The sequence below is a fragment of the Watersipora subatra genome, chromosome 11 (genome assembly GCF_963576615.1).
Source record: "Watersipora subatra chromosome 11, tzWatSuba1.1, whole genome shotgun sequence".
NCBI lineage: Eukaryota > Metazoa > Bryozoa > Gymnolaemata > Cheilostomatida > Watersiporidae > Watersipora > Watersipora subatra.
This window is the reverse complement of record NC_088718.1, coordinates 39,333,094-39,588,668: the sequence shown is the minus strand read 5'-3', so window position 1 is coordinate 39,588,668 and position 255,575 is coordinate 39,333,094. Positions and strand designations below refer to the sequence as shown.

General features: G+C 36.0%; 6 protein-coding genes and 1 long non-coding RNA gene across 9 annotated transcripts; 5 read left to right on the top strand and 2 right to left on the bottom strand.

The window, feature by feature from the left end:
* The first annotated feature begins 17,037 nt into the window (after positions 1 to 17,037).
* Positions 17,038 to 23,569, top strand: LOC137408723 (uncharacterized). Its single transcript, XR_010980121.1, has 3 exons — positions 17,038 to 17,286; positions 22,352 to 22,510; positions 23,509 to 23,569. It is a non-coding gene; the product is annotated as an uncharacterized lncRNA (long non-coding RNA).
* Positions 23,570 to 27,617: 4,048 nt separating this feature from the next.
* On the top strand, positions 27,618 to 28,559 carry LOC137408057 (alpha-(1,3)-fucosyltransferase fut-1-like). The gene has a single exon (XM_068094446.1). It carries the CDS (start codon positions 27,618 to 27,620, stop codon positions 28,557 to 28,559), a length of 942 nt encoding a protein of 313 aa, XP_067950547.1.
* Positions 28,560 to 37,165: 8,606 nt separating this feature from the next.
* Positions 37,166 to 66,110, bottom strand: LOC137408786 (transcriptional enhancer factor TEF-3-like). The gene is made up of 10 exons (XM_068095370.1): positions 65,979 to 66,110; positions 63,221 to 63,385; positions 59,810 to 59,879; positions 48,404 to 48,546; positions 46,313 to 46,512; positions 44,371 to 44,686; positions 43,042 to 43,154; positions 39,863 to 39,944; positions 38,725 to 38,877; positions 37,166 to 38,095 (listed from the first exon to the last, which is right to left on the bottom strand). The coding sequence occupies exons 2-10, from the start codon at positions 63,383 to 63,385 to the stop codon at positions 37,982 to 37,984; spliced, it is 1,356 nt and encodes a 451-aa protein (XP_067951471.1). The 5' UTR covers positions 65,979 to 66,110; the 3' UTR covers positions 37,166 to 37,981.
* A 332-nt stretch (positions 66,111 to 66,442) lies between these two features.
* LOC137408242 (uncharacterized) lies at positions 66,443 to 90,800 on the top strand. Of its 3 annotated transcripts, XM_068094669.1 has the most exons (10): positions 66,443 to 66,543; positions 66,719 to 66,754; positions 74,007 to 74,175; positions 77,690 to 77,823; positions 81,166 to 81,247; positions 83,942 to 84,090; positions 85,905 to 86,027; positions 87,543 to 87,698; positions 88,082 to 88,263; positions 90,056 to 90,800. In XM_068094669.1, the coding sequence occupies exons 2-10, from the start codon at positions 66,742 to 66,744 to the stop codon at positions 90,284 to 90,286; spliced, it is 1,239 nt and encodes a 412-aa protein (XP_067950770.1). In that variant the 5' UTR covers positions 66,443 to 66,543; positions 66,719 to 66,741; the 3' UTR covers positions 90,287 to 90,800. The 3 variants fall into 3 exon arrangements, with proteins under 3 accessions (XP_067950770.1, XP_067950769.1, XP_067950768.1); XM_068094668.1 differs by having other exon boundaries at positions 66,463 to 66,754; XM_068094667.1 differs by lacking the exons at positions 66,443 to 66,543; positions 66,719 to 66,754 and adding an exon at positions 71,854 to 71,891.
* A 57-nt stretch (positions 90,801 to 90,857) lies between these two features.
* On the bottom strand, positions 90,858 to 141,965 carry LOC137408056 (protein still life, isoform SIF type 1-like). Its single transcript, XM_068094444.1, has 30 exons — positions 141,871 to 141,965; positions 140,074 to 140,264; positions 138,490 to 138,611; positions 134,744 to 134,943; positions 131,633 to 131,827; positions 130,503 to 130,647; positions 129,718 to 129,865; positions 127,790 to 127,818; positions 126,840 to 126,967; positions 126,131 to 126,142; positions 125,929 to 126,025; positions 124,881 to 125,064; positions 123,829 to 124,036; positions 121,503 to 121,632; positions 120,855 to 120,992; positions 119,139 to 119,282; positions 118,519 to 118,677; positions 117,238 to 117,630; positions 114,899 to 115,060; positions 114,315 to 114,335; positions 112,883 to 113,101; positions 112,022 to 112,253; positions 108,192 to 108,292; positions 95,370 to 95,548; positions 94,367 to 94,535; positions 93,229 to 93,551; positions 92,905 to 93,073; positions 92,617 to 92,766; positions 92,021 to 92,211; positions 90,858 to 91,589 (listed from the first exon to the last, which is right to left on the bottom strand). The coding sequence occupies exons 1-30, from the start codon at positions 141,963 to 141,965 to the stop codon at positions 91,010 to 91,012; spliced, it is 5,214 nt and encodes a 1,737-aa protein (XP_067950545.1). The 3' UTR covers positions 90,858 to 91,009.
* An 11,083-nt stretch (positions 141,966 to 153,048) lies between these two features.
* On the top strand, positions 153,049 to 177,974 carry LOC137408055 (inhibitor of Bruton tyrosine kinase-like). Its single transcript, XM_068094443.1, has 16 exons — positions 153,049 to 153,136; positions 158,940 to 159,076; positions 159,271 to 159,376; positions 161,294 to 161,418; positions 165,633 to 165,743; positions 166,188 to 166,323; positions 166,997 to 167,100; positions 167,235 to 167,384; positions 168,089 to 168,240; positions 168,332 to 168,479; positions 170,591 to 170,759; positions 171,803 to 171,941; positions 173,535 to 173,634; positions 173,849 to 174,086; positions 175,367 to 175,568; positions 177,875 to 177,974. The coding sequence occupies exons 1-16, from the start codon at positions 153,049 to 153,051 to the stop codon at positions 177,972 to 177,974; spliced, it is 2,205 nt and encodes a 734-aa protein (XP_067950544.1).
* On the top strand, positions 175,428 to 203,220 carry LOC137408491 (inhibitor of Bruton tyrosine kinase-like). The gene is made up of 11 exons (XM_068095035.1): positions 175,428 to 175,568; positions 177,875 to 178,034; positions 178,718 to 178,817; positions 178,984 to 179,153; positions 183,306 to 183,460; positions 186,916 to 187,061; positions 188,653 to 188,884; positions 195,467 to 195,586; positions 196,522 to 196,668; positions 196,971 to 197,229; positions 202,201 to 203,220. Exons 2-11 carry the CDS (start codon positions 177,993 to 177,995, stop codon positions 202,327 to 202,329), a joined length of 1,500 nt encoding a protein of 499 aa, XP_067951136.1. The 5' UTR covers positions 175,428 to 175,568; positions 177,875 to 177,992; the 3' UTR covers positions 202,330 to 203,220.
* Positions 203,221 to 255,575: the final 52,355 nt, after the last annotated feature.

Below are 255,575 nucleotides of genomic sequence, written 5' to 3'. Positions count from 1 at the left end.
TGCATAGCTCTGTTTGTTACCGTGTTGGTAATAAAAAATATAATAAAAATGTAAGAGATATGGTTTGAAATAAAAATATACGTATCGAGCAGCCAAAGATCCAAATTTTGAGTAATGTTTGATTTGAATGTAGGCCACAGCAAAATTTGTTAGCTCCAAATTACAGAGTTATATAGAGCATGTTTGAGAAATGCATGTAATTATTTATCAAAGCAACTAGCTTCAATGTATTGCTAGCTATACATCTGTGATCAATTGAGCTTTTTAAAGCTGTGAATAATTTTTCTACTATGACAAGTTTGTTTACATTTTGAATTCCATAACAAATTGTAAGAAAGTTGCATTGTTTAAAAGCAAAATTGACTCATCATTAAATTATTTTTAGACCAGTCAATATATATACCACAATTTCAGCAAGTCTAAATATTATTTATGTTTTCCATGATATGCCAATTCCAATTATTGCCAATAAAGTACTATATATATGCCAAAAATTAAAAATGTTGTGTTTTCATAGCAAAAAGAAAGACTATATTGAAACACACATTTTGATCATTATTCTATAGTTATTCTTCTAGGGTTATTTGGCGTTACCAGGGTTTGAACCTAGATCCCCTATTTATTAATTTAGTTTTTATCTAAAGACGAATTGTTACCCTACAGTATTAAACCATCGACAATGATCAAAAATCAGATTTTTTTCCATAAATAATTGACAAAACAATTCAGTCAGGCTAATATCGAGCATCCCTAATGTACACAAATATAATGACTTTTCTTACGAGCATTTACCTGTAGCAAAACTGTATATTATGTGATTTGATCAGGGCTTTGACCAAAAGACAATCATAAATAAAAAAAATGGTTGGTATTTAGCAGGCGTAATTCAATATTGCAGCAGTCATGGCCAGGTTTAACTACAATAGTTAATGATGGTCCTGCTTTCATTAAACTCTCAATTCCTACAAATAGTCAAATTAAGGATCTGAGGCAAAAGCATTAAATATACCAGTCACAATGGCACAAGATACTCCAGAACAATTTTTAAATGACTGCAGGTTACTTATGTAGCTGATACTTTACAGACATGAATCCATGAAGAGCAGAAAATAAAACTAAAAAAATAACTGACTGCAAGTTTTGAACTTTTCACAAACTGATAGTACTGATAAGACTAACAAATCCAGTTTGTTTTGAGCTCTTGTAGCAATGGTCAACAATTAGTTTGATATTGTTGCTACAGAGACAAATGCGACATGAGTAAGTATAAAGTTATTTGAACAAAATATGAACAATTACTAAGTTTACTCGCAAATAATTCACTACATCAACTCACTGTTTTCCCTTATTCACCTTGTGTCACAATTTTAATAACCTAATAGAAGTATTTACAGACACCTACCTTATTATCAGTAACCTTTTTATAATATTTAATTTTGAGTAGGGCACAGTATAAAAAAAGTCCATAGCACTCTGAGAAAATTTAAGTTTCTCATGTTTTGCTAAAGAAAATAATTGCCCAGCATGCCCTCTCCAGACTATCCAACCTTAATTTATCGGATACTGTATCTGGCAATTGAAAACCAACTTCAACCGTTTGGTAGTGTTTCCAAGGCAACGGCAACACATATCGACACACACTTTCAATTTTTTTTAACAGTTTGCACCTGAGATATTTTTCTTCTAACGCGAGAACATAATCATTTCCATTGAGTGCAATAATTCTAGACCAGCAAATCTTGAATTATGCGACAAAGTAGGGTAAGTTAATTTTATGTAAGTACTACTTAGGGATTTGCATTGAAGCTACTCTTTGTGGTTGGACCGTAGGGCTAACTGAACTAAACTAATTAATGTGTATGTGCTTCAACCTAACACTGCTTGAAATACCTAGTTCAACTCTTTAACAAGTTATCTTGATAAATATTTGTATGGTTATAAAGCATATAGAGCAGTCCACTATCTTGAGCAAGTTTGATTATAACCTCTCGTAGAAAGAGTTACTGTTGGTCAATCGAACCTGTTTATGAAACATTCCACAATTAAGATGGCTTTCAAGATTATTTAACTTTGAGAAAATTTCTTGCAAACTGTCACATAATCAATAACACATTTTATGTCATTTCACCAAAGATGCAATCAATTTTTACCTCATGCGGCCTATATATTTATGTTAAAGTAACATGATTTCTCAAATTCAAAAAGAAATAACATGTAAGTACAAACCTATTGATGGACAAGCTTTGCAAAAGGTTTGCCACAGAAACGACTGGGAATAAAGGTTTGCTTTTTACTTATATATTAGCAAAATGTGTAAGTTATAGCTATGACATTATAATAAGCAAATAATAACATATATTTTTGTTGAATCTAATTCAAGCAAAATTGTGTGCGCAATATGATTATCTCCTATTTAACCTTAACAAACAAAATGCACTAGGCTTTGCATTTGCGCATACAAATGCGCAATTTAGTCCCTTGCAAACTAGGTCATTTTGGTCAATGTGGGTCAGTAACCCTGGGCAATCTGTCTAACAATCCGAAATTTTTTAAACTTCTGCTAAATATAGGTAAGTCTGCCCATAATACACTGATATTTGGTTAAATATTTGCAAAAAAAAGTTGAGAAACCCACAGATTACGCCCTCAAAAAGAAAGAAAAAACAGTACTGAATCATTTTTCAGGCTAAAACTATAGAAGTTCGTAAAATTTTGAAGCCTCATACAATATTTACAGTAGTAGCATTTTTATGGGACATTCATTTATCATCCTTTCATCACTCAAAATATACCAGGAAATAATAGGTAATTTTATATATTCATTTTTTTGACCACAATAAGTTATCACCTTCGAACAAACGAATAATATCATTTTTGCGATACTGTTCTAACAAAATAGGTTATTAAAATGAAGAGAATAGGTAAAGATATTTTTAAACTGATATAGATGGAAATCAAGTTATTGTGCTAACATCTTGTGAACAAGTTTATTTTTGTTTAGTTCATACTGTTACTTACATGTAGAAACTTGGTTTAATCAATAACATTTCTGAACAAAAATCGTTACTGTCATATTATAAGCTTTTAAGGCAACTGCAATGTTATAATTGTCAGTGATTACTCCCTATCTTGTATTTGTTACATAGTTATTACAATAAGTAAGATCGGCCAGTTCAATTATTATTTTAGTGATGAACTTTTGGTAAACATTATTTGAGTTTTAGTGTTTAAGTTTAAACATATATAAGTTTTAATCATAACTAATTTGTGCAAGTATGAAATTAGAAACTGATAATTAGCAATTAGGAAATTGGCTCATAGAAATAATCAAATGCTAAAATAATGAATCACTTTCATTTAAAACACAAGCTAGTAAATGTGGTACACATTAAATGAAAATGAACTTTCTGTGGAAAAATGTTTTCATAGACTTTGCAATGCCGGGCGTTCACCTAGTTGCAGTATAAATCCAGCCAGACTTATAAAGCTACTCATAAAAGTAGCTGATCATGACCAAGATCAAGCAACCCTAATACATGTATCTACGCATATGATATCTTTCCCTGCTTGCATCAACTACAGTGAAATTGTGCAAGTGTAAATGATCAACCGGCTGACCAGCCGACCACCATGAATGATAAGGAGGTGCTAGAGTCTAACAAGCATTGCTCAACAATGCAGAAGTCCTAAACAAGATCAGTTACATGAGCTAATAGTTCAGTCATTTTATTTGAGACTTCTCTGTTTCTGAAACATATTCAAATTAAGTATTGGATGCCTAGTCCATGAATATTTTCCGTCACTATGACATATTCTTAACAGGCTACAAATCAATTATGCATCCATGGATTGACCTTTAATAAGATTGAAATTATTAAAAAAGGTATTCTAAAACTAGTAAAAACTAACTAAAACTAGCTAAAACTTGTAAAAAAAGAATGAACAACTCTGGTTTATAAAGTTTTTAGACGACTCATACCGAGGGGACTGACAAACCCTGACTACTAATTTTTCATTAGAAGTATTAGTTAATGAATAAATGGGTTGTAAATGAAACGGCAAATGACACACTTACTCTTCAGATCATCATAGAATTATATAATGACAAGCTCAGCATACAATTTAGAACTCAGTCTCTTTAAGAAAACAGTGAAAATTTGTGTTAAATTGATGCAGCTGTGTTTTGGGTTGATTAAGACAAGTTTGTCAGCGCAGAGGAGTGCAAACAACTTAAGAACCGGCTGTAACAGTAGGTTGCAGCAGACATGAAGATGGTTGAAGATTATTGGAGAAGGTCAAACATATAGTGGTGCACGCAGATAGTCAGCATAAGGAATGGACACTTTGTTGTATTCAATTTCCCGCGCTATGGAAATGTTTTATAAATATTGTAATGTATGCTTATTTAACAAACTGTCAATTAGTAAGTTGTATGTAGCCTGAATTCACAGACTAAACAGCTAATACACTCATATCTAGCACAGGTGTTGACAAGTCCTGATAGAATAATAAGTGACAGCAATGTAGTTAAGCAATCTTTACTAAAGTTATGGTGCACTTATGCTAATATAGCTCAAAGTGAAACAAACTTTTATTTCTCATTTATTATTAAGATGCCCTTGTAAATGTTCCACAATTAAAAATAATTTAATATACTTAGTGGTTTATGATGATTTTGAATGGTGGAGTAACTTTAAAAACAAAAAAAACATCATATTACACCAGCAAGTGGCAGAGAAATACAGACACACTGTTTGGTTAAATTTTTATGGTCTATTGAGCAGTTCCTAAACAGTAATTGGATCAAAAGAAACTAAGTTACACATCACTTAGGCTGGCTATTTTAGATGTATTTTGGTGGCCGCATTGGGCAGCACTTTGATGTATGCAATATCAGAATAACCTGTGATGGAGTCCAATGATTATTTTGTGCTCTGACGTTACTTTCAAGTTAGATATGAAAAAACATAAACCTTGATATTTATTAGTAGAAGGACAACCAAGTAAAAGTAATTTAGGTTGAAATGATTAGTAGTTTGATATATTGGGAGATCTAAAATTTAACAATTTAACCCTTTCACTACCATCCATGTAAAAATTTAGCTATCGGCCAACTGCTGCCATTTTCCGAAAACTGTCGATATTGCTTCATGGTATGTATACAATACTTGTTTCAGTTTCAAACTCCATCTAGAACATTTTTTTTACATATTTTATTTTGCAAATATTTTAATAAAACTACTATGCATAAAAAATTGATGTATCTATACTTTGTGCGATAATAAAGCTTCAGGAAGCAACGATAGCTACAAAGCTAAAACGATCGTCCACAATGTTCCTTACTCTTACAAAACTATTACTTTCACCACCATCAGAGTCAGTCATTGCTGCTACTTTAATTATTTGTATAATCACTAAAATCTGGAATTGGAATTGACTATAATGCTATCAACGTAAGTAATTATATACTTTCTGACTCAGACAGTACTTAACAAAGCTCACACAAAAATGATCGTTTTTAAGTTGAAAATGTTTAAACAAAACTTTAAATTTTGTTGCTTCAGGCTAATTTTATAGATAAATCTTTAGACAAACTGTCAATATCAAGTCTTAGAGACCATGAGTTATGTTGTTAATAAATAATAAAAGTGAGTTACTACTTAATTGCTGGGAACTTCACAAAAAATGAGACTACGAGTCTTGACCATAGAAAACGCATAAACGCGTCTACGACAGTGAAAGAGTTAAATCTAAAAAACAGGCATAGACCTTGATACCAGCGATAGTCATGCAACGGAAACTGTACAAACGAAGTGGAAAGAGCCATGCACCAGCATAACAGATTTTGCCCTACACATTTATACCAACAATTATTTATAATTTAGACAATTATTCGCAAATTGCTTAAATATTCATTTTAATTACCAGAATTTAAATAATTTGTTATAGGTTTGCTTTTATATGAGTGCTTTGGATTCTTTATATGCAGTCTACAGGTATTACTTTGGGAAAAAACTGAAAGAAAATAATTATTTTAGAACTATTGAAGAATTGGTGGTGTGATAAACATTTCTAAACTAGATACTCATATTTAAACTTTGAGTTATCTGCTACACGCCGTTTTAAGCGATATGTGATATACAAAGATATTGCTTTGTAAATGAACATTGAATGTGGTCAATTAATAATTTCAGCAAACACAAACCGATTAGACACAAAGACACCACGGAAACATTGCATCGTTTCTAAAATTTTGAGCTATGACTATTAACCAGGCTTTCATTACATCAATTTTATACGATAAAGTATACTTTCTCATTTAAACTTTTTAAAGATTATGCAATTGGAACTCGAATGCCTCAGATCTACTGAATAGTGTACCCTATGCAAATGTATTATAAAACCCCATAGAGCTAGTGACAGCAAACATACCTGCAAGTGTTCAGATACATACCTGCAATTCATCGGGTGCAAACATCAAGCATCTCCCGCAAACATAAACGTTAAATCATTCAATCCTAGCACCAGCTGCTGCATTTGCTCCGGTTTTCAAAAGATGTGCTCGATTTTTTTTCGATGTGTTTTAATTATCTTGCGTGCAATACAATGGTCTGTGAATAATGAAATGGATGCAGTTTAGCCTATACATGTGCCTAATTGACAAGCTTTCTTATATGCAATGAAAAACTGTGAAAAATGCCTACAATATATACCGGGTGTAATTAGCAATATTTAACTTTCAAAGTTTTAAGATGTTCAAACAAATTTTGACGCAAAATTTTTCTGCTAACAGAAACTAAAAATATTACATAAAAGTTAGATGTAAAGTAGGTTAGTTTAAAGATGTCGTATTGTAATGCAGAGAAAGGTACAAAAAACAATAGACATGTCGTAGCAGGTTGTAACCTGATTGAAACAGGTTGTGAAGTTGTGCTCGCTATTCATTTCTACTCAGTTGAAGCAACCAAACATGGCTTCTCAGAAAGATTTATTCTTTTTAGTAAATCTATATGTCTACTCAAAACAAGAATAGCTTTGGGACTGTCAAGCCTTACATTATGTGAACGTAATATGACTTCTTGGTAGTGCCTCTCAAGCAACAGCAAATTATATATTGAAGGGAACTTTGTAGTTTCTCCAGATCGAATTAAATTGATTGAATTAAAGTAGGTAATAATTTGATGACTTTCTTTAAAACTTTCTTAATTTAAACAAATACTCAAATAGGCATCAGATATAGAATCAATAAATATTGTCTGCTGCATTGGTAATTTTTTAAATAGTTGCAGACTGATTATGTTTCCATTAGATTATCTTTAACAAAAATGGAGGTAGTTAAAATGCTGTCCACAGCTAAAAAAGAAAAGGTGAACAACTAAATTTATAACTTTTTCAAAAAAGAATTCTGAAAAGATTGACAACTGCTAATAATAATATATTCTGGATCTTAGATGCTAGTTATTAGACACATGAATTATGATTAAAATATGTTTTGGACAATGAATTAACTACTTACCCTGTAGGTCAGCACAGCAGCATATCATGATATATTTAGCATGCAATTAGGGATTCAGTAATGGAGTAGAAACAAAAACGTACAACAATCATTTTTTGAGATAGCAGTTTAAAATTCAAGACAACCATTTGCAGTTGTTTTTGTTGGCTAATTCTAATACTTAGGTTAAGGTACCAGGGTGAAAACATCTAGAAAACCCTCATTTAACAGAAGGTTGCAATAGATTTAAGGAATGATTGAACGAAACTGGAGAAAGTCAAGCTTAAGTAATTCATTCAGATAGTCCACAGAAAATGGGCACATTACCCTACTCATCATGACATACTAATTTCCATTGTGACACTATCTCAGCCTGAGAAATAACTAGATGGTTATTATTTGTAGGTTTCGATAACGGCGTAATTGTTCTTGCGAAAAGTGCATTTGATGTATGAAAAAATCTCTTTACAGCACTCATTCAATGGTCATCATTTGATTGAAAAACAGTTTACCGTGTCAGAAGTTCAGATCTGCTTCTATTGAGTAGAAGTCTGTTGTGAATAAATTACAAGGCAATAGTCAAACGCTAAAGCATGAGAAAACTCTAGATATTACTCATCTGTACTCTTTTATACTTGCCTATGACATGAGTGTATTGGACTTAGAGGTTCCCAATACCAAGACAACCTGTCACAAATCCGAGGTTAACCTTTTTACTCTGTTCCTCTTAGTTTTGATAAGCACTAAAATTTATAGTCTATTATAGTCTATTATACATGTTATCCATGTCTATTATCCATTGCCAGATTATTATACATGTTATCCATGTCTATTATCCATTGCCAGATGGTAGGCCAATCATTGTTCTTTTTGACTATTACAGTCAATACTTTAATTGTGCATGTTGTAAGGGTATTAGTACAAGTGACATAAAACCTACTTGCATCAACGCTCTGCGGCGCATCCCCTTCCCAATGTTAGACAAAGAACTAAATAGAATGCTCAGTTGAAACATTAAACCGGTAACACAATCCATTGAGTGGTGCTTCCCCATAGTTCCGGTCCAAAAAAAGTCTGGCGAGGTACGACTCTGCGTAGACCTTAGGGCTGTCAACCGCACAGTAATTAAGGAAAATTATCCTATACCATATTTCAAAAAACTGGCAGCCAAGTTTAGCAATGCAACAGTATTTTCTAAACTCGACGCCCGCAGCGGCTACCACCAGATAACTATCAATGAAGAATCAAGTCTGCTGACCATATTCATCACACAGAGGCAGGTTTACTTTCACACACCTACCATATGGGATATCCAGTGAAAGTGAGTTGTTTCAGAGGACCATGGAAGGAATTCTATCGAGATGTGAAGGAGTTGTTGACTATCAAGATGACATACTTATTTTTGATCATGACAGGCAAGAACATGAATGGAGGTTAGAGATAGCTTTGAAGGGAGTCGCAGAACATGGACTGGAACTGAACAACGACAAGGGCTCATACAGGCAGTCTAAAGTTAAATATCTGGGCCATATGTTCAATGCTAGTGGCACAAAACCAGACCCATTTAAGCGATTGAGGCCATTGGTCATCTCAAAGATGTTCATATTCTGCAACGTTTTCTTGGTGTGGTAAACCACATGCAACGGTACATCCCGAACCTCTCACAACTCACCAGCCCACTGAACAAACTGCTAAAGAATGACACTGTCTGGACCTAGGAACAACCACAAGAGGAGGCGATGAAAGCCATAATAGACCATCTTAAAGGTTCTCCCGACTTTAGATACTATGGTAATATGTACTATGATAATGTGTACTATGGTATTCAGTCCCACATAGCAGCATGTGAATTCTGTAACAAGCATAAGCTCGCCAATCGAAAAGAGCCCATGATTTCACAGAGCATTCTTGAGAGTGAATGGCATACCATTGCGACAGACTTACTTGACTACAAGGGTACAAAACACTTATTAGTTGTAGACTTATACAGCCGTTACATCAAGATTATCCACAGCCAAAACACAACATCGCATATTATTATCCAGAAGCTCAAGTCTATCTTCTTTCGCTGGGGAACCCCCATCAAAGTACTTAGTGACAATGGTCCTCCCTATAATAGCTATGACTTTGCTAAGTTCATGACTGACCTTGGTATAGACCATGTGACTGGCAGCCCGTATTACTACCGGTCTAATGGGGCTGCCGAGAGAGCCGTTCAAACAGCCAAGAAGATCTTGTCACAAGATGACCCAGCAGCTGCTTTAATTTAATGATATATAGATGCTCCAAGACCATTACTGGATACAGCCTTAACAAGGTTAGAACATCACTGCCCAGGTGTTTCACAAACTCTAGTGTGGATACTGTAAGAGTCTTGGAAAATAACTTACAGGCCAAGCTATTTGCCAAAAGGTATTACGATCGATCAGCTCCCAATCAACCTCTCAGTCAATTGACACCTGACTCATCAGTTCGAGTACAAGCCAATGGGGAGTGGAGTGACCAGATCTATGATGTAATGAGCACGGCCGGAACACCCAGATTGTACATAGTTCAAAATCAACAAACTGAGCGCAGGTTTAGGCGGAACAGGTGCCGACTGTTTTGACTCATGACCATCAGACCCCACTGCACAATGCTCTCCGCAACTACCAATACCTAGTCAGCGAGCCAATCCACCACTACCTATAATTGACAATCCCAGCCTTACTGATACCAACCACAAACCTCAACCTGTCAATCACTAAGCCATTCCTAGGCGTACCACCAGGTCGGGTCGCACAGTTAATTCCCCTCGTCGGTACTCGCCATAGTCGGTGACCATTATGTGCTTACTGATGTGTAATATAATTTCTTTAAACTGGTTAATATTGTTGTCTGTTGTTTTTTTGTAAATCTTGTTTTTTTTGTTTACATGCTCTTTTAACTCAGCTTGTTATGTGTTGTAGTTGCTTTGATGGGAAGGATGTCGGCTGTAACTAGTTCTTCTACTATTCTACTAGCTCTATTATTCTACTGAACGTCCTAAAAATTTTTATTATACATTGTTGTAACCTTGACCTTATTAAATTAAGGAACTTCCTGTCTGAATATCTAACATCTGCTAACATATGTCATCTTGTTCTAAAAAGTGATGCTGACAAAAAAAGCACATCTGCAGTTGTTTAAAGTAAGTTGGTAATGTTGTCAAGGGTATAAATACTGATACGCTGTACTCACTGTTGGCTAGGAATATGTTATTCCTTGCTTCTGGCTCGGCCTGTCTCAATTATGGATTGACTGAGATTTAAGTTAGCCTTCAGTTTTGATAAATCTAGTTAATGAAATGAAGTTTGCCACCACAATCAGTCTGTCACACAACAAGCAATAATATTAACTAGAAATTTCTCTGTCATACAGCCCATGACCAATGTGATAATGGAAAAAGAAAGGGTACTGCTGGTTGAGAAATGCAATATTAGCAGTCAAATGACACTGCAGTGCAATAGGAGAACTGCAATGGTAGCTGCAATAGTAGCTGTAATGTACTGGGTGTTATTATGTACAACAAACAGCAATAATAAAAGAAAAATATTATATGTTTACATCTCTTCCCTGCAATAGGAGAAATGCAATATTAGGAGTAAAATGGCAAGCTGCTGTGTAATATAAACAGGCTGGAGGGGGGCTGTATATCATTGGTCATAGCAACCAATATCAAGAAGTTGTGATATTTATCTAGATTTCTGTATTTATTTCTAAAAGATTATGCTGAAACTAAAAATCTAAACAGATTTTAGCTGGTCATCATAGAAATAGATGTATATCTATAAGAAAATATAGGCCTTTTACTTAATTTTGGAGATATTAAAAACGGCTTGGCAGTACCGCGATAATGGGAACAGCCGCAGTATCATCAACAAAATCTTAAGAAAAATAATAACAGTAACATATTGCACACCATTGGTCACTATATACTTCAATCTTGTAAATTCGAATGATTATTCTTATAACTAAATCTTATAATAATTGTATTAAATCAAATAATTATTCTTATAATTAAATATTGTAATAATCTTAGAAGAATCGTTAAAAAAATATCATCGTCATTCCCGTTACTTTCACTGCTTTGGACATCAGTTGGAATACCAAAGTACTCATTATAAGTACGGCAAATGTCCAAAATGTCAGAGTTCGGTAAAATCGGCAAAAAAAGAAACGATTACTTTCCAGTACTTCTACATTAATTACAAAAACCTTCGGCAATTGGACAATGCCATAGACTGGTGAAATGTGCACGAATTTCTTGTGAAATGCGCATGAATTAATGGTTCTACTCTCTGTCGCACGGCCTTATCGGTGTTTCATCGGCCAGTCTTAATTTTGATTTAAAAAGGCTTGTCAAGTTTTTATGGCAGCTTTAAGGCAAATTAATCTGTCTATCTATTATATAAACGGCAATCGTTGTCTGTCTGTGTATCCACCAATAGAGTAGCGTACTATTCTGAGTTTTTTTCTCTCACCGATAGGGCGCATTTACGAGAATCTCCGGTTAGTGCGCCTCTATACATAACCTAGGTATTATTGGTTTTTTTAAACAAAAATCATGTGATCTCTGGTTAGCGCGCCTCTTTACAGTGCCCGTTCCGTTTTAAACAGCAAAGTTGCTGCCGTATTAAAAAGCACCGACCTGAGTTCTGCGGCCTATACAAAGGTGTTTATACAGCTATACAAATATACTACTCATTAAATAAAATAAATTAATGAGTAGTAATTTACACGCGATTAATATTTACTGCTAATGTGTACCGAGAAGGTCACGTAAACGTTTGTTTCTTGCGGTCACTGGAAAAAACGCAGTTCTCACCTACTTAATTTTCACATCAAAAAGGTAAGTACTTCTTATTCAATGTTGTATTGTCTATGAATTGCCACACTTCCAATACATAACCCTTTCACTTGCGTCCATGTACAAGTTTAGCTATCGGCCTACTGCCAGCCATTTTGCCGATATTGCCTCATATGTATACAATATTTTTTCAATTTCAAACTCCATCTAGAACATTTGTTTTGGTTATATATTTCATTTTGCCAACATGTTAACAAGCACTGCTATGCAAAAAATTCATTGTATGATCTATACTTTGTGCATTGATAAAGCGATGTGAAGCTACAAAGCAAAACGATCCTCTACAATGTTCCTTATTCTTACAAAACCATTACTTTCATCGCCATCAGAGTCAGTGCTGCTATTGCTATTTTAATTATCTGTGTAATCACAAAAATCTGAATCGGCTATAATGTCATCAACATAAGTAGTTATTTGTTTTCTAACTCGGACGCCTTTGATGAACTTACACAAAAATGTTCGTTTTCAAGTTGGAAATCCCCAAACAAACATTAAAATATTAAACTTTAGGCTAATTTTATAGAGAAATCTTAGGACAACACTGTCACTACCATAAAAGTCCTAAAGACCGTTGGTTATGTTATCAACGAATAATAAAATTCAGTTACTAGTAATTGCTGGGAAAGTCGCAAAAATGTGTCTACGCGATCGGCCATAAAAAACGCTTGAGTGAGTCTATTTCAGTGAAAGGGTTGAAAACATTGGATTTGCCACTGTTTGTGACAGTAAACATGTTCATTTTCTTTCGCAGCTGAATTACTTTTACTTTTTTCCAGCTACGAGTACACAGAACTGCAGCTACTACAGAACTTGCACGGGTACTGCTACTGCGTTTTGCCTACTAAATTTCTACATCGAAAAGGTTAGTACTTCTTATTCAATGTTCTATTGTCTATGAATTGCCACACCTCCACTACTTAAAACGTTGGATTTGCAACTGTTCCTGATAGTAAGCATGTTCATCTCCTTCCGCAGCTGACTTACTTTTACTTTTTTCCAGCTATGAGTACTACAGAACTACAGCTACTACAGAACTTGCACGGGCACTCCAAGCGTTGCGACAGGCGACGGTGAGAAGAAAGTGAGCAGCGTGTATTACAAAAAAGCACACCATCTCATTCACTTTTAGAAATGCTTGAAGCAGTACAATGCCTCTCCAAAAGCCTACTGCCCAAGCACAAGAACAGATTGATTCCCTTGGAGAAAGAGACCGAGTTCACAAAGCAGCGGCTAGACGAGCAGAAACTGCAGAGCAAACACAGCTACGCCAACAACGAAACAAAACTGCTACTGCAGCTGCTAGAAGTGCAGAAACTGCAGAGCAAACACAGCTATGCCTACAACAAAACAGAATAGCTACTGCATCTGCTAGAAGTGCAGAAACTGCAGAGCAAAGACAGCTACGCCTACAATGAAACAGAATAGCAGCTGCTAGAAGAGCAGAAACCGCTGAACAAACACAGGTACATCGAGAGCAGGCCAGAATAGATGCTGCAGGTGCTAGAAGTGCAGAGACTGCTGAGCCGACCCAGCAGTGACTCAAATGGCTCAGAGCAGCCGCTACATCGGCCAGACGTGCAGAAACTTTCGAGCAGATGCAGCGGCGACAGGAACATGATGCACTAGCTACAAAAGCTGCTCGGCAAGCCGAATTTTCACAGCAGAGGAAACAGCGACAACAGCAAGATGCACTAACTACAGCAGCTGCTACCACACGCCGTCATTGGGCAAAAAACTTCGCACTTGACTACAGTCCTGCAACACAGTATAGAGCCGAATTTTTCTATGGAACGAATGTCCACATATGCTCCAGATGTAATGCCTTATGTTGGAAAGGCGAGAGGCCATATATGTAGTTTATATAATAGATTTTATTGATAATAAATTTTATCAACACAACCACATTACTGCTGCACAGTTTGTATATACCATGTCAAAACACAGGCTATAGACGAAGAACTGGTGAGTCATGATTAGTGTTTTAAGCATGTACAAATCTCAATTCAATAAATGTTGGCGATAGCTTAGCAGTGCAATAGCAAAATACTTTGTAGAATTTCTTAAAACATGCACAATTTTTTAATACTGCCTGTTCGAAGAACTTCAGTTTGCCTAGCAAGGTCAATTTCATTATCCGTTCTCTGTACAAAAATAGGACAACTCCCATTTTAGTGGTTTGAAACTGATGCATTGTAGACTAGCTGTAAAACACATTGCAGATTTCCATTGTTCTCCCCAAAATGATTGACATGTATGACTGCATATGTGTATGCTGTCTGATCAGCCCAATAATTTCAGTAGACTGCATATTTCGAGTTGTTTTACAGTATGGCAGGCAACTCTCAATAAACCTCTTACTGTTTGTGAATCTGTTCCCGTTGACGGGTAATGCAGCTAGTTTATGTATAATCTGATCAGATGGGTTAGTTTTAGGATATTGTGTCAGCCTTATTTAAATATGTTTATATGTGTTTTGTATCATTAGTATACTTAAACGACGCTACACAAAAATGGTTAAATATTTTGATTGGATTTCGGTACAAGGGTTTGGTAATGGCCGTAGATAGATATTTTTTGGGAGTTGTGTGCCCAGATGCATTTATCATAAAGCTCCCAAACAATCGCTTCGCTCGTGTTTGGTCATGGGAACATTTTATAATTAACACTAGTATATAGAAATGTCAGAGGGAAGGAATACTACTCTAATATTGGTGTCAAACATTTAAAGAGTTACTCTGGGTGAAAGTGTTTTATATTCAGACTTTTAATGCTATAGTTGTTTAATTATTGATACAGTATCTGAGTCTCACTGAAAGTAGCTTGATAGATTAGACTAAGGTTTTCTGGGTAATAAGGGTGCTACCATGAAAACCCTACAGCTCTACATAACCAGCTGCTATAAATGAGAATATAAACATGCTTTCTAATCTGTCACCCAGGTTTCTAATCTGTCACCCAAGACAAAGAAAGTCTGATATCTCATTTTTACATTTGTCCCAGTATCGAGAGGTACCAGTATTGTTGCATTCAAAGTTTTGATGGATAGCTTCTGCTGTATCAGTAACCTGTTTTATACACACACACATTTTTATGCACGAATTATTATTAATTCAACATATTTAGGAAACTTATTTTGTTTTCTCAGTTCGGATTAATTTTATTATTACCGAATCATCTTTTATTGTAATCGTAGCAAAACAGACTTCATTTAGCTATTATTTGCTAATTGTTTTACATTTACATTTAAACATTTTTATAGTTGTTTTATTTTGCTTTTTAATTTATTCAACCTGCACAACACATTTTCCTCATAATACTAGAAATTCCCGTCATACAGCCCATGACCTGATAATGGAATAAGTGATAATGGCAAAAAGAAAGGGCAGTGCTGGTTGTTGAAAAATTCGTTGTCAGCAGGAATTGACAGAGTATAGTGTAAATGAGAGTTGTTCGAGATGATATAAAATAAATTTGAGGGAGCACGACTTCAAAAAGGAAATTCTAGTAATCTAGGAATTTGACAGGGAAACTTGTTGGCACGTATGACATAGTTGTATTTGAGCGTTGTATGTAATGAAATGTTTCTAATTACATCCAGTACACGTGAGCTGTGATACGTTGTTGTCAAGTCTGCCTAGAAAGTTGTTACGCAGTTCTTGAAAATCAGGACAATCTAAAGATTGAAAATGAGGAATGTGATGAAGGGGGGGGGCAGCATTGGGAGGAGCAATATTGTTTTGTGCACTATTTTCATGGTCAATTATGTCCATAAAATCATGATCATCATCTGGAAACAAAGGGGCTGCCAAGTCCATGTCATTTACATCGCCTACAACATCTACTAAAGAATTCTCTGAATCAGATGAGTTGTTGTTATTAATTTGAGTAGCGTGCTGTTGAACATTAGCATTTGATGTTGATGGTTGCTGTGAGGACCTTCTATTTATCCTCCTATTGAGCTGTAATAATTGAGAGACACGTGGACGCCACTGCATCGGCCACGACGTGGTGTTCTGGGAAGTTGTATGTCCATGGTAGTTGTCAAGTTGTTTTGAAATTAAATTCAAAAAGTCAATTATGCAAAACAAAATATTGTAAAAAATTCACACCTAATCTACTACTATCTCAAACCTATGTTTTACAACAATAAAATGAATATTAGTTAAAGCTGTAGGTCTAGCCTACTGTAATGTATGTAATTTAACAACAGCAATAAGGAAATATGTTTATTATATCTCTGAAATGCAATATTAGAAGTAAAATGGCAAGCTACTGTGTAATATACACAGTTTGAAAGTTGGCTGTTGAATGTAGAATGGTTTTGATAGCGATCTAGCAGAAAGCAAGTATGAGCGTTCACGCGTCTGGAAGTTTTCTGCAAACTGGAGCAAAATAAAAAAATGCCTTCGTCATAAAGGGGTGTTGTAGTTCGGCCCTAGCTTGTACATAAGATGTAAAGAATTTTGGCTAACGTTTTAAATAATTTAATGAAACCTTCGGTAATTGGGAAAAACATAGCCTGATAGACTGTGTACGACAATTTCGTACTTGTAAATCGGTTTACGCCTCAAACGGTCTACGTTTATTACAGAAACCATTGAACTTAAAACCCCTGGAATGGCAAGAGGTCACTCGCGAGTACGGAAATCCGGTCGACGCCATTATCAGTTAATGTTCAAGTTAATTTCATTGCGTTCAATGTGAGAAAGAAATCTAATTTCAGATTTAACAGCTATGGAAGGTCACGAATACACCGCTCAATCAAAGGAACAGACTACTGAGATTGCTACTAATAATTTATGTACGAGAGATAAGGGTGTAGGTGCACAGTGCTATTGCTATTCCATGAACTGCAAAAACCGCAAGAATGGACTTTTAAAGGAAAAGGCATGACATTTCACAAGTGAGTCACTTCTACTACTAGTTCTATTACTATTGCTCAAGTCTACGACTACTAATAGTTGTGCTACTACTAGTTAGTACTGCTACTAGTTAGTTCTACTACACTAGTCACTGGGTGAGTGAGAGTCGATCAGTGTCACTACTGAGTGTACGAGTTTGACTGTATTTTGTAGTAAGATTGGTTTAGCACGGCCACTAGGCTAGATGCGTTCGATAAATATTCTTATTCAGTCATTAACAATCTCGTGTTGTTCTGCCCGGAAGCGAGAGAGAATGATATATTTTTCCACATAACCTAATATATAATCCTACTGCGATAATGCGGATACAATACACGTATATATGTGAACGAGAGAAGACAACTACTACAACATCTCCCTTTATACAAAATAAGAAGTAGGTAAGGCATATGTGGATTGGGCATACAGAAAGAAGGCATTACAAACTATGCTGAACAGCAAACATATAAGCCGCAAACTGAGAATAACAAGAGTGAGTATAATATGTACAAGACCTAGCAACGAATGAATGCAAAGGCTGCTCACAGATCCATGCGCTTTACAGGTCTACGTATGCGAGTGCTGCGGCGTAGTACTGGTGGCTGATTGTCAGAAATTGACATAGGTTGTCGTACTGCAGCAGTGTTGGATCCGGCCTCACGCTCGACTAGTGGGAGAGTGCTCGGTTCGACAATGTCCTGATTGTTCGGTGACAATCGGCAGAGGGCTTGACGGTTGCGACGTACGCTGCCGTTCGGAGTCTGTACTTCATGCGAGCGTCCTGGAAGGTTTTTGGTAACAACGCCTTCTCTGTCGAGATCCCTAATATACACGTCGTCACCTCGCGATAACGGAGATAACTCTTTCGCTCTGTGGCGGCTGTCAAAGTCTCTCTTCATGCAGGATTTGTAATCCTGTTCTTTCGACCTGACTATCTCTATGTCAGGAGGATTCGGTAGGAGTGACTTCGGATCAACGGGTATGTCCGATCTTAAGCGGCGTCCCATAAGTAGTTCGGCAGGAGAATAACCGTTCTGTATGGGCGTGTTCCTATACGCTAGTAGCGCTCTATATGGGTCGGATGATTTGTGTAGCAGATTCTTAACTGTGCGCACAGCACGCTCTGCTTCCCCATTAGCTTGTGGAAATCTCGGTGAGCTGGTTATGCTGAGGAAATTGTACTCTTCGGCAAACCTCTTGAACTGTTGGCTAGCGTACTGTGGGCCATTGTCAGATATAACAGACTGTGGGATACCGTGACGAGCGAATACGGACTTCAGTGCGTTGATCACGGAGTCGCTATCGGTTCGATCTAGCTTTATCACTTATATGTACCTAGAATAATAGTCTATAACTAGTACATAGTCTTTGCTTTGCCAATGAAACATGTCGGTGGCTACACGCTGCCATGGGTGGTCGGGGAAGATTGACGGTTGCAACGGTTCAGTCTTTTTGCTAGAGTATGTTTGGCATGTTCTACATGACTTTATCATTTCGGAAATCTCGGAAGAAATGCCTGGCCACCAGACTGACTGGCGGGCTCTCTCTCTGCATTTTGTGATGCCCTGATGGCCGCAATGCAATCTAAAAAGAATGTCTGCGCGCATCGGAAGAGGTATTACCAAACGGTCCATATACATGAGAACATTGTCCACCAGACTCAGATCTCCTTGAACTTGCCAATATGGCTTCAGGTTCGTCTGCAAGTCTGATAAGTAAAATGGCCAACCATGTTGCACGTATTGTCTGATTTGCCTACATGTTGTATCCTCCAGCTGTGCGTGTTTAATCTTGTTAAGCCTACGGTCCGTCGCTGGTAGTTGCGATAGAGACGATATAGTGTACACCTCAATTTCATTGGCGAGCTTTTTGTCCTCGACGTCTGGTCTACCTACTGGTCGGCGTGAAAGCAGATCTGCCACATAATTTGACTTTCCCGGTACGTGTTTAGTTACAAAGGTGTACTTCATTGCACGTAACCTTTGTCTTTGAATGCGAATCGTAAGATCGTTTACCGCCTTCGAATTAAATATGGGCACTAGCGGCTTGTGATCAGTTTCGACTGTCACGTCCTGATGGCCAAGAATGTACCTATCGAACTTAGCACATGACCACGCTATACCTAGTGCCTCTTTCTCTATAGATGACCAACGCTGTTCGGTTTCGGTTAGAGATCGGGATTTACATGCTACTAGCCTTCGGGAGCCATCGGATTGCACTTGTAGCAAAACTGCTCCTAGACCCTGATTGGAAGCGTCACACATTATGATTATTGGTTTGTCGATGCTGTACCATGCTAAACACGGAGCCTTCGACAATTCACACTTAATGTCAGACACGGCTTGTTTTTGGGCAACATCCCAGACCCAATGTGGCGACTTGAGGACAGCACGAAGTGGTATTGTCAATTCAGTGATGCGTGGCGAGAACTTTCCCAACTGATTCACGGTACCTAAGAGTGATTGTAGTTCAGTTATATTTGTCGGGTCAGCGAGATTTTGAATATCTCTGATACGATCGGGATCAGGTCTTACGCCTTCTGCATCTACTAAATGACCTAAAAATTTCGTGGAGCGTTGGCTGAAGCAACATTTCTCCGCATTAAGTGTCATGCCGGCCGTCCTCAGACGTTGGAGCACTTTGCGGACACGATCATCATGCTCCTGTTCGCTGACAGAGCTGTATACTAATAAGTCGTCCATGTGACAGACAACACCGTCAAGACCTTCGAGAATGTTATATATACACCGTTGAAAGATGTCGCCGGCGCTGACTAGTCCGAATGGAACCCTATTGTAGCAATAACGCCCAAAAGGAGTCACGAATGTCGTGAGTAGCCGGGATTCGTCGGATAGCGGAATTTGATAATAGCCCGAGTTTGCATCAAGCTTGCTCATAAATTTTGCACCTGATATCTTAGCAAGCGAGCTATCGACCGACGTACTTGGATATGTGTCACGCCGTACGGCCTTGTTTAAATTTGTAAGGTCGGCGCAAATTCGGATCTGATTTTGGTCTGCCTTCGGAACCTGGACCATACCCGCACACCAGTCTGTAGGTACGGTTACCTTTGAAATGACCTCTTTTCGTTCCATATCGTCCAGCTGCCTCTTTACGATCTGCAAACGGGGCATCGATACTTCGTACGGGATATGCAACGCTACTGGTTTCGCATCGTCTCGTATCTGTATCGTGTATGGATCTGCGAGCTTGCCTAAACCACAAAAAACATCAGGGTATTCAGATTTAAAATCATGTTTCCCTACAACATCACCAGAAACAGTGTTAACATTGAATACATGATTTACATCACAAGTAACCAAACCTAAAGAAATACAGGCATCCTTGCTTAACAGATTAGTGTTCTGATCAGAAACTATATAAACTTTCTCAACAATGTGTCGGTTGTCAATGCGCATCTTAGCATTGGCATAACCTAGTACAGGTAAGTGAGTGTTACCGGGTCCTACAAGTTGCTTGTCGGGTTTAGACAGTTTATGAATGTTACCTCTAAAAGTATCTACACTGCATACAGATACAGCAGCACCTGTATCGAGTTTGAACACACTTACGACCTCGGGACAGTTGTGGAAAGTGATATTTATTCTCACAGACCAGCTGCGATTGTCTACTTTGAGCGGCTTGACCTCACCTAGGAAATGTGGTGTCGAGATATTTTCAGCTACTTGAACTTCTGAAACCTTAGATAATTGTCTGCATACCGATTTCCAATGCCCGATCTTCCGGCAGTGGTTACATACAGATTTGATAGCTGGGCATGATGATTTCGGGTGGAAGCCTTTTCCACACCTGTGACAGGCTTTCGGTTTACTGGCTGGATTAGGGTTATAACTAGCAGCACCAGTCGTTATGGGCCTAGCATTCTTGGCAGTCGCTTTCATAGATCTACGGTTTTTCAAATGTTTAACGCTGTCTACTGACGCCGACGAACCTTCAATGCCAGGTCTCACTACCGTCTGTGCCTGCTTTGCTGATTCATATCTTCTGCAAATGTCTACAGCAGTGTTGAGAGTCAAATCTAATTCTGATTGTAGTTTGTTGCTCAGCGAATCATCCGTAACGCCAACAACCAATCTATCGCGGATAAGTTCTTCTCTCAATGCACCGTAGTTGCAATATTCAGCTTGTCTATACAGCTTATTGATAAATACGTCCATGCCATCGTTGCCTTGAGCAAGCTTGTTGAATTTCGCGCGTTCTACTATCGTATTAGTGCGAACACCAAAATATGTATCGAAAGCATTAATTAAATTGTCGTGTGTATCCTCCGGGATAGCTTTGGCTAAGATGATATCTTCTGCTTGAGGGCCTAACGTATAAACAAAGGTGTTAATCTGTTCTCGGTCCCTTTGCTCACATAATCTACTTGCCTCCCGATACCTGAGCCATCTGGCTTTCCACCTAGTCCATTGTCCTGGGTCACTGAAGTCAAATTTGTCCGGTGGATTCAGTCTTGGAATCGAGTAATGTTTATGTACCACAGGAGCGGCATCTTCTTCTTCGCTATGCTCACTGTCTCCCATAACATTGCTGAAGACCTCCTCTCGCTGCCACCATGTAGTAAGATTGGTTTAGCACGGCCACTAGGCTAGATGCGTTCGATAAATATTCTTATTCAGTCATTAACAATCTCGTGTTGTTCTGCCCGGAAGCGAGAGAGAATGATATATTTTCCACATAACCTAATATATAATCCTACTGCGATAATGCGGATACAATACACGTATATATGTGAACGAGAGAAGACAACTACTACAACATATTTTGTCGGTGACTAGATAAATTTATAAGCTAGTGAGTGAAATGTTCTTCCTTCAGAACGAAGGTTTTTTATTATTTAAATTTTGATTTTTTTTATTTTAATATTTTGGAACTACAACCCATTAGGTTATTTCTAAATATTTATATTTGAAGGAAGTGTTTGTCGTGCTTATAATATTATTTATTGTTGTACCTGGATCTAGCTAGCAGTAAGGAGATAAGAGTAATAATACTATTGTTATTACTACTGTTGCTAACTAACTACAGTTTCATTTTAATTTTTAGATTTCCAAACAAAGCAACTGAGAACTCTCGTTATTTACAATGGTATCGCAACCGCAGAAGAGTGAATAAGCCTGATCCTTGAGCACTTATCTGCAACGAACATTTCAATGATCTATGTTTTGACAGCAGGTTAAAACGTTCGACTGAAGCCATTTAAAGGTAATATTTTTCAATGTTGAATGATACTTTTCAATGATTGAATTTAAAACCATATTGTCAAGCACAGTGCTGCAAGGTTGCTCAACTTAAAGTAGCCATACATATTTGAAAGAAATTTAGAAACCTCAAACAGCACCCAAAACAGTGACAGCTGCCACAGCAATTGCCTATGAATATGTCTGCAGCTTAGCAGTTGTGTGATCTGTTCTCTGTGATTCTTCATCTTCGTTTCTGGGATTTAATGTCCAACGCATAAATTATGCTGTCCTTTTTATCAAATGTTAACTGTGTAAATGTTTTTTCATTTCCTAGTTGTTGTAATAAAACTACATAATACTCCTGCAAATCATAAATTCCAAATTGATAGCAATAACTTTCAATTTAGAACACAAAACATCTTTTTGGAACAAAAAAATCAAAAAAATCGATTTAAATAAAAAAAATCAAATAAAACAATAGAAATCGATCTTTTTGATTTAAAAAAAATCATCGATTTCTAACAACCCTGCCTACAACACAACAGGGTAAGACATGGTGAATCTTTTCATATCAAATAACGGTAATGTGAATTGTAGTTGCAAGTCAACCATTAAGCTTTATGCCTAAGATGGGTGTGAATGACTTTCAGTGAAAATTGCTACATTTTCATTTTACATAGCGATATGGTAGCATTTTGAGCTGTTTTATTTTCATTTATTTTATTAGTTGTATTGTTGTTTATTAAGGGTACTATGTTTATGTGAATAAGACATTCATTTTTGTTGATTTTATGTAATTGTTATAATTGATGCTTTTGTTTAGGGGGTTGGAATAATAATCCTACTGTTACTCAGTTTAAGGCTACCTTCGCAAACTTATCATCAAATGTGGTGCAGAATCAGATGCTAGTAAGACAGGTAATGTTACTGCTCAAAACGAGATTCTCATCATACAGGCTACTCCAGAAGTTGATCAGTTTGTGGAACTCAATGATTTCAGATGTCAAATTTCTGTTATAGGTAACAGTATAGTCTATATAGCTGGCTACATTGTGCAAAAGCTAACTAAAGTGCTGTCGTGACATTGGCCGTCAGTCGCTGGTTACGACTAAGTCAAATATCCAGTACCGACATCTCTATACTCTACTCAAGCTACAAAACAATGGAGGATTGGTGCTTCCATCAGACGATATCATCAGGATCCTGCTAGTTGCAGATCAATACTTTCGTATTCATACAAAGCCAGATCCACTCCATTGTGTGGTGTATTTTATCAATAGTGTAAGGTCTAGTGATGTGTTATGCTTTGGGAAACACCTTACGGATATGGCAGATGGCATATCCAACCACTGCGTCATTGTCAAAAACCTTATTGAGTCGTTTTATGATCTCCGACAGCATCATTATGCTAAAATCCTACACTCAAACTGCAAGGTGCATCTTTGTGGCATACAATACTAAAGTAGTACTTTTTAAAGGCCAGTAACAATATAATCACTGTAATATTCATCTGCAGCTGTTGTTGTGCTGTTATTCCTAATCTAATTTAGTTCTAAGAAACTGATGCACCTTGGCTCAATATCCACTTTTATACAAATCTCCTTTTACACAGTTTCTGTAACGTGTATGTATAAGTTTAATCATCTGATTACACTAATTCCTGCATTTCCTTGTTTGCATTATTTTGATTATTCTCTATTACAACGGTTTTTAATTTCCGTTTAGTTGTTGCAGTAGTTCATTTCATCTTTTACAGACACTGTATTATACATATCATGCATTCATAAGCTATTATCACTTAAATCTTGAAAACAGTTTCTGTTTTGGCAGCATACCTATGTGTGGTTTTTATCGAAATACTTCATGTGCTAAGTTTTTCCATATGCATTTGTGCATATGTAATATAAATTTTAATATAATGGAACAGTTGTTATTTGCCTGAATATATCATTTGCTGGGTTTATGCATTTGTAATACAACAGTTTGTATGAGTAACATGGTCCACGAAAATCTATTATACATCTACTTATCATTTGATATATCCTACTCCATATGTTATAAATAGGTTTTCTTCTGTCAGGGCACTCTAAACGTTGTGTTGGAGTAGCTTTCTTTAACACCCAGCTAGAAAATAACTATTCAACATGTATATTTCTGTCATTTTTCACCGTTTGTTTACAAGCGGAAACAGCATTCGATTAGCTCTCCAATATGGCGCACACGTTACGTTTATTATCAACGTAAAAGTCACGTGCTTGCCATTCCAGGGGTTTTAAGTTCAATGACAGAAACCTTCGGACAAATAAATTCGAATAATTATTCTTATGATAATTTTATAAAATCAAATAAATATTTTTATAATTAAAAATTTTTGCAAGATATTAAAAACGGAAAAAAAATTAGAAACCTTGGGCAATTAGACAATGCTATAGACTGGTGAAATGAGCACGTGTTTCTCGTGAAATACAACCTTCCTAATAATTCTACTATCTGGCGCACGGCTTTATTGGCGTATCGTTAGCCGGTCTTAATTTGGATTTAAAAAAGCTTGTCATGTTTTCTCTTGCGAATTTCGGCCAAATTAATCGGTCTATTTGTGTATTATCCGATCAGCTGGGTAAGTTTTAGGATATTGTCGACAATTTTCAAAGACTTGGTAACATATTCAAGTAGCTTTATATGTGTTTTGTATTGTTATTATACTTAAACGACTCCATTGAAAAATGGCTAAATTAGTTGATGATATTTCGGTACAAGGGTTTGCGACGATGATGATGAATTCTGAATAAATTCTGGTTATTTATTATTGACACGATGAGGAACACGCAAGATGGAAACGAGAAAGAATGCGGTGGGTTTGTACGGAATTTTTTCTACCGTAGACACCGTGTACCACCGCCGTAAGACTTTTCTATAGGAACTACATTTTATCCAGACTATTCCCCGATGTAAACCACGGGCTAGCCGGGTCACTCTAGGATTTTCGCCACGAACATACAAAACAAAAACTTTTGTTTTTGTTTTGTATGTGCGTAGCGAAAATCCTTGAGCGCGTGACCCGGCTAGCCGGTGATGTAAACACAGGTCGACTTGTGATTCTCTTACCTCAGACGAGGTGGAACTTCCTAGCGATTTAATTTAAATCTAGGTGAAATTTATAAACATTAGACTTCGGCATCCAATCGCAGGGCGTTGTCAATTTCAATGTCATTTGTCATCCTAACAACAAACAACCTAGCCTGTCTTGACAAACTGTTGTTTTTGCGTAGTTGTCCCCTCGTCGAGCGGCGAGCAACAACAGCTTGTCACAAGACGTACTGCACCTGATGCATCAGCTGCACTTATAAGGAGTTGTTCTCTTCCGTCTACGCGGCTTGGCTTCGATGTTATTCCGGTCGCTCCATTGGTAATCATAACGGATTTCACGCAAAAACTTATGTAGAAAAATTAAGATAAGAACGTTTAACTGGCGACCCCTCTCTGCAGTAAACTTTATTAGAATTTGAGAACTTAGGCACCAACAGCGACTAAAAATGTCGTTATTTGTGCGCTCAGTCAGTTTTATTTCTATTTTTGTATCAGTCAGTTTTATTTGTTCTTATGGATTTTATTTTAAGTTTATTTTATTCTCAAGTTCTACTAAAGTTTATCACAGAAACTGGTCTTTGGTTAAACGTTGTAATCTTTTTTTTCTACATAAATTTTTGCGTGAAATCCGTTATGATTACCAATGGAGCGACCGACATAACATCGCGGCCAAGCCGCGTAGACGGAAGAGAACAACTCCTTGTAAGTGCAGCTGATGCATCAGGTGCAGTACGTCTTGTGACAAGCTGTTGTTGCTCGCTGCTCGACGAGGGGACAACTACGCAAAAACAACAGCTTGTCAAGACAGGCTACAAACGACCCGATCTCATGGGCTGTAGGGCAAAAAGTCGGACATCACTGTTACTACTGACAATCAATAATATGATAACATAATATATAATAATAATATGTGGATTAATCAGTAAACATGATCAAACATTTAATTTACGATATTGTATTTTAGTATTACTTGATACAAAAATCAACACCGCTTTTCATTATTTCAGTTATATTATCCTTTCTGTCAATTTTTATTTCACAACACCAAAAGAATGAAGAGTAATTAAATCACTTGCCACCAGTAACAAGCTCAAAACATGACTGTTTTCGGTTTAACAATAAGCGGTCCAAACGTCATTTATGCCGAAGTCTATTGTTTATAAATTTCACCTAAATCTAAAGGGAGCCTCTATTTATTGGGTTTTGTTTTGAGTCAAGGTATAATTTGGAGAGCAGCACACTGCTGCTTAGGATTATTGAGTTCTGGTTGTGTGCCCTCTGATGTCTCGAATTGTTCGAGGCAAAAAGCTATTGTGGTAGATATTTTTGTTTGTTGTTACAGAGTTAAAGTTCTCCCCTGGGGCTCTTCTTGTTGTAATTGTCATATTTTCTCTGTCTTTGTTGATTTCATCGTATGCTTCAGAGAGGGAATAGTGATTGCGTGAACATTGCTATTAATGACAATTACCACAACATTGGGTGATTAAAAGTAGCCGACAAGATATAAAAATGGCTGTAATAGACAGAAGATGGACAGCTGTACTTGTTCTATTTACTTTCGTGAGTTATCTAGGATATTACTTTCATTCAGGTAAGCGTATTTGCCATACTCCTTGTTGCAAAAAGCTGCGAGTGATATTACATTTGTACGACTGACACCTCAAGTTTGTCTGAAGGAGAGATCATTGTGTTTTACTTGTTCCAACCACAAAACAAAATATGGATGCATACGAAATACTTTACCAAGTCATTCTTTATCGCCTAGCATATAACTATCAAATGTGCTTGACCATTTCTATGCTTGAAACATGTACCTGAAACATGTACTGGTGTAAGATAGCAACGGAGCTACAGAGCAACAGCTCTGTAGCTCCGTTGCTGTCTTACACCAGTGTTCCAAGCAATAGTAGTGTTTACATTTTAAGATGTTATTGGAAGGTTAATTCTACTACAAATGTTGTATTTTAAGATGCTATATTTGAGTAGATGTCCTGTCAAGAGGCTCAAACAGAGTGCTAAAAATGCTACCTCAAAGATCCTTAATGGAGGAGCCAGGTGCTAGGAAACCCCAACTGATTGTCTATAGAATGGATGGCTATACTCTACCCAAGAGGTCAGGAGGACTAAAATGTGGAGATTTCTGGTGCAAACTTAGACACGGTCAAACCAATGTTTCTGGAGCTGATTTAGCGGTTTTCAGTGAAATAGATGTTCAGCACTTTGTTCACCCACCAAATAAAAGGCCATCAGATGTTTGGGCTTTTTTTTCTAAGGAAACCCAAACAACTCTTAATATCACAAAGAGTCTTCCAGAGTGGAATGGGATGTTTAACTACAGTGCCACTTTTGATAGAAATAATGAAGCCAACATGCACGTTTTTCGTGCAGAGCTAGAGAGGATAACTCCTTCCGGATCTATAAAATTCTCTCCTACACCACGAATGAAGCCTTTGCGTGCTCTATGGTATCTTTCGCACTGCTCTTCAGAGAATAATCACCACGGCATACGTAGCGGCAGAGAGCAATATGTTCTAGAACTTTCCAAACATATCCCAATAGATATTTACTCTGCATCTGAGAAGCCCTTTTGTCGACAAGTATTTGGTGATCTTGTTAAGGAGCATGGAACTCCTGAGCCTGACATGTCTGATTACATGTTTTATTTTTCCTTTGAGAACAGTCTCTGCAGGGATTGCGTAACTGAAAAGCTTTGGAAAGTTCTAGAAAGCAATAGCACAACAATTCCTATAGCGTTAGGAGGCACCTCTATAGAGGATTATGAGATTGTTGCTCCTCCCAATAGCTTTATACATGTCAAGAATTTTACGTCACCAGCAGCTCTCGCAGAGCACCTGCGGTACGTGGCAGAGAATGACGAAGCATTTCACTATTATAACCAATGGAGAAATGAGTTCACCCTCGTCTCTCATCTTAGAAGGGGACATGGAGGTGACTATTTAAATTTGATGCCAAGTCTTGCTTGAAAATTTTTTTGTTATTCTTAGCTAAATATATCAAGTTATCTAAAAAGGATTTCTTATTTACACCTACAAACGTATTCATAGCCTGCACACTAGGCTGCTTGGACTGAATATTTACAAGTATTTTTATAGTAAGTACCGACTTATGCACAGATTTAAAGAAATATGTTGCAATTCTTACCTAAGTTCCCTGAAGAAAAAAGATCATCTCATATGAAAACTTGGTCTAAAAACCTATTTTATACCATCCAATAGTTGCAAAACCTATGCTTAGCACAGCTTCTGCAACAATTTAAAGACATATCATCTTATTACATAATATAAAATTAAATGATATTTATTACAGACTTCCTCTGTTACTTCTGTCATCTGATCAACAGAAGACCACAGAGAATCTGGAACACCTTCTCTCAGGATTATTCTAGCGATCAATGTCTGAATATGGCTGACAGACAGAAAGCGTGCGCTTATTACAATTTACCATGTGGTAACACCAAGACATAGATTATTGTGAAATAGACAGGCGTATCATACATGAAGGCATACAATTTTGTTTTACTTTTAAAAATGAAAATGTGAAGTAATATTGCATTACGAACTTGCTCTCTGTAGCGTTTGTGAATTTGAATTCGTTGAAATACTCATGACACAATCTCTGCTAAGTTAAAGAAATGCAAATATTGTTTCAATATCATTCATTTAATTTGCTTTTGCTCTATGTATATATACAAATCTCAGGGTTTGTCATTTGTCTGTTGGTCTGTCATTCGTGTGTCCCGTTATAGCGATGAAGATAAGGATGAAAAATGTTCTACACTCGATTTTAGCTCAGAACCTCCAGGTCTGCAGACAGGCGTGCTCAACTACTGGGTCAATCAGTTACATTGCTATACAATGCAATAATTGTAATTATACTCATTACATCGGTTGCAATTGCACGCTTAAATCGCTTGGAAGGTAATATTGGTTATTACCAGCACGCTTGAAAATCATGATTGCGTGAGAGATCATTACGCGTAACGATTATTAAGCTACTTTTAGCCATGACTCTTGTTATAGTAAAGATTTAGACTAGTTCACGTTACTAGCTTAAGTTACTCAAATTCATTAGGTAAGTATTTTGTTACCGTGCAACGCCAGGCATTCAGTAGTAATAAATCAATAACAGATTTTACAATGATAGTTGTTGACCAAGTCAATGAGAACTTCACTGATACTCACCCAGTCTATCCTTGAGTAACCTAAATAATGGGGCACACCCTGTCCAACAAGCACCTGCTTCTTCTTTCTAGCGCTGGTCTATATTTTCTTCTGAATGCAAATACTAATCATATAGTACAAAACTTCTGGTCAATGCTATTATATATGTTGTTAGTAAACTTTATAATAAATTATGGCATTAATAGCCCGCATGAAACAGATTCACATTTCAATCTATTAACACACAGCTGCTCTAGGATTCTCTTGAATCTTTATAATTCAGGGTGACACAGACATCTGACATCTACAAACAAGTCTCAAAACAGTCTTTCAACCGAGTTTAAAACCTTAGGGAAGAATTCATTGTTGACTTTAGGGGTAAGTTTTCATAATAAACACCATATACATGCATGTAAACACGCCATCAGCATAAAATGAATTATTATCTTTAATGTGCTGTTATATTTCTAGTATATTTGATGGGCATTTAATGACAAAGTGAAAACACCCCAATAAAGATTTTACACTTACACTGCCCCAGCTTGGTTGGAGAGAATAACCCAATTAATGTACTAGTTTAAAATCATCAATGTTTATTGTTATTAAATTTTCAGCTTTTTTTTATTTAGGCTCGTTTAACGCCTACTGAATTTCATACTTTTAGCTTTTAAAGAATAGAGAAAGCATAATATTATTATGCTTTATTATTTATCTTGAGGTGTGGAATGGTGTTTTAAAAAAAGAATCAAGGAGATTGACCAACCAGAAGCTGAGATATAGCCAGCCAAACATAGGTCTACCAAAAAACATAAGTGTTTTGGTAATCCTCATATTAGCATAAAAATATGACGTATGAAATCGACTTGTGTGCCATTGGTCAATCAAGCCAACTAATGCGCGCTCCTATAACAATCACGACGGTTTAATTGGTTTAATCGTAGAAAGAATAGACTAATCAAATTGGGCCTAACAATCATTGCTCCAAAAATTCCGAACCAGTCCCTCTGACGTGTAGATTAGTTTTAGCATGAAATAATTACACGCATCTATGATCAGTTCAGTAAGTAATATATTAAATGATAAGATATGAACTTCAGCATAAGTATCTGCATAGTATTTTCTTCAATCAATCATCAATCGCGATTATCATTTGGAATTTTCTACAAATTATATTAATTACATCGTTAATTCTATACAAAGGTATATTATTATTTTGTATAATATGCATTATGATTATATTAATTAATCATAAAAAACAATTATAGATAACATAGACAGAAGAATCAAATCAAAAGTTGTTTTCTTTTCTTACGACAAGAGCAGCACGGTCAAGTTATTCTTTTCAAAAATATGGCTGTAGTGAACTTACAGTTTAATTAACAGTGACAATAATCCTAAAAATCAACTAAATGCTGCAGTAGGTACAAAGATGAAGAAGGAACAAAGATTTACACCCGCGTGTCTTATTCGACTGGTAAACAAACTGCGAATAGCGGATATTGTAAATTATAGACCGGCATAGGCTATACACGCGCCGTTTGTTCAACAGACGATCTTCGGTGCATATAGAGTTGAAGTTTGAGGCACAATAATCAAAATATCCTCTTCTGTTTTGACAAATCATGGCAGGGGGTTGTGGGCAGTTGCCTTAACCACACAATGTTTGCTTGATTTTTTTGAGAAACCAAAGCTTGTCTGTAAATTATTTACTACCGCGAGAAGCGTTTCGCATCTCACAGCCTAAAACAATCAGTATACGCAATGGAGGTAAGGGTGCGCAACTCCGGCACATATCCAATAAGTCGATTTTATACGTCACAACTTTTGGGGTTTTCGAGGGGTTTTTCCTCCGATTCGTTTTTAGGTAGACCTATGTTTGGCTGGCTATATCTCAGCTTCTGGTTGGTCAATCTCCTTGATTCTTTTTTTAAAACACCAGTCAACACCTCAAGATAAATAATAAAGCATAATAATATTATGCTTTCTCTATTCTTTAAAGAGATATCAAGGTCATGTTTACACTAATAAAGACCTATGAAGGTGATACCTACACTTATAACAAAATATCAAGGTTATGCCTACACTTTTAAAGAGATGTCAAAGTCTTTCCAACTTTTTTAAGGAAATATGGTCATATGTAAACATCAAGGCAAGATTTAATATTTTGATTAAGAAAATGTCAAGGTCATATAAACTCTTTAACGAAATATCAAGGTCACACATCTTTAAAAATAGCCAGGTCTTATCTGCTCTACTAAAGAAGTATGAATGTCATCACTACTCTTAGAAAATTCAAAAGACAACATTAAAGACGGAGATGTCTGCAAACCATTTTTACCAAATTTTTGTTCATGTTAGCAGAAGGGATTGGACAACTCTTGAATATTGCAGGTGATTCTATAATCTATTGTTGTTAAGTAGATCAAGTGCACTTAGTTGGCGTAAGCATTCAGCGCCACGCTCTGTCACTTAGCCAGTCGTGTCTGGTGGTTTCTGTTAAAAACTGAAATTTCATGTTCTCCAGTGGTTCCTGTAATAATGTAGCAGATGTACTTGGTGAGTCTGGGTATGTCTTAGCAGAGTCCACGAAAATTAACTTGTTCACAGGGATTGCAAGGAGGTGATAAGGAGAAGCATGAGACATAGCTGGGAGGAAGCGCGAATGGCTGAACCGCAGGATTCAGTAGTTTACACAAGATACGGACAGTAAATAGGTTTCAATTTCAGACTTGTTTGCCTTACAAATGATTCATAGCACAAATCTTATACGGTCTCTCTATATGCTCTCTCTTTCTCTCTCTCTATATGCTCTCTCTCTCTATATGCTCTCTCTCTCTATATGCTCTCTCTCTATATGCTCTCTCTCTATATGCTCTCTCTCTATATGCTCTCTCTCTATATCTCTCTCTCTATATCTCTCTCTCTATATCTCTCTCTCTATATCTCTCTCTATATCTCTCTATCTATATCTCTCTCTATATCTCTCTCTCTATATCTCTCTCTCTATATCTCTCTCTCTATATCTCTCTTTCTATATCTCTCTCTCTATATCTCTCTCTCTATATATCTCTCTCTATATCTCTCTCTCTATATCTCTCTCTTTCTATATCTCTCTCTCTATATCTCTCTCTATATCTCTCTCTCTTTATATCTCTCTCTATATCTCTCTCTCTATATCTCTCTCTATATCTCTCTCTCTCTATATCTCTCTATATGCTCTCTCTCTATATGCTCTCTCTCTATATCTCTCTCTCTATATCTCTCTCTCTATATCTCTCTCTCTATATCTCTCTCTCTATATCTCTCTCTCTCTATCTCTCTCTCTATATCTCTATATCTCTCTCTCTATATCTCTCTCTCTATATCTCTCTCTCTATATGCTCTCTCTCTATATGCTCTCTCTCTATATGCTCTCTCTCTATATGCTCTCTCTCTATATCTCTCTCTCTATATCTCTCTCTATATCTCTCTCTCTATATCTCTCTTTCTATATCTCTCTCTCTATATATCTCTCTCTATATCTCTCTCTCTATATCTCTCTCTTTCTATATCTCTCTCTCTATATCTCTCTCTCTATATCTCTCTCTCTTTATATCTCTCTCTCTATATCTCTCTCTATATCTCTCTCTCTATATCTCTCTCTCTATATGCTCTCTCTCTATATGCTCTCTCTCTATATGCTCTCTCTCTATATGCTCTCTCTCTATATGCTCTCTCTCTATATGCTCTCTCTCTATATGCTCTCTCTCTATATCTCTCTCTATATCTCTCTCTCTATATCTCTCTTTCTATATCTCTCTCTCTATATCTCTCTCTCTATATCTCTCTCTCTATATCTCTCTCTCTATATCTCTCTCTCTATATCTCTCTCTATATCTCTCTCTCTATATCTCTCTCTCTATATCTCTCTCTCTCTATATCTCTCTCTCTATATCTCTCTCTCTATATCTCTCTCTTTCTATATCTCTCTCTCTATATCTCTCTCTCTATATCTCTCTCTATATCTCTCTCTCTATCTCTCTCTCTATATATCTCTCTCTTTCTATATCTCTCTCTTTCTATATCTCTCTCTATATCTCTCTCTCTCTATATCTCTCTCTATATATATCTCTCTCTCTCTTTATATCTCTCTCTCTATATCTCTCTCTCTATATCTCTCTCTCTATATCTCTCTCTCTATATCTCTCTCTCTATATCTCTCTCTCTATATCTCTCTCTATATCTCTCTCTCTATATCTCTCTCTATATCTCTCTCTCTATCTCTCTATATCTCTCTCTCTATATCTCTCTCTCTCTATATCTCTCTCTCTATATCTCTCTCTCTATATCTCTCTCTCTATATCTCTTTCTCTATATCTCTCTCTCTCTATATCTCTTTCTCTATATCTCTCTCTCTCTATATCTCTCTCTCTCTATATCTCTCTCTCTCTATATCTCTCTCTCTCTATATCTCTCTCTATATCTCTCTCTCTATATCTCTCTCTCTATATCTCTCTCTCTATCATCTAAATCTTTACTATAATAATAATAATTGTGTCTGATGCCAGTTAAATAATCGCTATACGTAATATCTCTCATGCAATGGTTTTGAAGCCTGCTGGTAATGATCAGTAGTATTTTCCCAAGCCTTTTAAGCTCCCGTACTGTAACCAATGTAATGAGCATGACCACAATTATTTCATGGTATAGTTACGTAACCTCTTGGCATAGAGGTTAACCACACCTGTCTGCAGACCTGGAGGTTTCGAGCTCAAATCCAGCGCAAAGAGTATTATTTCGTTTTTATAACTTTTAGCTATAACTGGACATTGGTATGACAGACCAACAGACAAACCCTGAGATTTTCATACATGTATATTGATAAAGCAAATTAAATGACTAATGTTGAAAGAATATTTGCATTTTTTTTAACTTGGCAGACTTTGTTTCATTCGTATAGACTCATCTACAGTGGTGTGCATAAACTTGGAATCACCAGTTAAATCTTCAAATATGTATGTTTATATGCTGTTGTCTAAGAAATTTTTTGGAGTTGAGTGCCTCAACCCCCATCAATATATATATCATTTGAAAGGGAAAATTCTGAAGAACAAGATGATGCCAAATATTCAAAAATATTCTCAGATTTGTATCGCTGGGGGGGGGGGTGGATCTACCGAAAGGCAGACTTATTGCAGGCTATGAATGTTGTGAGTGAAAATTGATAAAATAGGATACAAACTGTTTTATACAAATTGGTGGCCCTGAAAAGGGCCGTTGGGTTATCGTTGGTCTTCAGAAGGACTGGTAAGGTGTCTTGAGCTGAGCATTAGTATTTTATTGGCCAGCCCTTGTTCTTGATCACCATCTGACACCGTCGAGGCATGCTGTTTACCAACTTTCTGAGCTCTTCAGGAGTGATGATGTGATGCCAAGCATGAATAATCTTCTTTATGAGCTCCCGTTTTGTCTTTGGTTTATCTTTGCTGACTATCACACCAATACGCTGCCAAAGATTTTCAATGGGATTCAGGTCAAGGCTTTGTGCTGGCCAGTCTATTACCCTCACATTACTTCTGGTCATCCACTCCTTGACTCTCTTGGCACGGTGGCAGGATGCATTGTCATCCTGGTAGTACCAGGGTTGGTCGTTGCTGGTGAACAGGCTCCGAGCACTTGGAAGCATGACATCTTCCATGGTCTTGATGTATTTGTCTCCATTCATCATGCCTTCACAAATGGAGAGTCTTCCCACACCAAAAGCTGTCATGCAACCCCATACCATGACTCCAGTAGGGTGCTTGATGGTTGGTAGCGTACAAGCCGGGCTGTACTCCTCTCCAGGTCGTCTCCTCACATAACAATTTCCAGAGTGGTTTTGGATGGTAAATGTTGACTCATCACTGAACAAGACCCTTTGCCATTGGGCTGTTGTCCAGAACCGTTTATCTTTAGCCCACTCTAGACGACGCTTTCGCGGTTTCTCAGAAACTAAGGGCTTGCGCCTTGCCTTGCAGCCTTTCAAACCATTTGCAGGCAGTCTTCTTCGCACTGTACTGGGGTGAATCTCAATATCTCTGTTGTCCTTGATCTCCTTACAAAGTTGAGTACTGTTCAGATGTCTGTCAGCGAGGGATCTTCGTACCAGGTACCGATCTTCACGGATAGTCGTCTTCTTGAGTCGTCCAGCAGAGTAGGTGGGTTTAAGACTGCCATTGGAGGTCCAAGTCTTGATTGCTGTGTAGACTGCCTTCTGAGAACAACCAACTTCCGCAGCTATCTGTCTTTGGGTCTTTTGCTGTTTGTGAAGGTGCAGAATGATGGCTCTTTTCTCTGTAGATAACACTTTAGGCATGGTAAAGTTCAAAGTCAAACTGAGTTCAAAGTTAAACTGAGAATGAATAAGACTTCAAGTGTCCTGCTTTAAATATGCAACAGTCAGCAAATTGCATAACTGAAATGCCATCATGATGGGATTTAGGATATTTCACTTTCTTTGAAATTTGACAAGCAGTAAACTTTCTCAGTTGGGAAGGTTTGTGCTAACCTGTTATAACCAGATTACGTACAAGACCAGATAAAATTGCTAATCTGTTTAATAGGATTAATATAAATCACTCAGAAATGATTGTGTTAAATCAATCAATGCATTGTTTGAAAGCACATCTTCTGCTGATCAGATTGATATATAATATCTGGCATGGCATCATAATTGGCGGGAAAATAGAAAGCAAATGGAAGATCCATTCGATATAGAGTGAACAAAACAATGTGATTCCAAGTTTATGCACACCACTGTATTATAAAAATATTTAACGATTTTAATTTCACAACTGCTACAGAGAGCAAGCTTGTATTGCAAAAGAGCTTCATGATTTCATGCTGTGAGAGTAGAACAAAATCAACTGCTTCCAAAACTTTTCTGTTACACAATCCCTGCAGAGACCGGTCTAAAAGGAGAGATAAATCACGTGATAAGACATCTCCGGCTCAGGTGTTCTACGATCCAAGATGGTCAAACACTTTTCGACAAAAGGACTCCAGAGATGCAGAGTGAATATCTAGCAGTAAATGTTTGCCAAGTCCTAGAACATATTGCTCTCTGCCGCTATATATATGGAGTCAATTACTTTTCCATGTACTGCGAGAAACCAACCAAAAAGCTTTGAAAGGTTTCGTTCGGGTAATGCTTTTCCACTCAAACCTTACAATGATCTAATAACTGCTAAGAAACATGCGTTGTGATTTTGCAGAAAGAAGCACAAAGTTGCTTAAAAAATTTAATCATCCAGTAGCCAAGCTCTACACAATACTACACGGTTATTCCTGTTGTATATGACCAACAGCACGCTGTTAAGAAAGGACCTATAAAGGCTTCGACGTACCCGAATAGTTTTTTTGTAATCAAACATTCTGAATAACGAATAAAATAAGAATAATACATGCCAGTATATTTAATTAACAAGCTAAGCATTAATAATACACAAGCAAACAGGAAACAGCTGTTGTCTAACTATTATGTTACCTACAATGATAATACGATTGCGACTTGTAGTTAGTGACCTAGTGGCCATGTTCTGTTAGTAGCTAGTAATAATATATATATATAATAATTGGAGGTATGTAATGTTTGCATAGGAAATGCCCCTGTAATGAGTCAGTCCATGATTATAGAAAAATTGGCTATTTGTTACAAATTTCCAAGCAGAAATATATAAAAATTCTCGTTTGGTAAAATAAACCATGACAGTAGAAATAGAGGCATAGATTATAGAAGCATTAGAAAAACAAATCGATCTATATTTAGTACCTGATGCAATGTACATATCGGCAAGTTATGCTGTACTTTATCACTTAACATGCTATAAAAGTAATAACGCAGCCTAAACATGAAAAATTGTCAACAACAAAACAGTTGTTGCCTGATGGACTGTATGAAGTAAATATGATGTATCTAATCATATAACCTTATTAACTATACACCTCTCCTTTCTGTCTCAATGCTATTGCATACTAACCATATACAAGATAGACATTCAATATTGTCAACGCCTATGTACAGAAGAAAAGCTCTCACTCATATACCAGATCTGAGTGCTTTATGACTGCGCTCTACTTCAAACTTTTGAAAGTACTATGTTGCAGCGCAGCTCCAAAAATCACCCTTGATGACGTGGAGGCAACTCCAAACAGATATGAGTATTCAAAAGAATATTATGAGCTAGTAATAGTGAGTCCATTCATATTCACTCCCGCACTAGCCTGTATATACTGTGCTCGCAGCCCGCATCCGAGGTGGAGACCTCAAACACAAAAGCGATGCAAAGCAACGTCTCTTGGGTGTCCTGATTCCTTACAACCTAAAACAGGAAATGAGCCAGCCTTTATGGAACACACTCTATAATAATAAATCCGACATTTTCATTGTGTGCATCTGTTAAAAATGCTACACGTTTCCATATTTTTTGGCTAAATTAGTTAATCCTTCACACGCATATGCTCCGTGTCTTCTGCCAGGTGGCTAAAAATAATTATCTCAAAATTCAGTCTGGTTCCTGAGAACCAGCCCCTCAAACATCTACCAGTAGGACATCTTATTGAACACGGAAGCAATCCCGAACATCATCAGACTAGCTGCTAGTGGATTATCATGACAATAGTAATAATATAATAATAACAATAGATTATAACGCACAATTCAGAATGAATGAGTTATGGATTCCAAAACACTGTAATTATATGGAGGAAAGGACAGAACAACGAAATCTCCTGACCTAGTACATGTAACTAACCTAGACCCCACAAAACCAACCAGTATAATCCCGCAAACACTACTTGCACATGCAGTGGAGTTCAATTTATTTAACTGCACGGAGAAGCTTGCAATTTAGCTGAAAGCTTGCCTTTTATTGACCATCGACAACATAAATTTAAGTGGGAAGAAGTCAGGTTTTACAAACAATGCATATAATTTGACAGAGCTACACACCTGTAGAATACTGAAGTTCTCAAGAACAGAATTCATCATGTACTTCTCTGGCAGCTGCTTGAGTTTATGTATAAATGTGACCATATAGTCACACATGGGTGAGCGTAAAAACTTGTACATGTATCTCCCATCCTCATATCGCGCTTGATCCGTCTACAAATACGTATTCGTGAACGCTGAATATGATTGTCCCTGAATCTGATGATAAACTCCAAACCTCGCCATACGTCAAAACCAATGTACCAATTTTTAACATACAATGAAAAAATTCACCCAACACCTGAAGTAATTTACTAAGTTTCCTGAAACGGGACAGTTTAGTCAATCAGCACATATGCATAGTTTATTGTTACATAGTTTAGTTCTACAATGTTAAAATAATATTAAACAGTGCTTTAAATAGTCGGTTCCTGTTTTACAATTATGGATCCGAGAAAAGTAGTGTGAATAGTTGTAAACAAGCAAGAATTTTCTCTATCAGTCATCAAAAAGAATCACCAAAAATTTTGAGTTCAATTTTTCAATCTCTTATCAGTTATAATAAGGAAGAAAGTGAAAGAAATATCAGCTGGACAGTTAAGTCAATAAAATTCAAAAAGGAAAATAGGTAAAAAAATGGAAACAGCAAAAATTCCTGAGAATTAAAACAAAATAATTCTAGCAAAACATGAAAAAACATCTTTGAATAAAAGTAGAAAAACCTATGAACGTGTCTGGTAGTTAGGATGAGGAATGACTCACATGACAAAGAATGACACTTCTGACAAATGTTGACACTTACAACAACGGATGACACTTTTTACAAGGGATGAATCACATGACAAGGGATGACACTTATGACAAATGTTGACACTTACAACAACGGATGACACTTTTTACAAGGGATGAATCACATGACAAGGGATGACACTTATGACAAGAGATGACACTTATGACAAGAGATGACACTTATTACAAGGGATGACACTTATGACAAGGGATGACACTTATGACAAGGGATGACACTTATGACAAGGGATGGCACTTATGACAACTGATGACACTTATGACAACGGATGACATTTATGACAAGGGATGACACTTATGACAAGGAATGACACTTATGACAGCAGGAGAAGTAAATACTATTCTTACTCACCTCAACTTTTTCCACAACTTCCTTACCGAATGAGCAAACCTTGGTTGAGCAGCTAATGAGCATTTGATCTCTACTCTCATACCTGTTGGGCAAAGTTACAATTATGAGTTTATTTTTGTTAGAACTCAGGTAGGAGATATAAGCTAGCAGTAACTACCCACTGCAAATTTTTGTTAAAACAAATTCTAGAATCTTGAGAAAAAATAACAATAAAAATAATAATTATTAATTCTCATAAGAAGTGAACCTATAACTACAAAATAGATGTGGGCTTCTTTCCGGCCATGCAAATGACGTTTATAGTTTCAGGCTGAGATAAAACTCGCACTCAAAAGAATTCTATTGAGAATTTATATAAAACCAAAAAACTACAACTAGAAAATGGAGAAAAAGAAGGTAATGCTACGATCAAAATTCTGTCACAAGGAGCGCGCTACAAAAGTTATATTGGCTCACAAGTGCGCAATTATGTGATTATGTAGCTTGATTGGATGAATCTAAATCTCTATTGTTACATCACAAAGCAAATGTGTATATAATGATTATAATCCATGATTTACATGTATATTTTAATACAAAAAGTAAATAATTTAGTGGCCGAGGTCCTTATAGGTTAAAAGCAAATCTTTGCCTTGTAACACCTCCAACTTATTCAGTGCCATTGAAACTGCAAAAAAGATAAAATAAAATTCTATTAACTGCATTTCCATGTTTCGAACACCGATTCTTCCTTTTGGACGCAAATACTTTCTTATATTTACAAAAATGGAATTTTCAACAAATTAAAGCAGTAGTATTCAGAGATTTCTACTGCAGTGATTAACATTCAGTTTTGCGTTAACAAAACAACGTATCATAATTTTCTCACAGACCATGTAGGTTTGTGGAAATATAAAGTTGTATAATATAAAACCAAGCGATCTAACAAGTAAGCACCTTTGCTATTAATAAACTTGTCATTTGTCAATACATGTGTCTGTTGGGCAGCGTAAATGCCATGTGTCGCTACATTTTTGGGCTGATTCCGTTTGAACGTCAGAAGCATATGCTCCATTCCTAATCGCCAAAAATATTTGGTTTGAAAACTACATATTTGGTTAGTGAGAACCAAACTCCTGAACGCCCATCTGATTAGAAACCCAAGAACGCGCCTTTGCATGATCCTTTTGATTAAAGACAATTGCCCTCCGATGAGCGCGCCCATGAATTTTTTTCATGAAAGCGGCGTAGCAACAGCGTGCGTTGAAAATCTTGACTCGTACTGCTGGCCATCTGATTGAAAATGAAAGGAATCTCCAGGCAACGCCAGGCCTACTGCTAGTGAATAATATAAATGAAAGAGATTACCACTGTAAATTATCGCGACTAGCGCTGAACTAGGTAAAGTGCATTCTGCAGTTTATTGTTCATGAAGTTTCTATGGCTACTTAGAGCCATCTCTGACTAAACAGAAACACTAAACAGAAGGTAAGTAACCATTTCCTACTGAAAGCAAAATGCAGTGAATAAAATGACGATTCAATCAACCATATATAGAGAATGCCATGGCTATAACTATTAATGCATCCTCTTTAGAATAACTCCGTGATGATGGATGACAATGACAATAATTTTTAAAGAAGTAATATGTAATGTAACAACTATATCTAGTTTTTTTGATTTGTGTTCATCAAGGTTTTCAGAATGTGATAGTATTTCCAGATTGAACAGCAACATGACACAAATTAATTCCTATTAATGGCTGTCTTATAGATAAGCTAGTTACAAGTTATTACAAGACAAAAATGCATAATTTTATATTATAATATGTTATTGATTACATATATAGACACAAAAGCAGCTCTAACGTTGTGCCTGTGAATTAGGTGTCTTAGAGTGTCCTATGGGTTGCTCGTGTGCTCATGCTGTCATTAAAAAGTACTTTGAACTTGACATTGGTTCCTTACATCAGCAATTACATGATAATTTTTAAATTGAATTTGATCACGGTGTTTGTGACAGCAACAGCAAAGTATAATTGTTTTAAAGCTAAAACAACATTGCTGAAAATAATATTTGCGTCCTGTTAACTCCATAGAAAGCCTGGTCATCATACCTACATCATGTTAACTCCATAAAAAGCCTGGTCATCATACCTACATCATGTTAACTCCATAAAAAGCCTGATCATCATACTTACATCATGTTAACTCTATAAAAAGCCTGATCATCATACTTACATCATGCCAACTCTATAAAAAGCCTGATTATCATACTTACATCATGTTAACTCCATTAAAAGCCTGGTCATCATACTTACATCATGTTAACTCCATAAAAAACCTGATCATCATACTTATGTCATGTTAACTCCATAAAAAGCCTGATCATCATACTTACATCATGTTAACTCCATAAAAAGCCTGATCATCATATTTACATCATGTTAACTCCATAAAAAGCCTGATCATCATACTTACCTCATGTTAACTCCATAAAAAGCCTGATCACCATACTTACATCATGTTAACTCCATAAAAAGCCTGATCATCATACTTACCTCATGTTAACTCCATAAAAAGCCTGATCATCATACTTACATCATGTTAACTCCATAAAAAGCCTGATCATCATACTTATGTCATGTTAACTCCATAAAAAGCCTGATCATCATACTTACATCATGTTAACTCCATAAAAAGCCTGATCATCATACTTACACCATGTTAACTCCATAAAAAGCCTGATCATCATACCTACATCATGTTAACTCCATAAAAAGCCTGGTCGTCATACCTACATCATGTTAACTCCATAAAAAGCCTGATCATCATACTTACATCATGTTAACTCTATAAAAAGCCTGATCATCATACTTACATCATGTTAACTCCATAAAAAGCCTGATCATCATACTTACATCATGTTAACTCCATAAAAGGCCTGATGATCATACTTACGTCATGTTAACTCCATAAAAAGCCTGATCATCATACTTACATCATGTTAACTCCATAAAAAGCCTGATCATCATACTTACATCATGTTAACTCCATAAAAAGCCTGATCATCATACTTACGTCATGTTAACTCCATAAAAAGCCTGATCATCATACTTACATCATGTTAACTCCATAAAAAGCCTGATCATCATATTTACATCATGTTAACTCTATAAAAAGCCTGATCATCATACTTACGTCATGTTAACTCCATAAAAAGCCTGATCATCATGGAGGGCAGCATTAAAATTGAGGTCTGCCCAAAATTTTACAAGAAAGAAAGCACCATTAGGTCCACGGCCAAAGAGGTCCTACAAAATGATAATCATACACAACTACAAAGGAAGAACTTGAATGCTAGCAATGCCTGCAACGGTAAAACAAACTAGATGGAAAATTAACGAGTGGAAGCATTTATAAACCAACCAGAATGCAATACATACCCTGTGGCACGTAAAAATATTGTGCAAAAAGCTCGGGGGAGGCCAAGTTTATGGCTACAAGTAACAACATGTACATTAATTTAAAAAAAATACTGCGTGGAAACTTCAGAATGAACACTACAAATGGAGACTTCAGAATAGACGCTACAGATGGAGACTACAGAATGGATGCTACAGATGGAGACTTCAGAAAGGATGCTACAGATGGAGATTACAGAATAGACGCTACAGATGGAGATTACAGAATGGATGCTACGGATGGAGGCTTCAGAAAAGATGCTACGGATAGAGACTTCAGAATGGATGCTACAGATAGAGATTACAGAATGGATGCTACAGATGGAGACTTCAGAATGAATGCTACAGATGGAGATTTCAAAATAGATGCTACCGATGGAGACTACAGAATGGATGCTACAGATGGTGATTACAGAATAGACGCTACAGATGGAGATTACAGAATAGATGCTACAGATGGAGACTTCAGAATAGATGCTACCGATGGAGATTTCAGAATAGATGCTACAGATGGAGACTACAGAATGGATGCTACAGATGAGGACTACAGAATGGATGCTACGGATGGAGGCTTCAGAAAAGATGCTACGGATAGAGACTTCAGAATGGATGCTACAGATGGAGACTTCAGAATAGATGCTACAGATGGAGACTACAGAATGGATGCTACAGATGGAGACTTCAGAATAGATGCTACCGATGGAGATTTCAGAATAGATGCTACAGATGGAGACTACAGAATGGATGCTACAGATGGAGGCTTCAGAACAGATGCTACGGATAGAGACTACAAAATGGATGCTACAGATGGAGACATCAGAACAGATGCTCCACATGAAAACTTCAGAATGGATGCTACAGATGGACACCACAGAGAGAGACCGAACAGCATAGATGGATGAGCGTGAAAACAACGAAGCACTAAAACTATGTCGGTGGGCTGAAACATACCCGACATGATTCGAGTTCTTATGATGCGCAAAAGCATATCATAAGAACTCATGGAATAAATAAAAATTGACATTATCACCAGCAGAAATAGGGCAGATAACTACACAATACCAACCTGCAAACCCCCTTTGCTGCCGGGAAACTTGTCATATATCTGTTTTACATCAACTACCTCTAGCGGCGGATCCCCAGGAGACGGCGGAGGCCCCAACTGAACAAATATGTGATCGGAAGGGGAGATTATCCCGGTGCGCGTGTCAGATCGTTTTTCCGCGCTGAGATAAGAAACAAAGTCCTTTAGTTTTAGTCTAGGAGCAGAAATACCACTACCGTCCAAGTCTCCTCCCTTACCCATTCCCTCATCCATAGGAAGAACTATTCGTGGTTTGATGTCAGGCATATGCATATTTCCGTCATAAAGGCCTTGCATCCTGCAGTGGAGGAAGGAATACCTTTAATGTATCCACAAGACAGTTTCAGACATACACAGCCATTAATATACACGACCTAGTCCGAGAACACATTTAGTGACAAAGAGTACAAGCAGGCTACAGGAGACAAACAAAGAGCTGGTGAATATTAAAAATGAAAACAAAAATTATTACAGCCTAGAGTAAAGAGAACAGCAGCTGATTGTACTCATCTGCAGGAACAAACTTCAAATCTTTTCGAAATAATTCTTAAAAGCTTTCGTGAACAAACAATTCCAAATCTATTCGGATTCATTTTAAAGTGAAAAACTAAGTGATCATCAAATGTTTTAAATCAATCTTTTCATAAAACTTTGTTTGTGACCACTAGATGTTTGCCAAGCTACAAAGATGTATGATTCATCAAAACGCAGTTGCCTGTTACCGAGCCGAACGGTTTCACTAAGGAATGCATCTAGTGACAACCTGGTCATGTCGCAACTGCCATACAAATTACTCAATAGTGTTGTAACTTCCTTCTGTTAAAAATTAACTGTTTTATTTATACAAAAACTAGGGCTACGAGAGAAGCAAATTTTAAAAACTTTTTAGCAGGTATTTTATGAAAGATTGACAGCAAGCAACAGTAAAATGTGTAATTAGCAGCATCTGAACAAATGACTACATGTAGATTGAAAAATTCAAATTCAGCCTTGACGTCAAAATAAAAAAACTATTGCCCCTTCTTAAAATCAATAACAATTTTCTGACATACCTTAAAAGAACATCAACATGCATAGCGATGAATGCTCTACTAGCGAGGCATTACATCTGGAGCATGGCTGATCCAAAGCCTGTCCTTACTAACAGTAGTTCCACAGGCTATGAACCATCACTCATTACAATACAGCATAGCTAGCCCAACGGAGTACATCGAAATAAACAGCGCAATAATCCTACTATATAAGCAGAGTGTTTAGGGTGAACACCGCTGCACAATCCAACTATAGTACAGCTAGCGTGCCAGGAATCCAACTATAGTATCGCTAGCGTGCCAGAAAAACAAAGTGATGAGCACATCTGAACAAAATATATTCTTTTGTGTTCCTCAAAAGATGTTCTTGTATATAAATGTGTGTTGCGGGTAAACTAGGGAGATGCACTTATATTTGTAATTTGACTATAATTAAAAGTGATGACCTTTGCTTCCAGTCGTGCCCTAAACATTATAGTTATTCATTTGGTAAAACACAGATTTCTACAGCTACTGTATCCTTAATATCTGTCTTCCTTATTATCTGTCCAAGAGTTACTGTGAACAACATGCCCAAATCACAGCCTGGCTTGCTTTATAAATTACTTTATTTATATAACATTATTTTATTATGATTATTACTATTATGATTATTTGTGTTCGCAAAAGCTAAAGCTTCGCTATATAAATTACACCGAGCCATACTTGCCAAATTTATGACGTGACCTTGAACTATCAATAGACCTGCCTCTTCCTATTCGCATGTATAGGAAGACGCATTGCATACAAACTGTCGGTGTGTAGCTCTCTTCAAGATAATAAATGGCAACAGGACAAAGTGCGAGCACATGTAGGCAAGGCAAAAGTCAGACTTGTATGTCGGTAAGACTTACTCTGAGCAGGCTGGCTGACCAGGCCTAGTCCACATAGACTGATGTGGCAGCTGCTGCGGAGGAAGACTTTGTTGCATCAGATCAGAGGTAGCCTGATGTCCTGAGACCGGGCCAACTGGAGGAGAGCGCAATGAAGATGCTGACACAATCTGAGACGATGACATTGCGCTGAGGCTTTGCAATGCTCGTTCCTTCGCTACCTGTGAACAGACAGAGAGGTGCACTAATAAATGCAATAGAAAAGATGCCGGGAAATAACAAAACGCTACAGTGGACTCTTGGCATAGGAATTTAATTCGTTCTAGTTTTGGCATCAAAAAGGCGAAAATGTCGTATAGAGCGGTATAGAAATCCAAAGTAGTTATCTAATGCGAACACCCCCGGGGTGAAAACTAACACAATTTTATATACATACTGTATATATCAGTAACAAAATAATATGTTAACTTTAGTAACTATAGTTACCTACAGTACTTTAGTGATTTGGTGGTCATGATCGGTAATAAAATGTATCATTACAATGTACTATAGGCAGTACGTACCGTAGGGAGTTTTTACCTTTGATACAAACATATAACATTAACGTTGAATTTAACTTGAATGGATTTAGCTTACTAAACACATACTTAAAAGCAAGTTTTACTAGGTATTTTACTAAACTAAACTTCAACTTTTTCATCAGCTAAAATTTTATCACCTGTTTCCGGTTTCGTTTTCACTATAACTAATAACCAACAAAGCTGAACTGAGAGAGAGAGAGTGGGCATCATATCTCTTCCATGCGTTGTCGGAGGGATTTCGGCAAATAGCATACCTGCATCTTCGTTATTCCGACGTATTCAGCACACCGGCTGCCAAACTTGAATTTCGAGAGAAATTTTTGTTGATATTGTATGGCACAAAAATGTCATATGGCGCAAAAATGTCGTATGACGAAAAAATGTCATTTGGCGAGGGCGAAAAACATCACGTTCCAGATCATAAGGCACAAAAATCGTATAACAGGGTCATTGTAACAGGAGGGTGTACTGCATTCATTACAACCAATCAATTGTGTTGCGTGTTAACTTGAATTAGTAAATTTGTCTCCCCCTGAATCTTCTTTCTATAATTAAACTATATCTCATTTAGGCAGCTTGTGAAAGCACTTCTAGTGCCTGTACATTAATATGCGAAATGAACTGGAACCCTTTGTTAAAAAACTAAAACTCTCATTTACAATATTGTTACACATTGTGAATTTAGTCAATAGCCATAAATTATATATTAAATTAATCCTCATTTTGTCCTGATTTCAAATATGTAGACCAAACGGCTGTAAAACAATGTGTTTAAATGATTATGTAAGCTAAATTATGAACATTTCATTTTAGTAACGGTCGAAGATAACAATCCTTATAAATATGATCCCACCACATACATTTTTATTTGCTTATTGTATCCGGATATGAAACACAAGAAAAACTGTGAATTAAGGAACGCAACGTGCAGATTTAAAAGATGATCAGGAGCTAACTACAGAGTACTACTGTCAGCATAGAGCATTGCGCTATGTTAGTGATTCAACAGGCCAAGGGTAAACTGATGTCTGAACACTAGAAGGATGATTTATTTGAACCAACGGTTATTCAGTAATATCTGCACAGACCAAAATGTTCAATACTATATTCAAATGCATGCTAAACAAATTGAATTTGAAAGTTTATCATGACAGGCACTAGTAATATACGGTTTATTTATGTAACAATAGTATTATGATAACTTTATGGACAATACTGCCAATCGTCAGATTGTTGGCTCACTAGTGCATTAATACTCAAATAAACCGATAAGTACTAGTGATGTTATATTGAGAAACCGTGAAATTTAGTTAATGGCTAAAATTACGATACTCAGATAACTCTATGACTATTACTGTGAGATTTATGAATAATTCTATGACTAGACTCTATGACTAGACATATTAAACAAGTGTTATAACGATGAATAGTATTGCTGTGATATTTGGATAACTCTATGGCTAGCGTAGTCGTAAACCAGGTGAGTAAATAATTCACAGATAGTCACAGACACAGATAATGGGATGCTAACCGCATTTGGACAAGCCTTGAGCTGCGTATGAATGTCTTTAGACTTGCGTCGTGCTAAAACCTGAATGTGACTGCTGACTTGCTTACGAGACCTCGTCTTGCCGGTCCGTAGTTTGATGTATCTAGCGATCAGCTCATTTCTTCCTGTAACAATAGAACAAGAGTTAAAACCACCATGTTGAAATAATAGTCTTTGACACTTTCTATCAAGTTATTAAAATGACATCACCTTTTTTACTACACAAGGACAAATAATACAGTTAGTTTATATGTACAATACATGTATAAACATATATGTATAGGCCTACAAATACATATATGTATACATAATATATGTATATAATGTATATAACTAGCCGAATGCACGGGTATTAAAAACAGCTTATAAATAATGGTAGTTGCCTACCACTTGCCTTTAGCCTGGCACATCGCCAATGACTAATTTGAGGAAGCTAGTAAACTTGCTAATAAGAGCTGTGAGAGCAAGCTTTAGTAACATTGGGTGATGCGGAGTGCTATGCATATTTTAACCCAGATAACGACTCATATCGCCTAATGAATCCGTTGCCTCTCATGTCGCTTAATTGGTTAGTTAATCGCCGGGTGAACGGGAGGTTCCGAGATCAAATCTTCTGTGATACGGAGTTATCATTGCTAGATACTACCCAGCTGAACAGACCAAACAACAAAGTTTGAGATTTATAGACATACTAGTTGAACCTCCGGCGTTGCCAGGGTAGTAAAAATGTCTTTGAACAGAAAAGTTAGTTTTTAATCAACATATACAACATTTACCACTCTAACTTGTAAACTTCACATCATGAGAAGTGTTTTTTGTGCAGTCAAATGAAACTGAGAAAAAATAAAACAACTGTAACAGTTTTCAAACTTTTTCAAACAACTGCAACTTTTAAACATATCATGAAAGAAGTGTTTTGTTGAAATAAATTAAGAGGAAAAATGAAACTGTAAAGGTGTTAAATGTAAAATCATTAACAAGTAATGGCTAAATGCGAGTCTAGTCTGTTTTGCTACGATTAGGCCTACAATGAAAAATTATTTGGTATACAATTATATGATTTTAGTTCGTTTCAGTGTTGGCATCAAAAGGTAAAAATAGCATATAGAGTGGTATAGAAACCCAATTATCTAATGCAAACACCTGGTAAAATCATCAAAATTAAAAAAATAGTAACAAAACAATATGTTAATCTTAGTAACTATAGTTACCTACAATAAATTTAGTACATTATGTGGTTATGAACGACAAAAAAGAAAATGTAACATTACAATGTATTACGAGGGTAGTACATACCGTGATGAGTTCTTACCTTCGCAACAGACGTCTAACATAAATGCTGTATCTATCTTAAACGAATTTAGCTTACTAAACACATACTTGAAGCAAATTTTAGTAAACTTCAAACTTTTAACTAAAATTTTATCACTCATTTGTTTGCGAATATCTGTTTTACCATAACGGATAGCGCTGAACTGAGATAGCGAGCAACATTTATCTCTTTCCGGCGTTGTGGGAGGCATTTTGACAAATAGCATATTAACATTTTTGTTATTTCATAGTACTTAATCAGCACAACAATCGCCAAATTTTAATTTCGAGAGAGATTTTTGTTGACATCGCATGGCGGGAAAACCAATTTGCCCTAGTATGGCGAGGACAAAAAAGCATCATGTTTCATGGAGCTAATCGAAAAATATTTTATGACGGGGACAACGTTATGTGTGGCCGCAATGTATTAATTAGTACATCCCTTAGCGTGTGCAATCGAGAAAAGGGTATACGGTATATGATAAAAGTGATAAAATTGTAAAAACTGTGTAACTTTGTGGTTAGATGCGTGATTAGAAACTTGCGGTTGCAATCTTTGTGAGTTCTAATCCAGCATGAAGTGAGCTTTTCATTTCAAGATTTTAATAGCTATAGCAGGACAGACAGATAGAGACATATGATGACAAACTTTGAGATTTATATACATATTTATAATATATAATAACTAGAGTGTTGGAATAGGTTAAGGTGCTTCTGCGCTCGTCAGATGATTTGCGATATATCCGCGAGTCACCTTACAAGTGCAAAAGCACGAAACAGACCTGTCGTGAACGCAAAAAGAAACATCAACATGGAAAAAAGATACATGACCATAACCTATTCCAACACTCTAGTTAGTTATAACACTCTGCACTTTTCAGAGCGTAGAGTTCTGTTAGCCTGAATACTTATCTATAATATATATATATTATATATATGTTCATGTATATTATATGTATGTTTACATATATAGCGGTATATAAACATATATAGCGGTATATAAATATATATAGCGGTATATAAATATATATATACATAAATAAATATAATGTATATAACACTGCATATACATTGTACATGTTTAATTTTTTTCTCATTATTAACAGCAATAATATCAATTATAAAATAAAATACAATAAATAAACATTTGCTGTTAATACTGAAATGCAAGGCTATCACTATTTAGTTATTTTAAAGAGATTCTGTTTTAATACCTGGTCGGCTATAAGAAGTTCTCTAAGAATTGATCTCTAAGTAGTGATGTCATGTGATGCCTGCTGTTTTGTAGTTGTTGTATTGTATTATCACAATAAGTCTTGTATCACAGAAAACACAGCTAACAGGTAAGAAGCACATAAAGGAACTGACTTAGTTAGCAAGCCCATAGGTATGGGTCATTAGACAATTATGAGATTATAGCATAGCTAAAAGAAAGCATGACTGCACAGCTAATATGTAACACATCTCCCTCACTATTCTGAGTTTATGGTTAGTCATGACCTTGCTAGAACTTAGAACTGTCAAAGTAATCAGGTCGTCTTCTATTACGAGTAGGATATCTGGGACTTTGTACTGGCCTCTCATCAGGTACAGATTGGGCAGGTTGGATGTTAAGATCATTTGAAGCTGTGACGATATTGTCATTGGTCGATGTATCATTAACTTGAAGTCTAGCTTGTAGTCAGGTCAGGTCAAGGTGCTAGCCTGCTACAGGTAACCATGTAACCCAGTACTACCTGTGCCATGGGTCGGGTTGCCGACGACTAAACCGGCAACCCCTCCCTTTCTTTGAAAGGAGGGTTTGGAGGGAACCAAAAACAACATCCACCCAACATTCGGGCATGTACTATCCCGACAGCAAAAACACCAGTTGGAAAGGGCGAAAGAATCTCTTGCAGATCAACGGCCGCGTACTGCAACTTGTCATACTCCCAATTGTCTAGGTCTTCTTGCCATTGGATCAGAGTATGACTAGCCAAGTTAGTGGATCTCTGCAGTGCATCAGAAGAACCACTTAAATCCACGCACAGCTTTCTGCTTGCACCAAACCAACCAACCAAGCCCTGCGGCGATTGGAAGGTGGCAACGGGGACAGGGTAGTGAAACCTGGGAGTCCTCAGCTCCCAACCAGCACGCAGGCGGTGGAAGTTTATCAGTCGCTCGTCTCTTGAATGGAACAGGAGAGATGTTCGGTAGTTGCTTTCACGACTGAGCAGCCCTTTTTAGGGACCGCCCTGCTCACCTCAATCCAAGGAAGGGACTAGAAAAGGTGTCCTATACATGGCCTGTTCCATTCTCACCTGGCTGGATTACCGCGTCCAGATGGTTCACCTTATTTGCGGTAGAAAACAACAGATTACACTAGCAACATGGAATGTACGCACGCTCATGGACAATCAGCGCAGTGATCGACCTGACCGTCGCACAGCTTTTGTGGCACGTGAGCTCAGAAGACATGATATTGATATTGCTGCACTACAGGAGACAAGACTTGCTGATGAGGGCTAGATGACAGAAGTGGGAGGTGGTTATACATTCTATTGGAAAGGGAGAGATGCTAAAGATCATAGGCTGTATGGAGTAGGTTTCGCTGTTAAAAATGAGCTTGTTAAGCACATGGACCATCTTCCTGTCGGCATTTCAGATTGACTGATGACCTTACAACTAAACACCAGTAAGAACAGGAAAGCAACACTGATCAGTGCCTATGCTCCGACCCTGATGGCCGAGCAAGAGGATAAAGAGCTATTCTATTCAGCTCTTGCTGACACTGTATCGCATATTCCTAGAGCCGACAAGGTTGTGCTTCTTGGAGACTTTAATGCAAGAGTTGGTACGGACAGCACGACTTGGAAGGACGTCATCGGCAAAGAGGGAATTGGCAGTATGAATGACAATGGTCTCATGCTTCTCACCAAATGTGCAGAACTTAACCTTGTGATTACAAACACCCTGTTCAGACAGAAGAATAGAAGGAAAACAACCTGGAGGCACCCTCGCTCCGGTCACTGGCACTTGATAGACTATATAATCACCAAACAGCGGGACTTGGCAGATGTAAGAGTAACCAAAGCGATCAACTCAACAGATAGCTGCTGGACGGATCACAGATTGGTGAAAACTCTGCTGAGTTTCACTCTACAGCCCAAACAGAGAAGAGCTAAACGGACAGCAAGGCCAAAGTACAATGTGAATCTATTCAATAAACCGGATGTGAAAAAAGACTTTCAAACAAAAATCAGTGAGAGACTATCAGCTGAAATCTATGACCAAAATGTCAACTCGACTTGGACAAATCTAAAGAGCTGTATCACTGAGACATGCGAGGAGGTATTAGGCAAAGCGAAAAGGCACCACCAAGACTGGTTTGATGACAATGACCTAGAAATAGAACAACTTATAAATAAAAAACGATCTAAATTTGCAGCCTGGCAAAACGATCTTAGAAACAAGGAGAAACAGAAGGCATACCACAGCATACGAACAGATGTGCAGCGACGAGTTCGAAGGATGCAGAATGAATGGTGGACACAAAAGGCAGAGGAGCTTCAGAGCTTGGCAGATCAGAATAAGACAAGGGATTTCTTTGCTGAGACACGAAAACTGTACGGTCCTCTGTCACATGGCTCTGTACCTGTTCGAGACAAGTATGGTCTGCTCCATAAAGACAAAGATGCCATCAGAGATTGCTGGAAAGAACACTTTTCAAATCTTTTGAACCAAACATCCACTGTAGCTGATCCAGTCCTGCAGAAAGTTCCACAGCTGCCAACCCATCAGCAGCTAGGAGAAGAGCCAACACTAGTCGAGACGAAATCCGCCATTCGAGCAATGAAGAGTGGGAAGGCTGCTGGCGCTGATGGAATACCTACAGAAGTTTTCAAGCATGGTGGAACTAAACTTACCAAGAAACTGCACTGCCTTTTTACACTTGTGTGGACAACTGAGAAAATACCTGATGAATTACGTGATGCACTGATTGTTACCATCTTCAAAAAAGGAGATAGGACGATGTGTGGGAACTACAGGGGGATATCCCTCTTGTCAATAACGGGGAAGATTCTAGCTAGAATTCTGTCCTATAGACTCTCTAATGTTGCCGAAAAAATTTTTCCAGAGACGCAGTGTGGTTTTAGGCCTGGCAGGGGTACAGTGGATATGATATTTGCTGCTAGACAGATCCAGGAAAAATGCCGAGAACAGAACAAGGACCTTTACATGGCCTTCATAGACCTTACCAAGGCTTTCGACACTGTTGGCAGACAATCTCTCTACAAAGTACTTGAGAAAATCGGCTGCCCTCCCAAATTTGTGGCTATTGTGCAGCTTCTGCATGATGAGATGAACGCATCAGTTTTAGTGGATGGCCAACAAACGGATCCTTTTGGAGTAAAAACGGGTGAAACAAGGCTGCGTGATTGCGCCAACGCTGTTTTCTATCTACTTATATGCTGTACTACACCTTGTGAAACAAGAACTCTCTGAAGGTATCACATTGAACTACCGAATAGGCTATCTGTTCAACCTGCAGAGACTTCGGGCTAAAACTCTAACTTCGAAACAAAGTGTTCTTGAGCTCCAATATGCTGATGACAATGCTCTCGTGGCTCATACAGAAGAACATCTTCAAGAAGTCATGAGAGCTTTTGAAAATGCTTACAGGGCTCTTGGACTCAAGCTGAATGCAAAGAAAACTCAAGTATTGTACCAGCCGAAACCTGGAAAAAACATAGTCACTCCACGCAATTTTGCCGGAGGCGAACCACTTTGCCCTGTAGATGACTTTGTATACCTAGGTAGTAATCTCTCCTCCAAGGCCGACCTAAGGAAGGAGATAGAGAGAAGACTGCAAGGAGCTAGCATAGCATACAGCAAACTGAGACAAAGAGTGTTTGAAAATCCAGTCTTGCAAGTCGACACCAAGCTAAAAGTGTACAAGGCAGTAATTGTCCCCACACTACTGTATGCCTCAGAAACGTGGGCTACTTACAGCACTGACGTCAAGGTTCTGGAGAACTATATAATGAGGAAAATGAGAGAACTACTAATGATCAAATGGTCTGACAAACGCACTAACAATAGTGTGTATCAACAAGCTAAGATGTCCAGCCTCGAAAGTATGATCCTTAAGAACAGACTTCGTTGGGCTGGACACTTGGTTAGAATGCCAAACTACAGACTACCAAAACAGATTCTGTATGCCGAGCTAGAAAATGGGAAGAGGTCACAGGGGGACAAAGAAAGCGCTATAAAGACTGTCTCAAAGATAGCTTGAAGCGTTGTCACATCAGATGTGAAACCTGGGAATGGAATGCCACGAGAAGAACTGGATAGAGAACTCTAACTCATAAAGGGGTGCAGATACTTGAAAATGAAAAAATGCGTCACAGAGAAGAGCTCAAGGCAGCACGAAAAGTGCGGCTTAGCTCATCTGTTACTTTGATGAATGATGACTACCAATGTCCACATTGCAATCGTCAATGCAGAGCAATGATCGGACTACGGAGCCATCTTAAAACACACCAAACACATCAATAAAGCAAGCAGACATCTTACTCTAAAGAGAGGGATTGCATAGAGAGAGAGAGAGCTTGTAGTTGATTGGCATGTCGTCTCCATACACCACGGTCTGTTCTCACAGCATACAGTATGCTACCCAGCTTGTTAATTATCGTTCCAGGTATCCACTTGGGTCCAGAGCTATAGTTCCTTGCATAAACCGAAGAGTCTACTTCATACTGTGATGATTGAGAAGATGCTTGACCTGGTGAAAGAGTTTTCTTGTTCTGAATTGGTTTTAGCAAGGTCAGAGTATTTCTCGGCTGTCGTCCATGTAGAACTTCAGCAGGTGATTTCCAGTTCAAAGAGGGATGAGGCAAACATCTGTATGTGGTTAAAAACAGTTGTAGGGCAGTCTTCACTTTCTCCCCTCCTGCACAATTCTTCTCTACAGATCGCTTAAGAGTCTGGACAAATCTCTCCGCTTCCCCATTCGATGCAGGATGGAATGCGGGTGATGTTATATGTTTAATGCCATGCATGGTGCAGAACTGGTCAAATTCTTTTGACACAAATTGTGGGCCGTTATCCGTAACAATAGTCCGAGGAAGACCTTCATGTACAAAGATCTGTCGTAGCACGTTCATTGTGTCCTTAGAAGTAGTTTTTCCTACATCTAGCATAGCAAGGTACGGATATCGGGAATGTGCATCCACACAAACCAACCACATCTGACCTTTGAAAGGTCCTGCATAATCCAAATGAACTCGTTCCCATGGTAGTTGAGTGGACGGCCAACTTTGGTAAGTCTTGGCTAGGTCATTAGCACAGATTCGGCAAGGTTCACAAGCTTTGATTAGCTGTTCTATGTCTGCATTGATGCTAGGCCACCATGCGTATCGACGAGCAAGCTGTTTTACTCTTTCTACACCCCAATGTGATGTATGCAGCAAGTCTAACACTTTACTCCTCAGAGCCTGTGGAATGACAACTCTGGTAGTGTCATCACGTTGCAAAAGCACAGCCTCCCCATGAACAAAAAGAGACTCCCTCATATTCCAATATGGCCGCAAATGTTCATAGCTAGCTGTAAGCTTATTGGGCCAAAGGCCATTTAGTATCCACTCTTTCACTACCTGTAGTGACGTGTCTTTCATGGTTTCTTGTTTAACAGCCTCATCGTCAAGGGGACCATGATCAAGCTCCTCTTGTATAGTGTGTGAGACCTCAATGCTCTCCTTCTCTTCATCATGGTCAAACTTCGGGTCTGCCCCTATAGGTAACCTGGACAAGCCATCTGCATTGCCGTGCTGTAGGTGTGTACCTGATGTCATACTGATAAGCCATCAGTGTGAGGGCCCATCTCTGCAGTCGCTGAGCAGTTAAAACGGGGATATTCTTTTCTGATGAAAACATGGCAACCAGGGGTTTATGATCAGTAATGAGTGTAAAACGTCTCCCATATAGATACTGTCTAAACTTAGTCACTCCATAGATGATAGAAAGCGCTTCTTTCTCTATCTGTAATTCTTTTGGTGCACGCTCAATGTCTTTGATGCATGTGCTAGTGGTCTTTCAGCTCCATTTTCCTTTTGTAGGAGTACTGCCCCAATTCCATAGTTAGATGCGTCTGTTGCTAGAACCAGCGGTTTACTCTGGTCAAAATGGGTAAGTTTGGTAGCCTTGATGACACTTTCTTTAAGAATATGGAAGGCCTTGTCACACTCGTCAGTCCAGTCAAACTCGACATTTTCATGAAGAAACTTGTAGAGGGGGGCTGCTTTGCTTGACAGGTCAGCAATGTATGAGCCATAGTAGTTGATCTTGCCCAAAAACGCCTGTAGCTGTTGTAAGTTCTGTGGTCGTGGAAGCTGTTCAATAGCCTCTATTGCAGAGGTCGAAGGAGTCTTGCCATTCTTGTCTATTATGTGACCTAGGTATTCAACAGCGTTCTTAAAGAACTCGCATTTCTCTCTCTGTATGCGGAGCCCATACTCCTGTAGTCTAGCTAAGAGTTTGTCAAGATTAGACCAGTGCTCACTCTCACTGCTACCAGTTACAATCAGACCATCCAAGTATGCTGCAACACCAGGTAAGTCAGCAATCATTGAGTCCATGCATCGCTGAAACTGTGCAGGGCTTGATGCCAATCCAAAATACATCCTGTTGTAGCGAAACAAACCACATTGAGTGTTGATGACACACAACTTCTTTGCATTATCATCTAACTCTAGTTGCAAGTAGGCATCTGCCAAGTCTATCTTGGAAAAGTGTACCCCGCCTCTCAACTTCTCTAGCAACTCTTCAAGGCTTGGTAATGGGTGTTGATCAATTGATATTTGTTGGTTCAACATCTTGAAATCACCAAATAGGCGCACTCGTCCATTTGGTTTGGAAACTGCTACTATTGGAGCAGCATAATCACTAAAGTCCACATGTTCCAAAACACCAGCTTTAACTAATCGCTCTAGCTCTTCTTTTACAGCTTGGCGTCTAGAGAATGGCACTACACGAGGTTTAGAAAAGCTTGGTGTGCTTCCTGGTTTCAAGCGTACTGGTACTTTTACCTTTTTACATCGGCCAAGACCTGTCTTAAAGACATCAGAGTACTTGGAGGAGAGTGCAGCGATTTTGTCCTTAAATCCAATAGGGTTACTTCCTGTGACAGTACAGGTAACATCACAACTACCCTGTGTCAATACAGCTAGCCCCTGCTGCGAGAGACCGAATTTGTCACTCCAATCTAGACCAAAAAGGTTTGAACCTTGTGTTGTGTTTACAACAAGAAGTTTGAGATTTTGTTTTTCCACATCTCCTACCTTCACACTAACTGAACATTGTCCTTTAATCTGTAACTCACTTTGCCCATACGCTTTAAGATGGGTACTGACAGGTAAGAGGGGGGGGGTGATCCAAGACTTCGGTAGCCTTGCAAATCAACTATAGAGCAAGTAGCCCCTGTGTCCCATTGAAACATTGCATCATGACCATTGACAACAGTTTTGATCCAAACCTTTCTATTGACTCGTTGGAAAAGATTATCTGAAACTGCATGTACTGAATGATAAGGTTCACTTGCATCAGTGAGCACACTTAACACAGAGTTTTCAACTGTTCTAGCAGACTGTTCTGTCTGACTTTGTGCTGCTGTCTTAGCCATACAGACAGCCTCAATGTGACCTTTGACCTCACATTTCCTGCAGACAAATGCTCTGCAGGGACAATTTTTTCTGTCATGTTTAATGTAACAGCTAGGGCAAGACTTCAACATACCTGTGTTCTGTGCATTAGCTTGTTGCTTTCCAATGGTTTGTTGACCTCGGCGTGATCTTTGCTTGTACTGACCTGACATTTTATTTACTGTGTCTTCAATAGCTGGAGAAGTTGTCTCCCCCTTGAGAATTTTATCGGTCTCTGTTGTCTTGATGAATGCTGCAGCCTTCTTAAGAACATCATTAAGAGAGGGATCAGCATCACGTAGACACTGGCGACGTACATCAGCATGTGGCGTCTCTTTAATGATTATGTCACGAATTTGTTCATCAACATAACTAGTGCCACAGCCTGTGCTTTTGCACGTGAAAGCACAGTGCCGTGCGAGTCCACGAAGTTCTGCAGCCCAATCAACATAGGACTGACCAGTCTTCATCTTACATTGAGAAAATTCAAATCTTGCTGCCTGAACATGTATGGTATCTGCAAAGTGTTCATTAAGTTTCTCCGACAACTCAGTAAATGACTTGCTTGTAATATCCTCTGCTCCAAATAAGTTTGACAACAAGTCGTATGTCTCAGCTCCTACCCAAGATAGTAAGCATGCTCGTTTCTGACTGTCATCTACCACCCGATACACATTAAAGTGCTGATTGAAACGTTGAAGGTACTGGTTCCATTTTTCTTTACCCCTGTCGTATGCTTCAAACTTGGGTATGGCGACAGCTACTGGTACTGATGCAGCACTATCACTCTTGGTAGCTTCAAACAAGGAGATAAACTGCTTCTGTAGATCAGCGTTTTGCTGCTGGAACTGTTGTTGCTGTTTCTGCATAGCATCGATAAAAGCTTTTATGTTAGGATCCATAGCAAGACAATAGAAAAATGCTGGCTGTGAGTCCACAATGTTCGTTCCTGACACCAGTTGTTGTTTTGTAGTTGTTGTATTGTATTATCACAATAAGTCTTGTATCACAGAAAACACAGCTAACAGGTAAGAAGCACATAAAGGAACTGACTTAGTTAGCAAGCCCATAGCTATGGGTCATTAGACAATTATGAGATTATAGCACAGCTAAAAGAAAGCATGACTGCACAGCTAATATGTAACAATGCCAATACATAACTCTAACCATAATCTAACCAGAGCATTGCTCCGACAAGAGAGAAATGGCATGAAGGAGATTGCACCGTCTAGAATGTACATCTGACTAAACTGATACCGGGCACCACCAGGATGCAATACCTGCATCTCTCAATCAGCATGACTTGATGAGCCATACACATCTGCATGTCAGAGAGAAGGAGCAACCACGAGGGACACCATGACAAAATCTTCACAGAATCACTATAGATTATACTCACCATACATTTTGCCTTCATCACTGAGTATAATCTTCCTCCTTCCACACGGAGGGTAGATGGCGAGAGCCTCCTATAAAGACAACATAACGCTGACCTTCAAAGCTAATCCGCTCTAATACATGCTTTGTTTGCCAAAACCATCATGTTTTAGAACAGATATTCTTCTATGAATACATTGTATATGTTTCATTTGTTCCACAGTAAAAAAATCTTTCCTATAATAATAGCCCCGTGTCTATCTATTTGTCAAAAGCCACTGCTTATTGAGAAAAAATATTACATCGTACGGAATTCGAACTCATGACATTTGGTTTAGCAACCTGACACTTTGGTTAATCATCTGGCATAATAGACTGCCAGCTACTATGTAGTAATGATTCAAAGATCAACTTGCACAAAATTGTAGAGTTCATCAGAAAGTACTGATATTTTTTAATCATTTACGATTGTTTTTGATGTTTGCGGGGTTCTGACGGCCAGGATGTTTCAAGATTAAAGTTAACAAAACTTGTTCGCTGTTGAAACACTCAGAAAAAAATTTGTGCGAAATGACGTCACTAGTTGCTATCATTGTTATAGTTGATACAGGCTATTACATTCGAGTTGCAGCGTTCTCCGTTCTGTCAGTCACTTGGCAACTATAGACGTCGTAATCGCGCTATTACCGTGATCATGTTTTGTTGATTTTAATCTTGAAACATCCTGGCAGTCAGACCACCTCAAATATCAAAAACAATCGCAAATGATGCAAAAATACTGATACTTTTTAATACAATTTACGATAATTTTGCGCAAGTTCATCTTTAAATCATCACATGTAGCAGTAAACTTTGTCATGTGAAACTGACAAACTGCATAAAAAACTGAAAGAACTAGCTAAGTAATAACCAACAAAAAGACATCTGTATTATTACTTTACCATAAAGCCATAATTCCCAGTGTTGGCGCTCCGATGTATTAATGTGGTAATAGAACTAAGAATAGAAACACCTGGTGTAACTTACTCCAATTCTGACTAGAATTAGTATAAATCAATTTAACATGTATATTCTCACTCTGTTTTTATTTTTTACCATATTTTTTATATTTGCTCACCAAAGCGTAGTTTTACGAGAAACGTTCGATGTTGGAAATTTCCTCACGTGTCAAGATGAATAATTGCCGACATTTTTCGTCATATGTCGAAATATTTATATTTACAGGTGATCACGAGTTTACGATAAACTGTACATGGCTGTGATTTAGAACACCCTTGCAAGATCTTCGCAACAAAATAAAAACAAAGTGCACAACAATGAGCTCTAAACCTAATGCGTAATGCTTAACAATAAGTAGGCAGCATTCTAGAGGTACCCACCGCTAACATATAAGCACCATTAACAAATTAGTCTACTGACTGCAACAAACATAGTAGAGCTCCCCCAAGGTAGCTTACTAAACATACTTCACGGTATGTTTTAGTATGTATTTTCAACTTATTTTTACTAAACTTCAACTTTTTCATCGCTTAAATTTTATCACCTACTTGTTTCCGGTTCAGTTTTCACAATGACTAATAACACCGAACTGAGTGAGATCGAGCATCGTATCTCTTTCATTTGTTGTTAGAGGGATTTTGGTGAATAGCATATCAACATATTTGTTATTCCGACGTGATCAGCACACTGACTGCTGAATTTGAATTTTGAGAGAAATTGCTGTTGATATCATATGGCGAAAAATATTGCATAGGCTATGGAGAGGGCAAGAAATCATCGTATTCTACATTGTAGGTGAAATCTATAAACAATCTATTTCGGCATAAATGACGCTTAGACCGCCTATTGTTAAACCGAAAACAGCCATGTTTTGAGCTTATTACTAATGGTAAGGAGTCCCAATATGATTTTCTGATTTAATTGCTTCTCATTCCTTTGGTGTTGTGAAATAAAAAAGTTACAGAAAGGATAATACAATTGAAATAATGAAAAACGGTGTTGATTTTTGTATCAAGTAATACTAAAATGCAATATCCTAAATTAAATGTTTGATCATGTTTGCTGATTAATCCACATACTATTATTATATATTATGTTACCATATTATTGATTATCAGTTGTAACAGTGATGTCAGACTTTTGGCCCTGCAGCCCATGAGATCGGGTCGTTTGTTGTTAAGATGACAAATGACATTGGCTTGATTAAGTTGTGGTAATCTGAAATTGGCTGCGAAACTGATAACGCCCTGTGATTGGCTGCTGAATTAGATTGCTTATAAAGTTCACCTAAATCGTAGGGCAAAGAAACCGTAAAACATGGTCAGCGTAACCCGAGGACGGACTGTACATACCATAGAAGCACCTCTACTCGTATCATAGAGTTATTCTATGTATTTTAAACAAACACTCTATGCAGAGGTACCTCCTACTTAACTAGATGAAACCTACAGACATAATGCAAGGCCAGGAGATGCCCGCGACTGGCCACAGCTGATATTATAGAACACCAAAGCTAAGCACGGAGCACCATAAGCGACTACCACAAGTTGAACAGACTTACTAATGTTTTATATGCGCTCTCACTATTTCCGTAATAGCACTGCTGGCGATATATTTTCTGATGAAGTTATTAGTTCAAAGACATCTAAAGCAATCTTTTCTAGTTTTATTGGTAATGCAAAACATTCTTGCAATGAAAAGTTTATTGGTTCCACCAACCTAACCAAAAAAGATTTAGTTATTAACTTTTCAGCGTTGCAACTTGTAAATAACAACATGCAGGATGTATAACTGATCGTTTAGCACTACATACTGCATGGATGCGAAATATGTCTACTCATAGATGTCAGCATTGGCCACAGCAGGTAATGACCATTCTAGCAAATCACTATAAGAAAAAAAAAATCCATTAGTAAGACTCCTACTAGGCTATGAGTCTAGTAGTTGGGGGACTCGGCAATGATCAATCTGTACTTTTATTATAATAAAGGCCTTCGAAAACAAGATCGGAGATTACGTGAGAACAGCAGAAGGAGAATATTTCAAGCTGTAATAGCATTTTGTTTCAAAGATATTTAACATGATATCATTCTGTATCTGCGCCTTCATTTATCTTCTGTTATTCAATGTTCATGCGTGTGTGTAATTAAAAAAACAAACATACATAATCATGCTTAATAGTATGAAACGTAATAGCTACCCAATGTAAATGTGTAAACCAATTAATGCAGTTTTTTTGCAACCAAAGTGCAATAAACCATAAAAAAAACTATAAACCGGTTTAAACCATCAAACCGCTACAAACCAAAACCTAGTTTGTTCAGTTTTTCGAAAAACATGCTTTTTTCCAACCCTGTGACAAACATCACGATTCCTACAGCTCTCATAAGACCACAACAATGTGTCGAATCAAACCAATAGTTACTCTCTGCACCTGAAAACTCTGTTCAATATCTGGGGACCAGACTCCCTCAGCGTCAGTCCCATCTTCATCTACTCCTAGCTCAGAATCATTTGTACCATCACTTGTGGAAACTGATGGGGCTGACTCGGTACTATTGTTGTTTACCGTGCTATGCCATGTAGGCACTGTGGCCATCTGCAATTCCAAAAGACAGAGTGGCAGAAACAAATCTATGAACTCTCGTCTCTTTTGTCATTTACGAACAGTTTGGGAAACCAAAAGGCTAGCCAGTTGGTAAACAAGTTCGCAAAACAATCAAGTTTGGTTTCCATGTACTGTATTTACTTCAAATAGGTTAAGTTTACTAGTGTTGGCCTTTCAAATAGTAAAAACAATGCCTCTACTCAATCAAACAAATCAAACAATCGCCGCCACGCAATTCCTATTAATAATTTAATAGAAAATTCAATTTAATAATTTAAGTTTGCAGAAACTGCCAACACATTTTGCCAAAAGATTATTACGTTGAAACATATCTTGCAAATTTTTAAAAGCGAACATAACTAAAGAAAAACTGATTCATAAAAATTAAAAAGGAATTGGCAAAGGACAACACTTCAAGTGACAGGACAAACACATTCACCGCAAATACCGAAGTTTTCTGTTCTGATCCACGTTGTTATTGACATTTACACGGTGGCTAGGTTTCTGATATAAACTGCAGAATTTTTTTATCTTGTGTTCCATAACATTTAAACCCTCAATTATTTAGACTTGAGTATTTATTTGAAAATATGTATTTAAACGTATTTATATGTACCAACCCTTAAATGAGGGACAATCACTTCCTAAAAGCATTTAGTTTTGTTTCTAAAACACATCTTTACATAAAATAGATTAAAGTACTGCATCATTGACAATCTATGAATCGAATGGGAATGACATTTAATCTTTATCCCTTTTTCAATATTTATTGATAATAGTAAGTAATAATTATAGAAGAACATTCATTGTTCCTTTAATGCGAATATAGGCCTAATATTAAAGAATTTAGTATTTACTCCATGCGATATCCGGGCTTTGAAGTGTTAATTTCACACTCCGTCTCCTTCCGTTTTAATGAGAATGCTTTGAAAATTTAATGCGATACTTGCTCGTGTTCCCTTACACCAAACCATCTACTCAGTTTGCATTAACAAACATCAAACAAAATCAAAAGTATTAATATTGGAAGATCCATGACACGTTCCTCATTCATTTGGTATCTAGCAACCTATTTATATCTACATCTACAAGCATTGGAAGAATTTTGTATCTCACTATTCCTCGAAAACAAGATCTGGAATTTCATGTGAACAGCATAAGGAAAGGATTTCAAGTTGTAATAACATATTGTCTCAAAGATAGTTAACGTGATATCATTCTGTATCTGTGCCTTCATTTATTTTTTGTAACTCAATGTTTATGTATATGTGTAATTAGAAAACATATAAATGTATATAATCATGCCGTATAATATAGAACGTAATAGCCACCCCATGTAAAAGTGTAAACCAGTTAATGCAGTCTTTTTGCAACCAAAGTGCAATAAACCATAAAAAACTATAAACTGATTTAAACCGTAAGAACCAGTTCAAACAAAAAACCCGGTTTGCTCGTTTTTTTAAACAAAACATGTTTTTTTAACCCTGTGACAAACATCATGATTCCTACAGCTCTCATGCTCTCATGATAGGGCACATATATAGCCATCATCTAGCTAGCCTATGGCACGAAGTACTAGTATTAATGAGTGGTAAACAAATGTTACTACTCAAAATGAGACTCCATCGAGATACAGAACATTTGGCAACTTTGATACAAATGTTATATTATGTAGCTTATGGGCTTTTAAGAGATTTGAACCTTATAACATTTTTGTTAGCCATATATGATTTTTCCATGGAACTAATGGCATACAATTGAACATTGGCTTGACATTACCATAACACTATAATTTTTGTAAAATACATCGTAAGACTAGCAAATGCTTGACTTTATATTCGAAGTACTTTTCAAAATATGACTTTTGAAGTTTGTTAATACATCGCAGTTGCCTTAGTTAAGATGCGTACGTAAGGTAATCTAAACTTCACACAATAAAGTTAGCAGATAACGCTGCATATCCCGTCAACATCGTTACCTCTAAGCCTACGCATCACCAAACCTACAGTTCTGTTCGCATGCAATTAGATAAGGTCACGTAACTAAAGACGACTTTGTATAGATTACTACTTTACTAACTTCGTTTGTGCATTTGTTTTAATGATTTGGGTAAATGTTATACTTTTTCGAAGTTCGAAATGAACGAAACGATCTTTTGTAATACTCTCTATATACACGCTACTATAATGAAATTTTGTATGCCTTTAGGCTGCCAAAGAATCTATTAGGTAACTTCATCGGTCAATTTTAAAATAATTATTACGCTATTGATAAGATTTGCCGATCATTAGTGATAATAAAAATAATCGTACTAATGGTTTATGTTAGAGGCACAAATACTGGAAAAAGTTTTTGCAGAAATGTGCACTCATAACGCATTGATTCAATTTCTACAATAAAAAAATTCGTGGTCAAAATAAACATGACCCAAAAACTAATGAGCGCACAACGATTTTAGTAGTTAAAAGTGCCACATCGGGTCTCGGTTCGAGAAACTGCTAGATGAAATCATTGAATTGCACAGTTAATAATAACAGAGTTTCTATATATTACGTTATCATTTGTACTTAAAAATCTAAATTACCTTATTACAGACAGCCAAGTCTGTGTGATGAGTAAAAGTAATAAAGAATGTGTGGTATGACTAAGGAATTCCAAAAATGTGCTACCACTTTGTTGACATCCTTGTAGTGCGCACTACTATGCGCAAAATCCGTATTACTAATAATTGTTGTCTATTCGCAATGCGAGTTAACAACGGGAAATTTTTGTGAGAGATCATAATTTACCGTGTTATACAATTAAAGAGTTGATAACTCCAAATACGAGATTAATAAGTAAGAAAACAAAAATAAAACAAGCTCTTTCGGATATCATAAACCCGAGACTCATAGACGTGTAATACTGTCTTTTCGCTAAATATATAAATCATAGCGTTGTTTTTTGACCAAACAGATAAGGGAATGGGAGGGGGCATACGATACGTAGGAATAATAACACCCAATAAACTAATGAAGCTATATTTGGTTTTCAAGCTAAGGGATTAAGGAGTAGAGATTCCACTTGTGGATTACTGGTAACAATGCGTAACATTATGATAATATTGATATCAGCCTCGCTTAAAGAAAACAAGTAGACGCTGCAAACGTGTGAGCAGCAAAACTATTACCGTACTCACTGAGCAGTAGTCATATAAAGTCATTTGTTCAACATAGTTCTTCACTACTTGACAGTGTAGATGTAAAAAGGGGCATCACACAGACGAGACAGCCTCTATGAATTTATTCATTATATTGTGATATTTTGTTCATTGATATATTTCAGTTGGAAGACCTTGCGAAGCTGTGATGTATTACAAAAGTAAGTTGTTCTATTTAATTCTTTTTTTAAACTACTTTGTGTTTGCTTCGAAAAATTGAAATAATTATTTCTGCCATCAATTCTCCAACTTTATTTTATTGAAGCCAAAATTTTGAGCTGTAAACATGCTAAAAACTATTTGCTTCATGTTTGTTGTTGCGTGCACTGTTAATTATTGAGTAGAATTGATATAGAGCTTTTTAACAATTTCCGATGTTTGGTGCCTGTTGTTACTATTTGAGAATGCATCAGTTTCCGAACATCGAAATGTGATTTATTAGCTATTTGCAATCATGAGAAAACCACACAACTGTTCTCTATGGTTGCTGATGTTTTCTATTCAGACACATGCTTACAATTTCAAACCATAGGCCACTTTTGTACTTGCAAGGAAAGTTCATAAAATGTACATTAAGTACTACTTAATGAGAGTAGCATGGCTTAGTGGTCTAGAATGCCTAAGCTGCAAACAACAGTTTAGGGATTGATTCTAGAAAAAGTCTACTAGTGGTAACACGAATGCCATTTTATCTTAAATTGCAACTGGACACGCCTCTGGGTCTCCATTCATTGCTGTTTCCTTGTCATTGGGCTCAAACATGTTCATCCAAGCTCACAGAGTCATTGTTTCTGCTCTTAAAAATACGCACAACCTCTGCTCGCAGTAAGCCACGCAGACATTTTACTTGATCTTTGAACAAATTGTCACAGGCACATGCACACGCTTGCGCTAATATTTGAAACGAGTAATTTAGACTTTGTGTTATTTGTATTTGAAGAACAACTCTGTGGAAACTTAATTTAGAACCTTTATAAAATGCTGAAGGACTTACCACAAGATAAAGTACAATAATAAATTTTATAAAAGGCTGCAGGATATATATATATATATATATATATGAAGTTTATTAAAAACTACAGGTTAAAATCATTACTACTATTAATTTCATGCAATCGTGTTGCAATCTTCAGGTAGAATGACTAAAATGTATAATGTACAAGCTATAAAATTACTTAATAAAGCTGAGGGCTTAATACTATTGTATTGTAAGATTTTAATAAACTTCATACACAGCTCTAATTGACTCGATTATTGAGCACTTTACTTTACAGTGTAAACCACATATATTATATATATATATATATATATATATATATAAAGAGGTTTATGAGATTAATAAGTTTTATTAATATATATATATATTATATATATATATTTATACATACATGTATATATATTACTTTATTAGCAATAAGTATTAGAACAACAATGCAAGACTTTGTATGTGTAATAGATTCATAATTGATGTGTTGCATTATTAGGCGACGTCAGTGGTAAGCTGGGTTGGTAAACTCACAATTTATTTTAGGAAAAATTGAAAAAATCATATTTTTTTATTTAAATTGATAGTTCCATTGTTTATGATGTTTTAGAATAAATTTGATTTTTTTTGCTCATTTTTGCATATTTAAATTGTCTGTGAATTGCATTGCACATCAGAATGCATGCGAACCCAATTTTCGATTATGGTGATTGCATGTGCAAAGGAACTGACGGAGTTCCTCTAATTGCTTTCCAAGAATCCAACCACTTGAATACAAGGCAATGAGAATATATATTTCACAATATATGGGTACATTTCAAGATGCAATAAACATACAATAAACTGTACGATGTGAGACTTCCAAGCGCTCTGTCTTCTGTCGCTTCTGCGCTGTCTTATATAGTCTCCTGGCTTGGTTATTTCTTTCAGTTAAAATTAAATCTTCAATCAGTTCTATTTAAAACATTTTTGTTTGTATGAACATCGCCTATTTTCAATTTAATGTTATTTTAATATGAATGTACATGTAGTATACTAACATGCACATTTTCTTTTCCTCAACAAATAAATATTGAGCTCGTTACACACGTGTTTCACTGAAGGTCATTACACTGCTCGCTTTGTGTGTTAGCTTACACATCTTTTTTCCAACCTAACAAATTAGTAATTCGCAATTGATTTCACATTTTAGAACAAACATAGTTACATAACTACTTTACTATTCTATCGTGTAAGATTATAAAAACCAGTTATTCCTCTTATATTCAATAAATAATCATTAGATTTATAAAGTTTTTATGAATTTAAAAGTTTATAATATAAGTTTGTAAAGTTCATTTTATTACCATTATTATTTCAGAGTTACATTTTTTTAAACATAGTTTGAATATAGTGTTTTAAGAACTGGTGTCTTATTTTTTCTGTAAATTATTTGAATCTGCACAAAATGCCTTTCTCATGAAGTCTTTTAGAGAATTTCTATTTCCATTGTCATATAATAAACTTCAAGTACAACAATCAAATTTTTGAGATATTCCAAATTCTATACAATTTTGGTGGTTGATATGCCTACTGGGGAACCCGCCACCCTAAAAATGCACCATTTGTTTACCTTTTGGGTGGTGTGGAAATGGCCTATGTCCACAAATATTCAAATCTATAAATACAGCTTCATGAAGCTGTATTTATAGATTTGAATATTTGCAAATATGCATATAATTTTCCTGAATTTTTTTGTCATTCTGGATGTTTCATATAAAGGTGTGCAACATATGCCACCTTTTTATGTCAAAAAGTTATGAGAGTAGCGTCATAATGGCTCATTTAAAGTAAAAATTGCTGATTTTACCCCTAAGCGCCCCGCTCTCCCCTACTTTATGGATTTAGTTTTTTTTATGAATTAAGTCTCTAATTTTCATCTTGCATAGTTTTGTAGAACTAATTTGCTGCTCTAGGGATTTTGTTATTGATTGTGGGACTCAGAAACAACTTAAACAAAATACAATGTATTTTTATAAAAATATCTGCCCCAATTTCCGCATACCAAGCAAATCTTGTAATGGATTCACTTGGTACACCAAGGCTTGATTGTAATTTGTGTGTATCATTTACCTGCACAACCGTTTACACACAGGCATGTTGAACAGTTATAAATATTACAAAAAGAAATTATTGTTTATTAAGGCAAAAGTTGTCTGCTCCTTACACAGTTTTGCAAAATGCTGTCGCATCTCCTTCAAGTAAATACGTACTAATAGATAAACACTGAGGTGAAATAAACAATAACTTTGCTTAATAAGTCTATCAATCACTGCCCCTCCTTGTTTCAAATCTATTATTCATAGTTGCAGGGAGGTATTTATGCAGCTTTAAATAAACCGCATCTAAAATTATTTGATTGTTTTTCCCAAACCATAGTACGCTAGCAAACGTGCTAACTTATAACTTATGAGCTTTTCACTGATTCCTAACCAGATCAGGTCTGTATAATAATAACAATGATGTTTAATTAATTTATAATAATGCCTGATAAAATTAGTATTCTACACTCTAATGCTTTTAATTATTTTCACAGTATTCAACATGCTAATTGGTGCTACTTAGAATTGACAATTTACATCCCATATTAGCATATGCTTCTGCTTCTGATCCAGATGTCCGGTAATATATTGTGGATTAACTGAACTGCACTGATGAATTGTATATGTTATCTGTGTATTATTTATCACTTATCTGTTCCAATTTTTAGTACAATTTGAAAATATAGCTGCTGAAAGAACTTGGCAGCGAACAGTTTTTCAAATTCATTCGGTAATTTCTCAGCCGCTGATCAAGTTGTTGGTAGATAAATGCTTCTGTTGCTTCACTTACCAAACGGTTTAGTATTTGAGGCAAATGTGAAACCATTTTATAATGCATTCTCTCTGCTTTTATCCGCTCACTTCAATAATACTGGTTAGCAGGTTTACTCAACTAAGAGAATATGATCATATATTCTGGTACAATCCTCAGCAGTTTATAACTAGTCATAGCTGTTCAACTCTACAGAACCAAATCCTAAGTTTGTGAATAAGGCTTCACTGTTTGAAAGCTACCAAATCAATTTGCCATCAATCATCTCAATATTAGTTCATAAACTTATTGTTTTCCAATCAGTTATGAATTACAACTGCTGACGTGACTTTTATTTATATAGTAGTTCTGCTATCTCTCTCATCTCTCCAGCTGACTCCAAGTTTATGTTGACCCCAACAAGTCACTAGTAAAACTGCATATTTTGTAATGAATGTTTCACTATTCATTCATAAATGCACTCTTGCAAGTTCGCTTAAGGCCGGGCCTTCATGACTGACCTTTGACACCAAATTATTTGACAAACACTTTTAACTGCCCTGGTGTTTGTTTGGAATGCTCTTGTTTTACTGTCTTTCTAGCCATTTGTGTTATCAAACAGTGAGCTTAATTCTTTTTAGTAATTAATAGAAACGATAGACGCGCAAATAAAAAAAATTAAATCACTTAGAACTGTGTAACTTAATTGTGCAACTTAACTGCCCAGTATATCATTAGCAGGTCTTTTATTAAGATGACCTTGTGTGTAGATAGTTCAGAACTATTTTGTTATAATGTATTGTTATATGCATCGCTGTTATAAGTATTGTTATATACGTTAGTGTCATGTGTATTGTTATATACATCATTGTCATGTGTATTGTTATATACATTATTGTCATGTCTATTATATATATATATATATATATTGTTATACCGTATGTATTGTTATATATGTTATTGTTATACCATATTGTTATACACGTTTAATTTATAAACTAGTATGACACACGCTGCCAAATCTTACGTTCATAAAAGATTCATAAAATGAAAGCTAAACCAAGCATACACCAAAGAAAACCATTTAACTTTTCATCAGGATTCTATTGAATATTATGTATTCAGCCAATGATGTGGTTTGGAGTGATGCATATATATATATACAAACGTGTTATAACTTGATGCAAATAAATTAGGTGTATACCTGGTTGCTATTATTACACCAACAATTATTGTAATATCATATTCATTCCAGTAATTGCTGGAACTAATTTCTTTTTATAATTCGACTTCTGGTAATTACATACCGATCAATCACTCCTCGAGGTAGCTTAGGGAAGGGCATTCTGTCTGAAGCTGTTGCAATTTTGCATGCGTAATGCCCGTATATAATGCAAGAGCGACACCTTAGCTCCATAGTGTTACACTCATTCTACTGAGACTGCTCCCTGCCTGGATAGCTATGGCTGCACATGGGATGGGTATGTGAGCTTGATTGAAGTGTTGATCTAAAGAGGAACTGTTACTGCTTCAGGGTTTAGAAAATTTAGGGTTATTGCAACTTATCTTCTGAAATTTTTTATTTGTGTACCTAGTGCATGCTTTTGGGGATGAAGGGAATTCTATGTAGAGTTGTAGCAAGTGTTGGCAGAGAGTTTTGTTGAGCTAGCTTAGATTCATGCTAGAAATGGGATATTTTGGGATAACAGGCATGTCTCCTGTCGTCAAAATTTCCTTGCTACTGGACTCAGACATGTCTAGTCAAGACCACAGAACTATTGTTTGTGCAGCAATGGCTTTTAGAAGCACCACTGACTTTGCTTGCAGTAAGCTAAGCAGATATCATCCTCAATCTCTAAAGTGATTGCTTACAGACACTAATATTTGAAACTGTGGCACAATTAGAAACTGGGGAATTAGACTTTGTATCATTTGTGTTTGAAGAACAACACTGTTGAAACATAATTTAAAATCATTGTAAAATGCTAACAAATTTACCACAGGAGAGAGTACAATAATTTGATTACCAAATATAATTTATAACAAGACCTATTTACTGTAACAGTAATTAGATGCTATCTGTAAAACTAATTAAAATTGTTAATCTCCTAAACCTTTTGTGTATATTACTTTATTGGCAATAAGTGTTAGAATAACACTTCCAATACTCAAAAGAGTCTTTCTATCACGCATTTCTCTACATTTCTCGTAATGTGTAATAAATTGTTTTGTGATTGCATAGAATTATATTTTGGAACTGCACAGATAATGCTAAAAATGAAAATCTCTGAAAAATGTGTCGCTCTAGTTTTATCGATCTTGCCATGTAGTTCACATATATGTTTCTTTATTCTATCTTTAGTGCAGTGTTTTTAGCTATTTCGAATCAATGAATAAAGTTCCTGACCTTTATGTACATTTTGGAAGTAATCAACTCAGATGCGAATCCTTAAGTATAATGACACTATGCTTGTTTTCATCTCATTATAAAAATCTTCCTATGAACAATTTTCAACACTTGTTAGCTGTAGATTCAACATCTACACTTTTAAACAATCTAACGGATTGCTATGGAAAGTGCCTCACATCATTTGAAGTTTGAATATGCTACATTTAAAATGCAATTTACCTGCATCTTATTGGGATTCAATCCAATTTCAAGCCCAATTAATTTGTTTCTGTCATACCAATCTAATACATGCACTGTATCAACATGTGGCCACGGGGTAAGTAGGGATTTTGTTGGTGAAAAAATAGTCTAGATTTGTCCCGCTGCTTTTGAGCAAGTGTTATATAGATAACATTACATAATAGTATGTTTTGATGGCTTGATGTTTGGCCAGTTGATATGTCTGGCCAAAATGGCTGTCAGGTGTAAACTATAATTTTTTTCAGATATAAACTCAATTTATTCGTAGACTTGTTGAGCGAATTGTCATTTATGTTAACGCAGGTATGAATGACAGCATTGCTTATAGGGCTAGAGATCATGGAAACTTTAGCAACTAAATACTAGTTCTGTGGAGTTGTTTCTCCTCTAAAAGACTACCTGTATATGATATCTGGAAACTATAATATAGATTCTAGCGCATCAACTTCTGCCATATTGTATAACCATGTGTTTTTTTAGAATTTTCGTTACTAAGCCAATAGAACATAAGCCACAGCTATATAAGTTGATATTTGGCACTGATGTGGCTGTTGAAGTATCCAACATATTTTTGCGATGATGTCGGCACTAGGGCCAAGGTGTCATTTGCTACTTCCGTCATTGACAAAGAGTATTTTGTTTTGAAATGGCATACACTTTCCCTGTTAATAGCTACAATATTATCCCAGTAGTATTAGTAAGATCAGTGAGTTGGTGTGTTATATGGTAAAGGTCTTCACCTCATATCAGCGTCTTAAAACTGGCCTCTGTAGCCCGTGCTTAGAATCTCAGACCTTCTGACTTACCTTATTAACTCCAAACTTTGGAAAAGTATAAGAATAATCTTATACTGAGTTAGGGCTAAATTGACTGATCACTAACGAAGTTGCTCTTTCATTGAAAGCTTTCTTCTCTGTATAATGGGAAGTTGCTGTCTTCCTTTCAGAAACTAGGTCAAGCCAGGCAATGGTATATGTGCCCCTGGCACAGCGACAGACAGGCTTTCATAAGCCAACTCTTGCTGTCGGTTTTTGTACACCTAGACGATGCCTCGTTATTATGGCAGCCACGCTTGTTGTCACCACTGTCTTCATCCAGTGCCTTTTCTCATTCAGGTAACAATGTCTGTTTATACCTCGTAATGTTGCCTAGCCTTTATTTAATGCATTGTGGCTATGTAGCATTGTAGCTATGTAGCTTCTCTTTTGGTAACCGAGTAACTAGAGCGAAATTTCACCACATATCTAGATAAAAACTTGTTGACATACAACTTGAAATTTGAGTGAGTGTTTATTTTGACATATACAGTGCACCCTCGAGATACGATTACCCTGATATACGATTTTTTCACCTTACGAAGTCAAACATTGTGATATCTTCACCTCGCTATACGAATTTTATTTCACCATACGAATTTGAGAAAAGTTTCGCCCGAGTTAAAATTTGGCCGTCAGTGTGCTCATAACACACGTCGAAATAAAAAAGACACCGAAATATAGTTTGCCGAAAACATTCTTAGAACGTTTAGAAGAGACACGATGATCGACTTCTCTCATGTCCGCGTGGAAAATTTCGTATAAAAAAAACAAGCGAGAGCAAATATTCATGTGTAGCGTTATTATAGCTTTTACTATAAACTTTTAAGTCAGCATACATATATAACTACAAGTATCTACATTTAATTCGTTATCTATGGAATCTGAGACCGATACAAACGTTACAAAACAAAGGAAAAATGATTTCTATGTCAACAAAGTTGGATGTCGTAAATAAGAAGAAGGGACACGTATTATTAACATTGTCAAGGAATATGATCGCAACCAATCAGCCTTTGCAATTATTATTAAAACAAGATCTCCATTAAAGCAAGCACAAGAAAGAGCTTCCGACTAAAGATTTGAATGAGCTAGATCATGCACGCGATCAGCATTCAAAAGGAGCAACCATTTAGTAAAGGCGAGGATGTAGAAGATACAGAAAACTCCACATTCGCAGAAATATTTCAAGTGTTTAATTTACTGCTGTGGACTGGTACATTAAAACAATGCATGTATAATATATATTATGTATCTCTTGTGTGGCATGTTTTTCATATTTTATTCATTTTATTTGTTTCCATTTGATTTTATGTTTTATTTTCTTGTTTAACCATGTCTTTGCATATGGGCTTGTTATCTTCTACATGAATACAGTTCATCGTATGTATGTATGTAACTCATATAACTAGCTACTCAAGATAGTTGACGCATCCACATTACTTTCTGAAACTTGCTGAAGCCCTGTCCCCCCTAGGGTATAAATACGTACAAACTTTGTATGTATGGTTACATTGATTCTTGTGCACATTTCATACAAGACAAACTTCTGTACCACATTCTCTGAATCCTTTTACAAGCGCTAGCTAGCAATTTTCTGCATTGCACCATCAAATTTTTCGTAGAAAAAGTAAAAAAATTGGACAGGAATGGACAACTTCTTTTAGACTGCTAAAAAATTCCAATTCATTATGTTTTAAATTTATTTTCAAGTGTACAGCACCATAATTAGCATTGGTACGTTTTTGCTTCCTCTCTGCTTTACTCAGCCAGTAAAGCAGCCATTCTTTTCGGTAGCCATTAAATGGTCAAGTGTGCGAGAGGCCGCTTTCTATAACTGCATCGCTTGGCCTTATTGATTTAGGTTGAAAAAGGTTTCAACCAGATAGGCTAAAGTTTATAGTGAAAGTGAAGATAGGAACTGCTGAAAGATAAAATTTCGTGATAAAAAGTTGATACATACTAAAACTTAGTTTTAAGTGTAGGTTTAGCAAGCTAAACTTACTTGAAGTGAATTCAAAGTTTATGTTATGCGTACCTTTTGAAGGCAAGAACTCCTTACCGTACGTACCGCATTTGGTACACACATTATAATTTTGCGTTTTATTGCAGATCATAACCATTAAAATACACTAAATACAATACAGTTACTGTAGGTAACTATAATTACTAAAGTTAACATACTATTTTGTTGCTAATTGTCAATATGTACACATTTTTATAAAAAAAATTGACGATTTTTACCAGGGGGTGTTTGCATTGTATAATTACAATGGTCTCTATACCCCTACATACGATTTTTTCACCATACGACGCCAACCCTGGAACGAATTAACATCGTATCTCGAGGGTGCACTGTAATGTGATTTTCAAAAGACAATGTTCGTAATTTTTTGAAGCATCACAGTTTTGTCCGTCAAAAAGCTTAAACAAATTGAACTGTAGTTTAGAAATAATAAATAACACATGAGGTAATTTAAACTAATGTATGTTGTGGCGCTTATTGCTACCCATTGCTGAACCTCGCCTTTCATTCATGTATTTAAAAAAAAAGTTCAAAATATAAATCCCTTTTTACTGATTATTTATGAATTTGTTTGGCTTTTACATGCCATTTAAGGTGTGTCGTGTAGTTTTTCACATTAAAATAGAGCCAATTTGTTTTTTTTCTCTATGTAACTGCTTGAAATATCGATCACTGTTTTGAAATGAATTTAACTCAACTCACTGCATTCTTTTACAAATATGTCTCCAATATGTGCTGGTTTCAACAAACTCAGCTGGAGGATTAAACCTTGCATGTGTAGGTTTGACCGCATAAGGTAAACTCCATGTACAGCTGCTTCCGGTTTAGATGTGGCTTAGTCAGTTACTAAATCTTCATACAGTGATAGCATAGCAGCATACCCTGATATAGTGCTGCAATGACATCATGGAAACAGCCGTGTCACTCTCATTCTGTTGTGACTCAACGTCGCCGGTTGGAAATAAAACAGCCGTGCGATGCGTCATCTTCGAGCCATGGAAATGGCCGTAGCGACTGACGTCGTGGTGCTTGTGCATACGCATAGGTCTTGCTTTCCTCCTGCTTCCTATGCTGACATGCCTTGACATAAAGCGTCACAAAACCATCACTCTACTATTATAATACCCTGTGGTAACATAATCTGCTTGTCGCCCGATGTAGTGCTTCAGCACTGGTGCACTCAGGTGTCTCTACACTATCACTGTATGGAAACTTAGTAGTGAACCCATCATAGCTTTTTCATCGATTTCTAGATTTGTTGAGAGAACATTTTGTTCTGTTTTCTTGACTTTTCCTCTTTTTGCACTTTTCTGTATTATATACTTTATATAACAAACCAACTTTTTTGATGTTCAATTGAATTTGCATGTTTCAGTTTCCTATAAAGCTAGTGTCTTCCCAGTGCTGTTACTTGCAGCGCCTGCAGTGATTTGGTAGGAATAGTTTAGGAGCTTCATGCTGCCTATTAGATAATATTGTATTTACAGTAGGTTTCTTATCATAGTGGGCTAAAGAGTTGATATTATCACACTGAAATAGAGTGCACTGCATATGAATAGGGCTGTGTAAATGAAGGCTGTAGTGTAGGTTTGCTATATGATAATTATTTTAGCTCTTTTTCACTCTTACTTAAAGCTTCACATATTTAAACTGGTTTAAGAGGAAAGGATTACCATCTTGAAACGGTTTAGCGGAAAGAATGCGACTAAACTGTCGGTATCTGGGAATTGGTTAAAGTTCTTTGTCTGTTTATTTGGTGATAATCCAGAATACATTTTACTTTGCTAGACACGCGTTTAGTGACATGCATCTTCGGACTGATATTGATGGTGAATTGGTAATTGTTTCCCCTGACATTGCTCACAAACACGATGCCACGTGCTTAGATGGAAGTTCATCACCAGGTTATTATTTTAAAAAAGGTTGGTTTTTATTTTGATTCTATATAGCTTGTCTAGTAGAATACTGAAGATGTATTGCAAGTTATAGCAACAAAGGAAATGCACTTTAGGTAGGTGAAGATGAGCCTTGTTGTAGTTAGGAAATGTTATTGTTAAACAAATGGGTCGTGGTCACAGAAACCATGGTTAAGTCGCAAATCACGAAGTTGAGTTATTCGACTTTAAAGTTGCACTAACTGAATTTATAATTTTGGTAAGGATTTTTTAAACATGCGCTTCTGGACCAATCAAAGAGTGATCTTTCTGAATCTAAAATCAGTTTAGATAATAAATATCTTAAAACTTCAGAAAAAACCCTTAAAACCGTTGCTATGCTAAACAGGAAGTACTAAAAATAGCATCCGAAAATCGTAATCGTTTCTTTTTTGCCGAATTGAAGGATAATTCTGACATTTTGGACACTTATAATGAGTACTTTGGTATTCCAACTGATGCCAAAAGTAAGGAAAGTAAAGGGAATGACCATGATATATTCCTAACCATTCTTATAAGATTTTTACAATATTTAATTATAAGAATAATTATTCGATTTTAAAAGATTTGATTATAAGAAAAATTATTCGAATTTGCAAGATCAAAGTATAGAGTGACCGATGATGTGCAATATGTTACTGTTATTATTTTTTTAAACATTTTGTTGATCATACTACGGTTGTGCTCAATATCGTGGCACTGCCAAACCGTTTTTAATATCTGCAAAATTAGGTAATACATTTTCTTATAGATATACAGCCATTTCTATGACAACCAGCCTAAATCTGTTTAGATTTTTAAATTCAGCATAATGTTTTAGATATAAAGACAGAAATCTAGATAAATATCACAACCTCTTAATATTGGTTGCTATGACGTTTTGAAATGTAAACAAAACTGTGCATCGGTTTTCGTTTCCCAGGCTTTAACACTGCTTTTCTCGGAACTATGTTTTCGCACTGATGGTAAACATGCATTCAGTTTATTGACCATAAAATCTGCTGTATTTAAGCTAGAATCAAGAAATTTTTTGCAAAATAACTGTAAGAATTTTTTCTTTCTGTTAATGCAGATAACTCTAAATCCTATAATAACGACTTGACCATGGTTTCTGTGATCATGACACAAATGCCTATCTTCCATAGGCATGTTTTTGATTTTATGCTAAGACTAGCTGTGCTACCCGGCGTTGCCTGGGTAATAAAAAAGTTTGGACAGAAAATTGATTTGTATTTAACAGATAACAAAATTTACCATTCTAACTTTCAAACTACATATCACGAGAGAAGTGTGTCGTGTAGTTGAAATAAATTAAGAGAAAAATAAAAACAACTGTAAAGGTTTTAAAACTTTGTCAAACAACTGTAACTTTCAAACTATTAGCCTGGCACATTGCCAATGGAAAATTTCAGTAAGCTGCTAGGCTTCTAATGATGGTACTCCATGACATTGCGTCAGCATTGTTGGCCAGCTGCAGTTATTCTAATAATAACTATAGCCGGAATGCAGACAGACATACGACAGACATACTTTGAGAAATATATATATAGATTTGCGCTACTCCAATAAAACTCTAACTGGTTTTTCAGTCTGTCTGAATGAACTAACACAACTATACGCAGGCAGGCTTGCCAAGTTTACAACTCAATGTTCAATTCAAACATAAGATTTGCATGAACCTAAGTTCACGCTAGGCAAAGAGGGACCTAATTTATTGAGAATTTATCTACGTTTTTTTGTGCTTACACTATGGTTCACCATTTACCTGAAAAGTTTAAATTTATGCTCCAGTTTATACAGAATGCTTAGCAAAATAATTACTACAGCTTTTTAAAAATTCCTTTAAAGAACAAAAAAGAATAATCAAATCACTTTGAAAGAAAAATTGAGGTCTACTCATTTTCTCATTTCTGATTGGTTGATACTGCTTGCAGCAAGTAAACAGAGTTTTAAACCGAATCTTATGGCCTTGGTGTCCAACTGTGCCTGCGACAGCATATGGCAGCGAATAACAAGTGCCTGCATTGCTGGTCTGTCTTATGCATGTCAGTACTTATTTCATAATAATTGCAGGGGCTTTTGACTTATAATAATGGTGACTTTTGAAAGAAAAAGGACTGTTTTATTTAAAGGTATTTCTAGTACTGGATAGGTTTTCTCAATGGCTTAGCAAAACGTATTACAAACACATATAGCAGAGCAGGATGCACCATTTTTGTCTCACAGTAGCAAAGAGTGTGTCTTTGATGTACCGGCTCCATTCCATTGGTTGATGCACCTAATCATCCGTGTTCCACTGCTCATTGAAAACTAGATGTATATGAGTAGCAATGAAGTGTGTCTTCGAAAATGTAATTTTAGCCATGATTGGTTCCATCATAAAATCGCTCTAATTACTCCTGCGGGTTACAAAACTTGCAAGTCATTTAGTGGCTAGTAGGAAGATCTTTTCTTGACCTGTAGAAAGGAGAATAGAAGATGCATTGATGATTGAAAACAATTGATGTCTTTTGAATTTTCTTTTAATTTCCATCACTTCTAGCTTTATCTTGTTCTGTTTTGTTTCAAATCATCTTTGTAATAAGACCTGGCTACATATACCGATAAAATACATAGCTAACACAGAGCACCAATGCTACACATCAATCCTACTAAATGATGCATTGTGTTGACAAATGTATGTAAGAATGAGACAAGGCCGCAGTCTTGAGAAGGCTATGGCTCCTTTGTTAGAGTTCCCATTACCTTTACTGAATGATCTAATTTGATAATCTACAATTTGTGAAAGCAATAACACTTATGCGACTATTTCTATTATTATATTTTACTTTTAGAAATTGTTTTAATGATAAAACCAGTCAAGTCGAAAATTTATAGGTGGTTCATGGAATGAGTTATGCTGGAAAAAACATTTGGGTCTCAATAGGATTTATTACTTGAAAAATAAGTCAAAAGGTTTCTAATATATGACAGCAGCTTTCACATACCTGTTACAAGTTAACAAATATTTCTCCATATATAAACAAAGTGTCTGTGTGAAGCCTTGTTGTTGTCGTTCAAAAGCGAATCTTTAACGAAATCAGTTAATGCTGGAAATGAAAAAAAATATTATGTTCATCAGGAATCAATTTTTGGACCCATTACAGTTGCTCCGATTCCTTCTCAACTGTCGTTTGTAATTCCGTAATTTGATTATTAATTTTAATTCTGTATTTAATCAGTGTATAGCCACTCTTCTAGTCACACAATTGTGCGTGTGTGCGGAGACAATTACCTGCTGCATGTTTCACAATTTTTGCCACCATTTTATGCCATAATCTCATGATGTAGGTATGGATGATGGGGAGCAGAAGTGGTTACTGGCCATACCTCATTCCGATTGGTGCAACACGCTGGAACTCTGCCAGTCACGGTCAGTTGACATTTCTATCATGCTATAGATTTATATTGTAATGTCACTGCAGCTCAAAGTAATATTTTTTTTATCCAGCATCTGTCTTTAGTACATCTAGAATTAGCATTTATTGGTAGTTGATGAATTGCATTGAGAAGTAGATGCTGTTGTTTTTCAAAACTACAATTTGTTATTTTACATGTTTCCAAATGTTTTCAATTTTTTATGAAATTAAAAAGTGACTTTTATGACAAAATATGGTTTTTATCTCTATGACTTGATCATCATTACATACCTTTTCCCAATTTTAAAACCAGTTTATTGTATATAACAAACTCTAAATATTCCATGTTTCCTGTCATATTCAGAGTTGTCTTATCTTGTTTATATTTGGATTCCTTGAAAATTAAAAATCCAAATCTAAGAAAAATATCACACATAATTTAGTCTTTAGACATGTAATTTTTTCATTTTTATGGTTTTTTGAACAACAGAGTATATGTTTGGTTTTTGGTAACTTAACTGGGAATAGATCTGACCTAATGAAGCCCTAAACCTACCTTTAGATAGTGACAAGAACTATAGAAGTTACACTGTAAGTTTTTAGAAAAACCAAACTGTACATTTTCAGTCTCTGATGCAGCAAGTAGAGAATCTTCTAATCTGAAAGATAACTCTTGATTTGAAACCTTCACAAGACAGTACTTTAGCATCGCTTTTATCTCAGTCTTATAAACTCAGTTTGTAATTGCGTTTACGCTAGGCGATGTCTTGAGTCATTTTATAGTTTCAAGTCACTCGCAACGCGAATCTTGTTAGTCAAAAATGGTCCGCTAGTGATCTATCCGCTGCACTCAACTGATTTTTAGTTTTACATTTTGACTTTTCAACTTTGTGAGTTTATTAATAATAATAATTATTTCCAAGTGTATTGCATCGTTACATTGTACAGTGTATTTCAAATAACACATGCATCCGCTTCATAAAATAACTACATTTTAGCAGGAAACAGACATTACTCCACGATTACTGTCCTTTGTTCTCCAATAAATTCTAATTGCTGATCTTGAAGTTAAACAAAATATTGGTGAAAATAAGTGAATTGCCTGCCAACTTGCTAAGCATTTTCTAAGGAGATTTGGCCGCAACAGTTAGGTCACCTTTTTGCATTGCATGGAAACTCTTTTTAGGTTTTTATTTGAGCATTAAGTTTTGACCCCAGGATGTCTGCTTTTGTATTGCTTGTGTTAGTTCATTCAAACAGACTGAATGTCAGCAGCTCCTCATTACCCATGCTTTGATTTCTGTATACCATGCGCTTTCTGTTTTTCTGATTAGGAGTTGTCCTCTTTTTTATAATTCAAATTTGGTTAGGATTATACAAAATATTTTTGTAATTGCTTTAGTTTTAAGAATATCAATAAAACATTAGAATAAAATAAGTAAAACTCATTCCTTTAATGCCAACCAGTTTTATTTTAATTGGCAATCCGCTATTGGCCATTTGTCTGCAAAAGCTAAAATGCTAATTACGCAAGCCCTTTTTGAAAGAAGAAAAATGTAAACTCATTTGTGCAAATACATCTTTAGTTTTTGTCTTGAGAAAACAATATTAATGTAGTAAATGCTAAGGTCTGACAGCGAACATCATCGTCTATATATATAAATCTCCAAGTTTATCTGCATGTGTGTCTGCATGTGTGTCCTTCGGTATGTGCAACTATACATAGCTATTAGAATCTTTGAAATTGAAAACTCACATTCTGCTGGATTTGAACTCCCGAAAATTGTCTCTGCAAGTTTCAAACCATGCATTTAGCTACCAAGCTACGCTGTTTTTATGATTCTATTGCTCTTATCACACACCATATACCCTTTTCTCGGTTGCACATGCTAAATGATGTATTAATTAAAACTCTATGAACTAACTCTATAAAATACGATGCTTTTTCGTGTTTTCGCGAACTTCTATTTCCGGTTTTTCGTAAGGTTCAATTGCTAAATCGGTAAAGGCTACTACTTTTCATGCGGAAAATTGTATTATCTCGAGTAGGAATAGCCTCTACGTTCTCTCTCCGTTCGGTCAGACAAAGTACCAGAGAAAGACAGTCCGATATCTCATTTTTACATTTGTACCAGTATCGAGTGGCACCAGTATCGTCGTATTCAAAGTTTTGATGGATAGCTTCTACTGGAATAGCAACCTTTTTTTATAAACAAACTTCTATGCATGATTTGTTATTATTAATTCAACATATTCAGGATTTTTATTTTGTTTTCTCAGTCCGTATTAATTGTATCATTACCAAATCATCTTTTATTGTAATTGTAGCAAAACAGACTAAATTTAACTATTACTTGCTAATTATTTCACTTATAAATTTAAACACTTTTATAGTTGTTTTATTTCGTTTGCTAATTTATTTGACGTGCAGAAAACATTTTCCTCATGATATGAACTTTAAAAGTTGTTTGAAAAAGTCTGAAAACTTACAGTTCTATTTTTTTTTAAATTTATTTAAATTGAACAAAACACTTTTCTTATGATATGAAGTTTAAAAGTAAGAATAGTAACTGTCGTTATATGTTAAACAAAAAAAATTTCCAGGCAAAGACTTATTACCCAGGCATCGCCAGGCATTCATCTAGTCTGTGATATAAGTGGTCGACATGTCCTCAATTGAGCATTAGTCATGTGACTTTATCTTGTAGCAAGGAAGTGCCACTCTTAGGCACTATGAAAGATGCTCCAGTTGCTCATAAGTTTTCAGGAATTCTCTCATCAGACCCCATGGATAACCAGTACTTTTCTGACTGGAACATGGTTTATTTGGTTCCATGTGATGGTGCAGCGTTTCTCGGTGAGTATAGCTTCGGGTTATCATCCATCATGCGAAACATTGTAGAGGGAGGGTGGTGCCAGTGATGGCTGGCCATGGACACAAATGTTCCTATTTCATTATTTCTTTCTGGGAACTTTAGCAAATATAAAAACAAGTTTTTACTTAATTTCTATTTGCTCTTATAAAAAACATTGAGCTATTTTCTGTGATTAAACAACTGCGAAGAGCCAATCGACTAAAAGCCGTGTCGCTCTGTCGAAGCCACTGTTGAAGGCTGAGAAAAAGATTGCATCATACAACGATTTGAACTCGTGATTTTTGGCAAGGTTGGCCAATGTTTTAACAGCTGTGCCAATCAACCACTTTCAGATCCATAGGAATAGTTGTGCACATACATATTCTCTGTACTTTATCAGCACACCTGATGATCTCTGACGGTACACTAGACTGCCAGGGTACTAGTTTTAATAATAGCTGGTTGCTTTTTATGTACTAGCGTTACGAAAGCCTCAAAGGTCATAGATGTAGTATTCCTATAGTATTCCTAAGGTTACAACGAATTAAAGGCTAACTCAAAATAATTTGCTCAGCGAGCAATTTTTTTATTTGGTTTTCATACTTGACTACTTATAATCACACTGTTTTTGTTGTACATCGAAACTGTTTGTCGTACCTTGTGTTGTAAAATGATGAGTATGTTGTTGTTGAGCTGACCTTTTCATTCGTATTTGTCAATGTCATTGGAAAACCAGGTTATGTCTCTATTGCAACATGTACATGAGCGAGCATATAATTATTCGATTTTTAATTATAACAAATATCTTGCTTAAAAATTAAATGAAGAAAGTAATAAGTATTCTATTGGCTTGGTCTTTTTGGTTTGTTACGTTGTCAGCGGTACAAATTCATTGTCAGCACCTGTAGACCTCAAGGCTAGCTGGAAATGGCAGCTGTAATATTTGTTTGGTTTCAAATCGGCTGTTTATCAACTTAGGTTTTATTTTCAGCCAAGTTGAAGGCAATGCCAAAAATTACTGCATCCGCTCAGCAAGCATACCTAGTATTGTATACACAAGCAAGTTCCCTGATCTTAGACTGTATTAGCAACTTCCCATCAACTCTGAAAGCAATTAGGGTAGCACAACTCCTTTTGAACTGAATATCATTTTGAAGCTCCAAACTTGTAGAACTCAATAAAAAATCAAAAAGATTAAATAGTTTTTAAAATTTAAACTATTTCAAAGTTTTTTTAGATACTTTAAAAATAATTAAATAAACATAATGGTTGATGTAACTGAGTCTGATAGAGTGTATATATTAGTTATGAATAGAATGAATGAATACACTCTATCACACCGAATCTGATAGAGTGTATATATTTGCTATTAATAGAAAAGCAAATAGTTTTAGTTTAAAGCTCTTGTTGCTGAGAAGCTTTTTGGTTTTGTCTAATTTTGATCCTTTGTTACTAAGAATTTCAATCATTGTGTTATTAGAAACTAATATTTTGGCGACAGTCATTCCTTGCTTCTCGGGTGGTTAGAAATTCTTTCGGTATTTTGGCAATATCTCAATAACTGATAGGTCAAGGTCAATTGAGTTGAAACTTCGAAATTATAGTCATACTGTAAATGTGTTGGTGCTAGTAGTAGTAGGCTACTACAAAGTGCTAAAAACTAGTGTTGCTACTGAAACAGTCACTATTGGCCAGGTATTCTCCTATCGTTAGGGTTTATAGTTGATTTAATCAACAAAAACATTTGAAAGGGTTCCATGAAAAGCCTACAAAAGAACAAGGTCTCCACATAATGTTTTATGGCATATATGTACAGGGAATTCGAGTGCCTCTGATATCAACTCTAAGGGGGCAAACATTCTATCCGCTATTTTGGACCATCTGTTGCTGTACACGTCTCTTCCACTTGCAGAGGAGGTTGTTTTTTATGGAGAAAGAAGTAAGTAGCCACTGGTAAGGTTGATTTGGTGACAAAGTTGGTGCTAACAAGTTTTATTAGAGCAATCTTGAGGTGTTGTTTGGTTGCCTAAAAATAGAACCCTAAGAAAAAGGTATCACACATTATTTACTCGTGATGCACCCTTTTTATTTCCATGACTTTTAAAATCATTGTTTAGTTTAAAAATAAGTTAGCTGAGAATATGTCTGACCCAGTAAAGCTCTCAAGTTTTCTCTGTATAATTACAGGCACAATAGAAGCCAGATAATATATTAATATTGTTTTAATGTGAGTTTTAAAAATATCCTCTTCAGTCTAGTGCATTTATAAATTAGTTTATACTCGCAACTTGTTTGCAGCGAGAATCTTAACTGTTCAATAACAAACTGCTAACAATCCATATCTTGGAAACAAACGACCAATGGAATGGCAGCAAGCATTTAATTTTTAGCTATTAAAATTTTTTCATTTATAGGGTTTATAACCATTTTCATGTCTTCATTTTTTGTTCTATTTTCGTAAATCAGTAATCATTCATAGAAAAATAACAAACCACTAATAATAATATGATGGAAAAATATAATAATAACAACCAATAATGCTTCATTACTTTTTGTACATACCTTGTTTTGGTTAAAGGCTGCAAAGTTTTTGTCAGCGCCTTCAATAGTTGTCTTCACTCGGTATTTAAACATTTTTGGTCGGGTGTTTATAGTCTAACTTTTACGTCTAACATATCTTTGTTATTCATACCTACACGTTGCGCCCTCTATAACATGATCACTCTAAAGGTCAAACGCTCAAATGATTAGCATCGCAGTGAAGGCCTCTATGATAATGTCTGGTAATGATAATGGCTGTACGTGAAATACTGACACTTACTTTGTGGTAACGGCTGTGCATGAAATATTGACACTTATATTATGATGATGGCTGTACATGGAATATTGTCACCTACACCATGATAATGGCTGTACATGGAAAATTGTCACCTACACAATGAAATGGCTGTACATGGAATATTGTCACTTACACCATGATAATGGCTGTACATGGAATATAGTCACTAACACTATGATGATGGCTGTACGTGGAATATAGTCACTTACACCATGGTAATGGCTGTACATGGAATATTGTCACTTACACCATGATGATGGCTGTACGTGGAATATAGTCACTTCAAACTATTTAAAAAATTGCCCCTCAACTTGCATAGATATTTATCTGATCTTTGGATACTTTAAGGGGTCACTTTTATTAACTCTCACATAAGATGCTCTGAGACACCAAATTAAGACTCTGTAGCTTCTGTCTACAATAAAAGTGTGTGGAGACCATACTGACAAAGTTGAGGTATTACAGATTAATGTTTTACTACGATCTTATCATGCAATATAACATTAAAATTTGCGGAAATGAAACTTTTGTTTTCTCCTGGAAATCTGCGGAATGCTCTTGCACCAGTTTTTGATATGCACTTTTGTAATCAACACAGTTGTGGCTACTTCACAGGTGGAGCAGTGAGTGCACTGTTGTACACGAGCACTGTCAAAAGGATGCTGCCACTAGTGTCAAAGTTCACTACAGTACTTCACTCTGGTCTTCTCTTGGATGTTTCTTCAGCATATTATGATTTTTCCTCTCTTTTTCGACTGCATAATATTAAAGGTAAAAGTCTGTGGTCTACTGATTACTTGTTCCACCAGTTGACTTCCAATCATATTTTGTGATATTTTTGGAGTTATCTTCTCTCAGTGTAGTAGTGGCTTTCCCAAAATATGTACTAATGAACATTGGATTAGCCAAAAAGTTGAGCTCAATATATTGTCATAAAAATAATTATTGACTTGAACTTGTTTGAATTTTAATGTGCATCCAAATGACAAGCTATGCCAGTAGTACATAAAAAGCTTAAATTATTAATTATTTGCAATGTGTAGAAAACATAGAGCCATTTTATTCATAACTAATACAAAATAAGTATTATTTTCAACCTTTAATTGTCTTTACTACCACTACCACCTGTTAGTAATTCTGTCTGCTTATACCAGATAACAACTTACTGACTGGGTGCCATACATCACGCTGTCTGCAAGCAAATATCTTCCTAGACAGACCTCCACATACACCCATCTTAGTATATACTTCAGCAGCTCCTAAATGGGTCCTGCAAATACTCTATGGATGTGAGGAAAATGAAACGGATCGCTGCTCTCCTGGGGGTGCTACTTCGGTGAGTATGAGTTAAAGGTAGGGTGAACGAGAGGTGATGGGAGAAACAAAAGTATAAACTTCAAGCGCAAAAAGTATATGCATAAGTTATATGTTAAATGCCTGTAGTGGTACAGTTCAGCCTTGACCTACAATGTTAATCCATTGTGAAAATTTCATCAGATATGAAACTGATGTATATTTGAACAAAAATAACAATTGCAAAAGGTAATATTAATTAATACACGTGTGGACTCTCGCCATATGATTTTAATTCGTTCTGGTGTTGGCATTGTAAGGCGAAAATGTCGTATAGAGGGGTATAGAAACCCATAGTAATTATCTAATGCAAACACCCCCTGATAAAATCATCAAACTTTTATATACGAACTGTACATATTAAAAATTAGAAACAAAATAATATGTTAGCCGTAGTAACTATAGTTACCTACAGTAACTTTAGTATATTTAGTGGTTACGACCTGCAATAAAATGTAACATTACAATATACTATGTGCAGTATGTACCGTAAGGAGTTCTTACCTTTGAGACAGACGCGTAACATAAACTTTGAATTTAACTTAAATGAATTCAGCTCTGTAAACACACACTTAAAGCTAAGTTTAGTATGTATTTTACTGAACATCAACTTTATCATTGACTAAAATTATAACACCTATTTGTTTCCGGTTTTGTTTTCGCTATAGCTTATAATGAACAACGCTGAACCGAGAGAGAGAGAAGCAGTGGCATTATATCTCTTTCAGGCGTTGTGAGAGGGATTTTGGCGGATAGCATATTGACATCTTCGTTATTTCGGTGTATTCAGCACACCCGACTGCCAAATTTGAATTACAATAGAAATTTTTGTTGATATCACATGGCAAAAAAATGTCGTACAGCGAGGACGAAAAAACATTGTGTTCTAGATCATAAGGCGAAAAAACCAAATTGCTTGGGCATCGTAACCTAGGGGTGCACTGTATAGAAAGCTACTATTATAAAAAATTGTTATTATATAGGATAATATTAAATAGATTAATCATATAACTGAACTATACAAAAATATTAATAATTAATATTAATCAATAGAAAGTTGTTTGGAGTTATCTTCTCTTGTAATATCGATGTAAAAATGCTCTTGCTGCTGAGTGCTTAGTTAGATTGGAACTGTCAACGATGTTTGTTAATTCATTGTTTTTATTGTTACGAATACTTTATAAATATCTTTCAAGTATGTCAGTCAGTTATTTAAAAAGCATGCCCTTTATTCATTTTTCATACTTTGAAATAGTGAAAACTAACTTAGTGTTTACCTAAATTTACATATTTTACATCATTTTATAGTGTTCATATAAACACAGTTGAGTGTTGGAGTATAGTATAACTAGGGGAAGGGAGGATCAAAAAGGGGGTGGGGCGATACAGATAAGAGGAGTGGCTGATGGCAGCAGAATATCAGATTACATATATTCTAGTGTAGTGTTTGCTTTGACAGTTTCTTTGACACTTTCTTTTTGCTGCGCTATTTCTCGCTTCTGTTAAAAATTCTAGATAGAAATCTGATGTATTCAATGCACTAGCATTGAAATAATGAGTTATTTAGTAATCTCATCAGTAATCAAACCTGCCATGGTGGGTTTTATTGTCTGCAAACATGGTCTTATACTACGAATGTGATTATTGCTGTTTAATTCTCTTCAAATTTTTATTTAGCCATGATTTATGTTCTGTTCGGTAATGCTAGAAATCACATTCTCTTAGTGGAGTAGGTAATTCAAAATAAAATAATACAATGCTGATTTTTTTTGCAGAAACAGTATTTACAAAATCTAATGAAACTTCACTCTACAGCCAAACCGGTTAAACATCTAACAATAGTTGTCACTAGCTGTGAGTTGCCATTCCTCACAACACCATCAAATGGTGATCCAATCATCAACAAGTTGAGTGTATACAAGCTGTTAGCGCAAAGTCTCTCCCGGTCACAGTCTTCTGGCGTATACATAGAGAAGGGGAATTGTAGCAGTAGTCGTGCCATATAGATAGTTTATCTTAACCACTATATGGCTGCTAGTTTTATGAGTTTCATTTCCTTATAAATTATATGTAGACTTGTACATAATGGTGGAGCATAGTTGGTCTGGTATTTCCATTCTGCAATGATAACGATTATGAAATGCTCGCATATAAATGCTATCTTTAAAGTGTTATTAATTTTTTAATATACATTTATGAAATTATACTGTTACCAAAGGTGTTCTCTACATTTTCAATGGGATTATTTTAGTTTCTGTGCCATAGTTAACCCATTTCCATAGTTTTATTTTTTTTATTTTTGTTGTTGTATGAGAGTTGCCTTCTCTTGTACATTATCTTGATACAGCAATCTTATCCTAAGATGCTAATATTGCTGGATGCATAATTTGATACAAGCTTTCCAAAAACCTTAGTACTTTTTGGTCTTTTACGATATTGCTGCCTGCAACAACTTGAATAATTTGTTTCTGCTAGGTTTGTGAACGCTGGCTGTTCTTAATGAATACATCCGCTATGTAATATTGTTGAAGTATATATTTTACAAGAAATCTGTACAAAATAGAACAGGTATATATAATACTTATATACAAATGTGCAGCAGAGATGGTAAAAAGTATAATTTGAAAAAATGATGTGTCTAATAGGTTTTGGGACATTTGGCATAACCATATAATAAATAAATTAAAAAAGAGTATGCAGTAGTATCAGAAAAAAAGAATATGGTAGTATCAGCACTCTGTGGCTGTATTAACATAGAGTTCATGTATTTTGAGTGTTCGTCGTACATTCTCAAAGGTATTACGAGGAGAAACTGTCAGAATGTCATCTGATCTTTTTTCCCATATAGGAGAGCCTGTGTCGAGATAATTTAGACTCCCCTTGGAACTATAAGCTATTGGATCTTGCGAACTATGAACCAATATAGCACTGCTATGACTCGCATCGCTATCAACTGAATTTGCACTCGCGTTTCGTATGCTTAAGGGATGGCCATCGGTGAGATCCACCAAATCACCAAATGTCCTTGACCTTCCACCTTGGTGGTCAAGATCAGGAATATTTACACGTTCACAATCTAAATTCATAGAGTAACGATTATCTAGTTGTCTGATGGAATCGGTTTGTAGGTCTGTAGCGACGGAGTGTCTCGTAGGCTCGATAGCCGAGTACCTTGACTGGTCAATGGCCGAGTGTCTATGTTTTGCATCCATCTCTGACACCTTAGCCTTTGGTACAGCCATTTTCTTTACTGACTCCCTGATGATTAGCCTCATAAACTTGAGTAATTCGATTCTTTTATCCACATTGCTGAAAACAATAGAAATAGAAATATTATATATTGAATGAGTGAAAGTTCTCTTACAAATCTGTAAAAGGAGTAGAGTTCAATTTCAGGATTATCTGCTCTCTTTTTTCTGAATACCCTTGAACAGTAGGTTCTGTTTAACAAGTCTAGCGAAGGAGTTATGGCATCACAATGACCGAGTAATCAGCGATCCCTTTACAAAACTGCTCTATAAACAGGATACTTCATGTTGTAGTTGATGACCTCCTATAATTTTCTGGTTATTAGATGTAATTTATTGATCTAAATTATTCTCTAGCGTGTAAGTAGATGGATGTATTTAAACCTGTTGAAGGAGGCATTGCCATTACACATTCACTCCACACTCGCACTTGAAGTGGTAAAATCATATAAGCCAATTAGAATAGTTGTTCAAGTTCAACATATATTTTACCTGCATGCCATGTGATAGATTTTTTCTGGTCGACTCTCAATAGCCGACTTCAGATGCAAAAGTTCCCACAATGCAACAGGACCTCCAGCATTGGTTGTGGGTAAAGTTCGCACTTGAATCTCACTGACAGGTAGGAATTTGCAGTAAGCTGTGTCTCCGCTGTATTCGACTGTGATACTTTTATTAGAACTCTAAAAATTGACCAGACACAATTAGACTTGATTAACATGGAAGACCTTAGCAGGCTCTCTGAAGATAACACGGTATGACAATATTACTCAGTCTACAGCTAAGGTAGCGAATTTAAAAAATGCTGATCTTAAAAACATAATTGACCAGGAAACTATGGAACTTTGGTCAGCCTGGTTTGAGACGTTAAAAGATATTGGGAAGGCTACTATTGCAACATAGCCAAACATTTGTCAATTTGAGATCTAAACTGGAAGTCAACTAAAGCTCACATCCGCTTGCACTTTGATTATATTCTCGTACTTGGATTATAATCCACCCTGAGAGTAACACCATGCGGCTTTCACCACTTTAAGCTAATAGGCAGCTTATCAGAACATGAGGCGAATGCGGATGAAAGAGCTTACCTTGTTCTTAGACGGTTTTCCTTTAAGCTTCTCTTGACAGAGCAACACGATTCCGTGCTTGAACACGAATATCGTTGTGATGTGTTCATACCCTTTTTTAGCTTTAGAGACGTCATTATAGGCATTCAGCCAATCAGCTTCTCCGTAATACTAAAATAGTACATGCTATTTGAAAGCAGCCTTATGGCTTTGATGGTAGAACTTCCAGGCTTTGAACTAAGTGAAAACATTTTAGTAAAAAATTTCAAGAATGCTGGGTGGAATATACGTGTATGTCTATCAATTTACCTGTAGGTCTCCGACATTGAGTTCTAATTTTTTCTTATCTGTACCATGACCCGTCTGCTTGTGATGGTAAGTTTTTGTGAGGTCATCAAACACCGAACCAAATTCTTCGTAGATCTTTTGCATTTCGTTTATGTGCTCCGCAACCGACTCCATTGATTTGAGGGCATCGCTGCAATGTCAAGTAAAGAATGCTTATTACTCTATTTCCTCAGGCTATTTAAAAATGAATATGGCTAATAGAATCTGTTTAACACAAATAACATTGAGATGTTGCGTGACATGGTCTGTTTGAATCTGTTGTTGTGCTACTGATAGCAAGCATACCTTAAGTGGCTGTGCTCATTGCTGTCTGGGTCAGTGAGATTCTTGAGCTGGTTGAGGAGTAGGGGATACTTGAGTATTCTCTGGATGGGTTTAATAAGGTAGGATTCGAGCGTGGCCGAGTGCTGTTGCTTTGGATTGCGTGCATGTAAAAACTCGTATAGTTCTGAGTTATCTCCCGGGCTAAGGACTTTCTGCGCTCGTGAGTGGCTGGCACAGAATGATGAGTAGAGTTTGAAGTGATTCGCATAATAGATGAAGGATCCAGCAATGGAGAACAAGACTTTCTGCAAAAGGAAAGGCAGTGCGAATACATACGCAATGAACTGCACCTAGTTTAATCTAGTTTAATATCGGGTGACAAGTGCGGCCGATCAATGAGCCGAAAATATATGAAAAAGGAAATGAGCTTGAAATCTTAGGACCTTCCTTCTCGTGAGAACGTTTTAGGGAAATTCCTTCAGTTTAGTCAAGCGAGAAAAATCAATTTTAATTGAACGAGATATTCAAATGCCAGCGTTGTGCTTAAGCAAGAGTCTTCTAATAGCCATAAATAGCCTGCACACTATTGATCGTACAGACGAATCCATCTTTGATTCCCTCGAAAGCTCTCCATTAGAAATTTGCATACTATTAGCATCACCTCAGCTTATTGAGAAGGTCCATAAGGCACAGATTAGCGGCGACAAAAATAAAGTTTTCATGAATGATGACACTCAACTCACGCAACAGCTGATAACAACGCAATTTTAGCTAAGAATAATATGTTTTCCTTAGGGTTGTAAATACTGATGGCTAAATTATGAGTGTAACAACGTAATTCCTTCAGATAACACATGACAGCTTGACCACTCCTCAGCAAGCCTTTGTAACTTGGGTTGATACGAGAAAAAGCAAACAGTTGATAAGGTAAAAGAGGCGATCCGACTTCCTAATTAAATAAGCAGTGACACGCCACACGTAGGTTACTCCCCTCTTTTCAATAGACTCCCACCATTTCGTTAAGTTATTTAGTCAATGGATTAAATTAAAATAAATCCAAAGCAGACTTAATTTAAAAGCCCAAGAAGTTGAATTGCTATAATAGACCCGAGGCGGACACTTAAAAAGATCTAAAGAAATCAGCCGACTCTTTACATACCTTGAACTCATAAGATGCTGTGAAAACGAGAAATGCGTCATCGTCGATGGACTCTTCTAAATTTTTCAAAAATTCACGCTGAAAGTGCACAATCTCTTGAATGTTTCCGACAAGTCTCACCACCTCCTCACTCGACAGAAATGTTTCTTCTTTAAGAGGCTCGAGATATCTGAAACCGTACAGCAGTAACAATACAATCTACACGATACAGGTGTGATGAAATGTTTCCAACAAAGAACCGTCATGAGATACTTCTATTGTTTTACATTTGCAAAATATTGTGTAATGTATAGACAGGGCAATAAAACAAGGGGTGTCAGGTAGTACACACCTGCCAGTACTACTGTTACCAAAAAGGATGAGTAAGGCTGAATCTAAGAACAGCTTGTTTACACAACGCCTCTAATATTTCTCCTGATATTGTAAACAACTTCGGATTCGCACTAGATGATGCTGTCAAAGCAATTGCGGGTTGTAAGATTTGTAAAATCGTTGGATATAACTAGAATCTGTCGGCAGCACTAGTTAATAAATTAACACTAATGATAAGATGTGATTCGCTAAGAACTTTGAAGATCTGTTCATCATTGCGGTACATAAGCTTTTTGTCGCTTTCAAGAGGAATATAATATTCGCGAAACAAACAGTCAACACTTAACTAATGGAAGTAGATGCCACTGCTTGTTTTAATGCTGGCAGCGTGCGAGCAGCAGGTTTTGAGCAAGTAAAAATAATGGCGTGTCAATTACATTAGACGCAGCTTGAAGAGTCTGAAGAGCATGCAGTTAGCAGCGATTGCAGCTTGGCCTGGCGTTTCATCCACCAGTGCTCCAGGTTGCTGCACTGGTGGGTTGAGAAAGGAAGATATTAACCAGGCAATGACCTAGGGCAGACGTTACTTGTTACTTTAGAGCTCTCCTCTATCATACTATAATGTTTACTATCTTTCAGCTGGGTAAGTAAGAATTGGGAGGGCCTCACACTATCTACTGAGGTGACTCACCGTTCCATGAGCATACTAAGGTCGCGGACATACGCCCTCTCCGTGTTTATCAATTCCATGATAATCTTTCTGAGCTTTTGAGAGTCTGACAGTGGCTGTATGCTTGGCATTATTACCGGAGTTTCTTCTACCTTCCTTTCATGTGCCATCCGACAGAGATGAGTCACTTGTTCCGCAGTCTAAAATACATTGATGTATACATCATAGCAGCACAAAGGACAAAAAATAAATTCATGCCAATAAGAGCAGATTATCAGAGGTTGTGCTGACTATAATTAGTGTGCGGGTTGCAGTAGTTACTAGGACACTTCTAAGACGGAGAGTAAAATATCCACACAACACATGGATGCTTGATTCTCAAGCACGCCATCATCTACTAAGAATGAGGACACATTCTTGTAGACCTATCACTCAGTTATAATTTGCGTAATTATAAAAGTAATATTACTATTTTATTACAGCTTGAATGATCACTATTTAATACACTCAGATTAGAATTTAAAAATATTTGTCGCCTCTATATTTTTCAAGTAAGGTCAGAAAATAAACATACAAAAGGGCATCCATGTATCAGATGATTTTGCTAGAAATACAGTTTGATAGGAATAACCTATTTTAATCAGCCAACATTGTTGCAGCTGAGAAACAAATAACTGACAGGTTATCTGGCAATCAGACTGCACCAATACGCAAAGATCCAGGGTTCCGCTGCATAGACACGACAGGAAAGGATAACTCTAATAGGAAAACTCAGTCATGCGTAATAGTTTTAAATTATAACATCGCTAATCGCTATACTGAGAGACTCAAACAGAATAAACGTAATATGACTCATTTGCAAAAAAGGGAACAAGGGAATAATCTCAAATAAGAAGCAAATTAGATATTAGAAAGGTTGGCCTCACATAAATATTTTAATTTAGTTGTAATGGATGAGCACTTTCTCTTAGTTTCCTTAGCATAATTAAATGTAAGCTCTGAATATAGCTGTAATTAGGCATTGATTACTTTACTAACATTCCCTGCCCACAACATCCTGACCGCACCCAATTACCCATTCGCAGAGCATCTGCATACGCGGCTCACGACATGACACTCAACCAAGTAAACAAGGGGCACGCATCGTATCGTGTATTGTGTTGTGAAACAATAAACCACTAATTAGCTGCAGGTTTCGCTGTTGAATTTTAAAACTGGCAGCTATAATCCAAGATTCACGCTGCGTATTCCGAGCTCGGTGAGAAACCTCTTTCGAAATTAAAACAGCTACTTCAAAATGACACACCGACTTACAGAACTTTATTAGAAAAACACAAACAACGACGAGCAGACCATAAACCTACCTTTCCATATCCTAAGCCCTTCTGTTTGAACTTCATTGTTGCGAGTGTGAGAGGTGCGGTACGGCAGCGACAATAGTTATCTCAATATTCCATCAAATAATTAGCAATGCAATGCATAGAGAATATCTTTCCAATCTTCAACTAGCTATGAAAGAAGTATTAGACGAGTTGAGTCGGTGAACGTAAGAGGTTGTTTCAGCGGCGGACCATAAAGTACGAGAGAAGGAGATTAAGCTTTTGAAGTATTGTCAATGCCTGCCAAAGTCTCAGCCGTCTAAATGATAAATGCTAATCCATTCTGGCACTTCTAATGGAATTCCTTCTCTAACAATACATAGCCAATCTCCGCCCTCCAATACATAAAGCTCCGCCCACTATTCTATATCGAGCGAGCGGCCCAGCTATGCACCCAAGGCAATGCAGCCTCTCGACATGCTAGAGGGCTGACAAACATCTGGTATAAGCGATATATCAAGATCAACTCATACCTTCTGAAATTATATCTGTGTATTTAACAGTTTTCGACAACTTTGCAAACATTCCTATTATTGCAGTAATCAAGATTATATAACAAGTCAGTTGCCAAGCTTAGTCAGATACACTCCGCAGAGCAGAAGACACTCTCGCCTGAGCTGAGCCTAAAAAAACATTCTGAAAGATTGGCTAGTCAACACACCAACTCGTTACAGAACCTCACAACTGCAATCAGCTTTCAAGTGCATTAAAATCTTCAGAATTCGTCTGTCAGCGAGTTTACTAATACTCGATATAGATAACACCAAACAAGAAAATATACTTGACCAATCACAAGATAGAACCAAATAGCTCTGTATATTGATTGGACCTTCAATGTTACTTCTGTCAGAAGTTTTGATAAAAACATTAACTCCTAGCTAATACACTCTCACTCATGGTTCTCATAATTTGAAGGTAGCGGACGGAACCGTCTGCCTTATAAGTGAGGAGTCAAATATTAGGTAGTTATTTTTATTTCCTATAGTCATGCCTCCTTTTCACCATGACTCCAAACGTGATTCATCTGGTGAAAATAGAGAATTTGTTATGACCAAATGCTATGACATAAACTGCGTGCCCTACCACAAGGATACAAAGTGCTGGGATCGTGAAGCCAGAAAGCGTGACATCTGGTTTACAAATTAGGCTGGGATGAAGAGATGTCTAAAAATAGACATGAGTAATGACGGCAGGACAGAAAAAGCAAGATATAACTGCTTGGCAGAACTGAGTTACACGCCTTCGTCAGCCTTCGTCACAGCGATCAAACGATAACAAGCAGGAAGCTAGATGAACTTTGCACGATATGACAATCCATTTCCAGTGTTGTTGATAGCCAGTAATGATCAATTGAAGGATTCGCAAGCCTTGCATCACCAGCTATGCATACGAATGGTCAACGATATGATTAAACTGAACGTGACACAAACACTCATATTTTTATGCAAGTGCTGTTACACATCCACAACGCATACCAGTCAACCATTATAAAAAATATATGCATAACGTTTAAATATCCTCGTGTATGTGCCTGTTAATCATAAATATTGGCAATCGCTGTTTTGTGGTGATATTTTTATATAAAAAATGAAGTTATTTGTATGGTCAGTGGTATAGCACACATTCCTTTCCTTGACAGTGTTAACAGACAATACCTTTCAGGTTATATCGAACTTGCCTTTATACAGTACATGACCAAGATAAAACCTACAGCCTCCAAACGTTTTTAAGTGTAATATTATGCACTAATACCTGAATAATGCCAAAGAATGGATATTTAGTAGTATTTAAAAGAATAATATCTGTCTAGTTAATTTAACCTGCACAATACATAGTAACACAACACCATCAGTATTGAAAACACAACATGAATGATTATTGTGATACTTGCAGACAACTGATTCCAAAGACTTTAAATTCCTGGAACACGATCTTTTTAATAACAGAATCTTTGCTATAATAACAGTCATGTGCAACCGCCTGTCCAAAGCCATAGTTACGGGTTGTGAAAAAAATATTACATCGCGCGGGATTGGAAACCACACCATTCGGATTGGTAGTCTTACACAGCAACACCTACTCTAGTTGACTGCATTCGACTAGACGAAATAATAGTGCAAATAGTTACACTCTGTGCTTCATTGACCCACCTGACGACCTTTCACAAAATGAAACGACAAAATCTTTTAGAAAACTTATTATCTCAAAGTTTTGCAGTTGTAGAGCTTGCTTGTTTAATATCATAGAAACACATAGCCTACCGCTCAAAGAAGTTCTCTTGCTTCTGCAACTAAGTACTTGTGAAACAATAATGAAACACTACCACTTAGCTTATGCATGACGATATGCTACTAAAAGTAAAAATTATCCACTATAAATTTTAGGATCACAGACTACAAAACATTTAACCAATACCATCTCTTGCCGCTGTCACCTTCCTTAGGAACTAAGCTACCAACCTTAGATGGTACGAGACGGTTTCCGTTCGTCTGAGACGATGATGGAATTACTGTGCTACCTCCATACATTATGCATCAAAACTAGCGTGGCCATGAAGAGCGCCTACGCCAAGCATAGTTGTGCACGAGTCTTATAGGTATATAATAGTAAGTTCATATAGATAATGGATAGCTGCTCACTTTCCCTGTTCAAACATACGCAAACTCATGATTCTAACGCATACAATGGCCAAATAATAACATACTGATTCACAGAACACACTACCTCTACGTATATCCGTGTGTCGAAACTTGTAGCACAAATTATTCGCCAATAGCATCTGCTCTAAGGAAGTACGTAAAATTAAATGAGGAACCGGGTTCCCCTCGACGCTGTTAAATGCTGGCTGCCCTAGCTAGGCTGGTCATATTACTAAAGACACTGCTTTGGCAGCAAACTTTAGCTGCCCGCATGATTACATAATTCTTTAGAAAGCTGCTCCAGACAGGTCTATGATGGTGAAATTTAGCAGGTTATGTAACGTAGTTTCGAGAGAGATGATAGGCAAAAATGTCAACCTGAATGCTCTGTGTTGCTGTTTTCATATGTATATAACATACAGTAAGTATGTATATAACATACAGTAAGTATGTATATAACATACAGTAAGTATGTATATAACATACAGTAAGTATGTATATAACATAAGGTAAGTAAATATGTAACATACAGTAAATATGTATATAACATACAGTAAGTATGTATATAACATAAGGTAAGTAAATATGTAACATACAGTAAATATGTATATAACATACAGTAAGTATGTATATAACATAAGGTAAGTAAATATGTAACATACAGTAAATATGTATATAACATACAGTAAGTATGTATATAACATACAGTAAGTATGTATATAACAAACGGTAAGTATGTATTTTAATCTGCGGATAGAAGTTTAACCTTTTAACTAGCTTGGAATGCTGCCTATCAACAGATTTCGTATTGCAAGCATTTATAGATAGGTACAAAAGCACGTGTCTGTTTCATACACAGGAATCCTCAAACATATGGATACATGTTTAGTAATGGTATCTGCTTGTACTGCATTCCCTTTGGCTTGTCAATTTGTTAGCTTGGCCGCTTTCTTACCTAAACTGGTTCTACCCAACACATGCTAGCGTTTAACAATGGAAACACTTTGAGTTCAAAGCGCTTAGGATGACAAGCTGGAAACTTGAAAACTGGTTCAAAGCTAACGGGATTTAATGTAATAATGATATGTCCTAAAGGTGGGTGACTTTGACATGTGAATTTTACTGTTAAATCTCATAGGTAAATAGATATGGCAGTTGAGACGCGACCCTAGTCTCTACACCAATGAACGCTGTACCTTCAGAATAGGTAAAGTTAAAGATGAACTTACAAAGGAGTTTCAGTAAATTTTATCAGAAAGTATCGGTATTTTTCTATCATTTGTGATTGTTTTTGATGTTTAAAGTGATCTGATTGCCAGGATGTTTCAAGACTAAAATCGACAAAACTTGATTGTGATTAAAACGCTCGGATCACGTGAAGGTGCGATCATAGCAGCTATAGTTGCAAAGAGACCGACAGATTAATGACGTGTAATGCTGCGACTTGAACACAATAGCCGATATCAACTGTCGGAATGACAACAACTAGTGACATCATTTTGCACGTATTTTCTTCTGAGCGCTTTAACCGCAATCAAGTTTGGTTGATTTTAATCTATAAACATCCTGGCAGTCAGATCCCCTCAAACATCAAAAACAATCACAAATGATAGAAAAATACTGATACTTCCTGATAAAATCAACTACAATCTTGTGTAAGTTCATCTTAAATCATAAAACAGGAAGTAGCCATAAAAAACTATTACTATGTGGCATATCTGCTTCTATTTTAAAATAATGTTTGGTGAAATGCTAATGACCGAAATAGTCACACATAATAATAACAATGATCAGCGTGTAACCCCCAGATAAATGCTCGCTACGGGTCATGTGGCTACGTCAAATTCATTCAACATGTCACGATGGAGTGCTGGCCATTACTGCAGTTTCAGCTGATGCAATATATGATTTGCTGTTTTGATGACAAGCTTGCTACAAGTACAGCTGAACTGCAAAAAATTGCTTAATAGCAATCCACAAAGATTTATTGATAAAAACATCACAATATGTCACAACTTAAGGGCTGGTTCCCATCATGTTGCGGTACGTCGGTGTTAGTCCCATAATACATCAGTCATCGTCTGTGATAACATTGTTCACACTATTACAAATACTTATCCGCATTTACATTGGGCGAATAGTTCGAGACACAGTTTTTTTATTATGCAATGTAATCGTTGAAACAATGAAATACCAGTCTCACAGCGACTGTCATGAAGGGAAATATAGATTAAGCACTCCCCCGACAGCCAACCAACATCGACGAAGCGATGCTCGGCGAAACATCGGGAAAGTTTGACATCGACAATGTTTCGTGACATCCACATTGCCTCAGCGATGGCATCGGTTTACGGTTTACATAGTTGATGAATAATTGGTGAGAGAACAACTCTGACACACAGCGATATACCAGCCTTTAAATTGACAACTATTGGTTAAACAGTCCACTTAGTGTGAGCCCTGAGTGAACTCTCTATTTACTTTTAGTAAAAATGTGAAGGCTATTGTTTTCAGACTCGAAGCCACAGAATGGATATTCTCTGGTTAACCTATTGACTAACAGCGCTAGACCACATGTCGTCTCAAAATCTTATTCAATTCATTCCTTTAGCCACAGGGTTTTGCATATATCAACGCTTTCTGGTATTTTCAATAATTTTCATTGAAAACCATACTCGTTGCTTGGGAGTGTTCCCGGCTGGTCTAGTTAGAGTCTGCAATCAGCCTTTTGGCTAAAGGAGATAGCAGAGTCCCCCATAAATGAAGTTGAACACAACTAATTTATTCCAAACAATCATAACACTCAACATATCACAACTTTAAGTCTTGGTGAGCTCAGCTGATTAAAAGTTGTGCAAACTATTTGCGGTTATTCTAAAGATTTCCAAGAGCTGCATAAAAATTAACTAGCCTTAGCGCCGATGTGTTATTTTAGACACAGCAAACTATTCGCTGTAGTTTTCAAAACTCATAAGTATAAACCTTTTTATTAGGAACGCTCTGCTCTTGCATCAGCCAATCAGAACTATGTGGCAGCATTTCTCAGAAACCTAGATTTGTGAAACAAAAAAGCGAGCAACGTCTGAGTGCATTAGATTGAACATAGAAAACCATTTGTATTTTCACTATTTGTACCACAATTTACATTGCTTGCGAGTCTGCCAGAAAAATGTTTTCTAAGAATTGCCAGGGCCGAGGGTGGCGGCATCTGTCCCCTACCAAAGAGCACTTCAACACGCTGCCAAACAGGCAAACAAGTGTTATGAATAATAAAACAATAAAGCACTTACTTAACAATGCTCTACTTTCATAAGTGATGCATGCACATAAACAAGACGATAAGAAGGCAGCAGATGCCGACCTAATGGAGAATGAAATCTTATTAGACATTTTCATCGCCTCGACGTAACTAAAAGACGCGTATGTTAATCGGCGGGAGCGCCTCTCATCCGTCTCTAATTGCACACAAATCAGGCTTGGCCGTTCCTAATCACCAACTGTACTCATCTTAGCAATTATATGAAACCCTACTTTGCAAGTATTTAGTGAGTTTTTAACCAATTGCAATATGTCGTTAATTGGAGGAGCTGAATGTTAAAACTTCCATCATTTGACTCTTTATAGAGACAGATGGTTGGTGCAAGCGAAAAAGCCGATACTTAGCCGAAGATAAGCTAACAGCGAGTTAAAATAAGTTGTTTTGAAAGAAACGTATCTCTGACTAAAACACTATCTTTTATATTCCGTGTAATCATATCATTTGACATTTATTACCCTAACAGTAGAATTTACAAACCAATAGATTATAGAGGTCTGGACTTGTTCAAAGAGAGCTGTCCAATGACAAGGCCAAATTTGATAACAAGAATACGAACGGCTAAACTGTTTGATGCATTCAATGAGCAATACATTTATTAGATAAATCAGGTGATTGAATCTAGGCATGTAAAGTTGGGTTAATGCTGCTCTAGCAAAGGGGTGTAACACTATGCGGGTTGGCCACAAATGTGACTGAATTTCTTGGAAAGAAATGTGAAGACATGTTTACGCCAACTCGTTTTCACATTTTTATCTTCTTCATCAACAATGACTTCGTCTAAACTTAGAAAACGTACAAGCCATAAGCTAGCTTGATTTTATATAGCAAATTACGTCTTTTTGGCGGCTGCAAAAAAATATTTTGAGATTATGATAGCCAATCAAAGAGCAGCATAATCTCTCAAAAGAAGTTACAGTGAAATCTCGACCTGGATAGGACCTTGACCTTTTGGACTTCCGGCATTATAAAGAAAAATTGATCAGTAAAATCGAAATGTCTTAAGAAAGTGACAGAAATTAGTACAAAGAAAAACTTCTGTAAAAACCTAGCATTGTCGCACTTTAATGCACCCACTTTAATGTTATCAACCATTTTATATTCGTCAGATGTCGTGCACAGTTTGAGCTTTTATTCGAGTCATAACTAAAATTGCATCGATGAAATTTAGTGGAAGTAGAAGATGAAGCGCTAGAATGTTGATAATACCAGTCAGACAAGAAGGTATTATTAGGCAGTCTATATATGTTTTACACAATATCATATTATGAATGACACAGCAATAAGTCATCCTAGGCTTGTCCTTAGGACACAACACGTACAACATATATTTAGTCGTATTAACAGAGAATAATGATAGTGTACAGTCTTGTAGAAACCTATGCAATGCACGAATATTGCCAGATCTTCTTTTAAGGTCCAAACACACCAGGCGATTTTATCGCGTGCGTCGTGAGAAGCGCGGATATATTGCTGGTGTGTGCCTAAACGCACTTGAGCGATTCATTAGCAAACGATAACGTGGGTATACTCACAAACTGCCAATACAATTCCGTATCATTAATTTCTTCGGAGTTGTTAATAAATTTATAGGTAAGTCAATATGGCGCCGTCGAGGCAACGACGTAAACAACTTCCGCTCTTGTTAATAGGCCCAACTCACTTTCATGGATTGTACACTACAACATATATGAAAAAAAGATTCTTGTTTTTTATTAGTGGTATTTTACGATTTTTTATATATAGTTTACTTTACAGTAGTTTTCCATATTTAATATGTTAAATAATTACCATTCTCAAGATGGTCAACCCGTGCAACGATTGACTTCAAATGTTGGTTTTCAACAGGTATTTTTTGTAATTTTGTGTGTGTTATGTTGGACAGGATTAAGGGTGCTTTTATTGAATTTATAAACAATTCAGTGTTCGTACTGATGACGTTTTAATCATAACAAAACAGCAAAATGTTGCTGCTGTACGTTGGTGAACATCGTTAAGAAGTAATTAACCACCATAAAAATTCATTCTGGGAAAAACCAACTAATCGAAATGCATCTCGCTAGCGATAAAGTTGTGATAGAGAATATCTAGCGTTATCGATCTGCATGAGCTCGCTGAGCGAATTCTAGCGCAAATTAGCGCCACGCAGCACGATATCGCCATAAATATTGCCTAGTGTGTTTTCACCTTATTAGAAATGCTGATTGCAGTAGTGAATTTGTTTGGTTGGAGCACGAAGTTAAGAATTTTCTAGTAACACCACATCTTTTCTGAAATAGTAAGAATTCACTACTGAGCAAGCTAGCTGAAAAGGATGACCTTCACATCCTGCTATCGGCTAAACTACACCAAAACAGATCTCTAGCACATCTGAGGTTAAAACAGAAAATAGGTTTTATATGGCCAATCACACCTCACCAACATTTCTCCAGATTTTTTATCTAACTCGCTGATTAAGCAAGCAATGATAACGCTAACTATCTTATGATCTGCCTTAGCCTTAGCCTTAGCCTAGCATTAGCCTAAACACCATTACATTTCCACAAACAGTTGACCAATTGCACAAATGTAGCTTCATCCAATAGGAAGGATTAAAAACTATAACTACCCAATCATATCAATCCTCTCCAATAACTATTTTATGAAACAACATTGCTTGATTACCAAAAAGCCTCAACAAATCACCCTTTTTGGCCTAACAATATAACGCTACAAAGCTTTGTTCGAGGTTTCGTTAGAGTTGTCTTTTGTGAGCTAGCACTAGGGCTGTACAGAAATGAGCTACTACAAAGAGCTAGCACTAGGGCTGTACAGAAATGAGCTACTACAAAGAGCTAGCACTAGGGCTGTACAGAAATGAGCTACTACAAAAAGCTAGCACTAGGGCTGTACAGAAATGAGCTACTACGAAAAGCTAGCACTAGGGCTGTACAGAAATGAGCTACTACGAAGAGCTAGCACTAGGGCTGTACAGAAATGAGCTACTACGAAGAGCTAGCACTAGGGCTGTACAGAAATGAGCTACTACAAAAAGCTAGCACTAGGGCTGTACAGAAATGAGCTACTACGAAGAGCTAGCACTAGGGCTGTACAGAAATGAGCTACTACAAAAAGCTAGCACTAGGGCTGTACAGAAATGAGCTACTACAAAAAGCTAGCACTAGGGCTGTACAGAAATGAGCTACTACAAAGAGCTAGCACTAGGGCTGTACAGAAATGAGCTACTACGAAGAGCTAGCACTAGGGCTGTACAGAAATGAGCTACTACGAAGAGCTAGCACTAGGGCTGTACAGAAATGAGCTACTACAAAGAGTTAGCAGGTCAATTTTACAAAGCAACAATGTTAAGCAAAGTGGATTGTGCCAAAGAGTTGATTGGTACACCGGTCGTTGTTTATTTCTTGATGGCTATACAAATGACATTTTTCAATCATAGCTCATCGCTATTTATCTAAATAAAGAAATAATTTATCATTTCATTTCTTAAAGCGCCCAATTCACGATTGACGCTAACAAACCTAGCTAACATGATATGACTTTAAAGTGATTCCTACCAACCAAACAGGCTACAACTAGTACTGAAGTACATATCAAACACATGGATGACTGCATCTTTGTTACAAGGCTTACCCGAGCTGGGCCACACTGCTGCATACCATGCAAGAGAAGAATTATTCAGCAGTGCCCCTGGAGCAAACTGACTAGCTGGTTCACATTCAAACAGGAACACTACTGTGGGCCCACATTCAAACAGGATCACTACTGTTGGGCCACATTCAAACAGGATCACTTCTGCTGGGCCACATTCACACAGGATCACTTCTGTTGGGCCACATTCAAACAGAATCACTACTGTTGGGCCACATTCAAACAGGATCACTACTGTTGGGCTACATTCAAACAGGAACACTACTGTTGGGCTACATTCAAACAGGAACACTACTGTTGGGCCACATTCAAACAGGATCACTTCTGCTGGGCCACATTCACACAGGATCACTTCTGTTGGGCCACATTCAAACAGAATCACTACTGTTGGGCCACATTCAAACAGGATCACTACTGTTGGGCCACATTCAAACAGGATCACTTCTGTTGGGCCACATTCACACAGAATCACTACTGTTGGGCCACATTCAAACAGGATCACTACTGTTGGGCCACATTCAAACAGGATCACTACTGTTGGGCCACATTCAAACAGGATCACTACTGTTGGGCTACATTCAAACAGGAACACTACTGTTGGGCTACATTCAAACAGGAACACTACTGTTGGGCCGGCTTATGTAAGACATGAAAAGCGGTATGCACAGTTGTTCTTGAATTTGTTCTTTAATTGTTCGGCAATTTTCCCGACTATTATGACCAAAAGACAAAATTCCAGCGACTAAAAAATGATAAGAAATAATTTTTATTAACATATAAAAAGTAATAAAAGCAATGAGTCGAAGTGATTGCAATAAAAAACTCTATGCCATTTCGATGACTCGCCTAAAATTTACTAATGGCTCACTCCAACTACAATTTTCTTAATTTGCTGCGTAACCAGTGATCTGGTGCTTGGTATAGCACTGAGTATGTCATGTAACCATGGCAACTCAGTGCTATTTGGATAATGTGTGTCCTATTCTAAACTAATGAGTAAATAACATATGCTTATGGTCAATAATGATTTGCTACTTATCTCGAAGCAGACATACCAAATGCACTCTTGTTTGAAAAAAGTTACTTTTAGTTCTCAGTAGCCTTAGAAAATAAGCATCGCCAAACCCCTGTTACTAATGGGCTTTAACATTTACAAATCGATGAAACAACAGTTATCACAATAACCAAAAAAAGAAACTGGCTTATAATCCAATAGAAAAGCTTTACTCGCATGCCTTAGGACCAGCGAAGACACCATGGATATTTATAAATACTTGTAAAACATAGAGTTAAATATCATTCCTGAACTTGAAATCAAAAAGAGTAATTCATCTAAAAGCTGTGTTTGCTTTGCTCTATGAGTGCCTGAGACTAGTTCCCACTATATCGGCATGTGTCGATGTTGTCGATTATGTGCATCGAAAACCGATAGCATCGTCGAGGCAATGCAGATACGTTGGTGAAGATTTCAGCTGTCAAATTTTCCCGATAGTTTGCCAAGCATCCTGGGCAGCCTGTGCAATAGGTACCACTTTGGCGATAATGATTGGCTGTGGGGGATTGCTTGAACTATATTTTCGTTCGTGACAATTGCTGCAGGACTAGTATTTTGTTGTTTCCGTGACATTGTTATTTAATGAAATAGCTATTTCATGGACTATTTGCTGATGTAAAATGGGGTGAATTTGTGATAGTGTGTACAATTTTATCAAAGATGATCACCGAGGTTCTGTGGGATTAACATCGACGTACGGTGATATAACGTGAACCAGCGTTTAGGACCGGCACAGACGCCATCACGCTCTCCCGCTATGTCATGTAGCGAGTGGTTCGTGCTATGGTAAGGACTTCTCAGACTCACCATTAGAAGGTCCTTGATACCAGTTACGTTCTTTTCATTTTCAGTGCGTGAAGTGCGAGGCCCTTCCTTACCGTCTTCATACTCTTCAGGTAGGTTGTGAACTATGAACAGAGTCAAGTGAAAACATAAACACTACAAAAACTTAATCAATTTTGACATTTCAAAAAGGTTTAAACAAACAGAGGATGTGAAAATGTATAAACACAGATTAACAGTTTCTCAAGTTTTGATTAGACTTTGACTCTCCTAAGTGTTCAACTTTTAGCAAGATGGTCACACTGGAATGAAATCACAAAAATAAATTTGCAATTAATATTTTGCTCAACAAATATAACTATAAACAACAGCATTGCCTTTGATGCTTACTTGTGTCGTCACATAATATTGAAAATCATTACATAAAACAAATAAGTTATCATAAGTACGGCCAGTGTGACATGTAGTTCTAGATTTTAGTAGCAGGCAATTTGAGATTATAAAATTATTCACCAAATTGCATACAAGCTTAGATAAACTTCAGTAATTCGGACTACAACAAAACATGCGTTTTGAATATTGATTATTCAATTTTGTAATTTACTAGGCATGAAATTACTTGAATTGATTTATTTTAATAATAACAAACTCTGTTAAAAGCTTTAATGAACATTTGCTTCATGCTAAATGATGCCTTATTATGCAGATAGGGGCAGCCCTGAAGTCAGGCAGTCACAAAACACCATTTGTATGCTAATTTCCATGTTATGTAACAAAACTCGTGATAACAATGAAAGTAATTTACAGATCGATTTTCGATCTTGACCTAAAAAAGTTCCAAAGATGCTGATTGCAGTTATTAAACAAATTATCCTAGGGCAAATTATGCTATGATGTAACATCTGGCAAAACAAACATTAGTTTCAGATAAACAATATAGACTCAAATGTATATATATATATTACATATATATTTCTCAAAGTCCGTATGTCTGTCTGTTGGAAATCCGGCTATAGCTATTATTAGAACAGCTGAGCTTGACAAAAATAAAGACTCAAATTCATGGAATTTCATGGAAATTCATGGAATTCTTACTGTCATTGGAAGCCTAACCTTATTAACTAGCTTAGTGGAGTTTCCATTGGCAATATGCCAGGCCACTAGCTTGAAAGGTACAGTTGTTTGACAAAGTTTTAAAACCTTTACAGTTGTTTTTATTTCTCTCTTAATTTAGTTCAACTACATGACACACTTCTCTCATGATATGTAGTTTGCAAGTTAGAATGGCAAATGATGTTATATGTTAAATACAAATCAATTTTCTGTACAAAGACTCTTCTATTACATGGGCAACGCCGGGTGGCACAGCTAGTATATATATATATATATATATATATACATGTATATATATATATATATATATATATATATATAACTGTAACAACCATAAATTACAAATAGCAAGCAATATCAGTGAATGAGAGATCTATTGATTGCTGGCAGCACAACTCGGCAGCGGCTGCTGAACTAAAGAGGTTACCGTAATACTCAAAACTTGCAGGTTTCTATTGATAATGCTGCCAGGATTTGAAAACTGCCCAACAAGCAACTAGACAATGAACTGGCAGGTTTGCACATTTATGAGTGTTCAATTTTACACTGAGAATAAGTGCTTGCGGCTAGTTTGAAAATTAATAGCTGCCAGTAAAAATCAGCTCTTATACCCTCTGACCATGACCTTTGTTAACAACAATCACTTCCTGAGTTGTGAGCCATATAAAAGGCCAACCTAATCATATTTTCTAGATAGCTTCATGACACTGTGGTATTTCTTAAAACACGACCAAAAACTTTCAGCTATATGAAGAGAAAGCTTCACTACACAGCATAAGCCTGCAGGTAGCTATTCAAACATTTTGTGTTAACTGTTTTCTTTGTAACATCCTATGCCTACTGCATTACCAGCAATTAGATGGCTAGACAAGTGACGCTAGGAGCATATTCCGCATACCATGTGGACAGCCTTCAGGTGTTGAGCTATTTACCAATTCTTGGTCGCAGGACACAGTTTGACGACAGCGCCATTGTTTCTTTTAGAAATAGTTACACAATGACAAAAGAGACTCGCACACGCGACAGCGGCGGGCAATTCATATGGACAAGGAATATTTTTCACACAGACTAAAAGGCGGCGGCCACATGGACTAATGCTGCCAAGGCAGCGGAGGGCGCCGATTGGCAGCACGGTCATAACTCAAACACATAACATTACACAATTTTGAGATTGTAAAACAACAAACATTGGTCAGAACCAGCGTGTGAATTCTAACGCCTTGTCGATGCATACAACGAGTATTGTATTGAGATTAAAAGCTGACGAACAACATTTCCTTTGTTTTCAAAAGAAGGAATGTTAAAAGGGCTCATTTAGACTAAGTGCTTGAATCCTATGAATGAAGCCCTTTTAATACCATTCTTTTTGCAGCTAAGCGACAATCAGTCGTGTGACTTATAACCGACTGTCGGACCATACATGCACAAGCCAGTCGATCGAGAGTCCACAACAATATCTTAGAAAAACTGTCATAAACAGGATATAATTTAATGGTTCTTGAGCAACGATAACCATTCTAAAGAGGGTGTTATTTTTAACTCATACCTAACAGAGCTATGTTTAATTTATAATTCAACAAAGTTATGTTTAGCTTCCATGTTTTCATCTGTTTTCAGCTGCGGCAGTCGGACCATACATGCACATGTCAGTCGATCGAGAGTTCACAACAATATCCTAGAAAAACTGTCATAAACAGGATATAATTTAATGGTTCTTGAGCAACGATAACCATTCTAAAGAAAAAGTTATTTTCAACTCATATCTGACAGAACTATTTTTAATTTATAATTCAACAAAGCCATATTTAGCTTCCATGTTTTCAACTGTCTCAGCTGCAGCAGTATTTGTGTAAACTATCTGACTAATCACAAATAACATTTTAATATTTACAAATAATAACAAATAATATTTACGCGGGACCCTAAAGCTTTTATTTTATAACTCATAACAAAAATGCCACAATAGATTGCTAATAACAATAACACAATAACTAATGTAATGTTGATGAAGCTGTTCTCATTCACAGAAGAAAATAGTGTTTGGCATCCGTTTATAGTGTCTATAGCAAATAAAGCTTTCATAGTTTATGATCTTTCCTGATTGGTCTAGGGCACCAATGATCATACCAACATTACAGACCAGCAAGCTTTTAGATGATAATTCATATTTGGACATCAGAAAATCAGCTGATGCATACTTCCTCTGACTCAACATGACTTTCTCTAAATTTCTCCAAAAACACCCGAAAAGAAAACAATCCATCAATTATGACTTTATTTTTACAAAGTACTTGAGTTTCATGGATGACAATAAACTAACCATCGTTATTGTTAATTGCTTGCTCATCAACATATAATAGTTCCTACATGACTGCAGCAGTCAACGTTAGCCAGCAAAATAACTAAAAAAAATCTTTATTTGAACAAATTTTTAAACACTTTAAAGCATCACAACTTTTAACAGCTCTGATTATTTTAACTGATCATTACTACTCTAATAAATATTTGTGGTACAAGGGTGTGTTAAGTTGGAGAAACATACAATATAAAAATCTGAGTGCAAGAAATAGTCTTATATATAAGATACAGGTAAACTTACCTGCATCTTATGTAATCTATAACTTATTTGAAAGAAATTCACACTATTAGTCCTACTTTATCACCTACAATAGAGCAACCTCTAGCCTAATATATGCAATGAAAATGTTATTTATCTTCCCCATGAAGAGACAACTCCTTACCCCATGTAGGTGCAGGCACAATTAGGTCATCAATGATTCGACGGCTTATCCTAGACTGTGAGGGCGGAGGAGGGCACGTCATGTTATCTATGTACGTATCAGCGTGTTTCGTAAGAACTGACACTACTGTAGACTCAGGCCTCTTGAGTCGGCATGACCTCACTGTGACGCACACCCGGAGTTCTGTGGCTAGGAGACTGTCTATGTACTCAATATCAAGCTTAAGGATGACCTAAAATGTATAACCGTATTTTGAAAAACATATTTTCAAGCTGAGACTTAGCAAACCAGAATCAATCGAGATGAAAAAATACCTAAAAATTAAACGACAGATACATGTACAAATGGTAGTCTGTATGATCTATTTTATTGTAACAGAAATAGATGAAGACTTTTTATGCAAATACTGAAACACATCAACTATAAGTAAAAATGGCATTTACAGGAATTTTATTTGCTATCATAGGCAGGAAAGAGCCTACAGCTCAATGTACAATGATCTGTTTATAAAACTCGAAAAAGTCGCATTGCATGCTGAGATAAGGTTCCCTCATTACACTGGTGATTGGTAACTCGCGTTCGGTTAACTCATGAAGTTGGCGACAAAAGCTCATAATGGAACAGCTAATGCTAGTCGAGAAATAATGCCTACAATTTGCGGTTTTTAATATTGACGCAAAAAATAATTCTTGACGCAAAAAACACAATGCCAAATGAAAAATGGTAATATATGAAAATAGGAAAAAGTGATCATAATTTATTATTGGTTTATTGTCTATGAACACATCACTTTGCCTGAGCAAAAAGAGAATGGTTGAAATTTCTCACCCTTTACAATATTTTAAACTCCTTTAGACTTACCTTGCCATTGAGTGTAAGTAGCTCATCTCCAACTATGAGACCAGCCTTCTCAGCTGGACTACCCGGCTCCACTTCTTCTATAAACACTTTGAGTTCGTCTTCCGTGTCAGCGTCATCTGCCAACTCCGCTTCCACCTCGATGCCAAACATTTCCTTTGCAGTTCGAGACATCTCCACTTGGAATATAATCTTGCTGCAGACCTGCACCTTATCGTAGTCCTTTGTAAATAGAGAGACGTATCGTTGCAGCAAATGATAAGTATTGTTGAACAGAATGAATGAATTGAAATACTCTGGTATTTCTTGATGATAATCTACTCCAGTATTTACTTCTCATGTGAAGCTGTCAAATGTTGGAAAAATAGATTAATGTTTGCTTAATATGTTTCAGAGCCCAAAAAAAACAATAATAAATAATAAATACTTGAAGTAATTAAATTTAGTTCAAAAACCAATTCTCTTGGTGAGAGAAGAGGATGTAAAAAAGTTAACACCATGTAAAAAATGTAATGCAAAAACTTATATTTTATACAAAAAAATTGATAAGGTAATAATCGCCAAAAAGGAGTTTTTTATTGTTCCTTAACTTTATCAACACAGGAATTGAAGCGCAGGCAGAGCGTGAGTTGGATGGTAAGGGAAGTAGTAAAACTGCATGGCGTACCTTATGCTATAACTTACACAATTTAATTATAGTTCAAATTAATTTAATACATATTATTTAATTGCTATATATACTATATTGCTACGTTTTATTTTTCATCAGCCTCTGTATTCTTACTGATGAAAAAACATTACTTTTTGAAGGTAATGGTGATGCCGATTCAAAGTAAAAGGGAAGACAATTCCCCTCACATTCACTTCAATTTGAAATTGATCGTTTCAAATTCTTTTCCTTTGATTAAATTTTAACAACTTTTAATCACAAACCAGTGAAATATACTACTGTGCAGCTCAATATCAACAGCTGCTTTAAGACGATTAAAACATTTTCAATACCAAACCTTTGTTACGCATCGATCACACATGGGTTATACATGTATGTTGAATCTTTATTAACATGAGTCGAGTCTGTCTATCCTACAGCGACGGTTAACAGCAAACAAAAAGTGTAAGGAGAATTTTCTGATTAAATTGGCAAATGCAATAACAACCAGTTTATTAGATAAAACCTCAACTGCTATTTTTATGCAACAACATTCAATAACAAGCCAGTTATGAACAGGAAAATAATTTACATGTAGGTGTGAGTGAACATCAAAAGAATTAATCAATGGAAGGGAGGGATAACTCCAACAAGATAGCTAGAATTAAGCACAGAGTGAATTTGAAAGAGTAGCTCATTGTAAAGGGAGGGCAATTTCAACAGCCCTTCAAACTGCGTCTGATTAAAATTTCAATCCATCATTGAGTGGAAAAAATGGGCTCCTACCTTTCGTCTATCCGTTTCCACCTAGAAATGATTGTACATGTATAATATATGCTCTAGACTACATATTGTACACAAGAATTAGGCAACTCAAACCGCAAAAATCGAATTTAAAAAGAACAAGTCAGTTCAAAGTAAAGGCCGTTTTGAGCGAATTTTAAGCATACTAGCATTACATTGTTGCGTTTCATCATTAGAGCTTTACAATTGAGATAAGAATTTTATGCAATTGAGAGTTGTGCCACCCTTTTTTCTATAATGCAACTCTAACATCAATACTTTTACTCCATCAATTTTAACATCATGGTATAATAAATAATTATATAAGAAGACATTCTTCGGTGACTACTTTTCAACTAAGATCTGATTTGGAATTCACCAACTTAATAAGAAACGATTCCTAAAAAATGTTAGAACATTTTCTGATGTTTGAACTATTGCCTTCCTGCGGCAAGCAGTTTACATAAAAAGAGTTCAGTTAGTAAAAGTTCAGGTGTCTGACTCAGCAATCAAGCACCTGTTACAACTGTCAAGAGTTGTTTATTTACCAGTCAGCAAGTGTCAATAGCGGATATATAGTTACTTACGAGCTTATCGAATAGATCATCCATGTGTGGAATAGAGTAGTCAGAGGAGTGTTTGGCCTTTATCCGTAAGAAACACTCACTGGCGATGAGCTGCCTTTTGTTACAGACTGCTTCAAGGACATCTCTCACAAGCATATCTTCATCAGTGGAGACCAATGTTACCTGTAAACAAGCAAGAGGTCATACAACGGCCATACATAGGTAAGAGTTCATACAACGGTAAGATAATTACCCATAAGTCAATTGGCATTTATTTTTATTTATTTATTCAATTTATTTAATGCAGAAAATACTAAGATATTTCCTATAACAATATCTTATTATAATTCTTCTCATTACTATTGTTAAACATTTCATTGCTATTTATCGTTGCTGTCTAAAAAGGAGTCATCTGAAGTACACCCAACATTTGCTGTAGGGTGCTTATGGTGAGCTCATAATTAATGTTTTTAATGAAGCCTTTTTTAAACTGTCATAGACTGAAATAGTCAATCATAAACTACCTAACCGACAGATGCCAAAACAAACTTCCGAATGATTTTTGCCCAATGATCTGCGCTAGAGTGTCTACTAAATAATTCCTATGGTCAACAACATAGACCCTCTTTTCCCTGTTCAAATATCTTCCTGTATAAACCAAATGAGCCTCCATGAAGCCTAGCTAAAACTGTTGTATAAAACAATTACAATCTATTAGTAAGTGCAGTGAACTTAAGTTGCAAAGCTATCAATAATCGGCTGTAAATAAACCAGTGTAAATACAGTGTAAATACGGGTGTAACAAGGTGTTCAGAATCACTGCCTTGACAAGCTTCCAACTTTGATGAATAATTAAATAGTTAAATGAATATTTATCATGTCATTTAATGTTATTTTATAACAAATTTAGACTTGAACAACTAGAAAAAGGACTATGTACACAGACATTAAAAACTATTCATCAAAATCCAAAAATAGCTCGATACAAGCAAACAGTTTTGCCTTGCATAGCGCTTTGAAAAGTTATCTCTCCTTGCCTAAGAAATTTGTAATCATCAAAGTAAGAAGTCTTCCTCATTAGGCTTTGAAAAATTGGTGTAGCGGCTCAAGATTTAGGCCTGCGCATAACGTGCTGTCTTAAATGCAAAACACTGGCAGCAAAATAACAATATAATAATAATAACAATGAATAGCAATAGAAAAAAAAATCTTGTGTTGCAGAACTTTATACATTTACCTCTTCCACTAAGGAATTTTTGCCCAATCTCACGAAACTAATTTTAGCCAAAAGATCGTTGGTCGACGTACACTCAGTATTTTTTATGTAAAAGCTGGAGTTTCCGTCCTTTTTTAGAGAGCTTCAATCTAAAGTTTTTGAAATTGACAGAAAACCTTCCGTTTGACATTTTTTCATAGCTAAGTAAAAGCGACTACAAAAGAAAAACGCATTTTTTTCGCAGTTTTATCAAAGTGCAGACCTCATCCTTTGATATTGCACGATAGTTACAAGAAATATTCGAGGTCCAATGTTGAAGAATTTTGCAGAAATATGTTTAGTTCGCTATTCACAATTTCTCTTTTTATCCATCCTAAACTGGAAACCGAAAAAAATTGAGACCACAATATTATGCCGCGAATTTTAAGCTTAAAGGAAGTTAGTTGTTTCATTTTGGCAAAATAATAACCTTAAATTTCTGGTAGCAAAACTTGGGGTGAAGCTGTTAATTGATCTAGACGTATGTTTAATATTTCTTGTATAGATACTAAGGTGAGTAACTTTAACAGCTTTTTATAGTGAAAGAGTTATTGTGGTTGCTAAATAGACAAGATCCATGATAAAATATGAGACTTGATCTGATGTTAGTAACAACAGGCAGTAATTAAAGTGCTTCATGAAGTATCGTTATGTACCGAACTGGAACTCCTGATATTGAGCTTAAGAAACCGACGCCTACCAACTGCGCCTATCTAACCTCCGCAAAAATTTATACAATAAACAACTATAATAAAATCGATTTTCCCTGCTGTTAAACAATTCTAGTGTGAACTAAGAGTAATAAGAGCGATAGGCTAGAGCTCCAGGCTTCATGCATGGATTATTTAATGTGAAAAAGCAGGCCCAGTACAAGCAATGCTGGGCTCGATTGGCAATTCTAAAACTTTGGTTTTTCATAAAAGAGGGCCACAGTCTATCCGATTAGAAACTCAAAAATGTGCCTTCACATGCATTAAGGACGATGGTCCTCCACGAACGCATTTATAGATTCTTTGTCCTGTAAACGGTGCAGCAATTTATATTGAGAATGAAAGAATTCTCAAAGCAATGCCGGCTTACTGTCATTAATAAATAGTTCTCTTACCTGGTTGTTGGGTAGAAGCACCCGGGTGAGATTGTCTCCAAACTTTGAGCCAACTCCATCTTGTGCCTCTTCAGGGCTTCCTTCATCAGGTGAGGGCGAGTTTCCCTCGGAGTCCTCATTGCCTGAGTACGACTCCCCCTCGTCACTCCCCGGTGCGTTAGGCACGAACGTGTCTGCCGTGACTCTCAGTCTACTCTGCGATGAGTTCTGACGCAGAGTCGACAATATTCCCTTCTTCTGCTGACCGATGTACGTGTTGTACGCATTCGGCGTACGAATACGGATGAGTGAGTGAAATGAAGTAGCGTTTAAAATGCCGAGTTTTCCAAGCTTTTGTTTCGTACTGCGTGACATGCTCGCTAAGATATATTTAGGGTTGGGTAGTTCAGTGCCCTACAATTATGTAAACAGTTCAAGGTCACACTACTTGAATTAAAACATTAGAAGAAAAAACATACAAAAAACATAAGGCGAGAAGATATGGTATGATAGTAAATACATAAATACAAAAGTTGATGTCGATCTAAAAACTGAAAATAAAACATACAACAGAAAACCTTACGCAACCTCACTTTAATTAGCCTTGCCGAATCATAGAAACTTTTCATGTACTGCGAGCCAGGTGTTATGGAACTCTGCTGAGGGCATGAAATGAACATTACATTTGGACGTTAGGTATGGTAACATCCTTGACACAGTACATAATAGAAAATCTGGCCAACGCTCAACACTGAGTTTGTAGAGCCATTTGTGAAAAGTGTTCCAATACTTTCAAAATTTCTTGCACTACAGGGAAAGCCTAACTAGAACAACTAGCGCTACAGTAAAACCCTTAACATACTAATCAAATCAAATTACTCATGACTGCAATGAAATGTAATACTCTATGTTATTGGCTATATAGTTGAACATCTCAGAAACAGGCAAAAACCATTTTCCAGATGAGCTTTAAGGGGTTTAAAAATTAGAGGTAATATAAATAAAAACTTTGGAACAAACCAATCACAATAGACATTATCATACTGCTTTGTCTATTGGACATGTGATTCTTCATTGTAACTTTTCACATCTAAAGAAGATCCTACTACAGTCAAAACCCCTAATCTGTATGGAGGACAGGTATTACAGTCAAGCCCTTACTTTTAAATAATAAAATAAATTACAGTAAAACTCCAAATGTATATTATACTAAAAAGAGACCTTACAGTAAAAACTGATGGCTTGTGTGAAAATTGCAATGTCAAGAGAAGCTGTAGCAGAATATAAATACAACTGACATACCTGCAGAGAAGAGAGGTAACATTTGAATCGATACTGATCCATATATAAACTTTCCAGATTCTCCTCCCAAGTTTGGATCTGCTTAGATATTGCATTCCTTGATTTGATTTCTCTGACAACTGACAATTGCAATTCTGCCATCTTTTTTGTTTTGGAGTCCTGAACAAAAAAACAGTACAACAACATGTTTTAGCGTCGCTTGCTTCCTAGTAACACAACATGTAAAAACACCCACTTAGTGTCAGGTGGTTAATTGTGTACGAAAACATAACTTGAAATTGATTTGCTCTATGAAAGCTTGCCTAGACATATGATACTGACTGCTAAACTAATTTTCCTAAGTAATATTTAAGTAATGTTTTCCTAAATAATATATTAAGTAGAAGTCAATATGAACCATCAGAAAACAGGTTTTCCATTATTTAAAATTACTTTCTCGGAGTCGCTTGCAATTGATGTATTTCTCACTAAAGCCAACCAATACAAGTGATTTATTCTGTGTGCAGCTGATCAATCAAACTGGTTTATTCAGGCACAACCAACCAATAGAACTAATTTATTGCGCACGCAGATGACCAATAGAACTGATTTAATATGCAAAAATGTTCGTGCTTGCTCACCAAATCAATGTTCTCTTGGAGTTTTTCTATTTCAGACTGGAGTACTTTGAGAGGATTTGTCTTCCCGTGTTGTCGTGAGTGCTGACTAGCGCAGGCTGAGTGGATCGCCGTAATCCAGTTGTCATGTTCAAACTGTGTTGGGGCCTGAATATGATCAACAGTAGAAGTAGTAAGTACAAGCAATCAACAAATAAGTAACTTTGTTTCGTCTAACTCTATAAGAATAAAGTAGCAAATTTAGTTCAGAGTTATCTCCTCATAATGGAGGATATAACTCTGAATTATATATGCTAAGGAGGCGGCTATCTTCCAAGTTTGGCCCTAATATTAGTCCCACTTGCTGGTATTTGATGGTTAGGCAAGTTAACATTCTTATTGTATAAGAAGATTTGTTTTAATAAATTTATTAAATAAAACATGGTTGTTTTTGAATTTTATTATTTAAGAGGGGGAGGGGGGTAGGAGTCAGTACTTTTTCTTTCACGAATATATAATCTTCATAAACAAGCTTCACTTTACCACATTCATTTTTGATGAACTTCACGATGTCTGTGTGTCCAAATACCAGTCTAGTGAATAAAAGGGTAAATAAAAGACTTACAGCTTTTCTTTTTGCTCTAGATTATTATTTCACTTTGAATAAAAAATAAAAATATTTTGTTAAATTTACTATTTAAGAGGTGGGCAGTTTTAGTGAGGCATCTATTTTATGGGAGTGCTTATTCGGGGGCAGCGTTTATGTTTATTTTATGGGGGCAGTGTTTTGGATACACAATGGAGAATAAAAAAAATTAAATTCCTTAGTTTTGCAAAATTTTGAAAAGTTTGAAAAGGTGAACAAAACTCATAACACAAATAGTTCTGGTAAAATTATTTTTCAATTAAATGTGTTTAAATGTTATGTACATGATGAAGACGGCAAATCTATGAGTATGAAAACAGAGTTTGCCAACTGATGTCTATAAAAACTACTCAGTAAATAGCAGCAAAGACCAGTGAGTGCAGTAAATGCTCCTACAACGTAAATCTCCTATAACATAAATTCAACATAACGTAAATAATTTATGTAAAATTTTCACATAAAATTCCATATAACGTATAGCGTAAAGTCGATGCAGGTTCTCAAATGCAATTTGGATAACGAAAGTCTCAAATAGAGTTTTTAAAATATCATTTTGCAGCCATACGACATCGATTCATTCCGGTGTTGGCATTTAACTTAACATAAAATTATCGGAATCATGACTTTGAAATCGAGTGAAAGTGATAACGCAAAAGAAAAAGTTGTCGATCCAATCCAGTCATTAAGTTAAAAAGTTAAGTTTAGTTTTTCCCTTTGAAGGACGAAAGGGGTGGGTTTGGGAAGATCTTTGAACGTTTTACACTATTTACATGTATTCTACTGTTTGTATAACATAAAATTTATATAACATAAAACTTCCCGCAGCATAATGTTTGCGTTGGAGGAGCATCTACTGTCTTGAAAGTATTTCAGATTTTAGAATACAACAGTTTTCCAATTTGCCTGATCTCGATCACATAGATTTGAACCCAGGCTATTTTCCTGTAGTTTACCAAATTATACCGCTTCTAAATGTAGAAACTGCCTGCTCTCCAAGAGTTTTCCTAGACGAAGTGCTGCCCTTAGAGTTTCCTCATCATACTCTAAGCATAATATAGACACTCATGTGTCCTACATCTACAGTATAAACCAACCTGGAAAAGGTAAGAATCACCATACGCCGAGCTCACTGAAAAAATATTCTCTCTTTTCGGATGCTCAGGAACGCTTTGAGCAATACTTCCATCAATGAAGATGATATGTTTAGGCATACCGTCCTCCGTCAGGGACGCCTGTAACATAGGATAGAATTCGTCAAGATGTAAACCAGAAATAGAGAATTGAAAAACAAGATCAAATATGCTTAATATGCTTATGATCTATACATAAATCTATTTCAAAATCAGTTTGCAAGATTTTTTGTACCAAAATTCATGAACACAAAAACTAGTGTAAATGTTTATATTACATGAAAATTGGCTCAAACCTTTTCATGTGTTTTAGATTTTATTGCAGTTATCAATAAAAACCACAAAATTAAAAAGTCACTTGCTATAAAATAGTTGTGCAAAAAATGAGCAGTTACAACAAAAGTTCATGTAATCTTCCCATTGGTATGCTATAGATTTTAAAGTTCAAAAATTAACTTTTTTAAAACTAAATTAAAAATATCATCAGATTCGCCAATGATCCAAGCATTGGTTAAAACATTTCAATGTTCAAATAACAGTTACGATGTTTTTATTTTAGATTTGCGAATGTGATATTAAGAAGACGAAATACTTCAAATACTATATAACCACCTGGTCTCCACATCCGTAGAACATAAGTGTGGTGCCACGCAGAGTCACCCAGTAACGCTTCCAGTGCCGTCGGTTGGCTAAGGCTAGCTTCTTTTTAGAATTCATCATCCAGTTTTTAACCTCCAACCAGCTGCCACAAAAACAATAATTATATTCCCACGAACAAACGAGCGGAAGCGAAGTATGAGAGTTTCATCAACAATGAGACGAACCCTCGTCAAGAAATTTCATCAACAAATTTAAGCATCGTTTTGTAAAGTCGTTAAAGTATAATAACGATACAAAACACATTTAAGCCTATTTAAATATGTTACCAAGTCTTTGTAAACCGTCGGCATTATCTTAAAACTTACCCATCTGATCGGATTATACACAAATAGACAGATTAATTTGGATGAAAATCGCCACAAAACGCTTGAAAAGCTTGGTTCAATAAAAGTTAAGACCGGAAATTGAAACGCCGAGCGACAGAGAACAGAACGATAAAGTAGTGCGCATTTCACGAAAAAACAACGTGCACATTTCACCAGTCTATAGAATTGTCGAAGGTTTCTGTAATTACCGTAGGAGTACTGAAATCATTTCATTTTGCCGATTTCAAAGTAACTGACATTTTAGACTCTTGAGTACTTCGGTATTCTAACTGATGTACAACGCAGTGTAAGTAAAGGAAATGACGATGATATTTTTTTCTAACGATTCTTATGAGATTTTAAGATTATGAGATTATACTTATGAGATTATAAAAACTATGACGTTTTTCAATGTAAACAAAATTGTGTATTGGTTTTATATTATTACTATATTAATAATATTGGTTATTCTAATAATATCAGTGCATTTTACTTCTAATATTGGCCAATATTGCATCTCTCCTATTGCAGGGGGAGAGATATAAACATATAATCTTTTCCTTTCATTATTGCTATTTATTGTATATAATAACACCCACACCCAGTATATTACAGCTACCATTGCAGTTATCCTATTTGACTGCTAATATTGCATTTCTCAACCATCAGTACCCTTTCTTTTTTTCCAATATTTCTTTGGTCGTGGGCTGTATGACAGTGGATATTTCTAGTATTGGAAAATTCTCTATTCCAATCTACACATAGAGAGTTTTCTTTATGCATCAGCAGAGAGAAGGTACTGTTAGATTTTGCGGCACAAAAAACTGTTCGTATGGTGGTTGGCATGTATAGTTATAACCTACATTGCCTCCCCCAACAGAATCAAAAAATTCAAAACCATTCATAGTTTATTTTCTTGTTTTAGAACCATAACCTATGAGATACTTTAAAGAAGGCAACAAATTAAATCAAGGTTAAATTAAATCAGGTTTGACAAGTACGCAAGAAATTTTTTCAAGATGCACTTTTTCAAGGACTTGTCTCCTTTCATCTCAAAGGAATTATTAGAGTCATCTCTCATCGCTTTATAACAGAATGTGGCCCTACAGCGCCCCATCATATGGTGACATTTGACAAACACATTGATTCCACTGGCTAATTGTTTTCCCATTCCCAGTCTCAACAGGATGTTTAATACATATTCTATGTTTACACCAGAGGTACAAACATTTGACAAGAACATGTAATCATATCACCTATATGGTTAGGTTTTAGAACTTATGAGCTCACCAAGTGTATCTGAATCTCTAGCATCAAAAGTACTCTAACAGACTATGCAGTCTGTTAGAGTACTACCCAAACATCCACCTTACAAACAAAAACCACTGAGCACACAGGACAGCAACACCTTGCCTGTCCTATTAAACATACTAATAGGACATTATATATAACTAATATTATTAAATATAATTAAGTTCTTATGTTATTATTTTATTTGTTCATTTTATTTTTTTTATTTAGTGTTTAGTTATTTGTGAGCTGGTGAAATGAAGTTAACATCAAATCAAATAATTTTTTAGCTGCTACTGCTTCCAGCGGGCTCCCATGACATTATAAGTTTCCAGTTGTTTTACTTTACCAATGAAATCTAGTTCACTAAAACAATAAGTAGGCCATGATATGAATGTACATACTTCGATTTCATTTCAAAGTTTCTCAATATAAATTCTTATAATTTTACAAACAAAAACTACTGAGCACACCAGACATAAACAACTTGATTGTTCTATATCTAGAACACTCTTATATCATATGAATTTCATTTTAAACACGACTAAATACCCATATTATTATTTTATTTTCACAGTTTGATTTGCTTTTGTCGGCGTTGGCTGGTGAAACACAGTTCAGATCAAACCGAATCACAAAGTAAAACAAATAACAAATATACAACCCAGCGCTAGTAAATATACCCAGTCTTTCGAGTGGCTCCTGACTGTCTAGCGAGAGACTTATATGACTTGATAACGGCTGGCTGCGTCGTAAAACTATTGGTGCTCGAGCCATCTTCTTCAGCCTCATCCTCTGACTGGTCGGTGAGAAGTGTGAAAGGTCGTACTTGCGTCACATCACTGGTCCTCGTCTGCTGACTCGAGGAAGAACTGTAGACACTTTCAGATCCTGTGACAGTTGTGAGGCATTGTTACATTGTGACAGCAAGGCTTACGTAAAGTCATGCAGAAATGCTAAAGTATGTCTGCAGTTCATGCTAGCAAAATTCTTCAATATTGGGCCTCGAATATTTTTGATAACTACATTTATATATTAGAGAATGGGGTCGATGTTTTAGTAAAACTGCGAAAACGATAGCGCCTATCTTTTGCGGCAAGTTTACTAAACTAAGAAAAATACTAAACATGGCTTCTGTACTTCAAAGAAATTGATTCTGATGCAGAATTTTCTGTCGACTTCAAATAACTTTCAATTGAAGCTCTAAAACAAAAGCGTTAGCTTTTACAACAAAAATATGTAGTGTACGTACACTAAAAACTCTTTGGCAAAAGTTAATTCAGTCAACATGTGAACAACGTTTGTGCATGTGCACATGCACGCACACACGTAAGATTTTAGCATTATACAATGCTACATCAATAAAAAAACATATGGAAATCTGTTTGGTGCGAGTTTTGAACAATTTGCAGCATAAACACCAAAACAAATGAAAATGATTTTAAATTTAAAATGATTTCAATTTTAAATTTAAAATGAAAATCATTTTAAATTTAAAAATTTAAAACACGGAATTCTATGATATAATTAATAACTAATTAATAATAAACAATTATAATTAATAATGTGGTCGCCTTTGAATTATTTCCACCCTAAAACAGACTGTTGTAGTCTAAACAAGCAGTGTACGACACCACAACTCCTAATTGACTAACTAATTTAAATGTATGCATATTATTGATACCCACTTAACACGCATGTATTTAAAACCAATAATAAACCTTGTAGGTCTTACCTGTAACTATAGAGCTTTGAGATTTCTCTGAGACAGACATCCTACTCGACTGCCTGCTTGTCTTAGACTTACAACTTTTCATGCTCGCTGACTTATTAGTTGAGACGGTACCACCAAACCCGCTGTCCTGATATAGTGAAACATTCTGATCATCACAGTCCTTTTTACATTCATCGTAAGCATCCTAAAAGTTTTAAATAAATGGTTATATATGTTAATAATAGATTTTCATAACAAAATTGTAATTCATCGTTTTTTTGATGTCATCAAGTCGTTTGCACATGCGCTCGTTCACAAAAAAGCCGCCATATTTGTAGAAAATTATCGTTTTTCTTTTATTTAATAGTACTTTTTGGTGTTGTTTTAATACAATAATAAAAAAATTGCAAACAAAAACATAATTTTTATAAATTCATTGCAAAAGCTTGGTGTTTTTAGCGATAAAATTGTCTATAAAGATGGCCGACAACGGTGGAATGACATCACGAAAAAATGAAGGATAATAAAATCCAGAAAAACGCAATCTTTGGTATAAGCAGCTAGTTTGATAGAATCAAAAGCAAAACCAAATTCTAAAAAATATGAACTTTCTTTGCAGCATTATTGACCACGTACCAAGAAAATGTTTCCCAAACAGAATAGACAGGCTGGCATAAACAGTATGGCAGTAAATACACATTCGTCTAGCTTTTAAGCTGTTACACCAAAACTTATACATACCAAAAGCAGAAGTTCAAATTTCTTCTGGTATTATTTAAATATCGAGTACACTGTTCATAATATTAAGTCTGCTAGTCCGAGATTGATATCTCTATCCCAATATATAAATAAATTAAAATAAGCAACGCTCTGGAGCTGCGACAATGGCGTCAGACCTTATTGTGCAAACAATATTAATAAATACATGACTTTGTTAAAAACATAACAAGAGGAAGTCAGATTTTGCTGCAACGAAACTTCCTGTTCATCACTTGGATTTGAAAATCTCATACTTTCACTTCAAAATGGTTGGGGGTCAATAGAATAGATCACAGACATATAGACCTACTTGCTCTCTCAACTTCTGCTCATACTCTATCAATATCTTGTCATTTGAAGAGGTCAATGACTGACCGTCATCACTCTGTTTGCTTCTATGCGAAGCCCTAAATATAAAAGAATCTGATTGACCCCCTGTACTACTGTAGGTAAAGTTTCATAAATCAACAGTCAAAGAAAGCTTTATGGAACAGATTGCTGCCTACTCTGACAGCGATCGTAATCTAGATATAATCTAGTTGCGCAATTACAGTAAACACACGCAGTAGCCTTGATAAAACTATCTTCTGCTGTAGCATAGGCTTCCTGTTACGTTGATTTAATACTATGAAAATTGAAATTGTATATAAATAAAATTTGTGTAGTAGTATATATGTATACTGGTGTAGTAAATAATCATCCAAAGGACAATAACAATGAGCAATGCTAATAAAAAGTGCTTGAATTGAAGTACGGATCTACCGTATCTATATATATATATTTCTCAAAGTTTGTCGTGTGTCTGTGTATGTCCAGCTATAGCTATTAAAATCTTGGAATTAAAAATTCACCTTCTGATGGATTTGAACTCACGGAGATTGCAACCGCAAGTTTTTTATCCACACGCTCTACCACTGAGCTATACGAGGCATATTGACCATAGACATTATTATATACCATATAGCGTATGCACACGCTAAATGACGTATTATTTGATATTCTATGAATTTTATTAACTCTATGAAACACAATGCTTTAATGAGTATAGTTGTATGCATGAAGATACAAATCACTGACTGCATGCAGAGGAAAAGAATAAGATACATCTAGTCACGTACCGTGAAACCAACTGTCATGTGAACTAATCAACAGTATCCAAATAAGCAGTGACTGTAGAAGAGAACACACATACAAAAGGAAATGTGCTGTTCCATTGTTTACCTGTTACTAGCGCGGCGTAGCAGAGATCTAGAAGCTTCTGTATTTGGGAGAGGGGCTGTTATGCTTGGGTCCCCTAATTCAGCTTCAATGCCAAAAGAAGCGTTAGAAGCAGATGTAGATGGCAAGCTCTACAAAAGATGAAATAAATTATGTTGAACACATACATAGACATCATATTGTGGTATAATATTGTATTTTAATAAGACTGTGTTTTCTGGGTATTTTTTAACAAAGCAGGGGGCATTTTAATACTCAATACGAGCGCGTTTTCGTGGGAGTTGAGTTTACTACACAGATGCATAGCTAGTGGTTCCACGGGAATAGTATTCACTAAAAGAATGAATAGCTAGAGCTTCCATAGAAGTTGTATTCACTACCCGGATGTATATGGTCCCAGATGGGCATGGAAGTGTCTCATTGTGACTCTGCAAAGTTGAAGGACATATGCTAACCAAAAATTTCATCCTATTAAAGTTCATCAGACAAGTACAGTGACGTTCATTGGCAAGGAAGTTAAGTTAATTCAAATATCTCTTAACAGATGCAACCCACAATGCATTGCTACAAGTCAAAAGACTTGAAGACCCTGCGTTGAGTCAACTAGTTTAAACTAAGGTAGTTTGGATAGGTTGCGCAGTAACCCATTTTGAACATGACCCACTATTGTATCGATTTGTCCACAATAAGCTATTAATAAGCTAAACTTGAAATATAATTACAAGTAACATGAATAGCTGCTACATATTTATGAAATTAAATCCATTTGGAGATAATTTTGGGAAGCAAAATGATAAAATATTACATATAAAAGTTATTTGTAATCGAAGAATACTTATATCTAGCCTTTTTTCCGATTTCGCTCTTGCTAAATCATATCAACACAAATTTTCTATTTTTCTTAATCTTAGTTCATGCAAAATAAAAATGAGCCCTTTAACATATTCAAATACCTGGAGCATTTTATGGAGGGTAGAATCATTGTCACATCGGAGATCATTAGTTATTGAGCTTAAGTCAACTGGAGTATCTTTTTGGTCAGCGTGTACGGTGTCTGCAAGACCAGTGACATCATCTGAAGTAAACAAAGAGAAGTTATAAGTACTGCAGTTGAGATAATTTAGTTGAAACCCTGCTAGACGAAATAAACAACAGATAAAAATCCAATATAAAAAGGAAACGGAGAATTATGAGAAATTTCCAAGTTGTAAACTCCACAATGCCTACATAGCTTAGTAATGTACACTCCATTCTAATGCATGAGCAGTCGTAAAGTTAAAAACTTTCGGAGTTCAATTGAGTTTAGCAAACCTGAACACCTCAAGTGCCCCTCCTACAAGGAGATAATTCAAATTCAACCTTACAATGCTTTTAGATATGCTACAAGTAAACCTCAAATTTAAAAAAAATTGCAGTAGCTACTTCCCTGCTTATAGCAAATACTAGCATTGGACAACCACGTCAGGTAGAGACTGTTGACAGTGAATAAGAATATGTGTTGTGATTTATTGTTTGAAGTTAAAGATGAACTGGAATAAAATTTTTGACAATTTAATCAGAAAGTATCAGTACTTTTCTATCATTTGAGATTGTTTTTGATGTTTGCGATCTGATTGTTTCTAAATTAAAATCGACAAAACTTTATTGCAATTAAAAGCTAAAAACCGCGTGAAATGACGTGACTAGTTGCTATCGTCGATATAGTTGATATCAGCTATTTCATTCAAGTTGCAGCATTACAGGCCTTCATTCCATCAATCTCTTTATACCGCTATAGACGTCATAATCGTACTTTTGCTTAAATTGAGCGTTTTAATCACGATTAGGTTTTATCGATTTTAAACTTGAAACATCCTAAAAACATACGCAAATGATAGAAAAATACCGATACTTTCTGATAAAATCTACAAAAATCTTGTGTACTTTAATCTTTAAAGGCTGGAGCTTCAAGACCTCCCTGAGTATTTTTATATTTTGGTCTATGATAATAGAGCCGCTTTCATTGTAAACAATGCATTTGAAGTATGCTGTTTGCGTGAGTTCATTCACACACCATTAACAGAGTAACTATCTGGTCAATAACATTTCCTCGAAAAATGATATGGAAATGATAACTCCAAGTTTATAGATTCGCGTAGCAATTAAATAAATGCTTTATTGCGTAAAGATTCTGCAATTTACATTTTTGGATATTTTTTGTGCGTAGCTCTCTAGGGCATGCCTGAAAAATCCAGAAGCACTCCCTAAATGAGTCGAAGAAAGGATAAAATACTAGCCCGCAGCAACTATTATAAACGGAAATATAAATCAGGCAACCCGAGACAGCCAATCACCATCTCTGAACACCAGCTAATTACACTAGTCAACTAGACACTAGAAAATTTACTTAGTGTACTGTTAGACAGAACCAGTACACATAGTAAATCGATAAAAACTTGGTAATCAAAAAAGCTAGAAAATAGTCCTCATAAAGAACGAAACTCAATTTTATAGACTGAATAAATTACACAGAGCCTACCTGGTGCAGAAAGGAGAGTAGTGTTCGCTGTTGGGTCACCTTCAATGATAGTCATATCTCCTAACTCCTCCTCAGATATTGCCTCTGAATAACCAGATTTAAAAATGCTATTGAAACAAACCCCATTGCGGAAATCAGGTGAGACTACACACGAAATTACCTCGAATCTCCACAATTATTATTAGAAGAACCTACCACTAGCAGCCATGTTATAGCTCTCACAGAGCTGACCAGCTGGACAAAATATAAAGATAACAGTAACTAATAACACTATACATACAGAAAATAACTTTCAACACACTATCCATACATACCTATATTCATAGCTAACAAGACACGGTAGGCATACATGTACATACTCACCACAGAGTGTTGGTATAATATCTTTCTCAGCACTCTGCGCAATGTTCTCGCAGCTGAAGAGAATGGCATTGAGATGTGCAGCGCTGAGTGTAGCCGGTTTGTTAAACTCTTCAGAGGAACTTGTTGAACAAGTCTCATCGCACGAAGACTGTAATTAAATAAAGGTCAAGGTCGAGTTCTATATCAGCTGCGCGATGTGATGATCTTGGGAAGTAGCAATTAGCTTAGCATGATCGTTATTGATTGCATAAGCTAATAGCGAAGGTGTGATATGCATACCAAGGTGAGTGAGCAGAAAACACTGATCTTCCAAATAATTTCTTACGATTTCCACCTGATTAGCAAGGTTCAAAAATAATATTGAAATAATGAACAAAACACCGATTGCCAGCCAATCAGGATAGCAATGAATCGATCAGCACACAAATAATGTGTAATTAGCCAATCAGCGCAAGGATAACTCGCTAGCCAATCAGCGCAATGATAATTAGTGAGCCAATGAGCACAAGGCTAATTGGTTAGCCAATCATAACAGAGATGAATAAAAGAGTATGATTGAACGAGAAGCTATTTAGGGCCACACACAGTGAAAGATGAGTATAAACACGGCCGTGTTGGATGTGATGTCCACAACTGCAGCCTTGTAACCCTGCACACAGACTGGGTGAGCATCTTGGAATCAGTCACTACTTACTATACAGCATGTATTGGTACCAGACTCCACACAAAGCTGTCAATCACATGCTACAAGTTGTCAATGCCTGGCCTGTCGTCTCATGACCTACCTCATTGTGACTGGATTCTGGTATGGCTACATTTTGATCCTGAGATAGTAGATCCAGCCTTGATGGTTTTGATGCATAGGAACTATCAATATCAGGCAAGAGAGGATTTTCAGGAGCATCAACCGCTGTACGAGGCTGTTCTCTACTGTACAGACATGAATCACAAGATGGAAGATGCCAAGAGATTAGTAATACAATCTCTGTACAATCATAGCGATGACTTATTTTCAGAAGTGATACATACCGGTAAGTAAAACAAATTAAGGATTTTACAAGTATCACATGTATAAGTTTGAGCAAATAAATCGCTTTTTATATTTAGATGTTGCTTTTACTGACCTTCCGATACAACTGCGCTTATATCTTTAATAATTTCATAGTTAATAGCTTTATCTAAAAATAATTGAACAGATTTGGTGTTGCAGTTTTTCTTCAGCAATCAAAGACCTCGACTATAATGCGACAAGCACTGTTGAGTTGATACAAATAAAACTATAAGAGTGGTGGCTCGAGCATTTTACAAACTTTATGCAACAGTACTTTTTATATTTTTATTTCCGTGAAAAAGATTTTGGATTCGCTTTTTTTCGGACTGCCCTTCACACAATTTTAATCAAAATACTGCTAATTACAGATCTTACTGCCACCTTTACAAAACTTTCTGTAAGGGTTTTGAGTGAGAAAATAAAATGAATATTTGTTGTTTTCATATTTTCTTATTACAGCCAAGTAAGAGATTTTGCATTGCGCAGTTTCGTAAAATCTAAACAAGTTTAATTGAACATTTATGAATTTTGTACTATTTAATAACAACATACTATTACTCAATTTGATGGATATCAACACCCAAAAGACTTTCATTACTTAGCAATACATATTTGATGAATTAGGTATATTAATAACGCATGATAATAATAAAGACTGGTAATGAGATTTATATTTGACTATTTTAAATTTAATTTTACAAAGACTCAAAAAAAACATTGCCCATATCATGAAATGTTTAAGGTAACTAATCATGTCTTTGGTTACATCCCTATAACATTAATACTACGCATTTATCACTGACCTGTGCATCTAAGCTACTACTTGTGCGCGGTATGAATGTATCTACCGATGAGCTGCGTTACCTGAAAAGTTGAGGAAGTTCTGGCGGTGTCTGACCCTGTACTGGCTCCGTGTGTTCAGTGATTAGTCCGAGTGATGCGGATGTATGTAGGGGATGTTTGGCAGAAGACTCTAGAATAGCTTCATCAGGAGGAGAGGATAACTCCTTAGCAAACAACAATCGACTGTCTATTCTCGCAGCCTGACTGTGTCGGAGTCTATAACCATGCAAATACTAAGAATAGAATTCCAAAATGCCAAAAAATAAAATTTAAAACAATAAGAGTGGTTATGTATGGATGGAGCCTAAAATATCCTAATAAACCTGCCATCATCTCGTGAAAACATGAATACATTGCAAGAAAAAACCTGCGAATGCGGTAATGCTGCTAGAAAACAGCTAAGCTATCATAATGTGTGTAACTATTTGCTAACAGTTCGTGATGAAAAAAATCATGGAACATACTCATAACATGAAAAGGTTGACGGCTGGATATGAATTTACAGTATTTGAATGAATAACGAAACTGGCCACATGATTGAAGGCATCTACTGTAATTGGCTGATGACTGATTTACTTATTGACTGATTTGCTATAAAACTTACTTCATAGACACTGATACTCATAGACAAAACATGGGGTTGACCAAACATTTCAAAAGGTATGCTAATGATAGAGCAAGATGACAACCACAAATCAACTAAATGTGTAGACAACTACAAAGTATGGTTAATATTTGCGTTTAACTAAAATGATACTTTGTTGTGCTAATTTAGCAAACTTGACAATTGCCTTAGCATCTCAACAGAGATATATGAGCTGGCTGGAAAATAAGCAACACCAAGTCAAACTATTTTAGGTGAGGAGCAAATGTTTTGTGATATCCAAGACTTGAAGATTATAAGCACAATAACAAATATATTCTATTTCTTGTCATCGTATATCACAACCATATTGATTGATATAATCCACATAACAGCTAATAAAATTGTTGTTATTGTAACATCAAAAGAATTTTGATGTCGTTTCACTGTTCGACAGCAAAGTTCTTTTGAAGTCACGATAAAAAAAACCAAAACATATGGCTCTCGTGCAAGAGAATATTAAGCAATTACTATTACAAGCAATGCGATGATGTAGACTGTAGTGTGGTAATTAAGACTTATCAAAATTTGTGGTTTTATAAGTTAAATTTTAATGCTTTCCAAGTAAGACCAGTCAACACCCACTATAGTTAAACTTAGCAGAGTTCTTAATAATTTCGAATCTACGTACCTTTGTTACCGTCAGAAGCGATTGAAGGGTGTAAAAGTAAATATTAGAGCTTTTCTAAAAACTTTTCATGTTACAAATATTAATGGTAAAGCTATTTAATTTAATAAACTGGTCATTTTGCAGTGCAAAACTGGTCAAACGCACCATACTTGTTTCTGTGATAAATGCACAACATACAAAGGACGAAAGCATAGAGCTATCTACATGCTCGAGCAAAAACTGGATGGTAAAGCAAGCAAAGTTGTTAGCGGCTAACTAGTAGACTAAACTAGTGGAAGACTAGAACATGTACCATGCATGAGTGTTAGTTGCTGAGGGAGCAAAGAGCTGGAGAGGAAAATAACAAATAAAGACAAAAGGTTTACCCATCAGTCTGTTTTTTGAGTCTCAATTGCTTGCGATCGAGCGACATTGTTGAGTGGACCGTGAGGCTGAAAGTCGGAAAATTCTAGAAAACCTTTAGAGCTGCCAATTTAGGAGAGAAGAAGAAAACAACAGGACTCTTACTAGCAACTTGTGAACAGGTGGGAGAGAAATTTCAGCAGTTAAAGTTAAGGTTGAAATTAAAAACTTTAGTTTCCTGTGAAAAACTAAATCTTTGATATGACCTGAGTCTCTAGTGATGCAAAAGAAACTTGAGGTATCTGTAGGTAATCTGTTTAGGTATCTGTAGGTACTCTGTTTAGGTATCTGTAAGTAATCTGTTTAGGTATCTGTAGGTACTCTGTTTAGGTATCTGTAGGTAATCTGTTTAGGTATCTGTAGGTACTCAGTTTAGGTATATGTAGGTACCCTGTAGGTAACCAGCTTATTTGGTATTATCAACCTGAATTCGAGAGCAGGGAGTGACTTACTGTACATATTGTACTAGTATCATCATTGAGTTAGTTACAAGTTCACTCATTCTAAAGAGCAATAATCATTAAAAAAAATTGGCTAATAATTAAATAAACAGTAAGTTTTCAAATAGTATAGACTCAAAATAATACATTTTAACATTGATTTTATGGGACTTGAAAAAAATCTGTTACCTGCCAATGTTAATAAGTTCGCTTAAAATGTAACAAATAATACTGAAAATAAGAGAGATCAAACATTAAGTTTATTCATGTTAGCCTTAGTTCCCTAATAACTAATGTGCTTATGTTTTCATGACCAAGATCTCAGTAAACCGTTCAATTCTCAGCATAACACAAAATACCAATGGCTCATTAATAAGCGCTATAGAGAAAAACTTATAACAGTATAAAAAGATTTAGAAAAAGATTAAAAATATAATTTTAAAAAGTAGCCAATAAAGAGAGTTTTTTCGTTATTTCATCTCAGAGGTCAGCTATAGAAATGTAGGCTTGAAAATGAGGTTTGATCTGGCATTAGAGATATGACTATGCCCTGACATAGACGAGGCTTGATCTGGCATTAGAGATATAATTATACCCTGACATAGACGTAGACATAGACCCTGACATAGACGAGGTGAAGTTTAAACAAATTAATGTAGCTTATATATTTTTCAGTAGTTTTGATGTTATACTTATTATGTTTTCTGTTCAATTTTTACCTTTAGCCTCTTCACTTTCACTCATAAACTCTGATGCCACAAAATATTTCAAATTTTACATATAGAGAATTATTTTGGGTCTAAAATCAAAGATTTGCTTAAAATTTGCATCCAATGTTGGGAGCTTTGCATGCAAAAGCATTCCTCAGTAGAGGTGGGACTACCATAAGCTATCATGTTTACAATGTAGAAACTCAGTTCTTCATGGAGCTTTACACAATATTAGTAAACTATCTAAAATCTGCTAGCTGGAGGACTTACTATCTAGTACAGGGTTCAAGTAATTGTACCCCTTACCTGGGGGCAGTGAGAAGACCCTCAATGTCCCGCCCACCCAACGACTTCCTATTAGAGCCAACACTGAGAGATGATTGACTCTCAAGTTTTCCTATTTCTTTCAAAGAGCTATCTTTAGTACTTCCTGTTTTCCATTTTCTCTTTGGCATTCTAAGAGTACCAAACGATGAACTCTTGGTGATGGCCGGAGTGGAAAGAGTCTGAAACATGAAAAATGCAATTTCATTTTTGATGAAAATGAGAATTTTATTAACACATATTTTTAAATAATAATTTATCTATCCTAATAGGCTTACAGGCTAAAAACCTGGTTTACCAGCAAAATGCATATAAAAAGCACCAGCTTCCAGTATCTCTCGGCAGGATTACTGTGGGATTGTTAAAAATCTCATCATTGGTTCACTTTTTGATGGTAGAGTTTTGTATTTATTTCAATAATTTCATGAGCGTATCTACTTGTTTAAGTTGTTTACAATCATCAACTTGTTAAACTCTAAAAATTAAGGACAGGGTAACTAAAGAAGGAGTTTGGGAGTTGCTATCCCTTGTCATGGAAAAACAACAAATCTGACACCATTGAACTAGAAGAGCATTCAATCGCTGGTTTATACATAATTCCAGTCAATTTGAGTATGTAAGACAATGATTTACCTGACTGACAAAATTTACTAGCAACTAAAATACGGCTGATTCTCAATTCTCCAAACTTCATTTAATTTTTTCCAATGTTATTCATGTTTGCCTTTGCTGACCAGCAATAGAAATAGTAGAGAGGTTCACAGTCTGTTCACCATAAATTCTTTTCAAATTTGGTGAACATGTTAAAACTGTATTATTTGTAAAAAAAGTTTTATAGTTGTTGCGAATTATTATTATTATGTCAGAAAACAATATATTATGACAACAATAAAAAGAATCTGACAGGTATTTGTATTTTATTGTTGGTCGCAAAACTTTCATAAACCCTGGTACACTATGATGAACCATATAGTTTGAGTTAGAATTCTCAGTGAATAGGTTTATGATTTCCCTCTGTGTAAACGCGGCCACGTAGACACACCCGCAGACAATAATCATTATATGAGACTAGCTGTGCTACCCCGCATTGCCCGGGTAATAAAAAAGACTTTGGACAGAAAATTGATTTGTATTTAACATAAAACAACATTTGCCACTCTAACCTTCAAACTACATATCATGAGAAAAGTGTGATAATTGAAACGGCTCTATAAATCTCATGAAACATTCTGTGGTTTATGTTCAGGCTAGAGAGAGCTTAACACATGCTGGTACATACACTCTTTGTAGTGCTGATCTGGACTATCAGACCAGAATAGATAGAGGAAAGAAAGCTCAAGCAAGGTAAAGCGTTTAACTATGATTCTATTAAAACTCCACAACAATGTTGCTACACGCTGAGGCTACATGTCAGAACTAAAACTATTGTATTAGTATAATGACACACAAGTGTGCTTCCGGTTTCTTCTATTCTACTCAAGGTTGGCATAGTATTTCCCATGGCGGTTATTACCACCGGTTTTTACCGCCCTGGTAAAAAATTGATTTTTGTCCAAAAGTGGCAAAAAGCGGGAAAAACTAAAGAACCTCTTTTTTGACAAGTTGACTAATATTTAAGCAAAGAATAACAATACACTTATACCATTAGCTGTCATAGAGCTTCTTTATGAATCTTTAACAGTACACAGGCTAAAAAAGCGTATAACCTTTATACTTGGTTTATTTACTGAATATTGAATGAAAATACCAGATCACAAGATAATATTCGTTTATTTACATATATTAAATAGCAATATTGAATAAAAAGCAAAATTGATATGTGAAATATGGCAGTAAGCATAATACAACAATTAGAAAAGAATTGAAAAATGAAAACACACAAAGATAATGCCAAGTAGTCGAGACTGGTGAACTGAACAAACAGATTAGAGTATTGAGAATTGATTGTCTAAGAAAAGTTAATCCTTGTATTCGGCCGAATCATACCCTAAAGAAATTGTTTTTAGGTTTTGGTATCAAGCTACCAGTTTGGACGCTTTCTCTATTCCAAACCTGTTGCGTAGCTTGGTCTGCACTAAGAAAAAAGTGCTAAACAATACACGTCAAAACTGTTCTATTATTGGACTGTAAAAGGCTCATCGCTATTTAACGTTGGCCTGTATCTTGAGTGTCGATTTTTTTTTTAATTTTCCCACTTTTAAACACTATTTTATTTCCATTGCTAAATAAAATATGGAGTCACACAAGTAATTGTTTAGTCCAATTTTCCATTTTTATTAAATTTCATGTTTAGCAAAATATTTGGATGAAATATTCTGGCATTATAATATTTTCCAGCTGTTCTCGGTTTTTATCAGTTGTTCCCAGTTTTTACCAGTCGTTTCCGGTTTTTACCAGTTTTTCCCGCTGCCCTGGAAAAAGCAGTTTTTCCCATGAAAAATGCCAACCCTGATTCTACTTACGATGAGATGAGTGTGAAACACAGGTTTTGACCATTTTTCAAAAATTCAGGAAGCTTTGTCTTTTATTGGCAAATCTTATAAAGTTTCTTTTTTGTTTAAAATGAACTTAGAATTTAAGACATGGAGTGAAAATTGAAAAATGAATTTTATAGAAAATAAAATAATAGAACCAAAGACTTCAATTCTAGTATATCACAATTTTTTGTGACAAAAATGCAGAAACCAGCCAAAACCGTCGTCGTCACAATTCACAAAAAAAACAGACTGCATGATGAAAGATGCTAGTTGTTTACTAGCCCATCAACTAAATGGCATACAGTATGATATATCTCTCTAACTTGGTAAACAGAAGCTTATCTAATGAATTTGGACTACCTTGCTCACATTTAACAAAACCAGTAAATTTATTTTAACTAGCATTACCGCATCCAAGGATTGTCACATTAAAGATAATCTAGATTGCATCAGAGTTCGGGTGATGGTTTCTTCACTACACACTCTACTTGACATTACTCTACGAGCATAAGGTAAAATACAATATGGGCGTGTTAGTTTCTGTCTTACCATCCTTCTGGAAAGCCATGAGCGTGCCTAAAGGAAAACTAAGGATAAGGCATTCGGTATACTATTTGACAGTTAGTACTACATGCCATGAAAAATAGACTAGAATGGTAAAACATTCAAACTTTCAGTTCTTATGACAGCTAGAGAAAAGTGCTATGACAGCTAGATTGAGGCAATGCTCGAGTGAAGAAAGGCAGGATGACAGCTGGAGCTTGGTGATTTGCCAGGCAAAGTGAAATGTCATACCTAATAGGGAGGTGTCATGATAATAGGGTGTCATGTCAGTGTGAGATGACATGGGTGTCAATAATTGAGATCTGCAGTAACTGGAGAAGATGTAGTATTGTGACACCAGCCCGAAGGGTTTCGACAGGTGAAGAAAAGAGTGATAAGAACCAAAAGAAAAACTATCAGATAAAACAACTTATACAGCTGACAGAAGTAAATAGGTTTTTAGTTTAGGCTGACTATTGAGTATCTAGAAGACTAGAATATACCCTACGACCTGCATTGAAGTTTCTTATACAAAAAAAGTTCTGAATGAAAGTGTCTAGTAACAAATTCCAAGTATGCTAACACATACTATCAACGCTTGAACACGCAAAGGTAAATACAAACAGGCACAGGCTAAACCGTAAAATCCTTTCTAAGATTGATTAAGGCCTTAGACATTCGACCTGCTAACTTGTATTTGCGACTTACCAAGCATGTGTCCCTAAATTTAGCAGCATCATCGGCGCAAGTGAAATTAAAGCCCCAGTGCTTGCTGGTGAGAGCATCTTTTAGGTGGATGAAACTTTCTGTTGGCTGCTTCAGTTTTGTACCTTGGGAAAATAAAAGCAAACACTAATAGTTAAGAAAACAACTCACGCTGACATAAAGTTTGTATAAATGAACTCAAAGCTCATACATGTCAGTGCAATCAGATATTGGCTATCCATTGACTGGCATTACACGTTTAACCGAGCATATGAAATGACAAGCCGGTTTATTAATTCAGCCTTTCAAAGGGGATTCCTCACATTTGATAAGCAAACATAAGCTAGTAAACTTCTATTTTACCTCCAAACTCGGTAAACAAATAGAGAACTCCTATATTATGAACCAGAACTTTTCTGTTTGCAAATTAAGTTGCAAGAAACTCTTTCACTATTACAATGTACAATTAAGATTGAATATATCAGGGCTTTAAGTTTTAGTTTATATGATGCAGTTTTCTGCAAAAGTTTAAATATCTCAGTGCTACCAATAAGGTTACTTAATCTAAGGTAGATTCTTCATTTGCGATTTATAAATCTTTAAAGTGACAATAAATAAAAAGATAAGTAACAAATGAGTGTTGACTATGAAGGTGCATCAATTACAATCACATTCGCTCGCCACATGCTGGGTAAAGAAGATAATGTTAAACACAATACTGAGTATCTCAGCACAAAGCAGATAACTCCCAAGAGAGTTGAAGTCTATTAAAATTTAACATAATAAAAAGTGTGAAAGCCCTAGACAAATGAGCTATTGCACAAACTCAACATTTGCTGGTATCATGCTCATACATATATGTTGTGAGTTAATTGATTAATGGGTCAATGTGTGCAATAGTTAGACTGTTTCATAGTTGAAGCCATATATTGGTTCATGCTCAAAGTGGCAGTTTTGTTTTAGTTACACAACAGCGTTCATCACACAAGAGTTTCATATGTACAATAGTTTAAGTTTTATCAGAGTTTCAGTGGTACCAGATTTTGAACTGTACCAGAGTTTGAGTTGTGGCAGTGTTTGAGTTTTACCAGAGCTTGGGTTGTATCAGAGTTTGAGTTGTATCAGAGTTGAGTTGTACCAGGGCTTGAGTTGTACCAGAGTTTGAGTTGTACCATAGTTTGAGTTGTACCAGAGCTTGAGTTGTACCATAGTTTGAGTTGTACCAGAGTTTGAGTTGTACCAGAGTTTGGACTGTACCAGAGTTTGAGTTGTACCATAGTTTGAGTTGTACCAGGGCTTGAGTTGTACCATAGTTTGAGTTGTACCAGAGTTTGAGTTGTACCAGAGTTTGGACTGTACCAGAGTTTGTGTTGTACCATAGTTTGAGTTGTACCAGAGTTTGAGTTGTATCTTAGTCTGAGTCATCAAATAGGGTGAGTTGTACCAGAGTTGGAGTTATCTCATTGTTGTGAGTTATACTAGAGTTGAAGCTATCAAACAGTTTGAGTCAACCATCCTTCCGAATTATCAGAGTTACAAGACAGGTTACTGTAAGTTAATGATACAAAACACATTATTATGGTGTACCTGGTTGAATTATCTTGATATCACATATTTTCTCCACTTGACTGTTATAGGCTTTGATGTTATAGGTAGTGAGTGGATCATCACTGATACATGTTATACTAGCTGGAACCACATCTTCTGTTATTTTATACCATTGCAGATCTGCATCTGGAGTGTTGTCTTCCTTCACATTGAACAAGTCCACCCACAATCTAAATAATATCTTAAACTATGAGAGGCACATTGTCTAAAAGCAAAGAAAAGCACTAAAAGATATCAAGACTATTGAGTACTATAGACTAAAACACTAATCAAAATGCCAGTTTAAAACAACCTAATGCCCATAAACATTCATGGTCTGAAAAGAACTATAGTTTAAATAGAACAATAATTTAATAAAACTGCAAATCAATAGAGAGTCGTAGGCTGAAGGGAAACATAGACTAACGTAGAAGGTTAAAAGCTACTAGTTGCTTTAAAAGAATTGTTAGTTTAGGCCAATAGAAGCTCATAGTTTCAAGAGAGAGACGTAATATAAAAAGAGCCAAGACCAATAAATGATCACAGTTTGAAGAAAACCCTAGTTTGGGTTGTACCAATAGCTTGAGTTATACTGTAGTTTGAGTTGTACTATAGATTGAGTTATACTATAGGTTGAGTTGTACTATAGATTGAGTTGCACCATAGTTTAAGTTATACCGTAGTTTGAGCTAAGGTCAATGAAAGAAAATGGTTAAAAAATCACAGCCTAAAGAGAGTTAAGATGAATAAAAACACAAAATCTGACAAGAACATCTTCATACAAACAGCCATTGGCAAAAGAGAACTGTAGTGTAAAAAGTGTTTTGGTCCATAGAAAATCACAGAAGTCAACCAATGTCCAAAGAGAGTCAGGGTCTACAGAACCCACAGTCTGACTCGAGTCATAGTATAAAGTAAGATGGGGATCATACAAGCCAACAGTCTGAAGAAAGCCATAGTCTAAATTGAGCTCAAGCTAGTAATAACCCATAACCAGAAGCGAAATGTAGCCTACATAAAGCATAATGTAAAACAAAACGTCTAAAAAGCCGTAGTCAAGATAGAAATTGAACCAAAAACATGCGGCCTAAACAACGAAGACATAATCTATAGATGTTACAACACTAGAGAGCAGTCCAAGTTAGAAAGATAAACGAAACAGTTTTAGAAAAGGTGTCATAATGCCACAAAAGCTAGCAACTAAAAATCCGAACATAAAGCACAGCCATTCAATAAGTTATTTTCTCCTAATTATATTTAATTCTAACAGCGACCTTCAAACATGATTTGTTTTCTATGGCTAATAAAGGCCAATAAAGCCTAAAATGTCAAATCAGTTATAGCGCAAAAATTAGTGGGCTCATTGAAGAACTTAGTTATAGCAAGTACACCCTGATACACTAAAATACACAAAAACACATTTCTTAAAACTAAACGAAAAAAATAGAGGATAACTGTTTGTAGGTTAACAAAAGCAAACAATTCTAAAATCCCAAACAATAATGTGGAAATCATGACTAGAAACTGAGTACACCATTGATTTGTCAGTTTAGTTAAATTTGTACTAGAGAAATATAGCATGAAAGCTGATTCCTCTCCCTGCTATTATTTGAAGCTCAACTTTGCTGTCATTGGAGATCAACATATGACCAGTCGGCAATCTAGAACAAGCTAGCAATCGGAAGTGATTTTCCAAACTTGGCTAAAGTGTAATATTCTAAATGAATGCTGTAACAGAAAAGTTTTCATAATCAAAAAGTCACATGACCACCTAAAGGGGGAGATAAACAAACCCACCTGAGCACATGTTCTTTTTTAACATGTGGTGATGATTGATAGTTCGCAATGTCCTCAGAAGTTATCTCATCCGGGTTGGCAAGCTTGTTACCCATAATTCATCTTAAGTGGCTAACTTGCGAAACAAGTTACTGAAACACAAAATCATTTAATACAAGAGAAAATTCAACACTGCATATTTCTCCTATAGCAATTAAATGCGGAGTCTCAGATGTTTGTACACAAAACAGCGCAACAAAATTAAAAAACACTATAAAATTCCTCAATATTACATGTGGAATAATATACAATGATTGAGGCATAGCATTATTCAACTAGTACTAAACTCAACTCATAATCGTAGATACCATGCATCTTACATGTGCATGTAAGATTGCAATAATCACGCTTCTATGGCTAACTCATTTGTGCTTTGTTACAATGACATCTAGGAATTAGGTTTAAAACGATGAAAATTCTTTGCTGTGATAAGAAGAATATTGATGCAGTCACTACAAAGATGCCAGTATAAAAACAAACATGAAAAATGACACTATAATTCATATGACTTATCTAGACATGTAAGAGCTGTGTCTATCAACTTTAGGGTATCATAACAGAATCTATCTAGAATGAAATATCAATAACATTTGATATTGATATCAATATCAATAACATGTGATATTGATATCAATATCAAACCACTGAACCACAGGAGCAGCCGTGGTTCAGAGTTAGTGCACTGGCATATAACCAGTTCGAATTACAGAAGTACAATTGGTGGTGTTAGGAAGAGCGTACAGCCCCAATTACTCTTGTCCCAAACTCCATGCACAGATGGTCACAGTATATTTAGTTCAAGGACAAGTCTAGTTTGAAATATAGTGCTAAACATGCAGCAGAGAACTTAATTTTAAAAAACGCGATGCTTAAATGACTTAATTCTAGTTTGCAGAGAGAAACTCAGTCTTGTAGAATAACATTGGGTGTCGTACGAATATGATACATAATATGAGTTAAAACAGTTTCAAACTAAACTTATGAACGGTGGCAGTCCCATCACGTGATTGATGGTTTTGAGATGATAGGTACCAAACTACCCAATTTATGCATGTCTGATAACTCCCATTTTGTGGTTCATTAGGTGGAACATTAAAAAAACTCTTTTAAATCACTGTAATGTTAGCATGACGGTATAGAATCAGCTGGACTCAATGTAGACAAGTTGAGATGATGACAAGATTGTCAACTTTAAAAACACATTTTTTCAAGTAACTCAATAATTCCTGATTTCTGTCTTCTCATTTTTTTTCAGCATGTAATGAAAAACATAAGTTCTTTGATGATTATCAATGCCTATAGAAAGTTATGCAGACATGAGATACTTATATATATATAGAAACTTGTGAGTTTTCCGTCCTGAAAGCTTAAGACACCACTTCACCAGAACTAGTGTGCAAACTAGTGTGCAAACTAGTGTTGCTACTACTTGTTAAATTATATTTGAACTTTAGCAGTACGTTTTTTACTACAGAACGCTACAAACTACAGAACGTTTTCAGTTTTACGAGGAAACAACAATAAAGATAATATGCCTGACAGCGTTACGATTCTACAAACCTGATGATTGTTTAATAGTAAACACAGCAACCAGCAAGTTCAGTCTATCCTTTTCATAGTCCCACAGTAAGTGTGGGACCTGTGAGCAGAATGCAGTGATAAAATATTGGAATGTGAGGGTTTTGTTTTAGGAACAATGGATTCGTTGTGTTTGTATGAATGGGTTCATGCAACTGAGAGATCTGATAGTAATCATAGGCAGCATCAAAGAAATTCACAATATTGATGCTGCCAAACAATAAATGCAGTCTGGGACTGAGGGATTGAATAGATGGCGAACAAATATAGAAGTTAATCAAGTATTCCCCTCCGTACAAAAGAGTCAATCAAGTAGTGTACTTGAATTTGTCTGAAAATAGTTACTATTTGCTGGGCAATTATATCCTCTTTTTGTATTTTGTGTACTAAAGTATGTAAAACCATGTCCCATTTGAACTTACTATATCAATTATTACAAAATATAGCTACTCCTAGATTATAACATGCATGAGTATAGAGAATCTATTCATGCATGCTAAAAATAAATTTGAGTAAAAGTTACCAAAATGGTTAAAGCATTTTACTACGAAATAGTAAGTCAATGACAAAAATTCTATATAGTTCACGAGCCACAGCTATTAACATTAAACAACAAAGTAGAAATGATATCGTCATGTGGACAAGCACGAAAGCACAGATCGGGTCACATTACATGAATTCTGTTGTCGTACAACATTCCTTTATAGTGTCTTCTAATCCTACCTATTTATTCTAAACCTATAATTGCTTAGTTTGTATTTATACATTTTACCAACCTTTGGTCACTTTACCTGAAGAGTGAACCTACTATGCACAAAACTCTGGAGTAGTAAAATGCTTTAACCATTTTGGTAACTTTTACTCAAATTTTATTTTAGTCAGCTCTAGTTTTACTATTGAGACCTTTTTCAAACAATGTGATAATCCTTCATATTCATGCATGCTATATATAATATAGAAGGCATTCTATATTATATATAGCGTGTATATTGCATGTTTCATATTATAAATATACACCTCTATTAAAAAATGACACTTTTTCAATGTTTGTCTGTCTGTTAGTCCGCATTAATGCTATACACAACTGCGTAAACACTATGTTTTCACATTTTTTGTCTAAATTCATCCAAACTACACACATAGACGCTGGGTGACTATCACAAGGTCGCTAAAATATTTGGTTTCAAAACTCCATCTGGTTTCCGAGAACCAGCCTCTTAAACACCCACCTGCAGGCTATCTAATTCAAGATGGCAGAAACCACCAGACATCGTCAGACTTACTGCTAGTGAAATATATAGATATACGCACTTGCTGTGTTACCCGCTGCTGCCTGGGTGTTACAAATCAGCTTATAAACAATGAGAGGCAATGAGAGTTGCCTGCTACTTGCTATTAGCCTGGCACATTGCCAATGAATAATTTTAGTAAGCCTACTAATAAGAGCCACCCCTATCCATGAGGTTACGCCGTAACGGAAAGTGGTAGCGTATTTGCTCCCATCAAGCTCATGTGGCTGAATTGGTAAGGCAGTCGGACTGGCCAACGGGAGGCTCCGAGATCAAATCTTGTTCGGTGCGGATTCTTTATGCTAAGATTTTAATAGCTATAGATGAACATATACAACGACGGACGAAAACACAAACTTTGAGAAATATATACATATAGATAAATGGCTGATAACACAATGAATATGGTATAAGTAAAAGATGCCGTATTTTCAATATATGCACCCAAAACTGAACACTGACCATGACTTAGCTTTGGAAAGATTCCTTGTCTATGACTGATAAATAATATTATTGTCTTGATTTTAAACTATACAATGCCTTTGAAAATTTTTAAAACTTGCTGATCATATTAAATTCAACCTCACAGTTTTGCGCGCAACAGCAACATATAGACTAATACAGCAACATGATTGGTTGCTTTCAGTTGATTCAGTAAACAACTACACATGGCATGTCTTTGTTACACCAGATGCTGGTTAACAAATAATGATGAATCAGCACTTCCGGATGCATAGAAACACAAAACATGTCAGAGATTAGCAAACATTGTATTTGATTAGCTAATGTAGCCTTTCGTTCATTTTGATGCATAGAAATATCTATTCAATTATCGCAACTTTAATACTAGAACTAAGGTAGCTAGACGCCTTAAATATGATGTTAATTCAACCAATTTTACTGAGGCTTGTTGACACTCAAGAAGAAGTTGGAGTTAACGGAAAAAATCTGTTACACTCAACTCACTGGTTTAGCGCTTTGGAAAGTTCTCTTTTTAAGCCTGTAAATAATGAAAACCTCTGATATTTTAACTATTGATAAATTGCATAAATATAAGTTGCTTATTCAAGCCCATAAATTATTTTACTCAAAATGTGATCCAGCACTACCATTTTATAATACTCGTCATCAATTACTTTCTCTTCCCGTACCTAATCATCTAACTTTAGCCGGTCAACGATCCTCAAACTTTGCAACACCTGCGCTGTGGAATCGACTACCTAATTCAATAAGATCAATAAAATGTCTCGGTAAATATAAGGTGGAATTGAGGCACCATCTCCAGTCTGGAGAGTGAGTGTTACGGTCTGGTTTTTGTGCTGCTGACTCGGGCTCGCGTACCACTGGCTTTGCCATTTCGCAATGGGCCCCATCATCATTTCTTACTTATTGTTATTTTTTTCACGCATTGGTTAATTATATTTTGTCTCGAGTATTAATTCAATTGTGTAATCTTTAAAGGTGAAATAAAACACACACACACACACACACACACAAAAGAAAGCAAACAGGCAATTGGTACTGTTAGTCATTGAGACAGATGTCTAAATGAGAGACTAATCTCAGCAATTCTCTTTACCAAATTCTTGAATTTCAGAAAAAAAACTCATCCAATAGCAAAACCAACATGTCCTTAAAAGCTCAAACTTTAAACAATAAAGGTATGTTTATACCGGAACAATTTATTGGAGCTGTTTGTTTTTGCCAAAAGAGTCGAAGTTGGCAAGACTTTTAGTCAGTTTACAAGTTGAAATACATTTTTACAGACTTTACACCATACCAAATTAAACTTCGAATATAAAAAATTGGGTCACTTTTTTAACCGATGAAATACAACGATATTCATTTCATTCGCTTGTATTTTGGCAATATTAGCTTTGAGAGATATTATTGGTCTATATATTGTACTATAAAGATATAGAGATATATATTGTGCTCCGTCTACGATGGCCATCAATTCGAACAAACATGTATGCATCATTTAACCGATCTTGTGTTGCTGACTGGAACAAAGTTGTTTTTACAAAAATTTTCCATTTTACACCAAACAGACTCTGTCGATGCGTAAACAATTCCGATAATCGTTCAGGTGTAAACGCAACTTAGTATTTATGTAATCTGAGTGTCAAATAAAATAAATACCACAAATAAAAGCGAGAGTATCGTTTGATTATTTATATACAACCACATCGTCACACAAAATACCTTCATCTCATACGCGCGTACAATATTGTTATCAAGTCGATGGAAAATAATGGAACATAGGATGCTTTTAAAGCAATGAGTTATGGATCAATACAGGTCGCATAGCTGATGAAAACATAGATATGATCAATAATCTTTTTCAAAAAGAAGAAATAAGTCTAATAATATCGCCTATTGTCTGAGTTCGTGCAAACGCAAGATCATACAATAGACAAGCTCAAAGGAATATGGACACCCCACCTGGATGTGAGGGACAATTAATCAGCCAGCACGAAGCATAAGCTGATTCTGAAAGTGTCTTCGGGGTACAACCATTAGGCATTCTATACACTACACAAAAATAGCTCTAGACTTGCAAAGTTATGTTGGTTTGCTGAATAATCTGACTAATACTACTAATCTGCTTTAACAAGCAACATTATAAATTGCCTTAAAAGTTATGAATTTTGACACAACAATAACAAAAAACTGTATTACATAAAAAATGCTGTCTTAAAATAAACTGACCACTGAGAAACTGTTAGAACCCTAATGACAATATCAAGTACACTACAGACACTAGTTTAGATGATAAAACAGAATTCACTTCTGATAAATTTCTGTGCCCAAACAAATTTTCTAAAAAGCGTTTCAAGTGGTAACATTTAAAACCGGACTTGAGTCTAATGGAAATAACATTATGGTATCATGTTAAAAGCTCACTGACTGTACAAATTTTTAATACCGACAGTTTTTAACCCATGTGAAAGCAAAAGACGACACAAAAAATACAAAGGCTTGGTATTGGAGATTGTCTTCTATTCATAACAAATTCAATCAAAACTGATAACTCCCAACATATACATCTAACACTAACATAACTTCTAGTAATTTAAACATTGTTTGCACAAGCGTTTTGAAATAACTGCAAATTTGGTCAATTATTGACAGAACTAAAACTGGGTTTGATATGAATTCCTACATAGTATGAGTTATAACAGCTTCAAACTAAACTTGTGCATTGTCCATAGTATGAGTAATAACAGCTTCAAACTAAACTTGTGCATTGTCCATAGTATGAGTAATAACAGCTTCAAACTAAACTTGTACATTGTCCATAGTATGAGTAATAACAGCTTCAAACTAAACTTGTGCATTGTCCATAGTATGAGTAATAACAGCTTCAAACTAAACTTGTGCATTGTCCATAGTATGAGTAATAACAGCTTCAAACTAAACTTGTACATTGTCCATAGTATGAGTAATAACAGCTTCAAACTAAACTTGTGCATTGTCCATAGTATGAGTAATAACAGCTTCAAACTAAACTTGTGCATTGTCCATAGTATGAGTAATAACAGCTTCAAACTAAACTTGTGCATTGTCCATAGTATGAGTAATAACAGCTTCAAACTAAACTTGTGCATTGTCCATAGTATGAGTAATAACAGCTTCAAACTAAACTTGTGCATTGTCCATAGTATGAGTAATAACAGCTTCAAACTAAACTTGTGCATTGTCCATAGTATGAGTAATAACAGCTTCAAACTAAACTTGTGCATTGTCCATAGTATGAGTAATAACAGCTTCAAACTAAACTTGTGCATTGTCCATAGTATGAGTAATAACAGCTTCAAACTAAACTTGTGCATTGTCCATAGTATGAGTAATAACAGCTTCAAACTAAACTTGTGCATTGTCCATAGTATGAGTAATAACAGCTTCAAACTAAACTTGTGCATTGTCCATAGTATGAGTAATAACAGCTTCAAACTAAACTTGTGCATTGTCCATAGTATGAGTAATAACAGCTTCAAACTAAACTTGTGCATTGTCCATAGTATGAGTAATAACAGCTTCAAACTAAACTTGTGCATTGTCCATAGTATGAGTAATAACAGCTTCAAACTAAACTTGTGCATTGTCCATAGTATGAGTAATAACAGCTTCAAACTAAACTTGTGCATTGTCCATAGTATGAGTAATAACAGCTTCAAACTAAACTTGTGCATTGTCCATAGTATGAGTAATAACAGCTTCAAACTAAACTTGTGCATTGTCCATAGTATGAGTAATAACAGCTTCAAACTAAACTTGTGCATTGTCCATAGTATGAGTAATAACAGCTTCAAACTAAACTTGTACATTGTCCATAGTATGAGTAATAACAGCTTCAAACTAAACTTGTGCATTGTCCATAGTATGAGTAATAACAGCTTCAAACTAAACTTGTGCATTGTCCATAGTATGAGTAATAACAGCTTCAAACTAAACTTGTGCATTGTCCATAGTATGAGTAATAACAGCTTCAAACTAAACTTGTGCATTGTCCATAGTATGAGTAATAACAGCTTCAAACTAAACTTGTACATTGTCCATAGTATGAGTAATAACAGCTTCAAACTAAACTTGTGCATTGTCCATAGTATGAGTAATAACAGCTTCAAACTAAACTTGTGCATTGTCCATAGTATGAGTAATAACAGCTTCAAACTAAACTTGTACATTGTCCATAGTATGAGTAATAACAGCTTCAAACTAAACTTGTGCATTGTCCATAGTATGAGTAATAACAGCTTCAAACTAAACTTGTGCATTGTCCATAGTATGAGTAATAACAGCTTCAAACTAAACTTGTGCATTGTCCATAGTATGAGTAATAACAGCTTCAAACTAAACTTGTGCATTGTCCATAGTATGAGTAATAACAGCTTCAAACTAAACTTGTGCATTGTCCATAGTATGAGTAATAACAGCTTCAAACTAAACTTGTGCATTGTCCATAGTATGAGTAATAACAGCTTCAAACTAAACTTGTACATTGTCCATAATATGAGTAATAACAGCTTCAAACTAAACTTGTGCATTGTCCATAGTATGAGTAATAACAGCTTCAAACTAAACTTGTGCATTGTCGCAATCAGACCGCATCTAGTGGTTCTGGAAGAATAGGTACTGAAATATCAAACTTATCAAAATCTGATAACTCACATTTAGTGGATAACTAAATGTAACATTAAAAAAATGTTCTCCAAAGTACCGTAATGCTGGTGTGACGTTATAGGCTGGACTCAATATGGACAAGATGAGATATTTTTATACAAAAATTTTCAAATTTATGAGTTTTACATTCTGGAAGCTTGTGACTAGTGAGCTAGCATTGCTACTGCTTGTCTTTACCATATAAAGCCCACTAAGGGTATGATGGTAGTGGAGTGAATTCTAAAACTTCAAATACTTTTTATATCAAACAAATGCAGCATTATTGGGGCACGACATTGTTGTATATGCAGGTGTTTCTCGTGCGCCTCGACTATGTTACAACAAATTGGACAAAGGAAACCAGATAGGCTTTAGGAGGCAAAACTTCTCACACAGGCTTGCAGGATTATATAGCTTTCTCAGCTCATTGAGGTCCATAAGAATATATATACATGGGTGTATTGGAAAGTGTTCTTCTTCCTGCTTCTAGCTAGTGAACACGGAGTGACTGCTTATAAAACATGGCATCGTAGGCAAACTTAGTTTGCAGGGAAAGTGATAGTGTTGCCAGTGTTTAGTGCTCGAACTATCGCGTGGACATTCAAGAATGGTGTAAGGATAAGTGATACAGTGTTAAGTGTTTAATATTCGAATAGTTGAGTTGACATTCGAGAGTGTTGTGAAAATAAGTGTTAAGTGATTGTGTTACAGGAATTAGCTGCCTATTCGTTTCAGGAAGAGCAAGGGTAAGAGTTTGTGTACTTTTGTGGGGTGATCGTAGTAGAGGCACTTTCGTTATTTTTAACGATGGCTGCATTAAGATTTAATGTTGATGATTTCCCTAGGTTAGTTATTAACCTTAGTGATGTAGCCAATTCATATAAGTCTTGGTTAACAGAATTTTGCTATGCGTAGAACTTACCACTCTGCAAAAGGGTAAGGCTGAAGGAGGTCAGGATAATTTTAGAGTTCGCATTAAACTGCTTGCGTTATTGAGTGCTATCGGTAAGAATGGCTGTGAGGCTTTACAATCTGTAGGATTTAGTTTAGAGTCGCTAGATTCTACTTATAAGCAGGCCATGGAACACCTAAAAAGAATTTATGATAAAGAAGAGACAGTAAAAGTAAAAAACAATAAAATTCGTCACTTGTTCTCAAGCATGTGATGAAAATGATTACATGTTAAGAGTTGAGAAACTAAGCAGGAATTTAAACTTTGGTGGGGATGATAACAAAAAAAACGTTGGTCTTGATGCAAGTTTCTTGCATCAATTGATGCAAGAAAGGGATTTAGATTGGGCAAGGTTATCTGATACTCTCAGAGCTAGACAACTCGCTCGTGATTTAGAAGCGGTATTAAAAGATGCTAAGGCTAAAGCTAGTGGTACTGAGGTTTCAGATGTAGCGGTCATTGTTTCTGGAAATCTAAAAATAAAATTGGAAGCGCTAGTCGTTACTCTAGTAAAGGTGCGCAAGTTCATAGAATTTCTCAGAAGGAATGTAAGGACTATTATGATAATATGCCTAAGAATAGGTACCCAAGCTTGGGTGTAGATTTTCGAGTCATGAGTCTACTAGATATGAATGTAGGAGCCGATATAGAAACTCTAGTCGGTCTCCTAGAAATTATAGTGATGATAGAGATAATTGGCGTACTAGATCTATGAGTGAACTTTCACCTATGAGTGATAAATGTCACAACTGTGGTAGTCAGCAGCACCACCACTTTGCAGTTGTCCTGCTTCTAGGTGCTTTACTTGCAATAGGAAAGGTCATACTAATATTCACTGTGCTAGGAATAATTTTGGGGACTCTCCGAGACCAGATCTTAGCAGGTACCGCTACGATAGAAGTGACAGTAACGAAAGTGATAAGAGTATGGACAAAGGTTCAGGCAAAAAAACAAGGACTACACATGTTCCCATCATCTTAGTAGGAGTGTGAGGTTTTCTTCATCTGGTCCTAAATGACTAGATGATAATATAGTAAGAACTTTAAAGGTAAATGGTATAGAGGTTGAATTTGTGCTTAATACAGGTGCTGAAGTTTCAACAGTTCCCGAAAAACAGCCAACAAGTTAGATATACAGTTAGGAGTGCCATCAACTGTTTTGACTGCAGTAGATAGTTCTGAGTTAGAGGTAGTCGGTAAAACAGATGTTTAGTTGAGAAGTAGAAACAGATCTATGGTCACTGAGCTTCATGTTATAAAAGGATTGAGCAAAAACCTTTTGGGCATAAATAGGTTTAGGCAGCTGAAATTACTGGCTGTTTTAAGTGCATTATGTACGAAAGGTTTTAAGACAGTTACATTGTTGCCTCCTAGACCTATTACTGTTGGTCTATGTTGGCATCTTCCAGATGATGGCAAGTTGCAAAACTTGACGAATAAATCTGATAGAAAAGGTAAAGGTTCCAGAGATGGGAAGGACAGGAATTAAGGCTGACCAAGAAAGGTATCAATGAAGCATAGTACCATCTCAGAAGAAGCTGGCCCACAAATAAGAGTGCATGCTCGTAGCACCAGCAATGCAGAGCAGCTCAGGGTAAGCTGCAACCTGTTTGGAATCAGGTGATCAGTTTCCTTAATAAGGTTCAGTCAGTTTTCATGTCACGTGAGGTCATCCAACAACATAAACATGCCTTGCGAAATGCAGGTCGAGGATTGAGAAACAGCATAAGAAAGGTATTGCAGTTTAGATGTCAATGAGTGCCAGCTCCAGTTAGAGATAGAGAACGAGCAGGAGTTCAAGGATGTCTTGGCAAACTTGGGTACCCTGAAGGACAAAATTCTGAAGGACGCTAAGCTACCTGCTACTCAAGTTAAGGTAAAGTTACCTACAGACAACAAGCTGTCTGTTAGCGGGAAGGCTCACTTAGCTCCACTCACCTCAAATCAGGGAGGTGCAGAGAATACTGTTTCGACAGCAACCTGTACTAGCTGCGAGGCTAGTAAGGCTCAAACAAAACCTCCTGCCAACAACTAGCTGTCTGTTGGAGGGGAGGCTCACTTAGCTTCCCACACCTCAAATCAAGGAGTTACAGAGGATGCTGTTTCGGCACCAACCTGTACTAGTTGTGCGTCTAGCCATGCCGAAACAGGTAGCATGGTAACCCAAAAAACAAGTTCTTGGGCTAAAGAGATGAAGACACAGGGTACCTGGATAAAAGAGCCAAACTCTGAGGAGGAGTTTAGTATCCACCCTTTATATGACACAGATAACTTGATGATGTTGGTAGGAAGAGAGAGCGACCCGGATGTCTAGTCCAAGCATGACAGCAGGCAAAACAGGAGCAGATATGTACTCAGGACTTGCGGGATAGAGCTGGAAATAACATGTTAGGCTGACGAGTGCTACTACGGCCCGGAGAGTAAGTATGAGAAAAGGATGACTCGACCCATACAGGTAAAGCCAATTTCAATGGTAGTACAAGGTTAACATCTGGTTCACGGGCTATCTTCATGCCCATGTACGATTACTACCCTCCCATTTAACACCCTAGGTAAGCTAGTTACCTGTCACTGCTCCCAGTGTGACTAACACTTTGGCAAGCTCATGATGACTGCAGGCCTATTAGTGTGCCAGAGGATAGTTTATATGCGTGTCAGACACCATGCCTGAAGCTTGTTGCTTTTTAGCATGATTCCCGGTGGTGGTAAAATCCTATGTTTGAACCTCAGTTGTTACAGTGTCTATGTTCAGGACTCAAAGAAAAAAATGGAATGTTGTATATGCCGACGTTTCTCGCGCGCCTGACTATGCTATAGCAAATTGGGCTAAGGAAACCAGATAGGCTTTTGGAGGCAAAGCTTCTCACACACTTGCAGGATTTGTAGCTTTCTCAGCTTATTGAGGTCCCTAAGTATATATATACAAGAGTGTATTGGAAAGCGTTCTTTTTCTTGCTTCTAGATAAAGAAGACGTGGTGAGTGATTATAAAACAGACATCATTAGTTGAGCTTAATAAAATGCAAGCTAGATCCTAATTGTGATGAATATGAAAACGGTTAGCATCTAAACACTGCTATGTAATAGTTTTAAATACGCATTTTTGTTTTTATTCTATAGTCTATCATATAGTTTATTATTCTATAATCTATAGTCTCTTTAACCTAGGTTTACGCATGCTCGCTTGTAAAAGCTGAAAAATATTTGGGCAAACCAAATATTAAACCGATACTGCCGCAAAATGTATCCCTATTATGAATAAAAGTCAATACCAAGTAATTAATTGATAATATCGTTGACATTATCAATAAACATTACAAAGAGCAACAGTAAATGAAATCTTTTGAACAAATAAAAGTCGGAACATATTACAAGGATTGAAAGTGTAACTGACGGTGGTTTCTGCAACACTAAAACCGATTTTTTCAGTAACTAATGGAATATGCAAATATTAGTTTGAGCATTCATAACAAGACCATGGAAAACATAGAAAGATGGTAGGCCCTATCTGCCTTTGCTAATATCTCCATACAACAATGTGTAGTCTTAACAGCATGAATAGAACAATCACCGGAGGTACACTTGAAATCGGACAACACCTATTGCAAAACAGTCAAACTGCAAAAACTGCATATTTCAAAAAATGCATCGTCACAATGAAAATAAGAGACTTCAAAAAGCTACAGTATTCAAGGCCGAAAAACATACATTTTTGTAAACTTGAAATAGAGCAACTCGTGTGCAACTTCAAGACTCCTCTGGAATAAAAGGGCCTCAAGTATGTAATTTAAACATGCTATTTCAAAAGAGCAGAGACAAAATTAGCACGTAATAAATTTATCCAAAACCCTTTCTTGTCAACATATTTTGAATTTAGGACAAAACTTACAAGAAAGCCTTGTGTATGAATCACCTAGTGAAGAAAACGCCATGTCGCCCAGCAATATTTACTTTTGCCCAATTGGACGAACAAGCTCATGCTTGCAGACGATTGGATGAACGGTTTGGCGATGAAACCTACGAACCAAGGCGTTTAAAATGTCGGCACACGTTGTTTCCGGTTTTCTGCATCGTATTTATTGCCACGACCTTTCGTGAAATTTGTGCTAGACAGTGATAAAAATACAATTTAGTTTCGCTATACAATTGTTGAAAAAACTATTTTGTGGGAAAGCCAGCAAATCCAATCAATTTCTCACAATTTTGTTTCTAAATGTTTTCCTTTTCATTGAAAATCACGACTGCAAAATGTCTATCACGAATGCAAAACTTTAAGCATGTTAGTCTAGCTCAAAATTGCCTTGTTTTTTAAAGAAATTGTTTTGCAATTATTTTGCATTCACACATAGATTAGTATTTATTATATTTTTGACGATGCTTAGTTTGTGTACTTTTGATTAGGTTGTGTGAACTAGTTTGATTAGGGAAACAGTCCCAACATCGACAAGTCCGAACCTAGACAAGTCCCAATCTCGACAGAGGTTGGTCCGAATCTAGACAAAGGTTGGTCCGAACATCGACAAAGGCTGATGCAGTTTTACAATAATTTAATCTTCAACAAATGATGAATGTCTTTTTGCAGTTCTATCCTCACTTCAAAAAATAAAAACCAAAGCTACTCACTGAAGTTTAGTCTTCAAATAAAACATTTTGCTAGCATAACAGTCAACCATATTTATGATTGTTACTTGTTTTAGCATTCGTTCTATATATAGGTTGGGCAAAATATTGTTAGGCCTACATAAGCTGGGGAGTGCTGCATCAAATGGATAACAATATATTTTTGCGCAAATAAATCTTTTACATATAAATCGCTCATTTACTATGAAAATAGTAGATGGTAAAATAGTAAAACTGCTGTCGAGATTGGACCAACCGTTGTCGATATACAAACTCGTCGAGTTTCAAACCAGTCGAGGTTCGGACTATAAACCGTTTGATTACTATTGGTTCAGACACTATTGAAAGTGCTGACCTATAAGCAATACCAATATTTACCAGTAAAGAACACATCTTTATTTATATAAGTCTACCACTTTAATATGCAATTGACACAGTTCTATCACAAGTTTTAATAGTGGCAGAAGATTAAAGATAGCAAATTGTTTGTGATAGGGTTTCTTGTTAAGGTTTAGTTTGGTTGAAGATTATATTGTTAGTAGTTTAGTAGTTGTTAGCATTTTAATGTTTTATTCTTTTAAAAGTTTATTCACAGGGCACCACAATAATAACGAAACGAAAGTATTACAAACAGAAAGTATACAACAGTGTTGACCAACAAATGGGATTTAAGATGAACTTACATACATCTTATCAACATCCCTTTTACTTTGCATTAAAAAAACAGGGATTAAAAAACAACAGATTCTGAGAACAGTATAACAACAACACAAATTCAGTGTAGGGAAACCATCCGTTTCCACAGCCATAGTCAAAACTGATGCACATAATGTATATCTAAGAGTGCTGTTTAGCAGACACTGTCTATATATGTCTGATTCTAGTACATCTCACACTCTCTGAACTTGAGAGGTAGTTTGATAGATTGGGAGCTATACTTGGAAACAGTTACAGGCTTTCTGGCATGCTGGCTAGAGTTCTTATGTTGATCATCATCATAAGCTGTTTCATATATGGGAGATGCTGGAACATTCTCTGGTGTATTGATGGTGTCTCCCTGCGCCACTGGCAACTGATCATAAGAATTTAGTGTGACATCAGATTTACTTAGCAGATTAGTGTTGTTGTCTACTGTGAGTGGTCTCAAGTCTACTCTATTTCTTCTTACAGTGCTTTGGGTTTGGTAATTGGCTATAAGATATGATCTATCTGACAGCCGATCTACCACTTTAATTTGCTGCCACTTGATATTTTGTGACTGAAAGTTTCTCAGCGGCACAAGACTTCCTATGGAAAAGCTGGGCAGGTCTCATGCCGATTTTTTGTAGTGCTTTTGGATATCTAACTTCCTTCTGACTTTTTGCTGTAAGACACTAGTCTGAGTAGCACCATCCGTTGGTAGAATTGACCTGGTAGCATGACCAAACATTCTCTGAGTAGGTGATGTGTCTATTCCCACAGTTGGGGTATTACGGTATTCTAAGAAAGCCAAGTATGGATCCTCTGCTTGTCTCATAAGCCATAATCTTAACCGCTGCTTCTGCTTTCCCATTAGACTGCTGATGCTGGAGAGGAGGGTGTATGTGCAAATCCCCAATATCTGCTAAACTCTGCAAACTCTGTAGGTGTGAACTGCATACCGTTATCAGATTGTAGCTGATGTGGGATTCCATGTCTTGCGAATGTCTTCTTACAAGCTTTGATGATTGTTCTAGATTGTAAATCTTTAAGAATCTCACATTCAAAGAAATCAGAGTAATAATCCACCAGGATTAGATAGTCTTTGTTCTTGCGAGTCCGTATGTCCACACCAACTTTGCTCCAGGCTTTATTGAGTATGTCATGACTGCGGAGAGATCTACACATGTATTGATTTACAAAACTGTCATGTTTTGAGATACTTAGTACATCATACAGACAATTTTTTGCGACAATTATTAGAGACATTTTTTTCTCAAATTGTATGTAGTTTGTCACAAGATTGTATGTTCAGATGGTCGTTAGTCGAGGTGTGGCTGTACGCTAACTCGGATAAAATCAGTTCATCAAGTGTTCGCTTGACATGCCGCTGCAGATTTTTGGTCGTGGTTTTGCTAAGTTTTACTTTGGGTCGATTTGTGTTCATTCTAATATTATAGTACGCTAATCCTTGCATCTTAGGAAAACTTCATGAACTTCAGCATCATTTAAAACCTTTGACTTGAAGTAATTATTGAATAGTAGTTCAGAGGTGGGATTAAATCTCTATGTATGTGATGGTGTTTTCACATTTGTTTGAAATATGTATTACAGTTTGTAGAATGCTGACCAGTGAGATAACCATTTGAGGCTACAATGAGTCACTGTACTAACTGCTGCCGTTCTAAACAACATATCTCAGTTATAAATGCTGTCATACAAGGGGGTAGTGCTCAGCAAGCTCAATCATATATTGCAACATGTCACAATGCTTTCAAAGGGTTTGACATCGATGGCAGGAATATCCTTCATGTCGCTGCTGTAACAGGTGGGTTTTGCATTTGTGTTGACCATTTGTTTGTTAGCTACTTTTAAGATAAACCAAGGTAGTAGTACAAGCTCTGTACACTAGTCAGTAGTTAGGAGTACAAACTCTGTACACTACTCAATGGTTAGGAATACAAACTCTGTACACTAGTCAGTAGTTTCCAGTACAAGCTCTGTACACTAGTCATTAGTTTGCAGTACAAGCTCGGTACGCTAGTCAGTTATTAAGAGTACAAGTTCTGTACACTAGTCAGTAGTTAGTTGTACAAGCTCTGTACACTAGTCAGTAGTTAGTGGTACAAGCTCTGTACACTAGTCAGTAGTTAGTGGTACAAGCTCTGTTCACTAGTCAGTGGTTAGGAGTACAAACTCTGCTCACTAGTCAGTAGTTAGGAGTACAAGCTCTGTACACTAGTCAGTAGTTAGGAGTACAAGCTCTGTACACTAGTCAGTAATTGGGAGTACAAGATCTGTACACTAGTCAGTAATTAGGAGTACAAGCTCTGTATACTAGTCAGTAGTTAGGAGTACAAGTTCTGTACATTAGTCAGTAGTCGGTAGTACACACTCTGTACACTAGTCAGTAGTTAGGAGTACAAGCTCTGTACACTAGTCAGTAATTGGGAGGACAAGATCTGTACACTAGTCAGTAGTTAGTAGTACAAATTTTGCATGCTACTCAGGAGTTAGGATTACAAGCTCTGTATACTAGACAGTAGGTAGGAGTACAGGCTCTGTACGCTACTTATTAGTTAGCAGTGCAAGATTTGCACATTAGTCAGTAGTGGAGAGTACAAGCTCTACATATAAAGTATGCCTATATCCAAGTCTCCATATTCCTTGTGCCCTAGATCACATAGCTTACCTTGCCTCTAAACCAGTTTAGTTCATGTAAAATTGCATATATGTGGTGCTGACCCAGGAAACTATGAGTTGCTCACGTGGCTGCTGTCTAAGGCCAAGAAATTGTTGAAGAATAAAGATAAGGAATCAGGATGGACCGCATTACATAAAGCCATATTTTATGGACAGATCGCATCTGCTGTCCTGTTAATAAAGGTGGGCATTGATCCATTTTGGTTACACCTGAACTTCTCACAGATCTCAGATCACGTCATGCTCAAATGAGTTGAAACACAGAAATCAAAAGATCGCTGCTTATGTGTCTATACAAACCTGCATTCTGTGTTCGCTAGAAGTTCAACAAAGAAATACTAAGACTTTTATGTTCTACTGTCGGTTTATGTCTGTAGAATGGCGCTTGTCTGACCGTGAAGGATAATGAAGGTCATACTCCTATAGATTTGTGTACAAAAGATCACATCTACCTGCCATTTGTACAGACTAACAAGGAGATTGGTGAGCGGATGCATATAAGAGATTTTTAGTTGCTATAATTTATAGAAATGTTAAAGGTTGAGGCTGACAAGCCCATCCAGTAGTTTAAAACTGAAGATATGATTCAGATTAAATGATTCGACATAATTGGCTTTTCATTTTCTAGCTTGAATCTCAAGTTCTCAGCCAATTATAAAGGCTTACTATACTACTTAGTAAAAGATTACAATACTGTAGTCCATCATTTTCCGACGTTAATCAGGACTGGCGATTCTCTCTACCAAAAGTTGAAATCGGCGATATGAAGTGGAAACTAATAAACTCGCATCTTATAAAATCACTCTTTCACTTTTTTCGTATCATTTTTTGACATCATTTTCTTAAGTTCATTAGACACTTTTGAGGGTCGAGAGTGAGTCATAATGAAAAGTGTAACAAGCACTTTGCACTTTACATACATGTTACATACTTCATGAAGTATGTAACAAGAAAACAGCTCGCCCTGACGTCTGTTATAACAGCTCACCCTGACCCTGATGCTCACCAATGGATCTCACTATGCAAGAGTATGAGAGAGATTTATGTACTTTATTTTTATTTTGTAATAAATATTTTTTGCCCGTGAAGTAGCGAATCCACTAAAGCTGATTTGCGAATTAGCAAGAGATTACTATACATGGGAATTATAGGATTTAATGAGTTGAGTCTAACACCAGAGATACTCTATAGTATTTCTCCTATAAAGCTGAGGAAGATAATGATATTAAAAATATCACAGAGTTATACTAACTGATTACTGAGTATTAAATGACTGCCTAAAAATTTTTCAAGATTGTTATATTCAGCAATTTGTGTTAAGGCATTGAGGTCTGTCAAATTTTTTGTTTGTTCTCCCTAAGGTTTCAAGTTTTTGTGTCTAACTTCTTCAAAGTGGACCAATTTAAAATATCGATGCATACTTCTAGGAGTTTGTTTTTAACCTATTTGTGCTACATGCATTTTTTGGTAAATGACTTGGTAGTAGATAACAGACCATCTATATATACACGTGTACTAAATAGTAGTCATGTGTAAGTTGGACTTTCATATCTCTATGTTAATGCTAGCTGTGCTACCCGGCGTTGCCCGGCTATTAAAATCAGCTCATAAACAATGAGAGGTAATGAGAGTTGCCTGTCACTTGTTATTAGCCTGGCATATTTCCAATGGATAATTTGAGTAAGCTTACTAATAAGAGCTACCAGCTTTTCATCAAGTTACGTCGTAACTTTGCGTCGTGACCGAAAGCGGTAGCCTAGTTGCTCCCATATAGCGACGTATATTGCTCAGTGAATCTACCCAGCTCGCGTGGTTTAATTAGTACGGTGTCGTACTGGCAAACGGGAGGTACCGAGAGCAAACCTTCTGTTTTACGGATTCTTTATTCCAAGATTTTACTAGCTATAGATGGACATATACAACGATAGACGACCGACATTGAGAAATATATAGATAAAGGAAGTTACTGATATTTGACAATAAAAACAATAAAAACATGTAGCTATGGAATCTAGGAATCTATGGAATCTAGGAGACGTAATAGACTAGACACATATCAATCTTGGTTTGTGTAATCATAGGTCATCAAGGAGTGTGTGTTGAATACGACTCCATCGCTCCAATTTGTGTTTGCACTCTGTTTCATTACGATATCTCATGCGTTACTCTTATGTGTGAATAAGGCATGATATAATTACTGCAAATACTTCTAGATATCTGTGAGATTGACCAGCAGTTTGCAAATTTGAAATAAATTGTTGTACCAGCCACCGAGTTGTCTTTTGACTCTCTATTAACTAGACCAATGACAAATTTTGCTTCTCTATGGTACAAAGGCTAGCTTCCGTGTATTTTTCAAAGTCAATTCACTCTCACTCATGATAACTACTGATCCCTCAGGTGAGTATAATGTTTATACATGGGGAGACAATTCCAGTTATGCTTTGGGCCATGGAAAAGAATCACAACGCCAGTCACCAGAAGTGATAGAGACGTTCAGGAGAAAGAGAATTACTATTAAGCAGGTAACTTTTGCTTTTTATGGCCCTGATTTTTTATTTTATCTTCTGCAAGTAAGCTACCTTGTGCAAGGTCTGTAATTAATCCAATGACTACAGTTTGAGACATCAAAAGGTTTCAGTTCTTAAGCGGCGATGACCATGGCTAGTGTACCAGATCATGGAACTTTTAAGGTCAAGTGTTTTTTTAGCTAAATTGGCAACAGGTAGTACCTGGTAGCAAATTTTCTTGAGTATGTTGGGCAGTGCCTGTTGGGGAAGGTTGTTGTTATGCAGCCATTGATTGTGATTCTCTGGAAGTATCACATTTGTGCTTCCGTAATGCGGGAGTTCCTTGTTTTGGTTTGAAACGCAATCATCTCTTTTTATATAAGCAGGCCAGGAGCTTAACTTGTTCGCTTTTCTTTTAAGGCTAAACAAATCTTCACCACAACATCCATGTGTATAATAAGTCTCATTTCAATGTGTTACAATTGGCTGTAAAGTTTGCTGTTTCCATTTATGAGTCAGTAGGATGCTTGGAGTGAGTCATATGATCTACCAAATTTATCAGAAAGCGTGAACCTTTAGGACTGTAGTGGTCTTACACCATGATGTAGAATACAGTTCCGACTAGACCAGAGGTCTGCAACCTTTTCCACTCAAAGAGCCATTTGGACCCGTTTCCAACAGGAAAGAACGCAGTGGGAGCCACAAACCCCTTTTGATATTTTAAATTTTTAAAAAATAACTACTACATGTAACGTTTTTGTTTAGCTTTTAATGCTTTCATACCATGTTTACACCTTAAAACGAAAAGGTGTGGCATGTATAATAATATAACTGTTGAGAAAACAAAATTAAACTTTTGCAAGGAACAATAAAATAGCGTAACGTGAAAATAATACGTTGTTTTTAAGGTTACTTTTAAGAAAAATTGCAACTTCATGTTTAATTCAGTCCTTTTAACAAAACAATTGCAAAAGTTGACAATAAGACTTTTGTTTGCAAATTTCTCATCACATATTAAGCAAACTGGTTAACCAGTCTCATCAGCAGTGAAAGCAAACAAATCAGCCCACGTAAGATGAAATGTTCTATTTTCATCTGTCTAATTTCTTTTCTTAGTATTCACCATAGTTTGCCTACCTGGGGTAAAAAAATTCAAGGAGTGTCATGCCGGCTGGTTTAATTTTGGTGGTTTTATTAGCCCATAAATAATGACGCATAGCAAGCAACAATGTTTAATTTATCACCATAATTACAATTTTTTGAATTATGTTACAAAATCTAGTGATAAAACATCTATATTTTTTATTAATTGCTTGGCATAATTATAGTGAAAAAAGACAACAATCCAAAGTCAGAGGGAGCCGCAGGGAGGGAGTGAAAGAGTCGTATGCGGCTGCGAAGCCGCAGGTTGCAGACCCCTGAACTAGACCAGTGTCTGTACAGTATTCGTGAGAGTTCTAGCTTATAGATTGATTAACCATGAACTCTTCTCTCAGGTTATAGCGTTGGCTGAGCCTTCGAAAGGTTACATTCACATATAAGTTTTCTAAAGGAGTACTTAGCACTCGTCTAGACTGGTCTAGTTTATGACTCGACTACAATCATATTACTAGTCAATTTACAGCAATCAATTTACTAGTCTAGATTATGTATTACAGCAGGCTTAGTGTAAGGTTTGTATCGGTGAAGGTCATTGCAGTTTTCTGAATTAATAACTTTTGTTCTTGCATTTGCATTACGTGAATGGTAGGTATGAGTTGTTAACGATAGAAGACAACTGCACAAACTGTATTATCCAATACTTTCAGATTTATTAGTAGTCCAATGCAACTGTAGTTACTCTCAAATAGCTTGTTAATAGAGTCCTCTTAAAACTTATGACTAAGGTGTGATGTAGACGGGATATAGCAGGTATATACAGGATATAACATATATATGGTATATGTATAAAGTAATGGAAAAGAAGTGCGTGCGCATGTGTACTCGTCTCCATTAATTTATAGATATACTGTATATACTATTGAAGTAATATATATATATTATTATATATATGTATTATTGAAGTAAATAATTATCTAAAGGATAATTACTTAAGTAAAGCTAATAAAGAGTGCCCAACACAAAGTATGGAGCTAACTCTATAAATACTTTAAAGAAAAGTGTGTACTTAGCTTGGAGATACTGTTAGTTTTAAGGCTGATGAGGGAAAAGTCTTCAAGAATGCAGTCTTTTCTGTCATCAGACTGATGAGGAGAATGCTGCACCCTTAAAACTTACAGTATCTCAAAGCTCTTTACAATCTACAAATATATAGTCTAAATAATAGTTTGTTCTTCTATATATATGTATATATTTCTCAAAGTTTGTGTGTCTGTGCGTGTCTGTGTATGTCGAGCTATAGCTATTAAAATCATGGATTAAAAGCTCGCAGCTTGCTCTATTTGAACTCACAGTGGTTACAAATGCAGTCTTCCAATCCACACACTTAACCACTGACCTATACAGACCTTTTGAATGTGTTGCACTTATCATATAGTGTATATTATACGCACACACATACGGTACAAAAGTGCATCTCAAATTTGCACTATTGATTATCAACTAATATTACCTTTTGCATTGGTTATTTTTGAAATTGTTGAAAAATTAATTTTTTGCTACCATTACTCATTTTTTTAATTTGAAGTTTTTGAATGTGCTGTTTTAAGTTCAAATGTGGGTTACACTTCTATTTTCGGTTTTTCGTAAGGTTTGATTGCTAAATCGGTAGAGGGAAATATTTTTTGCGTGAAAACTTGTATTATCTCGAGTAGGAATAGAATTTACATTCTCTCTCCATTCGGTCAGACAGAGTACCAGACAAAGACAGTCCGATATCTCATTTTTACATTTGTACTAGTATCGAGAGGTACCAGTATCGTCGTATTCATAGCTTTGATGGATAGCGTCTGCTGGGACAGCACCCATTTTTATACACACACACTTCTATGCACAAATTGTTTTCATTAATTCAACATATTCAGAATTTTTATTTTGTTTTCTCAGTTCGTATTAATTGTATCATTACCGAATCACCTTTTATTGTAATCGTAGCAAAACAGACCTAATTTAAATACTACTTGCTAATTATTTCACATTTACATTTAAACACTTTTATAGTTTTATGTTGTTTCGTAATTTATTTGACCTGCACAAAACATTTTTCTCATGATATGTAGTTTGAAAGTTACAGTTGTTTGACAGGGTTTGAAAACCTTTACAGCTGTTTTATTTTTTCTCTGAATGATTTCAACTGCACAAAACACTTTTCTCATGATATGAAGTTTGAAAGCTAAAGTGGTAACTGTTGGTATAATTATGTTAAATAAAAATAAATTTTCTGTACGAAAACTTTTATTACCCGGGCAACACTGGGCATTCAACTAGTATGTATATATAAGAACAAATGTTGCAAGTATATATATATATATATATATATATATATATTTATATGTATATATATATATCAGATTATATGAGAGATGTACCTCTGTAGTATTCAGGCTCTTCTACAAGTCCTGTGTTTTATTGTCAGTTTTACTGGCTAGTCACTCAGTTTGTACCCGTCTTACAAACTTTAGCTTCATAATAGTAAAATCCCATTAATGATAATTTTCCTACTAGTCATGATAAGTCATATTGGCAGCGGCTTGGAGATTATACCAATCAAACTGTAACACTGACTGTCAGACCTGCTTTCTTATGATTGCATCTTCTGTAATTTAAAGCATACTCTTTGGCAATAGATTTCTCATGCTGTTTCACAGATTTTCACTGTTTCAATGTGGAGATTTTCATTGTTTCAATGAAGTCAAATGATCTTCCGTATTAAAGTTTTGCTAATAATGGATAGGGTCGTAGTGTTATCATTTGATTTCAACACCTTGATGATTAAAAATCATCTTTAACTTTATTTGATGAATTCCTCATCAATGGACAGACTTTGGTCCAAAATTCTTTACGTGAACAACATGTATGCAACTAAACAAAAAAGCTTGGGAACACTCCGGGTTATTAAAACAAGTGGTAATAAAGATAAGACAATTCCCAAAATGTTGTACAGTATTCGAATGTCAAATGGATAACTTGACATAACTCCATCGGGTAAGCATTTAATAAATTATACTGCATGTTGAGTTATTAGTACTTGTGCTCCACTCTCTGATTGTAGTCTGAGTTGTGTTTGATAGGTAGTGATGAGCAGGTATCATTCTGTATACCTTACAACTACTGGAACTGTCTATACTTGTGGACATGGAAGAGGAGGCAGACTCGGGCTTGGGCATGAAGAGCCAACATTAGTGAGTTCTAACCTGTTTAGTACATTGGCGCTTTACACTACTCCCTCACTGCCCTAATCTGTGAAGATCGTAGGCTTTACCCATTTCGGGCTAAATACATGACATCTGGAAACTGTTTTAGCTAAAGATACAGGTGAAAAAAAGTCCTTCCGGGATATCATATATACTCATGTATAAGTCTGGTTTCTTGAATACGATTTTAAATCCAAATTTTGGGGGTCGACTTACACATAAGTAATGTTTATATGTACATGTTGCTGACGAGTTAAATAAAAGCTTTTTCAGAATTATGAAATATGCAAAAGAGTATTTTGGCAAGATTCCTGTTTTGAACGAGGCAACAAACTATGAATTTCGTGTTTACCAGTATAGCTTCAGTTCCATGAGTTATACTCAGATACCATCAACATTCAGAGCCCTTTACATCTCTTAGTTTTGTTTTAGCAACCTTACCTCGTCAAGTTGCCACAAACTTTGCAAGCAACTGCGGGTGGGGCAGGCGACACCCTTTCCGATTTGAGCATGTCCACAGTCAAAATTGAGTCTATAGCAGCTGGATGGGACCATACAATATTACTTGGTATGCAGGGTTAAATCCTGAATTGCTTGATCATGTTCTCTTAACCCTCTTGCCATCACCAATTAAACTGCATTTCACATTTAAAGTGCGGTTTATTTCCTGAAGGTCTAATATTTATTCTAATGCGCCTAGTTTATTTATAAATGGCGAGATAAGCCTAATTTACTATGCTAAAAATGGATGGTACCTTGAAAATATAGTTAAATTCGGTCAAACCCCTACTTATATATACCTTTAACATAGTATTTTCTAATATACGACAAAATTCTTACAACTACTCGATTTCACACCTTATGTAATTTCCAATACACGATGCATTGTGCATTTTTTGTTTTAAATTTGAATATTTTTACATACGTTTCAGAAATAAATACATATTTACGACACTACAGGACTAGTTGAAGTTTGACTTTATGCCTAGAATATGTCATTTTCAGTGTGTAATGTGTCAATTCCCTTGTTTGAGATTATATTTTGGTATCTTTCAATTTACATTGAAATATAGCATATTAAAAGCTAGTATTATATTGCCGTAATTGCTGATTTTCATTGACTGACGCCAACTCATGAGCTTTTTAATAAAACTGTGTAGTTATGAGTTTGTGGATAAATACATGCGCATAGTTACACCGTCCATTCCTCATTCATGTCATATTGCAGTGTCATTTTACAGGAGCCAATGGACGAGCATACAGCTTTGGTGACAATAAGTACAAGCAACTGGGCATCTCTCCGGAACCGCTAGGAAGTATTACTGAACCAAGAATGGCTAGTATTGTCGGCTGCTTATAACTCTTGACTGTTCCATAACTCTTTACTGTTCTGTAACTCTTTACTGCTTTAATCTACATGTAGTTTCAATCAGTCACAACCAGGTGAAGCGAGGTTGTAAATTATTTTCCTTTTTCTAGGTAAACTTTAAAGTTTTAGCTAAAGGTCCACCTATCAAACACATAGCCGCCGCAAGGTTTCATACCCTTTTGGCAACAGAGTCCACAGTCTATGCTATGGGTCTCAATGCAGGCCAGCTTGGCCATCCCAAAGGAGATACGCATATTCCGGTTGGTCAAAGTTCAAGGCTTAATATTAACATTGCTTTGTCGAGATTTCCCTACATGCATCCTGTGGTCATTAGAGTAGTATGGTATTAGTATGTCATCTACTGTTTGCCAGTCTGCTGCTGAATAAACTTCGCACTTTTGCTTATATTGCAGTGATTTTGTTCATGATTATGCAATGCAACCATTGCAATCAAATTTGTTGTGAAAAATTAATAGACAACCCACCTATTTCCATTATCAATTTGTCATGGAAGGATTTGTTCACGTTGTGGTCATTACATTGGCATTATATAATGTTTGGCGTACCATTTTCCTTTAAAAAGAATATCGTGGAAAGCACAACATGTGGACAGACTAGTCATATAAGCAAACTACAAATGAGAAATATGCATTAGCAGAAAAATTACTGTATAATGTACTATTGACCAGTTGGCTGTCACAGCCTGTTTTTGTCCATGAAAGGTAGAATTCTGCTGATTGTTAGTGGTAAGTTCAGTACAAAACAAGACTCGTTATCTACACACGTACTGTTTCTGTAGGCAATTTTTAGTTGCAAAATCACTCATAAAATTGACTAGTGTGGGTAACATTTCAAACTACAAGGGAGCCAAATTGGACCATACACATATTTTCTAGGTGCTGATAGCAGATAAATAAATCAAGCAGTTTATTTCACATTTTTATAACGATTTTATACCTTATAGCCAAGTCAAGTGACAAGTGTCAGCAACCAGACTGACAGCAGGGTGCATCTCATGGCATGCTCTGATGCGTGCTCTGTCATTGTCATGTCTGGGGAAAGGAGGGAAGGCTTCTACATTCTTTATAAGTACACTACACGCTTTATAAACTTTAGGTAAGAGCTGGTTTGCTAGAATCTTCTCTTGTTATTTCGCTAGCGGTTTGTATTCTAGCTGTCTTCAAAGACTGGTTATTGTTTGTTGCAGGGGTGCTAAGTTTGACCATCGCATTCGTAGGCTATGCGTTTCCGGAGGTCAGGTAGATCATACAACCATATCTAAATCAATCAATGAAATCAATCAATCAGACTGCAATCAGCCTTTGCGAGTTTTCTGGATAAACCCTATTGGCCAGGTTAGTTGCTTTCAACATCGTTATCTGATTGCATTAGTTTTTTTCTTTTTATCTAAGAATTTAAATTTTTCCGGTGTTAATGGTTTAGTATTCTCAATGTTGTTTGTTTACTAGCCTTTTACAAGGACGGCTTACTCAGAAATTGAATCGTAATTTCTGAAGTGTCCATTTTTCTGGCAAAGCAAATAAAGTTGGTAAGGAGTGGCTACATAGGTATGAACAAGGAACACAAAAAACAAAATAATGTCATTTCAGCTAAATCTTTTTTATATTGTTTTGTCTCTCCAGTTGCTGCATTCTGAATCCTTATTAAATCAACCGCATGGCAAGAGATGATAATGCTGTCATTAATAATAAGTTGTCCAATCAGGCACAAGTTTCTGTTGCCCTGGTCCAACAAAATTGAGCGTGACTTAACTCATTTGGTTGGGGCTTTGTGGCTTTGGCTGTTTTTAAGAACCCATGTTTCCAACATAAGAAATGTTGGTTCATTTGCTGTGTGTATGTCTGTGTGTGTGTCTGTATGTCTGTCGGTATTTCTGTGTGTATGTCTGTGTATGTATGTGTGTATGTCTGTCTGTATGTCTGTGTGTGTGTGTCTGTATGTCTGTCGGTATGTCTGTGTGTATGTCTGTGTGTATGTCTGTATGCATGTGTGTATGTCTGTGTGTATGTCTGTGTGTATGTCTGTATGTCTGTCTGTATGTCTGTGTGTGTATGTCTGTGTGTATGTCTGTCTGTATGTATGTGTGTATGTCTGTGTGTGTGTGTAGGTCAATGTGTGTATGTCTGTGTGTGTCTGTGTGTATGTGTGTGTGTGTGTGTGTGTAGGTCTGTTTGTATGTCTGTGTGTGTCTGTGTGTTTGTATGTCTGTGTGTATGTCTGTGTGTATGTATGTGTGTATGTCTGTGTGTTTGTCTGTGTGTAAGTCTGTCTGTGTGTATGTCTGTGTGTATGTCTGTGCGTATGTCTGTGCGTATGTCTGTCTGTGTGTGTATCTGTGTGTATGTCTGTCTGTGTGTATGTCTGTGTGTATGTCTTTGTGTATGTCTGTCTATATGTCTGTGTGTATGTCTGTGTGTATGTCTGTGTGTATGTCTGAATGTATGTCTGTGTGTATGTCTGTGTGTGTGTGTGCGTGCGTGTGTGTGTGTGTGTCTGTGGGTATGTCTGTCTGTATGTCTGTGTGTATGTCTATGTGTATGTCTGTGTGTATGTCTGTGTGTATGTCTGTGTGCACATCTGTGTGTATGTCATGGTTTATTTAACTTAGCAGCTGAAGATACAGCTGGTATGCAGGCTTTTTATAGTAGTTTAATTTTTAATAATACTAATAGTTATCATCATAGTTTTATTTTAGTTTATTCGTTTTTTTACTATTTTCACTCTCAGTAAGTTCGCATACCCCTCGCCTTCCACAGTTTACACAAGTAGTAACTGTCAACGTTTAACATTCTAGGATTCAATGGTAAACAAGCTAATAGCTAAAACAGTTTTACTGACTCTTTATTGCCGTATCTGTGCATATTCAGTCAAACCCGTGCTCGTTATAGCTTAATCATAATATTTTCCAACATCTGACAAAATTTCAGCAGCGATTTGATTCTACACCCAAAGCAGTTTTCAATATACGAGCCTTGAGGTTTCTAGAAGCATCAAAGTTTGACAAGTTAACTTGAAATTAACTTGAAAGTTGAAGATGATAATAAAATATGTAAAGAGAATAAAATAATATAAGCTAAGTTAGTTATAATGTAGTAATAAGTTTAATAATATAAGTTTAAGTTAATTTAGTTTGAGATAGCTAAAGCTACATGCTATAGATATAGCTACATACTAGAGATAGCTACATGCCATATACACTGCTTCTACCTCCTTTAGCATCGTTTGGCCTCCACTTAGTTTGTGCATCTTTCGGTTACATTAACCATAGACACATGTCATTATTGATTATTGCTTCATTTGTTTTTTTTTTTACATATAATCATTGTTTTTACCCAGTTTTACATAGCGAGTTTGTTTTAATGTTATGTTTAATTATCCACTACATGTATATATCTAGTGGATAATTAAACTTTATTAATTATTTTAACGAAATTTCTCTGTTCAGTTGCTGTTGTGGACTGAAGATGGTATCCGAAGAGTTGTCTATCCTACATTGGGCAGACAACTCTCAATGCTTGATGTTAGCTCTAATCTCTCAGAGGTCTTGGTTACCACTGAGGAAGGTGGGGCATATGTACTGACAGCCTCTGAAAAGGCTTCGGTTCTACTGAAAGGTAAGTTTATGGCATGTATGCTCGAGCGGCAGAAAATCTCAGTTCATAATAACACTGAAAAGCCCACACTCTCTTAACAGCTACTTGTATCTACATTTTTATTCTTTGCTGAAACTGTTTTATTATTATGTGGTTTGACGCAACAGCTTACAGTCAAGTTAAAAAGTTAATCAGTTACAACTTACTGGCAATGTTGTACTCGTGTAGAGGTAATTTCGTGTTTGTTCTCCGTTGCGGCTTAACTTTACGATTGCATTTTGTCGCATGACTTTTAAGAATCTAAAACATTATTGGCATTATATGAGCTGGTACGACACGGCTGTAGGCAAAAAGGTCAGAGTGAGTGAAAGATTTCAGATAATAACTATAGTAAGAACGGTGTCTGTCTGGGGCCAGGGTTACAAGTTAACATAAAAGATTGCTATGAATGGGATTCGAACTCGCTATGTTTAGATTGTAGACTGACACTCTAACACCTGGGCTAATCAACCACCTTCCAGCATTTCAGAATATTTGTAGGTATACTTATTTTCTCTGTGTGTTATCGGTACACATGACGATCTTTCACAGTACACCGGACTGCAAGGGTACTAGTTGTACGAACTTAAGATAATCTTTCTCCGCTGTTGTAGTCGCAACCATTCTTAACATAAATGTTCATGGGATGCTGATTGTGAAGATTAAAGTGTTAAAGAAGAGATTGCTGAGTTGGCAGTTAATTGAACACTTGGTTTTAGAGATACAGGTCTGCATTTCAAGTGGTGTATAAGAACACAGTAGTTGAGCGGGCTTCGTGTTTCACATAGCGTCATGAATCCTTTTTCTTGATGTTATTAATCTCGCATGCTAGCTCTGCCATGTAATACCCATTTTTGTCAGTGGTTTTACATCAGTTGAGGGGGTTTGATAATGGCATGACGTCTAGTTCACTTTTCAGGCACGCTCAATCTTGTTTCCATGGGTAGCCTCATGTTATAGGCAAATATTAGGTGAACTATATGTTCTGTATAAATGGGAAAAATGTTGTATTTTTTATTTTCTAGAGCAATTGAAGTTTTCGTCATCCGTCCCAACCATAGACATGAAAATCAGAAGGATCGGGGGTGTGCACAGAGCTACGCAGTGCAGTATAGATCCAAAGTCTAGTAATTACGCCTTGCTTCAAGCTAAGGAATATACATGGTGAGTTTTACATATTTCGCATAAGGGGGTTGGGACGTTCTCACAATATGTAGACGAGTTTTGTTGCCAAGGAACTTTAGTAAAATATAACAGTAACAAATGTAACATAGTCATTTGGATAACTTGTTATTATATTCAGTGTTAACAGTACTGCATGTGCTGGTCACATGCTCTTAATAAGGTGAACACTTTGCAAGATGAGGCCCTCTAACAAAATTTATTTTTTGACTTCATTAAATGCTCAATGTTTGCTTCTCGTTCAACATATTTAACAGAAAGTATTCGAAAGTATAAGGACACTGTGTTGGCAATTTACGTAAGTGCAGAAGCGTATATCATTAATCGTTTGTTAGTCTATTTATATATATAAATATCTCAAAGTTTGTCATCTGTTCGCATGTCTGCCTGTCCAGCTATAGCTATTAAAATCTTGGAATAAAGAATCTGTATCGCAGAATACTTGATCTCGGAACCTCCCATTTTCCAGACAATATGCTAAACCATTGAGCTACGCGAGATTGATAGATACATGGGCGATATATGTCGCTATGGGAGTGAAAATATACATAGCGCTTTGCGTTATGACGCAACATCATTTTATGCTTGCTCTCACGGCTCCTATTAGTAAGTTTAGAAATACTAGCTTACTCAAATTAGCCATTGGCAATGTGCCAGGCTAATGGCGAGTGGCAGGTAACTACATTACCTCACACTGTTTATAAGCTGTTTTTTAATACCCGTGCAACATCGGGCATTCCGCTAATACTATAATAAAAGCAGCGTCCATTCGTCTGTTTGTCCCGATGGTTAGAGGTTGTGCTAAATTATTGTTTCATACGAAATTTTAACTCATGACATTTCGCTTATTAGCCCGAGAATCTAACCCACTTGCTTCAAACAATTGCCTTCAGGCATTTTTGAATAATTGTGCACATAGTTATACTCTGTACTTTGTTGGCTAAGCTGATAATCTCTCATGGCACACCAGCGTGCCAGGTATCTTCACTATACTAAAAGCCGTGTCCATCCATCCTTCTGTCTGTCCAAGTCATGCTAAGAGTGTTAGGAAGAAAGATTTCTCCGAACAGGAAGCGAATATTCGGGTTAACAGATGCAAAACCTAGCGTACTACTACCAACTGTGCCATGCATCCACTTTGCCATATTGTAGATTAATTGTGCATATAGTCATTACACATCATGATCTCCCACGGCGCATGTTGTGAGCGCCTAGCATCCTAGTAACAATAAAGGCAGTAAATATGTAGTTTACTAAATCCATAATTATCTGTGACTAAGTGCAAACCAATTATATTGTATGACTAGCTGAATGCCCGGCATCGCCCGAGTAATAAAAGTTTTTGCACAAAAAATTCATTTTTATTCAACATAACAGCAGTTACAACGCTAACTTTATATATATATATATATATATAAGTATAAAAGTTTGTCTTGTTTGAGGTTTACTGTTCAAATCTATAGTTTAGTGATTATCTGATGACTCAATGAACCATTGCAATCTAGGGGTGGTTTGTCAGGCCACTCTTTGTAACTTGATATACTTCAGGCTCTTAGACTATCTTGTATCTTACAGTACTTTTGCTGAAGTGCGGCCATCCAAGATGTCTGAGAATCTGTATGCTTTGCTCACAGAGGCTGATGAAATGGATGGGGTGGCTGATGTGATCTTGACGGTACGTTATCTGTGATGAGTGATTATTCATCCCTCAAGTTGCAAAAATCGTTACCAATATTATAAATTCCGTTAGTGCAGCTTCAAAGTCAGTTAACTCAACTTCGTGATTTGCGACTTAACCATGGTTTCTGAGATCGCGACCCATATTGCACATTCTATATCAAATCTCTGACTAATTCTGGCATCTATGATTTTGCCTGCTATCTATATAGTGCTCTGGGGAACGGATAGCGTGCCATAAGTTTCTGTTGGCTAGCAGAAGTGCCTACTTCAACAAATTACTCTTGGCAGTAGACAACTCCATACCAACTTCTGTTGACCAACAAATGGATGAGTATATGCCCTTCAGCTTGCAAGAGCTATGTGTGGATGCACAGCTGAGTGCTTTGCGTTTTATACTGAGATACATCTATACAGGGGTGTCCAACCATTCTTTGCTTTTTGATGGAGGTTGGTATATACTCCCAACTACTGTCTAGTATACAAAGCTTGTACTCCTAACTACTGACTTGTGTACAGAGCTTGTACTACTAAATACTGACTAGTGTACAGAGCTTGTACTCTTAACTACTGACTAGTGTACAGAGCTTGTATTCCTAACTACTGACTAGTGTACAGAGTTTGTACTCCTAACCACTGACTAGTGTACAGAGCTTGTACTCCTAACTACTGAGTAGTGTACAGACTTGTACTCCTAACTACTGACTTGTGTACAGAGCTTGTACCTCCAACTACTGACTAGTGTACAGAGCTTGTACTCCTAACTACTGACTAGTGTACAGAGCTTGTACCCCTAACTACTGACTAGTGTACAGAGCTTGTATTCCTAACTACTGACTAGTGTACAGAGCTTGTATTCCTAAATACTGACTAGTGTACAGAGCTTGTACTCCTAACTACTGACTAGTGTACAGAGCTTGTACTCCTAACTACTGAGTAGTGTACAGACTTGTACTCCTAACTACTGACTTGTGTACAGATCTTGTACTCCTAACTACTGACTTGTGTACAGAGCTTGTACTCATAACTACTGACTAGGGTACAGGGCTTGTACTCCTAACTACTGACTAGTGTACAGAGCTTATCCTAACAGCTGACTAGTGTACGGAGCTTGTACTCTTAACTACTGACTAGGGTACAGGGCTTGTACTCCTAACTACTGACTAGTGTACAGAGCTTATCCTAACAGCTGACTAGTGTACGGAGCTTGTACTCTTAACTACTGACTAGTGTACGGAGCTTGTACTCTAAACTACTGACTAGTGTACAGGGCTTGTACTCCTAACTACTGATTAGTGTACAGAGTTTGTAACCTCAACCACATATTATTAGCTTTTATATACCTATAGTATATACCTACACTATGGTTCAAAGCTCCACTCAACTCTTCAGTTATTTGTTACTCACTTTAAAACTATGACATAGATTTATTGTACATTGAATTATTAAAGAGACATGGGTGAATTTAGTGAACCATTGTTGCTCATTCGCTGGCCTTTATCGCTCACACATCTTCTATGTTTTTTTATGAAGGATCTCTGTAGTTTGGAACATCCTTTCTAGCAATAACTCGGTTTAACGCTCAGATATCCTTATAGCCATTTTTAGTAATGTTGACATACTTCATCGTAACCATTGGTTTACTGTTTACTAGCTGTTCATGACCCCCAGAACAGAGTCGAAGAGTGCTCTAACCCATCTGTGTGCTATGGAGTTTGGTTTTTATTTAGAATTTTTGCACTTCGATGGTTCGAAAAGGAACTTTGCAAAATGCATGCAATGGGTTGTAGAAGATGGCCTTGACATTCCCCGTAGAGGCAACAAGTCAAAACACGACAGTGCTGTCAGAAGGGAAAAGGAAAAAGAGAGAACAACACGAGTGCATGAGATCGGTAAGAAGTTTGGAGTGAAGACACTTTCAGCTCTCAAAAGGTATTAGTTTAGTCTTTAGCCTTAGCTCTACGGTTTGCAACATTTGCATATTGCAGTATTGTAATAAGCTTTGAAGCACAGATGACACCAGACTACTTAGCCTTTGTAATTGTTGCGTTTCTGATATTGACAAAGAGGTTTTTATAGACTTATGAGCCTGTTTTTAGACTGTTGTTTTGAAGTTATTTTTTGAAACATTTCTGATGAGATTAGATCAGCAGACTGAGATGTGAAACTGTAAGTTTTCTTAACTCTTTTGCTATGGAAAGACATTACATCGATTTATTTTAGTATTTATGCAAAAACATTGATCACGGATCACAGAGTTAACTCAAAGGTCAGAGGTCAACTCAAAACTTTACCACATTAAATTTAAAATATTGGGTTATCATTTTGTCATACAAATGAACCAGTTGGTGAACCAGTTGGTTTTTTATCAAGAATTCACAGAATAATATCTTGATTTCCAATTAATATTTATTTTCAGTTAACGATGGATGAAAAGAAACCATGCAAACAGCGACCTAAACATTTTCTGCTAGTGAAATTCTGCAACATTGGGCATCAGATATTTCTGATAACTATATTTTCTATATTAGGGAATCAAGGTTTGCATTTTGATCAACATGTAAAAATTATAGCTTTTTTATTTTGCAGCCGGTTTTGCTAAACTAAAAAAATATAAACGTATTTTTTGTTTGTCAAAGGCTTTTGCCTTTCTTGTGCAGAACATTCTTGTGCAGAATGTTTTGCTGATTCCAAAAAAACTTTAGATTAAAACTCTATGCCAGAAACTCCAGCTTTTACAGCAAAAACACTGAGTGTACATCAGCAAAAAGTTTTTGGCATGAATTAATTCCATCAAAATGAGTAAAAACCTTTTCAGTGTAAGTGTTAGTAGTTCATCTTGTTGGTAGCTTTTTATATTGGTTAAAGTCTTAAAATGAACATAGAACTTGGAATAATTCGTGTAATAAAAGTAAACATATTCAGGCCAGTCTATGGTGTTTGTTTGCTTATTTTTGTTAAGAAATAGTGGTAAAAAAATGTAAAAATTTGTGTGATGAATAAATATTTAGTATGTCTGCAGAAGGTCACTCATTGTCTCCTTGTCACAGTTGCGTAAACAAGTAGCGCCCTTGTTAAGTATTTGATCTCAGACAACTTTGTATATATAGACCAGTGTGGCTAGAGTCATTTTGTCACCACACGGTACCATACACATGTGAATGTGCAGATAACTCTTCTGTCATTTTATGAGGAAGTTGCAGCTTGTTTTTGGTATCATCAGGAGGATGCTAACAACATTCATAGGCTCACTTCTTGATTTAGTATCATTCTAGTTTGCTGTAACTTTATAACTTGGCTCAATTCTAGTCCTGAAACAGTTACAGAATAATCTTTGACATTTAATTTACAATTTATTGCCTCTTTCAAGTCTACGTGTTACAGTGAGTGAGCATTTGTACAATCTTGACTATTTGTTTGGTGTTTTCTTAGTATAGTTTGGATAAAATAATGTTTAACAATTTATGTATCTCTTAATATATAATTTTACAGCATTTTTTCCTTCATAAGATTTTCTGAATGTTTTTGTTACTTTATTGGTGATAGTTTCATTTCAAACATAAGTGTTTTCTAAATTACACCATACAAGCATCTTAAAAAGGCCAACAGTTAGTCAATCAAATCAAATAAATGGTTTGACATAGTATTTGAAATACCGATGAAAATCTTTACTATAATAAGAGCCGTGTCTGTCCGTTCGGAGCCACGCCAAAAGTGCTTGAAAAAAGTTTGCGCCTCACAGGAATCACACCTGGATATTTTGATATCCAGTCGAGCATGCTACCTACTCACCACTCCATCACCTTTCCACTTGTAAAAATAACTGTGCACACAGTTATCATCTTTATTCAGTTATTATTATCAATTATTATCATGATCTCTCATGGAGCGCGGGACTGCCATGGCACTAGTGAATATAAACTTTAACTTGGGTGTGAATCAAAGGTCTCTAACCATTTTATAGAGTGTGAGCATGTCTGCATGAAGAATATCATATGGAGTAGGCACCTCCAACCTCATCATCCAATTGTTGGTGCCCTGCACTCACCTTTCATCCCACTTGGAAATGTTATCGTAAATCTTTTCATCTCAGGCCTCAGCATCATCGCAGTCATTTTCTCAACATCCTGATAAAACATGATGACACTGTATTGTCCTACAAAGCAAAAACAAGAAGCCCAGACTCGCAAACATTCCTCCAGCTTTCTGTGATGGTTTTTACTATTTGTTATTTGCAGCGGCTCATCTTCTCCCATTTCCTACACGCTGTCTAATCATACTCAGTGGTGTGATGTGGTGCTCATCTCTCTTGATGACAGAGAACTCCTGTGCCACTAGTGTGTCCTCATCGCTCGAATGGAGTATTTTCAAACCATGCTAACTGGCCATTGGATGGAGGTAGGTGTATGTTAGCTGTTTGTATGTCATGTTTTCAACAAGTTAATCGACTTTTTTCATTGATATTTGCCACTTAGCTGACAAGAGCAACTTCTATAAATGTCGGCTAGACTTTGTCATGATCGTGGAGTTATTGTTGAAATCGTTTTTAGTTTTGGTCCTAATGCTCGTTTGTCAAAAGCATCGACAAATTTGTTTCGATCAACCAAGAAACGTAGATTTTGTAGACTAGTTTTGTGAACTAATTACTTGTTTGAAATTTGAAGTTAGGTCACTTTTAGTTAAAGATATACTTTAAACTGTGTTGAAAAGTATTTTAAAAAACAGGGTTCTAGAATTAGCCATACCAAAACATTTGCCTGCTAATAATATAGCATTGAACTATGTAGACCAGGATAATTGATGTCAAATGATCTCTGACTGTCCTGATTTTGGGATGGCAATTCTCTGAAAATTAATTTTTAACAATTTTTTTGTTTTGCTTCACCCAAGGGATCCTTCAAGTGTGGCAATTCCTTTGTAGGGAAGAGGGCAACTTTAAGCATGGACTAAACTAATTTATTGCAATGAAAATAGTTGTTTCGCTGTTTTCACTATCAAGGATTTCGAAATATATTCTAATCCAACAAACTTGCTTTTTATGTGCATGTTTCACTAGAGTTGTATAAGATACTCTGTTTTAGGGCCAAGATAGGATGATGAGGTTGGAGTTGCCTATCCCATATGATATTCTCTATGCAGTCATGCTCTTTGTCTACACAGATGACTGTTTGCATCTTCAAGGTGGGCTGAAAATACCTGAGGTTGAGAAATAATAACTTCTACAGATCTAGCATGACATCACTAGCCTTTGTCTCTAATCATAAATATTGAATCATTTTGCGAATTATTTTCGTTCCAGATAGAAGCACTAGAACACAGACATCAGACAAATATAATATATTTTTAGGTCAGAACATAGACATAGAGTTTGTGGTAAATGTTTTGGTTGTGGCTGATCAGCTTCTGTTGGAGAGGCTCAAAGAAATATGTGAAAAGCTGATTATTTCCCAGCTCACCATTGACAATGTTACACAGGTGTACCAGCTCTCCATAACCTACCAAACGCAACAACTCAGGGTGAGATAATTCCTAACCATGTTAACAGTTAGGTTGGAATGATGAGGGTAGTTATGGAACAGTTAAGTTACACGAGTCTACTTACGTGATTTTACTTACATGAGTCTACTTACATGAATCTACTTACGTGAGTCTACTTACGTGAGTCTACTTACTTGAGTCTACTTACATGAGTCTACTTACGTGAGTCTACTTACGGGAGTCTACTTACGTGAGTCTACATACATGAGTCCACTCACGTGAATTTACTTACATGAGTCTACTTACGTGAGTCTACTTACGTGAGTCTACTCACATGAATCTACTTACGTGAGTCTACTTACATGAGTCTACATACATGAGTCTACTTACATGAGTGTACTTATGTGAGTCTACTTACGTGAGTCTACTTACGTGAGTCTACTTACGTGAGTCTACTTACATGAGTCTACATATGTGAGTCTACGTACATGGGTCTACTCACGTGAATCTACTTCCATGAGTCTACTTACGTGAGTCTACTTATGTGAGTTTACTTATGTGAGTCTACTTACATGAGTCTACTTACATGAGTCTACTTACATGAGTCTACTTACGTGAGTCTACTTATGTGAGTCTACTTACGTGAGTCTACTTACGTGAGTCTACTTACGTGAGTCTACTTACATGTGTTTACTTATGCGAGTCTACTTACATGAGTCTACGTACATGAGTTTACTTACATGAGTCTACTTACATGAGTCTACTTATGTGGGTCTACTTACATGAGTCTACTTATATGTGTCTACTTACGTGAGTCTATTTATGTGAGTCTACTTACGTGAGTTTATTTATGTGAGTCTACTTACGTGAGTCTACTTATGTGAGTCTACTTACATGAGTCTACTTACATGAGTCTACTTACGTGAGTGTACTTACGTGTGTCTACTTATGCGAGTCTACTTACGTGTGTCTACTTATGCGAGTCTACTTACATGAGTCTACTTACATGGGTCTACTTACGTGAGTCTACTTACGTGAGTCTACTTACGTGAGTCTACTTACGTGAGTCTATTTACGTGAGTCTACTTACATGAGTCTACTTATGTGAGTCTACTTACATGAGTCTACTTATGTGAGTGTACTTACCTGTGTCTACTTATGTGAGTCTACTTACATGAGTCTACTTACTTGAGTCTACTTACATGAGTATACTTACATGAGTCTACTTATGTGAGTCTACTTACGTGAATCTATTTACGTGAGTCTATTTACATGAGTCTACTTACATGAGTCTACTTACATGAGTCTACTTACATGAGTCTACTTACATGAGTCTACTTATGTGAGTCTACTTACATGAGTCTACTTACATGAGTCTACTTAATACTATATATAACAATGTAGTGTGAAAATAATATATCAAACATAATAACTGCTACTGATTTAGTAACTTAAGTTACAATTTGCTGACAAGATGAAATATAAATACAGCCGCCTTTGCAATACAACATTAATTTGTTTGTTCCGGTTTTGGCATCGTAAGACGAAAGTGTTGTATAGAGGGGTATAGAAACCCATAACACTTATTTAATGGAAACACATCAAGGTAAAAAACACTAAAATTATATATACATACTGCACATATTAAATATTATTATTACATATTAAAAATTAGGAACAAAATAATATTTGTGAGCGTTGTTCGAAGCCACGATAAGAGCGTTGGAAAAAAATTTTCTCGTTTAAAAATCAACTTCACACCTTCAATTTTGCAAACCGGCGCGCTAACAACTACACTACTCAGCCACTTTACCGTTTAATTGAATAATTATCGACATACGGACGACTCAGTACGATTTCTCATACAGCATGGGACAGCCAAGTGTGCTAATATAATTATAATATGAACATAATCAGTATTGAGGCAGTCAGTTATCTCATTTTTGTTAGTACTCATCGGCTTATCTTGAAGCACATACATAATGTATATTATCCTTATAATTTAATAATACCAATATATATATATATTTCTCAAAGTTTGTTTGTGTACGTTTGTGTTTGTCCAGCTATAGCTATTGAAATCTTGGAAAAAGAATCCTTATTGCTGAAGATTTGATGTCAGACCCTTCCATTCACCAGTCTAATACCTTACCAATTAGGCCACACAAGCTTGATGGATTCATTAGGCAATATATGTGACCCAGGCAGTCAGAATGTACAATCGTGCTAAAACCACATTTTTGAGTTATTTAAATAATTGAAATCAGCAAATTCTGAGGATTTTAATGCATTTTAAATTTTTTAAATCGGATTATTTATGCCCAGGTTATGCAAGATTTAGTAGAGAAGGTCTCGTGATGAACTAAAACTGTTGTTTTGAGTTTAAGCAGGATAAAGTTGATGATTCATGAACTGTAAATCATTGTATTTGTTTACAAATCAAGATGCTATAGCAACCGACCACTTAATCTCAACCTATATTGATGAAACCTGGCAATATCTACAATTAAACTCTGAAAAAGATGATGGTTGCATTTTTGTTTCAATTCGATTGACGGTTGACCTCCCAAAGGTCATGGTAAGGTTAACAATATATGTGGCTAAAAGCTCACCGCCCTGGAGTTTTTCATTAAAAGGGTATGCTTCAAACTGGGCACTTCTCATCAAGCTATATTGCTATGACTGCATATAATGACAGTCCAACAACTTAACAAAGTGTTGGAAGTGCATTCAGATTTGTCCACCTATACAGAAGGTCATGGTAAGGTCAAGGAAAAGTGACAACAGGGGGCATCAGGATGCGGAAATATCAACCCATCAAGTGACCATTCAATCTAGAGCTCTTTTTATGTAGTTTAACACTCACACAGTGTAGCACGAGTACGCTGCAGAGATTTATTGTAGTGCATTGGAGGGGTTTGTTTATTATGCTAGTGGCAATTTGTCCCAACACAACCATATTCAATGTTTCCTTCGGTAATTCTTGATACACAGTTCTAATGAGGCTTAATTGTTCAGACAACATAAAACTAGCGCATAATTCCCTACATTTGCACCCACTTATTAGTTTGATGTCAACAGCTAAAATAACAATGTTATCAGCAGTGATAGGCTGATCTTTGATAGGCGGTAATTTGATTTAATTCATTAGGATGACCGTTATTACTCGCATTATCGTTAGCAGCCTCATATTGCGTAAGAAGCTGTATTTTTAAGGTTGCCCTATTATTACAACCCTCCCTCATCATCGCTTTCACTATGATCTGAGGCAGCTGACTCAGATTCTAAGTAGAAATACTTATCTAAATTAATAGCAGCAACGAGCCGTAATTTTTGCGATGGTTTTATTTTGTTCTAGCCTGAAGCTTCAAAACAGGAAATAGCCACATACATGCGCGCACCCGTAGTTAGAGCCTATATTTATGATCTTGGGTTATGAACAATTCCATAGCAACCACCGAGATGGGCATAGTTAAATGGCAATTATGGCTTTATGATTGGTCAGACACAAAAATAAACAAGACCACGTGAAAGAGCAGGGTTTAATGCACTATGAACCACTGTTTACTGAAATAGTGACGGTGAATCATACAATAGGTAAAGCACGCTTATCGTGCTATTGTGAACAATCCAATTACCGCGCGATTGTACATTCTGACGGCCGGGGTCACATATGTCATTATATGGGTGCAAATACGCTACCGCTTTCCGTTACGACTCAATGTCAAGGAGGGCGGTAGGGTAATTTTATACGTGCTCAGTCTTGAAAGCAAGTGGTTTGCTTTTATTAGCAAGCTTACTCAAATTAGCCATTTGCAATGGGCTAGGCTAATAGCAAGTGGCAGGCAACTACATTACCTCTCATTGTTTATAAGCGGATACCTGTGCAACGCCGAGCATTCTGCTAGTAGTAACATAAAATCTGAAGCGATAATTTTTGAGCCAGTTGTTGCTTGCTCTTACCAATGATATACAGCCCAATTTGGGGCTGTATATCATTGCTCTTACCTTGCTGCACAATCTGCTGAAATGATTGTCACTACTGTCGTTTCATAATGCTATGTTTTTTTCAGGTAATGATTATTCTATCGTAGGCTACTAAATCCTATCGCCTCTACTTGTATATGGGTTTCGTTGGCATCACAGCTTGACACAATCAACCATTTTAAAGAGTTTGGTATACAACTGTAGGATGCAGCTATGTTCATGATCTGTCTAAACATGGCTGAGATGTTGGAGTTGTCACTCTTGGAAGAACTGGATGCTGAGTCCCTACTACTGTTGACGAATTATTATCGTGATAAGATGGAGAGGTGCATGTGCAGGCGATCCATCGGCAAGTCCAGGTTGGCATTGTACTTTTATGAGATTGATGAGCACTACTAAGCTAATCTAATAGGTTTTTTGTTATCTAAAGTGGCTGCAGATGCTGATTTGTACATGTACAGTGGACTCCCGCAAATACGACATTAATTCATTTTGGTGTTGAAATTGTAAGATGAAAATGTCGTATGGAGGGGCATAGGAACCTACAGTAATTATCTAATGCAACCCCTTCTGATAAAAACATCAAAATTTTACATACATACTATAAATATTAAAATTTAGTAACAAAATACTGCAGTAACTGAGCGAAAAGACTTTCTCGAAGTTCTCAGTCGAAGACCTTCATCGACTGCTGTTCTCGAAAGCAGCCTCTCGCATACTCAGTCATTTAATGGTCAAATGTTGGTGCCATATGGTAAGGAAAATGCCATAACAAGGGACCAAAACACTGTATGGTGAAAAAACTGTTAGGCAGGAATGCATAAACCCCGGGTTCACTGTAATTATTTTCTCAGAAATTGCTGTGAAGTTATTGGCAAACAAGTCACTTGATGGGTTTATTACGTTGATTTGTGTTATTCCTGCGCAATGAAATTAAAAATTGCTGGTTTTGTTATCTTTGTCTATGCACTAAAGTTTATTCTAAGCAAGGACTGTTTTGACCAATTGAAATTTTTAGCAGTTTGAAACTTTTAATTTAATCTAACTTGTAAAGAAGAGAATTTTAAGAAATTTCTTTTGGAAGATTTTAATTTTGAAGCTCACAAGCCTATTGAAGGATTATCCAAGCGAATATGTTTGAAGCTAAGCGTGAAATGGAATCGTGTTTTTCACTTTGCACGCTCTATGTAGCTTGTGTTACCTAGGTTTGATATGATACTATACAACTTAAAAATTTCCAACGTGCAACATGGCATTTAAGGAAATATTATACTCTGCGCGTCTGAATGAATTTTCAGCATATGACATTATGGGTACTTCATAAAATTCCATTTTTGTAAGTGAAAGTAAAGTCACTGATGAACACGCTGTTGTATATTCAATACAAAATATATAAGATAGAACATTAAAAACCATGTGGGCTCAGTTGGTGTAGTTTTCACCTAGTCAAAGATATAGCGTTGGATAGAATACATATCTCTAAGCACCCATCGCCAGTTTTCATTTTTATTTCCATTCCCATGTCTCTGAGGTAATTTAACGAAAAACACCACTAATCCTAAATCACCATTTTATTTTGTTTTTAGTTTTCTATCCTGCTTTTTACTTCTATATATATATAAATCTAAGTGTTTTTTGGTCTGTCATATGTCCTAGTTGCAAATATGCAGGCTTGCAGCGCTTGCTAGTGTTAGCAACGGAAAACTGCTTCGCACTGCCGTTGAACTCAAAAACACCGCTTTTGCAGACAGGCACGATAACTACTACATCACACGACCACCTTGCCATACTGTGAAATAATTTTGGACATACTTATTACACCTGGCAATCTTTTATGGCGCATGGGACTGCTAGTGTACGAAAAGAAAAATACGTGCCCAGACTACCTCAAAATGCTATAAATATATGTATATATAGCATAAACTTAATTAAACTCATAGTACACTTACAGAGATAAACAAACACCTTCATTTAAAAGTTAGGTAAATGTTGTATAGGTTGTTTTCTTTTATTTTCTTTTCATTAAAAATAAATTTATTTGCAAAAGCTTTCTTATTACCCGTGCAATGCTGAGCATTCAGCTGGTAGTTTTATATTAATGCATTTTTAAACTTATGTGTAGTTAGTTACCTACAATATTTATCAAGCAGTTATATTTGAGCTGTAGAACAAATTAACTCATTATAAGTGTATTTGTAAAGGTGCTGTTGGGCCATGTTCAGGTGAAACAATCTGTTGACACCATCTTATACTTAGAGTCACCACATTTCAGGTTGGAAATAACTAAAATGCTTTTGCACATTTGGTAACGGCTAGAAGAATGACTACGGTCTCGGACAGCCTTTCAATGATACAGAATGACAATTCTGTGCTATTGTTGAGGGCAGCTGACCAATGAATGAACAGTGGTTACACCTAATGTATAGAACAATTTTGCAGTTGAATTTCTCAGTTGTTCTGCTGAAAACGGCCAAATCATGCTGATGCAGATAAAGGGCTACTTTTACTTGCATCTCCTTCAATCACTTCTGATAACATTACTGTTACATCGAGTTTGTAAATGTCTAAAAAGATATTCTAGCGATGTGTAGGTTAAATTGTCGGTGAAGGTAATACACTACGCTAGTTCAAGTAAGCATTATCGGTGCATGCGTGGATGCGCCACTAAAATGTTCTGTCAAACTGCTAGCAAAAGGTCTTTGCTCTGGAAATAGATTGTGGTTGGTTGAAGCATTTAGAAACTCCCACTAGCATTTTGACAACAATAACAAGCAGTCCTTTTTATAGGTCATCCAATGACAGGTTGAGACTATTAGCTTTTTGAGCTTTGACCAAATGTGCGTGTACACTTCAGTCAGTTACGAGAAAATAGATGCCTAAAGTTATCTGAAATGTGAAATGATTTAAAATGCTTCTATATGAAAGACTGCTTAACCGCATAGCCTTAGGATTTGGTACGCTTGATCTAACGATGATTGCTCTAATACCGATTCATCCAATATACAATTTGGTCTAATGAGGACTAGTCTAATGTGATGTAAAGACGAGGATAGAAATATGAAAACTTAAATCAGAGAATTGTACTTACTTTTTGTACTTTGGAAATTCCAATATACTCAGAGCCTACTAGTACCTCCATTGTGAATGTCGATGCCATGTTTTTAAATTTTCTGGCTTACGTAATAACTAGAAACATAGTGGTGGCTAGAATAAAGAAATTTGGCATAGTAATTTGACCAATCTGTATATTTGGATCGATCGGCATTAGGTCAATGGTGGTGTTGGACCAATCATACTATTAGACCAGTTGGTTTTAGATCGATTGACTTTCGACTTATCTGTATTAGACCAATCGACATTAGACCAATCGACATTAGACCAATCGACATTAGACCAGTCGTCATTAGACCAATCGTCATTAGACTAATCCTCTGGAACTGATAGTGTTAACAGACTGTTTCACCGGAACATTTCACCTTAACATGACCCAACAGGATTTTTAATGAAACATTTGCTCCATTATGCGATATTTTAAAAGATTTAATTTTGTATTTATAGGTTCGACAGCGATCGATGCTGATTAGGTTGTTAGCATGAGCGATATCTTAAACACAATTAATTAATATGACATTTTATCATGTCACCTGTAATGTGGTTAATCCATGCAATGGGTTCTAATTGGTGCAGAAAAATATAGACCATCGATACAGATAACAAACAGTAATAAATTTTATGTGCAAACTAAATAACTCCAAAAAACTGCTCAAAGTATCCCAATCTTATTTCCATATTCGGAAGTTCTTTGTTCATCTAGCTGGACCCCGAGTGAGGAAGAGATGAATCTGGTAGCGAAAGAGCAACTAGAGGAGTCATTACAACAACCAAAGAGAACACGCAGACGAACTAGAACGATATCGACATCTAGTGCCGACTCAGATATTGTCAACACTACTATGGAAGGTTAGATGTCAATAGGGCATTTTGTCTCGCTGGGTTGTTGTCAACTCTGCTAGAAAAAAGGTCAGGTGTTTATCATGCGGCTTGTCTCTGCGGAGCGATGTGACACTCTGCTTAAAAATGTTAGGTTTGCACGAGGTAGTTAAGATATGTAGTATGCGGTAAAGTCAGCTAGAGACAGCGGTTGAAGCAGAGAGGATTAATTTGGGAGTAGATTAAATGAAACATTATGATTTATAAAAAGGTAGGAAGGATTAGTAATCAAATGGTTTTACATGCTGTTTCTCTTTGGAACTCTGTACATCAGATCATAAGGCATTTTAGCATCTCTTTAATCTAGTAATTTCAAACATCAACATACAAACTTAATTCCTGGCCCGGTGCCGAGAGTTAACAGTGTTGAATGTTGAATAAAATAATTTTATAAGAGTACATTAAAATTTGTATAATATGTTCCTCAACTGAAGTCGTGAATAACTCCTTGATTGACAAATGCTGTTGATAATTATATACATGTATGACATTAAAACAAATGTATTATATAGAGTTGAAAAAATAAATTATAAAGGTAATTAATAAAGAGAGGCTTCTATTGTTGTCTTTACCTTATAGACAGTCGAACAGAGGTGAGGCTTGGCAATGCATAGGTTTGAAGGTAAAAGTTGGGAGAGATAAAAAGTGTAACTTCTTCTAACTTCTATTAGGTGTAGATAAAGTTTAAACTAACTTTTTTTATGTTTATTCTGCTCGCTACCTTTTATTCTTTTTAAAGTTTATCTGGAGCAGTCTAGTGTGCTGCGAGAGATTGTCAGGTGTAATAACTATACGTACAGTTATTCAGGAATGACAGCGGGTGCTGGATTGTCGTAGTTGGTAGGGCATCGGTGTACCATATCAAAAATCGCGAGTTCAGATTCTCTATGATGCTCTCCTTTTTTCACAACATCCTACTGTGGTTTTGGACAAACAGACGTGGCTTTTATTGTAATAAAGATTTTACTAATTGCTAAATTTATTTGAACATGAGATTATTATTATGTAGTATTTATGGCTGGTTACAAGTATTCTGAAAATTCAGAGGACAGTTGATTGGTGCAGTTGTTTGGGTATTGATCTATAATCAATAGATCTATAATCAATGTTTGGGTATAACCATGCTGAAAGTCGTGAGTTCCAAATAATTCTTTTTAATCAGCTTCCAACCACGACTTCGGACAGACAGACAGACACGGCTCATATTATAGTAAAGGCTTCCAGCCTTTTGAATTTTGCTTGCACAATTTCTGTTTTAAAGAACTTCCAATGTCAGATATTGCTTCAGGTCTGGAGTCAACTATTTACTTGATATATGCCTCCTTTATTCAGATGATCGTTGAGTAAGTTTCACTGTAGTGCTTAAAGAGTTCCACTAACTTTCTTTGTAAATAGAAAATACCTCTAGTTTTAGTCAAATGATTATTTTAATTCATTGTCTCTTATGCCCTTGTAAGAACAGAAGTCCTACAAAATTGCATATGAAGATATTAATGTAGCTGGTTAAGCATATCAATTCTTTTAAACAGAAATTTGTCTAAAATGTTGCCATTATCTTTAGGCTTACGACTGAATGATAAGGATTTTGAAGATGAATTCGAGGTTCAAAAGCCTCCTATAAGCATTATCAGTGAGCCAGTTTCCAATGGAGAGGCGTCTGCCTTTCAGACCTCACCTCCTCCAGTTTTATCCCCTCAGATTCAACAAACCTGTGGGAGTGAAGTCGAGGCGCCTGTCCTTAGAAATATTATGAGTGAAGAAAAGAAGGTTTCATCAAACATTCGCTCAGAGCGGTAAATATGCCAAGCATTAAAATCTCACTCTAGCTAATGCGGTATCTTATTGTTATGTTGTATTGTGTTGCTATTTTATCAATGTAATGTATTTAGAGGTACTTCACGGGTCCTGATGAACTGCATTGGGTTCATGTCGCTCACAGTTTCGGATTTAGGGTCCTTCCCTACTGATTGACAGTGGTAAACCCGTGTCTTACTTAATGCATCATTGTTGTATATATATATATATATTTATAAATATTTCTCAAAGTATGTCTGCATTTATATATGTTGGTCTGTTGGCACGCATTCCGGCTATAGCTATTATTAGAACAGCGGAGCTGGACAACTATGCAGCAGACGCAAAGTCGTGGCTTGCCGTCATTAGAAGCCTAGCCTAATTAGCTAGCTTAGTGGAATTTTCCATTGGCAATGTGCCAGGCTAATAGTTTGAAAGATACAGTTGTTTGATAAAGTTTTAAACCTTTACAGTTGTTTTTATTTTTCTCTTAATTTATTTCAACTACACGACACACTTCTCTCATGATATGTACTTTGCAAGTTAGAATGGCAACTGTTGTTATATGTTAAATACAAATCAATTTTCTGTCCAAAGAATCTTCTATTACACGGGCAACGCCGGGTGGCACAGCTAGTATATATATATAGCTATTGTATATATATACTAGCTGTGCTACATGGCATTGCCCGGGTAATAAAAAATTCTTTAGACAGAAAATTGATTTGTATTTAACATATAACAACATTTGCCATTCTAACTTTCAAACTACATATCATGAGAGGAGTGTTTTGTGTAGTTGAAATAAATTGCAAGAGAAAATAAAAACAACTGTAAAGCTTTTCAAACTTTGTAACTAAAAGTTTTGTGCAGGACAATTAAATTAAAAACAAGTAAAACAACTGTAAAGGTTTTTAAACCACTGTAAATTTAAAATTTCATAACATTCAGCGGCGTATATCTTTTAATAACATACAGTGGAACTTCGGTGCTCGAACATAATCTGTTTCAGAAGGTTGTTCGAGATCTGAAAAAATTTTTCCCATTAGAATGAATGTAAGTAAATTTTAATCCATTCCAAGGCGAGAAAACAACTTCGGTAAAGTATTTCACACCATACACTGTACCGTATACTATAAATAAAAACGGGTAGATATAGATCGTGTTTAATTTTAATAAAAGATTTTCTATTAATGATGATGGAAAAAAATAAACATTTTGCATGTTTTGCTCTCAAAACACCATAAACATTAAAGTTTAACCCTTTCGGGGTTTGATTTTTTTTCTAAAACAGTACCCAAAATGCTAATTTATTTGCGAAAATATGCAATTTTCAATACCTATTTGCACTACTTTGGCTGCAGGTATTTCCATAATTTTTTTTAATTTTATTTTCTATAAACATAGAAGATAAACATCATGCTGTGTTGGAACTGCTAAGTATGCCTTGGTAGAGGATCTGAGTGCTGCAATAGAAGCAGAATACCGCATTTTGGAAAAAAACGATTGTTGCAAAATTATAATCGTTTTTGTCTTGTATATACTTGTGCTATTTTTGATGACTTTGGCTGCAAGTATTTCAATGATATTTGTTAGTTTTACTAGCTATAAACATATAAAAGAACCATCCAGCTGTGTTGAAGTAGCTGAATATACTTTGGTAGGTTATCTGAATGCTATCATTGTGTCAAATAATCACTAATTTGTAACTCACAACAAATGAATTCTGCGGAATTATCATTTTTTTATCAAGTTTATTCAAATTTCAAACAATACTGTTACAAACTGTTATAATACAAACAATACAACATTGTTATAAATTGTTACAATACAAAACAAATACAAACATGTATATCATCGAACATCAAGCTACAGTTTGTAGTTGACGCGAGTGTGGTTACGCTCATCACACTCTGATGCACAAACCAACGTCGCAATTTGGACAGTATGTTCGTATTCTCGTTCCAGAGTATCCTTCTCCATCTCCACAAACCACACACTTCTTTCTCTTTTTATCAGGAATAAAGCGAATGAAGTGCCTACCAATCAGCCTAGTATCATTGGCACCGGTACTTGGACGTCCACGTTTGCGTCCACCTGAACGATAACCACCAATTAGCTCCTCAACTAGCCGAATCATGAAGCTGTAGCGTGTGACCACTTTTTTACCATTCTTCTGGAAGCAAATATAGCTGTTCACTGCTGCTCTGTCAATTAGATGGAAGACAATCTTTTTCCATATCTTGACCGTACGTCTTTCATCAGCATACTCACACGTCAATTGATCTGAGAGATCGACACCGCCCATTGTGGAGTTATACAAGCCTACCACAGATGGCCGTTGGAACTCGTTGCCAATACGTCTCTTTGCAATCTCAGTTTTAGCAGTAGCTAAAGTTGAAAGAAACTTTACACACTTTCTGTCGTGAAAGTTTACAGCTAGGATTGCACCCTTACGAAGACTGACATGTTCCCCTTTTCGTAGCATTTTGTTGTCTTTCACTGTCGGTGGTAAACCACGTCGGTTTGCACGTACAGTCCCTGTACAGTAAGTACCTTTTTGGTGTAGGTCAGAACACAGATCAATGCTTGTGTAATAATTGTCTACACCTAAATGATGTCCTTTGTTGAAATGACCATCCATCAGCTTCATGCACACATCATATGGTTGTCCTTTCTGACTCTGCGGTGGTTGGTACTTCTTCGGCAAATGAAACATGCTTCGGTGGACGTAACCCGTGGATGACTCGGCAAGTATGTACATTTTAGGGCCCCACTGATGGTGTTTTTTTATTTTGATGTAATTCACCATCATATGCCTTCCTTTGAACCCAACAAGCAATTCATCTATGCTCACATCTCTAGCCAAATTATAATTAGAGGCAAAGTTATTATTGAACATCTCCAACACTGGCCGAAATTTGTGCAAAGGATCATGATTTGGATCATCACGAGGTAAGATCAGTGCATTATCAGACACATGAAAAAACCGAAGCAGCAGTTTGAAACGATTTACAGTCATGACATTTCGAAAGTATGGAGTATCTTGTGAGCTGTTTGTCTCATCCCAGTATGCAACAATAGTTGGCTTCTGATTCAATCCCATATTCAGTAGCAACCCTAAGAAAGCCTTCATCTCTACTTCATCTGTGTCTGTCCAAGCTTTAGCTCTTGAATATGGCGGTAGATTTGGATTCTGTGTGAGATATGTTTGAGCATAATGGTTAGTTTGCTCTACTAGCAAATGCCAAAAATCCATGGTACAAAATTTACTGAAGTAATCAAGAGGAGCTGCATTGCTGTCAGGTGGATTCACAGGACCAGGTGCAGGCAGGGGAGCTGCTGCAACCACTGGCAATGGCAAACTTGAATCAATGTCTCTTTGATTTCCTGCTAAAACTGTCCATGTATCACTAGTAGCAGTCCTAGGACGCACAGTTTCATCACCAGAATCATCTGATTCATCTGTTGTTTCGTAGTAGTCAATATCACTGCTTGAATCTTCTGTATAATCTTCAGCAGCAATAAAACGTCTTCTATTTGTTGCCATAATAATTTTGGTAATAGTAAAAATAATTTCAACGTAAAGACAAATGTGGTTCCAATGCAACTAGTCGTAAAAACATCGAGGTAAGTGAAGGAAGTCCTACCTCAATAAAAAACGTCAACTACGCAAACGATCTCTCGTTATTGTTTACAATAATAATAATAACACGAACTTTTGAAGATGATTCACAATAAATTACAGCGAGTATAACTCAAAGCTTTCTGTAGATTACTATAACAACAACGATCTCCATCATAAACGGCTTATATATCTTTTATGAATCAATATAAACAAATGCGGTAGACGTTCTACAGGAATTGACACATGTGTCGCCCTGGCAACGCACGAACGATACGCACGGGGAATTATGCGTCGTTCAAACCGTAAAGGGGTTAAGATACAATGACAAAAATCGCAGAAATTGATAATGAAACAGCAAAAAAATGTTCAGATGTAACAGAACAGTTACATCAAAAATCTTAGGAAAAAGAAAATATAAACAGCAATGGCACGTTTACTTCACATCTTTGAAGGAGAATCCTCCTCCAAAACAATTTAGGGTAACTCGACTGGAGGGGTTAACTCCCTAGCAAATCTCTTCGTTAAAGGAGGCGTCATTCCAGATGGTTCCTCCATTTTTGTAAAGAATTAATGAAGCGTAAATGGCTTCTCCGTTTGTTAACGAATGTTTCCATGCTGTTTCCGAAGCTGTTCCAATTTCAATGCACATGCTCCGGTTTGCTCCGAATTTATGTTCGAGATCCGAGACGAACAAATCTCAAAATGTTTGATTGAAAACCGAGTTGGTTGAGAACTGAAGCGACCAAGAGTCAAGGTTCTACTGTATATAATCAGTACACAAATCACTAAATTTTAAGTTTGAGATAAATTATTGTCGATATCGTGGGGCCGAATAAATTAGCCCTAAAAAAAATGAACAAGCATCGCGTTGTATACACTTATGGTCCTAAAATATTTCTGAACAGAAGCATCGTAACTCGTAGACGCAAGGCTAAAATAATTAGCACGTGCATGATGTATGCAGCGTATGAAAACATCTTTGGTTACTATGCTGTCCTAGCTCAGTAGTAGAGCGTCTGGATAAGTCACTTGTCAATGCGTTTGTGGTAATTGTGGTGAGTTCAAATCCATCAGAAAGTGAAAATTCATTATCAAGATTTTAATAGCCATAGCTGGAGGGACACACACATACACTCATATCCACATACTTTGAGAAATATATATATAGATGATGCTATATGATATATATAATACAACAATTATATGAATTATATATATACATATAATTGTTGTATATATATTATATACTAGTATATAATATATATACTAATCTGGCTGCCAATCTGACTGTCACAAGTTTGAATTCCGAATGAAGCAACCTGTTATCCCAACATCTAACCATTGATTCAGATGGATGGACACGGCTCTTATTATAGTAAAGATTGTATTTTGTTCAGCATGTTCCAAAGTCCAAAAGTCAATGATAAACCAAAGTAAACACTCCAACTTATTACATATTGCAGTAAAATTACTGTATTATATGAAACTATGTGAAAACACTACATGTAATACCTAAATAAATAAAGTAATAATTAATAATTGCTAACAATTGATAAAAGGAGTATTTTGTGTTGTATTTTTACCTTACCTTAGAGACAAGTTAATGGAAGTGTAGCTTGGCAATGCATAGGTTCATAGCATTAAGTCATGACATTACATATAGCATTATGTCATAGGCATTGTTTGGTAATTTGAATTTGAATTGAATCATAATGGAATGCGTAAGTCAAAGAAGAACGCAAATAGAAACAAAAATTAGACTGTTAGACAAAAAATTGAAATTTCTGAAATGCATACTAGTTTTTAAAGAGCATTGTGCCAGGTGTTGTTGTGAATATAAACACAATGATATTTGTTTAACCAGTTTGTTGAGGATCACCTCTGCATGCTAATTTTTAGACAATACAACTTAAGTTTCAAGGCGATATATGTCTCAACATAAAAAGTATTATCCAACCTACAAGTTTGACAATGTTTAAAACTTCGCAGTTTTTAAATCAGTTGCACATATGTATGCAGTTGTTGTTTTCTTCATATCATTCTTATTTATTATTTATTTCTTTATTAATGTAGTCTTATACTTACAATTTAAATTGGACTTTCTGTATTTTGCATAGTGTTAAAGAATGCATTTAATACATTTAATTATCTGAGATATTAGTTATTAAGTATTTTGGACTGAACAAAGAATTAAACAAAATGCAATATATTTTTATAAGCTTTGTCTCATTACACAACTGTCATGACATACAGATACACAGCAGTCTTGACATACAAATACACAACTGTCTTGACATACAAATGAAATATTGGAATAGATTAACTTCATATGTATGTCATGGTATGTCTGTAAACTCATTATTTGATTCGTTTTTTAGTCAAAAATCTATGTTAATTCCTTAAAACATGCTCCAGTTAATTGAACATATATTATAACAATGATGTTTTATAAAACTATAGAACACATTAAATGTATTAAAACTAATTTATGAAAAAGCTAAATTAAAATGATTGCTCTCAATAAAAAGATTTATATTCTTATTTTACCTTGAAGACATGGAAACAGAAGTGTCAGCACATTAATTCATAGTTTCAGTGTTAAAGATGGTGGGAGATACGCCGTGTCACTCAGACTAGGTAAAATTAAAATAACTTAACCAATTTTTTGTTATTTCTAATTTTGTCCAAATTTGTATTTTTATTTAAATTTCTTCTCGCTCACTCACCAAACAGCCACCTTTTCAGAAATTCCGAACATCGCATGTCGAAATTACTTAAGGTGTGAATTTAAACGTTTGCTCAAATTAGAAATTGCATGTTGGAAAGTTGGGATGTAGAGATCATAAGTAGAGATCTGGAAAATCTGCTTTCTGTATGTTTCAAATCTTTGTCAGGCGATTGTTGAATAGTATATTTAATACTATGCTTAATACTACAATGCCATTTATCTCAGGAAGGTCAAAGGAAAACACAAGTACAGATCACTCGACACATTTGTCACAAAATCTGCAGCTCAAGACTCGAACAAAGAGGAGACGATTCTTACTCCAAATAATAAACCTGTGTCTCCATGGCAAGTATACTTTGGTTGCTTCGTCTCATTTTATGCAGTGATTTTATTATCCTAAAAGGCTGGTTCACAATATATTGCCGTGTCAGTATTAATCACACCTGTGATCGTCTGAGATAATATTGTTTACACTATTACAAACCCATTCGTGTTTATATCAGCAAATAGTTCCCGGCTCTCATTGAACAATGGCGTCATGGAACTGATGAAAGCGCAGTCCTGCAGCAACTGTCATGAAAGAAATTATTGATCAAGCAATCCACAACGACCAACAACCATCATCGAAATGGCGCACATTGTACTGGCTGTCCTGAACGCTCGGTGAACTATCGAGAAAGTTGGACAGCTGCAATCTTTCACGACGTATTCATTTTGACTCGATGATGCCATGGGTTTATGGGGCACATAGTCGAAAAGTGATCGCCCATCATGTGAATAAAGCTTCACGGTATTGCAATTTTATTGTTTGGTGGCGATTTTTAAGGTAGACGATTTAAAAATTGCCATCCTTTAAGGAGATATTACCAATTGTATAAACGTTATAATCATGTAATTTATCATGATAAATCGTGCGATTGATCTTACACCTGACAGTTTTCAGAGTGAGCGATGCTGGAACTACAACTTTATTCTAGTCTTATAATAAGCTCATTCCATGGCTTTTCACACACACTGGTACTCATGAAATAGATGTTTCAAATTCTCATGAACCCAAACTGTTTTTAAAATAAACAATTATCATACCAAAAGCTAAAAACTAATACAAAAAATATTAACAAAAATTTACACATTACTTGTGTAATAGTAATATCACAAATCATCTATTTGCAATATTGAACTTTCTTATGATTTTTAGAAATCGTGAAGCTCTGTGAACGAGCCTTTAGTCTGAGTATCGCATGCTCCTATCTCTAGTCTACATGCAATATTTACTTTAGGTCTTCACTGCAGTCGTCAGCAACTGTGACCTCATTGAGGGATGTCATGAGAAGTGAACAAACTCGTTCTGACTCTTCCAAACTTAAACCAGACAACATGAAAATCAGCAAATCTAAACCAAAGTTTGTCAGCGTTAACAAGAAGAGGTACTGTTAACATCTTTGTTACATCCTATTTGGAGCTTGCTCCAGATTGGAAGTTGACTCAGCTGTTTTAAAACACCAGCGTCTTGTTCATAGATCTATTTCTGGTAGCAAACTCAATGCTTGAACATGCTTAAACTGGTTTTCATGTATTCAGCCCTGCATACCTTCATTATATCTGCTAACTCAATGTTTTGCGTAAATGAATTTTTTTCATTAAAGATTGTTCAAGAAATGTTGTTTTTGAGGGGTTTCCACATGCACCGACTTGACTCGGGCATTCAAGTCACATAGAATTTTTGTAGTGAGCAGCCAAAGCCTGAGAAGTCACCTGCTTGGGCTTTTCCTGTATGTCAAACTCCATCTCAGACAGAGAATGCTCTCTCACCATCACAGAAGCAAGACTTCCAAAAAGTTTTTCATAGCCCTCCAACCTCACCGGTGACGCATGAACCGCATTCTCATCGTTTGACGGGTTCAAATCTTCAAGAGATCATCAAACAGGAAGTGATGGAAGCCAAAGAGCGAGAGCGACATTCAAACAAACCGCTCACCTCTGTTCAGGTCTGTTGCTGAACTTTATCCATGAATCTGTGTGTTCTACCACAGTTTTTGTCAACTCAAACTGTGTTGTGTTATTTAGTAGGGATAGGCCTCATACCACTCATAGGCCTCATACCACTCGTAGGCCTCATATCACTCGTAGGCCTCATACCACTCGTAGGCCTCATATCACTCGTAGGCCTCATACCACTCGTAGGCCTCATACCACTCGTAGGCCTCATACCACTCGTAGGCCTCATACCACTCTTAGGCCTCATACCACTCAGAGGCCTCATACCACTCATAGGCCTCATACCACTCGTAGGCCTCATATCACTCATAGGCCTCATATCACTCGTAGGCCTCATACCACTCGTAGGCCTCATACCACTCGTAGGCCTCATACCACTCGTAGGCCTCATACCACTCGTAGGCCTCATACCACTCGTAGGCCTCATACCACTCGTAGGCCTCTTACCACTCGTAGGCCTCATACCACTCGTAGGCCTCTTACTACTCATAGGCCTCATACCACTCGTAGGCCTCATACCACTCGTAGGCCTCATACCACTCGTAGGCCTCATACCACTCGTAGGCCTCATACCACTCGTAGGCCTCTTACCACTCATAAGCCTCATACCACTCGTAGGCCTCTTACTACTCATAGGCCTCATACCACTCGTAGGCCTCATAACACTCGTAGGCCTCATACCACTCGTAGGCCTCATACCACTCGTAGGCCTCATACCACTCGTAGGCCTCATACCACTCGTAGGCCTCATACCACTCGTAGGCCTCATACCACTCGTAGGCCTCATACCACTCGTAGGCCTCATACCACTCGTAGGCCTCTTACCACTCGTAGGCCTCATACCACTCGTAGGCCTCATACCACTCGTAGGCCTCTTACCACTCATAGGCTTCATACCACTCGTAGGCCTCATACCACTCGTAGGCCTCTTACCGCTCATAGGCTTCATACCACTCGTAGGCCTCATACCACTCGGAGGCTTCATACCACTCGTAGGCCTCATACCACTCGTAGGCCTCATATCACTCATAGGCCTCATACCACTCGTAGGCCTCATACCACTCGTAGGCCTCATACCACTCATAGGCCTCATACCACTCATAGGCCTCATACCACTCGTAGGCCTCTTACCACTCATAGGCCTCATACCACTCGTAGGCCTCTTACTACTCATAGGCCTCATACCACTCGTAGGCCTCATACCACTCGTAGGCCTCATACCACTCGTAGGCCTCATACCACTCGTAGGCCTCTTACCGCTCATAGGCTTCATACCACTCGTAGGCCTCATACCACTCGTAGGCCTCTTACCGCTCATAGGCTTCATACCACTCGTAGGCCTCTTACTACTCATAGGCCTCATACCACTCGTAGGCCTCATACCACTCGTAGGCCTCATACCACTCGTAGGCCTCATACCACTCGTAGGCCTCTTACCGCTCATAGACTTCATACCACTCATAGGCCTCATACCACTCGTAGGCCTCATATCACTCATAGGCCTCATACCACTCGTAGGCCTCATACCACTCGTAGGCCTCATACCACTCGTAGGCCTCATACCACTCGTAGGCCTCTTACCACTCATAGGCTTCATACCACTCGTAGGCCTCATACCACTCGTAGGCCTCTTACCGCTCATAGGCTTCATACCACTCGTAGGCCTCATACCACTCGTAGGCCTCATACCACTCGTAGGCCTCATACCACTCGTAGGCCTCATACCACTCGTAGGCCTCATATCACTCGTAGGCCTCATACCACTCGTAGGCCTCATACCACTCGTAGGCCTCATACCACTCGTAGGCCTCATACCACTCGTAGGCCTCATACCACTCGTAGGCCTCATACCACTCGTAGGCCTCATACCACTCGTAGGCCTCATACCACTCGTAGGCCTCATACCACTCGTAGGCCTCTTACCACTCGTAGGCCTCATACCACTCGTAGGCCTCTTACTACTCGTAGGCCTCATACCACTCGTAGGCCTCATACCACTCGTAGGCCTCATACCACTCGTAGGCCTCATACCACTCGTAGGCCTCATACCACTCGTAGGCCTCATACCACTCGTAGGCCTCTTACCACTCATAGGCCTCATACCACTCGTAGGCCTCTTACTACTCATAGGCCTCTTACCATTGCTATCATCTTCTTGACATTCTGATTCGTCATTAAAAAGTCAAACAGGAAGCTAGTAGCAATGAAACGGTTATCGTCAACTATTAACTCTGGCATCTGCTTAACATTTTGAAGCCTAACCCAAGCAAGCCGCCTGATCTTAGACCGTGGTGACAACTCCCAATCTAATTTGAATGCTTATAGAGTAGCACGATTCTTTCAAACCTAATTTTATGTTAAAGCTACAAACTTGTAGAACTCAATAGAAAAAACAGAAATAATAATAATAAATAATAATAATAATAATAAATAACATTTAGTAGATTTTTTCACACTCTTTCAAAGAGTTGATGTTTTAGAGATAACAGAAGAAACATAATGGTTGATGTACACCGAGTCTGATAGAGTGTGTATATTTGAACAGAAAAATGACTGGTTTTAGTGTAAAGCTCTTGTTGCCAAGGAGAAGCTTTTTAATTTTATTTTTAGTTAGCTTGCTTAGTTGTTATCTTCATTTCTAAGAATTTCAATCAGTTTGTCGCCAGAAACTAATGTTCTGACGACACAGCAGCAATTTATAATTTTTTGTCAGTTAGAAGTGCCTTCTGAAGTTTGGCAGTTTCTCCAGAACTAATACTCTAATCAACTTGGAACTTTTGAATTTCGCTAAAAACATGCTGCATAAAGCAGAGGATGTTTCGTAATTCTACATAAACGGGAAGTACCGAAGTGCAAACAGAACTAGTGTTCTGTCAGCAGCCATCTTTCATTTCTCGTTCAGATAAAAGTATCGTTGGTATTTTTGCTGTATGTGAAGAACTAATAGTCCAATTGAAACTTTGCAATTATATTAAAATCCTATACCATACAAAGCTACAAAAATTTCAAGCCTGGGCTTGAAATTTTTACACATTAGTACATAAAAACAGAGTGAAACTACGAATCCAAGTTTACTAAGGCACATGATTGGTGGACAAACATGCTTCGGAGTTATCTCGGGCCCAGGCTTGACAGTGTTAAGCCAAGGGCACTACAACTAAACCATGCAGCCATCTTGGCACAGCTTAGAATAATTGTGCCTATAATCGCTACACATCATGATCTCTCACGGCGCATCGGACTGCAAGTGTTGTTTTTGGGGAAGTCTGGGTACAAAAACAAATGAGAAGCAGAGTGAGATTATGAATCCAAATTAACTCGGGTGTAGGATCAGGTTGAAAACATATTACCCAGTTATCCCGGGCTCAGGCTTCAAAGCGTTAAACCATCTAAAAAATTGCTCAATTGGATCCTGCATGGATGTTAGCTCAGATCCTGTGGGGTTGTTAGTTTGGATTTACACTACGATATGCCTCTGTTTTACACAAATGGCATTTGGTTTTATGCAGAAAAAAGTGTATTGCTTCATTGATTATTCCTACTAAAGTCCACGGCTCTAGAATGATATTTGATATTAAAAAATTTAAAGGAATAGGGCTCATATCATTGCTATAATCTGCTTGGAAATTATTTTAGAATTTCATAAGATGTTTTAAGGGAGTTTTTAGTGTGAGTTCTGCTAATGGCGTATTTTTAGAAGGGTCTTTAAGGCTTTTTAATATATCGTGTCCAACATGTTCTTTATTTGGCTGTCAAACCTGTTGACAGTAGCTTAACCAGCACACACAGTGGTGGCAGGCGGCTTCTGATTCAAAAGAGATGAATGAAATTGGACTGAAAGCTTGGACCTCATGCCATGTTGATTCGTGCAGGATCCTCAGGCTACTTCAGCTAACTTGAACTAGGGAGGAGAGTGTTTCTATATTGATTACTGAGTCTCACATCCAGAGTTGAGGAAAATGATTTACAAGGAAATTAATTTCTACAAGCTCTAAAAGCAGGCTATCATTCTAGAAACTGCTAGAAAATGTTAACCCATCGTTGCATTCAATAAGGATCAGTCACAAGAGTCGATATGTCGATTTACAGTGTGTATTTTTCAAGAAGAGATGGCCTTTGAACCGCTATTGACAAGGCATCCGACCTACTTCAACCTTGAAAAGTTGGATTGGAAAATATAATTAAAAACGTTGTGCAAAAAAACGCAAGTTTTTGGGTTTACAAAAATAATATATTTAATCACCGTATGCAACATCCAATATAAAATTGCTTTAAAATACTGCTAATCATTGTTTGCAGCATGCTCAGCAGGAATGCGATCAAAAATGTTATATCATAAGGATAAACGATTCTTTACCCATAATTCATAGTAGACCTTGGCTGCTTCTTCTCCTTATGCTTCTCTTTCTCTCATAAGATATCTGAAAGCAGAGCTACCCATAAAATTATGTCAGCTTGGTTGAAAAGTCTCAACGAACTCCACCAATGTACTATGGTTCAACAGAGTTTAATTATTATCGAAAGCTGCTATTATAGTTATTGTTAGAGTTGTTTATTTTAGATCACGTGCTTCTTTGTGACCTGAACTAGCAACTTCGTATCGACTCAAGGGGTGAAATTTGTTTGCTATATCTTGAACTGGTAGTGTAGTGTTTTTTGGCAACTATTGAAGGTAGCATTACCAAAATCTTGTTTTGACTATCCAGCTTCCCATCTCATTACATCTTTGGCCTCATGAAACAGCTATTCTATGTATAATTAATATTGAATATTATTTTCTGCAACAAATGTGATGAGATATAATGCCTGTATGAACAGTATTTGAATTCACTAACAAAACAAATCATCTGTTTAGCTATCTACAACCTCATTTATTTAAACTAAGTTGATGTTTCAATGACACTGCGTAGTTAGATATAGGAAAGAATTCTGGTGGTATTTAGTGGTAGCTCTTGTTTCAGATAGAGGAGAGAGCTATGGAAGAGCTAAAACAAAGGTATGAAGCTGTAAAAAACGTTTATGAACGTATCACAGTGGAGAGGGTGACACACTCGACAACTGCGCCTCTTTGGAGGAACCAGAGCACCTGAGTACATTTATAAGGTCCAAGTTTATGGAGTGTCATACACTCAGAGAGCCATGACGAGAATACTCCCTTTAATGTTTTGAAGCAGTTTCATACACCTGCTTGGTTGTTTCACTATATTAACATTTGTTCTCAAGTAAAAGAGTTGTTCGAAATTCTCATGAAAAGAACGTTCTTGAATTACGCGCATTAAGTTTTTCAGAGATAGCAACATTTTGTGTTGTCAAAGCAACAATATGAAATACCTTCGAGATCATTTGTACTAGGTTACAATATGGAATACCTCTTTCATTTGTACTAGGCTACAATATGGAATACCTTTTTCATTTGTACTAGGTTACAATATGGAATACCTTAGAGATCGTTTGCACTAGGTTACGATATGGAATACTTTATTTATGAAAGTCTGATCATAACTCTAGCTTAAAAAGCTATATTGGTGCAAATAATAAAGTAGAAGCTTTTGCTTTTTAAAAAAGCAAAAACCTTTGGTTTGTTGATGTTCTTTGATGATTAGTTTTTGACTGATCAAATGTCTCGTAAATGCTATAATTAGTTCAAATGTTTATCCATTAAAAAGGCTCCTGATTTCCGTTTACTAGTTGTCTTTTAAACTTATTGTTATTACAAAGCAGAACGTTTTTCGTATTCCTTTTATTGTATAAGCACAGTAGAGTTGTGTATTAATAATATTGCATTACGGCTGTTTATTTAACTGGTCCAGTAAGGTGAGAAGCCACCTAATGTATATTTGGAAATCAATATGCTCGTTCACTCGGTAAGTGAGATATTTTTATTAACAGTATTCTTGTTATAATCATATTATTAGTCTTCCATATAGAGAAGAAATTCTGGTTTTCTGTTGTTTTAAAGTTTGCAGTATCAATAATAATAGATACATTTAATATTCGATCGAGCAAATTGGGTACCAACTTTGCTATTTGTGAGTTGGCTTTGTCAACACTCAGATGCATATGCAGTCACAGAGTCTAGCAGCCATCATGTAACTTAAATTATGGACAGCCAGACCATTTCATTTATTTTGCATCTACTCAGAGTTGTCATGTTATTGTTGGGTCTATCGACTAGAGTCAACTATTAAATATTTGCTCTGGTTGCTGAAACTTGCTAAGCATACCCCTATACACATTTTTCATACAAACTCCATACTCACACCTCATACTCATACCCCATACTCACACCACATACTCACACCACATACTCACACCGCATACTCACACCCCATACACATACCTCATACTCATACCTCATACTCACACCCCATACTCACACCCCATACACATACCTCATACTCACACCACATACTCACACCCCATACTCACAACCCATACTCATACCCCATACTCACACCCCATACTCACACCCCATACTCACACCCCATACTCATACCCCATACTCACACCCCATACTCACACCCCATACTCATACCCCATACTCATACCCCATACTCACACCCCATACTCATACCCCATACTCACACCTCATACTCACACCCCATACTCATACCCCATACTCACACCCCATACTCACACCCCATACTCATACTCACACCCCTTTGCGTGTTAGGCGTCTAGACAGTTCGATTTTCAGAATATATGACACTGTTCTTATGACCAGTGCTGACGGGTTAAATTTTTTGCTTGTCACAAAAGATGATAATCATGTTTTGACATAATCCATTCCATGGACTTTGATACATGAATTTAATTAAAACTTATCCGGACCTTCAGAAAGGCCGGCTACTGAAAGCTTGTTGGCTACAAAAGATCACAGAGTTGAGATGGAATAAAACAAGATAAATCAATTACTGTTCCTATGTCATCATACATGCTCTTTTCTTTCTATGTCTTATATTAAATTTCACTGTCAATCTTATTAATTCTTGCAATAACATGTGATGCGTATGGTAGCATCAGGCAGACCTACTTCAGCTGTACCTGTAGAACAAGGACCTGCCAGAAGATGTCTTCTCATGTGCCATTGCTGAGAGGTTTTCAAGGTGAGACTAACATGCTCCTAACCATTTATTATAGGAATACCTGTATGAAAGGTTCCACTCGCCATTGAGTTTTTTTTGTACATTGTAATGTATATACACTTTTTTACTTGATATTTGCTAAATTAACAGGTTCAGAGCACGGATAAGGTCACTTTTCTGCTGCTTTTTCGAAGAATTTGCTACGATTATTTGGTCATTCCAAAGCCTGACAAAAGCCAAACAGAACTTGGTCTTTAAGAATCGATTTTATAAAAATAATAATACTGAGTACCTTCTAATTTTTGAGCAGATAAACTTTGGAGATTTAGTGTACGCTGATAAAAACTGAATTAAACACCAATCATTAATTGAATTTGCTGATCGCTAAGCTGTTGCAATTGATTTTGTTTGTAATAATGTTAAGTGACATAACGATGTTACTTACTGATTTATCATTTGCCGAGTCTTCAGTTTCCTAATATATATAAAATCGAGTGTTTGCCTGTCTGTTGTCGTTCCTATGTTCAGTTAATATATGTTCAGTATATTAATATATATTAGAGGCCAATAGCATATATGTTCAGATAATCTATGTTCAGTTAAAATATGCACACTTGCAGTCCAGTCCGCCATGCAATCTGTCCAAGCTGTGCCAATGTGGCTGCATGGGTTAGTGGTAGTCTGCTTAACTTCACATCCGTGTATCTAAAGTTTGAGCTTATAGCTGTGAGATGCAATGTTTTTCTAACATTCTTAGCTAGCTTCAGACAAACACGGTTCATATTATAGTAAAGACTAACTGTACTACACGGTGTTGCCAGGGTAATAAAAAGTCTTAGAACAGAAAATTGATTTGTATTTAACATATAACAACATTTGCCATTCTAGCTTTCAAACTACATATCATGAGAGAAGTGTTTTGTATTGTATATAGTATTGTATATAGTATAGTATTTGTATAGTATAAATAAAAACAATTGCGAAGGTTTTAAAACTTTGTCAAAGAACTGTAACTTTCAAACTAAATATCATGAGGAAACGATTTTGTGCAAAGCAGGTTCTAATCTTTGGAGGTATTAGACAATGTGTAACTTCTGAGAAGACATGTATTTAACAGAATAATATAAAAATATGATAGAATATGTTAGTATTTTGTAATTGAAATTTTATTAGAATAATATACGCTAAAAATGGTTGAATGAAATATTAATAATAGAGATTGAAAACCAATTAAGTGATAGGAAAATGAATAATTTTTAAACTTCAAACACGATACTCAAATCATGTTTAAAACATTCAAGTTGAAATAAAAATGACAAGTACAAAAATCAAATTTGACTTTGTCAGAGAAATAAATTGATTCCAATCTACGGCAGTTTCGTGATGGCGGCGATTAACTGTTCGTTTTTGAGCTTTTAAGAGCTTGTAATCACATTTTCACATATTTTGCACCTACAACTCAACCGAGTAAGACATGGTGAATTTTTTGATACCAAATAACTGTAATGTGAATTTTGTTGCAAGTCAACCTTTAAGTTACTAGCTTAAATTACTCAAATTCATCGGGTAAAGAAACTTGGCGACTACATTACCTGTCACTGTTTATAAGCTGTTTTAAATCTTGAGTGAATGTGTAGCATAAGAAGTAAGAAATGTTTTTCAACAGTCTCTTTTAGCAATGTCTCGAGCTTTTAAATATTTTAATTATGCATTGGCCAGACACACAGAAATAAACAGATACCTCTATTATTATAGATAGAATGGTAAATTTTTTATACGTTGATTAAAAATAAATGGTCTATGCAAAAACTTTTTTATTACCTGTGCAACGCCGGGCATCCATCTAGTCTTACTATTATAAGAGCCGTGTCCATCTGTCGTAAGCCACAGTTGGTGGTTGGAAAAAAAGATTACTTCGAGTGGGATTCGAACTAGTGACATTCTGCTTCACAACTCCCACACCTTCACCAATTGTCTGTCTTATAGCATAATAAAATAGTTGTGGTATTTTTACACTATGTGCTCTATCGGAAAACTTGAACAACTCTCACGGCACACCACGAGACTACCAAAGTACTAATTATTCTTAACATAAAGTCTTAGAGACTCTTTACTATCATATAAAATGCAAGCAGTTTAATTCAACCGGTAAGCTTATCAATGTTGTCATTATGTCTCCTGATTGCATATGAAGCATTTTAACCCAAATCTTCAATTGACTAACCATTTTGTTTAGAGCCTATATAGCCACTATCTAACAGTAGGTGTGCCAAAATAAATACAGTTGAAAGTTGTTCGAATCCGTTTACAAAAAACCCCAAAACCCTACACCGGTCACACAAATGTTAGATGCCCTTCACAGTGTGATTGTAGCTGTCACTCAACTACAGCATTGGTCAAACGCAAACCAGATGCTGCCTACAAATACATTGAATGAGTGCAATTAAGCAGTACACGATCAATAATTATAACAAAATACCTTATTAATATTTAGGTTTTCTTCTTGTAATATATACATGTACTAGTTGTGCTACTTGGCATTGCCCGGGTATTAAAAATCAGCTTATAAACAATGAGAAGTAATGAGAGTTTCAAGTCACTTGCTATTAGCCTGGCACATTGTCAATGAAAAGTTTTAGTAAGCTAACCAATGACAATCACTTACTAATAACCCTGCGTGGTATGCAAAGCCATTTGGTATGTACTCTCATAGCGACTTATACATTATCTGCCTGCGAAGAACTCGATCTCTGTGGCCCATTGGGTAGGGCGTCGGACTGGCGAATGGTAGGTCTGAGATCAAATCCTTTTTAGTACGGATTCTTTATTCCAAGATTTTAATAGCTATAGCCGGAATGCATACAAACGGATATACTTTGAGAAATATATATATAGATTAGAAATTTCCCTGTTATACAGCCCACGACCAAAGTGATAATGGAAAAAGAAAGAGTACTGCTGGTTGAGAAATTAACAGTCAAATGGCACTGCAGTGCAATAAGATAACTGCAATGGTAGCTGTAATGTACTGGGTGTTATGTACAACAAACAGCAATAATGAAAGGAAAAGGTTATATGTTTATATCTCTTCCCTGCAATAGGAGAAATGCAATATTAGAAGTAAAATGGCAAACTGCTGTGTAATATACACAGTTTGAAAAATGGTTGTGTTGAATTTAGAATGGTTTTGATAGTGATCTGTAACAGAAAGCGAGCATCAGCATTCACGCGTCTGGAAGTTTTCTGCAAACTGGAGCAAAATAAAAAAATGCTCTCGTCATAAAGGGGCATTGTAGTTCTGCCCTAGATTGTACATAAGATGTAAAGAATTTTGGCTAACATTCTAAATAGTTTAACAAAACCTTTGGTAATTGGACAAAAAAACATAGGCTGATAAACTGTGTACCACAAGTTCGTACCTGTAAATCATTCTACGCCTCAAACCGTCTACGTTTATTACAGAAACCTTCGGATACATAAATTCAAATGATTATTCTTATAATTAAATCTTATAATAATTTTATAAAATCAAATAATTATTCTTACAATTAAATATTTTTGCAAGATATTAAAAACGGAAAAATATTAAAAACCTTCAGCAATTGGACAATGCCATAGACTGGTGAAATGTGCACGTTTTTGTCGTGAAATATGGACGACTTAATGGTTCTACTCTCGGTCGCATGGCTTTATTGGCATTTCATTGGCCGGTCTCAATTTTGAATTAAAAAAGCTTGTCAGGTTTTAATAGCGATTTTAGGCCAAATTAATCTGTCTAGTTATGTATTATCCAATCAGATGGGTAAGGTTTAGGATATTGTCTACAAATTTCAAAGACTTGGTAACATATTTGAATAGGTTTATATGTGTTTCGTATCGTTATTATACTTAAACGACTCCAATGAAAAATGGTTAAATTTGTTGATGAGATTTTGGTATCAGGGTTTGCGACGGTGTTGATTGTTGTATAAATGTAGGTACTCACATGTGATTGAAGCGAAGAAGGCCTCCGTCTGATTCTCACCACGCTTATATACTCGCCTTGAGACTACTGCGTCCTTGACCACTCGTAACTTCTCATAACCTGTCATAACTACCTGTAACTACCATGACCTCGGACATTAGCGTAGCCCGCGGCCCACCAACCCGATTATACAACATGCCCTTTTTCTTTTTTCCTTTTTTCCTGTATGGGGCCACTAACCTTCCAGAAATACACTTGAACTCATTCAGTGACTCACCTTGCTGGTGGAGTTTACCTTACTCTTTAATCCTGGTCCATCAACTCATCCGGTGTACCATCGCTTTCGAGCAACCCTGGGCTGCCGTCGTACTTGGCGGCACCACTCTCTTCACTCTCCTATCACCGGGACCTCTGTCACTACCGCCGTGACCTCTGTCACTACTGCCGTGACCTCTGTCACTATCACCGTGACCTCTGTCACCAACAACACTGCCTCCATCACTACCACCACTACTCTCAACTGGCTCGGAAACTGGTGGTTGGGTCAGTAACGACTCCTCAACCTCAGATTCCGTCCCTTCCGTCTTTACCTCGCTCTCCCCAATAAGAGGCAGGCTTGACAGGCCTCCTGTGGGAGGTCTCCACCTGGGCCGTAACCGGCTGCACAGGGGATGGCACCACAGAGCTGGGAGTTGGCATAGGCCCAGACCTATCTAGCTCGACCTCACCTGCCACCAGTGCAGGTCTGCTACCGGCAACTCTCCTCTGAACCTCGGCTAACTTCTGTACGACTACCCTGAATGCCTTGACATTTTCCAACTCCATGACTGCTGCCTCATGTATGGCTTTTAGCCTAGCCAGTTCCTCCTTCGACTTCCTCCGCACTTCTTTTTCCTCTCTTTCAATCTCTGCTACCTTTCTCTCATGACCATCTCTGTCTAGCATTCTATTGCTGATACCTCAGCTAAAAAAGAGCAGACCTTTTCCATTACAGATACTGGTTCAGCTACTTTCTGAGCACCATCACTTACCTCATCATGACTGTGTTTTCTATCATACCCCATAGACACTTGCACATCTCTGGTGCCTTGGGCTGTCCGCTCTTGACTACTAATTTCTACGTACTCGCTACTCTTCACTCCCTTGGTTTTACAAGTCCGCCAATCTTGACCTGTGTGACATTTCTTAACTTCGCTCTCTCTGTCAGACTTATTTGTCAGGTTTTGCAACTTGACATCATCTGAAACATAACTTGACCCAGCAATAATGGTTCTCGACGAAAACAGCTTAACTGGCTTAATACTTCTACACTCCTTAACAGGCTCAAACTTACTTTCGCATAACGTGTTTACAACAGCAAATAATTTTAGCTGCTTCAACACAGTTATGCCCAAAAAGTTTGTTCTCAATTCTTTCACCACATGAACTTCAGCATCCATATGCCTGTCTTTACTTTCCAAATGAACTATTACACTTCCAACCACTTTTAACTCACTACCATCAGCAGTTTCTAAAACTGTCGACGGCTTCTTTAACCGTAGGTTCAACTTATTGGCTGTTGCCTCGATTACTATTGATACCTCAGCCCCCGTATCAAACGTAAACTCTACATTTACTCCATTAACTTCTAAATACTGCACAATTCCCTGGCCTAGTCATTGATCTTCACCATATTTATCTCTATAACCAGATAATCTAACACTTCTGCCCTTACTATTATCCCGGTACCCTTCATCATCTCGGTACCCTTCATCATACCGGCTCGTTTCGCGTCTCTCCTTATACTTCTCCCCCTCAAACCTATCTATGCTGTTGTCCCTGTACCTACTCAACTTGTCTCTCATCTCGTGGGGGCTTTCTCGGCCCCTGTACCTCTCCCTACTACCATATCGCTCATAGCTATTCTCACGACTACCCCCTGACCTCCTGCTGCTACCTCGTCTGTTGTAACCTACATCTCCTCCCTTATCCATACAATAACGGGATACGTGTCCTCGCCGTCCACAAGAAAAACATTTAATGGAGGGACAACTCCTCATCTCATGGCAAATACGCTTGCAATTGTAGCATATTCTATCTTCACTGCCTTCTCTACTATTTGCTCTATATCTAGAGACATGCCTCTCCCTGCTATTATCTCTATACTTCCTACTGTCACTGTCCTTGTTACACTCCCGGCCTCTTGTCCTATATCTACTAGTATCATGCTCCTCACTACCATAATGCCTTTTACTACTCCTAGGGCTACCTCTAGGGGAAGATCTACCCACTGACTCATAGCTTCTATCTCTACCATTACTCCGGTACTGCGCACGACTGTCGCACTCTGATACCCTTGCTACCTCTTTTTTAATCTCACTTTTTAAATCGCTACCTCTACTATCTGCTCTCACAAACCTGTCTGAATGATTCACCATCTCACGAGCCCTCAATGCCTCATTCAACATCACCCAAGTCAAATTGGCATTCTTCATCAAGTCTTTACTTACTTCTCTATCTCTCAACCCGTTAACTGCCACTATAAGAGCAAACCTTACTCTATCAGCATTGTTCGCTACCTCAGCTTATCTGCTTAAACTCTCAACTCGTAGCAAAAACTCTCTATCACTTTCACCAAGTGCCTGTCTAGCTGTCAAAAACTTATGACCCTTCACAAACATGCTCTCCTGTCTACCATAATACTCCTGCAAAATATCCACTGCCTCTTCATAAGTTGAATTTTCACCATCTACATTAAACCCTGCACCTTTTAATACTTCTCTACCACTGTGCCCAATAGCTCTCAGTAATGGCCTCAACTTAGCTCGACCTCTCATAATAAGGCATCTATTGCCATCTTCACCTTCGTAACCTCTTCTCTCAACTGCACTCTCAATACATAAATTCATTTCTTTTATAAATCTCTCCCACGAACCATCACCGTGCTCACCAAACATCAGCTTCAGATAACCGATCTCTATCTCGACACAATACGTTATATTTCTTGCCACAAATTTACTCTACCTCACTCGTATAAATTTAATGTAATTCTCACCTCCGAACACTTAATAAATATTTACACCTCACCAGCATCGCTGCTTCACCGCTACAACGCCTCACAACACCACCCTACCTCACGTCACTTCACCTGCACGCCCGTGAAAGGGTCTAATCAACCGTTAAACTTAACCCGTAACCAGAAAAAATATCGCTAATGATAACGCACAAGAAAAAAAAATCAGAGATCTTCGTCAACTGCGCCATGTTGTATAAATGTAGGTACTCACATGTGATTGAAGCGAAGAAGGCCGCCGTCTGATTCTCACCACGCTTATATACTCGCCTTGAGACTACTGCGTCCTTGACCACTCGTAACTTCTCATAACCTGTCGTAACTACCTGTAACTACCATGACCTCGGACATTAGCGTAGCCCGCGGCCCACCAACCCGATTATACAACATTGATGAACAATTTTCGTGAGTTGTGTGCACATATGCATTCATCATAAAGCTCCCAAACAATCGCTTCGCTCGTGTTTGGTCGTGGGATAATGATAACTTTAGATACTGTTGAAAGTATAAAAATGATGTGGAAACAAGTGAAATCAGTTTTGCGAATGTTTTCAGCAAGTAAGTTCCCATGAGGCTATAAAGACAAGATACAACACAAACTAAGAAAATAATGGCATACATGGTAGCAATCAATCAGACAAAAACTGTCACTTTGAATTGATAGTGGTTAATAAAATTTTCACTACAATTGTACAGAAAAAATGCTGCAAAATAAATACTTTTATGAATTACCTGCTTTGCTTTCCTTTTGCTACAATTTACAAACTTTTCTCACAATTGTATCCACTAGCATGGTCACTAGCATAGTCACTAGTGAAGTAACCAGTGTAGCCACCAGTATAGTCACCAATATAGTCACTAGTGAAGTCACCAGTGTAGGCACCAGTGTAGTCACCAATATAGTCACTAGTGAAGTCACCAGTATGGTCAACAGTTTAGTCAACAGTATAGTATAGTCACCAGTATAGTCACCAGTATAGTCACCAGTGTAGTCACCAGTGTAGTCAACAGTGTAGTCACCAGTGTAGTCACCAGTATAGTTACCAGTGCAGTTACCAGTGCAGTCACCAGTATAGTCACCAGTATGGTCAACAGTATATTCACCAGTAAAGTCACCAGTATGGTCAACAGTATAGTCAACAGGATATTCACCAGTGTAGTCACCAGTATAGTCACCAGCATAGTCAACAGTGTAGTTACCAGTATAGTCGCTAGTATAGTCACCAGTGTAGTTACCAGTATGGTCATCAGTGTGGTCAACAGTATAGTCAACAGTATAGTCACCAGTATAGTCAACAGTATATTCACCAGTATGGTCACCAGTGTGGTCAACAGTGTAGTCAACAGTATAGTCACCAGTATAGTCACCAGTGTGGTCAACAGTATAGTCAACAGTATAGTCACCAGTATAGTCACCAGTATAGTCAACAGTATAGTCACCAGTGTGGTCACCAGCTCAAAGAATATATGTAAGCGACGACGTATCATTTCAACAGTTAGTATCGAATTCCATTTTGGGAAAATGAAATTGTGTCGTGATTTTATAGGAATACTATTGCTGTTCTTCGGAATCTCAAGCGCTGAATGTTACATAATGCAGTACTATGAGGAGAATATCTCACCAGCAAATCTTCCTTCTATGGCTAATTTTACAACAATGACAAGCAAGCTCAGGTGTGCTGGACAATGTCACATTGAAGAACGCTGTACAGGATTTGCGTACAACGGCAGCAGCAAATTCTGTAAGCTGTTTGCTTGCTTTGACCCAGGGCGGCTGCCAAAAAGTGACGAGGCGAAAGATGGTCTTAGTAGAAAGTCCATGAGCTATCTTTTAGCTCGAGGTAAATAGTAGTATGTGTGTAGAAGCGTGTTGACTAACGAAACTCGATAATGTTTATCAGGGCTGAGTTGTGCCTTATAGAATTGGCGGGCTAAAAATCACAAGTTTGTCTGCATTTACCAAAGAATGTAAGTCATGAATAAAAAGGCATTTTAGTTTTTTCATCATACTCTAGTTAAAGAATTGCTTACTAGAAAACCGATTAATCCGCCTTATTGATTTGGCAAAGATGGCAATTAATGTTCAGTGTTTCTGCTGATACCAGAATCATGTATTGTTCATTTTGTCTTATGCTGCAAGCTGGTATCCCTTCGTGTTAAATGGTACAAAAAAAATTCTAACTTTCAAAAATTATTTGGTAATCTTATGCTACCTGATATGAACTAGTATATCTACTACACTTTACACTGACCACCAACACCTTGCCAATCCACATCATAGAACAGTTTTATAAAGAAATGAACTTTTACTTCCAATCCGAATAATTTTACTTTATTCTTCTTCATTTATTTAATTTTTATTTTTTTGTCCCGTTTTCTAATCTGCTTTGATATTGACCAGTAATAGTAATGTTAATATCTATATACCAACAGAGAGATTTTTTGAGAATAGAACTTCACCCTGTTGTTTACCGTAAGGCAAATGGCGATAAGCCTTATGCAGTAACCCTAACCTACTTTCGTGCAACAAAGCTGGGTAAGTGTTGCTTTTATGATCTACAGTGCCATCATATCTACAATGTTAGGCAATTTTTTTTATCCCAGTTAGATTTTCTCTTTTCATCTAAGACCATATAAGGTGTAATCCTCAATTTCTTTGCTGAGATGCTGTTAGCTAACAATTTATAATGTACATTATGGGACCAATTCCTTTGGGTTCGTTGGCATTTATGACATAAACTGACCATCTTTATTAACTCAGACTATACATACTCTACATATTTGGGAAGCAAGTATTGGAGACACTCTGCTTGTTATTAAAAGTATTCTCAAGAAATATATAATCCATTTATTGGGCACCCATTTTATCATATCAAGTGATTGACAATAAGGGCAGGTCAACTAAATATTAAAACACTACTATACCCCATAAGTCACCAATTTAATTTTACATGGTTACAAGTATATTCATGTTCATAAACCATGTTAAATTTGGACAATTTTGTCCACAAATATTAGCTCAGATTTTTAGTATTTTGTTGTCACAATCTGCAGATACCACTATGTTATACCAAAACCAAGCTAAAAAGCCAAATATTGAATGATATTTAAAGATATCTATGTGTAGAGCATCCTTAGCTTTATATTGATGCGCATATTGCCATAATTTATCCAAGAAATACTTAACAAACTACGAATTAATAACAAATAACGTGCTTATTTTAAGTGGTCCAGTGATTACTATCACCGCTGTAGGTGAAGACTATCTGCCAAAACTGTTATATTTCTTTCTTTCATCTGTTATTGCAATTAAACTTTACAAACTGTACTTTTTTTACCAAATTAATTCCTGAATTTCTTTGACATGTGTAATTGGATTGCAACAGGAAAAAGTGCTGAACTATCTACAGTTTCCGATGATCATTTTGGAGCCTTCGCTGTAGATGGTATCTACTCCCTTCGTGTGAGTACTGAGTGGATGTCTATGGTCCACAGTGAGTTAGTGTATCAGCCTTGGCTTCGAGTTGATCTGCAGAATGTACATTGCATTTTGTCGGTGAGGATCCTAAACAGATACGCAGGTATTGAGCTAATATAGAGTTGTGATACTTTTCATCATCTGATATCAAATAAGACAGACATATTCCAACAAGTGGCTACATGATGTGCAAAGAAATAAATGTGCATCTGTTGCATGGGGTATATGGCATGTGGCATGTTAATAAATCTGTCGTGAAACAGCTATAAGATGTGAGAACATAACTCCAGCAGAAATCTGTGAAAAGCTTATCTTAAAACAGCTTAAAACATAAGTGATTGAGTTTAGTTAAGTTTGAAGCGCCTGTATTTTTACCAGTTGAAATTTTGAAGCTAGAATCAGCTTACAGTCTTCTAACGACAGGAAAGACAACACTTCGCTTTCTACATCAATAATTTCTTATTGGTTAAATTTACTTTTATAATGCTTAGAGATATATGAAATATTTATTATATTGTTGCCTTGACCATATCTGGGAAGTTTATGGAATTCTTTCACCGGATTATTAAAAAGCAATTATTGGTATTATTTTGTATTGCCCTTCCCTACAACTTGGTCATAATTTCTGTTATAACAATGCGAGTGCATTCTAGTTGCGCCTGAATGACTTCTAACAGAAGTTAGTTGCTTTATAATATGGTTATTAAATATACGATACATTGTCTATAATTTTTTATGACACTGAAATAGTATATTATTTGGGCAAAACAAGCTTTTAGGTGAGTTATGCAGGTGTTAGAATTTCACGTATTCGTAGCAGTAATTTTTCGTGCTATGCACTGTTACAGTCATAAGCGTAAAACTATAGTTAAGACAAACAAGTTTAGACTTGTTTCAAAAGACTTGTTTCTGTTCGTTTTTGAGCTCTTAAGAGCTTGTAATCACATTTCCACATATTTGGCACCTACAACACAACAGAGTAAGACATGGCGAATCTTTTGATACTAAATAACTGTAATGTGAATTTTGTTGCAATTCAACTTTTAATGTTTAGCAAGAAACCAGCCTTTCTACCAATATTGGTATCAGATATAAATAATTATAGATGAGCTGCCAAAGAACTGATGTCTACTATTTATTACGATGAGAAATATTTAATTGTTATGACATTAGCTCTACCATCAGCAGCATTTATTGCTGAAAGAATTTTAGGTCAGTTTTCATCCAACTTGTTTAGCAACAGCATGTTTTTTATCGGCACTAAAGCTATAAAAACAATTTTTTTTCAGTATTTTATTGCATGCACAGGTTTTAAGTATTGCATCAGCAGTAGTAAAAGCTCATAATCAAAACTTTAGGCTTCATACAACAAACTACCCCTTGGCTCATGTATTGGCTTTATGACGAGAACATCAGCGCAAAAAGCTCAAACCTTCCATGTGACAGAGAGTACATGCTAGTTTTTGCATATGAAGCAACAGGAAAACAAGGCTTATGCTCAAGCCAATGCCCTTGGTTACTAAGGCCGGTTACAAGGCACGAAGATGGTGCGCCGCGCGTGTGTTTCGTTTGCTTCCAGACAGCGACACTGAATCATGACAGAACAACATGGCTGTTTCCTTGATGACACTGCAGCGCCATATGGGAGTGTGTCACTATGCTATCACTGTACAGAAACTTAGTATTTCTCAGTATTTCAGCATATTAAATTCAGCTATCCAAAGTATCAGAAATGACCAAGCATTAAATCAATAGTAATTTGATAGATTCTAAAAGCCATTCTCATAAATGTTGGCAATAGGTTCAACCTTGATTATTGACGTTGTCAAGGACTACCTAAACTACCCTAAACTACACACTCACTATCAGTTGAGCAACGTAATCTCTCTTCACACTCATTATTGATGAGATCTGAATTCAATTTGATTCAATTTATTTTAACGTCAAAGAGAAAAAGCAAATTACACTGTTGAGCCGTTACCAAATTTTGTTGTAGATAAAAATGTTAAAAGTTTTGTTACAGGTCAATTTGGTTTGGAATACTTACGAACGAGGAATGCATTGATAACGGCTGCAAGAAGCATCTCTGAGATATTCGGCCTACAGTCTCAGTGTGCGTACCATCATGGAATTCTCTCTAGGTACTACACGACTCTGAAGTGCCAACAACCAATGAGAGTGCGATATGTGCAGATGCAGCTAATGGGAATCGTTGAATATCTTAACATCTATGAGTTTGAGGTCTATGGCTTTGAGTAAACCCAGAACCATGCATGCTGCCAAATATACTGGCAGCCAAACTACAATACTAATTTGTATTTTCTGTTGTTTCCAATTTTCTGTTGTGTGGACTTCATGGCGAATATATGTTACATCTGTTTTTGGTTTCAGTGTGAACTATGTATTTTAGAGATTCATTGAACTCTTGTGAGGTTGTTATTGGGATCAATTACATTTGTCATTGTAATAAAAAACGAGTCCAGTGATGGAAAATGTAGAAGTAGCAGATTCCCTGCGCTTACATCTTCGTGTATAACAAAGTAGTGCACAAAGCTGTTAATCATTGTGCTTAGTTGATATAACATAATAGATAAAGGAAGTATAACCACAAAAGGTACCCACCAATGAAAACATTCATCAATAGCAACTAGATTGAACAAACTCCTAAGTTTCCAAGTCCAACTGAGCAGAGAGTAATACAATAATAGATTATATTTTTACTAATTATAGTTTCAGTAATTTCAGTGTACAAAAGTGCTAGGAACTTAAAGAGAAATGATCTGCAAGCTAATAAACAGACTCACTATTCATCAAATACAAGAAGTTAGACTTGATATAAGATGGCGATTTGATAAGCTAACACAATTCCCTTATAAGTTGAAATATTATTGTGATACATGCATGATTGTTGAAGTTATTTTCTTTTAGGTGTTGTCTTCTCCCTAAAATCTATTTTAGTAACTTTGAGGCTATACTTTTTGTGGGAGACTATCTCAAAATAACTGCTGCAGTGGAAAAACAAAAATGGCTGCAAAAAGAGAAGAGGTGTGCAATCATGTTTCGTCATTCTCCAACAAGACAATGCAAGTCCACACACCGCTACTGGAACGGTTGAGACCATCAACAAACTCGGTTGGGAATTGTTGAACCACCTATCTTACAGCTCTGGTCTTGCACCTTTTGGTTATCATCTCTCTAGTACTGTAAAGTCTTTTACCACAGGTGTTCAAATGGAGACTCACAATGAGATCAAAGCTACTGTGAGCGAATGGTTGCAAAGGCAACCTACCGAGTTTTATGTCGATGGGATCAAGAAATCTAAAAATAAAAAAATAGCAAAATACTAATTTGCATAATTAACAAAATTAATTATGTAAATTAACAATATACATAATACTAAGATAACAAAATGGGTAAACTTGTCTGGCAATTGTGTTGAAAAAAAGTAACTAAATCAACTACAGCTTGACTTATAGTAAAATTATCTTTACTTACCGAATCGCCCTCGTAATATCTCTCTGTGACTTTTAGAAGTGTCAGAAAGTCTATATATGTTATTGGATCTGTCCTGAGTAGAACATAGAAGAGTATAGACAATCGTGTAAACATCGTTTTATATTAAGCCTCACTTCCGGTGGCGGCGTACGTTCAGAAAAATTGCATACACTTGCATTGAGCTGAATTTTTCTTACACTATTTGAAGCTTAGAACCAGTGCTAAAAATAAATATTGACTGGAAGACTTTTATATTAGTCTAAACTAACGAAGAAGTTTAAATTCTAATAGTAATTAAAAAATTAATTGTTATTCAAAAAACGGATTTTACCAATTACTTGATATAATTTTGGAGCTTTTTTTTAACATTTAGAAAACGAAAACTTCTAATATATGGGAATCACCAACAAAATAAAGAATGTAAAAGTAGAATTGTTATGGATAAGTAACCCTAGCTACTTTTTGAAGTGGGTTTTTTGAAGGTGAAAGTTAGTGTCTCAGTAATATGTTATCAATTGGAGGTGTGGCATTTCCGCCGCCACAGCTATCTAGCTATGATGTCATTGTCTAAACTCTTATAATCTTAAACTCAGGATCTGTCCACTATTAAACTGAGTTAGCGGTTGATTCAGTTTAAATTATAAGTTTTCTTTAGTATTAAAAACTAAACATAGAAAGGCGAGGTTAACAAAAGTCATAAAAATAAAAAGCGTGGCTATCAGACAATAGCTATACATCTGTATATAGTACTAGCAGCTGTGTAGTGCTATTCATCTGCACTATGCATATACACTACATTTGAACAACAGCCTAAAAGTTTTGAATTGTTTTAAATGCTTCAATTATCATAAACATAAATAACGAATACCCTTAAGTAGCTTGATAAAATGGTAAAATTAGAAAATGTAATTTTAATGAAAATATTGTAAAACTAAAAGGGAGTTTTCTGACCAATTGTTAACAGTGCATTAGTATTCTGATAAATTTTTTGATAATGTTTCTGCAAAAGGTGGCAGTCTCCGGGGTAAAAAGTTAAAACCTCTTTTATGGCTGATTTATTGTGATGATTTAGAGATGGTTGGTTCTTTAAAATATGTGGATGATACTACATTTTATAAGCCATGTTTAAGTGTTAATGACAGCAATTCTAGAAGCAGTGCCGTACTCGGTGCTAGCCTGTGGTCCTCTGATAATTTCATGCTTCTAAATGCTGATAAGACTGTAATTAAGAATACCTCTTTATCTCAGTCAACTCGCTATAATAATGATGTTTTAGTAAACAATGAAGTAGTTATCTTCCCTAACAGTAACACAGAAAGCAAGTTTTAGGAGTAGTTGTTGATAACAATTTAAGTTTCAACAGCCATGTAGACCTAAGCTAATGGTACCAAATGATGCTGATAGTACTACCAGCATACTGTTAGAATGTGGAAAGTAAGCAAAACCAGAAACATCTGTTGAGGAGAAGCTGCCAATTACAGGGTAAGATTCTGACACTCTACAGTTAATGAACAGGTTAACCAGACCATCATAGCAAGCAGTAGTAACTATTTGTGGTTCAGTCAACTCAATTTGACTAACACTAGTTTTCTTATTTGCTTCCATTACATTGAAATCTCCACACTTCCCTATCTCTACAATGGCCAGATACTCATTCAATTGAGATTTTAACAACTTTATGCAATGATCTCGAGTGTCAGCCACCACGATAAAGTGTCTTGTGCCGTCAGATATTTCCCAATTCCCATGAATGACGTCTGATATTTCACTGATTTTCGCAGTCAGAAGCCGCTTCACCAGCTATGACTGTACAATTTCCATTTTTTATAAACTCAATCAATTGACCCTGTGTGGCTACTAACAACTTGCTTGTAGACAACGGATGCTCTATCAGTGATACAATGTCTCCCCTAAGCTTCATGTTTTGGGCCAGTTGTTGATGAACTCATCTGTAAGTCTCATGCTAGTTCTCATTATCTATAAGTAAGAGAAAAGTAAATTCTTTTCTATTATTGAAACCAAACACTAAATATTGAAAGAAAGAGCCTCTCACTTCCTTAAGAGACCTTCTTCGCCATAGCTCTACTTCAGAACTCTTGATAGACCCTAGCAGCTCGAAACACTCCATGAATCTGATCTAGATCGCTAGTACATATTTTATTGCAGAAACTCTCCTCTCTTTGACAAAATTTGCCATAGTTTTCACCGCAGCATATTAGACCAGCATAATTGTGACTTACCAGTTTAGGTCACAAAAAGGAATATTTTAGGAAGAAATATAGAGGATTATCTAAAACTGAGTTGTCCAAACTAGCTATTTAAAGCTGAGCTGAACCTTTCAATGTTCTTAGCTTTAGATGTCCAACTGGTTTAACTGGTTTAACTGGTTTAATGGGGGGTGGGAAAAGCTTTATCTCTGACAGAATAATGAGTACTAAAAAAAAATAAGCATATGAAATACACATTCAGAGAAACGTGTTGAATGAAGTGAGTTCTATGATGTCTCTAAAGACTGTTGCATGATGTTAAGAAATAATGACAGTTTGTATAAATTATTTTAGTTCTTTAGTTATAAGCAGTCATTTTGTTGATCTAGTAATTTAAATATTTAAAATATTGACAACAGCAAAAGCCTTTTCTACTTTACTCTCTAATTCAACCTTTACTAGTCAAATAATGAACATATATCAGATATCTATTCATGATTGCTTTGGTACAAAAACCAATAAATATTATCGATTATTATGAAAAACTGAAATTTACTCTTTCTGCACATGTCATTGCAAACTATAACATAATGGTATGAACATATCAAAAATAAGTCTCATGTCAAAAATACATGTCAAAGATACATGTCTCTAGTATATGTTTCTAATCTACAGCAGTTTTGTGATGGCGGCAATCAACTGTTCGTTTTTGAGCTTTTAAAAGCTTTTAATCACATTTCCACATATTTTGCACTTACGACACAGCAGGGTAAAAAATGGTGAATCTTTTGATATCAAATAACTGTAATGTGAATTTTGTTGCAAGTCATCCTTTAAGAAACTGATGTACCCTGGTAGTTCAAAACCAAGATTTGATGCATGGAGTAAATTTATATAAAATCATGTGTAAAATCTACTGTACTATAATATAAAGTAAACTGTAAAACTTGGTTTTAGCTTGTATAGTTTTCATAACTTCATAAATTACTATAAATAACTTGCTATAAATTCTCAAGAGTTATTATAGGCCCCTATAGATGCTATCAAATATAATTCTAGTTATCAGATCAAAAAAATATCTTATTTACGGCTGTGATGCAAATCTTTTTCCTTCACAAATGAACGTTACACCTTGAACCCAAAACTAGAGATATTGGAAATATATGATAAAATTATATGTTAATGTAATTACATCGTATATTTTAACAATTATATATCATGTATAATTTTCTAATGATGCATGTATTAGAAACAATACGATATAATAGTATATGGAATGGTGCTGTTAAAAGTAGTTGGTCATGATGGATGTTTGCTATTAAATTTAAAAGGCTTTGTTTAGTCTATAGTGCAGAAGCAAACAAAAAATCAGATAGCTACATGTATTAATAAAATAAATAATAAAAATAATTATAAATAAAATAATAAATAATAAAAATCTCTAAAACCTCATGTTTTGACAAAGTTGTAAGTTCGGAGGAATCCTCTTCCATCTCAGCTTTGTTTTTGTAACTCTGTTTTTCTGTCACACATCTTACGGCTACGTATAGTACATGCGCTTATCAACTGCCAGAAACACAAATGGAAGTAGTGGAATCGTTACAAGTATATTTCTTGCTCTTATAGCAGCAATATTCTTTTTGCAGCCAGGTCAGCTAGCTGCATGTTGAGATTGTTTGGACTGCTACTTTTCAGGATGCTTTTGAAGCGGGTGAAAAGTGCTTAAAAAGTATGATGGAGACACTATGAATAATAAATTTTAAACATAATAGAGTGTACAAACAGTTGTAGTTTAGTAATACATAATAGAGTGTGCAGATGACGGTGCTTCAGGAATACAGAACAGAGAGTACTGACTGTTATCTATTGGTATTACACCAATAGATAACAGAGTGTACAGATGATGATGATTCCGCCATACATAACCTGAGTGTGCAGATGATGGCTGTTCAGCAATGGAAAACTATAGGTAGGCCTATAGTATTGGTAATCCTAGTGGTGAATTCTTTTTCTTGTATGAGTACAGAAAATTTCCTATGCATGCTCATTAGAGTGGAATCATAAATATAATTAAGGCAAGTCTTCTGGATTTTGTGTACATTTGAACAAACTATATCAGAAAGAAAGGTTTCAAAAGATGCCACACCTACCTGCTATTGCTTTGTTTTTTTTCCACAGCTTACCAAGCCTTGGCTGCTTTAGGATTTGATAAATTATTTATTGCTTGATAGTGTTAAGAAGCATTTGTCTCAAATGTTGATTATTAATATTTCCATAAGAGGCTGAAATAGTAAATTTTCTAAAAGGTGGTTCATCATAGTATCCTATAACATTGCTTTTCTCAACTTTCTCTTTTCTTTCATAAAGCAATATACAATGTATCTGTCTATTTTAAGTTCATGTAACTAGAGAGGCCTAAAGATGTTGACAAATGATTAAAAATTTATTTTTGAACTATTAAAAGATATGCAAATAACGAGTTGTTTGAAGTTTAAACATAACCTAGCCGAATGCCCAGCGTTGCACAAGTATTAAAACATCTTATAAACAAGGCAGGTAATGTAGTTGCCTGCCACTTGCCAGTAGCCTAGCACATCGCCAATGGCTAATTTGAGTAAGCTAGTATCCCTATTGCTAAACTTGTTAATAAGAGCCGAGAGAGCAAACTAAGTGATATCGCACTGTAACGCACAGTGCTATGTGTATTTTAACCTAGATAAGGAGTCATACCGCCCAAAGAATCTACGGCATCTCGTGTAGTTCAATGGATTAGTTTATCACCTGGTGAATGGGAGGTTTCGAGATTAAATCTTTTGCGATATGAGTTCTTCATTACTAGCTACTAATCAGCTATAGACCGAACGTCAGACTTTGAGATTTATATATATTGATGAGTAAATAATGAGTTGTTTGAAGTTTAAACATAAATGCGTAGAACAAAGATGAATTGATGAAACTATGAACAAACGAAAGTTTGAAATTTATATAAGGTTCAGTAAAGTCATTGAGTCACACTTGAAAGGACTTGTTACCAATTCATCATATCAAAATTGTAAATTTCAATATTTAATACAAGTTACTTCTCTGCTATCAAACAGTGATTAGTTGGTTCAAAGCTTCTGCAAGTTATTCATTGAGGAACTGTCGAGCAACAACAACAGCTTTTTGCCGTCCCATAAAGTTACTGTCTTTTAAATTCAGTTTAGTTTCTCAAACTGCAGCAAAACCTTATTTAGTTTTTCTACTGTTTTTTGTTCATGATTACTGTGAGCCATAGTTTACTAGATTCTCTGTTTAATCTCATATGCAAAGTTGATATGATGGTAAAACTACATAAACATGAATTTCATCATTTTCGTTTTGATGCAAAGTTGAAGCTTGAGATGACTTACATGTAGTCCATAATATGTTCTACACCAACTATGGCCAATTATGGATCTTTGTACTTTTTTGTGGATTTTTCAAATTAGCCGCCAAAAAAAGATTTTTGGGTATTTTTTTTATTTAAAAAAAATGCCCAAAAATCTTTTTTTGGCGGCTAATTTGAAAACTAGCCGCCGAAAAATTAGTATTTTTTTTATTTAAAAAAAACTACTCGAAAAATAGATTTAAAAAAGATTTTTGTAAACTTATCTTAGAATTTTTGCAAATTCATTGTTTTCAGCAAAGAATTTTGTGATGAACAATCACAAAACACTACTCACAAATATTCATTTTTTCTCATCATCATTTTTTTCACTGATATCAGATATATTTATTACAGCACATTCATTCACTGATTTTTAGTCAAATTACGTATGTTAATAAATAAATTTAAGTCGTATTTGTCGCCTTGTGTTAAGATGTACAGAAATAATTGCATGTTTATGTGTGGTAAAAAAGAAAAAATATATCTTCGACTCGTTGTGGATCTTTAATTTGTCAGATTTAGCTGTAACGGATCATGGCCAAAATCATTAGGCCATCCCTGCTCTACACTGTGCTTGATTCTATATTTTACTCGATGTCTAACACTTTTCAGATCAACTGATAAATGAAAGTTGTCAATGCATTACACAAGCTGTCTTTAGATTGAACATACCCTCATGGAGTTCATGAAAGAAATACTGATGCCTACATCAAATAAAAGCTTGAGGTTTAAATGAACCTGTGCAAATAGCCCTTTAAGATAAAAAAACTTGTAGCAGCAATTTTATGAATAATATATTGTAGTGGCAGCCAGCCAGGCACCAGGGCCTTGGAGACCTTAATCCTGGCCACTTCAGTTACCAGGCTGAGCCATCCAAGCACTGGCGAAGACTTGATAATCGTTAACACTCGGACTATCAAGAGGACTGAAAAGATTGCAATAAAAAGCTTAATGCAGAATAACGAAAAAGGGGGCGGAGCCTAAAAAGAAAGATAAGATATGAACTGAGCGCGAAATGATCGTTAAGGCTATAGATATAGTAAACCCTAGATTGGCGAATAGCTATTATTACATTGGAGCAAAAGTGAGGCCTATAATTGGCTTTTGTTCTCATGATGTTACGTCGCAGTGATGTGCATCACGGCAACAGAGCCTTCAATTGAGCAATGAGTTTAGTAGTGAAAGCATGCTTGTCCTACTAGTTTGAAATCATAAACGTTACAATAAGACCAAATTTTTGGTAAAATGTCATCAGAGGAGACAACACCTCAGGTATGTGAACGGTTCACATACCTGAGGTGTTGTAGTCTCCTCTGATGACAGTTCACAGTGAACCCACAATAAAAGTTTTAAATACTTGGTAAACCTCACCTTTGCACGTGTACTATACTATAGGTTCACATTGTAAGTTGCTACTGGAAACAAACCAACTACCAACTCAACTGAACTTACTTGTGTTATCATGGTCTCATAACAACGAACATACCTTTCTATGAATATTCTGAATTGAAAGTGAAGTGAACGAATGCTTGGGACTATCAAAAGAAGGAGTGTCTAGACTGATTACAAAAACACACATTACAAACTTGTCTCTCAGCTGATAGGGTGTTAATCTAGCTTGGCATGGTGGATCAAATACCTTTTTTGTCGCATTCCAAGTAATGTAATAATATTCATTCTAATACATGCATGTATTGTTAATGTTTAGGCTAAGAAAAAGTCAAGCCCCAGCTGGTGCTGTACCTAAGGATGTTCAATCAATCATGAGAAATGCCCAGATCTGGCGTTTCACTGCTTTCCAAACGAGAAAGGAGCTGTAACCGATAATGTTTGGGTAAAGGTGGTGCCAAGACAGGATTGGACTCCTAACATCAAGCTCTGTATTATGCAGTGGACACTTTGAGAAAGACTGCTACAAGGTTCCACTAGGTATTAGAAGAAAGCCAATGGTACAATCTGGCGCAATACCTACACTAGAAATCCCACTGTCATACAGCCCACGGACCAAGTGATATTGGAAAAAAGAAGGGATACTGATGGTTGAGAAATGCAATATTAGCAGTCAATTGACACTGCAGCGCAATAGGATAACTGCAATGGTAGCTGTAATGTACTGGGTGTGGGTGTTATTATAAACAACAAACAGCAATAATGAAAGATAAAGATTATATGTTTATATCTCTCCCTACAATAGGAGAAATGCAATATTGGCCAATATTAGAAGTGAAATGCACTAATATTATTAGAATAACCAATATTATTAATATAGTAATAATAGAAAATCAATGCACAATTTTGTTTACATTTCAAAACGTCATAGCTAACAATATCAAGAAGTTGTGACATTTATATAGATTTTTAGAAAATCTATTTTAAAGTGTTTGGTCATGACAAACAGCAATAATGAAAGGAAAAGATTATATGTTTATATCTCTCCCCCTGCAATAGGAGAAATGCAATATTAGAAGTAAATTGCACTGATATTATTAGAATAACCAATATTATTAATACAGTAATAATAGAAAGCCAATGCACAATTTTCTTTTACATTTCAAAACGTCATAGCTAACAATATCAAGAAGAATATCCAAACTTATAATTAAATATTGCAATAATCTCATTAGAATCGTTAGAAAAAATATCATTGTCATTTCCTTTACTTTCACTGCTGTAGACATCAGAATACCGAAGTATTCAAAAGTTTCCAAAATTTCAGTAACTTTGAAATCGGCAAAAAAGAAACGATTTCTGTACTTCTACATTAGTTACAGGAACCTTCGGCAATTCGACAATGCCATAGATTGGTGAAATGCGTACGTTATTTTTTCGTGAAATGCGCACGACTTAATGGGTCAATTCTCTGTCACTCGGCGTTTCAATTGCTGGTCTTAATGTTGATAAAAGTAAAGCTTGGCCAGTTTTAATAACGATTTTCGGCCAAATTAATCTGTCTATTCATGTATAATCCGATCAGATGGATTAGTTTTAAGATTTTGCAGTAACCTTTCAAAGACTTGGCAACATGTTTAAATAGGGTTGTATGTGTTTTGTATCCGTATTATACTTTAGCAAATCTACAAAAAAATAGTTAAATTTGTTGATGAGATTTTGATGCAAGGGTTTGAGACGTTGTTGATGAATAATTTTCGTAAGTTGTGTGCACATGCATTTATCATAAAAACTCTCAAACATTTGCTCCGCTCATTTGTTTGTGGGATTATTACAGCTTATCTAACCTACCGTCAGTCAAAAGCTGTAAAAAGACGGACACCAACCATAAGAACAGAAAGTCTGCCGAAACATGGAAGAACATCTCAGACAGCAGCCAGCACCATAATACTTGACCCTGAAAATACTACACCTGGTGATACTACTATCCATGATGATGAGCAACCTGCAGCTTCTGACAATCAGGACACACCTACAGCCTCGACAACGAGCTGCCGACGCGGTGGTAGACCTAAACAGCCTGCTGTCACACGTATCTCAATATTAAAAAAGAAAATCAAAACTCTACAGCAGAGAGTTATTAGTTTAATTTCTATTTGGTCACTCTCTGTATTATCAATGATAGAAAAGCTTCTAAATCATTGGTATTATCCATTACCATGTGTCTAAGGTTCTTGCCCTTCTCATCTAAAGTCAGTTTTATATATTATCAATAAAATATGCAGTCTCAGATGCAAAAACTGGAAAAATTGAGCAGTTTTTAGTGTTAAGTCAATAGGAGTTCATTGATCAGCTGATTCACTTTACACATCACCATGATGTTGCATCATGCTAATTATAGGCCTCACTTGTTTTGATTATTCGCATATCTAGGGTTTACTATATCTATGGTTAAGGCACAGTTGTATGCACACACCCTCTGCATGTTTGCATAAGGTTTATTGCCAATCTTACATGTAAAATGATGTATATTTATTTATTTAAATATATATTTCATTGAAGTTTAACACTCTGTGTTATTGTTTGACTGTCTTGTGGAGAGAAAAAGAAACCGGCCGTTTCCTTTACAATATGCTTTTGAACTGAGTTATTGACGAATTATATACAATAATGTTTGCTATAATAGAAGGAGCGTTGGTCCATCTGTTTGCAAAGCCACGAATGGAGAAAAAGATTGTATAATGCAAGATTGAAACTCATGACTTTCAAAATTGCAAGCCAACACTCTAACAACTGCACCAATCGACCACTCAGTACTGCTCCAGAATACTTGTAAGTGTAGTTATTACACTAGTGGATCTATCATGGTGCACTAAACTGCCAGTGTACTAGTTTTAACTAAACAGAGTCCCCTCGTCTAATACCTTCTTTAAAGGTTGACTTGCAACAGAATTCACATTACAGTTATTTGACATCAAAAGATTCACCATGTCTTACTCTGTTGTGTTGTAGGTGCCAAATATGTGGAAAGGTGATTACAAGCTCTTAAAAGCTCAAAAACGAACAGTTAATCGCAGCCACACGGGACCGCCGTTGTTTGGATTCTCTTTCCAAAACGACTCAAATGTGACGTAGTTGTGAGACTTGGTTTCTGTTTACACTTTCATGCAACCTTATTCGTCGAAATATTTTCACAAATATACTTCACGCATTCGATAAAACCATGTCTATTGTTCTTACTCGTCTGTTTTATCGTCATTGTAATGCTGTCACTTTTAGCAGTGATATCCTATAACTTACCGTAAAAATTTGTTTAACTTTTTAGCCTTAGCTTGAAGGAGTACATATTATTGTCTGATAATCATGACGAGCCTGTTGGTCACTTGTGATAATTGAAAAGTGCTGCAGAAATTATTTGCGAAGTGTTGGATCACATGATCAGATTATGACTTGCCGATTAGACCAAACCGAAACAAAACTGTAAAGTAGCGAGCATCTATATTTGATACGGGGTCGTCGGTAAAACCCGAAGTGTTTGTCATAAACTAATGTTACGATAAGTTTTATATTGAGCTTTTTATTGGCCTTTCAATTTTTGTGAGAACATCACGTGACAAGACAATAACCAAATTTCATGGCTACGCCAGAGAAATAAAGAGATTCCAATCTACGGCGACTTTTCGTTTTTGAGCTTTTAGAGCTTGTAATCACATTTCCAGATATTTGGCACTTACAACACAACAGAGTAAGACATGGTGAATCTTTTGATACCAAATAACTGTAATGCGAATTTTATTGCAAGTCAACCTTTAACATATATTCATGGGACTTCAGACAGTTACATATTTTTAAAAGCGTTATACCGATATAAATAGACGGAGTTACAGATAACGTATTAATTAAATACTACAATCTATATACTACCGTGTTGATCTCTAGTCAATGTAGCTGGTAAGTAAGGAAGCACTATAGATGAAATAATTTGCATGCTCAACTAAACGAAGTGATCTGAAGCAAAAACTTTATAAATACATACTTTCTTAGTTTAATTGTATCATTAAATCTGCTTTCTTAGTTATCTTAACTGTACTTGACTTATTTCTGGTTTCCCTCATATTTGAAATATATTATTTTGACTAGCTTGTTTATGCGATATCGAAGTAGCTCTGAGCAATCATGACTGCAGCTCAATTTAGATAGTGTCTCATGATCAAAATATTACTGCATTGTGAAGTACTTTTGCTATACTTGAAGCTGCACGCACTTTTAATTTAGCAAGTAGCTTTTTATTTTATGTATTCTACATGTCAGTCTTTATGTTCACTTCCTGTTTACATCTCAGTTAAAGATTCAAAAATATACTTTGCTGGTATTTTTAGTTTTGCATATATTATGGCATAAAATACTCAATCAAAAAATAACCATGCTCACCTCTAAAAAACAAAACATAACGCACAGTTGATAGAACGTCTGTTGTTGGTATAAATCTGCAAAATAATCATGATCATACAACTTTCAGACATTTAATTTTTAGTTGAAAGTTTCAGACTAACTTAGTAGATAGTTTCCAATTGTTGAATATTTGTTCTCAACTAAGGTATTTTTTAATTTTAAGTAATTTGTTCGATATTTGTTTGTTGTTCAGTAGTAGTTATTTCTGTAAGTAGATGCCATATTTAGAAACTTGCTTATAAAAAGTAAAATGTTTATTCATGTAATTTTTCCAATGAGGTTAAAAAAATTTTACATGACACTCTTTTGGCCTGAATAACAAAACAGAATAACAATTTGTTTAGAAACATTATTGCTATATGCTTTGAGTATGTTTCGCCCACCACGAGCAGCTTTTGTTCAGGTGGATAAACAGTCAACGAATATGTGTTTACAAGTATGGTGCTTTTCACGATAAATTAAAAATGAATCACAAACATAGGGTGAGAAACTATTGTAACAGTTAAAATTATTTATGATATCTAGAATGATGAATCTTTAGTCGAACTTCTTTCTCAAACTCTTTTGTACAATTTCCAATGAGACACCAGAAATAACCGCAGTTGCTGCATTTTTCTCTCGTCAACTTGAGATCTCGATTTTTAGTGACTCGCTCACAATTCCCACAAACATTTAAACGTTTATCGCAGTTCTTTGAGTGATCAAGTCTTTGATGGCGTCTCAAACTGCGCATCGTTAAATAACTTTTGTCACATTTGTTAATTAAGCACCAAATATAGCCGCATTCCGAATTTGGGCAATGCATAAAAGTGAGCCCAGGTTCTCTGCGCTTCCGTTGATTGCAAACGCAATAGAACAGTTTGTTTATTGTTGGAAAGACATCGTGTTTATGGTAGGTTAGCTGATGATAGTGCACATTGCTATAGCTTCCTCGAGTTGAACAGTTAGGATATAAGCATAGATGTTGTTTGCAAACCTGACATCTAATAATTTTTTTTTCAAGATTGGGAATTACTGCCCCACACGAGCATTTTTTCAGTTTTGATAATATACTTGTGGATTTCAAATCAGAAGTTGTTGCTTTTTTATTTCTACTTTGATGCTTTGAGTAATGATGATCATAAGCCGTTCTCTCACGCCTTGCGATATAACTACATCCTGGAAACATACAGATATAATGACTACACCCTCGGCATTTGTGTATTTTAGTGTTTAGTATTGGTGTTACAGTCCTGCAAAGACATGTTTTGAAAATGCCTTGCTTGTTACTCAAGATGTCATCAGGTGTTTGAATGAACATAGAAGCTTTGGATTTTGGATCAGTAGGTGTTGGTCTAACAGGTTGGCCACCGCTGTTTAAACTTGCCTGAAACAAATAGTTTTCTGCTTTTTTTCACCACAATAGATGCACATAGATGCATCTATGGGGTACCATAGATGCATTTATGGTGCACCGTAGGTACATATTTCATTGTAATTAGGACATAGCTTAATCCAGAATTTTATTTAGTTGTCAGATATCAAGTTAATTTTCACAAATGCTTATTGCTTCAACTTTGTAATCTGACACCAACTCTCACACACAGGCGATCAAAAGCATTTTAAGCACTGCAATATTATAAATCTAATAAACATTATTTCAATCTAAAACTACCAGTCAAAACTTGATAATTTAAAAGTGTTGAATAATCCAATATGTATAATTTGATTTTATTTTCATCTGATTTATCCCGTTTAGGCTGTGCCAAAAGATGGCGGCAATTTCCATCCCAGGCAAAAGTTGATAAATATTTTATTTCATGTGTTTGCTCATTGTTGCAGCTATTGATATAATTTAATACTTGTCAACTGACCATCAAGTTAATTATTTTTAATTGTATTGTAGTTTCATGGTGAGTTGACCAATCTTATAATTTAATTCTGTTATCTATTGGTATTACACCAATAGATAACAGAGTGTACAGATGATGGTGATTCCACCATACATAACCTGAGTGTGCAGATGATGGCTGTTCGGCAATGCAAAACAATAGGTAGGCCTATAGTATTAGTAATCCTAGTGGTGAATTCTTTTTCCTGTATGAGTACAGAAAGTTTCCTATGCATGCTCATTAGAGCGGAATCATAAATATAATCAAGGCAAGTCAACTGGATTTTGTGTTTATTCAAACTATATCAGGAAGAAAGTATAGCATTCAAAAGAAAATACACCCACCTGTTATTGCTTTGTTCTTTTTACACAGATTATCATAAATGTAAATATTGGCATTGTCGTAAATATTGATTATTTACGACATTGATAGTAACATACAACAAACCAATAAATAATTAGTCATAGTTTCATTATAGTTTTCAATTTCACTAAAACTACTCTGTGTTGCTGCAGAAAAAAAGTTCAATTACAACAGTGAATTGTTTTTGTTATTCTGTTGAACTCAGTAAATATATATACAATAATAACATTCTAGGACAGCGGTACTTGAAACATGGAGAAGTTTGGAAATTGCTTAAACTCATGATAAATTTTTATACAAATAACTTTTACAATATAATTTTATCCAGTACTGCTTTTAAGAGAAATTTTTTAAGTTTTTTTATTACTAAACTAAATAATTTGATTAATTAATTATTTTTAAAAGTTCTTTGCACAAAACAAAATATGTAGGCAGATTAAACCGATTGTTTGAAACAATAGTTTTTTAAATGCTAGTTGTATATACCTATTGATCTGAAATAAAATGTATAAAAACGTTTTTATCAAGTTATTTAAATGAATGAACTTTCTCAAAAGTGGCATAAGACGAAATCGACGAAGTCTTCACCAAAACCTGCTCTTTTTGTTTGTTTATCTGTAGCTTTTTGCTGTAAACCATCGACAAACATCAGTTTAGGCAAACCTATTGACATGTTGCCCGTTTTATGAAAGTTTTTACCCTGCTCTCATAGATGTCTTTGTCGCGAAACCTGAAACCCTGTTTTACTCTTTGTATTAATTTTAACAAGAGAGTGTTTTTCATAGAATTATACGTTGACACTACAATTATAATGTGAGTCTAGTTGGTAGCAGGTATAGTAGAATTACAAACAGACTCTCCTATTATAGTGCGTTTGACATGCTGGCTATAAAGTACACTTGTAGACCACACACATACTGACACTTTTCATTGCGTTAGACGCAATGTCTTTAAAGCAGCCGTTGGATTGATTGTTGCCCAGCTTGTGTTGAGACTTGGTAGAAATAGGTAATACAGTGGAACCTAGGTTTTCGAACGCTTTGGTTCTCAACCAACTCGGTTTTCGACCAAAAGACTTTAGATTTACCAACACAATACGCGCCACAAAAGCGCTAAAGGTGCAATCAACACCAATGCTAAAAACATCCTTTTTTGTGCGGGCCCTTAACAGCTGACCCATTTTTTTTCCACGCACCCTCACAAAGAACTTGTAATATTTATTGAAAGTTCTTGCCCCCACCTAATCCCTACTCTCAACTTTAATAACAACATTGCCCCGACAAAATTTAAAAATCACAATAAAAAAAGAAAAGAAAGAAAAACCTAAACTAAGAGTAATCTACTCATGTTACTTAATAAAGATATTGTTTTAGTGCCCCATTATAGGGCGAATGTGATTAATTGATTTGATTTGACTGAGATTTGTTCATCTCAGATTTAGTACATAAATTCGGTTCTCAACCACACCAGAGCATGCGCATTGGAATTAAACGCTTGGAACAGCTTTGGAAACAGCATGGAAATTTTAGTTTTCATTGATAGAAAACATGGAATCATACGCTCTATAAATTCTTTAAAAAAAAGTAACCATCTAGGACGACGTCTCCTCTATTGAAGAGATTTGCTAGGTAGAAAAACTCCTCCAGTCGAATTACCCTTAATTGTTTGAGAGGAGGTTACTCCTTCAAAGATGTGGAGTTAACGTGCCATTACTATTTATATTTTATTTTTTACAGGGTCTTTGAAACAACTGATCAGTTAAATTTTTAGCTGTTTCAGTACCAATTTCTGCAATTTTTAGTAATGTATCTTAACCTTTAACGTTGTTGATGTTTGATGAGCAAAACATACAAAACAATTACTTTTTTTTCATTATCATAGAAAAAACATCTTTTATTAAAATAAACATGACCTATATTTACCTGCTTTTATTTATAGTATGCAGCATACAATACAGTTTATGGTGTACATTGTTACAGAAGTACTTTACCGAAGCTGTTTTCTTGACTTGGAACGGATTAAAACTCACATACATTAATTCTCTTGGGAATAATTGTTTGGGATCTTGAACAACTCGGTTTTCAAACGACCTCCTGAAACGGATTATGTTCGAAAACCGAGGTTCCACTGTATATTGTTACCTTGTCTATCAAACTGTTTAAGGAAACCAATAGGTATGTATCATTTTATTATTCTCTTGTTTGAGATAATGGTGACATCTTTCAATAGTTTTGTAGCGGCACTTGCCGCATTTCACGCATATGCATGTACCTTTGCCTTATCAGTTTTCCCTTGTAGTCCACATTTATAAACTGCATGTTTGCCAGTAGTTAAACATTGTTTTTTTTTAAAAGTTTTGATGGTATCATGGTTATGATTAAACCATAACTGATAGATGCACCAGTGAAGGTCTCTCAGTACCCATTTTGCTATAAGAGGCTTACCCATGAGCCTGAATGAAGTATCCTCATATTTACAGTATCTCTTTTTCTGTTAACTTCAGTATTCTCAAAGTGACCCGCTAGTTCCTCTATCAATATCAAATGGTCAAGTTGAGTGGTTATTATGGAACTAAGGAATTCAATGCTCTAAAATCATGCAAAAAGATAAATCGATATATGTTAATCTCAATGTTTGTCAGTCATTTGTCTGTCCAGTTATAGAAATAAAGTTTTTTTTTAACAAAAAATCTCTTTTATGCTGGATTAGAACTCATGACATTCAAATCACAAGTCTACTAACGAGTCTACCAACAAGTCCACCGACGAGTCCACCGACGAGTCCACCGACGAGTCCACCGACGAGTCCACCGACGAGTCCACCGACGAGTCCACCGACGAGTCCACCGACGAGTCCACCGACGAGTCCACCGACGAGTCCACCGACGAGTCCACCGACGAGTCCACCGACGAGTCCACCGACGAGTCCACCGACGAGTCCACCGACGAGTCCACCGACGAGTCCACCGACGAGTCCACCGACGAGTCCACCGACGAGTCCACCGACGAGTCCACCGACGAGTCCACCGACGAGTCCACCGACGAGTCCACCGACGAGTCCACCGACGAGTCCACCGACGAGTCCACCGACGAGTCCACCGACGAGTCCACCGACGAGTCCACCGACGAGTCCACCGACGAGTCCACCGACGAGTCCACCGACGAGTCCACCGACGAGTCCACCGACGAGTCCACCGACGAGTCCACCGACGAGTCCACCGACGAGTCTACTAACAAGCGCGTTCAACCACAAGAATAAGCCGCTCTTATCACAGCCATGGCTCTTATATACTGTATATCCTTTTTGCGATTGCGCACACTAAGTTATTAGTTAAAGGTTTACTTGCCACAAAATTCACATTACAGTTATTTGGTATCAAATTTGGTACCACTCTATACAACATTTTTGCGTTACAATGCCAACACTGACATGAATTAAAATCATTACATTGCATACCAAAGAATCTTTCATTGTAATCATAGCAAAATAGACTTTATTTATCCATTACTTGCTAATTATTTCATATTTACATTTAAACACTTTCACAGTTGTTTTATTTTTTCTCTTAATCTAATTCAACTGCACCAAACACTTTTCTCATGAAATGAAATTTAAAAGTTAGAACGGTAACTGTTGTTATATGTTAAATAAAAATAACTTTTATGTGCAAAAAATTTTTATTAGTCGGGTAACGCCGGGTATTCAGTTAGTATATATATATATAAATGTAACAAATTAGATGAGCCTCACCTATGGATAGCATCAGTTTTAACATAAAACCAGTGAACTAACCTTTGATAGTATAACGCAGAACTTTTCTTTAATATAAATAGCAATATTTTTTCACTACTTAATAGTTATTAATGATATTTAGAAATATTTATTTTGAGAAAGATTTTTTCTAAATGTCAGTAATGGTGTTAGCTCGAACACGTACTAATGTACAGTTACAATTATTACAAACAATCAAAAAACTTTTTTAGTAAATGGGTTTTTGATATATTGAAATATTCTACTTTTTATGCAAAAATTGTTTTAAAAAGGTTTAAATTGACAATGGTTAGAGATAAAGCTTAAAGATAACAACCAAAGGTGCTTTCTTTTCCAATTCTTGTAGTAAAATACATGTATACCCAACAGGCTGCCTTTCAAATTTTATTGGTAACATGTCATAAGACTAAAAGCAGTTGATGCAAACATTATAAAATGCGTAATAATATGTATAATAAATACACAAAGCAGGCCGTATTTTTGATAACTTGTTGATAATGGCCACAACACACCACAAACAATAACAATAATTTGCGACCCAACTATTTAAGCTGAAACAATTTTGAAAAATGTCTGTCTATCCTTAAAACTCAACATCCCTACTCTTTCCATATTGACAAAGTTTATTATGATTGCTTATTGTTATACAAGAGCTTATCTTTTTTATGAAAAGTAGCAGAATTACATTTAATGTGTGAGGATCATTATGAGTTATCAATGGGCATATTTCTGGTATGTGAAATAATTTTTTGCATTAATGATTGGATGGTTCTGTGTGAGGCTTACCACCAGAATCTTTTCCCAGGAAACCCCTCCACCAGCAAACAGAGCTCTGTATGACTCACTAAAACACTCGGCTACCTCAAAACTGTTGAAGTTTATACACACATGCCCAACAAGTCGTATGTTTTCTCTCTCAATCGCTTGAAGAATATTCGCAGCTATAATTTATACATAATAAAGCCTTAAGATTTATTATCAAAATTTTGTTACTAATAACAAAACGTTGAAGCTACTATGTGAAATTCATAACTTCATGCCTGTCAGGATTCACATCACTAAATTATACACTGATTGTATATCCTATATTGTACCGTTATACCGAATTATACAACATTATATTATTATACCAAGTTATACAATATTACACCATTATACCATGTTATGCAATATTATAACATGTTATACAATATAGCACTATTGCACAAAGTTATACAGTATTATATTAAGCTATATAATATTATATTGTATCATTATACAAAGTTCTATAATAATATACTATGATAGCAACTTATACAATATTATACCATTGTATCTGCTGCAAGATCAATGACCTGTGGTAACATTTCATATTATTTTTTATTAAAAATCAATTAGTCTCAACTGATGTTAAACATTTATATAACAGCATATTGAATACATACGATGGCTCCATAAATCCTTAAAAAAGACACCATATCTAATAGAACCCGAGTGTTTCTATCAGATACAATTATCTGTCATTAACCTTTGACCTTGTTTGCATCAGTAGTGAAAGGAGCTCATATTACTTTAGCTCACTAATAAGGTCATATTAAATGTTGAATTTAAATATTTGCTATGACATAGCAGTTTTCAACAATTTATAGTTTATGGTAACATTGACTTGAGTTAATGCATTGTTGATTATTGATCGTAACTCTTTTGCTCCTATAATCTTGGTGTCCTATACAGTATATAATTTAGTATAGTGTTTCTATCATATAAGTTCTGACAGATATTCACTGACCTGTTGAAACAAGCTCGATGGCAATCTCTTTTTGTTGTTTTGAAGGTTCTTCACCTTTTTTTAATAAAAATTTGTCAACTTCTGGTTTGACTTTCTCATATGCCTCCAAACCTCTGGTTTGTAGCCTGACAAAAAATCAACCCAGAGTTTCTATTTAAAAATGCACACTTACATGTTTCCTTTCCCTATTGTTTCAGATAGGCCCGATGAACTCTAAAGTGTATGCTGTTCAGTGCAGCGACTGAGCTAACATGATGTTTCCACTACAATAAAATAATTAAATCTATATATGTTTGCACGATGCACTAGTTAAACGAGGGTCACCCTATTTCTTACACGCAATATCTGTTTCTTTCAGTTTGCCAAATCTTACTTATCAGAATACATTTACAGTTGATGTCATATGGGGGGGGTCTACCATAATATGTAAAGGCCGTGATATTTTATCTGGACATGTCAAGTTTATTCCGAGTGTCACATTTTTGTATGATTACTTGCAGTTCACCAATATACACCTTCTTATCTGGATACTTATAATTAATAGTGTCACTTGTTATCTACATGTATATACTTTCAGCTCCCTAGGAAAGTAACTTGTTATTTAAATACTTTCAGTTCACTAGGAATGTAACTTGTTATCTATATACTTTGAGTTCACTAGGAGTGTAACTTGTTATCTATATACTTTCAGTTCACTAGGAGTGTAACTTTTTATCTATATACTTTCAGTTCACTAGGAGTGTAACTTGCTATCTGTATACTTTCAGTTCACTAAGAGTGTAACTTGCTATCTGTATACTTTCAGTTCACTAGGAGTGTAACTTGTTATCTATATACATTCAGTTCACTAGGGGAGTGTAACTTGTTATCTATATACTTTCAGTTCACTAGGAGTGTAACTTGTTATCTATATACTTTCAGTTCACTATGAGTGTAACTTGTTATCTATATACGTTCAGTTCACTAGGAGTATAACTTGCTATCTGTATACTTTCCGTTTACTAGGAGTGTAACTTGTTATCTGTATACTTTCAGTTCACTAGGAGTGTAACTTGTTATTTATATACTTTCAGTTCACTAGGAGTGTAACTTGTTATTTATATATATTTCAGTTCACTAGGAGTGTCACTTGTTATTCATATTCATTCAGTAAGTATATATTTTGTGATGTAGTTTCTGAGAAAGTATTTTTCTAAAAATGTTGGGCTTTACAACAGTTGTTTGACAAGCAAGACAAGTACTCAACATATTTGAATTATTATAAAACTAAGAAAAGCTTGCTAATTCTTTGTATATACAGTGTATACATTCAATATGCTAGCAAGTAGCCGTGGAATCAAGAGACCACAACTATGTTGGATAGAAAAGCTTGTCTGATGATTGGGCTTTCGCAATAATTTGTTGACTAAAAGACCAAAATATGGTTTTTTGATCAATGTGTCTATTTTATCTAATAAATACGCAGTCTTAAAATGTGACTATATGAAACCTTCTTGTCAACAACTACCATTCGCTATAATCAAATTACATTCTATGTGAATGCTGAGTTACATGTGTTGAGAAGCAGAAAATATGTCTGCAAGGGGTAAAACAGCAACAGGCAGCTTGAGACCACATAAAGCTGATCGTTATTGTTCATTGGCAGCAACTAAGCCTATTTTAGCTATGGTTTTCAAGCTGCTAGAAAGTAGCTTGCGCAAGAAATAGTTAATGCCAAACCCCCAGTTTGGTTCACCTATGATAAGATGACCCATTTGGTAAGACGAGAGTCTCAGCAGTAGCTTTTCAGTGAGGAGGTACCTTCTCTTGCTAAGGTAGCGAAAGCTTGTAGACAACATCCAACAATCTCTTCAAAGCTTTGAAATATAGTTCAAGGTCAGTTTGGTGCCCCAAAAAGTAGGAGTGAAATGTTCCTAAAACTAGTAGGCCTATATAGCTTAGAAATGCAAAATTTGCTTTGCAAAGAGAAACTGGATTATAAACCTCAGTTGAACACTTCTGGGGTAGCAGATCTTTATAACTATTATTTGTATGTAGTGCTAAAGACCAATACAGTATTGTAGCTCTGTAAAAGCAGCAAATTGTAAATCAAAGATAGACAAACGAGCACACTAGTATGATAACATGGTATAGCATGGATTTATTAAAATAAACAGGGCTGTTTATTATTAATGTAAAATAGATTAAAATATAAACACCATATATGACTAAAAACAGGCAATGATAATGTCAGTTTAAATAGTTAGATACGTAACACAATTGAAATATTAAAGCAGAGAGTTTATCATAAGATTCATCCAGTACGCACAGTACTGCTAACAGTACAATAAGATCTCCTAATGTAAGATACCTAAATACAGCTTTATTTCAAGTATGAACAGTGACATATTGAAACACCTTTACATAAAAATTTAAATCTTTTCTGGATAAACTTCATATACTGAAGTGGTCATATGTTAAAGCTAATATTTTATAAGAATATGCTGTAATTCATTTAACGTATTTTGCCGTCTGACTGCTAAAGAATAAATGTTTCAGCTACTACGCCACGAGATTATCATATAAAACTAAAGACAAAATAGATGTAAAAACTGTAAATAGTTGATCAATAAAAATTGATGAAATTTTGATAAATAAAGAAAGGTTTTCTCTGCTGTTTAACTTCAAGACATGCGACTGGAACTGTAGGCTTAGCGGTGTTTAGTGAGAAGGTACAATATAGGCAAAATAGGTGCAATATAAAGATAGGAACTATATTTTACACTAACATAGACTGGGCAATGCATAAACTATATTTTTTTATGTATTTTTTATTTTAGATACATAATTCATTTAAATTTCTGTTTTTCTGCAATAAATTACTACACTGTAAGTCACAAAACAGCCTTCAAACTTTGTCAAGAATGGCTTTAGATAAAGAGACAAGCATTAGCTTTAAATTAGTGTCGTATCTTCAAAGATTTTCAGACAGAAGAACTAAAATCGCTAGTCAATGATTTACAATACAGTCTGGTAGATATTTTTGAATTCAGTGCTTGTATCACTAATCCGCTTAGTGACACTAGACAAAAACAATACTGGCAGCACTAGTTTATACAAAATACGATTAGCTTTAAATAACAGTTCTATGCTTAGTTACTCACTTGTGCCAAACATACAACTTGATGATTTTTTTAGATTCCGAATATATCTTATCAGCTGCCGGCTGCTGACTTTTTATCCTTTTATCGGTCATCTTTATAATAAACAGGTGAAATTTTAAAGACTATTGTTGCGCTGTGGATATACATATTTAGCATTGCTGCACCCTAGATGCACATTCATAGCATTACATCAATTAGCCTAAAGTGAAGATATTCGGACCAAATACATACAAAACTCGTTGTGGTAAGAGATGGCAAACCATACAGCTTCAATTGATTTGTTGTTAAAGTTTAGGTATAAGCAGCTGCAAGCAATTGGCAATACCTATTCTAGCAGCTTGAACTTTGTTTCACTAAGAAGGTATACACTTCTCTGAAAAAAAGTATAATAGGTAAGAGCTGATGAGTGACTTGAAATAGATGGTTTAATTATTCAATAGCTCAACTGGTATATTGAGCTGTTTTGGAGTTATGTCCTCTACTGAAGCTGCTTATAAATAAAAATGCTTTTAGAAACTCTAAAAAACTTATCTTTTTGATGTTTCTTGTTAATAAGCTTTGTTTGAGTGTTAAATGTCTTTCTTTGCTTTAAGATTTTTATGAGCAAAGGACTAGGCTTTTCATTGTATTTGGAGTGTCTGAAGTAGAAAGACAGAACGGAAGTGAAGGTGATGGAAACCTGTAAAAACTGCAGCAACAAACACTCAACTAAATTATTCTTGTATGCAGCCACTAAAAGTTTAAAAATTAAAAAGACATGAGCTAAATTCCAAGTAACTTTTACTATACGCATCGCAGGCTGTTTGCTGATATTCATACTTGCCATCATTATTGATGCTTATGTTGTTTTCACCCAAATGAATATTCCTAGACTGATACAGATGAGAGTTATGAGAGGTTTTAATCACGATAGTTTTAATGATGTTGGCCTATGATATCAACATTAACATCATTTGTTGCTTTTCACTATCAAGTTTATCACCTGCTATCACAAATTATGACTATTTTTTGCTATTTATGAGCAACAACTCATAGTGCCATTGAAATGATATATGTAGTATTATAACTCTCTCACTAACCTGCCAATCACTGATTACGCTATATTACCATGCTAGTTGCTATTAACATTTGTGACGTAACGCCTTCCTTTCACCTCCTATAACTACATTCAGCTTCAAATATGTCCTAAGGTATAAGTGCTCAAACTCCAACGCTTCTGGTAGAAGATCCGAGCTTGAGTAGACAACACCACTCACTCGGGTTAAAAAAATGAGAATTTTTTTATAAATGTATATATAAATGTATATATATGTACACACGCATAAATTATTTTGTCACCCCTTTTGACGCAAATGGGATGGTAATGTCTACTTTAGTTTGTGTTTCCTATCAGAGACCTGTGAGTTTGAGCACTCTCCTCAAGATCTGACCCGTTTCCAATAACTTGTTTTTTCTGCAACTGACATGTGTTAGTCACTGCCTGCATAAGGGTAAGTAACATTTGACACTCAGGCTTTATTCCACCTAATGCTCGAATGCCCACCAACATTACAGCTGTTCTATTCAATATCCTCTGCGAGTGGGAAATGGTTCTCTCCTTTTCATTTTTCTTTGATGGCTGTCTTGTAGTCATTGGGTACTGCTATATTTATGTTACTCCATCTAATATTACTGCTATATTTGTGAGAGCTGCTGTATTTTATATATACGTAAATCTCAAAGTCTGTCCTCGTTTGGTCTGCCCAGCTATAGCTATTAAAATCTAGGAATAAAATATCCGCTCTATGCTGGATTTGATATCAGAACCTCTTATTCCACAGGTAATAACTCAAACAATTAAGCTATGCAAGATGCAATGGGTTTTTTAGGCAATTTGAGTCATTATCTCGGTTAAAATACACATAGCACTTTGCGTTGTGCAACATCACTAAAGCTTGCTCTCATGTTTCTTATTAGTAAGTTTAGCTGATAGTAGCTTACTCAAATTAGTCATTGGCAATGTGCCAGGCTAATGGCAAGTGGCAGGCAACTACATTACTTGCCACTGTTTATAAGCTGTTTTTAATACCCGTGTAATTCGTGTAGTACATATATATGCGCTACTATAGTTAGTATAGTATCCCTTTTGCAACTTTGTATCCCTTTTCCCTTTGTCAACTACCACAATATCTGGCTGGGTTACCAAGATTTGCTTGTCTGCTCAGATGTAGAAATCCCAGAATAGCTTAGCACAATCTGTTTCATTGACTTACTCTTGAGCTTGTCACAAGCGCTGTGGTTTAGTGAGGCTGTACTCATTGCATAGGTTTCTGTATACATGAATATGCCACTCAGTGTATGCATTCTTTGCTACCAACCTTTAGCCCTTCTAATCTTTATTCCAATGGCTGATGTTATTTCTATCTGTTAATTTGGTGTGATACACTATCTTTCTACTAGTAGCTCATTGATTTTGTTTCTCGAAAGTTGGATGTAATTAAGTTACTGTTAGACATCTCTAAAACTGTCAACCTCTTTATTGCAATTCACAAAAGCAAGTGATACTCCTCCAGCCTGGCATAGGCTCTCCAAGGTTTTTAACAATGGACATAATAAAAAGCTAATTAAATAATAAGCAAGAAAAGGTAAGAAATACACAAATATAATTAATATCCTTACATTGGAGTATGTTGAAGTTCTGTTTAGCCGAATTAAGTGATTGAGTTCTTAGATGCCAGTTTTACCTACATAATGTTGGTTTCTTGTTATGTTTATTTTACAACAGTAATTAATATTTACGTTTAGTTATATTTAGTATTTCAGAGAACAGTTTGTTTTGTTAGAAGTGTTCAATTGTAATTGACATGATATATCACAATTAGTGACATATAAACTCCTATTAGGTAGGACTAAGTTATAATCGTTACTAATTCATTAGCTGTTTAATTCAAGTCAATTCAACTTTTATTATTTTGATATACAAGTAAAATACAACGTGAGTTAGTATACCACAATAAACATGAATAAAAGAATGAAAGCTACATTGATGTGTAAAAAGAGGATTCATCTCAACATTTATTATCGAACATTCAGACAAAAGAAGCTGTTGTACAAACCAAGCTGGTATAACCTTTTTGCTAGCTTACTTGCTAGCTCCTTCTTGCTAGCTGCTACTCTTACTATTTATGTCAAAAGCTCTAAACTGGTAACATGACTGCATTTTATATCAACACAAAAACTGGAGCTATTGGACTTTTCTAATACTTGTGAGCTTGATCAAAAAGTTTTGCGTACATTAGAACCAATATTTCAAACATAGATTATACAATGTATTTGAAGCGAAATTTAGAAATAAGACCAACACACAGTGTGTAGCAAAGTGAACAACTTTAAAGATAAAGTAATTCAACATGCCAGAAAAATGAATTTTAAGTGTTTAGGAATTTTTGTGAAAGGCTATTAAATGTTGTTTCTGAGACTAAACCAAGTGAGTTCCAATGAAGCAAATTCCTACCTTACAGCCTCAAGAAAGTTACTGATGTTTTCAACATTTTTAGTACATTTAAATTTTTAATTTAAACTAGAGCTGCAATTATTTGTTTTAAAAATGGCTGAAGCAGTTTTCTCAAAATCATCATTTTAGAATGAGCTGAAGTTTCCTAAACAATAAGACAACAAGCAGTTTGAATGTGTAGGCTGATATTTAAAGGTTGCAGAAGATGCGCGAAGCGTGCACCCAACCCACCCTTTCTCCCAGTTCTTCGGCAGTAGAGCAGAGATCTGCAAGACCAAGCTCACAGGTCTTACTGCTTATCTCAAAATTTACTGACACGCACTTTTTAGTATGCAGACATAAATCAAAGCAAAGAAGCTGGTTCCTTGCAGGGTGATCCGTTGGTGTAAGGTTAGGTAGCCTCTGGTTCTTGAACAGACAATAGTTTGCTGAATCTGCTCTAGCCTTCCCTATGTAAAAATTAGATTTAAAAGTCTCAGTCCAATATGACTGGGAATTTGAATGCTTGATGCTCCTTCTCTCACTCTCTTGCCTTTTCACTCTCTTGTCCCCTTGTTCTCTCACCCATTGACCCTTTCTTTTACTTTCTCTCAATATTCTTCGCCTCTTTCCTCTCTCTTTTTCATTCCTCTCTTTTCTTAACCTTTCTCTCCCTTAACCTTCTCTTCCCCACTTTCTCCTCTCTATCACTTTCTCTCCCTTTATCAATCTCTCGCTCACTCAATTTGTCATTCCTCTTTCAAACATCATAGCGACTGTTCTTGTTAAAAATTAATTATAAAAGTATTAGAATTAGCCGCTTTACTTTTGAACAATACATTTTGTTAACCAAAGTGAGTATATATAAATCTCAAAATGAGACATGTTGATGGTCAATCTGAAAAGTTATACTTTTTTCATAACAAGCAATATTTTATTTTAATTATTACCGTTGTTCCAAACTTGTACAGATCCAAACATTTGTCCAACATCTGGCTGGAGAGAAAATACATCTCCTAGTTGCTTGCAAGAAGAAAGCTCTAGCAATGCTTGAGGAGAAAATGTTTGGCTATAGATATTAAGGCAAGATACCCATCCTGCACTTCGTTCATCGCACTCAAATGATCCTAAAATTATCAAAGCTCTACTATGAAGTAGTTAGTGTATATTTTAACAGTCATTTGAAGGCAGAAGGTATAACAAAAATAGGAATTATAATGGTCACTTATATAAGTTCAAATCAAGTTTGAATCACTATAATATTTGATTGGAAAGTTGACAAACTTGACTTTTCCTGATACTAATTTTTTAAAATTATATATTAAATCTTTAATTATATGTTAAATCTTTAATTATATGTTAAATCTTTAATTATATGTTAAATGTACGCACAATGAAATAGCAATATTAATGAATTAGCCCAGGATATAGGTTGGCCACATGGATATTTATACTCATCTAATCTTTTGTCAAGAGCAGATAATTTCACTACCATTCTCAAAGTTTCTCTTACAATCTGTAGTCTGCATTCATTGCTCAGATATGCAACATTTCTACTTAAATTGGTAATCAACTCCCTTAATGCACAGTGTCTACAAATGATGAGTTCATGTTATGGTAGTAAAGAGAAAGCTCTACATGTATCTGAGAGCCAATTCAACCGTCGCATGAATATAGGTATAGCTATCCTCTTCTGGTGACACATACTTTTACTCTTGTGCTCCATCCTTTTTATACATGTATTTAAGTGAACTGCAGGTTGCACGATGCGTAAGTATTAATCATAATAATCTATAGGCCTACCTTGCTATTTCTTGAATAACTTTAATGTTTGTATTACCTTTTGTTGGTAGTCACCAACATAATGATGTTTTTCATTACATGTCAAAGAGGGAAAATGAAAAGACGATAACCAGGAATTATTGAGTAATTTGAACAAACACGTTTTGAAAGCTAGTAATCTATATATATAATTTTTATTGTTTATATATATATCATTGTTTATAAGTTGATTATTAATACTCAAGTAACACAGCTAGTAGCACAGCCGGGTAGCACAGCTAGTCTAATAATATTGTGGAGTCATCGAGACAGTGAATTGAAGGTTGTAGCAACCAAAAGTTCATAAACAGAAACATATGATGTTGGGTGTAGCATGTTGGTGTTTTGAAACAAAAAAAAGATATTTGTCATTTGTGTAGAATAATACACTAGATAAAAATATTCTGGCCTTAAATGTGAGACAGATCAATTCATGTTTTTTCTAAACTTTCAAAGAAACTCATTTTTAAATAAGGACATCAAAAGAAAGAAATCTTCTAGCTGATCAGCTAAGCTCTTTACCATCTATAGCTTCTAGATGAAATTACATTAAACAATATGAGATGATACTTCTGCGGTTAAAAAAAGTCAAACAATTAAATTCTACAAACAATAAGAATATTATTTTTTAAGTAATTCAAGTTAGCCCAGACCTAAAAAATTTATTGTAAAATAATTGATGTTAATAAATGCTTAACAGCCATTTCTGTTCAAAACTTACTATTTGTGAGCAAAATTTTAATGCAAAAAACTGATCAGGTATTGTTTTATGAAAATGGACAGAACTATACAAACCACCGACTGTATCTTGTTCATTGTACAAGACAAGGGTGCCTTCTTCACTGCTTGCCAGTTCAGCAGAGTAATTCTTATATTCACCAGTTTCACTGCTAACCCATTCAGTCGAGTCCTCATTTTTCACGTAATACTAAAAAAATTTTTTATGCCAACTTCATTCTTTGTTCAAAGAGAATGTTTAAAATTAATATATGACACTGCATCGTAAACAGCTGTAGCGATTAGCAACTTCGATATGCAAACATTCCAGAACTGGGCAACAAATACATAAACTTTTTTCCTTTAAACTACAGGAAATAGGAATCTTTGTGCAAATATTGACCATAAAGTTTTTAATATCGGTCTTTGGCTATTTCCTCAAACAGCCACATTCATCAGGATGTGATGGTGAAACTGCCATCAAATTAATAAATTTGACAAAGATAGTAAAATTGTAGACTTATGCAAAGATGTATATAAAATATATAAAATATGCATATAAAACAGATGGCACAGCTGGTAGGGTGTCTGCGTGAGTGATCATGAGGTTGGGGGTTTAAATACCAACCGCTGTGATTTTGTGGTGGTTCCGCTGCAATGAGGGCGCAAACTAATGCCATGCTTAGACCTCTCCGTGCAGCCTATTTATATTTATATATATATATGTATATATATGTATATATATGTATATTTATACATATATATATATACATTTATATATATATGTATACATATATATACATATATATATATATATATATATAAATACATGCTACAGACAGTACTGTTTCGGCTGTTGAAGCCTCATCAGTGCAGCTCAGAGCTGGCAAGGGAGACAAATTCCATCGCTGATGAGAGTTGACTTCCTGCCATGAAGCAACTAAGTTGCCTCACAGACTTTAAGATATATGTATAATATATATATATATATATATTATATATAATATATATAATATATATATTATATATAATATATTATATATAATATACATATGTAGACATTTATTCTGCAGACATTTATATGTCTCCAGTTCTGCGTGACATGTAAATGTCTGCAGAACTGGAGGCAGTGAGTTCAAAACCAGTTCGCAGCGGATTTCTCATTCTTAAAACTTTATCGCTATAGCTAGACAGATAAAAATACAGATGGATAGAGAGACGAACAAACATTGAGATATATACATATATCTATATATATATATATATATATATATATATATATATATATATATATATATATATATATATGTATAGATATAAATATATATGTACATATGTGTATGTGTATGCATATGTGTATGTATATGTGTATCATGTGTGTGGGGTGTCGTGTGTGTGAGGGTATGGAGGTGTGTGGATGGTTGAGTGTATACACAGGAATAACTACCAAGATAATTATGTTGCTGAGTTGCGCCCGTAGTTCTATACTACTTGGCAATAACTCTAGCGCTAGAAATATGGCCAGCTATAACTTTATATCTGCAGTTCATTACGGGTGTGAGACTACAGCAAATCCGGAGATGGTACTGGCAACACAATTTCATTATGCGGAGAAAAAGTAATTGGTTTTATTTCAAGCATTTTAAAGCATTCTTAATTTTATTCTTAATTTTAATCAGCAATTTTATACCGAATTGAGAGGAAATAGTATGCCGGGGATTGAAACTTGAAGGTGATGAAAATGTATCGATATTGTAGCACTTGTGAGTTACTTCACTGGCCACTGGAAATATACAACAGATTAATAATATTGATTCAAGAGAAGTTAGACAGCTGAGTTGTTTGACTTGAAAATCAAAGTTTTGCTTTAGAATAAAGAGCTGATATGCATCACATGAGCTCCGACAAAACGACATAAGCAAACACTGTTTCGAATTTTTGTAAGCAAAAACTTTGTAGCTATTCTGAATCTTTGGAAGCAAAAGCTTTGTAGCTGTTTCGAATCTTTGGAAACAAAAACTTGGGAGCTGTTTCGAATATTTGGAAACAAAAGCTGTTCCAAACTTATGTAAACAAAAGCTTTATATTTGTTTTAAGCTACATAGCAAAAGCTTTATAGCTGAATCATCTCCTTGAATGTGCTTATGAGGCTGGATATATGCACTAAGGCTTTAATGAAGATCCATGCTTCCTTCCTTTGACAAAACACTTTTATACCTAAATACCTTATACCAAAAGAACACACCAAAAAGGAAAATATAAAATATAAGGCAAAGAAACAAATTAGATCCCTAACATTCAGTACTCATTTCAGGAATCTTTGAACTTGCTGCAAAAGCTGTTATTAAAGTAACAATCTTTGAGCATGTAAGCTTTTTGAAAAGAGATAATAAATTAAAGTTTTGATCTATATATATATATATATATTTCTCACAGTATGTCCGTATGTATGCATTCCGGCTATAGCTATTAAAATCTGGGAATAAAAAAACCATACTGAAGAAGATTTGATCTCAGACCCTCCATTTTGTCAGTCTGACGGTCTACCCAATAGGCCACAGAGAATGAGCTGATAGCTGGCCGATATAAGCTGCTATATGGGCGCACATACTCATTGGCTTTGCATACCACGCAGGGTGATTGCATGAGTAAGTGATTTTCATTTGTTAGCTTACTAAAATTTTCCATTGCCAGTCTGCCAGGCTAAAAGCAAGTGGCAGGCAACTCTCATTACTTATCATTGTTTAAAAGTGAATTTTTAAAACTTGGGTAACGCTGGGAAGCACAGCTAGTCTTAGTATAAACTAAGCTTAGCGGAGTGTAAATGTCGGAAATAATAAAAATATAGCCGTAAGCAAGAACTCTGAAAATGTTCTCTATCAATTCTACTTCCATTAGTAAATAGTGTCTGTTCGTAACCTAAGCCACTGAAGTACAATGATGGAAAGGTAATGCACAACACTTAGCATGTATAATGTGAAACACAGGCTATAACCTACCTGTCTACTAAGAGAAGCTTTTCAAGTCACATCTATATCTGTTTTATGGTGCTATGTAAAAAATTTCTTGAACATTTAAAAAATGCAGCAAATTCTGCAAGATTTCTGAGAACAAAACCTTTGAATTTCCTGTAGTACTTACATAGTCTAGTGTACTAGTGTCTGCTTCAACCTGTATCCATGATGGCTGGTATATATAAACAGTAAACAATAAAAAAAATCATTTTCACTGACAAGAACACACAGGTAATGAATTCGTAATGTTCAATAACAGCTCCTTGTTCAAAGCAAAAAAGCCCATGATATACATTCATCTCTACATACCTTAACATGATATGTTACTTTGCCAAAGACTGCTACAAAGCATTGAAACAGCCAATTCATCTTTTCAGGGTATTTCACAGACAGCTGGTAGCTACCTCGAAAAAATACTTCTATGTTATCTTCAGATCGACGTATGACAATATGGTTTGAGGTTGCTGCAATTGAACAGAACAAACTCATGTACCATCTTAAGTAATAACTGATTATTTTACATATTATGAGCAGTTCAAAGTGTAGATATATAGAAAAAGGTTTACTGTATGTATCTAAGAACCGAATTTTTCAAATGCAAAAGCAGACACGAATATTGATAAAAAAATATTTACATCAATAGCCTCTTTAGTGTGACATTATGTAATTATCTCCCCATTAAAATGTTCTGTTTTGCTAAAAAATTTATTGTATATTTGTTTTTGACATTTTATTGTATATTTATCATTTGACAAGTTTTTAATGGTTTATCCATGTCATATCGTTCAAGCTCTCTTATTGTTATTGACAGACAACATATTGTAGTTTCACACAGCTATTTTACATGCTTTGATGTCAGATTGGGTGGAACCATGTTTGCGATTTGTGGTAACTGGCTCTTGTGGAGCGTATTCGGATAAACAATTAGCTCTGAGTTTTTCTTGTAAGGCTTATTGAATCAAACAAAGTTGATATTTGGGTGAAGGCTTAGGAGCTGGAGCAGATGCATTCAGCAAGCAGCTGACGATAGCAGAACAGATGATAGCGGAACAGACGATAGCAGAACAGATGATAGCAGAACAGACGATAGCAGAACAGATGATAGCAGAACATTAATCTGGTACAAATTTACCAGTTTGAAATATTTCTAGCTAGAATTCTTCGTGGTGATGCCGATCTTAAGCCAATGTAGATAGACAGATTTCAAATCTTATTGGCTACCTGGTAAGCAAGGACTTGAGTTTTTTTGAATTGAGAGAAAGCTCTAAATTAAAAATACGTTTAAACTAGTATGACGCTGTAATATAAATGTAAATCAGAACAAGCACAGAAACTACCATATTTAATAAGTGTATTTTTGTAATAAAATGAGTGTTTTTATTGTAATATTAGTTGTTCACACTTTATACCTCAATGCACTTTTCCAACCACTTTGAAGCAAAATTACTTGGTAACATATTAATCCCATTTTTCATTTTATCACATTCCATGAATCTGTTTTTGCAAATCTCTTTCGTGATTCGACCAGCTGCATGTTTTGAACACTTTTCCCTTTCTAATTTCCAAAATAAACTTTGTGCAATATGTACGTAGTGCGCATTGTACTATGTACATTGTATGTTATTGAATGCTATTATGTTATTGCGTGTTACCGAACGTCATAAAACTATAAATGAGTGTTTTTATCACTTATGGTTTAATACTATCAAGTACCCTGTTTGGTTTAGACACGATCATTTTTGGTTCTTAATGAGACATAAACGAGTTTAGCTGCAACCACTTTAAAGAAAACAGGCAATCTTTAGGCGATTATAGATTACAAACATTTTGTAGTTTATTAAAAATGTCTTGGCTCATTGTTACTTTTAACATAGACTTTAACCTAAACAATTTTTAAAAAACTGCCTTTGCTCAACTATTTTTGCATTGCATGTGATGCCAGTCCAAAATGTCGCTGCCAGCTGAAAGCGCTATAGCCAAAGCTTACTCAAACCTTTAAAAATTGACAAATTTCTCAATAATTTTTTAACATGCGCATATCTCGATTTCTGACAGAACGAGTCGTTTAAACAAAACATAAGACAAAAAATCTCATTCTATTGAAAAAGCTTGCAGATGCGATTTTACTTTTTAGGTGAACTTTAAACTTTTAGACATTTTACAGTTCCCTCTGCATCACCAGTTTTACTAAATATATGTGATGCTTCGTGTTTTATGATCACAATTCAATTGATAAGAAATCTTAAAAGTTATTTACTGATAAACTTTAGCTGAATCAACATCGCAGCCTGAAAATCAGTCAACAAAGTTTACCTAACCTTGTGTTGCGATGCTGATAAGCGTTGCATGGTGTTGGATTGCATAAAGTGACTTCCACCAAAAACATATTGTAACACCATAGACAGGTAGCAACAGTGGTGGATCAGAAATGTAGTAATTTTCTGTTGATACTTCTGGGTTGTATAGCGTGTAGGAGTTCTCCTTGGTGCTGACAAAAGATGGCCCTAAAACTAACAACAAAATCACGTAAAGGAGCGGTGTTAAATCAAATTTTAGCACAAGATACAGATATGTAAATAAGTGAAAAACTAAACATACTTGTTTTTTGTAGGTCAACCAACTAATATAATATGAGAGTTAGTCAAGCTATATACATTCTGTTATTATACAAGTATGATCTTTCTTCTTTTTTGTTTAAAGTGCACTGCTCCTACAAAAATACTCCGTGATTTAAGATAACCACTGGCTAATTCTACTATTCTGGGGCATAGCCTCTGCTTTCCAATTTTGACTTACCTCCTTTAGCAGATTGCTACCAGCCATACATAACCTACAGTCCAGAGGCAGGTGTTTATGATCGAATAGAAAAATCTCTGATTTAGTTCATATAACAATGTGGAATGTAAACAGATAAAGTATGACACAAATTTAATACCCAGCAGTAGCAGCAGAAGCATGTCTTCTAGTAGAAACAGAAACCCTTCTATAGGAAGAACGACTTTGACCAGGTTCACAAACGCGACTGACGATGGCCTGGTAGGAAACCGTGAAATAAATATTGATTAGGCTGAAACGCATGTATATTATAAAGTCGATCAATGCAATGCTCGCAATCATTGTACAGTTGTCATAGCTTAGCTTGCACAGTTTTATAGCTTAACTAGTGCAGTATTCATAGCATAACTTGTACAGTATTCATAGCTTAACTTGTACAGTATTTATAGCCTAACTTGTACAATATTCAGAGCTTAACTTGTACAGTATTTATAGCATAACTTGTACAATATTCATAGCTTAACTTGTACAGTATTCAGAGCTTAAATTGTACAGTACTCAGAGCTTAGCTTGTACAGTATTCATAGCATAACTTGTACAGTATTCATAGCTTAGCTTGTACAGTATTCAGAGCTTAGCTTGTACAGTATTCATAGCATAACTTGTACAGTATTCATAGCTTAGCTTGTACAGTATTCATAGCTTAGCTTGTACAGTATTCATAGCTTAGCTTGTACAGTATTCATAGCTTAGCTTGTACAGTATTTATAACTTAACTTGTACAGTATTCAGAGCTTAGCTTGTACAGTATTCATAGCATAACTTGTACAGTATTCAGAGCATAACTTGTACAATATTCAGAGCTTAACTTGTACAGTATTTATAGCATAACTTGTACAATATTCATATCTTAACTTGTACAGTATTCAGAGCTTAAATTGTACAGTATTCAGAGCTTAGCTTGTACAGTATTCATGGCTTAACTTGTATAGTATTCATAGCTTAACTTGTACAGTATTCAGAGCTTAAATTGTACAGTATTCAGAGCTTAAATTGTACAGTATTCAGAGCTTAGCTTGTACAGTATTCATAGCATAACTTGTACAGTATTCAGAGCATAACTTGTACAGTATTCAGAGCCTAACTTGTACAGTATTTATAGCATAACTTGTACAATATTCAGAACTTAACTTGTACAGTATTTATAGCATAACTTGTACAATATTCATATCTTAACTTGTACAGTATTCAGAGCTTAAATTGTACAGTATTCAGAGCTTAGCTTGTACAGTATTCATAGCTTAACTTGTATAGTATTTATAATTAACTTGTACCGTATTCATATTATATAACTATATATATAAATCTCAAAGTTTGTTGTCTGTCATTATTTGTCTGTTCAGATGTCTGTCCGGTTATAGCTATTAAACTCTTGGAATGAAAAGCTCGCTTCGCGCTGGATTCAAACTAACGAAAATTGCAACGCAAGTTTCAAATCACGCATTTAACCACTGAGCTACACAGTTTAAAGTAATCTATCACTCTTGTCATATACCGTATACCCATTTCTCGATTGCACACGCTAAACGACGTATGAATTGATACATTGGGTCCATGGGTTACGATGCTCTTGTTATAAAATATTTTTTGCCAAACTCTATGAAACACTGCTTTTTTGTCCTTGCCATACTAAGGCAAATTTGTCTTCTGCCATACGATATCAACAATAACTTCTCTCGAAATTAAAATTTGGCGATTGTTGTACTGATTACGATAAAATAGCAAAAATGTCGATATGCTATTTTGCTGCTATCTCAGTTCATCGTTATGGTAAAAACGGATTCGCAAACAGATTAAATAATAAAATTTTAGTTATAAGTTTGAAGTTTATTAAAATACATACTAAAACTTTCTTCAAGTATGTGTTTAGCAAGCTAAATTCATTTAAGTTAGATTCAGCGTCTATGTTACACGTCTGTCTCGAAGGTAAGAACTCTGCACGTAGTACATTGCAATGTTACATTTTCTTGCAGATCATAACCCCATAATGCACTAAAGTTTTTATAGGTAACCAAAGTTATTAAGGTTAACATATTATTCTGTTAACATTTTTGAATGATGATTTTTACCAGGAGATGATTGCTATGGGTTTCTATACCACTACATACGTCTATACGATATTTTCACCTTATGATACCAACACTGAAACGAACTAAAATCATATAATAGTATACCAAATAATTTTTCATTGTAATCTTTGCAAAGCAGATTGATTGTCAAGTAGTCAAAACAGAGCTATACTATATTTAGCCATTACTAACTAATGATTTCACATTTACATTTAAACACCTTTACAGTTTTATTTTTCTTTCTAATTTATGTCAGCAAAACACTTTAACGATATGAAATTTAAAAGTTGTTTGAAAAAGTTTGAAAATCTTTTGTTTTATTTTTTCTCTTAATTCATTTGAACTGTACAAAAAACACTTTTCTCATGATATGAAGATTAAAAATTAGGATGGTAAATGATGTATATGTTAAATAGAAATAAATTTTTTGTCCAGACTTTTTTATTACCTGAGCAACGCTAGGCATTCTTCTAGTCATAAATATAATTAAAGGCAAGTCAACTGGATTTTGTGTACATTTGAACAAACTATATCAGGAAAAAAGTATAGCTTTAAAAAGATGGCACACTCACCTCCTATTGCTTTACTCTTTCTCCACAGCTTACCAAGCTTTGGCTCCTTGAGGATTTAATAAACTATTCATTTATTATTTATTCATATGGTAAATTTTGTACATGTTAAATAAAATTAAGTTTCCTGTCCAAAGACTTACTACCCGGGCATTCAGTGAGTCAACTATATATATTTGTACTATATATATAGTTTGTATACTAACTATAGTGAGTCAATATATTTGCACTACTGACTCATTTGGGTGCGTGCTTAAACTCAGACTAATACTGTTTCCGTGCAACGACAGTGTATGGAAGGCACCAGTGCCAAAATGCTTAACTGGTCTGACAAGAAGATGTTTCCATGGGCGCTATTGCAGAGCGAAGGCTGTACGACGCCTGGTCTGCAC

Coding starts and splice junctions, on each gene's coding strand:
- LOC137408242 (XM_068094667.1), top strand. Junction 77,824..81,165: donor AGGTTATTATTTTAAAAAAG/GTTGGTTTTTAT, acceptor CTCATGATGTAG/GTATGGATGATGGGGAGCAG. Junction 87,699..88,081: donor TCGACTGCATAATATTAAAG/GTAAAAGTCTGT, acceptor TGCTTATACCAG/ATAACAACTTACTGACTGGG.
- LOC137408786 (XM_068095370.1), bottom strand. CDS start 63,385: ATGGCCACAGTGCCTACATGGCATAGCACGGTAAACAACAATAGTACC. Junction 48,547..59,809: donor TGATGAAGGCAAAATGTATG/GTGAGTATAATC, acceptor CTATTGTTACAG/GAAGAAATGAGCTGATCGCT. Junction 38,878..39,862: donor AAGTTGTGGAAAAAGTTGAG/GTGAGTAAGAAT, acceptor ACGTATTTGTAG/ACGGATCAAGCGCGATATGA.
- LOC137408056 (XM_068094444.1), bottom strand. CDS start 141,965: ATGGGTAACAAGCTTGCCAACCCGGATGAGATAACTTCTGAGGACATT. Junction 138,612..140,073: donor TATCAAGATAATTCAACCAG/GTACACCATAAT, acceptor TATTTTCCCAAG/GTACAAAACTGAAGCAGCCA. Junction 92,212..92,616: donor GAAAACCGTCTAAGAACAAG/GTAAGCTCTTTC, acceptor GTCAATTTTTAG/AGTTCTAATAAAAGTATCAC.
- LOC137408055 (XM_068094443.1), top strand. CDS start 153,049: ATGGTAACCCAAAAAACAAGTTCTTGGGCTAAAGAGATGAAGACACAG. Junction 173,635..173,848: donor TGGCTGATGTGATCTTGACG/GTACGTTATCTG, acceptor CTATCTATATAG/TGCTCTGGGGAACGGATAGC. Junction 174,087..175,366: donor TTCTTTGCTTTTTGATGGAG/GTTGGTATATAC, acceptor GTTTTTATTTAG/AATTTTTGCACTTCGATGGT.
- LOC137408057 (XM_068094446.1), top strand. CDS start 27,618: ATGGAGGAGCCAGGTGCTAGGAAACCCCAACTGATTGTCTATAGAATG.
- LOC137408491 (XM_068095035.1), top strand. CDS start 177,993: ATGGAGTATTTTCAAACCATGCTAACTGGCCATTGGATGGAG. Junction 178,035..178,717: donor TAACTGGCCATTGGATGGAG/GTAGGTGTATGT, acceptor ACTCTGTTTTAG/GGCCAAGATAGGATGATGAG. Junction 187,062..188,652: donor TGTCAACACTACTATGGAAG/GTTAGATGTCAA, acceptor CATTATCTTTAG/GCTTACGACTGAATGATAAG.